At 41.1% G+C, this 288,358-nt stretch overlaps 4 protein-coding genes and 1 non-coding gene across 7 annotated transcripts; 2 read left to right on the forward strand and 3 right to left on the reverse strand.

Annotated features, from left to right (window-relative positions):
* Positions 1-26,596: 26,596 nt before the first annotated feature.
* On the forward strand, positions 26,597-190,683 carry FREM2 (FRAS1 related extracellular matrix 2). Its single transcript, XM_047077382.1, has 24 exons — positions 26,597-31,778; positions 37,032-37,121; positions 99,810-99,956; positions 107,774-108,004; positions 121,936-122,061; positions 123,177-123,428; positions 154,220-154,369; positions 156,397-156,606; positions 158,042-158,239; positions 159,031-159,195; positions 159,992-160,174; positions 163,696-163,826; positions 165,361-165,519; positions 166,802-167,105; positions 170,025-170,156; positions 172,631-172,962; positions 181,608-181,800; positions 183,995-184,099; positions 185,513-185,640; positions 185,990-186,124; positions 187,155-187,281; positions 188,140-188,327; positions 188,536-188,682; positions 190,171-190,683. Exons 1-24 carry the CDS (start codon positions 26,597-26,599, stop codon positions 190,681-190,683), a joined length of 9,528 nt encoding a protein of 3,175 aa, XP_046933338.1.
* Positions 190,684-203,152: 12,469 nt separating this feature from the next.
* STOML3 (stomatin like 3) lies at positions 203,153-224,751 on the reverse strand. The gene is made up of 7 exons (XM_047077477.1): positions 224,640-224,751; positions 211,650-211,753; positions 211,498-211,570; positions 209,276-209,358; positions 207,643-207,846; positions 205,629-205,763; positions 203,153-203,751 (listed from the first exon to the last, which is right to left on the reverse strand). The coding sequence occupies exons 1-7, from the start codon at positions 224,689-224,691 to the stop codon at positions 203,527-203,529; spliced, it is 876 nt and encodes a 291-aa protein (XP_046933433.1). The 5' UTR covers positions 224,692-224,751; the 3' UTR covers positions 203,153-203,526.
* A 7,274-nt stretch (positions 224,752-232,025) lies between these two features.
* Positions 232,026-232,157, reverse strand: LOC124523620 (small nucleolar RNA SNORA1). The gene has a single exon (XR_006965051.1). It is a non-coding gene; the product is annotated as a small nucleolar RNA SNORA1 (small nucleolar RNA).
* A 1,464-nt stretch (positions 232,158-233,621) lies between these two features.
* Positions 233,622-262,434, reverse strand: PROSER1 (proline and serine rich 1). Its single transcript, XM_047079042.1, has 13 exons — positions 261,581-262,434; positions 259,014-259,079; positions 256,480-256,548; positions 253,505-253,599; positions 252,377-252,470; positions 250,165-250,275; positions 247,787-247,870; positions 246,359-246,437; positions 245,682-245,777; positions 241,860-241,904; positions 236,199-237,981; positions 235,597-235,747; positions 233,622-234,988 (listed from the first exon to the last, which is right to left on the reverse strand). Exons 1-13 carry the CDS (start codon positions 261,623-261,625, stop codon positions 234,866-234,868), a joined length of 2,841 nt encoding a protein of 946 aa, XP_046934998.1. The 5' UTR covers positions 261,626-262,434; the 3' UTR covers positions 233,622-234,865.
* Positions 262,435-262,720: 286 nt separating this feature from the next.
* Positions 262,721-274,695, forward strand: NHLRC3 (NHL repeat containing 3). Of its 3 annotated transcripts, none has more exons than XM_047079047.1 (8): positions 262,721-263,062; positions 263,278-263,306; positions 263,730-263,882; positions 264,182-264,329; positions 266,494-266,694; positions 268,718-268,809; positions 271,439-271,551; positions 272,394-274,695. In XM_047079047.1, exons 1-8 carry the CDS (start codon positions 262,990-262,992, stop codon positions 272,647-272,649), a joined length of 1,065 nt encoding a protein of 354 aa, XP_046935003.1. In that variant the 5' UTR covers positions 262,721-262,989; the 3' UTR covers positions 272,650-274,695. The 3 variants fall into 3 exon arrangements, with proteins under 3 accessions (XP_046935003.1, XP_046935015.1, XP_046935009.1); XM_047079059.1 differs by having other exon boundaries at positions 266,548-266,694; XM_047079053.1 differs by lacking the exon at positions 263,278-263,306 and having other exon boundaries at positions 262,722-263,062.
* The last annotated feature ends 13,663 nt before the right edge of the window (positions 274,696-288,358 follow it).

The raw sequence follows: 288,358 nt of genomic DNA on the forward strand, positions 1-288,358 counted from the left end.
TCCACAAAAACACAATCGACACCAGTATGGTAAACACAGCTCTCGTTCTTAACTGTAAACTGAATCTTCTTTAAGATAGTTTCATCTATTTGTGTTCTGAGGTGCTCTAAGGGAAATGATTTTGCATGCCATAGAGAAGCCCAAACATGCACAAAACTATAAGAGATCACTGCTTATCCTTCTTTATGGGCTGAAGTCATAGAGCATGGGTGAATTTTGCTTCTACTAACAAGGCAAACTTACAGGCTGGTACTATCTTCTTTTTCATAGAAGGTGACAGCCACTGTTATCCATGGCCTCATTTTTCCTGACCAGTCTGGCTTCATCCCCATTGCACTACTGAGTTGGCCTCCTCCAAAGTTATGAACCACCTGCTAAGCTCAAAACCAATGACTGGTACTCACTTCATACTATGGGGCATCCCATTAAACCATTCCATTTCCCCTTCTGCTTCTGACCTCTCCTTCTCCATTTGCCCCTCGCTTACAAAAATGGGTCTTCGATCTTCCTCTTTCCTCGCCCAACCTTCCCTCTTCAGAGATCCCATTTGTTCCCCTGGTCTCCTACCTGTAAGGTGAATTTTCAAATCTACATTGTCATCCTTGACTTTGCCCTGAGTTCCAGTTCTTCGCCTTCAACTACCAATAGACGTTTCCCCCTTGTCACTTTAAATACAATATATTAAAATTGGGCTTTTCAACTTGGCCTCACCAACATTCCATTTGAAAAGGAAAAAAAAAAAAATATATATATATATATATATATATATATATACACACTATTTGGTTTTCCTTCCCTAAGTTTCTTATTTCTGTTTGTGGTAATATCTTTCACCAAGTCACCTACACAAATTTCATTTAAATGTTGAATTTCATTGATTCTTTATTGAACCATATGAAATTTCTATTTCTGTAGGTCAAAAATGATCAAATATCAATAATTTCATATGATTCATTTTATGATTACCAGGTTCACAGCCTTCTAATCTCAAATTACTCTAGTAGCCTCTTGCTCTTTGCGCATCCATTTCTCTCTTTACGGCTTATTCTGAACATCGCCAACTTATCAATCCTTCTGAAACACTCATCTTTGAGAACTTCCTATTATCTAAAGAAAGAAGACTAAATTCCTTCACTTTTCACTTATGATCTTCAACAATCTGCCCCCAAACCTACTTTTTCAGGCTCCTGGCTCTACTCAACTTCAGACTGCTGCTGTTCCAATGGAACTGGAGTAATGCCATCTTCTCCCCTCTTTATTCAGGGAACTCTCTTCTCTTACTTCAGAGATCCCTGTGCCTTAAGACTTACTCGAACATTAATTTTACATAGCTCAGAGAAATTTCCAGTATCATTCACCTCACTTTTAATTGTTTGTACTCATGAATCGTCCTTCTACAGTCTGTTAAAATGCCTTGAACATAAAATGGTGTCTTGTCTGTTTATTTCTTTGTTAAGTGGAGCCTAGAACTTTATATAAAGTAAGTGATCAAAAAACAGTTGCTGCTGCTTTTAGTGAGTTTTTAAATGGTCTGAGTCCTGGCCCAGATACCATCATTGAACCTACTGTTCTGAAAATATCTCTCTCACCCAGAGATGGAGGTCTTTTTAAAGCAGCTTTTGGGCCCAACTCTATTTCCTATCAGTGCCACTGCAATTTATGATATCATGCACTGTGGACTGATCTATCTTTTAGGCAGACTCCCAGATTTCATCAGAATGAAAACTGATGAAAGATAGAGATTTTCTAGAGATTTTTAAATTCTTGGACAAGACTAGAATTTCTTTATCTTTCTAGCAATGCAGTCTTAGCGAGATCTCAGAATCTACTAAATCCAAATAGCTCGATGCCTACAGTTAAATTGAGAAGCTTTGATACATGAATCCTGTTTTCATGGGAACTCATAATCTGTTATGTGAATATCCTGGCAATCGCCTCTTTTGTCATCAAGTTATAATTGTCTGGTTCTTCCACTGCCTGCTTGATTTATCTTCAAATACCCTTGATCCTTGTCCTCTCAGGGATATAAATAAAATAATTCTTATAAGCCCTACTGGCCCCCTAATGTCCTCTATCCATATTTCATCTATGCTGCCAGACAATTGCTGAGATTTAATCCAAGATGATTTAAAAATAAGCTAGTTTATGTTTTTAAATAACTCCCTAAAAAGGCAACTCTGAATCCTAAATTTCTATCTCTTGAGAGATTTCTATTGCACTGTGTATTTTGTTGCATGGCACAAAGGAAAAAAGGCAAAGAAAGGGCTCTTCTGACTTTATAATAATTCTGCTAATCATCAATAAAAATAAAGGTAAGAAATAATTCCTATAAAAGAGCATGCCCCCTTCTGGTCCTTTAGGCCATTTTCAAAGATGATTTATCAAAAGAAGAGTCAACAGAATTAAAGGTTTCTACCATTAAGCTTCAATGAGGAAAAGATTCAGTTCAGAGAACCAAAACATATCACTTGGGAATAAAATAAAAGAAATCTGTAACTTAATCTTCAAATAGAATATGCCTAGTTAAATTTTCTAAGTATGATAGCATCCAAAGTCATTTGGTTTCAATTTATGATTAAAGGCATAAAGATAACATATTCATTTAAATATACTGTATTCATGAATTATTGACCCATATAACTGAGTTGCTACTGTAACTTTAGTTAAAGATTAATTCTGGTTGTTCTTACACTTTCCTTAAATCCTTTCACTTTGTAATTAAGAGGAAATATTATACTTAAAATTAATTTCTATGTCATATTAGAAAAGAAAGAAAATTGATTGCATGAAACAGAAGACTTTCCCTTGACTCAGACATATTGATCTAAAATGGGTGCCAAATAAAAGATCCTGGGTTTTTTTTTGTTTGTTTGTTTGATCTTTGGTCATCCTTCATTTGTCTTAGATCAGATTACAAAGCTTTCTTACTAAAAACTTCTTTTCTTAATTGATATTCAATGTAACAATATTAAAAAGTATTTACTTCATCGACACAAATTCGTGTTTCTGTTAGTTCTTTCTTAAATACTGTTATCTATGAACTAAGTGTAATTGATATCCTTTTAAATTAACCATAATCCATGTTTCCAAAAGAAGAGAATTACATTTTTACTTGCTACATTTCAATCCACATCCAAAAACACTTGTCGATTGCCTACTATGTAAAAGCACTTTAATAATTCCAATAATATTTTGTAAGAAATACGAGTATGATATATGAATATTTTGATTTCATTCATGTTAGGTGCAGTGGGCAGCCTCTGAGATGGCACCCTGTGATCCCCGACTTTTGGTGTTTGTGCCATTGTCTGACCCCTTCCCAAATTATATCAGGAATGGTCTGTATGGAAACAGAATATGGCAGAAGCATGCTATTGTATAATAAAGAATTTTCCTGGCCTCATCCCTGGTTCCTGAAAAAAGTTAGAGCTCGTGTCTGTCATTCATAGTGCACCCCTCAGGCCAGACCTGAGTTTATGCTAATGAGCTGACTTGAAACATCACTTAGAGAGCTTCACAACGGGGGGCCAGCCACACCAGAAAAACCAGCCACGTGACTAGATCAGTGGGACTTTAGAGCCACATGATATCAGTCAGATCTCATGGGAAGAAATGGAAAGCTGACATTGAATTTAATCCTGTGGTCAACGATTCAATCAATCAAGCTTACAGAACAAAACCTTAATGAAAACCCTCGACATCCAAGACGCTGGGTGAGCTCCCTAGGTGGTGATACAGAGCAACGCTGCCAGCACGATGTACCCTGAAGACATGGAACTTTGGGCTTGAGACCCTTCTAGACTTTGCCTTTTCAACTCTTTGTTTGGCTGGTTCTGATTTATATCTTTAGAACAATGGTAAATATAGTACCTTCCTGAGTTCTGAGTCATCCTGGTTACTGAGCCTGAGGGGACAGTACAAACCCACAAATCGGTAGTCAGTTGATCAGAAGTGCAGGTGGTGTGGAAACCCAGCGCTTGAAGCCGGTGTCTGAGGTTGAGGGCAGCCTTACAGGAGACCGTGCCCTTGACCTAGGAAATATAACCAAATTCAGGAAAGGTAGAGTCAGAAGTGTATTATGTGTGGTAAATCACTTCCAAGAGTTGAATATAAAAGCCACCGTGGCTTCTGCCTTTCTCTCTGGGATCTCTCACTCTGGAGGACATTTGCTGCCATGTTATGAGCAGTTCCAGCAAGAGTCCCATGAGCGAGAAACAGACCTCCAGCCAACAGCCATGCGAGTGAATCTTTTTGCAACTGGACCCTCCAGCCTCAGTTGAAGCCTTTAGACAGCCAGAGCCCTGCCTGACGTTTGATTGTAATCTCATTTGAGATCCTGAGCTACGATTACCCCGCTGAGCCACTCCCAGATTCCTGAACCCCAGAAACTGGAAATAGCAAATGCTTAGTGTTTTCAGCCACTAAGTTTGGGGTAACTTGCAATACAGCACTAAATTATTCACTCAGCAACATGCGGGTATTTGAGTTTGGTTTTAAGATTCAGATCTCGTTTTCCAGTTTATCCAAAGGAATGATGTGTGACTTCCCCTTCCTTGAGTGATTTTTCTTTAGGATACATCTCAGTAAATTTCAAAGACCCCATAACAAGCAAGGATAAGCTAAATTCTGCAATAGGCTAAACCAGCCCCATAATCTCAGCGACTTTTCATAGCAGTCTATATAATTTATTGTCAAGTTGGCTATCATACAGTGTATACAGTGTGCTCTTGGCTTTGGAAACAGATTCCTGTGATTCATCACTTACATACAACACCCAGTGCTCTATTTCTTTCCTTTTTTTTAATGCCTCTTTATTTTTGAGCAGGGGGGTGGAGGGCAGAGAGAGAGAGAGAGAGATGGGGTACACAGAATCCGAAGCAGGCTCCAGGCTCCCAACTGTCAACACAGAGCCCGATGTGGGGCTTGAACCCACGAGCTGTGAGATAATGACCTGAGCTAAAGTCAGACGCTTAACAAAAAGACTCACACAGGCGCCCCTAGCAAAGCAGTTAGATGCAACCTGAACAGTTGTATTCCAGGCAGTGGATCAGCAGTGTAGGCAGGCTTCTTTCGTTTTTTCATCTCCCCACACGGGAGAAAGTCAGGAGGGTCTCACATGGGGTCCTATCAGTGGAGATGGAAATTACAGTACCTCACTTCTGACCACTTCCCAGGGCCACCACACTCTGTCACACGGCACCAACTTAACCTCAAGGGAAGCTGCACAATTCACTTTTTATACCCAGCCAAAAAGAAAAAATGGGATTGGTGACAATCAGAAGTCTCTACCATAAAGGAGAGACCTGCTTTCTTAGCAGTGTACTGGACGTGGTGAGTGGCATCAGAAGGTACAAATATCGACCTCCCCCGTCCAAAATAAAAAGAAGAGTCTTCATGATTCATGGGACATAGGCTGATGTAGCAATTCATAAACATCTCTACGAGATGGCGCTCATGCCGTTATCATGATTTTTACTTTCCATTTCGATGAAACTGTTACGCTGTTTACGCTGCACCAAAAACACATAGAACCAAACGTAGCTCTCTCTGTTTCAAGGACTATCAAGTTTTTTATTCCATCACACTCGAAACAGTAACAATGTCTACAGATTTATGCATGACTTGATCGTGTGGAGTGGGTTGAAGGTTATTAAGACCAAAGGTGAGAGGAAGGAGAAGATTTTTCTATGTGTCTAGAGACCCATGCACCCAGGTCACATGGTCTAACCTGGATGGCTTCCAAGATGGACTAGTTAGCGCCTCACTTCTCCAGCTCCTCTCCTCTCCTCTCCTCTGCAGGCATTCACTTTACTGAATTTCAGTCTTTGCTCAGCTCCGATACTGAGCCAGGCCTCACCGTGGCAGTCTACATTCCAATGGGCTTACGCACACTAACATGCAGGAGCAGAGTATAATTAATCTTGCTGCCCTAAGCGTGTGCTAATCCTTTACCTGCCACCCTCTTCTCCAGTCCACACCCCTGCTCCGCTCCCTCCAACACCCTCACCTTACACACGTACCTTCCGTGCGTGGCCGGTCCACATGCTTCGGCTTATGTTTAATTGTGCGTCCACTTCCCGCTCTGGAATCGAAGACATCGGAGCCATGGGCTGAAGGCCCTAATATCCAACTTCGGTCGCGTTAAATTTGAATCTGAAATCTCCCTACCCCTTCAGGATCTTTAATTTCGACCAAAGTACTAGAAGGAGACCTACAATCTACATATTTCGACGGCCCCGGGACCTGCCCATTACTGAATTCTTCTGTGCTGACAGCTACACTGAACTTGAAGCTTACATCAGGGTCCAGCCTGCATGGATATGACACCACACTGTGACTGGTTTGATGCAAAGGCTTTTGTGGGGGTTTTTTTGTTATCTATCTATCTATCTATTTATTTATTTATTATTTTTTAATTTACATCCAACTTAGCATATAGTGCAATAATGATTTCAGGAGTAGAGTCCAGTGATTCATCCCCTACGTACAACACCCAGTGCTCATCCCAACAAGTGTCTTCCTGAATGCCCCTTGCCCATTTAGCCATCCCCCTACCCACAACCCCTCCAGCAACCCTTGGTTTGTTCTCTGCATTGAGTCCCTTATGATCCAAAGGCTTTTGAAAGGCTAGGTAAGCTAGAGATAAAAAAAGAAGCTTAAAAGGACAGAATATTTATGTTTTAAAATTGAGTATTTTACATAATTTTGGGTATTTATAAGACATTAAGAAATCACCATAACATTGCACCTTCCCATACATGGATGATAATGCTATAATAAAGGGAAGAATACAGAAATAGATATGAATATGTAAAAGCAAATTACGTTGGAAACGAAAAAGACAATATATAAGAATATAAAACACCTCAAACCATTGTCTTTATACACTCATTCTTTGGTTCCCAGGAACTCAGAAGAAAAAGAGAGAGAGAGAGAGAGAGAATTTTTTTCCCAAGGTATTTGGTATATACACAGACCTAGAATTTAAATTGAAAGTTGAGGGGCCCCTGGGTGGCTCAGTCAGTTAAGCATCCTACTTCAGCTCAGCTTATGATCTCATGGTTCATGAGTTCGAGCCCCACGTTGGGCTCTGTGCTGACAGCTCAGAGCCTGGAGCCTGCTTTGGATTCTGTGTCTCCCTCTCTCTCTCTGCCCCTCCCCTGCTTGTGCTGTGTGTGTCTCTCTCTGTCTCTCAAAAATAAACATTTTTAAAAAATCAAAGAAATAAATTGAAGCTTGAGATTAAAAGCTGATTTTTTTGGCTATGTGGCACATAACCCAAAGAAGAAAGTGATGATCCAAAGATCCAGACGCTCGTGTTCCCAAATTTCTGTCTGCAGTTACTTTGAACTTTATTGATGATAATGAGATTGAAGTTCAATCATGTTTTGTTACCTTTGTGAGAAACAGGTGAGGATGGGGGGTAGAGAATGGGAAAACTGCACTAACAAGTGTATTAATTATCCTCTTTTGTTTAAATCTTGATTCATCTGGATTTTGCAAATTTGGAAACTCTTGCTATCGTATCCTGTGCTCTGCTCTTCATTAGCGGATAGATTAGAGAACAAAAATAAAAATGAAAAAAATAAAATAGCCTCGTGTGTTTTGACCTTCTCTGTAAGCACTCTGAAAATATGCTTTAAATAAACAGGCATGCAGTATTTTTCATTCTATTCTCTACAGAAGAAGAGAACGGGGCCAGAAGTTTCCACCGTCCTTTTTTCTAAATACTCTATTTTATCTGCTAACCACGCTTTGCAAAAGAGAGGGGGCTGAATACAAAACCAGCTCCCAATCCTTTTCTTGCTATGAGTTTGTATGAGTCATTGAACTGAAGTCCCGGGCAAGACCCCAGCTGGTCACAGGCAGGTAACTCTTACAGTTGTGACTCAAAAGAAAGCTAACACAGAAAAAACTTAGACGGGAGCAAAATTTAACCTTTTCCTCTCCAGAAGTAATAACTGAGCCAATTTTGTCTTCACATTAAAACTGGGTGGGAAGTTTTTCTCCCAAAGAGAACATACAGAAAATGCATTTTTTTTCCATTGTAAACATTAGTTCTAGGTTTAAATCCTAACATTCATACGTAACTTGCCTCTTTGGAAGGCTTTCGGCACACGATAGTGCTTTTTGTCATCTGCTTCTAGGAGAAACATGAAAGCTGATGTACCCCCGCGTCTGTCCTCACTCAGAGGGGTAGGGACCACAGGGCAAATGTATTCGCTCACAGAAGTTCTGAGTGCTGTGCTTCTGACACTATCTGAGGCTTAGGACCAGAAAGATGAACAAGAAGGACAAGAGAAACTCGTCTTCTGTCTTTATGATCTGCAGGACTTTTGTGTCATTCTCATCAATTCCAAAGCTTGGTTCCCGCGATACCCGCCCCAAGAGGTACTTTGTCTACCCTGAACGGTTCTTCCTTCCTTCTTCCCAAGAAGTTCAGATTATAGGTTTTCTCAGAGGGCACAAAGGCAGTGTTAAATCCCCCGGGATGTTCCCACCTTTGGTGTGTGTAGACAGTAGAGGTAGGGATCAGGAGGAGGTGGGTGGGCTTCTGTTCAGCTTTAGAAAACATGTAAGACACTTCCAATCTCCCAAATAGGATACATTTCTGAGAAACTGTTGCCCTGCTTCCCAGGTGTGTGCTTGGTCCAAAGACAGGATGGAGGAATAAGGTCTCACTGATGGCTTCATCTCGCGCTACCCCATACCCTCAGGCAGTGGCACTTCTTCCTATGCATCAAATCCTCCCTTCTGGACCAAGCATGCATATATTTATTTCTGCTCATCTTCTATTCCCTCTCTGAGAGATGCTGAAATTCCTACAAACTGTGTAACACTTGGAAGACATAAATAGGAAGAGACTCTATTTTTCAGAATGAGTCTATTAGGCATGCTGTTTTAGCTTCACCCAAATATTAAGATCCAGCTCCTCCGGGTGTAATGGGATTATATTGGTCTTTCTCACTGACAATTCCGGTGAGGTTTGGTTTTGCTTGTTTTGTGTGTGTGTGTGTGTGTGTGTGTGTGTGTGTGTGTGTTTTGTATTAATTCAGGACATTATGAAGTCAATTAAAGGATTTGTTAATAAAATGGCATAATTGTTTAATCAACAAGCATTTATTGAGCATCTATTATGTGTCAGGCACTTTCTTGGCACAAACAGACAAAAGATCCTCTCTTAGGGAGTTTAAAGCTATGAAATGCGTGCACACGCACACACACACACACACACCCACATATGCCAGAATGGGCATCATAAGTTAACTACATAATACACGGCTGAAGTCTTCGGCAAGAGAGAAGGGTGTGACAGTCTTTCCCTTAATTCTCACAATCATCTGAGAGATCAATATTATGAGGAATTCAGGAATTTAAGAGATTTATGAGTTATGTGGTGGAACATCAAAGGTGTTTTCTACCCACAACCCCCTAATGCCTTCTATGAAAGAACAGGGTTTGAAACGAGCAAAAGAGCCTTCGACGTGTGAAGCTTAGAATCACGGAAACGAACAGAGCGGTGCTCAATGAAGAGGGGCGCCTTTCCTTTCTTGCCACGCGTCGTTTTCAGCCTCCCGTCTTCCTGCAGACGAGAGTACCCTGTTTCCAGAAACCAAAAGTGGGAAGCAGAGTCACTGCTAACTTTCCTGTTCTTTTAATTGCACAATAATTAGCTGCCCCATTTTTCTCACATCCCTTCACAAAAACGCCATTTCCTAATCTTCCTATTGTCTGCACCCTTCCCTCATTGACTCACTTGCAATGTCTCCCCTGAAATATGAAAATCTTCTCACTGCATCCCTCCGTCTTGCTCTCATGCTCCCCCCTCTCACCGCCAGTCAGTCCCTGTATACAAAACCTCCACCCCTCCTGCAAAGCCAGGTCCCAAAGCAGCAACTAACCATTCCCATCCTTAGTCATCACATAAAGAAACCAAAACGCAAAAACAAGTGTTTTTTCTTGGTATGCTTGGGTTAGGGGAGGTCATTAAATCTCTAAATGCCATTGCATTTTCAGACCACAAATGAGAGAACTTTTAGTAAAGTCATGAACATTATACTACTGGAGGCATCTTGCATTTCGTTTGTAATGCTCGTAAAAATTTGCAGTGCTCTTTTTTTTAAACATTTATTTATTTTTGAGAGAGAAAGCACGTGTGCACACGCAGGGGAGGAACAGAGAGAGGGGGACAGCCTATCTGCACTGGGAGTGCAGAGCCTCATGCAAGCTCGAACTCAGGAACCCTGAGATGATGACCTGAGCCAAAATCGAGTCAGCCGCTAAACTGACTGAGCCACCCAGGCGCCCCAGCTTTCTTCTTTATCACTTGTCTTGGGCAAAGTTGTAAGGTCTCTCCTGTGGCAGAGACCATTTGCTTTGCTTTGTTTCATTTGGCTGGGTTTTATTTTAATTCAGCAACATAAGCTTAGAGCCCGAGCAAATGAATGACACAAACTCCAGATGCGAGCCTGGAACCAAGGACTGGTCTTGTGACCTAGCCAACTGGCTGCAAACTCACAGTTAATCAATAAGCATTTACTGCACGCCACACAATGTGGGAAGCCTCTGCGTTTTGTCTGCCTCTAGAAACAGGTATCTGCTTTTCAAACTGTCACCATTGCTTTTCTTTAGCCTAACTAAGGTACTCTACAAGTTCAGACTTGATGGAGTGTAATTTCGGTGTTTGAATAATAAAATCTGCCTCAGAGTGAATTATGTCAAATATGTACAAGTGGTATTTTGCCCGCAGTCATGCCCGAAATCTTAGAGCCTTCAAATCCTCGAGAATCAAAGACAGGCACACGGTGCCAGCCACCGGTCTTCCCATTTTGTGGGAAAGACAACAGATCTGAAGTTAAGTCATTTGCCTATGGTCGTAAAGGAAATCAATGAAAACACCAAGGTTAACACAAGCTGAGCCAAAAAACCCCGACATACTCCCTGTGGGAGAAGCTCATGCTATTTCCACACCATATTTTCTATTTCTCGTTTCCATTTGAGCATCTGTATCCGAAGCTGAAGCCACACGGAAGCTGAGTGACAGGACAAACAGACTCCATCCTGAGTGCCCTACAGAAGAATCAAAGGTCATTTAGTCAGGAGGTTCTGACTCTGGCCCACCGTAGCTTACTAGTTTTAAAATTCAAGGGGCGCCTGGGTGGCGCAGTCGGTTAAGCGTCCGACTTCAGCCAGGTCACGATCTCGCGGTCCGTGAGTTCGAGCCCCGCGTCAGGCTCTGGGCTGATGGCTCGGAGCCTGGAGCCTGTTTCCGATTCTGTGTCTCCCTCTCTCTCTGCCCCTCCCCCGTTCATGCTCTGTCTCTCTCTGTCCCAAAAATAAATAAAAACGTTGAAAAAAAATTTTTTTTTTAATTCAAAACATTCAGGGGCGCCTGGGTGGCTTGGTCGGTTAAGCGTCGGACTTCAGCTCAGGTAATGATCTCACACTCCGTGAGTTCAAGCCCCGCGTCGGGCTCTGTGCTGACAGCTCAGAGCCTGGAGCCTGTTTCAGATTCTGTGTCTCCCTCTCTCTCTGCCCCTCCCCTGTTCATGCTCTGTCTCTCTCTGTCTCAAAAATAAATAAACGTTAAAAAAAATTAAAAAAAAATTAAAAACGTTCAGAATCAGAAAAAATCAAGACAGTATGGGATGAATTTTATGATTCTGCAGAGGGGTTAAATCTGAGAGTTCTCTCACTGCCTCTCACTGTCACTTCTATCCATTTCCAGGCTCCATTCCGTTTTAATCCCTGTGTTGAAATGTCAGTCTTTAGCCTTCTGTGCACCTTCATTTTAGTTTCTATAAAGCAGGTATTCTAAATCTAAGGTCCATGAACTCTTGGACTCCATGGATGAGCTTGAGGGGGAGGGGGGAGCTCATATCCATGAGCTCCCTGAAACTGCAAGGAAAGTTCTGTGTGAATGTGCAGATGTGCATTTTACAGGGAGGGACTCAATAACCTTGACAAAATTGCCGTAGGGGTAAATACCGCACAACAATGAGTCCATTACTGCCATAAAAAAGAATTAACAAGGCCCACACAACAAGTGCCATTAGGAAACCAAAAATCGTTTTGTTTACAAATACAAGGAAAGGGTCCGCGAAAAGCATAGAACTGTTAAGTTGTGCTACTTGCTAGCCTCCGGGGTAAAGTACAATTATAGTAACAGTAACTTCTTCTCCTCTGTAAGAGTGACTGCCCCTAACCTGAAGGAATACTGCCCTCCAGCCCTTCTGTCTCCCTCACTGATGGCTGTACTGATGCCCACTGGCTACTGACCTCCCTCCTTTCCTTAATATCTCCAGCTCTTTGGTTTTAATGAAATCAAAGTGTTACTTCCAATATTCACTGGAGTTCTCCTCCATCTCTCTCTCTCTGTCTCTGTCTCTCTCTCTCTCCCTCCCAGCCTCCATCTGTCAAACATATATAGACGTAAATATATAAATATAAATATTTCCCTGGGGACAGAAATCACCCTTGGTTGAGAATGCCCAATCAAGCCCAAGAAACCAGGGTGAGGGTCAATTAAATAACTTCATCTTCTTGCACAGAACGATATGTGACAAAGAGGCACTCATCAGGTGTTTTCTTTAACGTTTTCATTTATTTATTTTGAGAGAGGAAGCAAGCAGGGTAGGGGCAGAGCGGGGGGGGGGGGGGGGGGGAGAGAGAGAATCCCAAGCAGGCTCCAAAATGTCAGCACAGAGCCTGATGTGGGGCTGGAACTCACGAACCGTGAGATCATGACCTGGGCTGAAATCAAGAGTCGAATGCTTAACCAAATGAGCCGCCCAGGTGCCCCACTCATCAGATGTTTTTAAGTGATATTCCAAATAGCAAGGTAAAGAAAAGGGGCTCTAAAAGAAAGAATTCACAGTTGACTCTCCAGTAATAATTATCTCAACAATTTGCTCTTTCCATGTACAGAAATATGTACCCATAAATTGTTTTGAATGCATAGATAAATGCTTCCAAGTCAATGTAACACACTTTCCCCTAAACATTCTTGTGTTTTTTCAAGTCAGGAGGCACCTGCCACTATTTTCTAGCAGGGACAATTACCGTGTTCTCTTTTTCTTGAAACTGGGTAAGTAAAAATGATATCCATTGTCAAAAATAGGACTCAAAGCAGGCAATCAGGCGACAGGACAGGAGAAGGGTTGAGCAGGAAATTAGAGTTTGGCAAACAAAGCTTAAAGCAAAACATCAGGGCAGGCGAAAGAGGAACAGAGGGCACCAGTTGTATCCAAGTGCAAACTGAGAACATGATAGAAGGTATTTCTACAATTCATGGCTCAGCAGGGCAAGTGTCAAGTTGAACTTCAGCCACAAGTAACTGAACCAGTCAATGGGGCATCAAGTTCAGTGATGAGATGCCGTTCTCCCAATTCATCTACTTGATGGACGTATGCGAATCTCTTCTTCAGGACTCCACTGAGTTTCCATCTTCGCTTTGAAAACATCCCCCCTGCTCTTCCACAGGCAGGGATGAAGTTTCCCTCTGTCCATCTATTGCGTCCAGGACATAGCTCTGTTAGGATATTTACTCATTGTTTTGTCACCATCAGATTATTTGTCCTTTTCCCCTATTAAATGCTGAGCTTCCTAGGTTTTGTTTTATTTTCATGACTGAGGCATCTAGAACGTTTATGCAATATTCATTCAACAAACCTTCACTGAGTAGGAACCAGATGCTTTCTGATTCAACCCTCATGTTCTGTCCTACCATAGCATCCTTTTTTAAATGTTTTTTTTTTATTTTTTTAATGTTTATTTATTTTTGAGACAGAGGGAGACAGAGCATGAGTGGGGGAGGGGCAGAGAGAGAGGGAGACACAGAATCTGAAACAGGCTTCGGGCTCTGAGCTGTCAGCACAGAGCCCGATGCGGGGCTCGAACCCACAAACCGTAAGATCATGACCTGAGCCGAAGTCGGACGCTTAACCGACTGAGCCACCCAGGAGCCCCTTAAATGTTTTTTTTAATGTTTATTTATTTTTGAGAGAGAGCATGCGCACAAGCAGCAAAGGGGCAGAGAGAGAGAGAGAGGGAGAGAGGGAGACACGGAATCCGTAACAGACTCCAGGCTCTGAGCTGTCAGCAGGAGTTCAATGAGGGGCTCAAACTCACGAACCGTGAGATCATGGCCTGAGCAGACGTCGGACACTCAGTCAACTGAGCCACCCAGGCGCCCCCGTCCTACCATCCTTCAATAAGGGGAGAACATGCTTCCCCACCTAAACCCCCAAAAGGGAGTATCACTTCTTGTTGTTTGGAGAATGACAAGGCACCCTGTTACCCTAAGAGTCTCTATACTTCTGTGATGGGCTGGGGTTGCCATCCTCTGTCCCAGGAAAAGCTGCGCCGTGGGGGGTTCAGGGTCTCATGAAGTCATTATGCCCTGGGCGTTCCCTGTAATTAAAGCTGCCTTGTGGAAAGACAAGCACAGAGCTCAGGATCCTTGTCCCAGCTTTAGCATTACACGTGTAGTGAATGCATGACTCTATTGATGATGAGTCCCATCAGCAAAGTGGGGTACTGTATTTTACCCACCTCCCTCGGGCTGCCTGATTTTTATTGCCAGTTCTTCAGAACCTCTATAAATCAGAGCCACCGTGTCTCATGAAATTGTTGAGATTTTTCTAATATTATTAAAGTCGAATATGTCATTGCAATGATAATAGAAATGGAATTGGAATATTCCAAGAAAGGAACCGTATTTAGAATCGACCTTCATTTGGAGGCATCAATTAGTTCTTTTAATAGCCTGGTTTTCCCCTATCTAATATTATCCGGAACACTTGTGAAATATGTTGGTATTTATAGTTGTAATACACCAGCACTTTCAGTCACATCCACTCCCAGATGACATCATAGTAATACTCTCTCAAAATGAGGAATGTTTTGTAAACTTTCAAAATTTCTATTACATATGGTATGTATGTTTATATATATATATTATATACATATAATATATATATATATATATATATATATATATATATATAATTCTATTATTCTTTTAATATCTCTCCTACAGTTAGGGGCCAGCCCAGCAGAATCAGCATCAAGATATTATTTTTAAGCAGCCTCAGTAGCCTGTCTGGAAACACAATAATATTGTGAGCACTGTGAGCCACATGCTTTAGGGAACAGAGACAGTAAGCAGCTAAACTCAGATATTCCATCATGGCCTAAGGGAGAAAAAAAGATAATCTTCTGCAATATCGTATGTCTACATCAGCATACCTATAAAAGCAATATGTTTCTAGATAAAACCCCAAACCCAAAGATATATATTTATTTTTCTGCATTAAGACTCATCTAGCTCAACTGCATATTTTTATAAAAACCATCCGCCTACACTGGAAAGCTGTAGTCAAATACAGAGCCAGACAGATATCAACATGCAGGAATCTTGAGGCGTTAGGAGGAATAAGTATGAATGTGCCACAAAATATTAATTTGGCACAAAAAAAGAAGGTTCATGCACAGTGTAGTTTCGATGAAATGAGTTGAGTATAAAAAATATTTATACTGCATAATGAAAAGAAGGTCACATTCTAGAATTTAAGTTGCAAGGTGCACATTTAAAACATTGTAATTCTATTATTTCAAAGTCCAAATAAAAGTGAAAAGAGTGAGTAGAAAAGTACTCACTGGAGTGTGAGACATTACAACTGCTCACCATAAGCAGAGCCCATTATGAATATCTTTGAACATAATAGTCTTATACCAGGAATAGATCAAAGAAACTTACCATCCTTGTGTATATAATTATAGCCTCCCTTCCTTTGATGGCAGATGTGGGTGTGTGCACACGTATGTTAACGCATGCTCTTTTGGAAAAAACTTGCGGCAAAATCTCTTACTTAGATTGCGTTGAGTTTCAGTCCTTTGGGCCCATTAAAGTCTTCTAGATAGAGTCCTAACAGCTCCTCTTCCGTTCCTTGTGAAATCCATTTTCCACTCTTCCAGTTAGAAACCATAGAGCCGTCTTTAATTCTTCTCTCTTCTTTATTCTCTATGCTCCTGTCTGTTCTTAGCATAGTTCCTTGCATACAATAAACATTCAGTGATTATTTCCTCAAATTACCTGCTATGGTTATATTTTTACTTCCAACCATGCTAGAGTTTTCTTTTTCTCCTTATTTCTGCAGTGACACCCGTCATTCCATTGCAATGATGTCCTAGGTGCTATATTCTTTTTCACCCTGCAGAGAGGAGAGCTAGCTGTTAGATTAATCTCCCTAAAATACTACTTTAATTGTCCATGGCATTCAAAATCTCCAAGAGCTACTTCTTCTTTTGTTTTTAAATCGTAATACTTTGTTGTTGGTGTTTGGGTGAATCTCTAACCTGGGCAACCACAGCCTATTCGTCAATACTTTTCCTTATACCAATAAAGAGCCTCGTTTCACCATGACTATCTACTGCTAAGATGCAGGTTTAACCAAACCTCTAAACTTTGTCTCATGTATTCCCTTGGCCAATAAGCACTCCTCTCTCTTCATTTATCCAAACTCATCCTTTGATTTCCAACTCAAGCTCACATCCTTCATTAAACCCTCCTATTTCTTACTTCAAGTACCTGACATACCTTTTTTCCCCCCTGAACACAGTTATTAATCCACCTTGCAACATTCATTATTCAGTTATATATTATTCTTAATTCTCTTCCAATGTCCCTTAGTTCCTTCTAATCATTCCAATCTGGTCTATCCAATTTGATGATCAAAACACTAAAGGTCAGGACGAGGTTTGAATCATCAACTCTAAGTTCAAAATCATGAGCACTGGGCATATGGAAAATGGCTACTGGCGTTATTAATGCTGCATACTGATTTTGATGCACTAAGTCAGAAAACCCAAGGAATCTAATTGAAAGCAAAGTAGAAAACTATTTTTTCCTTCCAAGAAATCAATGCCAAAGATAAGAATGGTGCATAAGCTGTGGAAAACAGTAGGTGCATTAAGTTTGAAGCAACATGAGTTTGAAAACTCTAAGGAAATCCAGAAATTGCTTCAGTAGAGTTCACTTCTCTTGTTTTTGAGTCACCTATTATTCTAGTAAGCTTTCTTAAAAAGCAAGGAAGGTGAGAAACCTGAATATTCTTACAAGTAGTAGAAAAGAATATGATTACATTTTACAAAAACAAAACAGAACAACACCAACAATTAGAAAAATTCGTTTCAAGGTGTTGGTTTTTTAAATGTATTGGATTCATTATTAAGTTAAAATACATTCATTCTTTTAAAGTAAGATGGACGCATTTCGTTGTGTATAACGGATATTTTCATTAATGAGGAATGATCTCCTTCCTGTATCAATTCATATCTCAGCTGCTTAGCCTTGCACATAATAAGCACTCAAAAATTATTTCCTTGAATTACTTGTTATGAACACATTCTTACTTCCAAATGTTCAAGTCTTTCTTTTTTTCTCCTTATTCCTGCAGCCCCCCTAATCATCAGATCCGGCCCTAGCAACCCAAAATATTACGAATAATGATGATAGCACTTGTTAAACATATTCATCTAAATTGATTTCCTGGTGTTGTTTTGTTTGCTCAGGACGTGGAGTTAGTAAGGTCAAGGTGATAGGTATGGACAGAGTCATAGCTGATGACTCAATAGCATTACCTCGTGTATAAAAAGACAGCATTTACCTACCATATCGTGTAAAGTGATTTCTTGTTAATTCTAAGTCCTACATTCTGCCTTGTATCCATTTGGCAACTTCTCATACCTACAAGATGTCGGTGAGAATGTTTCTTGGCAAGACTAAATTGAATAAGACTTCAAAATTTTCAATAACAGATGTAATTATACAATTTTAATTATTTATAAAGATTAAATAGCATACATTACGTTTACACATTTAAGTAAGTTAAGTCATTGAATAATTCAGCCTGAATATAGATTCTGTAGGGCAAGACTGAGATTTTTACCCCAAATCTTAGATATTGGTATAATACTTAAAAACCTATTTTTAATGTAACATAAGTATATTGATCCTTACCATAAGGCAATAATGATATGTCGTGTTCAATGAAAAATAATCTTAAAAAATAATCAAAGGACTCAGAGAACAGAAACTAAGCAACATTTGTAAGGTCACACACACAATAAGTAGGTGTAAAGCTAGGAAGAGATATTTTTGTATTGAACTTTAGAAATCACTGAATAACTGAATCAGCAGCTTACAAATCATTTCCGGTATTACTCTATGTACAAGTTGGTAAGCCGCATAAAAGATATTCCCAGATTTTTCAGCTCAATAAATAATATAACTCTGAATACACTTTGTATTGAAAATTGTTATTCATATATACATAATTTATTGGATAAAGATATATGATCATTAACATTGGTTATGAAGCACTACCTGCCCACATTTCATTTTGTGTGTGTCCTTAATTACAAGTTACTCACTGTCTTAAAATGCAAAGGCTTATAAATGTGGCAGACGTAGCCCACCTGATATAATAGTAAGAAAATGTCTACGTTTCTGACAACAATGTTTACCATCTAGCACATTGATGAAGCATCATGTATATGCTATTTTTATTATAATAATTGCTATTAGGGTGCAAGCCAACTTATTAAGAGAGAGGAAGAATTACAATTTATAGCACGACCAATACTTATCTTAAACACTCACGCCTAAGTATGTTGAATTATTGTACGAATTCAGTTCAAGAGTGGGACTTCAGCTCACCTTTCAAAAGAATTTGGTGTAGTTTTTAAGACAAACCTGAATAAACTAATTTTTAAATTTCCTTTGTTATAAATTCAACAAATATGGTAACTAAAAAAAAATGCCATCCAAGAACCCACCAATATAGCACAATGATGATTTTCTGTTTTGTATATTACTTTAGTTTTTGTCCATGTATTACTTTTGTACATTGGGATCATAGTAAACATATTTAATATTATGCATTTTCCATGTTGTTACCTCACATAATTAACATTTTTAAATTATGCATACCAGTATAAGGAATCAATATACTAGATTTGCCTCAATCTTTCCATTTTCTTTTAGACATTTAGTTTTGCTTGGTGACTTTTCAAAATCAATAATATTACCATAAACACCTTTATTTATATAGAGTTTATTTCAACTTTGGATTAGTTCCTAGGATAAATTTTTGAAATTGCAATGACTACTTCAAAGGAATAAAAATATCATCCATTCACTGGGAACTAATATACTAATAATAATCTAATTCCTTTCCAATAAATGTGATAACAGTGTATACACCCTTCATAATTTAGCATTCCTATTCTTTCCTTTTCCTTTTTAATTTTTGTCACTGTTGTTTTGTTTGTTTGTTTGAGAGTTTGAAAGGTATAAATGGGGCTGGGGATCTTTCCAGTTAGCTCCCTTCTACCGTTTCAAAATCTATTTAGGAAGATTATGCAGCTTATTTTACTTAAAAATATCCCTAAACCACAAATAATTGAGGCACAGTGTTGACAGACAGAATTGTGCAGTACAGAAGAACCCAATCACTGGATCTACACTACCTGAGTTCAAATCCCAGCCCAGTCACTTATGAATTGTGCAATCCCAAGAAAGCTATTGTGGTCTTGGTGCCACCTTTTAAAAGACTGAAAAACAGCAAACAAAATGGCAAGGGCTCTGGGAACATGTCACAAAGAACAGTTGAGTGAAGCAGCACTATTTAGTCTGGAGAAAGGATAACATGGTGGGGATATGATTGTTGACCTCAAATACCTGAAGAGCTGTCATGTGGAAGAAGGAGTAGATAGAATCCACTTCGTGCCAGAGAAGAGAACAGATGGAAATCACAAGAAGGCAGTTTCAATGCTACAGAAGGATGGGCTTTCTAATAATTACAGCTTTTCAGGGATAAACCTGACTTCCACCCAGAACAGCGAGTTTTCTGTCATTGGAGGATTTCCATGGCAACCAAATGACCATCTAATCTAGACGGTGAAAGTTAAACGCTAGACAGGAAGGTAGGGGATAAAAGATAATAGGACTCGCCCTCGAGGGAGCGATTCGGGAGCACTGCTTGAGATCCTCAGCATGGCACTGGCCAGAGCAAGGCTGGAGTCTTTCCAGTAGAGGCTAGAAGCTTGCTGAAAATTGGCATCTGGAGATTGATTCATAAATAAAAATTGCAAGAGATGATTTTTGGAAATTTTTAAGCAGCTTATCCATGAAGTCATTCTCAAAACTTGATTCATCCTAAAGAATAATTCCCAAAAACCAATCTGTGATTGTGTCTGTAAGTTACGACTTTGTAAATCTGTTTTAAAGCTGTTACCAAAGTAAAGATTTTTCCCCTCTACAACTGTGTGCACTGTGCACCTCACATTAGACTTATACAGATCTTTTTTTTTTTTAATTTAAATTTATCCCTTAGATTACTCTGTCGTACAGAATTTAATTCATGTGAGATGTACACAGGAGAAGGTACTCCGTTTCAGAGGGCCTTTTGTTAAATTTCCCATTGTGTATGCCAAGGACACGGGGACTATTTCCATGGAGGCCTATTATTAAGAGTCAAAAAAATACGATTGCTGTAAGAAACATACAGAAGTCCTCCCATAAAGTTAGTTTTTAATTTAAATCCCAATAAGAGAAGAACTTTCTCCCCCTTATTTGTTCTTTGTTTAGTTCTTGTTGGTTCAGCTGAGTAGTGGTCTCTTGTTTAAACAATGTTTAAATTCCATTTCATTCTGAGTTATGTTTGAAAACTTACAAGTGGAAAATCCACGGATATTAATCCCCCAGGATCATTGGCGTAAAAGATGTTAACAAGGGACAAGCCAACTCTTTGAGAAAACTGTTTCAAAGGGTGCCCTGACAAAGTCAGGGCTTTGTGCTGACCCTCGGGCCACACTGAGTTCCTACTGCTGGCCCAGCCCAGGCCTCTGTGGCCACAATAAGCTGACCTCCCTCTTCTTCTCCTCCATGTAATGACTTTCTTTAACAAGAAAGATTTTGACAACTGTGTGGCTTGAGTAGGTTCCCAAGTGTGTACATCCAGGAATCCCCATTACCAAAGGCTGTCAGAAGATAAGGCTATTATGAACCACGTCCCCCACTCTGTAGTACTCAATAACGCTTTTCTCTGAGTAAGAAAAAAAGTAGGAAGTTTTGCTAAATATCCTTAAAAGTAGAAAATGGCGGGGCATCTGGGTGGCTCAGTAGGTTAAGCATCTGATTCTTGATTTCGACTCGGGTTATGATCCCATGGTTCATAAGTTCGAGCCCCATGTCGGGCGATGTGCTGACCGTGTCACAGAGCCTGCTTGGTATTCTATCTCTCCCTCTCTGTCTCTGACCCTCCCCTGCTCACATGCGCTCTCTCTCTCTTTCAAAATAAATTAAACATTAAAAAAAATTTTTAAGTAAAAATGGTATATTTCAGAATGTAAAAGAAAAAGCAGACTAGAAGAGACTACTTATTCTTTTAATTTATTTCATCTGATTTATTTAATTCTGGTTTTGTCAATAACTGTACGAACCGGAAAAAAAAAATCGCTGAACCCTGCTATGTCTCTGTGTTCTCAAACATAAAATGGTAATATTGCTACTTAACCTGTTGTGATGAGCAGGCTGTATTTGCCTCCTTCAAATGTGGTCTTCTTTCTTCTAGGTGAGAAATACCCACAGTATGAATGTTGGTAGTAAGGGGGGCCACTCAAACCCAGGAGGCCAAAAAGGCCCCACATACACTCCCCATGCCTCTGGCAGCCAGGGGGTGGGCCTATGACTTAAGCTTGGATAATCCAATCCTGCCTGGACCTTTGATTTTACAGTGACAGAGAAAAATCATCGGTCATTGGCTGCAGTGACATCTGAGTCCAAGAACAGCGGAGGATGTCAGGGCTGTTGACTCAAACATAGTGTTGGCCACAGTGTGAGTGTCACCTGCAGGCTCCAGTGTTCAGCAGTGACTTAGTGCTGTCCCCACCAGACCATTACCAAGCAGAAGCTTTGGGTTTTGGTTCATGTTCACTTCTCTGAGCCTTATGTTGCTGCCTTTCCAGAAATTATGGGAGCAATTCATTACCTTTTCGTTTCATTTTTGCTTAATTCAGCCAGTCAGTTTCTGTTGCTTGCTCCCAAGAAAACTGAATAATATACCTGGCTACCTTGTAAAGCTGTTGCAAAATCTGGCTGAGTTTTTTCAAGTGACTTGGCTTGAGAAATGATAAATTGTGACCTAATTTCATATAACGAGTATTTATTAAAATCTTTCTGGAGGTAAAGGATGAGCAAATGCAGGCTGTGAGCTCAAGATGCTTTCCAAATAGTGAAGGGCACAACAAGAACACAGATGACTATAACACAACATACAGTAAGAGTGATCTCATAATAGAAATACAAGCAAAGGCATATGGCGCAGAGGGAAGGAGGTGGTATAGAGAGTCAAAAGAGGCATGGCTTGTACTAAATTGCATAGATGAACAAAGTTTCCATGGGGGAGTAAATACTTGACATCATCCTTAAAGGCTGAATTGGAGCTTAAGGTAGGATATGGACACTGACTTGGCAGTCAGTTGGTAATCTCTCTTCCTTTCCAGCTCCACTCCTGGGTCTTCACCCCCTGGATTCTGTTTCCTCCCCTCATGAAATGAGGAAGTCACAGCAAGTGGTCTGCAAGGTTATTACAGATCTTCAATTCCCGGCTGATTCCCACAGTCAGTTACGGAGAGTATTGCAGGGAGAAGGAGTGTGGTCAACTAAAAAGTGACACGAGGAAGCAAAATGGCAGGTCACCCACGAATATGGTCTTATGGCACCAAACACCAAAACTAAAAGGGAGCCAAAAGGGAATTTGTCCAAAAAAAAAAAAAAAAATGAGCCCTTTGGTTTACAGTTATGGAGACCGTAGTTGCAAAAGAAAGAGAATTGTTGCGAGTCACATGGTGGATGTCAGAGCCAAGCCTGGAACCCAGGTCTCCGTCAATCAGCCCAGAGCTGTTTACCCCTTCAGCGGAGCTCTGCAAGCAGTCAAGTTTGGTGTTTGCAGGCAAGCAATGGCTTTGAAGCTATCAAAGAATAAAATTCTATTGAGAACTATTAAACATGCTTAGCATAAAGCCCCAAACATTCATCTGTAAGTACTCTACAGGTGTCCTTGAAGCAATCTTCTTCTTTTGGAGTCTTAAAGGCCAGTAGAGGAACATTTAAGAAAAAAAAAAAAAAGTGAAATAAACTCTGGAATGGCAATGTAACATTCAAAATTTGACCAGATGTAAATTTAACCAGAGCCCCAGACTCGCCTTCAGTTCACACGTGACTATCTTTTTTGCATCTTGAATTCATCACACAACCTTCTTCATTTTAGGAAATAAGTTCTCTGGTGCTTAACCCTAGGTCAGAGATCATTTGAGTTTTAACAATGAATAATTTTAGCTTTAAGTTGATTCGAGGAGGCATTTTAGTGTATTTTTCATATGCTAAGCAAATTTAAGAATTTATTTTAAGGGATATTTTGCCCAGAGAATGCACAGTGAGAGTTACAAGGTTTACGAAAGTGAGAACTGAATAATTAAACTCAGATTTAAAGAATTACAAGTTTGCCAACTTATTTCACCCCTTATGATATTAAGACTGTTGGTCATAGAATAATATTTCCTTGCTAATTTAAGTGTAGCAATCCTTTAAAAACTGAGATATTTATCCTAAAGAGGGATTATCATCAACAATACTTGCTTTCAGATGAGAATTTAATATTTCATTATTTTTCAATAATCATCACTGAAAAATACACTTAAGCAACTAACAGTACCTTCTATGTGATTTTTAAAAATCAACAACAAATAAGGCATTTACCCCTCCTCCAAAAAAAGTAATTCCTAAGAATCATTCCATCACTTCAATCAAGGCAGGCTAAATTAAAAAGTCAAAAAAAGATTATAGCTTATTGATTTCCTTAGGCTACTTAAAAATAAATGTGGACCTCTATTCTTTTTACCATGAAACAACATATTGAACTCTGCCCTTCAGGCATACTACCATACTTCAAATGCTGATCTTATCATTGCTTGCAAGTCAAACAGAGTTGGACTTTAAAAGGAAGAAAGGAAAACCCTGGAGCCACTGGGAAGCATCAAGGGTCAGGGTGTTGATGCGATTCTGGTGAGAACACACCCAGAGTCACAATGCCTGAATAATCTCTTCCTCCAGTTGAAATTTTTCAAAGTATGGAACCAAACTTTGGAATATAATCTATAAAGAACCATATTCTGACACTGATGTTCTATTTCATTTGGCATCTTTCCCTGTGTTTTATTTGTGAACAGGACATAATAAAACGTCCCTCTGTCACTGCAGTTTGAACTCTGTTTGCAATGACGAATAATTTTATAAGAAGTTATGAAATAATAATGCCAAAGCGAATTGGAAACTGATGGATTTGGATGGGGGTTTTCTCATAGGTTTAAAATTTCAGCCCTATCCCTTCTATGTTTGTGGATGCTCATTTTATACTAAATTGTGAAAAGTATTCATCAGTTATAAGTGGGAGCTAAAAGCTGCCCCAAAGTGCAAAGCATTAAGAAAAAGGAATAAGTTCAATTAATGTTTAATTAACTAAATGTTGTTTGTTTGCTTGTATGAGTGGCTCCTTTAAATTAATCTCTCTCTCTCTCTCTCTCTCTCTCTCTCTCTCTCTCTCTCCCTTGCTTCTTTTTGAAAAATTTCAGAACTTTCCATCTCTGACTCCCAGGGACAGACACTGCCCAGTGGCCTTTCTGGAACAGAATCTGACACTTCCCAGCTATACTCTGTAGAGAGGCTCAGTGCTGTGGCCTGGAAAATAGCTATGAGTGTGCCAGGCAGAGATCAAAATTCGGGACCGGAGAAACTCAGGCTAAAGACCCAGAAGAGTTAATAAGACAAATACTTCCTACTGAAATGTACCCACATATGCATTTTATATCTTCAATCTAGGCTGAAATTTAAAATGTCATGACAGTTTCTTGCACTCTTTTCTTCCCCAAATCTAAACTACCTTTAAACTGGAAAGGGCAGGATGACCATAGTTCCAATTCTATATTCCAACTAAGAATCCGACTTGTGTTACTGAGCAGGAAAGAATATTATCTAAAATAAAACATATTGATCAGGATAAGTCAGCAAGACTGCTCAAGAAACGAATCGGGAAATGGTTGGTTTATTAACTACAAGAGTTTTTTCCATCTTCTTCTCCCACCCCCCCCCCAAGACGCTGGAGAGGAGGGGTGCTGTTAGAAACTCTTTAGAAGGGGAATCCACACGCTCCTGAAACCGGACAAACACAAGGGGGCAGGAAGAGCTCAAGATCTGACTTAACAACCAGCCGACTGAAATGGGAGCTAACCTATTTTCGTTACGCCCTCCGGATATTTATCAATTCTCTTGGCATGCAAAGAAATGTGACGCTGACAAGTAGGTTTAGTTTGCACTTGGTCTAATTACTGCGAAGAGAACAGGAACGTTTCTAACGACAACTACCTGAACAGCGGCGGCTTTGGGAGAGCCTGGGGGCTACATTCCCTAGAATCTATTTTTTGGTGCTAGTCTCGCGATTCCGATCGGACTGCATTTCTCACGCATTCCAAACGTCCCCCCTCCCCACCCTTTACTCCCCTTTTACTCAGAACTTTGGTTGCAAAGGAGGGACTTGTTTAAAACTCGCCAATCCAAGGACTGTGCCCCCTTGTAATTTACGAGGAGACAGCAGCAGGCGGGGGTGGGGCGCGCGCGCGCGCGCGCGTGTGTGTGTGTGTGTGTGTGTGTGTGTTGGGGGCGGGGGCGGTGAGCAACCTGCTCTAGCCTTGGCTTTTAATTCCAGCTATCCTTCTCTTGCAAAAATGCCCCAGAGTTTCCATCCAACTGCTCTTGGGTTTCGATTCAAACACACGCAACGTTGCGAATAACTTTCCTCTCGGGTTTGCAAACGTCTGTGAGCAATAACCGCACACTCCTCCGCGCGAGGCTGCATCGAATTGGAGGGGGTGCGGGCGACAGTGGGTAATCCTGGGTCCCAGGCAGCTGAAGGACTGATTCGAGCCCAGACGCGTGCCTCGGCTCCTCTGCCGGAACCCCTAGCCCGAGCGGAGCGCGAGCAAAGCTGCGCAACGTCAGGCCGCTAGCCCCTCGCTTCCAAGACAACTTTGTAGCACCCGGCACCCCCTCCCCACCGCGCGGTTTCCCCGCCTCCGCCCCTAGGAGCTGATTGGCAGATACCACTACCCAACCCTCAACTCGGGGCCTCCTCCCGGGACCGACGATTGGCCTCCTGGGAGGACTGGAGTCAGGGGGTGCTGGGGGAGGGATTTCCCTCAAAGCTCTGGGTCCCGGGACCTGGGAAGCAGGAGTTGGGGGGCGGGGGGACTCGGTTCTCCCAGCGAGTGAGCCGCGGGCGGCGGAGCCGGACGTTCGGGAAGGTTCAGCCGCCTCTGCTGCGCCAGCCCGGCCCGCGCCGCGCAACTTTCCATCCCGGCCCAGACGCGGCTACCAAGTGCGGAGTTCCTGGCACTTTGCGGAGAGGTCTCTTGCTCCCTGCCCGGGGACTGACTGTGCTCTCTCAGGCTGACCTGTCCGAGCCCTAATATCTGCACCATGCACGCGGCCAGGACCCCCGGGATCGCCTCCCACGCCGGCGGGGTGGCCAGCCCCACCAGTTTTCAGCAGATCCCAACGCTGCCGCCCCGCCTGGTGTTGCTGCTGCTGCCGCTTCTCCTGTCACTGGTAAGCTGCGTCCTGGCACAGCCCGCTGCCCCTGGCCCGGCGTTGCTGTCCCCGGATCTCGCGGGGGCTGCAGGGGTCCCCGCCGAGGAGGCCATCGTGCTGGCAAACCGTGGGCTCCGGGTGCCCTTCGGCCGTGAGGTCTGGCTGGATCCGCTGCAGGACCTGGTGCTGCAGGTGCAGCCGGGGGACCGCTGCGCGGTGACCGTGCTAGACAACGACGCGCTGGCCCAGCGGCCCGGACGCTTGAGTCCCAAGCGCTTCCCGTGCGACTTCGGCCCGGGAGAGGTGCGCTACTCGCACCTGGGCGCGCGCAGCCCGTCGCGGGATCGCATTCGGCTGCAGTTGCGCTACGACGCGCCGGGAGGGGCCGCAGTGCTACCCTTGGTGCTGGAGGTGGAGGTGGTCTTCACCCAGCTGGAGGTGGTGACTCGGAACCTGCCCCTAGTCGTGGAGGAGCTGCTGGGGACCAGCAACGCCCTGGACGCGCGGAGCCTGGAGTTCGCCTACCAGCCGGAGACCGAGGAGTGTCGCGTGGGCATCCTGTCCGGCTTGAGCGCGCTGCCTCGCTATGGGGAGTTCCTCCACTACCCACAGGCCCCGGGTCCGGCCAGCGAGGGGGGCGCCCCGGAGCCTCTCCTGATGGACTGCAAAGCTTTCCAGGAGCTGGGGGTGCGCTACCGTCACACAGCCCCCAGTCGGTCACCGAACAGGGACTGGGTGCCCATGGTGGTGGAGCTGCGCTCTCGGGGTTCGCCTGTGGGCAGACCCCCTTTGAAACGTGAGCACTTCCAGGTGCTGGTGAGAATCCGAGGAGGGGCGGAGAACACCGCACCCAGGCCCAGTTTCGTGGCCATGATGATGATGGAGGTGAACCAGTTCGTACTGACGGCTCTGACCCCAGACATGCTGGCAGCAGAGGATGCCGAGTCGCCCCCTGACCTGTTGATCTTCAACCTCACCTCTCCCTTCCAGCCTGGCCAGGGCTACCTAGTGAGTACTGATGACCGCAGCCTGCCCCTCTCCTCCTTTACTCAGAGGGATCTGCGGCTCCTGAAGATTGCCTACCAGCCCCCCTCTGAGGACTCTGACCAGGAGCGTCTCTTTGAACTGGAGTTGGAAGCAGTGGACCCGGAAGGAGCAGCCTCAGACCCTTTTGCCTTCATGGTAGTGGTGAAGCCCATGAACACACTGGCTCCCGTGGTCACCCGGAACACCGGTCTCATTCTCTATGAGGGCCAGTCTCGGCCCCTGACGGGCCCTGCAGGCAGTGGACCGCAGAACTTGGTCGTCAGCGATGAGGATGACCTAGAGGCAGTGCAGCTAGAGGTGGTGGCTGGGCTCCGCCACGGTCACCTTGTCCTTCTGGGCGCCACCGATGCCAACTCTGCCCCTAAGACCTTCACGGTGGCCGAGCTGGCCGCCGGCCAGGTGGTCTACCATCACGATGACAGAGATGGCTCACTGAGTGACAACCTTGTACTTCGAATGGTGGACGGAGGACGCAGGCACCAGGTGCAGTTCTTGTTCCCCATCACCTTGGTGCCTGTGGATGACCAGCCGCCAGTCCTCAATGCTAACACGGGGCTGACGCTGGCGGAGGGTGAAACGGCGCCCATCCTTCCCCTGGCCCTGAGTGCAACGGACATCGACTCAGATGACCCTCTGCTGCTTTTTGTGCTGGAGTCGCCTTCCTCGACCATAGGGCATCTGCTTCTCCGCCAAACCCATCCTCCCCGCGAGGAAGAGGAGCTGAGCAGGGGCCCTTGGAGGAAACAGGGAGCCTTCTATGAGCAAACGGTGACGGAGTGGAGGCAGCGGGACATAACAGAGGGGAGGCTGTTCTACAGGCACTCCGGGCCCCATAGTCCCGGGCCAGTGATGGACCAGTTCACATTCCGGGTCCAGGATAACCATGACCCCCCTAATCAGTCTGGACCACACAGGTTTGTGATTCGCATCCATCCTGTGGATCGCCTCCCTCCGGAGCTGGGCAGCGGCTGTCCCCTTCGGATGGTGGTGCAAGAATCCCAGCTCACGCCGCTGAGGAAAAAGTGGCTGCGCTACACTGACCTGGACACAGATGACCGAGAGCTGCGCTACACCGTGACCCAGCCCCCCACGGACACAGATGAAAACCACTCACCAGCCCCCCTGGGCACCTTGGTCCTGACCGACAACCCCTCAGTCGTGGTGGCCCATTTTACCCAAGCCCAGATCAACCACCATAAAATTGCCTACAGACCTCCGGATCGAGAACTGGGAGTGGCTGCCCGAGTGGCCCAGTTTCAATTCCAGGTGGAGGACCAAGCCGGGAATGTGGCTCCAGGCACCTTCACCCTTTACTTGCAGCCCGTGGACAACCAGCCGCCTGAGATCCTCAACACGGGTTTCACCGTTCAGGTGAAGGGCCACCACATCCTGAGTGAGACTGAGTTACGTGTGAATGATGTAGACACCGACGTAGCCCACATCTCTTTCACTCTCACACGGGCACCCGAACATGGCCACATGAGAGTGTCTGGACAGATACTGCATGTGGGGGAGGTCTTCCGCTTGGAAGATATAAAACAGGGTCGGATTTCCTATGTCCATAATGGGGACGGGTCCCTGACTGACAGCTGCTCCTTGGAGGTCAGCGACAGACACCACGTGGTGCCCATCACTCTCAGAGTGAATGTCCGGCCCGCGGGTGACGAGGTGCCCATGCTGAGCCTTCCCGCTGGTACTCTGGGGTCATATCTAGACGTTTTAGAAAATGGAGCTGCTGAACTCACTGCCAGTGTTATCAAGGGGACTGATGGGGACACTGATGATTTGATGTTGACTTTCCTCTTGGAAGACCCACCCTCGTATGGAGAAATCCTGGTCAACGGAGTTCCGGCGGAGCAGTTTACCCAAAGGGACATCTTAGAGGGCTCTGTCGTCTATGCCCACACAAGCGGTGAGATAGGCCTGTTGCCCAAAGGGGACTCTTTTAACCTGAGTCTGTCAGATATGTCTCAAGAATGGGTAATAGGTGGCAGTACTATCCAAGGGGTTACTGTGTGGGTGACCATCCTCCCCGTCGATAGCCAAGCTCCAGAAATTTCTGTAGGTGAACGGTTTATAGTCATGGAAGGTGACAAAAGTGTTATAACCTCAACACATATAAGTGCTGAAGATATTGATTCCCTCAATGATGACATCTTGTGCACTATAGTTATTCAGCCTACCTCCGGTTATGTTGAAAACATTTCTCCAGCACCAGGCTCTGAGAAATCAAGAGCAGGAATTGCCATAAGTGCCTTTACCCTGAAAGACCTCAGGCAGAGTCATATTAACTATGTCCAGAGTGTCCACAAAGGGGTAGAACCTGTGGAAGACCGGTTTATATTTCGTTGCTCTGATGGCATTAACTTTTCAGAGAGACATTTTTTTCCCATTATAATCATTCCCACCAATGACGAACAGCCAGAAATATTTATGAGAGAATTTATGGTGATGGAAGGCATGAGTCTGGTGATCGATACACCCATCCTCAATGCTGCTGATGCTGACATTCCCCCGGATGATCTAACTTTCACCATTACCCAGTTTCCCACTCGTGGTCACATCATGAATCAGCTGATAAATGGCACAGTGTTGGTTGAAAGCTTCACCTTGGACCAGATCATAGAGAGTTCAAGCATTATTTACGAGCATGATGATTCTGAGACCCAGGAGGACAGTTTTGTGATTAAACTAACAGACGGTAAGCACTCGGTGGAAAGGATGGTCCTCATTATGGTTATCCCAGTTGATGATGAGACCCCCAGAATGACCATCAATAATGGTCTAGAAATAGAAATTGGGGAAACCAAGATTATCAACAACAAAATATTGATGGCAACTGATTTAGATTCTGAAGACAAATCTTTGGTTTATATTATTCGTTATGGGCCGGGACATGGCTTATTACAGAGACAAAAACCTGCAGGTGCCTTTGAAAATATCACAGTGGGCATGAATTTTACCCAGGATGAAGTGGACAGAAACTTAATTCAGTATGTCCATTTTGGACAAGAGGGCATTCGGGACCTAATTAAGTTTGATGTGACCGATGGAATAAATGCGCTTATAGATCGCTACTTTTATGTTTCTGTTGGGAGCGTTGACATTGTCTTCCCGGACGTGATAAGCAAGGGAGTATCCTTGAAAGAAGGTGGTAAAGTCACCCTCACAACAGACTTATTAAGTACTAGTGACTTGAACAGTCCTGATGAAAACTTAGTTTTTACCATCACCAGGGCTCCCATGAGAGGTCACTTAGCGTGCACAGATCAACCTGGAGCATCCATCACATCGTTCTCTCAGCTCCAACTGGCTGGCAACAAAATCTACTACATCCACACAGCTGACGATGAGGTCAAGATGGACAGTTTTGAGTTTCAGGTCACTGATGGACATAACCCTGTCTTCCGGACATTCCGTATCTCCATTAGCGATGTGGACAACAAAAAGCCAGTGGTCACCATCCATAAGCTGGTTGTCAGCGAGGGTGAAAACAAGCTGATCACTCCCTTTGAACTCACTGTCGAAGACCAAGATACTCCAGACAAACTCCTGAAGTTCACTGTCACGCAGGTGCCTGTTCATGGTCAACTCCTATTCAACAATACCAGACCTGCCATGGTTTTTACCAAGCAAGACCTGAGCGAAAACTTAATCAGCTACAGACATGATGGCACTGAGTCAAATGAAGACAGCTTCTCCTTCACAGTGACTGATGGTTCCCATACAGAGTTCTATGTTTTCCCCGATACAATATTTGAAACGAGGAGACCCCAAGTGATGAAAATCCAAGTCTTACCTGTTGACGATAGCGTCCCCCAAATTGCAGTGAACAAAGGGGCCTCTACACTTCGCACTCTGGCTACTGGCCACTTGGGATTCATGATCACAAGCAAAATATTGAAAGTGGAGGACAGAGACAGCTTACGTTTTTCTCTCAGGTTTATTGTGACGGAGGCCCCTCAACATGGGTATCTCCTCAACCTGGACAGAGGCAACCACAGTGTCTCTCAGTTTACACAAGGTACGGTACACTTTTCTTTCCTTATACCCAACGGAAAGCGCGGGTCTTATTTTCTGAGGATATGGCGGTCACCAAAAACGTTATAAGTAGGGGATCGAATTTGAGTCCAAGGGAAGAAAAGGAAAGGGAAATAAATAGATGGGGAGAGTACAGGGACTCACTTTCCTGGGGAAAGAATATCCCTTCTTGCCATATGTCCCCCTGCAGCGACTTGCATTAGTGAATATCAATGTATTTCGACATTGCATTGAGTGAATATCAATGTATTTCGACAGCAGCAAGGTATGCTGCCAAACCAGGGGCCAGACCTCGGTGAGTTTAAGCTGAAGAAGGCTCTTGCGTTCCGTTTTGTTTGCCACACCTGCCCTCTGAGCAGATTGTGGTTTATACTGTGGTACAAATAGGTAGTTCGTGCAGCATTTTGGCACCTTCGAGAGAGATGTGCTTTCTCAAGTCTTTATATTCGGACTACTGTTTTCACCTACCATTCACATAGAGCCTTCAAATTTATATTACTTTGATTAATTTTCTTGAGAGCATTGTTCTAATCCTGTCATAGTTTTTGGGAACTTTGGAACTGGAATAAAGAGATGTATTTATATTTACTTTGTAGGTTTCTAATTCTTCTATTTTATGCCTTAGGCAAACACCAGAGACCTAAGAGGTAAGCGAGCACCTGTGTAGAGTTCTAACAGTTCTATGTACAAAGTGTGTCACGTGATACAGGCCCAAAAAGAAAGCACGCTTCATGATGTGTAAGACAACATGTCCATCACTGGAATATACGTTCACTTTGTTACAAACCTGAAGATATGTTAACAAGATTAATAGGAGAATAGAAGGAGGAAGTTATTTCCTTATTTCAGATCTTCTCTGGGTCCCCTTTCAACCACAGTAACGAACACCCGTTGCCTCAAGCATCTACATTCTTGAGGCTAAAGCGTTTTTCTAACCTAAATCCTCTTTGTGTATGGACACAATGTACGACAGGAAGGGCAGGTGCCCCGTGCAGTTACTCAGTGACTGACGGGAGAAGCCCGTTCAGTCTGCTGGCTTGGGACTTAGGGCTCTGTTCTCTAGAACGTGCGACCTTCACTACAAAGGGCTTTGGGTTGCTTTCTTGGAAATCTCACCGTGTCAGGATGGAAACGAGATCTACCCTCTGTGGGCTCTGTGAGCAGAGATGAGGTTTATCCTCAGGGCATCCCAGGGGGGGTGTTCTTTTCCCGCAATAGTGTTGTGCTCTGAGACAACAGATGCTTTAATAAACGGATGTCGCGAAGTGTAGTTAGTGTTAAAGTGAACCGCTCCTCTGTTTTAGATTCTGGCAAATGGCCCTGCACTCCAACCTCCTGATTCTTGGCTGCAAGCCTGAATATATTCCAGGGCCTGCAGGGACAGGAAAACCTCAGAGTGCCCAGTGTCATGCCAGACCGGCAGGAAACTTTTGTGTGAAGGCTTTCTGAGGACAGAGATGCCATGCAATCTTAGACTGGTTTCTTTTCATGGAAAGTGGAAAGTGAAGAGGGTAAAAGGAATATATTACAGGATAGAAAATGTTACTTCCAATCACTCCTCTGACCTGAAACACTAATCTGATTTTAAAGATTTTTTAAAAAGGAATTTTTGTGTGACGACAGGCAGACGATGTGGTTTAAATTCTATGGACCAAGTCCAACAGCTCAAAAAATATTGGAATATTATTTCTTAAATATCGAACCCTAAATTATGTGATTTCTTTACAGGCTCTTGCCCTATCTCTCACTGATGTGGACTCACCATGATTATTCCTTAGAGATGAACTCACCATGATTACTCTTTATGGTCATTTGTAAATATAATCAGTTTATTATAAAAAGTGAAGGTACTCTTTTAAGATTACCTTTCTAAGAGAAACGATCACATTCCAATAAGAACCCAAATACTGACTAGGGAAACTATTGGTAGTTAATCACAGAGCACTCATTTGAACAACTTGAGACTGCGGTTTGGTTCATGGCAGTTATTTCTAGAGACTAGATGGGTGAATAAAAATGGAAAGGCTCCCATCATAGAGTTAAGGTGGCTGCTCTCTTAGTAGACAAATAAAAGCAGTATCTGGAGTGAGGACAACACAAACTTTGTATTTGTTTTTGTTTTCTGTAGTCATGAAAGGATAAGCTAAACTATGTATTTTTTAATGTTTATTTATTTTGAGAGAGAAGGAGAGAAAAAGCACAAGCAGGGGAGGGGCAGAGAGAGAGAGAGAGAGAGACAGAGAGTGTCAGTGCAGAGCCCGACATGGGGCTCGAACCCACGAACCACGAGATCATGACCTGAGCTGAAATCAAGAGTGGGATGCTTAACTATATTTTGATGGATTTTCAATGCACTGGGTTGAGTCAAGTGAGCAAAGGTGGGTAAAGAAGGTTATTCCCAAACCGATTCACGTAATGGTCCTTAGGAGATGAAAATCCATTTGTTTCTAAAGTTTATTCACTTTTATTCTTAGGAAGAGTTAACAAGGCAGAATTAGACCAATTAGAGAAATTAATTATTTCAATTTGCCAGGGTGTGCCTGCTCACTCTATCCCAGGTTTAAATCACTTGTGTCAGGGACCTGGACTTTTTTCTCTATGAGTAGTACCCAGTGATCTCTTGTGGGAGATAAGTTGTAGATCACTTTCAGAAATTTCCCCCAAAGAGTTCGAGCCAGGGTATGGTTGCCAGGCAAGTCAATGAACTTAGAATCAAAACAAAAACACAAAATGTGGAATGCTTGTGTAGATAAACTGAAATACATCTGATGCATGAGTAGTGGTTAGAAGAAAATCCAGTTCATTGTTAGATGTTTACTGAAAGAAGGTAACATTTTGGCAACTAGGTTTTGATCTAGCTAATACCACTGTGCCTTAAGAAGCGACTGTTTATATATTTATGATGTTTGTGATAGTTTTAGAGGTTCCTATAGAATAACAGCACTATGATCAAAGTCTTTACTTATTTGAGATTTTTTTTAAAGTCCCTTTTTTGAGCTATGAATTATTAACTGAGTTATAACGAAAATGAAAAGAATTTTGGTTTGTTCCAACTAATCAATATTGCATGCCCTAACTTGGAGGGAAAATTTGACACCTTTGTGTCATGTAATTGCATTCATGTTCACTTTACTTAAGGAAAAAAAAGGTTTTAAAAAATCAGTTTTGAAGTGGTGATTTATTTCAGTGCAACTGTTTCGTAAATACTGTATTTTTGCAAGAAAACATCAATACAAAGCGTGGATATACTAATGAGTTTTTCCTTTTCTCATAGTAGAGCCTTTAGATTTTCTTATAAAATTAAAGAAGGAATGGGGAAGTTTGGAAAAAGGTCTTCCCCACATGACCAGAGGACTTTGTTCTAATGCTAAGGATGTGTGGTCAGAGTAGAGTTCACCTTATTTCTTCCTGATGAGTTAAAGGTTGAAAGGGTTCAGAGTTGTGGGAGTAGACAAGGAAAGAGCCTGTGGGGGCTTCACTCCTTACCTTTGTAGAAACATCATACATGCGTAGGTAGAGGTCCAAGCGTGGTCCACCAGAACTCTGGGCTCTTTCGTTTGATTATTTATGTTTATTTACTGATTATTTTGAGAGAGAAAGAGAGATCATGAGCAAGGGAGGGGTAGAGAGAGAGAGGGAGAGAGAGAAAATCCCAAGCAGGCTCAGCACTGTCAGCACAGAGCCTGACGTGGGGCTCGAGCCCACAAACCATGAGATCATGACCTGAGCTGAAACCAAGAGTGGGATGCTTGACTTACTGAGGCACCCAGGTGCCCTTGGGCTCTCAGATTTTAAATTAAGAAACATTTGAGCCATTGCTGAATATTAGACTCCGAGCAAAGGACTGTGGGAAGTTAAGATGAAAACAACAACAACAACAACAATCCCACAAGTTTTCAGTCTTCTAGGAAAGATAGCCACGCAGGAAGATACAAATGACACTAGGCAGAAATTGGGAAAGTTACAGCAGAGTTCAAAATGAAATGCTAAGGGAGAATAAAACAACTTGAATTTGCTTCACCTTCTAGTACCTCTTTTATAAGAAGTTACCATTAACTATTAAATCAGATTTTCCCCTCCTCAGATGCCTGATTGTAAGTGAGTCACATTTCAAATCTGTGTGAGCCAAGGGGGAGTGTCCTTTTCACGTCTGTCAAGTGGAGTCCTAAAAATTCATGGAGTAATTTGTTGATCCCAACACCTGGCATCACTCGAGTTTATTCTTTCATAAAGTAATTTTCTCATATACAATGCTTGTGGACTTCATAGCACGAACTCAGTAGACCTCTCCGAAGATGGAAAACCTGCAGAGCGCACACGAGACAAATAAATATTACATACCATTCATTGTTGAAGCCACTTTTAGCTGCGATCTTGATTTTCTGTAGCTTTGGCAATAACTACTTACTGCCCGACCCAGATCAAATAACAATAGTGTTGCAAGCATCACAGAACACGATGATATTTGGTTCATTATGTTGTCCGTGTGGCATCATGAAGGAGAGTAACTCGTAAAATGGGGAAATCAATTTTTGAAATTGTACCTTAGTCAATACGGAAAACAAAGTATGCCAGTGAATTTGAAAGCTGGGACAGGAAGCAGCATTCCTGAGGCAGAGTAACTTTTCACTCTGAATAAAAGTTTCAGCTCTCCTTAGATGCTTTCTGTTCTCATTTCTCTCTGGGGTCATGACACTTATTTCAGTCTTGGAGATTTAAAACGGCCTTGATTCTTTTTCTTTCAAGCTCTGGGGAACTTAAAAACAGCGTGTTGTATACCGCCAGAGGTAAGAAAAGTTAGCCAGAGGGGGGCAGGGAAGTTCTTTCCTCTTAGGGCCAGCGCTACAGGGAGGGAAAGAGTGTGATTTCAGGAGTGCCAGGAAATCTGCCATGCCTCAAAATATCTTCCTTTCCACCTGTCATGAAGTCTGACATTCCGTATTTAGAGAGTCACTTCTTTGGTGCATGAACATGCAAATACCATTGGGTGGGGCAACACCTTGCTATTATTATAACCTAACTCTTGAACTCTATCTGGATAAAGGATCAGATTTCCATGGGACAGCTGAAATCAAGGGGCTTAGAGATAGGAGAAATAAGATAGCACTGCCTCCCTTAGGAGAAGGAAATCTAAATATGGTTACAGAAAAGTAACAGCCAGTAGGATTTACCATGAGTAATGAGTCACCAATCTTGCCCTAGTAATGAATCATCTTGTTCTTTGGTTATTTTCTAGCTGACATCGAAGACATGAAAATATGCTACGTTTTAAAAGATGGGGCCAATGCCACAAGTGATATGTTCCATTTTACAGTTGAAGATGGTGGTAAGTGTTCACTCTCCTGTTAGTATAAACAAGGAGAGTGACTTTTATTGGTTGTTCTTTGATGACTTCATTACAAGGAATCTGCCTGGAGTATCATTTTATGCTCACCTGAATTTATACCGGGTGCATTTGTTATTTGCCGATAGAAAATCTTACATTCTCAATCTGCCACAGTACTACTGTGCAATGAGTAGAGATGAATGTTCCAGTTATATTATTCTTGTCTTGGGATTAGCAAAACACTAAAAAAGAAAGATCTATGTACATAGTATCCCCATGTCCAGTTGTTCAGAATATGCCGTGCATGAAGCTGCCGACTTGAGGTGACAAGAGGATGCTGGAATCCAGCCCAGCAACACTTCCAAGCCATGTGCCTACCCGGGGGGGTGTCTGCCCAAAGCGGGTGCCCTTTGCTAGTTTGCACATGGGTGCTGTGTGGACTTATGATGATGGATAATTGCATTCACCAGGAACACAGTGCTACGTAAAGGTGTGTTTTACCTTACCAATCTCAGTATGTCTAGTGATGTCCTCAGTTCGGGGGATTTTGTGACTTAGTCGAGCTAAAATTTTTTTCTCGGTGAAGTCTGAAGAATACTCCAGAGGATAGGCTATGACTTGTGGTCCGAGTCTCCTCCACAAGGTCACCGTCACTACTCCCCCCAAAGCCCCCGCCGCTGCTCACTCTCTTTTCTGTTCTCTTCCTGATCCCACAGGCTGGGAGAAAAACTGGCCACTTCTAGATTAATCATAAAGATGTTCTGTTCTCTCATGCTCTCAGGAGAAGCGAAAGAACCTCAGGAAGTACACGTGTTGTGTGAACAGGACACAGGAAGTGGGGGTGGGAGTATGTGTGTAAGAGAAGAAGGAGGGAAAAAGAAAGGATTTGGATCCAGTCATCTATTTTCTAATGATGCTTTAAAAAAAAAAACCTTTTTTTAAAAATGTTTATTCATTTTTGAGAGACAGAGCGTGACTGGGGGAGGGGCAGAGAGAGAGGGAGACACAGAATCCGAAGCAGGCTCCAGGCTCTGAGCTGTCAGCACAGAGCCCGACGCGGGGCTCGAACCCACAAGCTGTGACATCATGACCTGAGCCAGAGTCGGACGCTTAGCCAACTGAGCCACCCAGGCGCCCCTAGTGATGGTTTTTTTTAAAGTACATAATTATGTCATCTATCTCAAAAAGATGACATGTTTACCCTCCATATTTTTTGAAGCGTTAAATGGCCATTTGTTTAAAATATCATTGGGCGTAACGTGATCACAGCCTTGAAAAATGACATCTGTCGGATACATGCCAGAGAGGCAAAAAAGTGTGTTAATTTGGGTTCAACTATGTGATTTTCCCTACAGTCCAGATGTTTAATAAATGTGATGCCTTTGTTTTTATAGTAACCAAATCATAGTTTAATATTCTTTGTATTGATAAAAGAAATCTTAGTATGAAACCAATTCTAAGAAGGACGCCAATTTATAAAAAATAATGTGTTTCTTGAATCTTGAAGCTCAAATGGGAAATCCTACTGTCAGTAAACTTTGAGTGGAACTCAGAAGTAAATCTGTGTAGTAGATCAAAATTTAAAGACTAAATTATTGGTTCAAGGCCCTGTGTTTGTCACGTGGAATGACTGAAAATACCTCAACAGCAAAAGTATGATTTTCTTTAAAATTGCCAAAAAAGGCTCGAAAGCAAATGGTTACAATTCTCAGATATTATAGTTTTTACTTTAAAATAAAAATCATTTATTTGTTTTTGAGAAAGAGCACGTGCATGCTGGGGAGGGGCAGAGAGAGGGGGAGGGGCAGAGAGAGGGCGACGGAGAATCCCAAGCAGGTTCCGCACAGCTAGCACAGAGCCCAATGCCGGGCCCGAACTCATGAACTGTGAGATCGTGACCTGAGCCAAAATCAGGAGTTGGACGCTTAACTGACTGAGCCACCCATGCGCCCCTAGCTTTTGCTTTTTTAATATTTTGCTTTTTTCCCTCAGTTATTATAGTCTCGGTCTGATACTGCTGCTCTATTATTTGGCACATTTCTCTCCCTAGTTAATGGAATGGTAACATTTACTTTAAAATTTTGATTTGTATTTAAACTTTAGAAAACATTATGCTGTATCATATTTCAAGATAGTAAGCGAGGAATGGCTAGCTGAAGAAACTGAGTTTATTTTTGGATTTGCTGAAAATGTGGCTGTGCGTCTAAGGGTTGTGTTTATGGAAATAGAAAATAAATCATTTGGGGGCTTTTTTAGAGCCAGAGTTTCATGTGAGAGAGAAAATTCCAGAGATATTGTTCTTGACCCTTCTTCTCACCGTTGACATGGCGTTACTTATGGGGCTTAGGCAGATTCTGGCAAACTATCTACGGAACAGAACTTATCTTAATTCACCTGATACGAGAAAACTTCCCTCTAGCAGAATAAGCACAGAAATCCTCAGGATTAAAGAAAAAATAAAAATTCATATATGTATTTCAAAATTATTTTAATATGATACTTATTTTTGTAGGGGTTTTGCACGGTCTTGTAAAATACTCTAACATTTGAATGAGAAGTGCAATACTATTTAACTTAAAGAGTATCTTGAATGAAATTACTTCTCTGGGAAGTGTGAGGTATTTTGCCAGAGAGAAATAAAAAAAATATTTGCAGTATTTGTGGAAAGAGAGAAAATAAAGATATCTCTCCTTTCTGTAAAAATAATATTAAACTAAGAATTTTGAAATTTTGACTCAGTTACATGTAATATATCCATTATACAGTATATGTTATATGCTATATTATTGACTGTCTTACCAAGCTAATATCTTGGTAAGACAGTCAATAATTTTAATTAAAATATACTCCAGAAAAAAATCTATGTTTATAGACTGTAATATGAACCTTTATTTTCAAAATCTTCAAGTTTAACATATACGTTTCATGTAATACAATACATGTGTATGAAGACACATATATAATATGTTTTGACACTTTTCAAAGCTATGTATTCCTCGGGAATTATGGAAAGTACTTGAATCTTATGAACAAGCACTATTCTTGTTGTTTAGTTGGAGTGATCTGGGTCTCGGAAAAGATAGGTAACTTCTCCAAATGCATCCATCTGTCCAGGAAGTAACAGACCTCTCTCAAGAGTAACTTATTCTTCCCATCTAGGTGATGACATACTTTTTGGACTAGTGGGTTTGGCTATCAACTTCAGCTGTAGTGATGTATTATCACCTCTTTTATACAACGATGGGAAGCATAACGATAAAGCTTCTCCACGAAATACACAAAATGCTTCCAGTATTTCACATCTGGGAGGCCAGTTAGGGCACCAGGCCATAAAATTAAGAAATGTCTACTCCAATTCTCTTTTCAGTCCACTAAATTCACCTCCTCCAAGTCCTCAAGATTGCTTTTTAGGACAGTGACTAAGGAAATTACTGGAGCAAACATAGTCCTTGAATAACCAAAAAATAAATAAAATATAACTTTTGCTTTCAGGAGTCAAGAAGAGATTTAGGAAAGCAGAAAGCTAAAAGCCCTTGTTTCAGATTTAATTATATTATCATAAGACACTGACTAGCCACAGAAATCTTGTTATGATGTAGGAATGGATTAGGACCACCCATCACTAATGGGATGGTGCTTAGGACACAATTACTAATTTTTAGTTTGGGGCTGTTACCAAATGACAGGGCTGAGAGGACTTTATTTGAAGAATAGATAATTTCAGGATTTTACCTCAGGGAGTTCTACTGTGTTTGGATTTAATAAATGAATGTTGGTTGTGCATGTAATACACACACACACACACACACACACACACACACACAGATTCTTATATTTTAGGATTCTTTCAATCAGATCTTAAACCTTATATATGACTTATTATGGTTTATGCAATTTTGTCTTCATAGCATTCCTGTCAGCTTAGTAAAAACAAACAAAAACATTACTATTCTTTTTTGGCGGACGAGGAAACTGAGTCACAGAAATAGGCACTTTCCTCAAGTGTCATAACCAGGCAACTAGAGGCCAATTTGAATCCCAGGATCCTTTCTGCAAGCAGTAACTTCTATACTTACTCAGGATAAGCGAGGAGGGGTGTTAACTCAATGTTTTCCGGGTTTTCCTGACCAGGGTTTTAGGAATGCTTAGTAGATGAGAATGAAATCAGAGTAGGATGTGTCCACAGACAAAAAGTTTTGTCTCTTACGAAATGTGAATTTTTATTTTAGAATTCTTAATGGCTCTGTGTACTCAAACTTACAGTATTCTTTTTTGATATCATACTGTAATTCTTTTTAAAAATACATGTAAAAATATATAGCCTTTCTAGAGTTCAAATAAGCACAAATCAAATCAACCTTACAGTTGATTTTTTACTTATTTTATCTAATTTTACTTATTTATCTACTATTTTTTTACTTATTTTATCAATTAAATTGTGAAGAAATTTTAAAAATACCAAATATGTGAGTTATGATGAAACAGGTATATTTCTGTAATGTTTGTGAAGCTACAAAGTGAGAAAATGCTTTGGAAAAACCTGCGAATATGTAGTTAGAGCCATACAGGGTACAGTATTCCATTGAAGACACAGCTCGACCGAAGCAAAAACCTTACAGGCATACTAATGTCACCGTGTACTCAAATAGCAGAAATTATTCTCCATGACCAATAAACATAAAGAGCTTTTCAGTAATGGCAGTCCTTAAAATTTAATGCAGTCCTTAAAATTTTAAGTGATAGAGTCAATCATAGTGTAATTCTTACAATGATCATTTAGTAATTAAATATGCTTTTTGGAATATTAGTAAAGAATATGAGAATAGTACATCAAAAGGCCATCCATCCAGGTACTCTGGGGCCAGGGATATCCTATGTAGTTGCAGATTGTCACTTACAGTTTATAAGGTCAAACTCGGAAGTTATGAAATGTGCTCTCCTTACGGGCTGCAGCTAAGGTGCCATGTAGCAATCACATGTGGGTTTAGGTAACCCGTCTTTCATTCCTTTCTGCTTCATCCTCTCTGTCACCCTGAGGGGAGCTCAATACAATAATACTACAGACCTGGAAAAGACATCCTCCTTTGATAATCGCCTCTTTGAAGTCTAATTGGAGAGCTAGTGCTCCAGCATTTTAGCAGAAGACGAAAGCAAGTATTCTTTTATCTTGTTCCTACTGGAACATCTTCTTATCTGATTTCATCCCAGTCTGCAAGTATTCTAACATGCAAATGCATCTGTCCCTTTTTAGTCTTTTCTCCAAAGAACTTTTCTAGCTCTTTGTTGTGATGCGAAAGCTGGTCTCACTTGCTCCTCAGGCACGTCCTGCCCTCAACCCTAATGACCTTCCCACTCTTCAACACCTGGCTAAGTGGCATTTCATCTCCAGAACTGCTCCCAGGGTCATGATGACTAAGTTAGCCGTGCCCTTCTTTGTGCTTCTACTGTTACCCTTAGGTACAACAACAATGGTGAATTCTGATGATTTGCTAATGTAAAGACCTCCATTGTAGAGAAGGAACTCCTTCAGATCAAAAAAGGTGTCATTAATGTTTGTAGCACAGTGCCTCCCCAGGGTTGAAAACAAGGGTTAGAATTTAACAGATATGAAAATGAATGAATAGATAAATGGGAAAAAGAAGCTCCCTTTTTATATAAAGATCAATTACATCATATTCTAAGAAAACTTCCTCTAAACAATTACCAGTGGACCTTGGCATTCCTTTAGAGCATCCCCCATCCTAGCATTAACTTAAATCCCTGTGGCACCAAGAAAGATTTTTAGTACAGCTTTCACAATTTTAAACACATGAAACCAACTGCTGTGAAAATTCCTTTGGAACCTTCAGTGAAATATACTTAAGACAGAGGAGATTCCCAGATTCCCAGGAACCACCAGATTGGAGCTCGTGTTCTTCTTTTTTTTTTTTTTTTTATGTTTATTTATTTTTGAGAGACAGAGACAGAGACAGAGTGCGAGTGGGGGACGGGCAGAGAGAGAGAGAGAGGGAGACACAGAATCCGAAGCAGGCTCCAGGCCCTGAGCTGTCAGCACAGAGCCCGAGATGGGGCTCGAACTCACAGACTGCGAGATCGTGACCTGAGCCAAAGACTGATGCTCAACCTACTGAGCCACCCAGACACCCCTGGAGCTCATGCTATTCTTAAAGAATTCTTTTCAGAAAAAAAAAAGTTGTCAGTATATTATATAAACTATGGAATGCCTTTAAAATTTAAAGGGTAGTAGACATTTTCTATAAATCAGTGTAATTTTAAAGTCAGCACCACTAACTCAGGTATTTTTAGTTACCCCCAATTTTTTGCCTCATGTGATAGACATTAGGCCAGGCAGAGAAGTAGAAAGCTCTAAGAGCATAAAGTATCCTCAGTCCTCACTGAAATGTCATTACATAACTTTTTATTAGTTTCTTGTTTATATGTTTGTTTTAAGTCTCAAGCCTGCAGCATCAGATCCAAGACGTTTCTCGATGGGCATAAGAAAGCAGTCGGATATGTGATCATCTGTCTGGCTTGACATACCCCGTAGGAGGAGCCCTAGTTTTTTCTCCATTGTGAAAATTGGTTTGCTGCTTCCTCACTTGAACTCGCACGTGACTTGGGAGCACAGTCTGAGAGAGTTCCGTCTCCTGGTTTGGCAGTAAAACTGGGGCGTCGGATATGATACCCGTGTTGGCCGTTGTAACGTATCTGGTCCAGAGCCAGACATTTGTTGCCTCCGTCTTTGAGTATGTCTTTTGGTGCCCAATTTTTCGTTCGCCAAGATCTTTAATTCATACGCTATTGAAAGATATAAATAGCATCTTGACATAATAGAGCTGCAAAGTCATTTCTTTATATGAAATGTCAGTTAAGGACACGGCTTTCAGATTTTTATTCCATATTTGATGACTGAATACTCAGACACAAGGAGACTGGAGCTCGTCCGTCATTCTAGTTAGAAGGAGCACACGATTTTGCTTGAAAGTGACCAGTAACTCAGGGTGTGAGGCAAAGTCATTACGGACACGTAGCTGGAATTTAAAGCAAAGGCTGGAAGAATACAACTAAGTGCAGTAAGTCGGAAAAGGAGGTTTGAGTACAAGCGTTAAAAGATTATACAGACACATTCAGCTTAGAGAGAAAAGCAAGCATTCTTTGGCAATAAAATTAATCGCTAGTGACATGAGAACCAGAGGAAAGACACTGGTGCCTTAGGGAGTTATAATAAGAAGATGAAGTAACGTCAGGCACCGAGACAAATATTTCTAATCTGCGAGAGGGCATAAGATCTACTAGGATACAGGGCCTGGCAAGGGCTGTTGGCTACTATGGCTCCAAGTTTGGAAGCCTTTCTCTTTTCGACGAGCAGTTTAGAATTGTTCAGATCATCAAGGTCTTTCTATACCAGAGGCCTGCCTTTAGAAGCATGGTTGTTAGGTACCTGTGCCGTGTCCATGAAAGAAGTCATACCTTTTCGATAGAAAAATATAAACTAAATGTTATCAGTTACTATTGGTTAGGTTCATTTCAAAATTATACATCACGTGGGTATACTGTTTTACTGGCTTTAATTTAAGGGCAACTTTTCTTAAATTGTTCAATCTTTTGGTGACTATGAATCCTTATTAGTCACGTTTCTAGACGCTTAGCGTGATTCTGTATTTACTCTCAAAAGCGATGATAGTCACCTTTTAAAACTAAGAAAATCTTTCACAGGTTATTAAAAGGTCATAATCTCACATCAAATATTTATTTGTGGTATATATTACAGAGCTCAACTCTATCTTATTCTTTCTCATTAAGTTTGCTCTGGGTGGCTGGGAAAAATAGAAGGTAGTATTCGACGGTGTAGTACATCGTTGTCATTGGTATGGTCCTATATTCGCTTGAGCCTACGACAATACAAAGAGAATCACAATGCAGTGTTAAAAAAAAGGGTCAGAGCTTCTGTGGCAAAACCTACTTGCGAAAAAGAGGTCCCCTGTTCGTTTATTTATTGAATTAGGCAACAAGCATTTTTGGAGCACCCATGTTTCAGATATCTGCGGGATCCAGGGAAAACAGGGATGAGCATCACTGTTGTGATCTTTGACCTGAGGTTCCAATAGGCTCAGATGATAAAATAATAGACCAATAAAACTTTATACAGTGTTTACCACATTAAGGAGGTTATCATTTAATCCAAGTTAGAGATGCAGCTGTCAGGAATGGCTTTTGAGAGGTGATATTCAGGCTTACATTTAGGATGGAATGAAGCTGCCACCGGAAAAAGGGAGGAAGAAATGTTCCAAGCACGGTGGGGGGGGGGGGGGGACGGAGCATGTGCGAAGGCACTGAGCTCTGTGTGCTCAAGTGACCGGAAGGACATCAACTTGCCTGGAGCTTAGTTAACAAACAGAGTGTCACGCAAGACGATGCTGGAGAGCTAGACTGGAGCCTGATGGTGCAGAGCCTTATAACCCAGGACAGTGATTTAGATTTTGTTCTAAGGCCAAGGGAATCCCTACTCCCCCATCGTTTTAAAGCAAGGGAGTAACTTGTTGCAATTTACGTTTTGAGAAGATGACGCTTGCAGCCCTGGAGGATCCAGGGGAAACAGCAAGGGGACAACAGCGAGACCAATATGAGGCTGACGCAGTAAGACAGATGTGAGACAGAAAAAAGAGGACGGGCTTGATATAATTGTGGATCTCAGTCTATAGGACTTGTTGACAGATTGGATTATGGGAGAAAAGGGAGAACTTAAGCACAATTCTGGGCTTCTCTGCCAGAGGACAGCAGTGGCACTACTCGTTGAGATGGAAAAGACAAGGGGGCATAGAGCAGATTTCAGGGAGGAAATTAGGAGGTCATTTTGGACATCATAATTATGAGATGCCTTACTTTGAAATGTGCATACAGGAAGGCCAGCCTATTGACCCTGCTTATCTTCCCTTCCATCGCAGTTAGGCGCTGAGCCTCCGGAGTTAGAACTGGAACAAATACTGGTTCTGCCCTTTGCAGTAACTGGTGATGTGACCCCTGAGCCAAGTAACTGAATCTTTTGTGGCCTCGGTTTCAGTCGTAACGTGGAACAATAGCAGTAGCTGGCTAATAAGGTTCTTTTGAAGATTAAGTAAGATAATTCATGGAAATAGGACCATTCATGCGGCACACTTCCCGTTGCGTAGTAATGACCGTGCAGGTAGCCAGTGAGGCTTTTGAGGTTACATCTCTGACGGATTCCAGCGTATTTCTTCCGATTTTTCTTTCTTTCCTTTTCTTTTATCTCTTGCTTCTTTCCTCTATTTCTTCTCCTTCTTTCCTTTTCTTTCTTTCCTCTCCCTCTCCGTTTAACATAAGACTTACTTTTTACAAAGGATGTCGGTATTATTGGTACTAAGAAATTAGAAGAAAAGGATGAATAGAAAATCATTATATAGCTATGTTTGGTCTTCAATTTAGAAGACTTTTTTTTTAACATTTATTTATTTTTGAGAGACAGAGAGAGACAGAGCACGAGCAGGGGAGGGGCAGAGATAGGGAGACACAGAATCCTAAGCGGGCTCCAGGCTCCGAGCTGTCAGCACAGAGCCCAATGCGGGGCTCGAACTCACAGACTGTGAGATCATGACCTGAGCCGAAGTCAGACGTTTGACCGATGGAGCCACCCAGACGCGCCAATTTAGAACACTTTTTATATTCTTCATGTTAATTTTGAACTAAGCTTGAAATTTGCACCTTCGGTGGTATCTTTTGTTTTTCTCATAGCAGCTGTTTGTAAAGTTTGACTATTTGTTTTGGGTGGAGAGACGAGATAATACAGGGATGCAAGTGGAAAAGTGGTGAACACCTCCATACTGCTGAGGTTAAAGGCTAAGAAGTCTTCCAAGGTTATTTCGTTGTTAGTAAATGGTGAAACAAAAGTTTTTGTTAAACTAGTAATACAAAGTGTTCCCTATGGTGAAACAATGGAAATACAAAATACCATGTCCCTTCAGCTCAGTTTACATGTTTTTTTTTTCCTTTTAATAACTGGAAGTTTAATTTTTATAGACTTGAAGGTTAAATATAGTAACCAACTTTAAAAAAATAGCACTCGAAAACATCTGGATTTAGCAAATATGAAGCTTAAGTGATAGTTCTGACTGCAAGTCTAACCAGCTGACGACAGTGATAAAATAAGTATTAAAGCCATGTGTCTTTCTGTAATAATCCAGTGAGGCCAAAGGGACAAATGTGATACCTAACCCTGATTGCAAATAAGGAAAAATAAAATTTAGTGAGGCCTGGTGAAAAAGGGTGAGTGAGCCACACACAAATAAAAACAGGTATCTTTTTTCTTGCTTCACAAATGTAGACTGATATAATGATGTACATTTCCTAAGAGCAAAAATGTTTGTGTAAATTAAAATAAATAATTTTCTTTAGTATTATTCTGTTTTAGGACAGTTCGCTTAAACTTACTGAAGTCACTGATTTACTAATCTGGTTCTGCCCCTAAGAATCAAAAAGTCAATGCCTAGTAGCTGTATATAAGTAATTTCTTACTGAAGGAATAAGTACCTTAAAGAAACAAGGTACCTTTGGATGTTTACATTTAGAATTCTTACAGAGCTGTTATGGTAGAAGTTCCCCAAATGAATTATTCAGTTATGGCTAGCCACTATTTAACAATAAGACTTACTTTTTGCAAAAGATGTCAGTATTACTGGTATAAGAAATTAGAAGAAAACGATGAAAGGAAAATAAAGCTATATGTGTTTTTCAATTTAGAACACTTTTTGTATTCTTTATGTTAATTTTGAACTAAGCTTGAAAATAGCACCCTTGGTAGTATCTTTTGGTGAAGGAAGCCAGGACACAATTCTCTTCCTTTTTGTTTCAAGAAAGCTCTGACTACATTCTTCCAGGCGGAGACAGCAGAGTACGTGCTCTCCATTTTTTTGGCTGGCTAACTTGGTGCAGAAAGGTTTAATTATTTCATCTTGGTAAAGCCCCCACCTGCTACCTTTAACTCCACTTATATAACTGTTAGAGGCCTGAGTTGAGAACACAGAAAACAGTGTTCTCAAGCTTAGCTCAAGAGAGCCACTTCAGAAATTGAAAATAAAGTGGTCAAACTGGTCAGTAGACCTCAGAAATCCAGGAGACAGAAAAGAACCATTCTGTGTTCCCATAATTCTTCTCTTACTTTATTGTGTGTAGAAATAGCCCAAAATTAAGTGCACTGCATCATGGCTATAAAATTAAGAAAGGGGTACATGTAACCATTTCAGAAATTGTTATTAACCGCTAAGAAAAAAATGACCCTCGCTACCTAAAGCTCAAGAGTCATGTTGTTTCACCATGCGTGTCCATCAGGTTACTAAATCCAGTTAATTTTACCTGCTTTCAGAATTTCTGTTGAAACAGATTCCTGCATTAACTCCATTCCCGGCGATCCCATTAGAATCATGTTGAGGTTTATCTTCAATGACTTAATAGATGTAAACTGCTTAAAATAATGACTGGCACAGAGAAGTGCCATGTAAATGTTAGCCACTCCCCCACTAGCATAGAATCGGATATCTGTGAGAGCCAAGATTCCTAGCATTGCTTTTCACTGACGCATCCTCATTGCTGGCACATGTAGATGTTCAATAACTGCTTAATGAGTGAATGAATACATTTTTCTAAATTTTTTAATTTTTTTTAACGTTTATTTATTTTTGAGACAGAGAGAGACAGAGCATGAACAGGGGAGGGTCAGAGAGAGAGAGGGAGACACAGAATCTGAAACAGGCTCCAGGCTCTGAGCTGTCAGCACAGAGCCCGACGCGGGGCTCGAACTCACGGACTGCGAGATCATGACCTGAGCCGAAGTCCGACGCTCAACCGACTGAGCCACCCAGGCGCCCCTAAATGTGTATTTATTTTTGAGAGAAAGAGACAGCGCGAGTGGGGGAGGGGCAGAGAGAGAGGGAGACACAGAATCCGAAGCAGGCTCCAGGCTCTGAGCTGTCAGCACAGAGCCCGATGCAGGGCTAGAATTCATGAACCACAAGATCATGATCTGAGCCGAAGTCGGATGCTCAACGGACTGAGCCACCCAGGCGCTGCATGAATACATTCTTTCTAATGTGATTTTCCTAATGGATTTCTTTGTCTCTTGCAGCTTTCCCCTCTGATCCAGATATACCATTTCCATAGTTACCTAAAATTACAAATGTGATTTTTGAATTGTCTTTAAAAAAATAAAAACAGGGGCGCCTGGGTGGCGCAGTCGGTTAAGCGTCCGACTTCAGCCAGGTCACGATCTCGCGGTCCGGGAGTTCGAGCCCCGCGTCGGGCTCTGGGCTGATGGCTCAGAGCCTGGAGCCTGTTTCCGATTCTGTGTCTCCCTCTCTCTCTGCCCCTCCTCCATTCATGCTCTGTCTCTCTCTGTCCCAAAAATAAATAAACGTTGAAAAAAAAAATTAAAAAAAAAAAAATAAAAACACACACAAAAAACTTGTCTTCCCCTCTGCTGTCACGGCTGATTTTCTGACATGCGGATCTGATGTCATCTTTATTTTCCAGCTGTCACACGGTGTCTTGTTAAACACAGGATAAAATTCAGACCCTTTGTGATGTCCGTACTGACCAAGTGTGATCTGTCCAGCCACCCAGCCTACTCAGGAGTCCCACACATGCCATGCTACGTCCTGTGCTCTGCCTTTTCTTTCGCTTTCTTCCTGAATATCCTTCCTCCTGCCTCTTCAAGAGACTCAGGCCAGATATTTCTCCCTGACTTCTTCTACCCTTGTGCTTAGGGTCAGACATCACCACCTCTGTGTTTCCATAACTACTCATATTTGTATTCAGGGATGATATGATATATAATTATATATATATATCATATTATATCATATATATATGATGATATATGATGATATATATCATATCATATCATATATATCATATATATATATGATATGATATATATATCATATATATATGATATGATATGATATATATGATATAATGATATGATATATGATATGATATATAATGATACATTATATATAATGTACATATACATATACACACTCACATGTAATGTATGTGTGTATTTTATATATAGCAATTGGTATGATTTAAATTATTTTATATATCAATATATGGATCTATAAATAAACACTTTGCATATCATCCCTGAATACAAATATGAGTAGTTATGGAAACACAGTGGTGGTGATGTCTGACCCTAAGCACAAGGGTAGAAGGAGTCAGGGAGAAATATCTGGCCTGAGTCTCTTGAAGAGGCATACATATATACATACATATATATATGTACATTATATATAAGTGATATATATATATATCACTTACCAAGCGAAAGATGTGGCAGCACAAATAATATATAGTATAATGTATAAGGTTGTTAATATACTATGCAATGTAAAATATTAAAGGTTCTCACAAGTGTATTGGTATAGTACAAATTACTCATCAGCTCACTAATAATTTAAATATCTTTTGTTTTTACCCCATCTTTTATTTAAAGCAGCTTTCATAAGCTAAAAGACACCCTTCCTGGGCCATGAGTTGGCATAGGATCAAACTTTTCCAATGACTTAGCCCTTAAACTGGTTGTTACCAAGTGACTTGTAGCTCCAGTTGGTAGTAAACTTCTCTTTTTATAAAAAGTTTATTTATTTATTTTGAGAGACACAAAGAGAGAGAGAGAGAGAGCACGAGCTGTGCAGAGCCTGACATGGGGATCCAACTCACTGAGAGCATGACCTGAGTCGAGATCAAGAGTCAGATGCTTACTTAACCAACTGAGCCACCTGGGTGCTCCTAGAAAATTGCTCTTAACATCAATGATATTGTCCACGGTATTAAATCTACTCCGAGATTTTCTTAAACTGATCAATGACACCCAAATTATTTCTAAGACTTACAAATTATATGAGACTCTAATATATTCAATATCTCCATTTATAGACAAAGTTACAAAAAAATCACTCGCCAGAAAGCAAGGTTTAATTAGGTGGAACTTAATACCTTAGGACTCGTGAGAGGCAGTGTAATATCTTGGTTAACCATATGAGTTCTTCGAAGCATTTTGGGCTTGAATCTTGATTCTGCAAACTTTTAAATGATCTTTCTGTCTATCTATTAATCAGCACGGAAGGCATTCTCCATCTCAGCTATCAGTATACCCACTCAGAACAGGCCACTCTGCACTGCAGTCTTTTATATATTTTTGTGTTGATAAAGCTTCTCCACTGCAGGAGCTGCTTCGTTTATATCCATGTCTCCTTGTCCAGTGCTTAGTTTCTACATGGCACTTAGTAGGAGTCCAATAAATATTTGTAGAGTGAAGCCATGAATAAACACTGAACATAAATAACTGATTACCACTTTCTCTTAAAGCTGTGGGTGGAGTCATTTCAGAAGTAAAGAGAGGGATCCAAAGGAAAATAGAATAGTCTTGCCAGTTTAAAAAATGTAAAATAAATGGATGCTTGTGTTTGCTTTTAAATCTTTCAAGCACACATAAGTGTATAGAAACATATACATTTCCAAGATTCTTTGCATAGACTTTTATGGTGACGTCAGACTCTGTCTTGCTTATTATAAAATGGAGTTTCTCTTGCTATGCGTATGGATATGTTTCTACTTTACAGATCTAGCCTTTAGACATTTCAGCTGAAGTTTCTTTAGCTTACTTACTATAATAAGCATGCTGAATCTGATTGATTTATGTTAAGACACCATTGAGAATGGAATGAGTTTCTACCCTTATCTTAATAGACTCACTTCATTCCCCTTTTGCTACATGACTTTGACAGGAACACAGACAACCAGTGAGCCCTTCCCCCCAACACCCCTCCCCATGTCCACCTCAAGTGTGTATGTGGTAAAAGGCAACATTCATAAAAAAAGCACCAAGTCAATTAAATGTCAATTTCACTTAATTTGGGAGAAAAGTAACACTGTAAGAGATAAAATGGATTATCAAAGTACTTTATATTGGCGATTTTTCTAAATAAACGATGTTGCTAAATGGCGTGACAAAGTCGAAATACTGGAAATGAGTCCCTTTTTCAAGATGTCCATCTTTGAGTCTCTATTTTCACCTGCTTGATTAAATATTCACTGTGCAAATATACGTAGTGAATGTGAAGACCGTCTGTTATAGAGTCTTCAGAATGATAGACATTTGATTTTGAGAGTTCAGAGAAAGGATTGTCTTTCAAGTAGAATATTCCCAAAGTTTTCAGTGTGTTGATCCAATCACCAGTCTATTTTATTCATGTGCAGGTAGTTTAAAAAAACAGGTTGTTTTTAATTTTTGAATTTTTAAAGTTTTTTAAAATGCTTTTTAAAAATTAAAAATCATCTTAGAAGTTTTTTTAAAAAATTTTTTGAATGTTTATTTCAATAAACATTTTTTGAATGTTTATTTTTGAGAGAGAGAGAGAGAGATACAGAGCATGAGTGACAGAGGCAGAGAGAAAAGAGGGAGGCGGCACAGAATCCGAAGCAGGCGCCAGGTTCTGAGCTAGCAACACAGAGCCTGACACAGGTCTCAAACCCACGAACTGTGAGATCATGACCTGAGCTGAAGTCGGATGCTTAACCAACTGAGCCACCCAGGTGCCCCTCATCTTAGAGTTTTTAAAGTGTTTTTTTTTTATATAAAAAAAAAAGAAGTGAATTGAATCCATGTAATTACAAAACATGAAGTAGAAAGAGCATTTGACCCTTTATTATTACTATTCACAAATACTGACAGTAACCACAAACAGTTTTAAATACAGCAGCTACCTTGTGAATTTCTGAAACTGAATGAAAGAATTAGAAGCAGCAGGGAACACAGGGAACATACGGTGTATACATTGGCTGTGGTTAAGGGCTCTTCTGTGTTGTTCTAGAAAAACATGATTCTGACTTGTTTGGTAGTTGCTTAATCCACGGTGATTGTGTTACTTGGCCCAAGTTTTTTTTTTAATTTGTTTGTTTGTTTTTAAGTAATAGATACAACTGAATTCGTGATTAAGACTTCTTTGAATCTACAAGGTAGTATAATACAGGATCTGCCATATTCTTATTTCTTCCCCAAGGATAATGTATCCATATATACCCCCTTTTAGTATTTTAATGGTCTTTATTTGTTAGAATTCAGAAAGCATTTTGTATACATTTCTATTTTTATCCCATCAGTTATTTAAGGCAGACAGGTACACACACACACACACACACACATCTTGCTTGAGTAGGATCCTAGTATATTCCTATTTGGGACCAGTTTTATACCTTAATTAGTTAGTAACATTTTCCTGTGACTAGCTCCAAAATTGGCCTCTTAAGCAATAATATAAAAAAGGCTGGAAATATTTTCTTATATTCTGAATTACCCTTAGACGATAATTAATCGGGCATTTAATTCTGACTGTAGTTTTAAGGTGCTTTATCTGATGCTGCTCTTCTGTCATTCCCACTTTTTTTCATGGTATGTCTGTCTTTGGAATCATCTAAACATCTTTTAACTTTCCTCCCCCATCCTCTAGCTAACCAGTCCCTACAACCTGCTACTTTCCTTTTGCACACTTTCACTGGATCCCTTCCATGCCTTCAGTGAAAGTCACCCGAGTACCTGGAGTTGCTGAACTATTCTAGTAGTTTCTAATCTGTCTCTCCTCTCTAGTCTCCCCAACTTCAAGTTCCTCCTGAATAAAATACTTCACAGAGGAAGCTAGGCACTTGTGATTCAATGGGATTTGGGATTCACCCTGGATTTGGACTCAGAAAACTTAAGCCCAGCTCTCCCCTTTGCCACCTGTTAATGGAGTGAATGACAGCAGGAAAGTCCATTAACCTGTGTTACGCTTCAAGTCCCTTACGCTTCTGTTTTCCCGTCTATAAAAATGGGAACATAATTTTGATGTAGCAGTCTGTCAGTGAGATTACAAAGATTACCTGACACAAGGAAAGCAAATATATAATGGAATGAGCCTGCGATGTGTACTATTATTACTAACGTATCTTTCCTTGTTATAATACTTTTGTCACTCACCTGCTCAAAACCTTCAATTTTTTTCCTTTATCTACCGACTAGACCATGCTATAGGTTATGCAATTACAGTCTGTCACTCTGGGACCCCAACCGATGCTCGCTATTTTATTTCCCCCGGTCTACTTATATTCTCCCTCAAATGGATTTCTCACCATTACACCTACTTGTAATTTCACCAATAAACACATTTATTCCTGCCTTCCCTTTTTTAAAGTATGATTTCATGCTTCTCTGCTTATCATGGGAATAAAAAGCACAGCAGAGAGAATGCAGTCAATGGTATTGTAATCATGTTGTGTGGTGACAGACGGTAGCTACACTTGGGGTGAGCATAGCTTGACATATAGACTTACCGAATCACTATGTTGTATACCTGAAACTAACGTAACATTGTGTATCAATGGTACTCATATTTTTTAATTACTTAGAAATATATATACATAAGCAAAATTCTTATCAGCTTGCACCCAGCTATTCCCATACCCCCAAACCATTAGGAAACACCTTTGGGGTTCCCTAACATCAACATAGCATATTTTCATATAGGCCTTCTTTTCTATCTTCCTTCTTTCCTTCCCCTTTCCTCACACCTATTCCCACGTCCTTGGCTCAGGAATCATATCTGCTCTTTCTTGTTCTCCCAACACACACATGCATGCATGCGCACGTACACACACACACACACACACACACACACACACACACACACGTTTTAATGAGATTCTCTTTATATTTGTTCCCAATGGTGTGCATCCAAGTAAAGAGAGCTTTGGTTGTAAATGACTTTAAGTACCTTAAGTTTGGAACCACAGCCAAATTTTGGAAGTAGGAGAAAGATATGATTTGACTGGTGGTGATGTGCAGTCTGCAATTGAAGTGAGCTGTCATGTCATGATATCTTCCTGTCACTACAAGTATTCAAGTTGACTGAATGGCCGTAGTCAAGAGTTAAAACTGATTATTAGATAGGGTGAGACTCGATAGATATTGATTCTAAATTTCTGGGGTTCAAGCTTCACTTGAGGAAATGATCTTTTAAAGATGGCTAAATCTGTATCTTGATAAAAATATAGAAAATTAAGAGCTTTTTCTTACAAACATTTCCATTTTACAACCTGAAAGACTCTTATAGTGAGTTTTCATCAATAGCATGTACTTAAGGTTTTACACAAGTATACATATTCATTATAGGAGAATTCAGGAATGTAGAACTAAAAATAACATGAGTCATAATCTCACTCACCAGAGAAAATCACGATTAGCATTAGCTGTGTCTCTTTCCATATCACATGTTTTACCAAAAAAAAAAAAAAAGAAGAAGAAGAAGGCATCATTCAATGTACACCAGTCTGAATCCTGGCTTCCAAATTCAGAGCATGTTTTGCACATCTTTCTAGAACAATAAATATAGATCTACAATGGTTTTTAATGATGGCTTTATATACCACTGTATAATTATATTCTATCATTTATCTAAATACTTGCAGACATTTTTTAAAGTCCGTATTTTTAGGAGATGAATTGTTAAATAACTTTAATGCAATTAACATGACTAATTATGGCACCCCCGCTCCAGGGTGAAAAGATATTTTTGGGTCCATCTACATTTTCACTTCCACTGCTAACAGGTGGAATCAAGCTGCATTCTTGTTTCTTCGAAGAGCTGATGACACCAATACCCCCTTTAGCATTTCTTTTCCCTCTTAGTGTTAATGGAAAGAAAGTATGGTTTGTAATGATCTTTTGAACTCTGAATTCCTGGCGTGCTTATTCAGAGCATCTACTAGCTCAGAAGTCATTTTACATCCTCCAATGATAAGCTGTGCATAAACAGAGCTTCCTAGTATTTGCTAATGGCTCTTGTAATACCAGTTTCTCTCCCTTTCCTTCAGTATAAAAAATTACACTAATACATTTAAGAGATTATTTTATAAAACCTGTTAGACAATTATCTGTTAATTACATGCCCTCAGTATAGCGATCATTGCAAGATTTATGGTGGCAGTCAGTCAGTCGTGGGCTAGCAGATAGAAGAGGTAAGGAACAGTATGTATTGAATGCTTTCTATGTGACAAGAAATTTCCCAAGTCAACTCACTGAGTTACTATAAAAGCAATCAGTGATTTCTATTATCCCCATTATACTTCGGAAGAAAGTGAAACTCAAAGAATTGAAAGAAATTTCTCAAAGTTACTGTATTAATATTTTATCTGTGCTGTAACAAATGGCCACCAACTTAGTGACTTAAAACAATACAAATTTATTGTCTTATACTTTGGAAGTCAGAATTCTAAAATGGACCTGATTGGGCAGAAACGAAAGCATGGGCAAGGTTGTGTTCCTCTGGAAGGTCTAGAGAAGAATCTGTTTTCTTGCCATTTCCAGTTCTTAGAGGCTACCTACATTCCTTGGCCCATGGTCTGTCCTTTCTTCCATCTGCAAAGCTAGAAGTGTAGCATCTTCAAAAATCTCTCTAATGCTGACCTTCTGCTCACTCTTCCACTTCAAAGGATCTTTGTGGTGATGTTGGACTCATCCAGATATTCCAGGACAATCTCCCCATTTCACAGTTGGCTCATTAGCACCCTTAACTTAATTTGCAGTCATAATTTCCCTTAGCCACATAAACTAACATATTTACAGGTCCCAGGAATTAGGTTGTGGAATTCTTTGGAGAGCCATTATTTTGCCTGCCAAAGCCATCCTATTTGTAGGAAATAAGCGAAGTGATGAGTCAAGTACAACTTTGTCTATATGTTGGTGGAATCCAAGGGGCATAAGATAGGTCCTCCTGTGCAAAAATATCTAACCCACTGCCTTCCCTAATACTTGAATTTCTATCATTAGAATTAGTTTCTTTGAGGTTCATATGCAAAAGTCATCAAGGATTTCTAGGAGGTCCTCAAAAAAAGATTTATCAGCAGCTTGCTGAGTACACAGGGAACATTTTAGGGGCAGGAAGTAGGGGAAAGGGATAATAAAAAAGGTCATTAAAAGGGGAAGTGTAATGATGCTAATTTTCTCTCTAGCCTATTACATCATTTGGCCCAGAGCTAGTTTTAGTGGTAGGATTTCCCCGTTACTTAGGGATAGGAGACATGCACAAACAGCATTGTAACTTTTCTTTGATGTGTTTTCTCCATTATTAATCTTTATTTACTACTATCTTGTTGATACTTGACAGTTTAACTGTAGAGAAAATCAACTGGCCCGCTATCAACCAGAACTGAGATGGAAGTTTGTCTACAGATATTGACACTAAATGTAGCCAATTCAATTGGACGATTTTTTTTCAATTATTTGCATGTGCAAGACAGATTGCTTACAGTTCTAGGGCTTACACATGCTCCAACAGATTCTACTTGTATCTAATTTGGGGTAAATATTGACATATAAAAGCTTAGGTTTAAAAATTCAGACCAGGGGCGCCTGGGTGGCGCAGTCGGTTAAGCGTCCGACTTCAGCCAGGTCACGATCTCGCGGTCCGTGAGTTCGAGCCCCGCGTCAGGCTCTGGGCTGATGGCTCAGAGCCTGGAGCCTGTTTCCGATTCTGTGTCTCCCTCTCTCTCTGCCCCTCCCCCGTTCATGCTCTGTCTCTCTCTGTCCCAAAAATAAATAAACGTTGAAAAAAAATTAAAAAAAAAAAAATTCAGACCAGAGTGATCTGTACAAATTAAGGAAAAAAGTTGCCTGAATCATACCCCTGTAAAATTAGGTATCTACCCCCAGGAAGGATCTCTGATCCTGAGATAGAATAGGGTAAGGGTAGTGTTCCAGCCCAGAGCCTACAAGGTAGAAAGCTAAAATCCCCAGTTGAACTGAATTGCCAATTGAAGATGCTGAAAAGTGTTTTGCAAATGCTTTATGAACCAAAACGAAATATCCCGAAGGAACAAGGACAGAGAAACCATTCCAAAGGGAGGGAGAAAGGCTGAATCTGGACAACATGGGGTCTCTTGACCTCCTTGGGGAGAGGTACCCAGGGGTTTGGGGTCCCAAAGAAGGAGTCCTGTTTCTAAGATGCATTATTCCTCTCCTCAATATGGATCCTGTATCATTCAGGGTATCCTTAAAAATGGAAGTAGATGGAGATATTTCTGATGACAACTTGCGATGAACACACGTGCTGTGACTAGTAAAGTAATCGTGTGTTTAGTAGGTCCGGAAGAAAAAACAATCTTGCTGGCTGACAGTATATTGAAATCAAATCCAGATGTCCCCAGACCTTGAGGAAAGTAAAATAAACTGGCAAGACGTCAGAAGAAAGTCACGGAGAGCACAGGCAGGGGACAGAAAGGGTGAGAGAGAGCAACCCCACAAAGTCCCAGCCTTGGGTGAAGACAGCGCACTAGAAGGAGAGCAGGGATGGCCTCGGGTAGCCACCCGGGGTAGAGAGAAACGACACCAGCCAAATAGCTTCCTAGCAGGTGCTTTGCTGTGGGACAATGGCAAGCTGGTCCTTACTGCAGAACAGACCCATAACCTGTACCAAGCCAAATGAGTATATCGAAGATGACCTCTGCTGAGACTCATCCAAAAGGCAGTTTAATAACATATTTTATGAAAAAGAGTGGTTGGCCAGGCTCTGCATATTCAGGCACAAATTATCCACAAATTGTGAACCTGCGGGGGGAAAAATATCAACTGTTTCATTGTCTTATTTTTGAGGCAAGTCTAGTTCTTTATAATCTTTAGCGCTGATGAATCCAGTCATTTTGGTGAAATTTGCCAAATCTTATTCTAAGGAATGTAAATTAAGTAATATTTACACTTGTGTTGTAGTGGAATGAATACAGGTTCATTATCTCCTTGTGATACCAAAAGCTACTAGTGCCAGAAAGTTAAATCCTGAAAATACAGTTTGAAGATGATGATAGTTTCCATCCTTCCTGTATATTACCTATGGCTTAGAGAGAATAAATTACCAAGTCTAGTCAGATATCACAATGGCCTGGAGAGATTTACAAAATCCAGTCCCAGGAATCTGAATCCCTGGAGCTGGGATACAAGCATTGATGTGTCCCTCCAGCAGCCAAGATTGCAAACCACTGATTTTGAAAAAGTAGGTTTACAATCCCGCCTGAAATTGTGACTTCTTTTTTTTAATGCCTATTTAACCGACTAGGCTGAGTCTGTATTGCTTGAGCCGTGCTTCTCACATCGTATCATGCAGCAAAATAGCCTGGAGAGTTTGTTAAAAGGCAGACGAATGGACCCAACCCCCAGAGCGTACGATTCAGCAGGTCTAGTGTGGGGCTCAGGCAGGTATCAATGATACTGACATTGGAAGGACATTTTGAGAAACTCTTTTTTTTATTTTATTTATTTATTTATTTATTTATTTTTAATTTATTTTTGGGACAGAGAGAGACAGAGCATGAACGGGGGAGGGGCAGAGAGAGAGGGAGACACAGAATCGGAAACAGGCTCCAGGCTCCGAGCCATCAGCCCAGAGCCTGACGCGGGGCTCGAACTCACGGACCGCGAGATCGTGACCTGGCTGAAGTCGGACGCTTAACCGACTGCGCCACCCAGGCGCCCCAGAGAAACTCTTTTTTTTAAAACGATGATGTAAAGATAATTAAGCTGAGTTTATAACTGGTAATACGTTTTCCATTCTACTGCCTGTTCAAATGACCTCAGGGATTCAATCTATGATCCAGAGTTAACATCAAACACGAGATTTCAAGTGCTTTATATTCGTCATTTCTGACAATCTGTTGAAGAGGTTTGCAAAATTTTTAGCTGAATGTTGAAAATTTGCGCTTTGAAGTATTTCGAACCTAGCTGGAGATACCTGGGGAGGCGTGCCACAGTCAACTTGTTTATTCATCTTAAATGAATTATTATCTGTGCCTGGCACACAGTAAGCACTCTGTAGAGCTTGCTAACACAGGCATACCTTTTTTATTTTGTCAAATATTAGAAGAAGAAATATTTGGAAATACTGAATTAAATTAGGACTGTTTGAAATCCTTCCCCTGCTCCTACTTACATAAAGAAAATGTCCATTGCTAGCTTCTGGTGAATTGGGATAAGGAATGGGGAAGAAAAACTTTTGGTTAAGAAATGTGTGGAAGGAATTTTTAGGATCCTTGCCGGGTGTGAGTTGTGATGTAATTGTACCTTCACTATCTCCTAAATAGAATTTCAGTAATGACCACCATTTATGGGGCTCTTTCTATATCCATCCCTTCTCACCTGGGATTCCAGGAAAGGATTAATCCCTAATGCCTGAAAGTATCCATTGTATGAAGTGAATTGACTTTGTTAGCAAGCATCTACAATGGTACTAGCTATGTACCACTCTGGGTGAATTGAGAAACGTAATCATTCACATCATTTCCTGTAGAGCTGGAATCCAGACATCGCTCCAAGCACTTTGTAGTTAATAGCTTACTTAATCCTAAGAGTAGAGTCTGCTATTTATCCCCATTTTTTACAGGTGAGGAGACTAAGGTACAACCAAGTGACTTGCCCAAGGTCAAGAGTAAGTAATAGAGGCTGTATGCACAATAAGAACGGTGGAATCGGTGTTTTTATTTGCTCTGCTAACACTGTGTTTATTATAGTGCTGATGTTTCTGGAGTTAGGCTTGTGTTTCTTTTATATTTACTTACTTGCTGAGTCAGATGACCCAGCGCATCCAGGCTGAAAGATTGTGCCTTAGATTGTTATCCCTTATGTCCTGTGTGTTACATAGTATCGACAACTAGTTGGGGATGGTAGTGGGAGGTACAGTAAGAAGGAATGGCCCATCAGATGGAAAGTCAGCCCTGCTTACAGGAAGGAACCAAACTTGGCTTAATGTTTGCTATACGCCTTATACATTATCTCATTTCATTTTCATTAGAACATTCTTTTTGGTTTGTTTGTTTTTTTTTCAATGGTTGGTTATTTTTGAGAGACGGAGACAGAGCATGAGTTGGTCAGGGGCAGACAGAGAGGGAGACACAGAATCCAAAGCAGGCTCTAGGCTCTGAGCTGTCAGCACAGAGCCGGATGTGGGGCTCAAACTCACAAACCTTGAGATCATGACCTGAGCTGAAATCAGACGCTTAACCACCCAGGCACCTCTCATTAGAACATTCTAAGATAAAATATTTTACAGTTTAAAGACACAGAGATTCAGAAAGATAAAGTAATTTAACCAAGACCCCACAGCCAGCATGTGACAGAATTCACACTAGAGGTGGAGTACTGGATTCCAGCGCCCAACTTTAGGGGTGTTTATTACTATCATTTGTGAGATTAAGCAACCAGTGGCTATAAAGCAATTTAGTTTAGTTTTTGTTAGTTAATTAATTTCTGTAATGTTTTATTTATCTTTGAGAGAGAGAGCATGAGTGGGAGTGGGGGAGGGACAGAGAGAGAAGGGAACAGAAGATCCAAAGCAGGCTCTGCACTGAAAGCAGTGAGCCCGACGCGGGACTCGAACTCACGAACCATGATATCACGACCTGGGCTGAAGTTGGACACTCAACCGACTGAGGCACACAAGCGCCGCAGTTTTTTTTTTTTTTTTTAATTTAAACAACAGAAAATGATTTTCTCACAATTTTGGTGGGAAGCCCAAGAGCAGGGTGCCAAGCAGTTCAGTTCCTGGTGAGAGCTCTCTTCTTGGATTGTACATGGCCAAATTCTCACTATGTCCTCACATGGCCTTTCCTCAGTGCATGTGTATCGAGACCAAAAGAGATCTGTCTTTCTGCTCTGACAAAGCCACTGATTCCAACAGGAGGGCCCAGTCTCATGACCTCATCCAACCCCAACCTCCTCTCAAAGGCCCCATCTCCAAATGTCATCACACTAGGGCTAGGAGCTTCAACATAGGAATGGGGAGGGGGCACAAATCTTCATTCCGTAATAGAGAGTTCCTACTAAACAGCTCTCCCAGAAATCTGTAACATGGCGGGTTGCTTATGGAGAATTCTGGGACTTTGGTTCCAGTCATCATTATTTCCTTCTTCAAGACCCGCAAATACTGTGCATCCTTTTGGATACTCCTGTATACATGGCAGAGACCCAGGAAGAAGTAACTTCCAATTTCTTTTTTTTTTATGTAAAATACACATTATCCTTATGAGAGCAGCATCATCACTCATGTCTACCAGGACCCTTTCTGTTGAAAGTGATAAAAAAAAAATTGAAATTTCCTTAAGCCAAAAATAAATGTATTTGTAATAAATGTATTGCACACAAATGTATGTACATTTGAATAAATGTATTCATGTAATTAAGAAACCAGGAGGGGGCACCTGGGTGGCTCAGTCAGTTAAGCATCCGACTTCGGCTCAGTCTCACAGTTTGTGGGTTCAAGTCCCACATCAGGCTCTGTGCTGACAGCTCAGAGCCTGGAGCCTGCTTCAGATTCTGTGTCTCCCTCTCTCTCTGCCCCTCCCCAGCTTGCACTCTGTCTCTCTCTGGGTCTGAAAAATAAATAAACATTAATTTTTTTAAAAAAAAAACCAGGAGAGGCTGACTGCAGGGGTGATTAGATGTGACGTTATGAGAACCTGGAATCGTTCTGTTTCTCAGTTTGGCTCAGCTCACCTAGTTGGTTGGTTGGTTGGTTGGTTGGTTGGTTGGGAGGGGCAGTCTCTTCCCCCATCAGCAGCAAGGCCGCAGATGCCAGAATATCAAAAATAGAGACAGTACAGGTTTGGACGTATGAATCTGTAAGGGGTATCTGTCACGTATATAGTGGCGGGAGGGACGGGAAGGGAGCCATTAAATAAAGGTTGAGAACTATTCGCTATCTCATATCCCCTTGGTAAATGCTTGAAAATGCATCCAAAAGAAAGGTTAGAAATATTTTTTTTCCTTTTATTGTTTTTTTTCCCTCCACTAGTGAAGATCACGGCCACGGGGGGCTCAAAGAAATCACAGCTGCTTCTTCCTACCCCACCCTTTGCCCAAACTGTTCTTATGTGATGTTTTAGCATAGACATAGGATTGTGGGTGGAGGAAATAAAAACATTTACCCATTATGCTTATGATGGACATACAGCTGTTACTGCACCTTAATTTTGAATCTGATAGATGTTTCTAAAAGAGTTAAGTGGTGGTTGAGTTAATCGGTAAAACGTCTGCCAAGTTGCTAGGTATTTTAATTAAAACAGTTGAAATGAAAGGTGGTAATTGTCAGGCCTGACAAAGTAAGATTCTTTACTGACTTTAATTAAGGTGCAAAGAAGGTATTGTTTTATTTCCCCAAAGCTTATTAGAGGTAGTTTTTATGCCTTAGATATAATTTCAACTGTACTCGACCAGAAACTTCATCTACTGCACCAAAGCACCTCTAAATCATAGGTGTTTAGGTTTTAGATTTGAGTCTAAGATAGAAATCTTTACTATATCATCAATATAAGTAAATTTAAAAGGATCTCCCTCAGTAGCGTATTGTTCTATTCATTTATTTTAAATGCTTTAAAAAAATACAGATCAACACTCTGCTCTTCAAATGCATTTGAAAACTTTTATAGATAAAATACTGCGGGCCATCTGAGAGCAGGGACCATGGCTGTTCACCATTGTGTCTAGCACCTTGCATAGCTCTTGACACACAGTAAGCTATTAATAAAACGTAGTGGATACTTGTATGAATGGACACCAAGTAAATTACAATGGCGGCGTGTATTATGTCTGTAATAATTATTGCCACGTCCTCATGCTTTTTGCACCACAAAGCATCTCAATATCTTCCTTTCTTCAGACCTGTTTTTGCTTCTGCTTCTGCCAATAGTATTTCATAATTTTATTAGGTAATTTTGTGATGGAAAAAAAAACAGAACAATTCACAACTATAAAATTAATGATATTCTTCTTCAATTTAATTACAAGTTAATTCAAGCTCATTATATGAGCATGGCTTAGGAATAGACAATTATACAACAATAACGTTGCCAAAACTTCCAAGTAAGCCATATTTAACCTTACAAACATATTTTGGACATATTGTTGGCCCATTTCTTGGATGAAGAAAGTGAGTTTCAGGTTATACTTAGATTCACATAAATAGTATGTTCAGGGCTAGGATCCTCTAAGAAGCTTCGCCCTGGAGAGCACATGAGACCGTAAATAATGCAGAATACTATGTATTATTTTTTTTCTACCTAGTGATTTTCTGAATCTCTGACAAGGACCAGATAAGGGCACCTTTTGTCTTTGCCAAGACTTCCACTGTTACCGTTTTCACCAAACAGGATTAGTACTACAGGTGTTATACAATGAGCCTGAGTTATCATGTTCTCCATTTGGGCTCTTCAGAACGTCACATAACAGGGAACAGAAGCTTTGTGACTTAGAAGGACCATCCACAGAGACTCCCCGCCCTATCCTTTCTATGAATATGTTCTCCAAAATGCCCAGCTCGTGAGATACTCCCTATAGAGTTTCATAGTCAAATATAGTTTGAAATGCTGCTTACTTTATCCCCATCCCAAAGAGTCACAGAGTTTGAAAGTCCTGAAGAAAATAAAACCTTAACTCAGAATTCCCCATACTCATTTGATCACAGACATTTTCCTTTAAAGGTGATACCAAAGGACAAAGCTCATGATGCACACTATGGGATCGCATGATGGATTCTTTGTGCATGTGTCACTGTCCTTCTGCTAATTTATTTATGAAATGATAACGTCATAAAAATTTATATGTCATCCTTGAAACGTATTCCCACATTGCTGTCCAAAAAGAATATGAATTTGTCATAGCCTCAAGAATATAATAGCATATAATTTCTATCACTCCAGCATCACCAGGATTGTGATTTTTATTATTTTTCTTTTTTTACATTAACCCTCTTTTATGTTTTTTTGTATTTTTTAACTTTTAATTTTAATTCCAGTTAGTTAACAGGCAGTGTTATATTAGTTTATATATAATATACTATATATAAATATATTATATTATAAATATATTATTATATATATTATATATGTATATATATATATGTATATATATATATATAGTGTCTGATATAGGTAATTCAGCACTTCTGTATAACACCTGGTGTTATCAGAAGTGCATATCTTAATCCCCATCACCTATTTAACCTATCCCCCCACGCCCCTCCCCTATGTAGCCATCAATTTGTTCTCTATAGTTAAGAGTCTATTTCTTACTTTCACTCTGTCTCTCTTTTTTTCCTTTCCTTGTTTGTTTTGTTTCTTAAATTCCACATAAGTAAAATCATACGGTATTTGCCATTCTCTCACTTACCTCGCTTAGCATTATACTCCCTAGCTCCCTCCATGTTATTGCAAACGGTAAGATTTCATTCTTTTTTGTGGCTGAATAATATTCCATTATATATATCACATCTTCTTTATCCATTCATCAGTCCATCAACTGATGGACACTTGGGCTCTTTGCATGAGATTGTGAGTTTTAAAATTTTATTTCAATAATCACTAAATTCTCGATCAAACTAGGAATTTGGACTACTTTTATTTCTAGCATCTTGAGTCTAATGAAAGGACTTGGATTAATTCTCAGTCAACTCTCTCTACCAAAGAGTACTTCTTTACAGACCCTATCCTCACTTGTGAGTGACGTGTTATTACAAATACAGTATGTGTGATACATGGGCTGAGGCTTTCTTTAGACCTCTGCATAAGTGCTACATGTGGTCTCTATCATCCGTAGAAGCTTAGCATTCGTGGTCAAACATGGTTACATTTTTTTCAAAGGTGCATAATTATAGAGTATTTTAAATTGTGCTTTATATAATGAATTAGCAATATCAGGAAGAATGAGAGTCCTATTTTCAATCTGGCAGTAAACATAGTGTCTTACATTGGCGAACTATGATTTTCTCCAGAGTTTTTAAATGATAAAACAGAGACAACCGTCACAATAAGGTTACAAGTCTGTGAAGTAGATAAATGAAGAGAGTTAAAACATGAAGAGCAATCCCACTCCCCGCCCCCCGCCCTAATTATTAGGATAGTTGTTTAGGAATGATAAAGGGAAGTGGAGTCATGATGGCCAAGAATTTAGAAAGAGTGTTAGGACCCTGCCTTTGCCTAGTGTTGAATAAACCAAGATCCCATTGCTATGCACATCTCATGGCAGCTCTGGGCTCAGTTGCAATGTAAACAAGGTTTTTGCTATAACTGGAATTTTAAAATTTTCTGTGTTACTGTCCCAGTGTGTTTATGGTTCATTTGTCTTAAAAAAAGAGGTGGATTTGTATACACTTAACTTCTTTATAAAGGATATTTCTTTTTGCTTATAAAGTGATTCTCTCTGCTAACCATTATTCAGTGGTAAAAATGCAAATGGAACTGAAGAACTTAATATTTAGAATATGTACAGGGCAGGTGATTAATAAAGGCACTTATGTGCTTGATGGAGGGCTTTCTGTGAGCTTTGCCTTTCTATCAGTGCGAATCAGTATCTTATTCTGGGAGAAAGGAATGCTGGATTGCTGGAGATTCTCATTAAGACTTGGCACTTTCTTGGAAAGAGTTGCAAGAAGAAACTAAAAGAATTATACTTGACCTATTCCTCAGGCAGCTCACCCTCACTCCCCACCCTCCCCCTAACCCATTATTTGCACCTATGTGTTTTGAGATGTGTTCATAGTTTCCCTTACAAGATGAAAAAGCTTTTATGGAACTGTGATTTATCATCTAGATAAGGCTTCTCACCCTCATTTTACAGGTGCAGGTAAGGTGAGAGAAATAGCCAGAAATATTATTGTTTGTATGTTTTAAAAGTCTCAAAACAATTTTTCTTCAAGTTTTAAAGTGTAAAGCCTAGCTCAAATAACACTAAAATGGCTATGAAAATTTTCTTATGCAACTCAATTTTTCATAAGTTTTTCTTCTCCACAGTTCTTACCTATGTCTTTGCTGAGAAATACTAATGCTCCTATGACTATTGTCTAAACCCAAGAATCCATACTTTGCTTTCTGAATTTAAGTTCAAACACAAAACTCAAACTTAGTGTTCAATTTCAATTTTTTAACAGTGTACCATTCAAAATCTTATTAAAGTACTCTTCATAAGGGTGACAAGGGAAAAAAAACCTCAAGAAGACTTTGAGAAGTCTATATTAACTTCTAGAAAATGTAGCCACTGAGAAAATAAAAAAATTCTGCTCAACTGACTTTATTATACTCAATAACTATTTTAGGTATTAAGTCAAGAAAATTATGGCTAAAACATACAAAGTAAATGATTAAAGGTTATTCGTAGATAAATTGGCTTTAGGAACAACATATGGGGCACCTGGGTGGCTCAGTCGGTTAAGTGTTCAATTTCAGCCCAGGTCATGATCTCAAAGTTCGTGGGTTCGAGCCCTGCATCGGGCTCTGTGCTGACAGTTCGGAGCCTGGAGCCTGCTTCAGGTTCTGTGTCTCCCTCTCTGTTCTTCCCCTGCTTGTTCTCTATCTCTCTCTGTCTCTCAAAAATAAATAAGCGTTAAAAGAAACAGTATATAGGTGTTCCTGGAGGGGGTGGGGTGTATACCAGAAATTACAAGATGCCAATGTAAAGTAGCCAAGCAGCAGGTCCTTTGTTAGAGGCCTTCGCTCGACACACAGTCCTTCTATGTCATTACCGAAGGACTGTATAATTTGTTACCTAGCCAGGATACTTCTGAAGAGAAAGAGGACACTAACCACACTGGGCACCAAGATGACTGATACAAACCAAAATAGTCCTGGACAGGTAGAAAAGAATGGCCAGCTTACAGATCATGAATCTCACAAGAAGAAAAGAAAATTCTTCAATAAGCACATGTCATCATTATTTTGTTGTTGTTCAAGGCTCTGGGAAGCAATTCTGAAATGAGCAGACAGGCTTGCTCTCCTGGAGCTCACCCATATTACCAGCTGCAAAACAACATAGTTGCCGAGGAGCGCCTGGGTGGTTCAGTCGGTGAAGCGTCCGACCTCGGCTCAGGTCATGATCTCACAGCTCGCGGGTTCAAGCCCCGCGTCGGGCTCTGTGATGACAGCTCAGAGCCTGGAGCCTATTTCAGATTTGTGTCTCCCTCTCTCTCTTCCCCTTCCCTGCTTGGGCTTTCTCTCTGTCTCTCTGTCTCTCTCAAAAGTAAATAAACATTTTAAAACATGAAAATATTTGCCCAGAACAGAGTGACTTAAAGATAGATGACCTCAGTCCCCAGCTATTGTTCATGTCCGTGAGAATCATATATCTATCTATACACAAATATACATAATATGTATATGTTATTGTTATATATTACATATCATATATATTTAATATAAAGATATATACACATACACATATATAACTTTAAGTGTGCAGGAGAAACTAAGAAAAGAATTATATTGGATGTGAAAAGAGATCCATGAATCAACAGCATTTGATACACCTGGTGTAAAGCAAATGATTCTGAATTTTCATCTTTAGATGTGTCATGTAGAGCTTTGAAATGTTAAAATAGTTCATGCCACCAGTTACTTCATATTCAGTTAAAATGGTGACTGCGAAAGAAATGTGGGATGTGTACATACGCATCATCCTTTTCATTGTGAAGTATGTTAACAGTAAAGGTGCTTAAAGTCTAAGCTTCCTTAAAATCCTCTTAAAAGAATGTAACTAAGTTGGACAAAATGTCGTGTCTTAGCAGCCCTTTAAAGCAGAAAAATTTTCATATTTGCTCTTAGATTTTTGATATGAAGACTCCAGACAGATCAGGACTCAGCGAGTCATGTTCCCTGTCAGATTTTGCCAATTTCCTTACTACGCTTTGCCAATCCAGGGATGCTACTAATCGAACAGAAATTGCTGTAAATAATAAGACATCAGTACCGTGTTCATTACAACATGTGATTTATTTTCACTTAATAAACCAATGTAGTTATCAAAGTCATTATTTTCAAAGTGTACTATCTGTCCATTGAACAAGTGTCTATTGAATTCTCGATGTGCGTGAGGCTTTGTACTAGGCTCTAGGCGGTGATTCAGAGATCGCCACGACCTGGCCCCTGCTGGGATGGGTGTAGGTGTGGGGAAAGGACTGACGCTGGAGTCAGACAGACCCGGTTCAAATTCTGCAATGCCTCTAGCGCTGCAGACCTTCTGAAATATCACTGAAGCTCGCCAAAAAAAACTGATGAAGGTGGAAGTTCATCGAAGCAAGACTAATAATGCAGGTTAATAGGGAATTAATAATGAAAGACTTGCCAAAGTTCAGCAGAAATTCAGTACTGACTGTGTGTGTAGAGAACACTACCAAACGTGGTTTGGGGAACTTCAGTTGAGCTTAGGAGCTGGAAAGTGGGGGAAGGGTGTGCGCGCTGTATTATTGGGATGCGGCTTCAGTAACTGAGAGTGGTTAAAGGGTTGTTGGGGTACCAGTGACACAGAATGTCTTTGATAAGGGCACTATGAGGGAGGCTTCATCGTGGAACATTTCAGTTACTTAGACAGAGGCTGGCAGCAGGTGACAGGAAAACCGTATGCCAGCTGAGACCATCATCCAGCAAAGAGCAAGGGGTCTCAAGGTTCAGACTAACATGTGGGAGCCAGAGAGGGAAGGGGTTTTCAAGGGATGGCAATAGAACCACCACCAGCTTCTGTGGGGCACCGAGGAGTTCGGAATGGACCGGCACCTCCTTCTCGTACCGTGGGGAATAGATTCTGGGGACGCAGCAACCTCTGTTGCAGGGGACTGTGAGGGCAGTGGTTTTTTTCTGAGGATGGGCAGATTCAATAAAAGCAAGACAGTGGAGGACCACAGAAAAGCTCCAGGGCACAGAAATGTGTGCCTGTACTAGAACAAGTAAAAAGAGCACAGCCCATTTTATGAAATCACACTTCTCCTTCGCATCTACAATAAACAGACATTTTTGACTCTATTTCTTTTGTTAAAACGTTGGTTGCAATCCACCCACTGAAATGATTTCATTAAACACTAATGGAATGTGTTAGGAAAACATTACAGTAGAGGATTTTTCTTCTAATAAAACAAAAGAGTTTTTAAGAATCTTTATCTACACCAAGCAATTGAAGCAGAGCCGTGCAATCATTCTGCAGTTCAAATTCCTTTCTTTTGTCTTACTGTTTTAAAAATTATTGAATAAAATACCACTGATATTTATATTCTGGAAGCCTAAGCTACCTGCATTTGACCAAATGTCTGATATAGAACCACCTTTAATCTTCAATTAATAATAAAAAGCGAATCTTTTGGTCTCAATGCAGGAAAAGTAACATACCTAAATAAACATTTAGGTAGCCTAATAAACAGGTTGTGTTAGTTAATGCAGGAAGGAAATCATTTGAATAATAAATGAGGTCACCTTATGATTAGCCGTTTGTGGTTTTCTGAAAAAGCCATCTTCAAGTGAACAAACCAAAGCAAAATTAATCGGCCCTACAGTGGTTTTGATTTGTAAAAATAGAGTGTGTTACCCTATTGTTTTCCAATAATCACGTGTTTACATATCCAGCATTCATTTTGTAATCTGGCAAGAAGAAAAGGTAGTATGAGAAAGGAGAGGCTAGATAAATTAGTAGGAAGAAATGAATTTCGTTTGCAACTATGAAGTCTTTTACATACATAACCTGTTAAAAGATTTTTCCTTAACCCTGGAGCTTTTTTGTGATTAAATTGTTGTTTATACACATTGTATAACAGCAGTTCTCAGATTTTTTGGATCTAGAACCTCTTTCACTCTGAAAAACTTCTCAAAGACCTCAAAGAGCTTTTGCTAGGGATATATCTATTGATACGTACCATAGTCTGGGCTGAGAACACCTGTAAATATCTATGTATTAAGTCATTTAAATATAACAATAATGTACCCATAACATATTAAATTTTTATCAAAAATAGCTATGTGTTCCTAAATAAAAATCTTAGTGAGAAGAGTGGCATTGCCATGCATTTTGGGGACTCTCTTTAATGTTTGGCTGGATTCTCATATCTGATTCTGCATTCAGTCTGTAGTGACATTGTCATTTTGGCTAAAGTACATTAAGAAAACCTAGCCTCCCTACTTGCCCTTTTATGAAGAGTTTTAATATCTTCCCACTATATATAGTTATTAGGAACTGACACACACTCTTATGTATAAACTCCTAATCCTTATAATCCAAATTATAAATGTGCCCCTGAGTTGAGAAATTATGTGGGCCAATTTAGAATAAGCAGAGACCTACAACAGCAACATACACCCCTCCATAATGGCCACGTTTGAAAGTGAAGTTCATTAAAGGAAGGAATTACCTGCTGTCTTTGATGGTTTTCTCTGATTATATCTGTGAAAAAGGTAACCATTCCTTTGTCCGTTCAGTTTTTATTCTTAGTACAAAAAAACAAAACACAAAACACCTCATTTATCAAAATAGTAATTACTTGTCATCACAACAAGAAATTGTAGTAAGAGGTTTTAAAAAACGCTTACTGAGGAACTACTCAGGACACTTCAGTCGTTGTTGCCAAACAGCTTAACCCACAATTGCGAAGAGTCCAGAACGTTTCCGTTAGAGTTGAGTTTGTATCATCAGAAACACTGCTCGGGGCAGAGGAGCATGGGTGGAGGCGTGGGGAGGTGAGCACCTTAAGTGACACCAACTGTTTCTTCCTGCCTCCCCGTCTGGGCGGCCATCGCCACCCATATTGCCAGCGGATGAGGAGAGGAAACGTGGGGTTTAGTTCACTTGGCTCCCTCGTAGGCACAGAGATGCCATGACTTTGTGCGAAAACGGGAGTCCTTTCTCCGGGGAACAGAGAGGAGCCGTCAGTGGCAAAACACAGGGCGTAGAACGTGGCTCCCTGTAGCTGCCTGAAACCTTGTCAGTACTCTAACGGCCCCCTGCCCCTGCCCCTGCCCCTGCCCCTGCAGTGTTTATCCAGTCCAGCTTCCCTGTGCCTCAGAGCTTCACTTAATGATACAAGAGATCTCAAACCTTGAAAGATAATTTTTAACTAGAAGGTAACCTATTTGTAAGAATGATTTTGAGCAAGTGGTTCTAACTGGCTTAGGTTTTCTGGCCTTAGGGTGCTACAACATCGTTTCGAAAGGAAACAAATGGGCCTCACAGTAGAGAGTGGAAACGAGTTGAGGGACCCGTTTGAAGTCTCCTTGAGGGACTCCTATGAAGGGAACCTTTTTAAAAGTATGATTTTATTCACTGGTACGTTCTGCCATAACTGCTCTCTGTAACCAGGGAGCGGGCATGGTTTATGAAAAGCTTAAAAAAAAAGGTACTTATAATTTATTATAATATGTTGTGTTATTTCAACACATGAAACCTCTTTGATGTTTTACAATGAAATATTTCCATTTTTTACACCCTTTGCCCAAAGGTTTAAGACAGTATGTTCTCTCTATCCACTGTTAGGTATACAACATGATATTATATAGGAAGCCTGTTTTGAATATGTGACTTATGAGACAAACATCCACAGATTCTTGGTTAAACCTCAACCATTAGGAAGACAAAGCTTAGAATAACTAGATACTCCTAGTTTAAGTAAATAATGAAAAACCATCAGGGACAGAAATTTATATTGATTTTAAAAACCAACCTATTTCCCTTTGATGAAAATCCCAAATGGGGTGCCTGGGTGGCCCAGCTGGTTAAGCGTCTGACTCTTTGCCATCAGCTCAAGGCGTGATCTCATGGTTTGTGGGTTCTAACCCCACATTGGGCTCCTCGCTGACAATGCAGAGCCTGCTTGGGATTCTCTCTGCCCTCCTCTCTCCCTCATTCTCTCTCTCAAAATAAATAAAGTTAAAGAAAGAAAGAAAGAAAGAAAGAAATCCCATTAACCAGCACATAGTGTTAACTTTTCACAGAAGACATACAGATAGGGAACTTACACTTACTTGTGCCTGCTTCCTTATTTCTTTTTTATTTGTTTTCTCTCTGACTTTTAGTGGCCTCGGTATTTGGGAGTCTCTTCCAACTCAAATGTCCTTACTCTCTTTTTTTATTTAAACTAAGTCCTCTTTGTCTTTGAAGATCTGGCTTCAGCATAGTCTACTTTGGAAAACCATTAGTGACTTATGTGAAACAACTTCTTTGTGCTCCCTGTGACATAAGAGTCCTGAGAGAGAGAGAGAGAGAGAGAGAGAGACAGTGTGTGTGTGTGTGTGTGTGTGTGTGTGTGTGTGTGTGCCACATGTGGGCATTTTAGTAGCTGGTGCTCCTGTCCATTTCCCCCTGGGAACTATGTTTCCTTCATCTGTTCATACTCTACCCCTAACATAGTCCTTGCACATCATGCATTTGTTGAAGACGTGAATAAAATAGGGAACAGATTTAGCTTTTAAAGAATTAAGAACCCAAGAAGGTCTCTAAAGAGTTGTAATTTTAATACTGAATGGATGGAATGTGTATATTTTATTACTCAGATTTTTAAAAATTCAAAACAGGATCTAACACAAATCTAAAGGAAACAATAAACCAATACCATATTTTTCTCGAATGTCTATGGCAAAGTGCAGGTTGCCAGAGATTATGTAGCATGCATAAAACTACAGGGAAACTTTGCTTTGACTTGTGGAGTGCATACCAGTTCTGAACTATAATTTAAAAATTGGACCTAATAGTAAATTACAACAAAGTGACGGCCAAGAAATTTTTAAGAGAGCAGAATAGAGCAGTGAAGGCAACAGCTTACGTCAGTGTTCAGCATGTAATTGGCATTCACTAAATATTCATTAGTGTGGAACGCGTGATGTTTCTGGACTGCCGGTTTGGTGTGATTTAGTGAACAGTTGGTATTGAGGCACCAGGGAAATGAGTCTGGACTATAAGGAGGTGACAGATGATGAAAGTTCCTGCATGCCCTGCATTCTAAGGTTTTGGACTTTGTCCTCAAGGCAATAGGGAGCTAGTGAGGGATTTTCATATGGAAATGCTATGATATAGACTAGCAATTCAGGAAGATTATTGGGGAACTAAGTGGAGCTTGGACGACAGATAGAAGAGTGTGAAATGATGGACAGATACAACAGGTCAAAAGCTATTGCAGGAAGATTATGTAGGAAATTGCCGTGGCCAAAAAAAAAAAAAAAAAAAGAGGATAGATTCCAGAGATGTTTAGGACTTGATGGCTGATTAATATGGAAGTGAGTGAATGAGCCGCTGGTATGACTCCTCACATTCTGCTTTGGTAGTTGAAAGGAAGAAAGCCCTGTTTCCTACAATACAGAATACATCAGGAGAAACAGCTTTGCAGAAAAAAAATAGAGTTCAGCTTTGGACACACATGTGAGTTCCAAGTGCTTATGGGACACGAAGGCAGACGTGCAATGGAAAACGCATGACCTTGCTCGGGAGCTGATGAACGTAGATTGGATGAGTCTGCAGATTTTAAGGGCATTGGAGTCCAGTGGGAGCTAGAGCCATGACAATGGATCAGATCAGCCGAACACAGAACGTTGAGACCAGCAGATTGCTGAGCATAGAACCCTGGAGAGCAACAGCTAAGGAGTCTCTTGAGAAAGACAAGCTCATGAAAAGCTTGAAACAAACGAGACATCCAGAGAGCTCAGAATAAAACCTGGAGGGTGACATCAGTTTTGAACTTCAGAAATATTAGCTTTATCATACTAGGCAGGGTCACTAACTTCTCTAAGTCCTAGCTTCTCGATTTGAAAGCAGGTATGGCTAAAGTATCGATCTCCTAGAATTTACGTGAGGATGAGGTGATATCGTATATGTGGAGAACTTGTCAATATCTAGCCCATAGTAAGTGCACAATAATTGCTGTTGGTGGAGAGTTGGTGGAGACAGTCTTAGTAGGAATAGAAATTATAAAGTAGTGGTAGTTGTAATAATGATGATCATCATCACTCTTTTATTGAGAGTTTCAAAAATAATTTAATACGAGTTTTTAAATTGGCAAATATTGGGAACAAAGGAAGACAAATGATAAGACCTGCCCAATGGATTTGACAACTTAGGCTGGATTGGTGACCTTGCACAACCCAATTTTGGTGGGTACCAGGAGACCTCCTGCAATGTGGATAAGGTGTTAATGGAAGGTCAGGAAACTGGGATTCATTATGTAAAGGCTTCTTTTTTGATTTTTATGGGAAGGAAAAAAAAAATAGGGCAACAGTTAGGTGTAGCCCGTTCTGCCTAGCATTCCTGGCCTGTTTCAACCTGATGCTTCTTGAAACAAAATTGTTCCACCTATAGATGCCTTCTTCTGCTCACACTGGAAGAGTTCTTTCCAGAAGCCTGAGCCCACCCAGCCCGCTCTGATCATGCCTGTCTCCAAGACTCCACCCAAGTCCCAACTGCTCCATGAAGTCTCCTGTTACCTCCCTTCCTTCACTCCTTCACAGGCTCCCTGTGTTCACTCCTTTAGTGGATAATCCCTGCACCCCAGCCCCAAAGCAATATGGATGGCCTTCATACTTTTCGTCTAATTCCCAAACAGATCCTACCCAGTCCCTCTAAGGGCAGGGATTCCAGGTCGCACTAGGTGATGCAGTATATTGCTAGACCTTGTCTTATTGATAATGATAAAGTAGTTGGAATATATTATGATATAATTTAAACCTGCTTTTTTCATTAGCTTAGAAAATGTGATATCGGTGGGGGTGCCTGGGCAGCTCAGTTGGTTGAGCGTCAGACTCTTGATTTCGACTGAGGTCATGATCTCACCGTCATGAGACTGGCCCCATGTCTGACTCCATGCTGAGTTTATAGCCTGCTTAATATTCTCTCTCTCCCTCTGCCCCTCTCCCCTCCAAAAAAAAAAAAAATTAAAAAAAAGAAAATGTGATATTGGTGTCAGAAACCCAAATTTACGTATTTCTTTAATTTTTTAATGTTTACTTTTTAGATATATATATAGAGAGAGAGAGAGAAAGAGAGGGAGAGAGGGAGAGAGAGAGCACAAGTGGGGAAGAGGCAGAGAGAAAGAAGGAGACACAGAATCCAAAGCAGGCTCCAGGCTCCGAGCTGTCAGCACAGAGCTTGACACGGGGCTTGAACTCACATACCGTGAGATCAAGACCTGAGCTGAAGTTGGACACTTAACCGACTGAGCCACACAGATGCCCCTCATACATTTTTAATGTCTGAGAGCATTCAGAGGACCTTGCCTGCGGATGCCTACACAATTTTATCTTTCAGTTTAGAATGGCTTACATTTATAGCTGTTTAAATAACAAGATGAATCATAGTTCTTCAACTGTTCCTTCCACTCTTATAGTTTAACTATTTGAGTCAGCTTCATGTTATAGAAATACATAATTGTGATTTATAAACATTGAAGAATGGCAACAAAGCAAACTAAGTGAGATTTTAAACATGCGCCGTTTGAGATGGGGCTTTACCAATGCGTGCACTGTTAGGAGCTATAGCCTCTCAAATGAACTTGAAAATCTATGAATTGATATGATTATTTGGAGCCAATTGGTACATTTAATGATCATGTTACTCTCTGTACTATAGTGTTTGCTGCAAGAACAAAAGAGACCAGGAAAATTACAGGATCCTATTTGCAAGCTTTATTCCTCATTAGGGAACAAATGGATCATTCCATATTCGGTTGTAGTTTTGTTACAGCACTCGTCATGATGAAAAATTTAATATAGTGTTATTGGCTCCGTAGGCACCAGTACATATGATAATTAAAATTTTAATCGCGGATAGAGACCCAGTTGTATGTCCCCACTTAAGAAAATCAAGTTCTTGTATATTAAGGTTTTAGGAAACTTTTATGCATGACATTAATTTGGAAGCTTGCCCCAATATTAGTGGTTAGTTTAAAGAGGATAGGAATAAGGATTAGACTTGCAACTCTTGACTCTTTGCCTGCCTTAATAGTGATGAGGAAGACAGTTCCTCCGGAAAGTAAAGAATAAGTTTCATTGGTAAGCAGTGCAGCCCTCTTGTGTACATACAACTCACTCACACACACACACACACACACACACACACACCTTCTATAATAATATTTAAGAATATATATTTTTGCTTTATACACATTGACTCCACATCCTCACCCTCTAAGATATGTCACAAGGTAGGAAACTGAGGCACAGAGAATTTAATAAGATATCTCAAGCCATATGTAGTCATTGGCAGAGCCAAAGCTCCCCAGAGCTACCTCAGAAGCGCGTGTTTCTTCCACAAAACCATGCTGCCCGAAGCGAGGGCAGAATGGCCACAAAAGAGACATGTGAGGCTCATGCCTGATTCAGCCCTGAGAGGGGAAACAGTGCTAGATGTTCAGAAATAAAAAAATGAGAGAATGTCAGGAGTATGCTGTGCTCTTTTAACACATTTTAAAACATTGAAGAAATATTATTGATTCCAAGTTACAAATAAGCGGAATTACTCTCGAATGAAGATCTTGTGTGCCCAAAAGCGAGTCGTGGAATGACCACAAACTTGGAGCTTAATAAATTTTCCTGAAAAATCAATATACGGGGACAGTCGAAGTCAGCGTGGGTCTGTAAAATGTAGTACGTGGCAAACAACTAGAAGCGTGGACCTCTCTTGTTCCAGGGAAGTCACTGTCAGAAGTGCATTAAGGCACTGGACATACTTGCTCTTAGTTTTTCCTACGGAACACCACAAATCTGAGAAAGCTGTTACCTTAATAGCACTTCACCTAATGGGCTCCCTGACCCTTAACCTTTTGAAAGGATTGTTTTCATTTTCTCTGAAAATGAATGGAAGCAGCTGTGTTCATCAGTCATGGGAAGTAATTATCCACCTGGAAGGTTACGTAGTCACTGGTCTAGGCATGCATTTTTGTGAGGAAGTGAAAGTAGGAATCATTTCATCAAAACACCGGTGACAAATCTCCCAAAGCCAAAGTGTGTACGTCTAGGGCCAAAGTCTGATATGCTGTCTGAAGGTAAAGGAGGCTCTGAGGTTTTTCTGAATATTTTTTTCTTACTGTTCATCTAAAAAACATTGGCAATAAAAAATACATGTTGATCAGAGGCTGGAAACGTGCTGTGAGTAAACCACTAAAAATATATCTTTGAATCGTTCAACTAAAATAAGGCAAAGTAGCACTCTAATTACAGTAACAGCTAGACCATAATTTTCCAGTCTTGAAAATTAATTCCTTATAGGATACCCAACTGTTCAGGTTTTAAGTATCTCTACCTGGGCTTGAGCCCATGTTTACAGCCCCCACTCAGCCTAAGTGGTTTACAGACCCATTTAGGGCAGGTGAATAGAGGTGGATACAACTTTAAGAGTTCTGCAAAAATATGCATTTGTAAATCTGATAACGACTATTTCTGCTGTGCTCTGTGAAGCAGGATTCCCTAATCTATATGATATAGAATCATGAAAGTGAGAAATAGGGTCAGATGCCTCATATAGAGCAATTATGTGGACTCCTAAGGGTACCGGAATGTGAATTCGGCCTGGGGGACAAAACGGGCTAGCTGTGAGAAGCTCCACGGTACCATCACCTTATAAAGCCTTTTTAGAGTCCATAGGCACAAATAAGGTCTTTGGGCTTTTCCCAAGGCCGATTTCATTTTTTACGTTCTCCACTCTTCCAAAGCTGTTACACTTGTACATCTGCTTTCCAGATTTCAAATGAGATTGCTTTTGCATTCTTTCTTATTCGCTGGCTTTGGAGGGATCATGCCATTTTATTGTTTATAGGGTTATGATTTTGAGGGGCTTCCAAAGAGAGTAGAAGTATCTACGTGTAATCTGTGCATAAGCTTCTAACCATGAGCCTCAACCCTTTTTCGCTACTACACTACAATAGTTCTTCCAATGAGTTTTGAGTTTAGGATTTAAATTAGGATTTAACTTGGTGCCCTATCTCTACATTGGCAAGAACCAACATTTGTACACTATGGCAACTGTTCAATAATCATCAGGACAAAAGCAATCATGTTGTTGGTCAAAATGGCCCAATAGCAAGATCTGAACTAGGTTTTCTTGCAAAACTTAGACATTGAACTAGGACTGAAAATACTGTGATATTTTATGTGCATAAAACTTAACATACTTTACAAACTTATGTGTATAGAACATTGAAGTAAAAGAGCAAGTAAGTAAAACAAGTCTCTGTTGAACAAAACTGATGCCACTAAGTCCATGCACGATACTTACAGATATGTCCCTATGTGGGGGTCTCCTCTTGTCCAAATCTATTCTTAACTTACAATCCAGAGATGCTCCAGCCAACCTGATATTTGGCATTCTTGAGTAAATTTTCCGCCCAAGTTTTTATCACTCTAGACGGTATGTTCTTTACCACTATGCTTTCTCCCCCAAAACTGTATGTGGCAAGGTGTCTCCCATTTGATTCACTGAGAGCCTGCATTCATTTGTCTCATTATTTCAGTCTCCCAGAAGATTTCAGGGATAACAAGGATGGGGGTAGAGAGTCTAGCAAAGGAAGTGAGCATCGATAACATAAGTGCCAGCAAACTACTTACAATAATGGAAGGAAGAGAAATCTGTTTTCGAAAAAGCCCAGAAACTCAAATGGCACAATGGGGCCATTTAGTGTAAGCACAGAAAGTCTTATAGTCTCAGTAAGCCACGAGGCATCACTTTATTCAGAGCAACACAATAACAGCTGTTCATCATTATGTTCCTGTGTATTCAAGCCTGTGTGTGTCCCTCCTCTAAACCACTGTAGCACCCTTCGCTCCCCAATATTTCTGTCCCTTCCAAACACAACAGTAAAGATGTCTTTCTTTGTCTTTTCCCTTACCACATCATGAGCTTGCCTTTTATGTCCGTGTCCCCAGCACCTAGCACAGTGACTTATTCATGGTAACTACTCATAACTACTTATATAATAAATGGACTAATAAAATGGGTAGTAATTGGGCGCCTGGGTGGCTCAGTCAGTTGGGTTCTGACTTCGGCTCAGGTCATGATCTCAAGGTTCATGGTTTGAGCCCTGCATCGGGCTGTGTGCTGACAGCTCAGAGCCTGGAGCCTGCTTTGGATTCTATGTCTGTCTCTTTCTCTCTCTCCCCCCCTCCCCTGCTCACTCTCTGTCTTTCAAAAATAAATAAATGTTAAAAAAATTAAAATTGGTAGTAATGAATATATATACATATGTATATGTGTATATATATGTATGTATATGTATGTGTATATATACGTATATATATACATGTGCATATATACATATATATTTTTTGACAGAAACAGTTACAGGTAAATATTGCTGAAGATCAGTGAAATACTTTGGAAACAAACCATGAAAAGTCACATTCCCCTAATTCTTACAAGAATAGAAGGGGAGAGATGGAAAAAAGATAAGGTGAACAGAGTCAACACAAAGATGTTTTTGAATTTAAAGAGTGTCAGCTAAGAATATAAATGATTAACACCCATGAAGTCAGAACAGAAGCATCTGAAATATGCTGTTACTGTAGTTCTAGCTAACAGATTAGTGGCAAACCTTAGCTCTTCTTTGAATGACCCCAACTTGTTACCAAATTTAAAATAATCCCAAATAATTCTATAGATGTCAACTCTTTAATTAAAAAGGAATGCCACCATCCTCCTCCAGGCGTTAGGAAGATTTGCAACAGTACTTGTCCTCACAGATGCACCGATGCAGTAACAAATCATCACAACCATTATTTATTTAGTTTTACATAAGCCAACGTGACATTGAAGTTCCCTGAATTACCTATTTCTCACTAGAAGCCGAACTGTATACATTCAGATTACAGCTTGTGTTTTTCTAAAGCAAATTCATTCATGGCCAATAAAATATCAATTAGGGAGAATGGCCCAACAATCCTCATATATTAAGGTGATACCCACAAAGAAAATAGAACTATAAGGAACACAAATAGTATAAGGAATCTGCAAGATTGGGGGGGGGAGGGTAAATATTCACAAATTCACCAGGTTTTAATCTAATTCAATTATTTTAAATTCTTTTTAAAGTGTATTTTTTATTTTAAGAAGAAAAGTGTTGTTGGGATGAGCACTGGAACCAATATTACACTGTATGTCAACTAACTAGAACTTAAATAAAAAACTTGAAAGAAAGAAAGAAAGAAAGAAAGAAAGAAAGAAAGAAAGAAAGAAAAGCGTTGTTGAACATGCTATTCATATTTTGTGATACATCTTCATAGGAAGTTCCAATCTGGGCTGCAAAGTCAATCTTGAAACATACCTCATTTAAATAAAGTTATTTGGACTTCATGCCATAGTTAAAATCTTTGGGTATATTCCCTAACATTTCATAATTTTTTTTTTCATTCTGGCACGACTACTTATAAAGTTCTGGCTTGGTGCTTAATCAGCTCCCTGGAAACACCAGGCTCACTTCCATCGTTCCTCTGTGGTTTGCCCATATTTTGTCTTTTAAGAAGGGATAAACTTGAAAATTTAAAAGTATTTGTCATAATTTGCCCCCTTCTCCTCTAGTGACCGAAGAAGTCTAGGTTGGTGCACCAATCCAGTCACTGTTATCTCAGATCCCTTATATAAATCCTGTCCATAGAAAAGCTCGGTTTTTCTTTTTTTTAATCCAATATATCAGAGGCACAGATTGAAACCAGGAAAACAGACAGTCAGTGCCGGGGTATTATCCATATTTTTAGAACAGAGCTGGGGGCAAAAGTGGGAATTTTCTTCCTGAGTGTGCTTGCTTGCCTACCTCGTTTCTCCTTCTCTTCCTGGCTCTTTACGGCTAGCCTCTGTTTGGGGCCCTGTGCCAAGTTCACATTCTGGTAATGTACACGTTCGAGTCTGCACGATCCACCTGTATGAGGAATCCAGTCCCGTTTCTCACTCTCGTGATCCCTGTACCATATACATGAGGGAATCTTGTCTCACTGAAGACAGCACAGATACTCATTCCCAGGTGTTCAGGGGTATCTTGTTTTGTAGAACTCTTAGAGTTTCCTTCGTCTCTGGTCATCCGTCCTAACTTGGCCTTTACATAATTGATGCTAACTAGGAACCCTAAAAATAAGTTCAAAATCTCTGGACTTTTTTCTTCATAACAACATCCCAGGACTGTTGGATTTTTTTGATGAGGCCTGTAAACAAGTTCCTAAGTAGGAAAAGAAACCTGGGCACTATCGAAGCTATCATATGTCTTCAGGCTTTTCCCAAAGAAAGAGCTGCAATACCGTGTAGGCATGTTGACCACAACAAGAAATAAGGCTGTGGTCCAGATTTTGCCAAAACATATCAGAGTGTCCGCATTTATATTCACGACACTCAAAATCATTTTTCTAGCCACAATTCTCTCTAGAAATGACAGAGGCGAAGGGTGGGGACAGGCCGGTGGGTGGTGGTGGAAAGATGAAGTAAACCAATCATGGGATTCTTCTTCCAAGGAGTAAATGCTCTAGACTCCCTGGCCGACTAACCAAGAATAATAGTCTAGAGTAGACAACAACTAGTGGAATGTCCATCCTTAAAAATGTCTCCTCTAGCAGAAGAAGAATGTCAAAAAGCCCCTTATTTAGAAGAAACGTCGCAAAGATAAAATCATGCATATTTTAGGCCAAATAACTGAGTTAAGACAAGTTGTCCTATAGCTGACAATGTTTACGTACAGGGGTTTATAACTGAGGCTAGGAGGAAAGAAGGAAAATGCAGAGCTGAAGGGCCAACACGCAAGGAGTGAGGGCTTTAAATGGCCAGAAAGGGATCTGAGTACTCCAGAGAACGAGCGAAGGTGGGGAAGAGGAATTTACCAACACAGGAGGTGCACAAACTCTGCCTATTTGCAGTTGTGCCTGGGTCCTTGGTGGAAACCAGGGCAGAATTCCAAATAGTGGCCAGGTGTAGCTTTCCATACGAGCTCAGATGTCTTAATTCAGACCTTGAGAGTACAAGCTAGGGCAGTTCCGTCCATGTCCCTTGTTCAGATTCACTGAGTCCAGCTTCTGTGATGTCTATCAGGTATTTCCTGTTAGAGTCTCACCACCCACCGATCCTGACCCTCCCATACTGACACAGGACAGTAAAAAAGGGAAGAAATATGGTGTTCCCCACATTTCATTCACTTTGTTATCGTTAGGTGCTAACACGCATTACGAGATTTTCCTCTCTTAAGAAACCATTTTGAGAATCTTCTATATTCCTCAAAGATCATTTTCTTCTTATTCTTTAAAGGGTTCTCATGATCTGGTTTTCTGTTTGTGTAAATTTTATCTTGTAAGGATTTTCAGTGTCAGTTTCTTGACGGCCCAAAGTGGATATATATGAATATGCGTATGTGTGCGTGTATAAAACATACACATACGCCTATACTTATATTCATTTGTTGCCCTAAATCTCCAGAGCACCTGGTATACATACAGTTCCATACATATATGACCCAGTAGTGGCGTTAATTAACATTTTCCATCTTCTTTCGGTTCTTCAGTGAATGAAAGATATTTTCCAACAGAACTGGACAGCAACCAGTTGAGACGTGAGTCGTTGACTCAAAGATGTCTTTCTGCTCCCTTCTAAAATTGATGAGTGCCGAGCTACAGCATTTATCCCACTCTCATGGGAAGTAGTTACCGATCAGGGTGAGGAAGAAGTGCAGACTAGGGAACAATGTGCTTTCAGATTTTTTATCTGTTTATCAGCCTTAACGTTTTTGTTGCAGCATTATCCTCTTTCTAAAACCCGGCTTAGTCAGTTCTTCCCGTGCCGGTTGTTTTAATAGCTTCAGAAGCATTCTTTTTAGTAAGCCTTTAAATCCCTTATCAGAGCTGGGCAGATCATAGGGTTCAAATATCCACAGGGAGTAAGATCCAACTCAAAAAAATGGGAGGCTGACATGGCTCGTTGTACGTTGTTGGTGATTTCAGCTGCGTTTTTTGGAACTGGCCAAAATCCTAATCTTTGTCTCCTGTGACATCTGATCCCGCATTTGACTAATTAAAAAACATGGCTGGGACACTATCTTGTTCAACCACAAAAAAAGCAAAGCGTCTCCACCAATCCCTGTGGTCTCTCCGGAACAAGTATACCAGTAGTCCGTTGGGTTTATGTGAACTTAACTTTGGTTTTGTTGGTATTCTACGAGCTCATGTATTTACTTTGCCATTTAGATTAGGGAATGGACGTGTCTTGAACCAGAATTTGTACAGCTGACAGAAAAAGGGGGAAATGACTTCATTTTATTGGTTTTGTTCCTCAAGACTATAAAATGCAATCCCAACTTTTGGTGTCAGATGTCTACAATTGAAAATTATATTACTTGGATGCGATTGATGCTGTATAAGACTCTCTGCTCATATGTAGATTTTAAATGGTTTGTACCCAGAACCATCTTGTCCCAACAGACATTCTATAGGACAGAGTCTCACCCAGTACCTTGAAAACTGGGTTCCCTGGTGAGATGAGATTGGGTAGTGCCACATGCTCTATCCCTCCCATACATGCTTAGAGCACATTCCCATATCGAAGTCCCTAAGACATGTGAGAGTAAAGAATTCTGTATACATAGCTTAATCCCAGGACATTTCTCTTCTAGTTGACTCAGTGATTTTTTTTTTAATATCTAGGAACAGACAGGAAAAACAAGATTTGAAAAAACACATTTTGGGAAATGTTTTCCTAAATTGTTCAGTGGAAAACTACATAAATGGCTGTACGTTCTATATTTTTGGAGAACGTTTCAGACAATATTTTCATTCTTTGTAAAAGCAAAAGTAAGGATCTGTGCGTGTGCACGTGCACACGTGTACGTGTGTGCACACTAGCACACACATGAATTGGGATATGCAGTGATTCTCCTTTCAGTTCTGGAAAGGCATGGAAAGCTGGATGGCCTGTATTCAGTGTCCAGGTTTGCCTTCCTACAATCACCACGGGAAGCCCTCCCATATCCCACTCTTCACTCAGAGGTGTTCTAGGGAAGCCTAATCTGCTGAAAAGCTCTGGAATGGAAATCATTACCCACATATTTGATTTCATACTAAAATCTAAATCATGCATGCACTGTCACTTTGACACAGTTTGGTGTGTCACAGTTTGGTGACAGTTTTTATCACAGGTTGGTGATTTCTCAAGATCCTCACTTCTGACTTCCCAGAGGATTAGCCACAAATTTAGACTGCACAGGAAAACGACTGGTTCAGCTACTTCCTGCAACAAGAACATAAAATCTTTGTCCTAGAAACTTCTCCACATCCATGATGGCTTTGAAACGTTCTGCATATTTATGTAAGAAGAGTCATGTTCGTCCTGGGACTACATGTATTATCAATTCATAAGAAAGCATGGAATTTACAAAGTCAGATAATATGTTTATGTTAAGTTGTATGAGTGTGTGTGTATACATATTATATATACATATATTATAATAATATAATATAACATAACATAATATGCATATTATATATATATGATAAGTCTAGACCAGAGTTTTTCCATAGCATGATTGACGTTTTGGGCCAGATCATTCTAATTCTTTTTGGTGGAGGAGAGATCTGACTGTCCAGTGCATTTTTCAGTCCCTGCCTCCCTGTCTTCCACGCACAAGGCACCACTAGCCTCCTCTCCCTCCCCCTTATTATGACAACCAAAAATATCTCCCAACATTGTCCAATGTACCCACAAGGGCAAAATCATGTATTCCCCCAGCCCACCCCCAAACCGAGAACTACTTGTTTATATTATGACTTGTATGGTTTATCTTGGCCTAAAAGAATTTGTCAAATGGATCCTCACTTTCTTTTTAGGTTGAGATAGAGAGAGAGAGAGAGAGATGGAAAGAAAGAGAGAGACAAAGAGAGAGAAAGAAACTTTAGCCTGTGGATTTATACCAAATAGACACTTAGGTCCAAAATGCCCCCAAGAAATCTAGTCATTGTTTCTTTTTATTGCTCAAAATAAATGAGCTCTTAAAGTACTTTACACCATTTTCTTAAGGACTAAAAAAAGAAAAAAAAAATTGTTAGAACTATCAGATTTTCTGCATATTTAAATAGGGCCTGAGTTTCCAACCCCTAAGTTCATGCCTAAATTGTAAGACCTTAAATAAAGGTTTTAGTTTCTCATCCTGATTTGTTATTATGAAAATTACTCATCAAGCTTGCTGGCAATGTATATTTAAAAGTTTTTAATGCAGAGGCACCTGGGTGACTCAGTCAGTTCAGCATCCGACCCTTGATTTCAGCTCAGGTCATGATCTTATGGTCCCTGAGTTCAAGTCCCACATCATCTCCGCACTGATAGTGTGGAGCCTGCTTGGGATTCTCACTCTCTGACCCTCCCCCGTTCAAGCTCGCATTCTCTCAAAATAAATAAATTTAAAAAGTAAAAATTTTTAAAAAAAGTTTTTAACTGAGATGGCCATTGAAGGATCATTGAAATAACTTATCATTGCTACTAATAATGGCTTCTGATTTACAATAATACATTTTTCTCTCAGTAAAAAGAGTAATTCTCTTTAAACAGACAGAAGTAGCAAATTAAATACCCAACTTTTTCTCACCAGAAAGTTACGTTTAGTTTGAAAGCAAGAGTATCCCAGTTGTAAATTATTTTGAAACACAATACAAAGTTTTCAGTTTTAAAAAGACATCAGGGTCTTTCTAAACCATACTTATTAAAACTTTTCATTAAAATTCAGTGAAAGATAGGGTCCTTCTTCTTTCTTGACTTCCATCCATACAGAGTTAGTTGTCAAAAGAATTTTAATAAGAAGGAGTTATTTGATACGGCAGTTTGGCAAAAGCTATGTCCAATCTTCTAGTTCAAGTATTCATGATATTGGCTGTTTACGGTGGGCATCTTTGGTTAGGCATTTGATTTGTTCAAAGGTAAATTTTAATATTCTAAGGATTGCCATTTTATTGAGGAGAAGATTTTTATTTTTCTTATGGCAATATTTATAGACTCATTTGTATCATAATGCGAATTTTCTCTTCCCCTGGCAAAGCATCCATTTTGGGGAGCATTTGGGGGCTATTTGTGAATGGTATCTTTGATTCCTAGTCTCTGTTTATCCTAATGAATCCTTAAATAATTCTACCAAGTTAATATTTCTTTCTTTTTTTATTTTTAAACATTTTTATTCATTTTTTGAGAGACAGAGAGAAACAGAGCATGTGCTCTGAGAAAGCAGAGGGAGAGGGCAGAGAGAGGGAGACACAGAATCAGAAGCAGGCTCCAAGCTCTAAGCTGTCAGCATAGAGCCCGACGCGGGGCTCGAACTTACAAACTGCGAGATCATGACCTGAGCCGAAGTCGGCCACTTAACTGACTGAGCCACCCAGGTGCCCCCCAAGTTAATATTTCTTAAGCAGAATTCAGATTATGTCTTTTTCTACCCCATCATCAATCCCTCACTTTCCAGGTTATTTCCTCCTTCCCCACTTTGCTTCTGCAGACCCCACAGAGCTGAACTTTTACACACCTTGCTGTTCTCCTACACCTGTTTTCTTGTGATTCCTTTCCCTTAAAGGGGCACCATCCTTTGAGGTCCCTCTTCCGTATCCCTCGTGGTTTACCTTACATTTTGTTTAATAACTAATGTAGGGTATTTGGTTTGCCTTCCGTACTAGAGTCTAAATCTTACAGAAGGGACTGTGTGTGAACCATCATTCTACTTAATAACTGTGCTGTGAGTCTGTTAAAAAACAAAACAAAACAAAACAAAAAACAAACAAACAAACAAAAACCACTGTTGTATTGCTGTATGTTGGCTGAATCTTTTTCCTACAAGGTTTCGTGCTCTAAGACCATACAAGCTTGTCTTTATGTTTATTGTGGTTTTTTTTTCTTTAGCAGCTAAATATTTAAAAGAATGGCTTTTATGTTAATCAGAGACAGTAAAATCACCAAAGAGGGCTCTATTTGTAGCACTGGAATAATTTTAAAGGGATCAGAGCAGCCACCAAAGGGTTTTGACTAATTAAATAATACACAAGTTAAGTACAAAAGCTAGCTTTGTAAAATTAATCTGAAATAAATGAAAAGAAAATGTGAAAAACAAGCATACTGCGTTGAAGGCTGTCTACTTCATTCCCCACCGCCCCCCTCTCTCTCCCCTTCCTGCTTCCCTCCTTCCCTCTCTCCTTCCTTCCTTGACAGACCTCAAAGACAAGATTTTTTTTAGTTTGTCACAGGAGCAATAGCCAGGAAACTAGACGTGATTCCATGTATTTCTTTTAAATTTTAAGTCTAGAAATCTAAAACATCCAAACCTTGATTTTGTTTCTGAGAACAAATAGACCTAGGAACACGTGTCCCAACTCAAGACTTAAAAACAACAATAACAACAGACTAATTCTAAAGTATCTTTGGGGTGATCTCTGGTAGCTCCAATATTCTAGGATTCGGAGTTAAAATTTGCTCATGATACTGTAATTCATAGAATGGCTATTATGCTGTCATTCCTTCTTGATCCCTCCTTCCCAGCCATTAAATTTAAATGTTTGTAGTAATAGAAACAACTCAGGTGAAGGAAGGTTTCTTCTTCTTTTGTTTTGTTTTGTTTTGTTTTTAACAGATCCAGGTACTTCTGGGATTTTATTCTCTTTTATATTTTTGTCTCAATGTGGATACAGCATTTTCCAACGATAATCCAAACTACAGCTCCAGCTGTAATCCCTGTTAATTGCAATGGCTGTGTGTGTGCATGGTGCTGTTATACAAACAGGAATTAGAAAAACAACCACACTTCACAGGGAATTAACTAAATGGTGCTGAACCGGTTACTCAGAGAGGTGCTGGGAGCACCCCTTTCATTTCCCCGTAGAGTTTCCATGGGGTGGGGGGAGATGTCTGGCGCCACAAAAGGAATTAGACTCTGGTTTGAACAGAGACCTTAAGGCTATTAAATTTATTTTAAGAATGTGTTGCCAGAGATCTAATAAATTTATATAATTTGTTGCTTCAGGCGGTGCACGCAAGAAGTCTTGCTGCACCAGGTGTTTTGTTTTGTATTTTTTCCTTTCCCCAGAGGCAGGAGAGGGTGTGGATCTTCTTGACAAAACTGAACTCAGCTTTTGATAGAGCAGTTATTGTTTCTGTGAAAGTACAGGGTTTGGGTTTTTTTTTTTTAATTCTATGTGTTAATGGGAAAAATAGGATGGAAAGTTATTTCTGGGCTGCTTTAATGAGAAATAATTAAGTCCCCTTTAAAATTTAAATTTAAATTGTGTGTGTGTATATATATATATATAATTTAAAATTTAAAATTTTATATATATTTCATACTATTTCATACTGTTTTAAGCACACAAGTTCTACGATCTTATGTTGAAGAATATATTTGAAATCATATCATAGTTTATTAAATAAAAAGTCCACCAGACTAGACCTGAAAACCCCTGGGAACTTACTCCTCTTCTGCACATGGCTGCTTGGTAATCTTGATGAAATCACAGCTTTCTGGATCTTGGTAAATTTCGGCAGTGAGAAAATATGCAAATTTGCAGCCCAGGCCTCATTCTTGTTCCAAAATGCTTGCGGTTTATGGTTGTGTTATTCATCTGCATAATGGCTTCTTGAATTAGTGTGTGTTCTTGTTTAAAATATGATATCACACTTTCATTTTTCAGAACAAAGTTTCCTTGGCCACTCAAAGTACAGCATTAAGATGACTAAGTTAGCTTTTAATTTCGATCGCACGTGATCATCTGGTAACGTGCACGCTGTACATGAGAGCTTACCTTGCAATTATATGTTTGCTTTGTCCTTTGTCTTCTGTAGATGTACACCTGAATTCCTCATCCTGGCCGTGCATACCAACAGTGAAAGCATTCATTCCACTGGGTTTAAACTTCTAATTAAGAAAGCCAAGTATTGCACAGTTAAATCAAGTTTAGATTAAGGAAATATTTTTTTTTAAGCCTGAGGTTAGGAGGTTCCCTCTTTTTCTTTTTCTTTTTGTTACAGAGCCTGAAAGTAAGTTCTTTCCTTTGAGGCAGGGGTGGGGGAGGGGGAGGATGGAGTTGGGGGGAGGGGAACACGCCGAATGAAACCTGGAGGATTCCCACGGGCTCAGACTTGCCACTCTGGCCCAGATGTGGCCTGATGGAGCACATCATTCAGCCTGGAAGTGTTTTCCTACCAGCTTCCCCAACTTTTGGCTGTGTCCCCATATTCATTCATTAGCTTGTGTTAATTTTTCTAGGATTCAGTCTCAAATTTTTGGACACTGTCCTTCATACCCTTTGTCCTCCCACTTAATTCTTACCATTTGTCTGCCTCACTGCTCATTAGCGTGAGAAGGTTTGCTGCCGGTGGTGGGAAACGCTCAGAACATCACGTTTGCTTCTGTTCTATAGCACTCATTTATTAATTAAATTACAGCAAATGAAAATTAAGCTCGAGTCATCTGTAAATAGAATGCAGACCCAAATGAAGTAATCTGATTCCTCAGAGGAAGTACAAAATACCAGCAGGCTGGTTGTGGATCCTGGATCTATGACACACCCGGCAAGTTAAAGCATATAATTTAGCCTGACGGTATTTTCTTCCTCCATAGAACGTAGAAATGCCTAATTGGCAGGGTTATTGTGACACGCATTGAGATAATGTGTGTATTACCAAAATTACCTTGACTTCTTGGCCCCATTGTGTCCAGCCCGATTCTCCATATAATTTCAGGGTCTCCAGTGCAGAGCTGACATTCAGCCCACTTATACCTGTGCTGGCGTGAGTTCCAGTTGTTTTTGGCCAGGATCTCCTATGACTGGTCAGTGTTGTGCCAATGCTGGTCGCTCAAGCCCATGCTTCTGCTCAAGGGTGGGTGTTCACGAGAAGCTCAGTCCCACAATGTTGCCATAGCTCTGCCTGGAATCCCAGTCCCTAGGTCCAGCCGCCCCAAGCTGGGACCTGCCTATGGCCCCAGGAGCCACCAGGAGTGGGCGCCAGAGCTCCGTGGTGAACTTTTCCCCGTGTTGTGTATCCAATGACCCGGATATCCAAAAGAGTGCTGCTTGGAACCTGGTGCGAATGAGGGTGATCAGGTAACTCTTTCAATTTCCACTTACGGTTTTCTCTTTTCACGGGAACCAAACATTCATTTGGGAGCCCGGGCATGAATTAGAGATGAGTAACAAACACCCTTACACTGTGCTCTGAATCTCTCCTTTGCTCTGATATTTAAGACTTTGTACAGAGTCTACATCGTTGTGCCTGACACATCCATCTATATTACAGTGAGTTCTCTCTCCAGTGGCTCCTTATAGCCCAAAAAATCAGCCTGAATGAGGTCTGTTACTCCTGTTCCCCAAACAAGCATAAATAGGCATGAATCCCAGATGGGGGCTGTGCTTGAACCGATATCCCCAGGACAAATGAGTCTAAGATAATTAGAATCTAGCAGGATTAGGAGTTATTGTGCATCAGAACTCATCCCATGTGTATTATTTTCCTCTCAGTTAAAAATTATCAGGGCCCCTGGCTGGCTCAGTCGGTAGAGCATGAGACTCTTGATCTCCGGGCTGTGAGTTAGAGCCCCACGTTGAGCATGAGCCTACTTAAAAAAATTAGCCTATGAATTCTTGCTGTCCATTCTGATTGTGGCAGGAGAGCCACGCAGGAGCCGGTATCCCCTTTACCCTTTACTGCTATTAGTGCTACTGGGTCCAGATGGCCAGGCTGCCCACCCGACAATGCACTGACGGCTCTTTTCCATTCACGCTCCTGATCACGTGCCAGGGAAAGGGTTGGCTAAAGGGAGGTGAGATGTGTGTGGAGGCGGAACACTTTTCCAATCCTTATGCTCCGTTTTATCTTGTCCCAGAAGGATGACTTATTGTAGCTTGTTTTGAGGCAATACAACTGATTTCTGTTATTTGCGGTAGTCATACTCTGTAAAATCACTGCCAATGCTGAGTGATAGCTCCTAGGAGAAACACAGAGTAAGGTTCCCCGTGAGCCTCTGGTCGCGATGTTTTATTATCCAATCAATACGTGACCTTGTTAGGTGTGTGTTTCTGTTTAAAGATACCTTATTTGGTACATGCTGTAGATTGATTAACAGTAAGCTCACAGCTAATAGCTCTATAACTTATATGTGAACAAGCTTACCTAACATGTGTATTTTTTCCGTAGAGCATCACAGCTTTCTTTGCTCAGGAACACTGAGCTGCACTGTGGCGCTATGATTGTGTGATATTTTAATCAGTGAAATTACCAACACAAAGCACAAAAATGCGGAAGGGGCGGCACTAAGTAGGCTGTGAGAAGGACACTAGCTTACAGTGTGAAACAAGAAGGCAGAGAATCTGGTGATGCAGATTCTTCCAAGCCACTCGGCAAGTGTCCACGAACGAGCGAAAAGCCTGGCAAGTGCTGATTTTGGGGTCACGAATTAATTTTAGTGAGTAGACCAATTTGCGAATACAGAATCCAGGAATAATGAATGGGCATCAACTGTATATCAACCTCTGGTAGAGTACATGGGTAGGAATTCAGCTCTTTGGAATCTCATGTACACATATACCCATCATGGGTATATGTACGCTTCGTATACCCATCATGGGTATGTACTCAATGAAATCACGTTTCTAAGGAACAAAACTACATGTGGTAAAGTGAATTGTGATCTGGCTTCTAACGTGAATGTTGGTCTATTTGTCAGCTCCGTCTCTGCCTTCACCTTATCTGGCAACTTCTTTTTTTTGTTGTTGTTTAATTTTGTTTTACATTTTATTTATTTTTGAGAGAGAGAGAGACAGAGCACAAGTGGGGGAGGGGCAGAGAGAGAGGGAGACACAGAATCCAGAGCAGGCTCCAGGCTCTGAGCTGTCAGCACAGAGCCTGACGCAGGGCTCTGTGAATCTCGAGATCATGACCTGAGCCGAAGTTAAACGCTTAACCCACTGAGCCACCCAGGCGCCCCTGTCTGGCAATTTCTTATCTTTACATCCTACAGAAAAACGTGAACTAATCCATGCTTGAGCTCCATTCCCTGTAGTTCATGTGACAGTTACCAAGATATCTGGGCTGCATTTAGGTTTTGGTTATGAAAGATGAACTTATAGGTGCCTTGCCTGAGAATAGCCTAAGAGACCACCATATATGACTGTGCATATCCAATAGAGGTCAATACGTGCTGTGTCTGTTTCTCTCCACCTTTGGGTCTTGGGCACACTACCTCTCTTTCTGTACGTTTCTCTATATAGTCTCTGTATTTGTGAACCTGATACTTTGTCCTGTGCTGCCTCTTTTTCAGAATGTCTAAGGCAGTGGGAATGCGGTGGCATGTGTGTGTTTGTGGGGGGGGGGGTGGCTGTACAGATGGAAGGAAGAAAATGATATATCAATGATCAAAAGTCACTATCGGACAAAAACCACCATTGGAATTATTAAATAGTCGACAAAAGTATAAAATCTATTGACCATTTTTCTGGGTCTGTCTCTCAGTTTTTCAGGAGCTCCGTGAGTCATACTAAGGCACAGCTGCCTTTGAGGTCCAGATTCTTCATCCCTGGGGTGGCCGGGTCGGGTCAGGCAGGATTGCCTCGAGGCAGGATTACACCCTTGGGGCAGATTTTAAAGCATCGAGATCACTTCCTCTTTTTCTTTACTATCCAATCACTTATACAAGAAGGCAAGGAAGTATTTAGTAAATGTCCCTAACTCCTACCAAACTGAATTCCCTGAAGTTTCCTTCTCACTGGATTTCTTATCTCCGTTCTTAGACTTAATCTTCCAGGAACACCTTCCCCCAATCTCTGTGAATGTCCAAATACCACCCTGTACTTAAGGCCCCATTTAAACACTATTTCTTTTATGAACTTGTCTTTGATGCCCTCAGGTGAAAGCAGTCCTTCTCTCTGTGATCTCCCACAGCTCATTATCAGTGCCTCTCCCACAACATTTATCAATCTTCAGCATATACACTTATCTATGTATTTATGCCATCTCCCATACTTGAATATCAGCTCCTGGGGGACTGGGGAGGGTATGTTTCAAAGCCAAGTTGACTGCAGCTTTACCTCCAGGGTTTGCAGTAAACCGTGAAATCCACCTGACTAAAGGCTGGAGGACAGGGCTCCGGAAGCTCTCAAAGTTTCTCGTATGGAAGATTCTAAGGCAAAGTAAAGTTTGAAAGATCATCCTAGCACAGAAGTGAAGCACAATAAATGCCTTATTTCAGTTTTAGTTTTTGATTTTCACTACAATTAATAACATAGATGTTGATGGTAGCTGCATTGGTTGTTAACCACTGTTCTTGCCTTCTAAGAGAACAAGACTGCTTAAAAACCAAATTATCTAATTTTCGTAGTAAATTAGGTAATATTGTTGCCTTACTCTTTTCTAATATAAATGTCTATTTCTATTGCTGCTTTAAAGGACAATATCCAACTTTTAAAAATGGATTTGATTTTCAGTTCAGCTTTCAGTCTGAACCTTATTGAGGGCAAATGAAATTTTAGCAAGCTAGAAAAATCTAACCAATAGAATTAGGTTCTATCAGTAACTAACTTTTGTCCAAGGAAAATATTTGTTAAAATATGTTGAAAAAAAAAAATCAAAGCTAAATGGGCACTTAGAAATTACCCTGATCAAGACAAGTCAGAGGTGTGAATAGTTTTATATTGAAGATGTATACTTTGTCTTTAGAAAAACCAGGCAGCTCTATGTTCTTAGGGAGGGCTAATTGAAGGTTGCAATTCTTTGTTATTCTAAAAAAAAAAAACAAAAAAACCCTCTTGTGTTCCCATTGAAAAAGAAAATGAAGAACCCTAAAGACCAGCTGGAAAAGTTCAAAAGAGGTCTTTTCATCAAACCCTTAATGGCTTTAGTGTCAGGGTTTGGGGACAAAGCCTATGGGAGTGTGGTTATCAGCTGGCAGGCACCTGTTGTATGGATTTATGACACAGTTAGGGACTTTAGCTTGTCTCCAGTGACACGCTGAGACTCATTCTTTGTGCATCACAGATGACAGAGTCTGTTTTAGGAGCTGAAATAAGTAGCAAAATAATAAATTAAAATCAGAAATAAAAGTAAAATTAAATAGTAAAATAAGTAATAAGTGAAATTGAAGTGAAAAATTGTCAGTTTAAGTTAATTTCACATTCAGTAAGCTGCAGCTATTGGTATTAAAAGTATTAACATTTATTTCCCATATAGTAAGGTGCTAGAGGAGTTTATGTGGCATGTGATGAATGAATATATGTTGGGTCTTTTCATTCTTTGGATAAAATACAGAGTTCAATTGTGCAAGGTTAGTTTTAATAAAAAGAATTACAGTAAACGGCAGCTTAGTTCCTCAGATCCCTGTACCTCTCCTGCATGAGTAGTGCCTAAGATTTTACAAATTCCAAAATGCAGTAGGATTCATATGTACAAAAATCAGAGGTTATGTAGCATTTAATTTATTCAGCATTAAGCTTTATACACTTAACTTCCTATTCTCTAGCAAGATATCTACTTAGAAAGCCCAGATTTAGAGTGAAAGCTAAGCATCTAAAACAATTACCTTAGAGCATGTCACTGTCTCACAAAGCCAAGTTTCTCGGTACTGTTTCTGAATTTTATTTCAAACAAAATCTCAAAGCCGCAGACATATGAAATCCTGGCAAACTTGTTCAGCTGTGTGTCACCTGAAACCCTTGATTAACCAGTAACCTGGCACCTTCATCTTTCCGGAACATAAGCACCAACCCAATAATAAGTTTTATAAATTTGTAAGGAGAGATGAAGTTACCTATTCCTAAGACCGTCCAAGCTATTTCATAATGCAATGGAAGTGTTAAACGGGCCTGGAGTCATCAGTAACCCCTGGAGGTGTCATTGAGATAAATACAAATCCCAGCGATTCACATTCATGGGTAATCGTTTAAAGCCTTTACACAGTGTTTAAGAATAGAAGTATGCAGAACATTTCAGAAAGGGCGTTATTAAAAACAATTCCTTTTTTTGTAATATAAGAAAAAGACTCAGTACTGAAAGCGTTATGTTACATTTATGCAGGACATTGATATTGCCTGAGAAGTGAAGCACTACTGAATTTCTTTCAACGGAGACGTTAGAGTGTCTTAATTCATTTAGTAGGTGTTTCTGTAACAGTTAAGCAACATGGGCTGGGTCATGTGTTGCAATCGGGACAGACCAAGTGAACAGACACAAAAGTAGACATATATAGGATTTGAGGTTATGGAAAGCACTGTGGAGAAAAATTAATCAGAATAAAGGGCCTAGAGCATGCCGCGGTTTGCACTAGGGCTCACTGTTTTATACAGAGTGTGAAGGGAAGGCCTCCTTGACTCAGTATTCTTAAAACATGTAATATTTAGAAGTGTGATGTTTTCTGGAATATTTAAGGAGAAGATTAGAATCAGATCTCACAATTAGCTAAAAAGTGCCAAAAAATTTAGAGAAATAGAGAAACTGTGTTTAGTGATGTCTTCTTGGATATAGGGGAAAGAGATAGGAATAAAATATTCAGAACTGTCGACTAAAATTCATTTGTTGAGCACAAGAGTTACTAAAGAGGTCAGGTGTTATTAGTCACAAGTCAAAACTGAAGTATGTGCTTTGTGTAAGCTGAAAACTGTTATAAATAAAAAAGGAATAAAACAAGGAGTCACAAATTAGCCACTCTAGTCCTAAAAATCATACTTATGACACAGATTTCTTCAATCCTCATTGTGTTGCAGACACTACTTGGAACTTGGAGACTAGGATGAATTTGACCAGCACCTGTCCCGAGGAGGTCAGACAGTTAGAAGAAGCACACACAGGCATGCAGATAAATAATTACAATTACTGTGGGGCACCCAAGTGGCTCAGTTGGTTAAGTGTCGGACTCTTGGTTTCCACTCAGGTCACGATCTCAAGGTTTTGTGGGTTTGGGGCTCCTGGGTGGCTCAGTCGGTTAAGCGTCCGACTTCGGCTCAGATCATGATCTCACGGTTTGTGAGTTTGAGCCCTGCATCGGGCTCTGTGTTGACAGCTCAGAGCCTGGAGCCTGCTTCAGATTCTGTGTCTCCCTCTCTGCATCCCCCCCCGCCCCCGGCTTTGTTCAGAAAACGCTGAGAAGTTGGGTGTGCCTGGATGTTTCTGTATAGAAGGCTGGAGATGTTAGGATGAAGAAGGAATGGCTTGGTAGAGCCTGACAAGAAGTACAAGAAGTTTGGAATAAAATCTGGCCCGTGATGGAGCCACAATGTAAATGAGAAGGAAGAGAGAAGTGTGGCACAAAGATGTTTTCCTGTAATAATTAGTTGAAAGATCAGAAATGTTTTATGTGTTAGTGCAAGTGATCAAATGTTATTCTAGTTTTATCTGTTACATTCTATGAGAAATGTTCCAAGTAACAGAACACAAACACAAGAGCTTAAAAAATCTTTAAATATCTTTAAAGGCAATAAAACCAAGGGTTGGCAATAGTAAAAGAATGAATGGCCACTCTGACTCCCCGACAAAAATCAGTATAATGTAGTACAATTATTAAATCTGTACAATTAAGCAAGATGAGGGGATGTCTGCTAACGTGCAAAACCGCAGAGGAATCTGTGAGTGAATCACACCCAGATGAGAGGCTGGAGTCGGCGCCGGAGAGGCTTCATGAAGGAGGTGGTTAAGGGAGACTTCGAGGAGTGGAAAATGTGAGCAGAAGAATGATGGGCCATCATTTTAGGCCAGAGGACAGAGGGGACAGGAGGAGTGGCTGAGGCTGGCAAATCCATGGGGCAGCGGGCTCTTGGCTGGATCTGGGAGTGAGCGAGTGCATCAGGGATAAGACAGGGTAGGTCAAGGCCAAACTGGAAATCCGCAAGGAAGGCCTGCCTTGACGCCTGCGGCAGCTGGCGGGAACCCGGCAGAGGGGAGCCAGGCGCAAGGGGACTTCGGACGGATTACCTGGAGTGCGGCAGGGGGCGCGTGGGCTGGATGTGAGCATGCGCGGTGTGGCGGGGGGACCAGCGAGCTAACTTTTGTGAAATGATGCAATCGATGCGCCACAGCGTGCCGCGCGCCTGCGTGGGTCATCTCCCTTCGTTCTCACGCCGGACGCAGGCGTTAATTAATATTACCTTCCCCTGACTCTCCACATGAGGAAGCAGAGGTCTAGGGAAGAAATTTGCTGAAAGTCAGACAGCAGATGAAAAACGAAGTAGGCCTTACACTTCAGGCCCCAGCCGTGGGCTCTCCTCGCGAAGACGGCACCGTGTGCAGGAGATGGTAGGCATGATACGTTCCCAAGGACAAAATGGATGAACTTCCTGCCCTCTGATCTATTTATATTTGTAAAAATTAACCAAAACATGGAAAGGTCCATAGTCCTGTCCATGTAACACACGAAGGAGGTCCACATCTGTGATGCCTCATTTTACGTAGCTACGACATTCACAGCTTCAACGCCTTGTGTTTCTGTCTTTAGGTGTTTTAAGTTTTCCACTAAGAATGTCACATTTATTGTTCAATGGCCCAATAGTATCTCATTGATTTGATGCACCCCAAAAACTCAAAAGCTGTTTGGGTTTGGGTGCCTATTATAGAAAATATTGAAATGAAGGATTCCTTACAAATATCTTTTTGCTTCTCTTGAAGCAAAAATTCACAGAAGGACTTATAAGATCAAATGGTACTAACCGAACAGCTTTTTGTCTCTTGCCTGCATTTTGCCATGTAGCTGCCTGAAAGGCTCGTGCTAATTTACAATTCAAACAGCAATAAACAGCAAAACCAATTTCCCTATATAATCTCCGCTACACTGGGTATTTTCTCTTTCATCTTCAGTACATGTTGGTTGATAACTCAAAGTCACTGCAACTTTTCTTCTTAAAAGTTTCTGGCAGAGATGGACATTTTTTCATGTGCTTGTTCAGTCACTGTGTTTCTCCTTGTGCAGATTTTTTGCCCCCCGTCTATTGAAATCATGATGTTTTCCTGTTTCGTTTCTCCTTCTCTAGAGTAGCTCTCTCTACGTGAACTCAGAAAAGAAGAAATTAGAATTAAAATGGTGCCTCCAGCTGTGTTTGTTCCTTGGGCTTTTTTCCACCCTCTTCCAGAAAGACTTAAAAGAAATTACCAATGCCTTTGTTTATAAACTTCACTTTACTCTGAAATAATTGGTGTAGATCAAAGGAAATGGAAGGATACTGCACAGTGATCAGCTGATAACCATTTCTCCTTTCATTTTCCTTGCCTAGCAGCTTTCACATTAGAGAGATCACACACAGTTTGTTTTCTCCTGATAGGCAGCCAGCTCCATTTTGGTGGGGAGGTGGGAGGAGAGAGCCTTATCTTGAGAACAGAATGGAATCAATGAAAAGAGCTGTCTGTTTGCTCTAAAGAATGGAGTGGAGTATAGTGGGGAAGGGAGGCGGAGAAGGGATATTTGTTTTTTCTTAAGTGGTTATAATTAAAGCCTTCCATCCAATTGCTCGGTGAACCAGAAAAAGGTATTTGTGAAGTTGTATGTGTGTTTTTAACATCCAAATGAGCCTTGAAGCCTTCTTTATAGAAGAAAACTTGCTCTCCAGTGGCACCTTGTGGAACGTGGGTCGTCCTGCAACTTGGATAGTTGAACGTTTAAAGAAAATTGCTGCTAGTAGTTGTGTGGTTCTTCCCCATTACCCACTTTGCCTTCTAAAGATCAAGGGATTTTATGAAGGATGTCAGCTATTGAATTTCTGTACAACAATCGCTGAACAGTAAGCTGTTCTCCAGGTATGTATTATGGAGTTGCATGTCAAACCAAGTGGCTATAATGATTCTTAATGTTGTATCATCCAAATACTCTGTGGAAATTTTAGGGCCATTCATTCAAGAAAGCACTAATTTGGGGGCTTTAAATTTTTGTTTTCTAGGCGGAAACAAATTAACCAAACAGCATTTTCGTCTGAATTGGGCATGGATCTCGTTTGAAAAGGAATATTACCTGATCAATGAGGATTCCAAATTTCTAGATGTCGTTCTTAAACGCAGAGGTTACTTGGGAGAGACTTCATTTATAAGTAAGTTTAATCGACATTTCTGTTCCAAAATCCCCCTTTGTTCCTAGCAAATGTCCATAATTTTACAATGATTAAAATATGTTTAGTTTACTGCTCTAGTTTTAAAGTTTAAGGAGATGTTGACATTTAAAGGTTCTTTGACTGCTTCAGAAACATGCCAAGAGTTTTGTGTCAAAGCTAAATCATAGAGACAAAAGGCTATAAAAATAGGAAATGTGTAACCAAATATATATATATACCTCTTCAAACCTTCTACCTACATATGATCTTTCTCTGATATAAATAACTTCATAAAAATGGCGGTAATCGCTCATAGGTTAAAATTTTTTAAATGTCAATAGACCTTAGAAGAGGTTTAGGGGAATGTGTAATCTAACCATAATATAAAACTCTGCAGAAATGCCAGTGTAAAACATATATGAGGGCAACTTTAATAATAAGGGGTGAAAAACTATTCAGTAATCTATTAGACATTGACGTGTAATTTACTATTTGTTGCATTTGAATGCTCTGGTAGGTCACAAAAAGTCCAAGAACCCCAACTCTACATAAAAGCTCTACTTAAAAGATGCACATTGTGACTTTTCTTCAGAACCAATGCTCAGGCGTTAAATACTAATCATTTTCTGCTGCTTTACTCTTTTAAATAAAACTGAAAGTCAAAAGCAAAGACTAAAGCCTTTTTACAAGTCCAGTTCAAGCTAACATATAACATCTAGGCTGATAGAATTTTCATGAGGTAAAAGAGCTTTCACTGAGTGAGAATATCAGCTAAGATAGGAATCTAGGAAAATGTTGGCAATAAAAAATAAAAGGTTGCTAATCCTGTGTTTGTCTGCAAAACAATTACTTGAAATTTTACTGGCCCATGAAATTCAAAATGCATTAAAGAGTAGATCCCTATACACACACACACACACACACACACACACACACACACAGGTACACACACATACCACACACAATACCTTTGCCACAGCCACAATCTGCCCCCACCAGGCTCCCCTTTGATATTTGGATGCTGGGTATTAATTACTCCTTATTTTTTTTTTTTAAATTTTTTTTTCAACGTTTATTTATTTTTGGGACAGAGAGAGACACAGCATGAACGGGGGAGGGGCAGAGAGAGAGGGAGACACAGAATCGGAAACAGGTTCCAGGCTCTAAGCCATCAGCCCAGAGCCTGAAGCCGGGCTCGAACTCACGGACCGCGAGATCGTGACCTGGTCGAAGTCGGACGCTTAACCGACTGCGCCACCCAGGCGCCCCACTCCTTATTTTTAAAGTGCTTTTTGTTTTGGGGGCACCTGGGTTTCTCTGTCGGTTGAGTGTCTGGCTTCAGGTCATGATCTCATGGGTCGTGAGTTTGAACCCCGTATTCAACTCTCTGCTATCACCGCAGAGCCCGCTTTGGATCCTCTGTCTCCCTCTCTCTGCTCCTCCCCTGCTCATACTCTCTCTCTCTCTCTATCTCTCTCTCTCTCTCTGTCTCTCAAAAATAAATAAACATTAAAAAAAAATTTTAAGTGCTTTTTGTTTTCTAAGCATGTAAGAGGGATTTTCACACCACTCTCTGCTGACCCCGTCAGGTTATTGGCTCCAGGGTAGCTGGTCCACCTGCGGACCTTGCGCTGCTCTGCTTCCGTCTTTTTTTTTTTAATTTTTTTTAATGTTTATTTATTTTTGACAGAGAGAGAGAGAGAGCGAGCATGAGCGGGGAAGGGGCAGAGAGAGAGGGAGGCACAGAATCCGAAACAGGCTCCAGGCTCAGCTGTCAGCACAGAGCCCGACACGGGGCTCGAACTCACAGACCGTGAGATCATGACCTGAGCCGAAGTCAGATGCTCAAACGACTGAGCCACCCACGCGCCACCCCACCCCCCCCTTTTTTTTTTCATGTTTTGCTCTGCTTCCGTCTTGATTTGCACATGCCTCCTCTTGGCTGCCATTTACACTCTCTTTGTCTAACCTTCTAAAGCATAGTGAATGCTCTTGGTCCTCTCTCTCTTTGGAAGCATGTTTTCTTTGCACACACACGCGTGCTCTGCAGATCAGGAATCTGATCCTGTCTTACTTATTGCCCGTGAGAGATTAGCCTTAACTGGACTTTGTGCTTGAAAGTATGCGGGAAATAATAACTGAGACACAGAGAACCTCAGCAATTCTTAAGGATGCCTTCATCTATTTGCATTTTGCCAGAATTCCTGGTGGGTATGTTTAATTACTCACTTCCACTGAAAGTAATGGGAAAGTTAATGGTTGAAAGATATTTTTAAAGCTATCTTTTCGCATTTTTCTCTTCATTTTCTTTTTTAAAGCCGAATCCTAAAATGTCAAACAAGGGCTCTTTTTTTCTCCTAGCATTATTTTTTCAGTGAACTATGATTTCCTGCATGTGGAGATGAGCACCAGCCATTCTACAAAGGTTCTTTAGCTCTACTTGGTTAACCTCACACGTTACTTAGTAACCTGGGGAGATAGGAAGTTGGAAAGACTTCTGTGTGTGGCCCACACCCATCAATCATTGAAGAGATAATAGACTTCAAGCTGGGAGGGAGAATGGAAGTCAGATTAAAGAGGAGGGAAGCCTGGAAGAAGTTCTACAATGAATGTGTTTCATGTTACTGTTTCCTGAAACCTCCACTGTCACTTACAAGCTTCTAGAATTAGATCGTTTGCATGATATCTAGAGGCAGACTATCACTTAAATTCAGGAGCATAGTTAGGAGGCCATGGATCACATGAAATTCATGTAAGTGTTTTCTCAGAGATGATTATTAATTTTATAACCAGTATAATCCATTAACAAATTAAATATGTGTTTGCATTTCATAAGAGTATTGGAATTTCAGAGATCTTACTGCTACCAGCTATTGTGAATTTACTAAATAAAAGATACTTCGTTAGGCACACTAAGTACGTTACCTTAGTCTTTTTCTCCTTACGACTTACTTCACTCGCTAATTCAACCTCACATTTTCTTGAGTGGCTTACTCAGTGCCGGCCACTGTGTTACATACTGGACTATGAAGTGACAATAATGATGGCTAAAATGTATTGAGTTCTTCTTTTTTTTTTTTTTTTTTAATTTTTTTTTTCAACATTTATTTATTTTTGGGACAGAGAGAGACAGAGCATGAACGGGGGAGGGGCAGAGAGAGAGGGAGACACAGAATCGGAAACAGGCTCCAGGCTCTGAGCCATCAGCCCAGAGCCCGACGCGGGGCTTGAACTCACGGACCGCGAGATCGTGACCTGGCTGAAGTCGGACGCTCAACCGACTGCGCCACCCAGGCGCCCCAAGTTCTTCTTTTTTTAAAATTTTTTTTTTCAACGTTTATTTATTTTTGGGACAGAGAGAGACAGAGCATGAACGGGGGAGGGGCAGAGAGAGATGGAGACACAGAATCGGAAACAGGCTCCAGGCTCCGAGCCATCAGCCCAGAGCCTGACGCGGGGCTCGAACTCACGGACCGTGAGATCGTGACCTGGCTGAAGTCGGACGCTTAACCGACTGCGCCACCCAGGCGCCCCGTGTATTGAGTTCTTCTTATGTGCCAGCCCCAGTTCCCAATACCTTACATCGTCAACCCTGTGAAAGGAGTGTCATTATATCCCCCATGATGCAGGTAAAGAAACAGAGAGGTTGTCATCCTCCCAAAGCTACTAAGGAGCAGAGCTGAGATTTGGCCCCAGGGGTAACTTTCTTAACTACCACACTATGGTGCTTCTGAAATCCCCCATAACAGAGGAAGTTCACAACCTGCCTGTGGTCCCATGGCCACTACGTGGCCAAGGTAGGATATGATCTGTTCTCTCATTCCAAAAGTGCCTTGCTTACCCTCCATGCCATTTTTCCACACCAGAGGAAGAGCTGCAATTGTGGTTTTGCTTAGTAAATCAAAGGAATATGGTTTGTCTAATAATTAGTTCTCTTTGAAAAAATAAAAGCATAAACTTAAGCCCAATTTATAAGCTTTTTGATTTCTAGAATTCTTTTTGCCCCATCTAATAATGTTATTTATAATAGGTATGATTTACCAGCTGAATATTTGTATCTCCAATTAAGAGCATGTTTTGAACGTTGTGTGTACTTTGCTGTCTCATCTACCATGTTAGATTAAAGCGTGGACTAATCTGTGTCCTCCACAGTCTACACACCATTTCTTCATCCTTTGTTAAAATGGGCACCTAGGGGGCTCCTGGGTGGCTCTGTCGGTTAAGCGTCCAACTTCAGCTCAGGTCATGATCTGGCGGTCCGTGAGTTCGAGCCCCGCGCCGGGCTCTGCGCTGACAGCTCAGAGCCTGGATCCTGCTTCAATTCTGTGTCTCCCTCTCTCTCTCTGCCCCTCCCCACTCACACTCTGTCTCTCTCCCTCTCTCAAAAATAAATAACCATTAAAAAAAAATTTTGTTTAGGGGTTCCTGGGTGGCTCAGTCGGTTAAGCGTCCAACTTTGGCTCCGGTCACGATCTCACGGTCCATGAGTTCAAGCCCCGCATCAGCTGACAGCTCAGAGCCTGGAGCCTGCTTCGGATTCTGTGTCTCCCTCTCTCTCTGCCCCTCCCCTGCTCATGCTCTGTCTCTCTCTGTCTCAAAAATAAAAACATTAAAAAGTTTTTTTCTTTAATTTTTAAAAAAATGGGCACCTATGTAAAGGGCCCTATGGAGGTATGAAATATTCAGTATGTCTCCACCTACCCTCAGGTTTAATGCATCTAAGATTTACCTGGATCCTGCTAAAATGTTGATTCTGATTCAGTGGGTCTGGGGTAAGGCCTGGAATTCTGCATTTCTAACAAGCTTTCAGATGCTTATGCTGCTGGTCCGTGGATAGTAAGTAACCGTATCCTGTAGCAGGATAGACTAACACTACACTCAGAGTAGGTACTGTGTGTTAATTATAAAAAGGAAATCTTTATTTCTGACCCAAAGCGAGTTTAGTATTCCATCTAAGTCTTATTTTACCCTCTAAAAATATGACACGTCCGTCTTAATTTTACCTCATGTTTGAGAGGTGTAAGTCTTTTTTCACAAAATAGACGTCCATTCCTCTTTGCTTGGCAAATCAACGATCTTGCCTATTTATAATTTATATCCAATCAGGAATATTTTATAAAGTCCATCTAAAAAAATTATATGTGTTTTTAGCAGCAACCATGAAATTTGGTATGACAGTCTACATTTTATCAGGTTGGATAACTTGATTATCACTTAGTAAGGATGACTAGTTGGAACTAGTAGACATTCTTTGTATTATACTCATTCCTTTTTTTAAATATTCTTTTATTTACTTTTGAGAGAGACAGTGCACATGGGAAAGGGACAGAGAGAGAAGGAGAGAGAGAATCCTAAGCAGGCTCCACACCATCAGTGCGGAGGTCGATGCGGGGCTTGAACCCACAAACAGTGAGATCATGAGCTGAGCTGAAATCAAGAGTCCGAAGAGCCGGACGCTTAACCGACTGAGTGGCCCTATACTCATTCCTCTGTGTTTTTAAACTGCCTTTTGAATCTCTAAGAAAACAATGCATTGCTGGTGAAACAAAACAAAAGTGGTTATCAGAGAGCAAATAGCAAATTCTTCTGCTGGCCCGTGCCACTGTGGATAGATGGGTCAATGAGCAGCATGTGTGCTGGAACCTCATAGAGAATGGCTGCTCTCATCATCCATTACCTTGGCAGTGAATCATGGCGGACCCAAGAGGTGTTGACAACCTGTCTGTGTGCATTAGGAACCAAAGAGCTAACGGGAAGTCTGCAACATTCAACAGGATACATAGTGCTGGAATGCCTGGTTCTGTGCCCTTTTTCCTCCTGATATTAAAAAAATCATGTTTTACCTACTATTGAAAAAAATGAGATATTTTTATCTCAGTTGCTTCTGAGAGCTATAAGACAAAAATATTTTATTAAAAAAATTTTTTTAACATTTATTTATCTTTGAGAGACAGAGAGAAACAAAGCAGGGGAGGGGCAGAGAGAGGGAGACACAGAATCTGAAGCAGGCTCCAGGCTCTGAACTGTCAGCACAGAGCCCGATGCAGGGCTCAAACCCAGGAACCGTGAGATCATGACCTGAACTAAAGTCAGACGCTTAACCGACTGAGCCACCCAGGGACCCCAAGACAAAAATATTTTAATGAAATATTTATTTTCGTTGTCATTTTAAGATGAAACTAACAGTCAGATGAAAATATTCAGATTCATCTGATGTAAGCACCATTATTTAAAAATAAGGTAATTTTTTCAATTAAATAAGAAATGCTACAAACACTTTATTTTCAGGCTTAATTCTAATAGTCACAAGATTTTATTTCCCCCCTTTTAAAGCTGTCTTTCCTACAGATTTTTCTCAAAATGCCAATATTTAAAGAAATTTACTTGAAAATTATTCTTTTTAATGTTTTTTTTGAGAAAGAGAGAGAGAGCATGAACAGGGGGCAGGGGGGAAACAGAGAGAGAAGGAGACACAGAATCTGAAGGAGACTCCAGACTCCAAGCTATCGGTGCAGAGACCGACACGAGGCTCAAACTCACAACCATGAGATCATGACCTGAGCCAAAGTCAGACGCTTAACTGACTGAGCCACCCAGATGCCCCTATCTGAAAATTATTCTATTAACATGGCTCACTAAGAGGTTTGGATTCAGCACTTAAGGATATACTAGTACAAGTACAAAGTAGAACAAGTACTAACTGCAATTTACAATTTTTCGATGACATTGGATTTGTTAACTGTTGACTGTTTATAGATAACCTGTGACTTGAGAACATGGTGTAGTGATGGTGAAGATCCTCTTGTAATGTAGTGAGAGACTCAGAGATCCTTCAGCCTTCCCAGCTAACTGCAATTGACCTTGAGTTGCACCATCAGAGTGAGCCCGACATACTGCTCATAGCAATCACATATATTTAGCTCTCCAATTCTGTTCACATGGTTTCATGGAATTCTGAAGTGTTACACACACACACACACACACACACACACACACACACACACAAACCTGGATGTGGTCATATTGACAATCACTGAATTATATTCTTTTAAGGATCTTAGTCCCAGTAAATGTGGAGAGAATATTGTAATTTTTTTTTTATTATTGGCCATTTACAACTTTGATTATCAAAGAATTCTTGACTCACAGAGTTCCTTATTTTCTAGTTAGAGAATTTTTCTTATGTTTTTCTCATATGGCACATTCAGTATAACACATGTAAAAGTAAAAGTGAAGAGTTTTTGGCGGCACCTGGGTGCCTCAGTAAGTTAAACATCTGACTTTGGTTCAGGCCATGATCTTGCAGTTCATGAGTTCGAGCCCCGCATCGGGCTCTGTGCGGACAGCTCAGAGTCTAGAGCCTGCTTCGGATTCTGTGTCTCCCTCTCTCTTTCTGCCTCTCCCCCACTCATGCTCTGTCTGTCTGTCTCTCTCTCTCTCAAAAATAAACAAACATTAAAAAAAATTTAAAAAGTGAAGAGCTTTTAAGACTGAATGAACTGTAGGAATAAGAATATTTGCAACATGAATATTAATTGAGTGAGTCTTGCTTTACAAGAGGTTCTAACACAAACACAGTTCAAAGAATATATAGCAAAACCATCATGAGGTAAGAATAGAACAGAATCATGAACCCCCAATACCTACAGTAGAACCCTTTTACTGTGGCACCTGTACCCCAATCGTCCAGCTCGTGGAATCAAAGCTGGACGTAGTGGCAGGCAGAATAAATAACACACAAAAGGTTAACGACAAGGCAAACTTTAATAATCCAATTAAAAATGAAGCTAAGAAAATGATACCATGTGTTTGTGCAGGTATCGGCACAAGAGATGGGACTGCAGAAAAAGACAAAGACTTCAAGGGCAAAGCACAGAGACAAGTGCAGTTCAACCCAGGCCAGACCAGGGCCACCTGGAGAGTGCGCATCATGAGCGATGGAGAACACGAGCAGTCGGAGACCTTCCAGGTGGTTCTCTCAGAGCCTGTGCTGGCTGCTCTGGAATTCCCTGCAGTGACCACGGTGGAGATTGTTGACCCTGGAGATGGTGAGAGCTGCCGACTTGTTTGTCTCGTCGCTGTTGGGTTTTTAATGACGAAATACCTTATAAAGGAAGTTTTAAATTCAGTGTGTGGACTTTCTATGGGGAGAATGTTCTAGACTAATAGTTTCATATTCTCACGTATGCTGATGGGAGAGGGAAGCCAAAAACTAATAAGGGAAGCTATATCATTTCAAGTAAATGAACTACGTAAGCTCATATGAATTATCAGCATGTTCTTTCTCTTACTGTACTTCTGTTCTTTCGAATCAGTATTGCTCGTCTCATTTTTCTTGAATTAATTCATTACTTTTTAAAGTCTTTTAAATGTCTTTTAAAGTGTCCTTTAAACAAAGAGTTTAAGAAACAGACCATTTGGGATTAATTTGTTCCCCACGTTCCACTTGATTGTTCAAGTGTTAGAATTTTTATCAGCCAACAGTTTTCACTTGGCTGTGCGCCTCCACATTTGTTACATAAAACCCACCAGACCTATCGCCGCTCTTTGGCGAATCATGTCTTAAATCACTCCTCTTAATTTCTGTTAGATTATGCTTTTTTTGTGAGTGCACACCTTTGGCTGATGTTGGTAAAAGTGAACCTCACTGCTTTCATGTGTAATTTGACCTATTCCCTCCCCGTTGCCATCCTTCTAAGTGCTAGCTTGTCTCCGTGCAGTCAGGAAAGGAAAAAAAAAGAAAAAGACAGAAAAAGAAAAAGAAAGAAAGAAAGAAAAAGGTTGAATGGCTTTCTGAGGGCTGGCATTTATTCAAAGGTTGGAGAGAGTCTTCTCAAGCTGAAATCCTGTCAGAAGCCAGACGTGACTTTCTTTTTAACTGCCAGCCTACTTTATTTTGTCAGAAAACTCTTAAATTTTCTCTGAAGATACAATCTACTGAGTACCTGAAATGGAGACCTGTGTGGAAATCTCTGGGTTAAAAGACTGAACCTAATTAGAGAGAGAGCAGAAGAGAACTGGGCTTGGGGTCTGTTTGTTTAACATCTCTCTTTTAGTTAAATATGAAGTTCAATTATGCTTCTAATTCCTTTAAAGAACAGTTGGCATTTAATTACATTTAGTTTTATCTGCATTATCTAGGAATGAATAATTAAAGTTTCTTCGAGTCTTAAGTCTTGAATAAGTGGTAGCATAATAAAGCTTCTCTCTTTTGAACCAGCCCATGGCAGCTTTAATACACATGAACTGGCCCATCAGTTAGAGTTTGTTTGAAGCCATTTCTTTCTTTCTTCATTTTTTTTAAGTAAGCTCTAGGTGCAATGTGGGGCTTGAACTCACAACCCTGAAACCAAGAGTCACATGTTCTACCCTCTAAGCCAGCCAGGCACCCCTGAAGCCATTTTTTGATACTTTATTTGCCAGTTGGTATAATTGTCATTGTTTACCTTAAGGAATAAGTCACTTAAACTCATCCGTCCCTTTCTATTTCTCAGAATAGGGTAACACTCTATACTCTGTACCCATAGTAGATCTGAGAAGTGGAATATTAAAATACGTACATACAACACACACACACACACACACACACACACAACTTTGCCATAATGTCATTTAATGTAATGGTCATCAAAGTTGTTATAGAATTTTCTAGATGACATTCAGCCCTAGTCATTCCAGGCCATGATCATTCCTATGATAACTGACAAGTGTCTCATAACGCCTGGTATATTCCATGTCTTGTTGAAGACCATTGGTCTTAAAGTTATAAGATCTGAGTTTGATTCCCAGTTCTACCATTTCTAGTTTTATGACCTTAATCAAATCAAACACCTTTTCTTAAGATTTAGTTTCCTAATGCACAAAATAAGAAAAATTAATGCGTCTCATGTTGCATCATTCTTGTGAAAGAATTCTATAAAACATAAACACAATACTACTGTTGTTATTTCTAGTATCACAAATAACATTGTTAGATTTCATCTTAAGAGATTAAAGAGCCCTTGTTCCCCACCATTAAAGGGTCACTCTCCCTACCATTTCAAAATTTTGACTGTTTCTTCCTACACTCTCTTGTAACTCTTCACATAGAAATTTGCTAGCCCTAGGAACTATTATGCCTCTAACCTTCCCCTCTATGTATTAGTTCTAGGTCGTGTTATGAGATTCTATTTTGCATGCATTCAAAATGTGTTCAGCTCGTATGTGTGCTGGCTACAGCGCTATGTGTTAGGGATGCAAAGATAATAGGATAGAAATCTTTCTGTCGAAGAGCCTATGGTCTAATGGGAAAGAGAGCCCTACCAATAAATGATTGCAATAGAATGTGATGTGATGCAATAAAGTATAAACGAAGTGTTATGGCAGCAAGAAAAGGAAATAACCACCACTGCTTCATTTTAGTCTGGAAATTGTTTGTTTACTAGCCAGTTAATAAAAGAGCTTTTCCCAGTTCCTCACTTACCCATAACAGCTACAGATAATGATAATAATTGAAATTCATCACATACTCACTACCGACAAACAGCACAATTAACACATTTTATATACATTCTTTCACTCCCTATCACCTCCATACTTGTAGACCTATGCACCATTTTAGGCATTTTACTTGGTTTTTATAGAATGCTCTCAATTTTACATGTGACAAATTTTAGAATACTTGCTCCCATGTTTTGTGACAAAACAAACAAAACAAACAACTTACTAACATAAACTCTCTCTTTCTACACACACACACACACACACACACAAGCATATACGTACATACATCCTGAATTCTCACATGTTCATAATTATACTCTTATAATACTCTATCCATTTATATTTTTTAACTTACATAGTTGTGATTTAGGTAAAGATTTTAAATGACTCTGCATTAAAAAAAAATATTTTAATGTTTTATTCTTGAGAGAGACAGACAGAGCATGAGCGAGGGAGGGGCAGAGTGAGAGAGGGACACAGAATCCAAAGCAGACTCCAGGCTCTGAGTTGTCAGCACAGAGCCTGACGTGGGGCTCAAACTCAACGAGCCGTGAGATCATGACCTGGGCCGAAGTCGGACGCTCAACAGACTGAGCCACCCAGGCACCCCTGACTATGCGTTTTATTCAATACATGAGTATCTACATCTACTGTGAGATATGACATACACTTAAGTAGTTACTTATCTAGCCTCAAGTACTATTCAGTACCCATATGGATGTTCTGTAATATGTCTCATGTCTCCAGATGTTTTGAATGTCTGGCTGGGAACACATGGTTCCAAGAACACAGCCTGGTTTCTGGCTGGAAAACCAAGCTCTATGATCAATAGAAATGACCATTCTCTAAGGAGTGGGTCCAGTCACTATGTCTTCCTGCATCCTGTGTGCAAGAAGGCAGCCTGCCTCAAAGGGCAGTCACCACTGGGAGCAAGTGCACCCCATTCCTCATCCCTGGACACCCTGGGTGGCCATGAATAGAAGGGAGCTAACCTCCTACAGTTCACATGCAAATCTCATTGCCATGTTGGTACTTGCCCTGCCAGTGAGAGAGGGGCCATGCAGGAACAGCTCAACTGTCAGATGGGACTTCAGAAGCCCACATTTTTGTCTAGAACATATTTTTTGAGATCTTTTTTCAGTTTTTTTAAAAGTTTATTTATTTTGAGAGAAAGAAAGAGAACCAGCGACAGTGGGGAAGGGCAGAATGAGAGAGGGAGAGAGAGAATCCCAAGCAGGCTGCATGCTGTTAGCCACGAGCCTGATGTGGGGCTCAATCCCACAAACCATAAGATCATGACCCGAACTGAAACCAAGAGTTGGATGCTTAACCGACTGAGCTACTCAGGCACCCCTAGAACAGACATATTTTGTCGCATGAAAAAAGAGGACTGAAAATGGAGAACTTTTCCTTCTACTTAACAAAGTGCTATGGGCGCACAAAAGAGGGACACACCATTCTGCCATGATTGTAGGGATCAATAGCTTTCTAGACAAATGGGGTCATTTAGTCATTTATTGAGTAAATCAGTCAATTCAATGTCCTCAAAAATTGAAGTCTGCGATACAAAGAGGAACACTAGAATAAGAAGAAAACAGACTGCTAAACAGAGATGTTAATCTCTCTTTGGCATACTTCCCTTGTCCCAGGTTCTTGTGGCCTTGGAGGCACTCCCATGGAAAATCTGCTCTTATTGTCAAGATTTTTACCTTACTTTTCAGTTGTCTATCACTGTTATCTTTCCTTGTTTCAGTATGATTCCACAGTCTTCATCCTTTACAGATGCAGTTCCAGTTGGGATGGGTTTAAAAAAATTTTTTTAATATCTATTAATTTTTGAGAGAGAGAGAGAGAGAGAGAGCAAGCAGGGGAGGGGTAGAGAGAGGAGACACAGAATCCAAAGGAGGCTCCAGGCTCTGAGCTGTTAGCACAGAGTCTGACGCAGGGCTTGAACTCACAGACTGCGAGATCATGACTTGAGCCAAAGTCAGACGCTTACTCGATTGAGGCACCCAGGAGCCCCGGGAGGGGTTTTAAACTGCATAAACCATTTAACTTGTTGTCTGGATGAGGAACCTGAGAAATAGTGCCATCCTTAAATCTCTGCCTCAATCGACCACTTGGTCCATTGGTTGTCTTTAGCGTTGTCAGAGATGGGTGAGATTACCCTTTATCTGAGGGCGGTAACAATTAGCTGTGGTGGAAAGCCTCTGCCACGAGGCTGGACTGAATCAACAGCAGACAGCAGATGGCCATAAGACAAGAAGGGCTTTGAAGAAATTTCGGGTCACTGTTACTCCTTCTGCCCTTTTTTTCTAACCTAACCCAGAGAATTCCAAAAGGATTATTCCATAGGCCAAGGGTAAGATAGTAATCACAATGCCAATCTCTACCATATTTGAATATCCACGGTTGAGCCAGACCCTGCATTAGGAGCTGGGCAATCATATCTCATGTAAACCTGTGATTGATATGTCAATTTCCAAATCGGATCTCTGAGGCTCAAAGAATGTATTTCCGCAAAGTCCTCTGCTAATAAGTGCCAGAGCCAGTGCTTGAATATATATAGGTTTTTTTCTACGAAGCCCTTCTCTCTATTCTCTGAGTTTTACAGTCTTCTGTCATTTCTTGTGACTGAAAAGAAATAATATCCTAATTAAACCACGTGCTTTGCCAACAGCAGCATTGTCTCACCCATTCTTGTATATAAAACCAACAAACAGACCCAAGAACAAAGTGATTCCTTCTCTTCTTATTCTATTAATTTTCCCTTTATATATCAAGCCAAAAATATATTAGTATAGGTGAACAAAACCAAGTATTCTAGGAAGATAATCAAGACTGCTTCAGCATTATGTATCTGTACGTTCAACAGCTGTTTATTGAGTTTTTGCTACATGCCAGGAATTCTGCTAAGAGGTAGGGATGCGGGTGCTACAGTGAAGAAGGCATACTAATTTTGAAAGGGTATCATTAGGTGATTACACTCCACAAAATTGTTATAACTAACAATGTACAATGTTATGTGCTGTGATAAAGGAACAATCAGCACCCACAGGAGAAGCCTGAAAGAAGATTCTCGATTTCCTGTTTATTCGGTTCCCTAACTGTCAGACATAACACCATTTCTTCTCACTCTGAGAAGCATGTAGATATTAATTAACATTAAGCATTTTCATTTCTGTTAAGAGGAAAATAGGTAAGAGCTAAAACTTATTTTATATTAAGATCCCATTCCTTTTTTACCTTGTATAATTTCTAACCAGAGTAAATTAGTTTTTTGTACTTTACTAGGAGACTACAACCTCAGATATAGGTATTCGAGTACAGATACTGAACATAGATGTCTAAAGTCCCTAAGTATTTCGTGCAATTATTTACTATGTACATACTTGAAGTATCTGCAAACTTCTGATTGAAAGGGGCTCATTCTGATACCTTTATGATACCAAAAATCAACCATGAACCTAGGGAATTAAACATTTGATCTGTGTAATCATTTTCTGTATGACGAGATTAGGTTAATTCTGTATAATATACAGTAGAGAATAAACATACCATTCCAAAGAAAAGTAGAACTTTTATGTCAAGAATGCTAATCTTATTGGCTACAAAGAAAAGGCAAACTTTTGTGTGCTGAGTGAGCCAACCCGTTTCATGCAGTAGAATTCAGATGACATAGGCTGTAACATGAAACACAAACATTAATTATTCTTTCTAAAAGTTTGTACTGTTGTCACAGTTGACATAGGGAGATCATTGGCTAGCCAAATTTGAAGGTCCAGAATTAATGAAATGGTAATCCACGGCAGCTATGACACCAAAATAAGAAAGAAGCATGAAAAAATTCAATTTCAGTGAGAGTGGAAGTTTTTTTTTTTTTCCTTTTTGAATCCTATTGCCGTGAAGCACGGGTCATTGTCTTAAGAGAAGCAAACAATTTGAAATACCGGCTAAAATTACAGCACACATCTGTACATTTCTGGCACCAAAAGGTAGATATGAAAAAAGGTGGTGTAAAATAAAGCCATTGTAGGGTTGTAAAACTTCCTGAAAGTTTCTACATTCACAAAATAAAAACTTTTAACGATATGCACAAAGATTACCCTAAGATTCACTCTTACCTACTTTTGCCTAGTGCTAAAGGATAATTTTTGGATCTCACAGCATCCTGATATGAGCTTGTAATACTTACTATCATGTGGGGTGCCTGGGTGGCTCAGTCAGTTGAGCGCCTGACCAGCTCATGTCACGATCTCACGGTTCCTGAGTTCGAGCCCCACGTGGGCTCACTGCTGTCACCGCAGACCCCACTTCTGATCTTCTGTCCCCCCTCTCCCTCCTCACTCGTGCTCTGTCTCTCAAAAATAAATAATAAAGAACATTAAAAAAAAAACCCTTCCATTAAAAAAACACTTGTAAGCATGTTATTTAGATGTTTTCATTACTCTCATTTGTGTCTTTTTCAAGTCCCTGTTGAATTAACCTGTACTAATTACTATGTCTGTTTGAGAGTGAAAAACAGACCGTAGAAATCTAAGAGAGCTGTCCAAGATCAAACGTATCAGGGACAGACTTCCTACTCAGTGCCACTTGTCGAGCAGGCTGAGGACAGCATGGTAGCCTGAGGAGGTACCGGAATATCTTCTGTGTTACTTTTGAATGTTCCAGACTTTCTAAAGACAACACTCAGTGCCTTTGTCCATGCACTGCCTTTGCTTTCTCTGTTCTATTGTAACAGAGATTTTTAGAAGATAATTTGTTCCATCTTGGTTTTAGTAGAATCTGTTTTTGTTTTTTTTTTAATCTGTTCAGTATAATTGAGAAAAGACTGGCATGAACAGTAGCTTTCAAATGTAACTACAACTATTTTATTTCTGAGAACAAAAGTCATTTTTGGCCAAAGTTACAGCACAGTCAAACCTAAAAGTAAAAACTGTAATTGCAGATCAAAGCACTCGTTACAATCGAGTTGCAGTGACTAATGACGAATGCATTCACTTTACTCAGCTTCATCTTTGCACTTACAGAATAATGAAACCAATCTGAAACTATAAAAGTAACACATGTTCATTGTCAAGAATTCTGAAAGATTTAAAGAAGTGAAAGCCAGGGGTGCCTGGGTGGCACAGTCGGTTAAGCATCTGACTCTTGATCTCAGTTCAGGTCGTGATCTCACGGTTCATGTGTTCGAGTCCCACAGGGGGCTGATGGTGTGGAGCCTGCTTGGGATTCTCTCTGTTCCTCTCTCTGCCCCTCCCCTGCTCACGTGTAGCCTCTCTCTCTCTCTCCCCCCCCAAAATAAATAAGTAAACATTAAAAAAATTTTTAAGAAAAGGAAATAAAAGTCACTCATAGATCTACTACATGGGAAAGCCAGTGTTAAGGGTTAGAGAGGATGACCCTGTAGTCATTTTTGTCTACGTATCTCTATTTACTTAGCAGAGTTTACTATTTCTATAATACCGCTCTTGCTTTGTCTTTCAAAGAACACCCTCCGAGAGACTGCTATGGTTTCCATCTAATGGGCTAGTTGGGATCTGACATATGATATGCTGCTATATTACATAATACAGGTGTTATATTCCTAAGCATATTATTGTACATTTATACGTGTAACTTGTATAATACTTCTGTAACTTTGTCAGTATGACCATCATGCAGATTTTGTTGCTTACATAACACTTTTATAAGTTTATATATAGAATTCTATGAATACATTAGATGTCTAAACAAATTTTCAAATACTTGTTTTTAGCTTCCTTTGTTCTGCTTCTGCTGTCCCCACCAGCTTTTTAGCAGTAATTTATGTCTCTTATAAGCTCAGTTGGGCCTTCTGGCATAAGTCCAGCTGCCGGCCGTTCCGAGCGCTCTTCTTTTACAAGTGGATCATAGCAGTTACTATCTTGGGCTTTGCGATGGACTTCTTGGGTTCAAATATGGGTATCACTACCTACCAGCCTAAGCTTCGGCCGGTTTTGAACCTCTGTGTGCCTCATGTCCTCAGAGATAAAATGGCAATCATAATAGTTCTTATGTGAAAGATTGTTGCCAGGATAAAACTAGCCGATATGTGTGAAGTGTTTGATGTTTGTTTATTTCTAAGAGAAAAAGAGAGACAGTGTGCAAGCGGGGGAGGGGCACAGAGAGAGAGGGAGACACAGAATCTGAAGCAGGCTCCAGGCTCTGAGCTGTCAGCACAGAACCCGACGCGGGGCTCGAACTCACGAACTGTGAGATCATGACCTGAGCTTAAGTCGGCACGCTTCACCGACTGAGCCACCCAGGCATCCCTCATGTAAAGTGTTTAGAATAGGGCTTTGCAAATAGTTAAGAATCCCATACATATGAGCTAATAATTTTTAAGGCTGATAAAAAACAAATGCCACTTTCAGGGGTTTTAAAAAGTTATGCTTACTTGAGGCAGTCTGTGTATAAGCTCTCCTGTATATATAAAATGAAGTTGAAAAATGATATGAACTGGAAAAACCTAGCAGGAAAGCCTTTCCTCATCTCGCCTTTTCCAGTTTCTCCCATAGATGCACATTTCTGCCCACATTAGGTCAACGAAAGACCTAAATGTGGTGCTGGACCCGTTTACCCTCTTTCAGACCAAGTGTAGGAGTGAGTTTCAGAGCTAAAAGCAAGCTCTGGACACCTGGAGGGAGAGAGAGAGAGAGAGATAGAGAAAGAGAGAAAGAGAGATCTTCCTATTCTTATAAAGAAACTAATCCCAAAATGAGGGCCCCTCCCTCATGACCTCATCTAAACCTAATTACTTCCCAACTGTCCCCACCTCCATATATCATCACTTTGAGGGTTAGGACTTCGATGCATAAATTTTGAGGGACACATTCAGTCCACAGCAAACTTTAATAAAGAAACAAAACTGGGGCCCCTGGGTGGCTCAGCCGGTTAAGCGTCCAACTCTTGATTTTGGCTTAGGTCGTGATCTCATGGTTGTGAGATGAGCCCTGAGTTGAGCTCCACACTGGTGGAGTCGGCTTGTGGTTTTCTCTCTCCCTCTCCCTCTGCCCTCCCCCACTCACTTTCTCCCCCGACCCCCAACAAAGAAACCAAACTTTCTGTAATATTTCTACGAATGCCATTGGAGTAAATGACCTGAGGACTGCCAAAACCTAGGTGGTACCAGACTTAATTTCCATGAAAAGAAACTCATTGGAACTCATTGAAGACCCGACTTGAATATTTCATGGCACCTTGTGTATTTTTTCTAATGAAGCGCTATGATAATTTCTATATTGAAATTTTATGTTTGGTAAAATCCCACTTCATACTAGTAGGAATAATTTTGCCCTTAAAAAAACTCCTCTTATAAATAAACAAGATATTTCTCTAGATGTCACTCTGTTCCCATTTACAGCAAACATTTTTAAGTGTCTGTGCCTGCTGTCTTCTCAGTTTCTCTCCTCCAATTCCTTCAGGCTTTTGTCCCCTCCACTCCACTGAAACAGTTCTTATAAAGGTAACCAGTAATTTCCCTTTGCTAAATCCAATGATCGATTCTCAGCTTTCTTGACTTGTCAGCAACACTTGAGACATTTGATTGTTCTCTGGTTTTTTTTTTTATGTTTTTTATTTATTTTTGACAGAGAGAGAGAGAGAGAGAGAGACAGAACACGAGTGGGGGAGGGGCAGAGAGAGAGGGAGACTGAATCTGAAGCAGGCTCCAGGCTCTGAGCTGTCAGCACAGAGCCCGATGCGGGGCTAGAACTCATGAACCACAATATCATGACCTGAGCTGAAGTCTGAAGCTTTACCGACAGAGCCACCCAGAGGCCCTTTCATTCCCTGTTTCTGAAAACACTTTTTGCACTTGACCTCCAGTATCCACACACTCCCTCGCTTGTTCTCATCCCTGGGACCCCTCCTCAGCCTCCTTTGCTCAGCCTTCCTTATCTCCCTGACCTCCAACTGCCCCGAGGTTAGTGCTTGGATCCATTGTCTTCTTTATCTACAATCCCTCCCTAACTGATTTTATTCTGACTCAGACTTGACCTACAGCAAAATGCTGGTGCCTCGCACTTTTCTATTTTTCTATTTCCGATCTGGACCTGTCCACTGAAATCCAGGATTGTATGCTCAGCTGGCTCGTTTGACATCTCAGCTAAAATTCAGACCTCAATTTTAATATGCCCAAAATGAAACTCCTGATCTGCGCCCCACATCTGATTCTCCTGCAGTCTCTATAAACAGCAATGTCATCTTTCTGGCCGGTCAAGATAGCAAAGCTTGGAATCACCCTTGACTCCTCTGCTCTCTCACGTACCACATCTGATCCGTCAGAAAATTCTTTTGGCTCTTCCTTTGTATGTCCTGCACGCAGCCGTGTTATCCCAGCTCCACTGCCGCCGCCTGGTCGTCTGCTGTGATCTCTCTCCTAGACGGCTGCAAAGCCTAACCGAGCTCCTGGCCAGCTTCCTGGGCCCTCAGTGTCTCTTTATCTCACAGCAGCCAAAAATAACGTCCTTAAGATATGTCAGCTTACAGCATCCCCATGTTTAAAGCCTTCTCATGCTTTTATATTGAGAGCTGGATGGGTGTACCCAGAGACAACGGACAGACCACGTATTAAAATACAACTCTGACCCACAGCCTACAGCAACTGGGAAGCCAAACCACAGCCTCTGTCCGTAGCAGTCAGCCCCAGATGGTCAAAATTTGATCAACAACTGACAGCTTCCTTCATTTCGCCCTCATTTTCAACTTAAGACCGACCAGAGAAACCGGATGTGCAGCCCTAACTAGTCACATAGGATGCCCCGCTTCTAGTTAGCCTGCCCACCGCTCCCCTGTACCCACAGCCTCCAGCCAGGGCGCCCCTGCAGCCTTCCCTTGTTCCCGCTATGCAGTTTTCTCACCCCTCGGCCTGCCTTTGAGTCTCTGCTAAAGACAAGTGATAGTGGCCGACTCCTTTGCTATGGCGCAGCGAATAAATGGCCTGTGCTTGTTTTCATCCCGTTGGTTGGTCTTTGATTATTTACACAATATTTCACTCCCAGTAAGACCCGACATCCTCCCAACGATCCTGAAGTGCCAAGTGATCTTCCCGGCACCCACCCCGTCACTGCTGCTGTGGTCCCATGTCCTGCCTTCTCTTTTTTACCCCGCTTACTCAAACCACATTGGCCTCCTGGCCATTCCTCGTGCACACCTGGCACACCCAGGCCTGAAGCCCTTTTCACTTGTTCACTCCTTTGCCGAGAATTCTCTTCTCTAAACTATGTATGTAAGGCATCTCATTACCACCTTGAAGTCTCATCTCAAATGTGACTCTGTCACAGATGCTTTCCCATATAACACAGGCCGACCGTGGCACATTCCCCTGCCTTAGCCCCTGTCCCCTTCAGCACACTCTATTTTCTTCACACAACTCATTACCTCCTGGCATACTACATATTCTTGTATATTTGTTTATTTTTTCCTCTTTCCCAACCCCAAATAAAATGAAAACTCCGTAAGATCAGGAATCTTGTCTTCTTCCATATCCCCTCTGCCTAGTAGGAATGTCTGGCAAGTAAAAGTCACCCAACCAATGTTTGATAAAAGAACAATTAGTTATAAGACCTTATATATCCACCCATCATTTTTTTAGTGGTACCATTTTTTAAATTGGTGTATCAGTGAGAATCTCAGAAGAAATAAACCACATGCTCATTTTTTTTAATGTTTATTTTTGAGAAAGAGAGAGAGAGAGGGAGAGAGAGACAGAGTAAGTGGGGGAGGAGCAGAGAGAAAGAAGGAGACACAGAATCTGAAGCAGTCTCCAGGCTCTGAGCTGTCAGCACAGAGCCTGACGCGGGGCTTGAACTCACAGACCACAAGATCGTGACCTGAGCCGAAGTCAGATGCTCAACTGACTGAGCCACCCAGGCACCCCCACATACTCATTTTTTTTTTATGTAATAGCTTAAATTAAATTAAGTAATTTTAAAAGAATGTAATAATATGACTATTTACAACATTGAGGTCAAAGATTAGGAAACCACCAGGCATGGTAAAGTGCCCCAAGGAATAAGAGTGGGCACCATTACCACCTCTAGGCCTGAGGGAAAGGGAAGAAGACGTTAGCTGAGCCCAGAGAGTGAGCTAGAGAGTTCAGCGGGCACCATGACCTTTACTTGGGGGAAGGGGTGCGGTCAGCCCTGAACCCTGAGGGAGCCAGGGGAATGAATGCCACAGACCCCATTCTGCTCTTGACCTCCAAGTCCTGCCTGTGCTTCCCTTTGGCTGACCCAACTGGAAGCCAGAGCACAAGGGAAACCTTTGATGTGGTTCACAGTAGTCAGCTCCTGGGGGACGGGGCAGGGTGGAGAGGACGGAACACGGACCTCGAGCGGCCTGTGTCTCCTGTTCCAGTGGTCTTTTATAATCATGAAAAGCAAAGTGGCTTACTGTTTTAAAAATAACCATGAAGCGTTTTTTTTATGTGTTTGTGAGACTTTCAGTGAAACAGACTCCCAGTCAAATACCAAAGTATCTGTTAGGAGTTATCATGTCAAATTATTGAACTAAATGTCATCCTGAACTAAACATAGCTTCACATTGAACTGTATTTTCAACAATTTAATTATGTCATTCTGTTATTTAGTGTGCCTTTCAACTACCTTAAAAATGAATCATTTAGACTTATTATAAAAATATAATATTGTATACTCTGCATTGTTATTTGTCTAGGAGAGGAAGAAAACCACACGTATGGTCCTTATAGCTGATAAATAGACTTGAGACAAAAAGAGTACTAGAGTTGGGGGGCCTGAGTGGCTCAGTCGATTAAGCATCCAACTTCCACTCAGCTCATGATCCTGCAGCTCACGGGTTCGAGCCTAGCATCGGGCTCTGTGCTGACAGCTCAAAGTCTGGAGCCTGCTTCAGATTCTTTGTTCTTTCTCTGCCCCTCCCCAGCTCATGCTCTGCCTCTCTCTCTCTCTCTCTCTCAAAAATAAACATTTTTTAAAAAACGTAAAAAAAAAAAGGTACTAGAGTTAGACATTACAAGGTTTGAGTTTTAATTTTGACTTAGGCAGAAAGAGGCCTTTGCAAATAAGTTCAACTCTCTGGTTTCTTCATCTGTAAAGTACGAGGTAGGACAAGGTGACTTCCAAGGTCTCGTCTGCCTCTAAAATTTGTCTACACCATTGGAAGGTGTTGATCTGTCAAGTGAACAAAGCTGTATTTAAAGGAAGTATGTCAGCAGCATTTATTAATTGAGGAAAAAAGCAATTACCAGAGATTTTTATCTATTTATCTATTTTTGCAATGTTGAGTCTTATTTCGAGGCTAGGAGTTCACTGGCCCAGAGCCTGCATGCTTTATACCTGCTTTTGCCCCCTTTTCTCTTTCCTTCCCTTCACACGGTGGCATTCTCAAAGAATACGCAAGTGGGAAAGTTGACGATTAGAGCAATGTTAATTTGCATAGGATTGCTGAAGTTCAGATAAAAGTAATAGTGACTGTGATTGTGTGTTCTCTCTAGAGTCGACTGTATTTATTCCCCAGTCGGAATACTCCGTTGAAGAAGATGTGGGTGAGCTGTTCATTCCCATCCGAAGAAGTGGAGACGTGAGCCAGGAATTGATGGTGGTCTGTTATACGCAACAAGGTAGCTTGACTTGCCAATGAACTGAACTGTCCCTGCAAAGACATAGAAATAAGCCTCTTTGACATGTTGGAGCCAGAACATTATGCCTTGAGGGGTATGTTTTATTATTCCAGTTTTCATAAAGAAAAAAGCTGCACTTCCCCAGAAGTCTTCCTTCACTGTTACACTTCTGGGGACCTCTTCCAAGAGGGCCTGGAAGGACTGCTGTTACCTATCAAAATACATCTGATTCTTGTGGTTGCTTATCCTAACACTCAAAGCCATTTGGAGTGTAAGAAATTGAAGTCCCCTTTCCCCACCCAGACCTGATCAAGTGGAAGAGGGTTATTTAAAAAAGAGAGAGACAGAGACAAAGAAATGCATACTCAAAAGAAAATCATTGTAAACTAGTTTGAAACTCATTTCAACTGAATTTCAAAATGTTTCTTTTGCTCATTAGTAAGCCTCCTCTGAAAGATGATTTTATGTAATACCAAATTAAAATTAATATATAATATTCATTAATATACTAAATACTTTCCTAGGAAACAGGTAGATTTTTTAAAAATGTAAAAGAAAAGGTCAAAAGGTCATATGCGCAGTTGATATCTGACCATTCATGAAAATTCCCATTAATGTGTGTGTGTGTGTGTGTGTGTGTGTGTGTGTGTATGTGTATGAATTGGAAGATAATAAAGAATAGTGGTCAGAAACACAGACTTCAAGGTCAGCCTTGGGCTCTGGGTCCCAGAGCAAGTGATTTAACCTCTGTAAACCCCAATAGCGTGGTTGAGAGGATTAATCAGGCAATGCATGTAAAGCACTTGGCACTTTGCCTGCACACAGTAAGCATTTGAATAGTAGAAGCTATTATTTTGTAATATTGTGTTGTTCTGACAGACCAGTGGCAGGAAGTAGAGGAGAAAACACTGGAAATGTAATACTCTTTGTATGTTTGAGACCACTGTGAAGGTGACGCGTAATGCTAGAATACCATGTAGGTGCTATGGTAATTTCCAGGGAGGTTCACGTATACAAATTGACCGTGAAGGTGTTGCATGTGAAAATAATCATTTCTGGAAACACGCTTGTGTAATATGTTCTACATAAACACCTTTTGGATTCTCTGTCCCCAGGTACGGCAGACGGAACTGTGCCGACGTCGGTGCTGTCCTACTCAGATTACATATCCAGACCCGAAGACCACACCAGTGTCATCCACTTTGACAGACATGAGCGTGAAAAAACATGTCGCATCGTTGTTATTGACGACTCCCTGTATGAAGAGGAGGAAACATTCCATGTCCTTCTGAGCGTACCCATGGGCGGGAGGATTGGATCAGAATACCCGAGGGCTCAGGTTACAATCGTCCCTGACAAAGATGATGGTAAGTGCTAATTTACTTGAAAGTTATTCCTCCTACCAGGCAGAACAACATCAGGCACAACCTTCTAGACAGAAAAGTAAGAGCGTGAGAGAATTATGCACATTCGTATTATGCTTGGTTTCATAGTGGGACTAAGTTTCAAAGTTGGCCGCATCAATCCATTTGGCTTTCTTGATTTAATGTTTTTAAAAGGCAAAAGTCACACCTATGTACGCTTTCTCCCTCTGTACAGTTTTCTTTTATAATGCTGCTTACTGTTAGGTGATGAAATTTTTCCAGTCTCATGAGGAAGAATGGAAGCGATAATCAATTTAATTTATTTCCTTTTTGTTTGTTTTGTCTTGCTTTTATTTATTTATTTTTTTTAATGTTTATTTTTGAGAGACAGAGAGAGTGCAAGTGGGGAAAGGGGGCAGAGAGAGAAGGAGACACAGAATCTGAAGCAGGCTCCAGGCTCTGAGCTGTCAGCACAGAGCCCGACCCGGGGCTTGAACTCATGAACCATGAGATCATGACCTGAGCTGAAGTCAAAGGCTTAACCGAGTGAGCCACCCAGGTGCCCCTGTTTTGTCTTGCTTTTAAAAGTTTATAGTTTGCAGTATTAATCTCAGTATTTGAACTTGTTTAACAAAGAAACCCGTCAGACAAGGCTGTTAGTAAACAAATAACTTGGGGCACATGGGTGGCTCAGTCAGATAAATGTTTGACTTCGGCTCAGGTCATGATCTCACAGCTTGTGGGTTCTAGCCCCACGTTGGGCTCTGTGCTGACAGCTCAGAGCTTGGAGCCTGCTTCGGATTCAGTGTCTCCGTCTCTCTCTCTGCCCCTCCCCTGCTCACACCCTGTCTGTCTCTCTCTCAAAAAATAAACATTAAATAAATGAATAAAATAAAATAAATGAATAGCTAGAAAGATAATAAACATATAGAAAATAAAATCCCACAGGTAGCTCCCTGCACCAAAAAGGGAGGGTGGGGGGGTTATCTTAGAGGGAAACTCAATTATCATCAAATAATCCTGCTTTTGGAATAGAAAACAGAGAAGATCTTATCGTCCCAGCTCAAGAAATAGTTCGTGCCTTGAGAAAAGAGAACCAGGGGGACGATTGTGAGTAACCTCTTGAGGAACAGAGAGAGCAGCAAACCGAGAGGACCCCCCCCCCCCGCCACCGCCACCCAGTACTTGGAATATTTTTCTCTCCCTCATAGTCGATTAAAGAGGAAGAAGCTGGGTGGATGAATCTTTTGGCTCGGAGAGGAGCTGGAAGAGAGTCAAAATGTTTTCATTCCAAACAACATGAAAACTCAGGAAAAAGATTATAACCTACCAGGGAGGGTCTTTGACAGTTAAGAGACAGTTAAGTTAAAAGGATAGTAACGTGGCTTGTGAGCTTATACTCTGTGCCAAACACAGCCCTGGGTCCTCTGTACATCATCCTCCTGACAATCCCATGAAATAGATCATGTCTTTTTTTTTTTTTTTTAATGAAAACGTTTAAAACCACTAGTGACAAAAATTAGGAATGATTTTATCAAGAGGCATTTGAAGAAAGTGTTGATTCTGCTATCACTTAAATGATGTCCAGTTGCTTTAGCTTATTTGTCTATAAACTAATAAGCAATTCTATTCTGTATTTAAATAAAGTACAGAAATTTTATTTTAAATGATCTTAGAGAAGAAGCCAGGCAGCCAAAACAGAGTTACTAGTCCACACTAAACACCTATCTGCTATCTAGATATTTATCTATTTCTGTTAACGTAGGTAGAAAGATTGTGAGATTTAATTTAGAAATAGTAAATATAATTAACGATTACTTCAGCTCAGTTTGTTTTGTTGGCAAAAAATCTTTCCCATATGGATTTTTGTGGGATGTACATGGGGAAACAATAAAGGTACACAAAGAAACCATTATTTATTAAGTGCCAGGCATTTTCATAGGTACAGAGCTAAATCGTTTCAAGGGTGAAGGGTGATGTCATGATCCCTGTTTACTATGGCAAGACTGAGTCTTAGAGAGGCCAACTGACTCAGGCTAACTTGAATTTACAAAGTTAGTACACTACAAAGTTACTATTGGGGCCCCAAATACAATACATGACTTTTCTACCCTGTCACTGGTATCTAGGGGTGACAAGTTTGTGGAAACCATTGGTACGATGTCTACTATTACATAATATTTGTAAAATACTTTATTATTACGAATGCTTCACTGAGCTTTCCATTCCCTGGTATAGGCAGCAGAAGTGGTATTCTGGGTAGGGTAACTAAAGCTCTGAGAGCTGTTTGCCCCAGAATAGGGCTGGGGGGTTTGGGGCCACAGGCTTTGATTTCAAGGCTTCAGAACGCCACGCAAGCATTGGACCAGCAGACTGTCAGGAATGCTATCAGGAACCATCTTCATTTCTTCATTCCCCCAACCCCTTTTATGTCTCCTTCTGTTTTCTCTCTTCTGTCTCTTCCCTTCTACTTCTAACACCACTTCTCTAGTCCAGAGAGACCCTTTCCATCTCACATGTAGATTATCGTGAATTCACAGGTTTCACATCCTGGTATGTCTTCCCATGCAAACCCTTGTTCCCACTGCCACCAATTTAATCTTTCTTAAACTCGAGTCCATGCCTCCCCTCAACACAAAACCATTGACGGCAAAATGTTACCACCATCAGGAGGATGGGAACATTCCCCTTTCCTCACCCAAGAGCCAATAATGCACAAGAGGGAAAAAATAAAGCATTGCTTCAACTGTGCTGGTGGTATAACAGTGGAGAAACCTCTAAAGATTGAAGTTATTTCTAAATTAAAAGCAAGATTTATAAATGTTATTCAACAAATATTGCAGTTATTTTCTTAAAAATATAACGTTCTGTCTGGTCAGGATAAGGAAGGAAAAAAAAAAAGAAAGGAAAAGGAAAGAAAAGAAAGGAGAAGAGGGGCACCTGGGTGACACAGTCGGTTGATCTTGCGACTTCAGCTCAGGTCATGATCTCACAGTTTGTGAGTTCGAGCCCCACACTGGCCCTGCGCTGACAGCTCAGAGCCTGGAGCCTGCTTCGGATTCTGTGTCTCCCTCTCTCTGCCTCTCCCCAACTCATGCTCTCGCTCTCTCTGTCTCTCAAAAATAAATAAACGTTAAAAATAAGTAAATGGAAAGAAAGAAAGAAAGAAAGAAAGAAAGAAAGAAAGAAAGAAAGAAAGAAAGAACAGCGAGGTAGACACAGAGAGAGCGGGTCTCAAGAGAACAAACAAAGTCAGACTGAGAAGGAAGAATAGGACAGTCCAGGAAATTAGCGGAAGAAATGAAAGAGCTTCATATCTAAGGAGGAAAGGAAAGGACAATCCAGATGAAAAAAGACTAGAGACAAGTCTCCAGAATAAACCACTTCTGCACATCCTGTACCCATTTGGGCGGTGAGTCTCTCCCTCCACAGTTCTTCAAAATGCCACTAGCAAAATGAACGCTGCCTACAGCTCTTCAACCGCTTTCTTTTTAAGTCTTCAGAAGCTCAGCTCTGAGACTACTATGACCTATTAGAAAGAATTATTCCCTGGACCACGTAGCACGCACAGCAGATGGCACAAACTCTTCCTGAGGCTTAATCTCCACCCTGACGTGGAAGTTGTGGGGATCGAGCTTGTATTCAGTGCAATAAGAAACCGTTTGAGGATGGCTTCCACGCTTCGCTTATCCACTGCTGCCTCCCCACAAAGTTCTTTTGGGTGAAGTATTTCAGAGACCATCCCACTGGCTAAGTGATCATTTATAGTACTCGTTCAGTGAGATTTTCTGATGTGTGTAAAATCAGTGCTGATTACTACATCAGATATCGACCCTTGGCGAGATTAACAATATCGACCTACAGTGCTTAGGACCTGCACTCGGACCTCAACCTTTCCTTCTCATTGACTCATCACAATTTGTTTCCTCCTTAACTATTAGCAGCATCGTTTTCTTTCTTTCTCATTTCTTCCTGTGCTAGGTAGGACTTTTACCATAATGTTGCATAGAAGCAGTGGAATAGGCGTCCATGGGGTTTTCTTTTTGTTGTTTTCTGACATTCTGGGTCTTTTTTCTGACTTGAAAGGAAGTATTTACAGTGTCCCACCATTTGGAATCATGTAGGCTATAGGATTCTAGTAACATTTTGTTGGGTTAAGAAAACACCCAATCTGACAAAAGCTTTTAGCAGAAGTAAGTCAAATCTTATCCCATCAAATTTTCTGCATCTATTGAAATTATCATGTAGTCTTTTTTTTCCTTCAGCCTATTCACGCTATGACTTGCACTTTTAGATGCACTAGCCTTAAGCCACATGTACATGCTTGAATAAACTTCCTCTTTCATGACCTATTTTTTTATAAACTGCTAGGTTAAATTTGAGAATATTTTATTTAGTACTTTTGCACCTATGTTTATGAATGAGATTAAAGTTTGTTGATTCGTCTGGCTTTAGATTGGAAAGGAGTCAAGTGAGAGAATCAAGTGCCTCACTTTCTACATGTGAATTTTCTGGTTCGAACCTGTCTCGTTTGTTACACTGACTATTCCCCCCATTCCTCACGTTGGCCACCATCCGGAAAACTGCACGTGCGTGAAGAATAAATGCAAAAGTACAAAAGACACAGACAACAGAAAACACCCTATTTGTTTCATCTGGCGAATTCCTATCCTTACCATTTGCTTGACTTTCAAAGCCAGAAAGTATCTTCCAGTAAGAGACTTAGTGTCTTTCAGCCAAGTTGTATCTCCCATGTCCGTTTTGTACTCCCCAACATACTGTAGCTGACCTTAATTTTCATCACTGAACAAGAGGTCTTTCTGTTTCTCTGTTGAAAGAACTTTTTTTTTTTTTTTTAGTTTATTTGTTAATTTTGAAGGGTGGGGGAGGAGCAGAGAGAAAGGGAAAGAGAGAATCCCAAGCAGGCTCTGCACTGTCAGCATGGAGCCTGATGTGGGGCTCGAACCCATGAACCATGAGATCTTGACCAGAGCTGAAACCAAGAGTCGGACACTTAACCAATTGAGCCACCCGGGTGCCCCTGAAAGTCATCTTAATGCTACCATATACTTCTCCACACAAATACCACAAAGAGAAATATGGAAATGAAAATGTCTTTTCCTTTCTTCCATGAATCAAAATGTCTTGAGGATATCTATTTGCTACTGTAAGCCATTAATCTTCCTGTGTTAGGACAAAACCCTTTGGTTTGGCATCTTTATTTTTTTATTTAACCCCTTAACTTTCATTGATGTCCTGTATTGTGGGAAAAGCACCACAAGGTCTCTGAAGATGACATAGAACAAAAAAATAAATACTCCTTTGCCCTCAGAAAGCTTTCACTGTAATGAAGAAACAAGGAAAGCGCATATTGAACACATCCACCAACAGAATTATTCCCCAGAAAATGCGTAATTAACTATACACAAATAAGACGGTGTCATCTATTTTAAAGAAGTTCAAAGTTTGTTAAGTTAAAATTTTTTTTAACTTAAGGATGTAACATTTTTTAACCTAATAACGTACAGCACAAGTTTCGCTTTAGTAAAAGAAGAGAATTTCCACTTTAAAGTTTTCTTAGCATAACTCGAGAGATGGAATCTCTGGATCGTGTCGTATTGTTTACTGTGTATTCATTCAAAGACATGTAAACTGAGCACCTCTGTTCTAGCGACTGCTGGATGCAAAAGCAAACAAAAGAACCACAACTTCCAAACCCCTGGGCTTTTCACACTTTGGGGGATACACAGATAAGTGAACACGCAAGCATAAAATAAACGTGATAAGTGTTCTGCCAGGAAGGGACATCTTTCCCAGCCCAGGTTCAGAAAGGGATTGTTTTTGTTTTTTGTTTTTAACATTTATTTATTTTTTTGAGAGACAGAAAGAGACAGAGCGTGAGCAGGGAAGGGGCAGAGAGTGAGGGAGTCACAGAATCTGAAGCAGGCTCCAGGCTCTGAGCTGTCAGCACAGAGCCCAACACAGGGCTTGAACTCACCAACTGAGAGATCATGACCCGAGCCAAAGTCAGACACTTAACCGACTGAGCCACCGCAAAGCCCCAGGAAAGGATTCTTAAAAAACATGATGTCCTAGCTGGAATTTGAGGGCAGTACCAGAGTACCCCAGGGAAGAGAGAAGGGAAGTATGTTTCCGGGGAAGCAACTCTCAAGTGCACAGGCTGAGTGCAAGTGATGAGTCCAGGGGGCAGTGTGGACGTAACAAAACTCTACAGCCCAAAGGTGTGAATAACAAAGACGATTGGAGAAATGGAGAAAGGGCCAATCTCAGAGGACCAGGCTGCCATGTAGAGAAGTTGTGTCTTACTGTTGAAATAGAAATAGGGAATGACTAACAGGCTTTAAGTAGAATGACAAAATCAGATTCATATCTTAGAAATACCACTCTGCCTGAAATGTAGAGGATAGATTGAGCTGCTCAGGAAGCTGTTGGAGAAATGCAGGTGATAGGTGCAGTGGCCTGAACAGGTTGGTTGGATGAGGATGAAGGGACCAGGAGGCATCCAAGAGATATGCTGGGAAAGAATGGGCATGACATGGTGATTGACTGGACAGGAAAGTCCGAAGAATGACGCTTTAACTTCTAGCTAGGGCAGTTGTGCTAAGACTGGTCCAGTTCACCAAGATAGAGTGAGCATAGGAAGAACATGAACAATGAGTTCATTTAGAACATGTTAGTTTAGGGGCGCCTGGGTGGCGCAGTCGGTTAAGCGTCCGACTTCAGCCAGGTCATGATCTCGCGGTCCGAGAGTTCGAGCCCCGCGTCGGGCTCTGGGCTGATGGCTCAGAGCCTGGAGCCTGTTTCTGATTCTGTGTCTCCCTCTCTCTCTGCCCCTCCCCCGTCATGCTCTGTCTCTCTCTGTCCCAAAAATAAATAAACGTTGAAAAAAAAAATTTTTTTTAAAAATAAAAAAAAAATAAAAAAAAATAAAGAACATGTTAGTTTGAAAAGCCTGTGTGATTTCAAAGTACTACCCATGGAGTAGGAGAATGGAGATATGGGTCTGGACATTAGGACGGAACTATGCTCTAGAGACATTGTTACATGTTATGTCTGTTGATAATAACAAAGTCATGGGAGAAGATAAGATTGTTTAATGGCTCCCATATGATTTATAACATGGGCATATTTTACTCAATTCTCTTATCTTAAAAAACAGAGTGCATTTCATGAATGCTAAGGAGAGAACGGGAAAGAGAAAGGTAGTCCCTAGAAGGGTACGACAATCCCAGTAAAGAAAGTGTTATAAAGTTTTATTCATGTCTCTAATACTCAGTTTCCATGAGTAAAATGGGGATATTAATTTTACGTATATTTTTTTTCATTTTAAAAGTTGACGTCCTATGAGTATGTTTTGCCTGTCATGTACATATTTATAAATGAAAACAATACTGCGAGCCCTAAAGTACTTTCATCTTGGAGAGAGGAAATAATGCTGGCTTAATGGGGAGAAAGGCAAGTTATATGCATGCACGATAATACCGATACATACTAACAGTTGTCACTTCTGAACACTCACTATGTGCCAAAAATTTTACATGAATTACCTAGTTAAATCTAAAAACAACTCTGTGGAATAGGTAGGTGTCTCTTCTACTTGGCAGATGGAGAAACTAGACTCAAGCTAAAAAAAATTGCTTAAGAACACGCAGATGTAAAGTGTTGGATATATGTCCTAAACTTATGTCTATTTAACTCAGAATCGATGTGCTTCGTCGTTAGGCTATAATGAATCCTGAAACTCATCAAGGGGGTTAAAATGTAAGTAATACCTAGTGACATAACTGAAGGGAGGCCATTGACATGGAATCTAGAAAAGAATAAACACAGGTCCGTACTGGTAGGGAGGGAAGGTGTGTTGTTTCTGAGGGTGGCCAATCTCTCATTAAAAATTATGTAACTGGAGTAGGGAGAATGTTCAAGCCTGTTACGTAGTCTGGATGAAATATTCATCCCGACTTTCCAACACCCTCTGCTCTGACCGCTGTGTCTGGTACAGCACAGGTACAGCAGATGGCAAATCATCTAACCATTCCCTGACTAATAAGAAATAAATTTTTTGTAACTTTGTAACTCAGAGCAATCAGAATTTTAGACAGTGAATTGGTTCTCCAAAGCTAGATGGTTCCTCAAGTAAGTAATGAGATGGGGTTTCGGTGCCTGCACAGTAGAGAATCAAGAACGACACCGGAAGCAACTTTTTTAGGTACCAGTATCTGAGGATCTCACCCAGAACCACGGGTCACTCTCTGTGGTCTGAGAGTAGAGCAGGGGTTCAAAGTGCAGCAATACGTCTGATAAAATCTGTGTTGAATCTTTAAGAAGCTAACGCCTTCCTTGTGTTTGAGAAAGCCTTCCACATGAGCTAAACACTGACACAAGAATAATGCCGTCCTTTTGTGCAGCTCTTCTAAACATCCTCCATCAATGTCCTTAACGCGCACAACTTCAGGAATGGTTACAGCATTTGTTCACTGGGAAGAGTATTAAGTCAGGGCTAGCAGTATTTCACTAATCTTTGCTGTCAGTCTTTGGAAGTTAATTAAGGAATATTCAAGCTTCCATTTTCTGCTTTTGTGTGACAGCCCGCAGGGGTTTTCGCTAAAGTGACTGGCTTCCTCGACCACCCTAGACAAATTACCATTCTAGATATGAACAAGGAACATGTTAAGAGGCAGCGTGGTGAGCCCTATGGTAAATGTAACTCAATTCAATGCTGTTCAAAAGCTTACTGACATGAGAAAAGCTTTCTCAACAGTAAGCCTACTTTATCGGGGGAAAAAAAAACATTTCTAATACTAGAAAAATACATCGTGGTATGGAATGTGGGTGAAATATGTTTTATTCATTTGTGCTGAGCTGAAAGACCTGGTCTCCATCGTTTTTCTTCTCTAATACCATTATTTGATTAGGGTAAGCTCCAATTAAGTAATGCCAGGCCAGTCATTGTCAGGAATGGCCAAGTTCAATTAAAGTAACAGCTTGACAAAACAAAGTCACATTCTGGTTTAGTAATGCTTGAGTTAGAACAATATTAAAAGTCAAGACATGGGAGGGGCGCCTGGGTGGCGCAGTCGGTTAGGCGTCCGACTTCAGCCAGGTCGCGATCTCACGGTCCGTGAGTTCGAGCCCCGCGTCGGGCTCTGGGCTGATGGCTCAGAGCCTGGAGCCTGTTTCCGATTCTGTGTCTCCCTCTCTCTCTGCCCCTCCCCCGTTCATGCTCTGTCTCTCTCTGTCCCAAAAATAAATAAACGTTGAAAAAAAAAATTAAAAAAAAAAAAAAGTCAAGACATGGGAAATGAGTTTCTAACTGCTTAGAATATTAATGCATTGCAGCCATTAGCAGACTATTTAAAATAGTTGATGATTATATCAAAAATTAAAAAAAAATAAAATAGTTGATGATGCTAACTAAGGATTTAGTGAATGCCAATGGGTGTTCAGTGAGTGAAAGGTATTGCCAGAATGATAAAGATTATACCAGGTTTTTCACATGGCAAGGATTCTGGATATAATGATGTAAATATTACACACTTTGGAAATAGCAATAGAATAAAATAGCAAAAATGAAATATCCTGCTGTACGAAAAAAAATTGAATCTCACATATACACACACAGAGTAAATGTTTGTTATGCATTTACAGAGTGTGACAAGTGGGGACTACGGGGACATTTATGACATAGACCAGAATCTCACAATGCTTATGGTCTATTTGGTAGGAAAAAAAAAACCTAAGTGCATAAAATGTTAAAGGAGAATGATTCATTTCAATAATAATTTGGAACAGAAAAAAAGACTCAGAAAGCAGAGTGGGATTAAAGGCAATTGCATGATCACTCTGTGAGTCAGGAGAGGAAGAGAGAAAGGCTTTAACAGGCAGAAAAGATTCAGGTGAATGGAGAACAGAGCCAAGTATTCCAAGATTACACGAGTGAAAGCTTGAGGGAGGGAAAGGCTTTGAGAGCAGGGGACAATCCATTTTGGCCAGGTTTGGCCTTTTCCGAGAAAGGTTGAGTGCTCATCTCCTTTGATTGACCCTTAGACCAGGACTGTAGATACACTTTACTGTTGTCCAGTCAAGGAATCCTGAACACTCCATTTTTCTTCTTGGGTCTGTTTTCCTCATTTGAAACATGAGCGTGTTATCACCTGGATTTCTTACCTTGCAGAATTGTTGTGAAGACCGAACATGATCTGTATGAAAGCACTTTAAAACGTAGCTAAAGAAAAGAAAGGTGGGCATCATGAGTCTGAAAAAGAGGTTCGAAGCATACCGGGGGTGACATTGAATGAGATAAGGAGTTCTGAATTTATTGGGTAGGGAGCACCGGAAGTGTTTGAACAAGAGCGTGCAATAATCAGAGCTGTATTGGGAGGTTATTAACTAGAAAGCAATGTATGTGAACAGAATTGGAATCTGAAGCGTAGAGTGAGATGGTGAGGCTAGAAAGGAAACAACCTACTGTTATAGATACCGGCTATGACTTGGACCTCATGCATGTCGGAGGGAGGAGGGGAATTTTTAAAAAACTTTGTGCTTGACAGGCTCAAAGTAGGGAGGTGTACCATTCATTATAGGAGGTTAGATGAGGGAACCAGCTGGAAGAAAGGAGGTTGGAAGAAGATGAGAAATTCTGTTTCAACACACCAAGTTCAGGTTAGCTATGTGACACCATTGAAACTGGGCAATAGACCTCCATAAATATGGAACTGACTAAGCCGAAATTAAGGATTTGGGTTGCATGCGGCGGTGTGCACCAGATGGTCATAACTGAAGTCAGAAGGATGCAGGAGGTCCACGAGGAAGAGAGGGGAGGGTGAAAGGATAGATGACCATGTAGTACAATTTCACATGTATTTCCAATAAGTCAAGTGTGTAAAGTAGAATAATGAAAGGTTATTAGAATGTATGTCTATTAAATAATATACAGATTTGGGGGGGGGAGCTGTTACATGCAAATTAATAATTAAGTATCCCTTGTTATATAACAAGAAAATTGCAGGAATGTGCAAAATGACGCACGTTATTGGAATTACCAAACAATAAGTACACTTTTAGGCCCTTTAAACTGGTTTTAAATGTTGCCCCTTTTTAAAATAACTAACATTAAAGTAGTGTGGTTTAGTTCCCTCATTTTATACTTTTCAGTTAAATTGAAGCCATCTATGATAAAAAGTTTACTTCATATCATTTTTTTTTAATTATAATGGTTTCTGGAGGGTGTTGCAAAAATTATAGGCTTCATTCATTTCTAGCAAACTCCAGAGTGGGAGAGGGTAAGGAAAAGAGCGTTTGTGGATGTGAATGCGCGGGTCATTCACTAAATCTGAGTAGGAGCGTCCAGAGAAGTGAGGCTTGGTCTTTGGTTGGACCCTCAGCGTCCCTGTTTGCGGTCCCGTCGACCTGATTCTGAACCTGGCTGGCCCCAGAGCCCAGCAGGCCCCAGAGCCCAGCAGGCCAGCCGTAGACAGGGAACAGCCCCACAGCGGGCTGAGGCTCAGGGGCATGTATTAAAATACGGCAAATGAACCAGGGTCCCAAGGGACTTCATTAGCAACCGAAGTACATTTGACTCACCCTGTTATGGTCAGCGGCTCTGAAGGACTTGGGTAGTGTACTGTTGCCAACTCCCCTGGTCTTTCCTGAACTGTTGATACAATGCACCGCTCGCAGCAGGGAAGGCATGAAGGGCTTCCGTCCACCACACACACGCACACTTGGCAAGCAGCCACTTGCATCTCTCCCGCGAGGCACATGAAAGCATTCACCCCCCTTTACCAGAAAAGACAGAGGCTCCAGAGCTCTCTACGAGAACAGCTAACCATTTTGTATAATTTACACTGAAGAATGACCTTATGGCCCGCAAGAGAGTGAGCACAGGGAGCGGGGCCGGGGCACAGAGCCAGTCCGCCCAGAAATAAGCTCTCGAGTTCACGGAGTGTAAATTTGCAGGCATGCGTATGGCCGGGGTGGCTCTCAGAGGGTAAGGCTGTGATACTGCATAGGACCACACTGGCCACACAATATTCAACTAACCCCTGTCTTTTTTTCTTAGGGCCTCATAGATATCATATACGTCATAAAATAATAATAACTAACATGAGCCCCTTGTTAGGTGTGCTGAGGCTTTTGTTTGAATTATTTTGTTTCACACACAGACACACAAACTAGGAGCAAGGTTTAATTGTGCCTCAGTGTCATCATCTGTGAGTGGCTAGGTAGCTTGCTCAAGGTCACACGGCTGGTAAAGACTCAGCTAGGCTGACTGCAGGGTCCGTGGCACTAACCACTAGGCTTCCCACCTCATGGACTATACACCGCTGCCTTCTGATTCTACACTGGACTGCTCGAAGAGAGTGTGAGGTATCCTAATAGAGAACCCGACAAGGCAAAGCAAACCAGATGCTTTTATACGCAAACAGCATCCTGGGAATCCTGGAATAATTAAAATGTTTACAGTTCCAGACATTAGGCATAAGCTACGTACGTAAGCTATCTTGGTGCCCCCTTTACCAATTTTAATTCCTCAAGGATCGTTAGGAAAGCATAGTAGTGCATTCCGGTACTTCAGCCCGACAAGGAACAGCATTGCTTTTTCCACATCATTTAGCAACCGGCCCAGGGGAAGGGGTTGCACTTGGAAGGATCGGCGCCCGGCTCTCTTGTCAAGTCCTTATGGACAAATGCCGTCTTGTGTTTGTTTGGTCTTTTTCCTGGTTAACACTGAATGCCTGACTCCCATCTCTTCCACCCGGGAGAGTGGATGCTGGCTATGGAATACCGTCTTGTAGACATCAGAGGGTAAATATTGCTGATTTATGATCACCGAAACCCTGGAAGCAGATCTCTATAAACATCTGTAGGAACCTCAAGATCTCAGTCACAGACAAATTCCATTTTAGTGCTAAAAATCGCATGCATCTGAGAAATGACTTCTCAGATACTAGACTTCAGATTTTTTTACGGTTAAAATTATTAAAAGAGGTATTACAATAAGGCAGCAAAAGAAAATAGAAGAGATCTCTTAATAAATGTTAAGTTAGCATAAGAAATTGCTAATTATTCGCCAGCAGCAGAGGTCTAGTGTATCCTCTTGTTGAAATCATAAATCACAAAGAAAATGCTGATACACCAACAGCTGCAACTTGGCTGAAGGCAGGGCTTCAGAGCCTTGACCTGCATGTCCCATGATGGAGGGAGAGGCCAGAGTCTGTGAAATCCTACAATGAACTTACAGACATGTGATCATTTATTTACTGAGTCCAGACAAGGCTCTGTGTACCTGTGGTCTGTTGCGGAAACCACGTACTTCATAAATTCCATTTTTGTTAATTTTTTTTAATGTTTATTTATTTTTGAGAGAGAGAGACAGAATGCGAGCAGGGGAGGGGCAGAGAGAAAGGGAGACACAGAATCCGAAGCAGGCTGCAGGCACAGAGCTCAATGTGAGGCTTGAACCCACACACCGTGAGATCATGACCTGAGCCAAAGTCAGACGCTCAACCGACTGAGCCACCCAGGCGCCCCATAAATTCCATTATTAAAAGACAGCAGCGTCTCCCTTTATGGTATTGGAATGAAAGATTCAGGAAAAAATTGGAACATAATGTACTATTTTCTGACACTGTGGACCTGCCAGTTCATTGGTCACTGTACAGATGTGAAACTTCTTAGAGAGTTTGCCTCCTTATAAAACCTGCCACCAACCAAAAGCAGTTCTCTTGGGAATGAGGACTCTTTACAGGGTCACCAGGTTCTCCGTGTACCTTCCTTTCCCTTTACAGAGATACATTACCTTTCACAGGATGCAGACAGGTTTTATGAATTCCCTAAGAAGCAGGTCTTCATTCTGTCTTGCTGAAGCAGACTTCTGGATCTTTTTTTCTCCCTTTATTCCTAGTTTATAAATCTTACACCTCCCTTTCTTGTAGCCTTAAATCTTCCTTTAAATGAGGTAGAGAACCTTTTTACTGACCCTAGAGAGATACAATATTGCCCAGTAAAGAATATGGGTAATATCATTGGCTAAAACCAGTGAACTGTATCATTTTTATACCAAATAATTGCGATAATAATCTATGTTGGGAATATAAAATATAGTAAAACTAAAAATTCCTCTTTAGGCCACTTTAAGCACTTAAAATTATGGCTGAAAAATTTCCTTCACACTTCTAGAGAAATCAACACCTTCTTCATCCTTTTTCTAATAAACAGGTCCTCGTTCTGTCACACTAGAACAAACATTTGAATCATATATGTTCATACGTTTATTTATTTGAAATATTTGCCGAGCGTCTCCAAGGTGCCAGATGCTGTGATAGGGTAAAAGCAACGCGAGATTTGTCCTGCCCTCACCTCACATATTTATTGCACCCTACTAAGTGCCGGCCACTGTCCAAAGCTCTGAGGACACGGTGGTGAACAAGGTGGGCCCGGTCTGTAGAGGCCAACAGATACAACATGGCAAATGATGAGACCAGGTCGACGTGTAACGGGAGTTTTCAAAGAAGCATCCAGTGTGGCCTCGGTCGGGAAAGGCCAGGTCTCCTCCACACAGAGAACTGGGAAGACTGAGTCATGCGAGTTGGCAGCTCACAAACTGATGTGCATTGTCACATGTCCCCTCAGGCTGTGACAGTCTCAGTTGTAGAGACAACCGCGCTGTCTGGAATGAGCCAAGTCACTCTACAGATCAGCAGCCTCTGAATTTAAACACAGTCCCAGGAAAAAAAAAATTAAATGGTTGGTAGAGCTCTATTAGCTAGCACTTTTTTTTAAAAAGTCCGAACAGTCAGAATATAGGCATTGTGAGAGAGAAAGAGGGCTCTCTTTACACCTCCTAGGGCTGAAATATATCTCAGCTTCAGTTTCCCTGAGGGTGTTTCACAAACAGTCTGTTTCATGGTCCTAGGAAGTATGCCACTGTGGTCAAAATGCCAACAAGAAGCTCATTCTTTCCCTCTTTCTTTGTCCCTTTCTTTCTTTCTTTCTTTCTTTCTTTCTTTCTTTCTTTCTCTTTCTTTCTTTCTTTCTTCCTTCCTTCCATCTTTCCTTCCTTCCTTCCTTTCTTCCTTTCTTTTTCTTTTTCTTTCAAAAATCATACTTACTCAGAGGGATAATTTTCAAGACCATACTTATTGCCAGGGACAGCTTGAAAAAGCCAAAGGCATAGGACACTTCACATTCTCACTGCCGCAAGGGGACCTTATAAATACAAGATCCGATTGTAAATAGTGTAGGTGTTGGTCTAGGACGCATGGTCCACAGCTCAGTGAACTGAGGGAGTACTCCCCACACAATGCGTCAGGGTGGAAAGAGACACCGAATTTTATGCCCCACTTTCCGGAGGATCACAATCTGCCTAACAAATCTAACTAGCACGTTTTAACTGATGTTTGTCCAGAAGACATATTCTGAAGTTCTTTAAAATGTCGGTGCATGTAAATACCAGTGTGACTGGATCTAGCTCAGTGTACTGAGGGGAAAAATAAACTATGAGCAGGAGAAGATGTTTGATTAATTCTCTGAGGAAAGCTTCATTACCTTGTTCAAAACATCGCATCCCTTGACACTTCTGTGAAGAGGGAAACTCCATCAAGCCCTTGTGTCACAATTACAGAAAACTCAGTAATTCACTTATGCTTGGGATCTTCTCCTTTTTCTTTTTAGACAGTAAAGGGGAAGTATTAGAGGCACACAAGTTACCATAGGTCTAGTGCCTTCGCTTCTGAAAGAAAGCAAATCAAGAAAACACAAATGAAATAGAGCAGGGCAGGTAGTTCTTGCTCTAACCTGGCTTTTCTCCTGTATTTCTAATCATGGTAAGCAATTTGATCAGCGCTAGACTCCTTTCTCTCACTCCCCACCCCACGATCCTGATCTGCCTCCTTTCTGTCCTTCAATACTGTACTTTTACTCTCTTTTCCATGAGAACCGCCACCAGCTGTGCAGCCAGCTTCGTACTTTGCCCAGATTCCTGCAGTGGCTGTCCACCAGTCTCTCTGCTTCCGGTTTGCCCACCCCCAACCTATCCATCCTCCAGACCCCCTGACCGTGCATTTTATCACTGCCTTCCCCTTCTTGAAACTGAGCGCCTGTCAAGTGGCAGCTTCTGGGATAAGGTTCCAACCCCTCAGCTTGGCACGCAAGGTCCTGTGTGGCCTGGCCGTTGCTTTCTGTTTTTCTCCTTCCCCCGCCACCTCACCCTGTGCGATGTACCATACGTGCCCACTTGTCTGCAGTCCCTAAATGTGTGAAGCTCTGTGCTGCTTCCTCCGCTCGGAATGCTCTCCCACTCTACCTGCTCACACATTACCTGGCTAACTCACAACGATGCCTCAAAATCCAACTGCTAATAAGAATAATGACTTAGTAGCACGGCTGGCACTTAACTGTGTGAGGGTAATTTGCTGAGCGCTTAATGGCCATTTTCTTATTTTTGTCCTTTAAAAGGAAACACCCACAATTAAGGACGAGGGGAAAGATGGGAGAATAGCCAGAAGAGAGTGGTATTACAGAAGAAAAAGGATAAAGAGATTCAGGAAGACAAGTATGATCCCCCAGCATTAAAGTTTGCAGAGATAAAAAAAAAAAAAAAAAAAAAAGAACACAGATTGGCCATATGCAGTTGAATTTAGCAAAGAGAAGGGCACCAGTCAACTTGGAGAGAGGATTTCTGGATGCTTTGGAGGATTAAACCATGCACCAATAAGTTTCAATGTGAATGGGAGCTGAAAAAGTTAAAGATAACGGATAGTCTTTCAAGTTACTATTCAAGGGAAGGGAAGAAAGGAAAAACTTGCATGTCAAATAGTGGTGCTTGTGGCTGTGAACTAAGGTGTGATAACATTGAGGGAAAGATTATTTATGATCATTTGAGTTGGGAAGAAAGAGCGAGGAGATAGATATCATCTGTACCATAAATCATTAGCAAAATCTGGTAGCACAGTTCAAGCAATTAGAACTGCTTTATTCATGGAGGCAGGATATGCTTGGAAGCCATACTGCCTGGTGTCTAATCCTGGCTCTTATATCTTATAAGATATATCACCTTTCAGTACCAATTTCTTCACATTAACACCTGTTTTCTAGGCCTGTTATGAAGAATAAATAAGTTAGTATATGTAAAGTACTTAGAACACCAGTGTGTTCAGCTGCCATTATTGTTATTGTCATGACAGCTTTTACTGTCTGTTTCAACTACTGGACCAGAAACTGCTTGAAGACAAGGGCTGTGTCTCCATCAGTATGTCCAGCATGGAGCAAAGTGCTCAGCCATAAGAGGTGTTCAATAAATACGTAATAAATGAAAGGATAAATGCCTAGAGACAGCAGGCTGACCAGGGCTACCTTTCTTAATAGTCTTACCATCACTTACTATTTTTTATAAGGTGGAAAAAAGACAAAAAAAGAATAGCGCTCTATTTATTTAAAAAAATACATTTCATGTGTTTATAAAATGCTACAGCAAGAACAAAATCTGCACATTTTAAAGACAAAATATGAACCTGGTAGTTCACTTGAATTTTCTGAGGTCCTTCTCTGATAACCAAAGTTAGTCTCCCACCTAAAGGTCACAAGGAGGCATAGCTATTGCTCTGGACAACTGTGTGCTCCAGTTTATAGTCAGCTGTTAAGAGTATAGACGTTCGACAGCTTCTTAGTGACACTGTATTTATCTGAACACTAATAGCCTTGAATTGGCTTTTAAGTTTCCCCATATAAGCCATTTACTTAGCTGCCCAGTTCCATTACCGACCCCCTCCCTCAGCAACCCTTTAAGCACGTAAATCACACCTTTCGGCCATGACTGTTCCTCAGTCCTAACTCAGGATATATGGAGAGACAGCCTAGGATGTGAGGTGGCTTTATTTTTTTTTTTAATTTTTTTTTTAACGTTTATTTATTTTGAGACAGAGAGAGACAGAGCATGAACAGGGGAGGGGCAGAGAGAGAGGGAGACACAGAATCGGAAGCAGGCTCCAGGCTCTGAGCCGTCAGCCCAGAGCCCGATGCGGGGCTCGAACTCACGGACCGCGAGATCGTGACCTGAGCCGAAGTCGGACGCTTAACTGACTGAGGAGGTGGCTTTATTTTTTAACTATACTTAAAAAAAAAAGAAGTATAGTTCTTCCTTCTCTATAAATTAAAACAAAACACAAGTTTGAAGGTTTAAACACGGTGCTACCTTAGGAGTCATGTATGTTACTGAAGACGTTTTATCTGAATATAAGAAGTCACATGAAAAATCATCATGTCTACATTTTTATCATCTTGGTTTATGGTTTGTCCTTAGCTTGCAGACGATTTGCAAGACAAAAATGGTCTAACTATTTTTCCGTGAGAGGGAGCAACTATTTTCTTCTCAAAAGAGAATTCAGGAAGTAAGCCTGAACAGGTTGTGTGAACGCTAAATGAGAAGAATAGCCACCAGCTAGCGTCATATTGACAAGAAACACAGCAGTCCCCAAGAGGGACCAAAACAATGCGCATAGGCCCGCGAGCTCAGTAATGTGACTGCTCACAGGCCCAATTGGGCTGCAGACCAGAAATCCAGGCACCAGCGAGGCTGACTTCCCCGGTGTCCGGCCTTCGGAAGTGCCTAAACGGAGACCAGCACCATGGCTTGTGGAAGGGGTCGGTGTGTGTCTTTCTCACCAAGACACAGAGGGATGGAAAACTCTCAGGACGTCTTTTCCTGCACTACGCTAGGAGCAATGGGGCAAAGGCGGAGTTGCTTCTGGGTAACACTCACAAGGAGAGACAAGGAAGAAGGCTTCTTAGAATAAAGGAGCACATTCCCCTCGGCTTCAAATGGAGTAGTTGTAGCTATTTATTCTGGAGGCCCTTCCTTTGCCGCCTGCAGGCATGTTCCAAGTGTCCGTTGTGGAGCCTGTCTGTGGTCGAGATTATTTATTTTTCAAGTGTCAACCACATGCTTTTATTCCTGAGACCTCACACAGACTGTGTTCGACACTCTGTTGGTCATAATCTTTCTTCCTTCAGCTGTTGGGATTCCCACATAAATCACCCTGCATGTCAGAGTCTCCACCGATTCTGAAATCTCACTTATAAAGTTCACGTCAATCAGTAGGCACGAAAATGTACATGGATGCCTATCGGTGGTTTTTGGAGCAGTAACAATTTTTAAGTTGTGGACAGTTTAAGCATAAAATGATATTTCATTTTGTTTCCCTCTTCCTATGATGATTTTTTTATGAAGAAAGTTATCTTTACAAGTAAGGAATACTAATCTATAATAGCCTAGCTTTCTCTTACACGGAATATTGTGTTCCTTTCTTGTCACTCAAGAAGATTCTCATTACACGTCTTTAAAGAAAATATTCTAACAATGTTCACCTTTCTTAACTATTTTCAGAGAAAGAAGAAAAATGATTCCAGACATTCTAATCTGACTTGCAGGGGCAGACACTCAATAAATATGGCAATTATAATATTACTGTGACATTAACTATAATATTAATTGGTGTATCCTCACTTGCAAGATGAGCTTTGGAGCCAAAATGATTACTTTTGATTAGGAACCCTAGAAGCAGTGATGAGTCTTAGCTTAGGTCTCCACACATTTTTCGATGACCCCTCATATGCCAGGCTCCATGCTTCCCGTTGGAGTTTACAGATGAACAATACATGATTTCTGCCTTTGGAAAGATCCAGTGGGGGAGATGGATTGACTGGATGAGTCATTTGAACACAACATGAAATGTGCAGTATGAGAAAAGTCAGAGGCAGCTTGACAGCTGTCAACCGGACGTAGGTTACACAGAAGAAAGGAAAGATAACTTTGCAGGGCCTTGGGACTCCTAGATAATGGTTTCTTTGAAGGTGAAATAACTGACCAGTTCCCTAGAGAGCGTACTCATCCACAACACTGAAATACCACAGCAAGTTGGTGAAGAGGCCAGAACCTCTTAAGAGTAAAAAATGTTTTAAGGATTTTAACGAGGAGAGGACAGACTTTTTGTTCTCCGATCAATATTTTTTCTTTAATAATATTGTGCGGTTGTGTTTAAAGGAGGTACATTATGCAGATTAAGCCTTGTTCAGTATTCGTATTTTTATTAGAAAATTATTACATGAGTACTAAAAAGAAGGACATCAACTAAATGGTGAGAGTCGGGTCATCTCCTTCACCAAACCCACACCTCTTTCTTGAGGTCACTTAAGTGTGATGTGTGGATTTTTTATATGCACACTTATATGCACGCATTTTATCTTCACTTTGATTAGAAGTAATTATTGCTATACCGAGTGGCAGGTAGCACAGATTCTAGAGGCAGATGGTGTGATTTCCTTTCCACTTATTGACTGCTGATCTTAAAAGTCTGGACTTCAGCTTCCTCAGTGGAAATGATAATAGTACTTACCTCAGAGGGGTAGTTAAGAGGATTAAATGAAATATGTATATGCATATATATATATATATATATATGCACTTAGAATAGTTCGGACACATTGAAAATAATATATATTTGTTAATACTACATGATCATATTATACATATTATCTCATGATATACTTATTTTACCTAGCAATATATCACAAAAACCTTCTTCTGCCAGCCCATATACACCTGCTCATTCTTTTTAGTGGCTACGTAGTATTCCACAGTGTGGCTATAACATACTTAACAACCCCTGATTGATGAACATGTAGGTCGTTGGCAGATCTTTTTCTATCACACATATGCTGTGATTAAATATCCTTTTTCACATACGTAATCTATCATTTCGTTGTCTAGTATTTACGATTACATCGGTTTTAGATGTCACAATATACATATGATTAGAAAGTATCTGTATTATGTAATGGAAAAAATGATTAGTGTTTGTCAAGAGCCTCTGACAAACCTAGCACTCATAACTTTAGGTTTAATTAAACATATTATCTCTGTGAAAATCTAGAGGATGCTCTCATCTGGCTTCTTCACCACAAATAACCGGGAATTTTCATCTGCCCTAAAGGAAGGATCAGACGTGAATAGGAGCACGCTGATATATAGTTTTTGAAGAAATGTAGCATCCAAGAGTGTCGAGAAGGATAGCGAATGAAAGTAGGGAGAATAACAGAACAATCTGTTGGCAAAGGCACTGTGAATGACGTGAATACCCTTCACAATTAAAAGCTGGCCTGTTGACCAAGCCAGATAGCCCTACTCATCCACTTCCTACTGCCTGCCACGTTTGACTGATCACAGAGCATGGCCACTCTGTTTTTGAAGCCCTTCTTGAATCTGAATTCTCCATTTCCCCACTTTCAGACCTCACTAACTCTTCCCTCCATTGTAGTTTCTTAACTGTTCTCCAGCCTCTATCATCTCCCTGCTGCCCTCAATCCACTGGGGTCCCTTTTGCAAATCATGTTCTGACTGTGTTGCTTCCGCTTGCAAATGATCAGGGGCTGCCCGTTTTCCATAGTTCTTGGCCTGTCATGCAAGAATGCGGCACAGCCACCACCGGCTCTGACCTCAGCCTTGGCCCTCATCATTTGCCCTCTCGGGAACTCCATATACTTGAGCCACACCTCTGTTTAACCCACCACGCATGCTCAGGTCTTTCCTCCTCCTCATCCTTCTGAGACATCCTTCCTTTTCGCTGCTGTCAACACCTGCTCAGCCCGCACGCTCACCTTTGTCTTCTCGGGGGTGCTGTCCTGCTGCCTCCAGCACACCTTCGAGAACCTCTGAACCACAGCTCCTGTCTCCTGGTACAGTTGCTGCACCCCTCACCACCCCCGCAATGCCACCCACCATCCTCCTGACTGAGTTTCTCAGAACTGGAATATGCATGCAGTTCACCTAGGACAGTTTAAACTTTTTGAGATTTTGATTTTGTCAATTTAAGGTGAGACCCCCAGAATTTACATTTAAACTGCACCCCCCCTCGCCTCCACCTAGGGCCTTGCAATACAGATTTGTGACCACCTTTAGGAAACATTGCCACGCATAAAGAGGAGTGTTTAGGACATTGTAAATTGCAACCCCTTGAGTTGAGAAATCAATTAGTGGGTCATGACCAGTTTTCCTTCCCCTTTCTGTTTATGCAATATATCATTTAGAATAGAAACAAAAATAAAAAGTTACCCAAAAAAACCACTCTCCTAGAAGGCAGGATGCTCAACAATATTTGTTAAGTAAAGGACATTCAGGAAGACTTTTTCAAATGCTACTAGATGGTGGAAAACTCAGATGACCATAACACTTAAATTTTATTTTAAACTTATGTAGACCCTGGACAAGACAAAATCAGAGCTTTGGAGTGAAACTAGATTGTCAGTAAAATCTCTGATAACATTATCATTTTAGAAAAAGGCTCACCATGTATTCTCAGCTGAAATCTTGGGAAGATTCAGTCCTTAAATTATCAACATTCTAGACATGTACTGACTTTTCTTTATTCTCTCTGAGAAAATTATAGTTGGCAAGAAAAAGAAATGTCAAAACATGCCTTTAAACTGATACATACTCCTAAGCTTTCCCCTTAAATACACATTTGAACTTTATTTTTCAACAAGAATTTTGAAAATGCTTTTTAAAGACTAGATATGAGGTCATTCTTAAGAATGTATGTTTATATATTGAAAGTATTTCTTGAAAGAAAAGTACAGAAAGTACTTTTTGTACAGAAAAGTACAAAATTATTTAAAACTAATTTTTTGAAAATGTTATTTATAGGAGAAAGTTCATCAGGTTTTTTCTCCTCCTTGTTTTTCTTATTTACAAAATAATGGATGCAACTTGAAAAAAATAAAAGGTGTACTATAAATTAATGTATGTAAGAAATGTATAGCAGGGGCGCCTGGGTGGCTCAATCCGTTAAGCATCTGACTTCTGCTCAGGTCATGATCTCGTGGTCCGTGGATTTGAGCCCCACATCGGGCTCTATGCTGACAGCTCAGAGACTGGAGCCTGCTTCGGATTCTGTGTCTCCCATCTTTCTCTGCTCCTCATCCATTCATACTCTATTTCTCTCTGTCTCTCAAAAATAAATAAACGTTAAAAAAAAGAACAAAGAAACGTATAGCAAAGGACGTCAGATTTCCTCATAATCCCATCCTTAGGAAATAACCAGTTAGCAGCTTGATGTATATTCTTTCTTGTTTTTCTGTGCATTAACAATACACACATACATTTTAATAAGATGAATCGTGTTACGCGTACCATTCTGTATCTACCATGTAAGACTTTTTATTACAGAAATGTAAAAAATAATACAGCATAACATGCACTCTGTCTGAAACTAATGGCTACCGTTTTTCATAGTTGCTTCAGATCTTTTAAAGGAATCAAACACTTTTCATAAAATGGAAGACCCCTCTGGTCTTCAACTACCATTGCCTCCCAAAGCAGCAACGATCATGAATTGGGTTTGCATATCTTACAACTTTGTTGTTGTTGTTTTTGTTGTTGTTGTTTTAATTCGCACAGTCTTTTCAAGATCTGCTATTTTGATGCATTTAGATGAGGTTTGGGCTTCTTGGTTTTTGTTTTGTTTTTTGTTTTGTTTTGTTTTGTTTTGTTTTAGTATGGTTGATATACAATGTTACCTTAGTTTCAGGTATACAACTTAGTCATTCCATTTACATGAGTTTTAATTATCCATTCCTTTACTCAGGGACATTTGGGTTTTCCCCTTGTTTTTTAAGTATGAATAATGTTGCATTAAACATACTTGCAAATGTTTCTATGTATCCATATGCAGAATTTTTGTAGGATATTTACCAAAAGGTAGAATTGATGGCTCATGCTGGATGTACAATTTCCATTTTACGAGATGTTGCCAAATCTCTCTAAAGTGATTGAATCTATTTGTACTCCCACCAGCAGTATCTGACAATGTGTTTTCTGATCCTGTTGAACTGTTTAGGTTTTGCTAACCTTACGAGTATTAAATAATGTCCCATTTTAAGGTTACTTGCATTATGACAACGGAAGTTTCCTCTTCTGAGACTTAAATGTTTATATAACTTTATAATATATGTGTGTGTGTGTGTATATATATAAAAAGTCTAATACACACACACACATATATGTATATATGTTTATATATAATCCAGTATTTCCATTTGCTATTAGAATTTTTGTTATAGATTTATGGGAGTTTTAATTTATTTTGGATACCGATCTTTTATTTTGGGGAGCAGGGATACATACATACATTAGGCAAAGATTACATTGTGATTTTTTTTCGATATTTCTACAAATTTTTCTGACTCATCTATCATTTTCTGAGTTGTGCAATTAAAGAACCCTCTATAATTGTAGATTAGTCAATGTTTTCCTGTAATCCCGTCAATTTTTGCTTTATGTACTTCAATACAAATTTGAAATTATTATATAATCTTGAACTGTCTTTTCGTATACAGAGTTCCTCTTTTATTAATGATTTTGCTTTAAATCATATTTGGACTTTAGTTAATATTGCTATAGAAGAATGTGAGGTATGATTATTATTCATGCCTGTAATTAATAGCAGGATTTACCAGCATATTTTGTTGGTTCTTGCTTGTAAGGTTCTTCCCTTTGAATTTATTTATTTTCTTGTGTGCTTTTAGCAATGTCTCAGCATGCATCTATAAAGGAGTAAAACCTCTTCATCCTGGTTGCCTAAGAAATACCTATATTTTGCCCTCACTTTTGAATTATGTTTTCGCTCGGTTTCTATGACTCAAATGTTGATTTACAGCCTGTCTCCAGACTTCAGAGACGAGCAGAACCGTTCACTTTGGCCCCACTCACCACTGTGATGTTCTGTTACCTTTTTAGTTCACAGAGATGTTTATCTTGTTTGAGCACAGCTCTCCTTTTCCTTATCAAGTATGCTAACAATAAAGGGGGAAATCTTCAAAGCTACCAAAAAGAAATGGCATATTAGCTTTCATTTTTAATCTATCATTACTGCTAGATTAGAGAATATAAGATATAAAATCACAAAGCTGCCTTTAAGCAGATGTAAATGTCTCCACTAGCTTTTTTACCTAAAAGAAAAAATTTTTTAAGAAAGAACATAAAATCACCTTAATAGCCTGGTATTCATTTTACAAATGAACTATCATTTATTTAATCAGTCCACTTCTGAGAGATTTGAGAATTGTTTCCAATTACACCCTGATACAAATGGAATACGATAAACATTCTTGCATAGGAATCTCTACACACTTACGTTAGTATTTCTATATGATAAACTCCATATAGTGAATTGCTTGGTAAAAATCTTATCCCTCAAAATCTTATGAAAACCTTTTTTTTTATTCCAGTATACTTAATATAGGGTATTATATTAGTTTCAGGGGTACAATATAGTGATCCAACACCTCCATACATCATTCAGTGCTTGAAAACCTCTTGTATTATGACTCCTGTCTTCCTTAGTTAAGTTAGTTCAGAGCTTAGGCTTTGTCTAGGCATCCACCATTTCCCTCTTGTGTGACTTTGGACAAGTCTCTTAATCTCCTTTAATCCTTAGTTTCCTTACCTGTGAAAACAAGACAAGTACGGCACATACCACATAGGGTGATTGTGAGGATGAAGATATTGAATTCAAACCAATTAGTGGGATATTCAACAAATAGTCATTATTTGTTAAAGACACTGAAAAGAGCTAAAACAAGATGCAGATGGCTGGCAACTGTAAGGGTTTTTAAAAACACTGGTGCAATATGGGAAGGGGTCAGTCAGGGAGTAAATGGGAATTCTCTTTACCTTCTCTGTATGTTCATTGTGACTCAGTTTCCTTTCCCCTTGGACTTCCTCCAGATCTAAAAGGTGGCCCTAACCAAGTCATTTTACTGCAAAGACCACCACTTGCTCCTTCTTCAGAGGCTTTTTAAACCTCCCACTCACCTGGTGCTAGAAATGTAGTCTTCTCACTGACCCACCACAAAGATGTATTGATTCATTTGGTCTGAAAACCAATAATCCAATTTTACTGATGTTCATTCACTCTACACAAATGTTGGTTGAGCACCTACTGCCAAGCATTGATAACATTAAGTGTTGGAGAAATGCCAGTGAATAAAGGAGGCTTAATTCTTCCCTTTGGAGAACTCAGAGACAGACGTCAACTGTGGAGAGAGTGGGGGATTTGATGGCGAAGACAGGATGCTTCCCAGCACAAGTAACTTCTAAGCAGAAGCCTGAAAGGAGCAGAGGCTATCCCCATGAGGAGGGAGAAAAGAAATGTGCAAAACTATGAGGGTAGTGTAGCAAAGAGTAGTGACTAGTGACAGATTTTCTGTAGCTGGCTTACCATGGTGAAGTCTGCTCTGAGGGATGACCTTTTTGGTTAAGAGCCTGGTTAAGTGGCTGTCGGAGAAATTAAAATGGCAGCTGGGCTGGCGGGATCTGGGGAAGTGGCACCTGAGACCAAGAGAAACCACGAGCAGGCGGTGGAGGTGACTCTGCTGACTGTTCAGAAGCTTGCCTTGAGGTGCACGGGGTTGAGTGCAGGTTGAGGCAGCCAGTTGTCAGGGTCCAGAACTCAGAAGAGAGAGACCCGAGTTGGAAACAATTTGGGGAGGTTTCTTTGTATTGTTTTCAGCACTCAACCAAAAGACAGCATGAAAGCGTTTGTTTTGCTCAGTTCTGAGCAAACACGTTGGTTAGAACTACAAAGCTCACTTGACATGGGTCCATGTACACGTGAGTAAATAAGGTTTGGCCCCAGATAGCAATTACTACTGGCACCTATTTCTTTCATCTCGTGAGACACAATGTAATTGTAAACATCAATCTAGATACCACAGACTTAAAAAAAAAAAAAGTTTACTTTTTCCCTGTGGGGAAGAACCTGAGTTATTTTCCCTTTGTCTCTGTTGGCTGGCTTGCCAGGCCTCCTCATCAACTACTTTTGTAAGAAACAGACGTGATCCTATCTGTGCTGTTCGTGACAAAAGTATCCCCAACCCTGAAAAGCGTGTTATTTTTTTTAAGATAAATTTTTTACAAGCATGTTATTGTTCGGTGAGCTAAAATAGACTCTCCTGTGATCTTCAATACCTTCATCTGTGCTCTTTTACTTAAAAACGGAACACCACAAAGGATACGGAGAATGGTTTCACTTCCTTTATAAATTTCACACTATTTCACTAGACCAATTTAAAACCTCCCTTGCACTGCTCACACACTATTTGGATAATAACTTACCTTCCACTGGAGAGGGAATAAATATGTATTCTGGAGGGTCACCTGTGGGTGCTGGACTGATGGGGAATAATTGTTTTATATTTTGGGGTCTGGGCTGTGGGATATGTGGCTTTATTTGATTATTCTCTCATTCCAGGTAATAATATCAGCCACTCACTGTTTTTTCCATTAAGACTATGACCTTACTCAGCACAGTGTCTATTTAAGATCTGATTACAGAATAAATAGGCTTTTCTACAGTACGTGAAGACATAACGTGGGCCTTTACTAAACTAATAGACAAAGATCTGCAGTTAACCTTTTTTTTTTAAGTTTATTTATTTATTTTTAAGAGAAACAGAGACAGTGTGAACAGGGGAGGGGCAGAGAGAAAGAGAGAGAGAGAGAGAAAGAGAGAGAGAATCTCAAGCAGGCTCCGCACTGTCAGCACTGAGCCCAATGTGGGGCTTGAACTCATGAAACCATGAGATCATGACCTGAGCCGAAACCAAGAGTTGGATGCTTAATCAACTGAGCCACCCAAGTGCCCCCTTGCAGTTAACTTTTAAGGGAAACCAAGCTCCTAGAAATAAAACATGCAAACAAAACATGCCAAAGATAGGGGAGTTAAAATCTTACTTATAAATGATAGTAATTTTCCAGGACAAGCACTTCTTCTGGATTTTGCGTAGGTATCCTTCAGCTGTTGACAATCTTCATTTGTTGATTCTTTGCATCCTTTTTCTTGCTTATTATCTATGCATTAAAATGTTCCAGGAACATCTTGCCATTTATCTTGAGTGATTATAACTCAACTCACTGCTTGAAGGATTTTTTAACTCCTTTATTAGTATATGAGATTCGGTCCAAATGGTAACAGTTATAAACAATATTTAAATTGTAGAAGTTTTTTACAAGGTATTGAGAACTTGAAATAGCAATAACAATTATTCTTTTCAGTTCTCATCCAACTACACTGAAAAGATAGAGAGGTACTAATGTCTAGCCACTCATTTTTATTCATATCCTAAGAAACTAGGCAGTTCACAAGAATTTTTTTCTTATAAAAACTATTGAATGTGTTTTAAGCTTATTGTATTAATCACTTTATACTTTAACTGCAATGATTACAATTGATTAATAGATCCGTTTTCCAATTATCATCAGTGAAGCACAGAGAGGGAAAGAAATCACATAAATAAATCTACTGATTTTCACAAAACTAATTTTAAGGAAATAAATACCTTTTCTAATGCCTTCTGTTGACTACTGTAGTAAAATTGTGAGATTTAAGGTTAAAACCTTTTTCCATTTGCCCTATTTCTTCCTGCTGGAGGGAACACCGTACTGTACGATAAGCAACTGTGATAATATGGTTTGTACCGTTCACATAAATCATATTATTTATTGCATTGTTACATGGACCAGGACCTCCCATCCCTCGCTCTTCATCTCTGCTACACACACCACACACACATGCCTATAAAACATATGCGTGAGACATGTGATTCGTTTTCTAATAGGGTAACTGTTATCATTAATCTTCACTCTGATCGACAAGTTGGATAATTTTCAGAGTGCTACATAGGACTCATTCAGTTTTTCCTTATATGAACTCTGCATTAAACCGTCACATAACAACATATTGTAGACGAAATGAGTCTGAACACACACATGCAGAACAGCAGTTTGCCTCTGATATGTAGCCCATTTTGTGTTTAACAGTCAGACTCCCTCACATGATTTAATCTGTTCCACTTCTAGTCAATATCCACGAGGGAGAGGGGGATGGAAGATGAGAGATGCTGTTATTTAATAGGAACACCCCCCCCCACTGCATTTCACAGCTCTCTCCCTTAACTTGGAAACCTAGTTTGTATGATGGTATGGTTTGCCAGCCATGTGAGACAGAGAGATCACATTGGATACGGATGATCAGACCTCCATAAAACATACATACAAACACAGATGTGCCTGGTTTGGCCATTCGGTCAGAATAAGCATTTTCAGACTGTCTTCACCTTTGGCCCCTACTGAGGTGTGAGAAATGTAAGGAATTTATTGGCTTGTATTTGAGGTCTGCCTTGACTGAGGTTAATAAGATAACACCTGCATGTACACACACACTCACTTGTCCTAACACCATCCAAGTTGTGGAAGGATGAGAAGGAGATAAAGTATGCCCTGGGCAGATGTATCACCCCCTGAACCAAAATATGCAAACAAAATGTCCAAGGCTGGTTTTGTATTATCCAAAAGTTCAGGGGAACTTGCATAAGTATGCCCCTCCCCCCACATGAAGAAACGAAGAAAAACATTATTTTCTGGTTTTAACAAAGGTAATTTATTTGGGTCAGAGAAATAAAGAATCTATGCTTAAGTTAAACACAAAATGGATTTCCTTTGGCTGTAAGCCATGATTGTAGGGTTTTGCTTGATTATTGGGTGTTTAGTAATTCAGTTAGATGCTCGGAAACATGGCGGTCAGCTCTTTAATGGTCTTGTGTTTTAAGGAACACTGATGAGCCCTATGACCTTCTAGACTCAGTCCTTTTGAGACTTATAAAACCAGACACAAATGACTAAAATGTCTCAAATCTTAATTATTCTGTGTCTACACTCAATTCATTTATCTTTGTCAAAGTTTGATTCTAAAATAAGCTCACAGTGAGTAAGTATATACCCTATAATTTCTGTACCTTCCTATGACCTATAAATATTTCAAAGTAAGTTTTTTTACAAGTGAGAACACAAATGATCTCTCAGTGTTCTTCATTATTCAGCTATCTCTCGCTGTTCCTCAGACTTGTGTCAGCTGTCTCACAAGGTAAACTGTTGGTCACAAGCAGAATCACACAGAGAATGATGATTAGATCAATTCATCACCAAAACCAGAGAAAAATACAGAGTCTTCAGAGCATGCGTCTTACCTTAATGACCTAAGTCACATCATTTTCATACATATTTAAGACTAATACCTTGGTATGAGATTATTTTTCTAGTGGAACTTCAGTTGGCTTAGGGCACCCCACTCTACCTACAGAGTTATAGGTAACCTATAGTGGTCTTCCTGAAGTCTTCAGGGTGGGTAATCATATGTATTTAGTCCAATTATGCCAGCACGTGCTAACTCTGCAGTGGTCATGATAGACCCAGTTACACCAGATTATGACCAAATGTAATGGACCAGAAAATGTCATAATGCAACTAGTCTCCGGGCTGAAGGCTTGGGAAAAGATGATACACTGAGCCGTCTAACCAAACTTACAACAATTCAGCCCATGTGTTTTGTTTCATTTGGGGGTTATTTTACTAGCTAACCTTCCAGGAAATACATTTAGAAGCCATTTATAATCCCACATATGGGGGACAAAGTAATTCGAGCCTCAAGATGAGAACGTTCCATTAAGCACTTAACCATAATTTTTTTTTTCTTTTTCAACAAAGGCTTTTCGCCCTGAAAACGATATAAATCAACAGATTAAAGAGATGTTCTCTTACCGAAAGGAGAAAATCTGATCTAAGGGAGTCAGTTCAATAAAGCTTTCTCTTGTCTGGAATTCTGTCGGTAAGGATTGATATGGAAAAAATACAAATAATCCAAAGGGCACTGCCTCATTCTTAACAGAACCCGTCTTCTATTTCGGCGATGTCGAGTACTCCGTGGACGAGAGCGCCGGCTACGTGGAAGTGCGGGTGTGGAGGACGGGCACAGACCTGTCCAAGCCTTCCAGTGTCACCGTGAGGTCTCGGAAAACAGATCCCCCCTCTGCTGATGGTGAGCAGTTTCCTATGGCAGCTCTTTCGATTGCTCTACAGTATTCAACTCACCATGAAGCAAAAGACTTTAAAGCTAAAATACTGCATTCCTACTAAAGCAGTCTGGATGAATGGAACTTTTTCTGAAATTATTATTATATAGGAGATAAGTCTAGGCTCTCTTTATTATTGTGAGAAAATACATTTAAAAGCCACAAATCAGGGGTGCCTGGGTGGCTCAGTCTGTTAAGCATCCGACTTCAGCTCAGGTCATGACCTCACGGTTCGTGGGTTCGAGCCCGGCGTCAGGCTCTGTGCTGACAGCTCAGAACCTGGATCCTGCTTCAGATTCTGTGTCTCTGTCTCTCTCTGCCTCTCCCTTGCTCACACTCTGTCTCTCTCTCTCTCTCTCTCTCTCTCAAAAAATAAATAAACATTTCAAAAAATATTTTAAAGCCACAAATCAGAGGCTTCGTTACAAACACAGAACTCAAAGACTCTAAATTCTAATGCCTTCTTTGCATGAATTGGTTCTCTAATTCATTAGATTCTAATTCATTAGATTTACACTTTGCAAATCTAACATCATTGCATATTATGGCACCAGTGTGCACAGGAATGATCTTGCCAGCCACTCTCACAGAAATCTAATGAAGGGTAAGTATCTTGAAGATGTGCATCTCCGACCTGGTTCCCTCCTCATTTTAACCAGATGTCCCCATAAATACTTCAGATCCGAAAGGCTTTTCCATGCTTCAGTATATAAGCTACCCTACCTGGTCCGTGCTTGCTTTTATTCTGGAATGTACATCTCCAAAGAGTTGATCATAAAGTTTAGGGTAAGCATAGGATTAGGAATGTCCTTTGTTTCTTCTTCTAAGTCGCCAACAATACACACTCTGTCTTTCTCGTGTGCACACACACACGTACATCACGCACGCATCACACACTCATCCCACAAAGCAAGCAGGGACCATATCATTTTAAAAGTCACACTGAAGTTTTAACCTTTTTAATGTAGTGGAAACAGCATAATACTTGGCATGTAATCAGTGTCCAGTAAGTATTTGATTCCCTGAATTCATCATTTTTTAAGAAAAAATTCAAATCGGAGAAAGATGAGAATCAAAGATGAAAAGAAAGAGGAAAAGAAAAATACTGGATGATGAAAAGAAAAGAGGAAAAGAGGAAAAGAAAAATACTGGAAGAACCACAAGGACATTTGGATGGAGATTTCAAAAAAATGAATTAAGGGCATATACACTCACAGTTGCATATTCAGAGGTAGAGAGAATATAAAATGAGGGTTAGGAGAACAGAAGGTATGAAAACAAAGAAGCAATAATATGGAAACCTTGTCACCCACTCTCAGCCTTTATGAATTCCCTAAAGATTGACAGACAGTTTTGTTTGTAACTATTTTAGACATAAATTGAGGTGTTGACACTAGGTTTGCACCCCATGGTCTGAAAAATAATAAGCCAAAGACCAGATATGTCTTTGAGAATAAAAACTGGCTGCTCTCTTTTCCTGGGGCGAGTGTGGGTAGAGCGAGAGGGACAAAAGCTTGTATCTGAAATGTTGCTTTAACCAACAGACAAACACACACCTAAGTAGGATATTTTCTTGTAGCTTTGGAAAATAAATATAGATATTTAACTGATGTTAACAAACTTTAAATGTATGTATTTCATAGGTAATTTTACGATAATCATATGTATGATTGATGTGCTGATTAACTCAGACCTGAATTTTATTAGCACTATTCGAGAATTCTAAAATAAAAACAGAAGAATTATGTAACCGAAGCTAAAATAGCTCATTAGACATAAAGAAAATAAAGTTCAGAAACTGGTCTTTGTTCTACTATCTCAAAAACCTATATGATACTAATCTTTTGCATCTCATTAAATGTACGTTTTGCAATGTAATACTGGTCTATATGTTTTTTTAAAGAATCACAAATAGGTCTACATAATTTGCATCTCATAATCTTGTTTAATTTAGTTAGTCCCTGACTGAATCATTCTTTTGTTACTCATATAGCTGGAACCGACTATGTGGGAATCAGCCGTAATTTAGATTTTGCACCTGGAGTCAACATGCAGACTGTTCGTGTTACCGTCCTGGACGATCTCGGGCAACCAGTGCTGGAGGGAATTGAGAAATTTGAACTGGTGCTTCGTATGCCGATGAACGCTGCCCTTGGCGAGCCCAGCAAAGCCACAGTGTCCATAAATGATTCTGTCTCAGATTGTGAGTGTCTATTAATTGACAATGATGAGTAAAATGATAGGCTAGAGTTTATATATATGTTAAGTAAAATGATGAACTGGGGTTCGCATACCTGTAGAAGTCTGCTAGGGCGGCCATAAGAAAGTACTATAGACTCCACAATTTCTTGTCTCACAGTTCTGGAGGCTAGAAATCCAAAATCAAGACGTCGGCAAGGTTGGTTTGTTCCGAGGGCTGTGTGGGAAGGATCTGTTCCATGCCTCTTCTTTGGCTTATAGATACCCATCTTGTCCTTATGTGCCTTTACATTATCTTCTATGTATGTCACTGTGTCTAAATTTCCCCTGCTTATAAAGACACCAATTCTAGTCAGTTAGAATCCATTCTCATGACCTAATTTTTACTTGATTACCTCTGTAAAGACCATATCCTCAAAGAAAGTCACATTTTCAGATTGTGTGGGTTATAGGACTTCAACCTACGAATTTGGAGGGGATGCAGTTCGACCCATAACAGTACCCTATCTGACCATGTCTTCCTTTCTCCTTCTGACCATTTTGTTAAAATTAGGTAGTCTCAGAAGAAAACTTTTAGTCTTCTTTCCAAATGTAAAAAAACGAAGTGAGATTGTCATCAGTATCTCGATGGAACCACATGGGGTTGCACAGACCCTTGAATGTAATGGTCTTTTCCCACTTCTCAACACAAGACTTCTATCATCTCTAGACACTTGAAACTTCCCTAATAAGGTGCCAAAACTATAGTTCTAAGTCATGCAGCTGCTGGACACATGATAGGGCTCTCTGACACGTCCTCATGAGGGAGTTTTGAATAAGTTTCAACCATGGTGATGTGGCGTTGCTTGGAAGAATGTAGCCTATTGTTAATGAGGCCTATGTTTAATTCACCCATCATAGGTATCACTTAAAATATATACATAATATTCAGGATCAAAAACAGTATATATATATATATATATATATATATATATACATACATACACATATATAATACTATATTCATTATCAACTTTTCTCACATAGTCTGGGTAAACTCAGCTTGTAATTATATACACAATATTGAGTGTTATTCACAGATAATTCAGAAATTACCCAGAAATTTCAGTAATTCTGAAAAGCTCATGATTAAGCAACATATATAAATACAGATATCTCAAAGTCTCTGGTTTTATCTATTTTTTTTTACCATTCCACTGCATCTCCCTACTCCATGGAATGGGCAGAGCAGAATTTCACAGATAAGAGATATCAAAACACTTCATTTATTTAAGTGATTTGCTTAACGCCAAAACATTGTCGAGTGACTGCGTGGAAACTGGAATTCAGTTCTCACTTCCGTTCCATTATTCTTGCCACTAAGCCAGGTTCTCTGAAATGCCGTTTTCCTCAAGGAGATCTCTGTCCACTTTGATCCTGATGCCCATTTGTTTTTGCAGTGCCTAAGATGCAATTCAAAGAACGGGTGTATATTGGCAATGAAAATGATGGGCAGATAGTCGCAATGATCCACAGGAATGGAGACATTCACTACAGGTCTTCAGTGAGATGCTACACACGCCAGGGGTCTGCACAGGTGATGGCGGACTTTGAGGAACGTCCAAACACTGATGGCTCCATCATCACGTTCCTCCCTGGTAAGGTTGGGCCTGACATCTTTCTGTGGAATTTGAGGAAGCCGAGTTTTTGATGAGAAATACGTACCAGGAAAATACACGTCCCTGACTTCCACAAGCTTATGGCGTGGTTTTACGTGCACCGTGTGAATAGGGCAGAGTAGGCTGTCACAGATTGAACGAATGTCTTTTTCATGTCGTATTAATTTATTAATTAGTTTCCAGTGATGTGCTATATTGTTTACCCAGTGGCGTATCAGCTGTATAGATATGCTGTATAGATATCTCCCACTGCTGGGAGATAGGGTTCAAACGATAGAAAGGAGAGGAAACAGATGTCACACGTTTAATGTGAATTCAGAGCCTCAAAATGTTTGATCACTTTGATCCCGTAATTGTACTAGAAACTAGCACTGTGGTCACATTAACTCTGACCGTCCGGTACAAGGCTGCTAAATTTGCTTCCTGATCATGATGCAAGAAACTCATACATAAAATTGGTATTTGCTCATTATCCTTGTTTTCTAAGATGAGCGACAGAACTTAAAAACAGACATTAAAGAAATTTCCCATACAAGTAGGAGCTCTCGTTGCATATGTTCAAACATTTAATCATTCATTCAGCAAATATTTATTGGAGGCTTATGACATGCCAGATACTGTTCTTCGCCCTGTCAGTATAGCAGGGAAAAAAGCAACATCCTTGCCCTTACGGTGCTTGTATTCTAGTAGCCCATGTGTCCTTCAGGGCCTGGGATGGGATTGGGATGGGATGGGATGTAACTGACGTGCTGTCGTTATCACTGTGCCAGGTGAGACTGAAAAGCCTTGTGTCCTTGAGCTGATGGACGACAAACTCTATGAGGAGGTAGAGGAGCTCCGCCTGGTTCTTGGCACCCCACACAGCAACTCCCCCTTCGGGGCTGCGGTTGGGGAACAAAATGAAACTCTGATAAGGATCCAAGATGATGCTGATAGTAAGATGTTATTTCTTGTGTTCAGCTGTAATTTGGAAATTGAAATCCCTCTACATTGATAATTTTGGTGGCTCAGTAAATAACCCCCTCTTGCTTTTTGTTAATGTTTATTTACTTATTTTGAGGGAGAGGAAGAAAGTGAGCATGAGCGGGATAGGGGGAGAGAGAGAGGGAGAGAGGGAATCCCAAGCAAGCAGGGTCTACTCTGTCAGCACAGAGCCTGATGCGGGGCTTGATCCCAAGAACCATGAGATCATGACTTGAGCTGAAATCAAGAGTCAGATGGTTAACCGACTGAGCCACACAGGTACCACCCGCCTCTTTCTGACTAAGGTTTTAAAGCAATTGAGAAATAGGGAAAAAGAGTAAGACAAATGGGGAGCCAAATCAACCATTAAAATTGAAAGTTGATGTTGGAGAATATGGTTTATATATAATGCCGAATTTTGAATGTTCATACCTCCCACCTGGTAGAGATAGCCCTGGACCAGCAGTTTCTCCCTCAGCGAGAAAATTTATTATCAGTTTTCTCAGAGACCCACTCCTGTAAGACTTATGGCACATAGAGGCCACCCAGAGTACATGCTCTCTGGGGCTGGTTAATTCCCAAGGAAGGAGCTGGACTTCACACACTCAGTTTCTCTTAACCCACTCACCAATAATTATGGGTGAGGGGACGGAGAGATGCCAGGAGTGTAATACTAATTAAGTTCTTCCCCTATGGAAAGAAACATTAGAAATGAAGAAAAAGTATTCCCCTTACATTTTAATTTATCCACATTTCTCACAATTTTAGAGGCCATCATTAAATTTGGAGAAACCAAATTTAGTGTCAGTGAACCCAAAGAACCAGGACAGTCGGTGGTTATAAAAATTCCAGTGATTCGCCAAGGAGACACTTCGAAAGTTTCCATCGTGAGAGTCCACACCAAGGATGGATCAGCCACCTCTGGAGAAGACTATCACCCTGTGTCAGAAGGTACGGGCGTTCCCAGGGCCTGCCTCCAGGTGGGTGGTGCTTACACCATTTATTGGCACTGGTGCCCTTGAGAAAACGAAGAGAAATACCCAACTGAAACAAAAATAGACATACCCCTTTACATTAATCTCTTCCAGAAGAACAAAGGCAGTGGAATTTAGTTCCAGCATTTTCCTTTTTGACTTACAGGGTTTATGTGTGAGGACTTAGGGAAGAAGTTGTGAATAGACCAAATGACTTTATGTTCTAAGTCTACTTTTACTTTTAATAAGTGTTACCTTTATTATGATAATCAGATACTAAATAAGTTCGATTCTAGAATATTCTAGTACGATGAAAATACGCATGGCAGCTGAGATAGTTTTTTAGTTTATAGAACACCAACAATCTAAAACTTCAAGCTACAAAATTTTGTGTTAATGAAGGGCAGAAAAAGTCCGGTGAAATACCAACCAAAGAGACCATGAATTTTCCAGGCCTTAGGATTTCGTAATGGATGCTTTTCATCCACCCCTCTCTTTCTTCAAATTTTTGGACCATTTCACCATTTATTTTTATGAGTAATTAAAACAAATCAGTTCTTCTCTCTCTTTTTATAAGCTATTTGCTGACAGAATAGCTATAAATTGATTTCTTTGTCAAAGCTAAGTTTGTGAATCATGTGGAGTTCTACTTATCCACATTGTTTCTAGTATCCTACCTCTTGCTACCAACAATCTTTAGTTCTTTTTTTTTAATGTTTTTATTTATTCTTGATGTGGGGGGGAAGGGGCAGAGAAAGAGACAGAGGATCCAAGGGAGCACTGCAGTGACGTCAGAGAGCCAGATTCGAGGATCCAACCCATGAGCCATGAGATCATGACCTGAGCCGAAGTCGGACGCTTAACCGACTGAGCCACCCAGGCGTCCCCAATCTTTAGTTCTTGATCATACAGCGTCAGGCATTCACCTTGATCTCCTAACTTGTGAAAAAAAAGAAAAAAAAGGTTGGAAAATGATGGACAGTGATTCCTGAGTCAGTAATAAAGTTGATGAAGACAATAGGAAAAAAAAAAGCATCCTCTACCAAAAAGCTTGTGTTCCTTGCATATATGGTAAGTGTTTGACTACTGTAAGGCTTCAAAGTTATCCTCAGAATTTTCTCTTTGGAAAGAAAGATATATTTATGTTTTAAATATATATTATATTATATTATATTATATTATATTATATTATATTATATTTGAAATAAATCACATACAACCCAAAAGGAGAAGAAAAAAACTGGTTAGCTACAAAATTATAAAAATCTAAAATAAGTCTTTTTTCTGTAAATAAGCAGATTTTACATAAAGGAAACACCTTCTAAAGATGGAGAATGTGACCTTTAACAGAAAATGTTTTTCAAGGAAACAAAACAAATTTTTTTGCTGAAGCAGAAATAAAACTATACCTCTGTAGTAAACTGACCTATGAAGTCAGAAAAAGGTTAAATATCAGTGAATCAGCTTGTGCCTCTTTTTTTTATTTTAATTTTTTTTTTAACGTTTATTTACTTTTGAGACAGAGAGAGACAGAGCATGAACAGGGGAGGGGCAGAGAGAGGGAGACACAGAATCTGAAACAGGCTCCAGGCTCTGAGCCGTCAGCACAGAGCCCGACGCGGGGCTCGAACTCACGGACCGCGAGATCATGACCTGAGCCGAAGTCGGACGCTTAACCGACTGCGCCACCCAGGCGCCCCAGCTTGTGCCTCTTTTATCCCATTGTAAACCTGCTGTTTCTAAAGCTTCCGATTAAAATGTCATCTCTTCTAACCCATATTCTAATTTCTCCCCCTGTGGTCAAAATTGAGACCAGTCCCTAATGAACAAACAAATAACAAATATAGAAGAAAAGTTGAAACTTTTTTTGTGCTAAAAATGTCAAAAGTGACAGATAAAGACTAAAGTAATTGAGTCATCGAGGAAACTTACCTATCATCTAGCAAGTGTACGGTGAGAAAACAGTCATTTAAATATTTAAAAGAAGTACTTAAGTTTTTAACTTTTTAGAAATTGGGTTTCTGTAGCTCTGGATGTTATAAAACTCGACTGCTTATATAAGGGCTAAAACAAGTGATGAAAAGAGTGAAGCAAGTGACGTAGGAGGGAAAATGACACGTTGGAGGCGTTACTGAACCATAAAGTCCATTCCCTGCTGGGAAAAGCCGGCACCATCATAGCCAGCTGACTTTTGCCAAGCAGGAAAGTGCAAAAGAACTTAAAAAAAAAATCTGTATTTTTCTATGCAATCCCCAGATATTTTTGGTTTCAAAAACTAATTTTATAATGAAATGTCACAGGAGTCAGACCAAACAAATTGATGGGCCAGAGATGATCAGCTCTTTTCATTCTCCGGAACAAGAACCCTAAATTCTCTCAGGGTCTGAGAAACCCAAGACTAATAGACTCAAAGAACACGCTAAGGCTAATGTGGAAGATGGCTATATATAGAAACAGAACTCATTTTAGAGGGATCTGGCTTACTAACTCAATTTTAAAGAAAAAAAATCTTTTTCATAATTTATAAAAAAATAGAAGTAGCAGAAGAAACACACATTGGAGACACATTTTCCTCTGCCACACTTTAAAGGATTTGTAATTTAGAGTTCTAATGGTTGAACTTCAGTTACATTGGAAACAGCATCTGCTATCTTCTCTAATTGGAATGATATGCATTAAACTTTTTTATTTCTCTTCTGAGCCAGTTTCTCAAAAGGTACAGGAAAACCAACAAAGTCGTTTATCGAAGTCACATGATATGGGTAGCTGCTGACTCTTGAGTTCAGTAAAATCAATTAATTTTTAACGTTTTAAGAATTTTGAAATGAATAATTTTTTAAAAGGATTCTCATAACTGGGTTTCATTTTCATGACAATGAAACAAATTTGTTTTTAGCGAGGGCAGGATTGAGGGGAAGAATACCATTCGCATCTCTCAAAAAGAATTTTCTAAGTTTCCAAGATTAACACCAACAACAGAAAAAAGTCTTCTTAAAATATAATTTGATATAATATTAAAAAGCTCAACAATTCTATATCCACCTTACATTATCCATACATACTTAATGCAAGTGCTGTTCACAGTTCATAATATTTGTAAAATTAGTCACTTAACTTGGATCCTATTGGCTCAGAAATTCTGGAACCAAGAAGTCTGTTTTTCTGGTTACACCTCAGTATTAGAACTGATCTTCTGTTCCATTACTCTGTGTGTTTTCAGACTGTGGGCCAACAAACAAATATAGTAGCTTCTGATTAGAATTTTATTTGGATGAAATTGAATAGAATGGAAAACATTGAAGTGCAAGACCTGAAGTAAAAATAAATGATGTTTTCAAACTTGTGATTCCATTTTATTCATACACACACACACACACACACACACTGGGCCACAGTGTGAAGTGTTTTTCCTCATTGTGAGTCACTGTCAAAAAAGCTTGACAAAAATTTCACATATTCGTGTGTAAAGGACTTCAATCTGTGATTCTGCATTTGTAGAAATTGAGTTTAAGGAGGGAGAAACACAGCATCTTGTTAACATTGAAGTAATCTTCGATGGGATCAGAGAAATGAGAGAGGCCTTCACTGTTCACCTAAAACCCGATGAGAACATGATTGCAGAGACTCAGGTAAGAGAATGTGGATACAAATTCAGGGCTTGCACTTTAATCGGGGAAAATGCATATAAGCCTCACATGGTATACAGTAGACTAATGGAATTTTGTGCAAGCCTCATGTAAGGAGATGTGCATAATCCCCTTTTCACCTCAGAAATAAATGTTGCTCCTATTACTCTTCCTTTGAAAAGTCGTGTGTAGAGAAACTCAGAGACTACAGTCACTGAGCCCCACGTCTGCCCATTTAGCCTTTCCATTTCAGTCGGCAGCCATTGAATTTGAGATTCATTTCCAGAAAGAGAGCATCATCTCCGCATAAAGAGAAGACTGTAAATTCAGTGCTGCAGCTCATTAAAATGTACATTTTAATCCACGTCACAGTTTGCTGTCCCTCAAAATTCCCACCGCTCATCCTAGCTTTATCAAATTGATGTCCGGAGCCTCAGCGACCAAAATGTTATGGTCCTAATACTGGTTTTCTGTGCTCATTTCACTTAAATTGTGTCACCGACCAATTTTCTTCAAGATACACATAATTTCTACAGAATGTTGACATTTGAACCTTAATCTCTACAACTGAATAATTTTAGGCACAGACCAATGTTTCTAATATCTATGCTTAAATTTACTGTTTCTTTGATTATTTAATTTACTATTAGTACAAAATCAAATTGGGCAGATTTCTTCCCTTCAGTATTTGTTATCATTTTATAAGCTTTCCTGCTTGATGGTATTTCTGCTACAGTGCCTGGCTTTTTTTTAAGTCATATTGAAAATTCAAGAAGTATGGGCCGAAAACCTTTCCCACGTATATATTTTTTATAACCCTTGATCACATTAAAAATGATTATTGTTATTTTTATGGAGCATTGCATTAAACTCTTCGGGGTGAAAGGAACAGAGATTCATTCAGGTCACTTCAAGGGACAGCAGCTTCTTTTACAAATCCACAGGTGAATATAGATTTGGAAACTGTGATATATAAGATATCGGAAGGTTCTTCAGGAGCTAAGGCAAATTTATCGGCAGGGTGTCCTGGCATCACGCTCTGCCTGGGCTTCAGGCTGTGCTTCTGGTCTCTGCTCATTTAAAGCCTCGCTTTTCACTGGCATCCGCGTCAGCATGGCCATGCTATCACATGACCCCTAGGATCTGCCTTATTTCAGCCTGTCGCTCAGCTTTTTTCCCACTAGCAACTAATTGACCCTTTCATGGGTCTTCCATGTCTCAACCCAAGACAGATTCAGCCGCGATCATCACGATTTGGAGAGGAAAAATAGAACCCAAATACCTCGTGAACCACCGGCCACCCCCGGCTGCCCTGGGCTCATACACTCTCCCCTGGTGCCAGAAGATATGGCCAAGGTGCCAGAATCACCCAGAACAAACCACATAGGGCCTGTCACTCTGCAGGGGCCCTGCGTGTGACAGTTCTCATCATTGTGACGCCAGGGACGTGCCAAGCATCATGGGTATCATACCGTACAATAGAAGCTCCTAGAGCCAAATATTTTAATAACCAAAGGTAATTATCTTTTCCCTGTAGGTCACCAAAGCCATTGTGTATATAGAAGAAATGAACAGCATGGCAGACGTCACTTTTCCTTCTGTCCCTCAAATTGTGTCGTTACTGATGTATGATGACACTTCCAGAGCTAAAGATAGTGCTGGACCTGTGTCTGGCTATCCCGTCGTCTGTATCACAGTGAGTAGGCAATTGACAAAATTGAGAAAGATTGCAAAATTACTATTTAAAATAATTATAGATGTTAGCCAGTGTAGGATAGGCTTTGCCATGAAGAAATGCCAAGTGGAAAATACCACAAGGCATAAGCTTTGAACTTTGGGGACAGGAAAACATAACGTTAGTCAAATAAAGCTCCCATTTTTCTTCCTTATCCAACAAAGGTTTATTAACTCATGTGTACACAGTGTGTTGTCTCCTGTTATCTCAGGGTCTGCCATTGATAGAAAAATAAATAAGGGTTGAACTGTGCACTCAAGAAACTTAAAAATTGGATTTTTAAGGAAGAGAAAAATGGATAGCAATCGTCGCTCTACCAGAGGGTAAGATGTGATGATGACCATGAAAGCCAGCTAAAGCCCCAGCTCCATGTGTGAGAAGAGGCTTGGGGCACTTGTGTGGAATTTCAGCAGTTTAAGATAAGAGTCAGACAGGGGAAGGCCATTCCAGGAGGAAGTGATTGCAACACGAGCTACATCTACAGGAATAGCGCTAAAAAAATGGCATATTATGATTACTTTTTACTTGCCTCTCCTTGACTTTAAGTTACAAGTTCCTTGCGAGCAAAACTGGAATGCACTTATTTTTATATGTTATTTTTATATGACCACAGCCCAGGTGTAATGATCTACATATAATAGGCACACAATAAATGTTTATCGAATTAACTAGGCAGGTAAGAATTTGGTCCCAAGTTATAGAGTTCTTTCCACGTTATACGAAGGACCGTGGACTTCATCGGTTGGGTAGCAGGGGGTTCTCGCGCAGAGGAACGGCAGGAGAAGAGGGCTGTGTTGGAGTGTCCCCACACAGCAGTGTGTCACTTGCCCGGAAAGACCCCCAGCCTGCTGCGAGGTGGTGCTGGGAATGGGAAGGAAGGTACCGGCTTAAACATTGCAAAAGAAGAATCAACCAAGTTCACTGACCCACCGGAAGTGGGGGACAAGATGAGAGAGAGGAGGGAAGGAGGGAGGGAGAACAAGAATGATTCGGGTCATGAGGTGATGCAAAGCATAGCAAGTTTACGGGCATCAAGTTAGAGTAGAAACGCCCAGTAAGCTATTTGAAATGGAAGCTCAGAGTCCACATGCCTGTTAGGGCTAGAATAGAAATGTGCCGGCTGCATGAATAGCAGGTAGAAATGGCAGAAAGCAGCAGGGAAAACACTAGTATAGAGAGCTTGAGAGGCAGAACTTCCACACTGTTCTGTGCCGTGGCCCTAACAGTCACTTGTCTCCCACAGGCTTGCAACCCTAAATACTCAGACTATGACAAAACAGGCTCCATTTGTGCAAGTGAGAACATCAACGACACCTTGACCCGGTACCGATGGCTGACTAGCGCTCCCGCTGGCCCTGATGGCGTGACCAGCCCCATGAGAGAAGTGGACTTTGACACCTTCTTTACGTCATCCAAGATGATCACCTTAGACTCCGTATACTTTCAGCCTGGCTCTCGGGTGCAGTGTGCGGCTCGTGCTGTGAATGCCGATGGCAATGAGGGCCTGGAGCTGATGAGCCCTGTCGTAACCATCAGCAGAGAAGAAGGTACTGCACTGCCATTGTCACATGACGACCAGTGAAATACACAAATGTCTGATTCCTGGCTATTAGTTCTCCCAAATGCCCCCATGCATTCCTTAATATTCTTTAAGTGCTTAATTTTTTTTAAGTTTATGTATCTGTTTTGAGAGAGAGAGTGAGAGCGGACGAGGGGCAGAAAGAGAGGGAGAAAGAAAATCCCAAGCAGCCTCCGTGTTCTCAGTGCCAAGCCCGACGCAGGGCTGGAACTCACGAACCGCGAGATCGCGCGTGAGCTGAGCCGAAATTGAGAGTAGGACGCTTAACCAACTGAGCCACCGGGTGCCTAAATATTCTTCAAGTACTTAAAAAATGACATCATTTTTATAAAAATATTCATTAGAAAATAAGTATTTATTTGTTCCACGTGTTGTGATCACCTGTTATATGCCAGACTTTAGGCTGCCATACGCATACTTTCTGCTGGTGATGAGAACAATAGATCAAGATGCTTATTCTCGAGGAATTCACTCAAGCTGGGGACAAAGATTAACTTTAGTCTGGACAAGGCACAGTAAAAGTGATTCGTTCTACCCTGGGTGGGTCAGGAAAGGTTTCCTCAAAGAAAAACTGCTTACGCTGAATCTTGGAAACAGCAGAGAAAGAAAAGCATGAGCAATTACTGATAGAAGGCTGAAAAATCCTGGGATAATCCGGAAACTACAGAGACACGGGGAAGCATGTGAGAGGGACACTAGGGAGAATCTGGACACGGTGGCTCCTATACGATGACCTGGTTGCTGCACAAGTAGGAGTTTGCTGGGGACCGGGCCCGAGGAGGGATGGTGCAGGTGGAGAGAGATGTACAGGTGTCCACACTCTGTGATTATGGGGGTGGGGCATGGGGGGGTGGTCCAGGGCCGAAGCCCAGACACTGGAGGTGAAGAACAGGATGTAGCTGGAGACAACACTGAAAAGACAGGAACTCTACTTTATAAACTAATCTTGCACTCTGGAGAAGAACTTTTAAGTTAGATTTTTTTTTTTTTTTTAAGTTAGATTTTTAAAATAACAGTCTGGTGGGGCGCCTGGGTGGCTCAGTCAGTTGGACAACTGACTTCGGCTCAGGTCATGATCTCACAGCTTGTGGGTTCTGGCCCCGCGTTGGGCTCTGTGCTGACAGCTCAGAGCCTGGAGCCTGTTTCGGATTCTGTGTCTCCCTCTCTCTCTGCCCCTCCCCAACTCGCACTCTGTTACTCTCAAAAATAAATAAACGTTAAAAAAATTGAAAGTAACAGTTTGTTTATAAGGTTTTATTCCTAAAACTTCCTTTGCATATAATGGTTCAGAAGTGTATTTGTTGCATAAAGAAATGTTATAGGTACCACCTCCCACAGTTAATACTCAGGATCGATATTTATTGATATCATATATAGTAAACATGCTCTTCTGTTAGAATTAAAATATACGGTTTTTAAATTTTTTTTAATGTTTTTATTTATTTTTGAGACAGAGAGAGAGACAGAGCATGAGCAAGTGAGGGGCAGAGAGAGAAGGAGACACAGAATCTAAAGCAGGCTCCAGGCTCTAAGCTGTCAGCACAGAGCCCGATACAGGGCTCAAATTCACCACGAGATCATGACTTGAGCTGAAGTCGGACGCTTAACCGACTGAGCCACCCAGGCACCCCTAAAATATATGGTTTTTAAATTCCTCTAAAAACCAAACTGTTATGTTAGTACCAGAAAGGAAAAAAAAAAATTAAACACTGCCTTAAAATGAGTCCCCCTCGGGGTGCCTGGGTGGCACAGTCGGTTAAGCGTCCGACTTCAGCTCAGGTCACGATCTCGCGGTCTGTGGGTTCGAGTCCCCCGTCGGGCTCTGGGCTGACGGCTCGGGGCCTGGAGACTGCTTCCGATTCTGTGTCTCCCTCTCTCTCTGCCCCTCCCCCGTTCATGCTCTGTCTCTCTCTGTCCCAAAAATAAATAAACGTTGAAAAAAAAAAAAATGAGTCCCCCTCTTTATAAAATAGTCCAGATGCTGGCAACTGCCTTGATTTTATTGCTACCTTAATAAATATTTGTCTGTTTCCTTTGTTTTGTACAAATAGAAAAGAGATTATATATTGCCTAATTGTCTTGAAATTACAACCCCGCATCTTTGTTCCATGTTACGAAAATGAAAACATTACAATTCTTTTAAAGTAAACATTGGAGGAAGATTTTCATGTCAGCATTCTTGAGGATCACTGAGAGCTAGATAGATGTTAGAAAACAATCTTATATCGTCATGTGTTTCAGTACGTGTCTGCATATGTCAGTATCAGTATATTTTGTATCAGTATGTATATTATAAATTATAATTCATAATACACATACCATAAGAAGTTACATATATAGAGAAAACTCTACTGTATACATTTTGTTCCCTAATTTTAAGGAGACTTTAGGTTTTTTTGTTTTAAAGATGAGTGCATTTTTAGTTGCTTTGATTATCAATACCGATACTTTATGACTAGTCAGTAAGTAAGTATATTATTCTATGGTAAACATCCAATTCATGTAATTAAACTGTAGTTATTTTTTCCTGTCGGCTTTCACATGTTATATTAAAATGACTTTGTAAATATGATTATAACCTAGAATGAATGCCCAGTGTATTAAACAATTGAACCGTAAACAGAATAATTAAACATTGAACAGTAACGATTTTTTCTCAAACTTTATAAAACACCCAACATGTAAAGAAGTAGCCAGTAAACTGTCTGCTGTGATTGCTTCTCACACCAGGGTTTTCGGCTTTTTTATAGCTCTTCTTAGCAATGCTTTGGTCCACAGAGAATTTTTAATTTTATTACTTAAAAAGTAAGGGTGCCTAGTTTAAAAACATTCTCTAGGTGTTGTCTGTTTTCTTCTTTTAGCATAAACATGTTCGTTTTTCCCTGAGGTCTCTGTCAGCCCCGAGTACCAGGGACGGTGGGAGCAGAACCATTCTCCGCTAAACTGCGCTACACGGGCCCCGAGGACCCAGAGTACACAAACCTTATCAAGCTCACTGTCACGATGCCACACGTAGACGGTAGGTGGCTTGGGTGAACAAAGCCACGGGAGTGGTTTGGGCTCCTCCGTACCTGGTTCATGTCACTGAGTGGTCGAAATCACCAAGCAGACAATACATGTTCGTTGTGCAACTTGACCGTCGAGTCCTTCTGCTTCTTTCAAGTGTTTCTGCTTTCTCTCGATCCTGTTTTTTTTAAGTGTGACGATTTACGCATTCTTTAAAATGAAATAAATTTAATACATTGTCCAAACACGATGGAGCGAAACTTTGGTTAATGTGCTAGTTTTTATGAAATGGCACAAATATGTCCATCCTTAAAAACTCTTAATCTTAAACTTGGAATTCCGGTAAAGTATCTCAACACCTCATTGAGCCTTCAGTGTGTATTTGCTGTTTCATAGCCGGAATTTTATAAATCCAATTTATAAATGGTGTTCATTTTCTCCAGATAAGAAAGTGTGGCCAGAATTTATGAGTCATTAACTTTATCCACACTGGGAACATTTTCCCGAGTACAGAAAATGTTTTCTTTCTTTTTTTTTTAACGTTTATTTATTTTTGAGAAACAGAGACAGAGCGTGAGTGGGGGAGGGGCAGAGAGAAAGGGAGACACAGAGTCCGAAGCAGGCTCCAGGCTCTGAGCTGTCAGCATAGAGCCCGACGCGGGGCTCGAACCCACAAACCGTGAGATCATGACCTGAGCTGAAGTTGGACGCTTACCCGACTGAGCCACCCAGGCGCCCCCAGAAAACATTTGCAAGTTCTATTCCCCTCAATGACTTTATACCTGAAATAAATTGTTAATATTAATTTCATCACTTGGTGTGTTAGTTATAGTTTAAGTAGCTAGGTGAGAGGAAACAACTGGTCAGTATTGGGAACGATAAGGTAGAATTTTTCTTTCTCAGAAAAAAAAAAGACGTAATTGTGTTTTTCCTGCTTATTACAAACCCAAATTTGTGTTGGTGGGAGATAGGTGGGCAAGAATGTGCACCTCTTTACTTTACAGCATAGTGAGGGACCCACGTACGCCCAGCCCATCTCTAGGCTCATGTTGGAGATGTGACTCAAAGGTGCAAAGGGCAAGGAGGGACCCAGCAGGGAAAAACAAGCTATAACAGTCCTAATAGAAAGGCTGGTCCCTCATGCTGCTCCCAGAACTGACTGTGCATTGTGTGCATTGGTCAATAGCCACAGCTCTTCCAGGAGCATGGTAGAAGCTGACCAGTTCTTTTGTGAGGCCAAGGGTCACTCTAGAAGAATCTGAGAACGAGAGGTGGGTAAGGTTCCAGGAGAACACCTCTCTCATGGTCCTTTGCTGCGTTGTTTACACCAGGCTTCAACAAACTGTGGCCTCTGTGCTAAATCCAGCTTGCTGCCTCTTTTCAAACAACCTTGCAACCTAAGAATGGTTTTACATGTTTAAATGTTTGGAAAAAACCAAAAGAACAATATTTCATGGAGCGTGAAAATTACATGAAATTATAATCCATTGTTCATGATAAAGTCTTCTGTTAATACTTTTACATGTCTCCCGTGGCAGCCTCCCATCTACCATGGCAGCATCGAGCCGTTGTGACACAGACCTGATGGCCCACAAATCTTAAAATATTTACTATTTGACCCTTTATGGAAGAAGTTTGCCAGTCCTCGGCCTGTATTTTATAGGGGTAGTTTTAAACTTCTTGGTCTCAGAACATCCTTAAAAACTATTTAGGATCTCAAAGACTTCCTGTTTTTATGAGTTATGTCTGTAAATATGGCCTAGATTTAAAATTAAAATTAAGGAGTTATTTTCATTCAGTGAAAAATAACAAATCCATTACATATTAGCATGAAAAACATACTTTTAACAAAAATAACTATAATTGGGGCACTTGCGTGGCTCGGTCGGTTGAGTGTCCGACTTCAGCTCAGGTCATGATCTCGTGGTGCATGAGTTTGGGCCCCGCGTCAGGCTCTGTGCTGACAACTCGGAGCCTGGAGCCCGCTTCAGATCCTGTGTCTCCCTCTCTCTCTCTGTTCCTCCCCTACTCGTGCTCTGTCTCTCTGTCTCTCTCTCAAAAATAAAGATTAAAAGAAATAAAAACAAAAAAAAAACTATCACTTATAAATCAAAAAATTTATTGGTTTTCTTATACTTTTAAAATATATTTAATGTCTGGCTTAATGAAAGACAGCTGAATTCTTTTATCTACTTCTGCATTCAATCTGTGGCAATGTGTGATGACCTGTACCCTCTGAAGAAGTCCACGGTACACTAGTGAGAGAATAATGGTGGGAAAGTCAAATAATGCCTTAGAATCATTATGAGAATAGTTTTAGTATCACAGATCTCCTGAAAAATTCCAGGGGACATCTGGGACACCACATTGAGAGTAATCACTGCCATACAGTATTTTATAAGACTTGTCTTCTGGAGGATGAAGAAATGACAAGTGTTCTAAGCCCTTTGCTGGTGACAATGGCATCATGATTACATTTCCTCGCAGGCATGCTCCCTGTGATCTCCACTAAAGAGCTTTCCAACTTCGAGCTGACCCTCAGTCCTGACGGCTCAAGAGTTGGAAACCACCAGTGCTCCAATCTTCTGGACTATACTGAAGTGAAGACCCACCATGGTTTCTTGACTGATGCTACAAAAAATCCAGAAATAATTGGAGAGACGCATCCTTACCAGTACAGCTCGTCTATCAGAGGTTCCAGTACCTTACGCTTCTATCGAAACCTGAACCTGGAGGCCTGCTTATGGGAGTTTGTTAGCTACTATGACATGTCAGAACTTCTGACTGACTGTGGAGGCACCATCGGGACGGATGGACAGGTATGGATTTTGAACATCTGAGCTTCGGTCACTGGAAAAGCCAGTTGGTTCTGTCCAAGTATACAGATTTGGACTAAAGCCCACCTCCAGGCTTCCATCTTGGTGGTAGTTCATTAGGCACAAGAGACACTGTCATGACTGGTGTGAAAATTCATGTCTGCTTCTGGAATCAATATCATTGTCTTTGTATCAAAGGGTCACTGTATAATTATTGCCATAAAGTCCAAATCTCTTCTGATATTATAAAATTCCAAGTACTAATTTCTTTTCAAAGCATACATCATCATTTATTGTGTATACATACAGATGTCTGTAATGTATCATAAATCATCTAAGATGAGGATTTTCAATCCTCTGGTGAGTTCAGTTTTTCTTCTTCCTTATTTTCTTCCTGCACCTTCTATCTTTCTGTCCTTTATCCCGTCTTCTCCTGCCTAGTTTTCAAATCCCCTTTGCCTACCAGTCTGCTTCATTTCTCCATCACTAACATAGTCAAAAGCATTTGTACTACAGTCTTATTGTTATTCCTCCTCCGTGTTTATTGACTCCTCTTCATACTACGCAGACATTTACACATAAAATACACAACACACACACACACACACACACACACACACAAAATCCCTACCCTCATCATCATGAACAAAGTTGTTGTCAAAATGATAAAGAGGCAAGATCTCCGTTGGCAGTTATGATAGAGAATCTAAAATATGTTGAGTGTAGTTTAGAAGCGTAATGAGTGTTTGAACTAAAAGCCATGCCCTGTCCTGCCTGGACTAAACAAAGAGTTTATATAAGCAGGCTTACACATTAAAGTGTTGAATGGTACCCCGTATGTATCATGTCTTTCAAGACTTCGCCAGGGTGAGGCCGGATTTTGACCGATCTATACCCCTGTGGTGTTAAAGTATAAAACATGTAGTAGCATTAGAAATGTGAATGACAACAGAGTATCAGTTTAACCTGAGGCGAAGCTGTGAAACCTGACACATTCAGCTAGTGTTGATGTGGAATGGGCAGCCATTGATTACATCTGGGGACTACTGGACTCCCAGGTAATGAGGTGTTATCTCCATCTCCTCTAAAAGCAGCAAAATATTCAGAAACTTGCAAGGATTAGTAAAAATTCATGAAACACCAACAGGAAGACAGTGAGGAATGCTGGAAAGAGCATGGATATTAGAAACTAGCACATGTAGACCTAAATTTGGCTCTGAGGTTTTCTAGCTTTGTTGTCCCTGGGTGAGTTACTTAAGCCCTCGGAAGTGTTACCTCTTCAGGTCCCTCTTCCCCAGTGTATCTTTGCCACCAGAAAGAAACATGAAAGAAAAAAGTCTTCCCCCAGAATAAAAATCAAGGCTCATATTAACAAATCTACATCAGCCTTTTCCTTTATAGGTCAAATATCCCTGGTTCCTTCAGCTGGGACTCACAGAACTTGTTTCCAATCCGTTATTCAATCATTCCCGTTTTCTTTCTCATTGCTCTTCTCTCAGGATCTGGCATAAGTCACAGGATCTATCAGCATAGACAAAATAAGATATATAATAGGATTACATTTTAGTTCCAGTTCTTTGTTATCATTCACTCAGTACCATGGAGCTTTTCTATGGGTCTCACCTAGGCTATAGTTTATTTTCACCCTCAAGAATGTTTTCCATCTTTTCTGCAAAGTGGCAGCATTTTTTGATCCTTTATATCTGCAACCCAGACAGCCTTCTCTAGTGAAAACCTTGCACTTGCCCGCTGAAGTCCTATCCTATTACATCTGCCCACTTCTTCAGTGTCTCAAGGGCATTATTTTTTTTTTAATATTTATTTATTTTAGAGAGAGAGCACAAGCAGGGGAGGGGCAGAGAGAGGGAGACACAGAATCCAAAGTAGGCTCCAGACTCTGGCTGTCAGCACAAAACCCAACGCAGAACTGTGAGATCATGACCTGAAGTCATATGCTTTGCCCCAAGGCCATTTTGAATGCAAATTCTGTCCCTCTAATGTGTTCATGTCTCTAGCCAAATCTTACCATAAAATGCTCAGCTAAATTGACTATACTTTGCTGTGTGTGTGTGTGTGTGTGTGTGTGTGTTTAAATCACAGTTCCTCTATTTAATTTTTTAACTTCAGTGCTTTTTCCTTCCTATCACCACTGCCAGGCAGAAAAGTCACTGCCCTGCTTCTGTAGTTCAGCTGTCAGCGGGTCTGCTCCGTTAGGTGAAAGCTAGCAACCAGAGGCTGATGTTAAGATTTACCTGCCTGCAAGGCTTCCGGTACCTAACACTAGGAATAGAAGAATTATCTCATCCAATTCTTAACTGGTTTGCATTACCTTCCTAAGATGCCCAGATGCGTATAGGAGTTTCTTCTTAGAAGCTTTGTTTTTGTTTTTGTTTTTTTGCTTTAGAATTGTTGAAAATAAATCTAATAGTATCACCATCACAATCAACATAAATAGAGATGACCAGATTCAGTATAAATCATTGAAATTTCAGGATCTTGTTATAAAATTTTAAAAGCCTCAGTATAAACTAAACATTAATACAATCTAATAAGACATGTTGATCACTCTCTTAGAGTGGAGCTCAGAGATGTTCATCTCCATTTCCCCTACTTTCTTCCTTAGGCTTAAACTTTTACTTCTCCCCACCTCCCCCCAACACACACATTACTTAAATATAGGTGAGGAAGAGGAAAATATAAAGTAGAAGAAATATAGTAGCTCTTTGAGATATTTCCCTAATTTTCCCCATTACTTTTGAGTTCTGGAGAAAAAGAGAAAATACCTAATGATTGTACTAACGATAGCAATAATGATAATAATAGCAATAGCGAACAATTATTTAATGTCTACTCTGTGCCCGCCATTCTTCTAAATACATATTTCCACAAATTCTGTCCTCACATTATGAAACAAATATGAATTTTTCCCCCTTATTAGAGATAAGAAGGCTGAAGCAAAGAGATTTCAAATAATGGCCCAAATTCAATTCACTTGTAGACCTGTGCTGTTAACCACATCATGATTCTTATCTGGACATTTAATTGAGTGAATTAAATGCCATTTGATTGGGTGAATGACAGGAATGGATGTGGTCCCAGATATAATTGCAAGAAAGGCAAATGTACTTCTCTGTGCTTGGGACCAAAATGCTGCCCAACCGTGGTCATGAGAATGCATGCCAGTTATGTCTGTGCCCCCTGCTGATAAAGTTATACAAATCCAAAACTTAGCTCACAACTGTGAGATCATGCCCTGAGCCAAAATCAAGAGTTGGATACTTAACTGCCTAAGCCACCTAGGCACCCCTCTAAAATTATATTTAATGAGATATTTTACTTTATTTTTGCTACTGTCTTTGAAGTCTGGTGTGTATTTTACATGCACAACACATCTCAATTCTGACTAGACTCATTTTGAATGGTCAGTAGCCACACATGGCTAGTGGTTACCATATTGGGAAGCACTGATTAGACTATTTACCCAAGGTCTTTTTTTTCATTTTTAAAGTTTATTCATTTATTTTTGAGAGAGATAGAGACAGTGTGAGTGGAGGAGGGGCAGAGAGAGAGAACGAGAGAGAGAGAGAGAGAGAGAGAGAATCCCAAGCAGGCTCCACACCATCAGCACAGAGCCCAATGCGGGGCTAAACTCACAAAACCATGAGAACATGACCTGAGCCAAAACCAAGAGTCTGACACTTGACTGACTGAGCCACCCGGGCTCCCCTACCCAAGGTCTTTTAATTAAACCACACAGGTTGAAAACAATGATCATTTAAAAATATTTTACAATCTTGTATCTACCCACCTTTATGTGGGATATGTGGTTTGTGCTTATTTCAAAGATTAAAAATTGAAGTAGAATTGTTAGAATGTTATCTGACTACCACTAGTATGGATTTCCCACGGATTGAAATTTCTTTCTATTGCTCCTTTTGTTACCAGAAATATGTCTACATCATCAAGATGGTGGTGTTTGTGAATGTGTAAAGAAGGCTCATCGATCTCAATAGCTTAAAGTCTCAATAAAGCATGTACTTAGCTACCCAGGGGAGATCATTGTTTTAACAAGTTAGAATCTTTAGCCAAGGGATTAGTAGTATTAGCAGTCTACACATCCAGGAACACTTAGAAGAAAGAGGCCTAGGCTTGTGTCCACATAGAAGACTTTCTGAAGTCTTATGAGATCAGAGATGCATAAGGGAGACCCTGGAATGAGGTAGGGTCAATACTGGTCCACAGATTCCTTAGTATTTAGGATAACTTTATGGGATATTTACAATGATAGAATTAGAAATTAACTAAATGACCAATAATAGAATAGTTATGATTACCCACAAGGTAAAAATATTATATAGCCATCAAAAGTCATGTATCTGAAGAATTTTCCTTGTCATGAGAAAATGCTAACAACATTAAGTTAAAAAGCAATATACAAGATAGTATAAATGATATTACGTTGCTACTATTAAAAATGTGTGTGTATATTGGAGAGAACTAGAAAATTTGGCTATGCACAATGATAACAGACTAATGAACAAGATTTTTCTTTTTAGATGCTTTTAGTTTCCCAGCTTTCCACAGAACTAACATTACTCTCACTTAAAAGAAAACAAAGAAACCATGAGGTGCCTGGGTGGCTCACATGGTTAAGCATCCAACTCTTGGTTTTGATTCAGGTCATGATCTCATGGTCATTGAGATCGAGCCCCGTGTTGGGCTCTGTACTGACAGCGTGAGCCTGCTTGGAATTCTCTCTCTCCCTCTGCCTCTCCCCACTGCCCCCCTGCCATGTACACACACATACTCTCTATCTTAAATAAATAAATAAATAAATAAATAAATAAATAAATAAATTTTTATTGACTACATATTAAAATGTAATATATTTGATATACTGGACTAAGTAAACTATTCTTAAAGTTAGTTTAGCATGTTTCTCTTTACTTTTTTTCTTAATGTTTATTTTTGAGAGAGAGAGAGACAGAGTGTGAGCAGGGGAGGGGCAGAGAGAGTGGGAGACATGGAATCCGAAGCAGGCTCCAGGCTCTGAGCTGTCAGTTCAGAGCCCTATGTGGGGCTTGAATTCACGAACCGCGAGATCATGACCTGGGCCAAAGTCAGATGCTTAACCCACTGGGCCACCCAGGTGCCCCTCCCTTTACTTTTTGAAGTATGGCTACTAGAAAATTTTAAATTACATGTGTGGCTCACGTTATATTTTTATTGGAATAGTGCTGGTCTGGATACTTGAATGTTCGTGCTGATCGTGCTGAATAATCTTGGGCAAGCCAATTGACTTCTTCATGGCTTAATTTCAACACATGTAGAATATAGTCTTGCTTGAGTAAAAGGTGCAAAAGAACAAAGTAAATCTAGATAGGTTTTGTTAATACAATATATACTGCCAACTTCTTTTTTTTTTTTACGTTTATTTATTTTTGAGACAGAGAGAGACAGAGCATGAACGGGGGAGGGGCAGAGAGAGAGGGAGACACAGAATCGGAAGCAGGCTCCAGGCTCTGAGCTGTCAGCACAGAGCCCGACACGGGGCTCGAACTCACGGACTGCGAGATCATGACCTGAGCCGAAGTCGGTCGCCCAACCGACTGAGCCACCCAGGCGCCCCTATACTGCCAACTTCTATAAGAAGCAGTGCGTATATATACTGCCTACTTCAATAAGGCAATATGTAAGTTGGATGGCTTAAGCTGTATGCCCCAATAAGTGAAGATTTTTTTTTTATTTAAGTTTGTTTATTTAATTTTTTGTTTGAGAGAGAGAGTGTGTGCACGCAGGGGAGAGGCAGAGAGAAAAAGAGAGAGAATCCCAAGCATGCTCTGTGCCATCAGTGCAGAGCCCAATATGGGTCTCGAACCCACCACAAACCATGAGATCATGACTTGAGCTGAAATCAAGAGTCAGGTGTTTAACCGACTGAGTCACCCAGGCACCCCCCAGATAAGTGAACAATTAAATCTACTGTGATTTACCTCAACTCTAGTTCCCACCTTAGACAACATTCTGAGTATAATTTTTCTTTTAGAGTATTCATCTTCTTTCCTGTTATTTCCCTCTCCTACCCATCTGACATGGCCCAGCAGAAATTCCTTTGTCCCTTCACCTGACAATACCTCCCCAAATATATACTTGCTGCCCATTATTAGCCACTTAGTAGTGGTAGTGGAAATTGATATCAGTGTTACCTTTTCCAGAGAATTTGCATTTTATATTTTCCCTTCAAATATGGAAGTTAAAGTATCATTTCATTTTGTTGAAAAAACTCAAAACATCCGGAAGGACCCATAAACTCCTATGTCATGTCACAGTTGCTTGAAGAGCATGTACCAGATGTATTTCTTCTAATATAAATAAACACCTTAAAAAGCCCTGTCATACAGGCAGAAAGAAAATTAAGTACTCATTAAGATGACATCCAAAAGTTAAATTGACCCCATTGCATTCTTCAGTTTTTCTGGAATGAACAGGAGGTGACGTGGGTGATTGACATTGTTCCATTGGCTACGCTTACTCCAGACAGCGGTTCTAAGCAGACACAGAAGACCTGGCCGTGATGAGCAAGAAAAGGCAGTCAGATGCTGATTCCATGTCCAGAAATGGCCAAACTCTTAAGTTACCACAAGAACCAATCAAAGAAAATAGAATTAGAGAGCTTTGTGCCAAGTAACTTATTCGTAGGAAGTGAATGCTAGTAGTTCTCTCCAAGATAGTAACATTTGATACATAACATTGGCAAAAATGATTAGCACCTAGAAAGTGTAATTAGAAACTCATGCCTAAAACCTAATTTTTAAAAGTTTATTAAAATCACAGGTTGAAATATTAATCTTAATTTTCAGTGGAATATACATTGACTTAATCACTCTCCTTTACACTGAGTATTAAAATTGCACTACAAGATCCAGTTCTCATTAACTGCAATGATATCGACACTTCACAAAAATAATCTCAAAGGACTTTGGTTGCAAGGCCCCCCTTCTGCAGGCCGGGCTAGCAGATGATGGGGAATGCTAGTCACTACACAGCTAGGAATCAAATCATTTGCTTGGATGATGGTTTCCTTTTTACATATTTTTGCTGGCAATTCACATCATCATTTTTTGTGATTTAAGGAGTTTATTTTTTAGTCTATGATAAAGTGATAAATTATTGCTCTCATGATTCATATTATTCACCAACACATGTCTATGATCCCTGTTGCCATTCATTGTGGAAGGAGAATTAGAGTGGTATCAGAAAGCCCAGCTGGAACTTCTCAAGAGTATGATCTGACTTAAGTCTGTTTCCTCTTGTGTAGAAGAGGATATTTGCCCAGCTATTCTGCAAAGCTGTTTTGAGACTGAAGTATGATAACGTTGGTTAGGTGATCTTAGGACCGCCCTCAGCTTTGTTTGGAATGTGATGAGGTGTGATAGAGTAGAAAAGCACAGGTCAAAGGCTGGGCTCCAGTAATGGCAGGGGCCACTGAGGAGGCTTAAAGAATTCTGTGAGAAATGTATTTCTTTGAGCCTTAACTTTCCTCTCTCTCTTTTTCTATGCATCATCTATCGATCCATCCATCCAATGACCCATCCATCCATCCATCCAAGCATCTATCCATCCAACCATCCACACATACATATAAATATAATTATGAGGGAGATTAAAAGTATTAAATGGCTTTTATTGTGAACCTAGGGGCTCAAGAAATAAATATTAGTTTATCCTATATTAGTCCTAGCCCACCTGCAAAATACCTGAAGAAGGAAAGTGTAAAATTCCAAGCAGTTCACTTCATTTCAACCAATTATTTTTGAGACATATTAAGTGTTACACGTCATTACTAAACATATTTGCTTCTAGGTCTTTCCTGCTTTATTTTATCTTCCTTTAGTAATTTAATAGTATCTTACAGCAGTATTATTCATAATAACTCAAAACAGGAAGTAACCTAGATGACCGTCAAGTGATGAACAGCTAAATATGTGTGGCTTATGCGTAAAATGGTAGGCTATTCAGAAATAAAAGTATCGACATGTGCAGCAACATGGATGCACCTTGGAAACATAAGTGAAAGAAACCTGTCAAAAAAGACCGCTATTGTTATGATTCCATTTATATGAAAAGTCCAGGATTGACAAATACATAAAGACAGAAAATAGGGCTAGTGGCTGCCAAAGATTTGGAGGGGGAGGGAATAAAAGAATGACTTCTAATGAGTTTGGGATTCCCTTTGGAGGTGATGAAAATGTCCTAAAATTGACTGTGTTGAAAATTCCACCTCTCCCTGAATATATTAAATACTGTGGATTTGTCCACTTTAATAGGTGAATTACATGGTGTGTGTACTGTATCTTAATAAAGCTGTTACAAAACAGAAAAGACTGTGTAGGCATAATATGCTCAAAACAATGGAATTCACCTTCAAGATTTCTGCCGCATATCCTTTGTTGCAAAGGAAGGTACTGTAGTAACAACTATTTAATTGCTCCTTAATTAAGTGAGGGGACAGTAGTGTAAATGTTGTCACTTCCTTTCCTCAGTGGCTACTAAAAATCTTTAGCTGAGTGGAGACAACAGCTTGTACAAAATTAGACTCCTCTAATTAACCCTGAACCATGTTGATAGGTACAATTTTATTGTTTCAGGTCCTAAATCTAGTACAGTCGTATGTGACCCTTCGAGTGCCTCTGTATGTTTCCTACGTGTTCCATTCTCCTGTTGGGGTAGGAGGCTGGCAACATTTTGACTTGAAGTCAGAGCTCCGTCTGACTTTTGTGTATGACACTGCCATCTTGTGGAATGATGGAATCGGCAGCCCACCAGAAGCGGAACTCCAAGGTGGGTTAATAATTTGGAAAACTTGTTTTCTTACCCATTTGAATTACTTAAGAGGAATTTTTACTCTAGCTTAAACTAATGGAAGTGACCTTCAATATACTTTATATTAAATATTTTAAGATTATTTCGTCATGGAAAAACTAAATCGTATCAATCCTCCAAATTTTGCATAATATGTGCCTGCTAAATATAACATATATATTTCATGGATATTTAATCCTTACAGTTCATTTTACAGTCAACATGTTTCCTAGATTCTAGAAAATGCATAGAGGAAGTTCCAGTTGAACATAAGAAATGGCACCTCTTGGCTCAGGGAGTGCCTGGGTGGCTCAGTTGTTTACGTGTCTGAGTCTTGATCTCAACTCAGGTCTTGATCTCAGGGTTGTAAGTTCAAGCCCTTGTTGGGCTCCATGTGGGGCATGGAAAAGAGAAAGAAAGAAAGAGAAAGAAGAAAGAAAGAAAGAAAGAAAGAAAGAAAGAAAGAAAGAAAGATGGAGGGAGGAAGAGAGGGGAAGGAAGGTAGGAAGGGAGGGAGGGAGGGAGGGAGGGAGGGAGGAAGGGAGGAAGGGGAGGAAGGGAGGAAGGAGAGATATCTTGGATCCTCGTTCTGGCTCCACAACTAACTAGCTGTGTGATCTTGAACATACTCCTTAACCTTTGTGGCCCTCAGTTTCTTCTGAAAGATAAGCTAGACCTCCAGTAGTCTTTTTATTTTAAAATTCTATTATTCTATGATATTTTAGCTGAATGTTTTGGAACAGTGTAGTAAGTACAACTACCTCCTGAGCCCATAAGCATCTGCAAATCTTTCTTTCAGTCTCCACGTCAGAAGTATAATTCAAGGTCCACAAGCATAAAGCTAATTACTATTAGTAGGATGAGTACCGTTTCTTTTCAGGCCCATGCTGCTCTTCTGGTTCCGTGCCTATCTGGGCATCATGCCTGCATTACTTACTGTGAGCCAGGAGGAAAATACTATTGACAGTGCATCAAAATTTGCCATCTTGAGCACAGTAAAATCGCCTTAAAGCTATGTGATAGGTAATATGTGCACCCTGAGTGGTCATTCCAGGTTATTTTACATTTTCATGTTTTAATTCTGTATTTTGCCTTAGAAAATGTATATTTAAGTACATTTTAATGTGGATCCATGCAAGGGTTCTCAAGGATTACATGAGGATCTCATGTTTCCTTCTTTCCTTTTAGAAAAAAATTTTTTGATGTTTTTATTTTATCTTTGAGAGAGAGAGAGACAGTGTGAGCCAGGGAGGGGCAGAGAGAGGAGACACAGAATCTGAAGTAGGCTCCAGGTTTCTGAGCTGTCGGCACAGAGCCTGATGCGGGCCTCGAACTCAAGGACCATGAGATCATGACCTAAGCCGAAGTCTCAGTATCTGGAACAAACGACCTCAACCGACTGAGCCACCCAGGAGTTTCCTTCTTCTTCTTTTTTTTTTTTTTTTTTTTTTTTTTTTTTTTTAAATTTTTTTTTTCAACGTTTATTCATTTTTGGGACAGAGAGAGACAGAGCATGAACGGGGGAGGGGCAGAGAGAGAGGGAGACACAGAATGGGAAACAGGCTCCAGGCTCTGAGCCATCAGCCCAGAGCCCGACGCGGGGCTCGAACTCACAGACCGCGAGATCGTGACCTGGCTGAAGTCGGTTGCTTAACCGACTGCGCCACCCAGGCGCCCCCAGGAGTTTCCTTCTTCTATCTGGAACCAACTTTGGTCACACTGCTAACAGTCTTGGAAAAGCTCCGGAGTTTTTATTAAGCCCGTAAAATTCGGAATCATTCTGGAGAACACAAACCCACTTCTGTGTCCAAATCTTCAACATTTCACAATTTTACTGTGTCCCTCAATTTACAGCTTCATTTATGTAGACTAATGCTTTTAGGGGGGGAAAAATCTTGGTCTATCATAATCAATCTGTATATTTCATAGTGACCTCTCTCACATTCCCTGATTCTATTTTGCCTCCCTTCTAGACATCTTTTCTTGTCAGAAAACAAAACAAAACAAAACAAAATACTTTTGCGTCTCTTATCCCTCAGAATTCTTCCGATAGCACCCCTTGGCTAGAATGTTTAAAGATGAGACCGTTCTGACTTCAAATTTGGAAGAAATCCTGCCCATCAGAAGTCCCAGGTCATCCATATTTCCATTCTTGCGCACTCTCCCCATGTAGGTTCTCTCTATCCCACCAGCATGCGCATCGGCGAAGAGGGGCGCTTGGTCGTGAACTTCAAGACGGAGGCTCAGTTCCACGGCTTGTTTGTACTCTCCCACCCGGGTAAGCCCTGTAATCCACTAACAGCCATGCCCTAGACAGCAGGATACAGATTTCCCACACCCACAAGTGCCGTGTTTCAGCATGCTTCCCCGGGAGGTCTGAAACCCTCCTTTCAAATGAATTATCACTGTGACTTACCTGCAGGGTGCCTGAGAATTGCTCAGCTCCCTCTCATCAGCTACATCAGTCATCATTATGTACGTAGATTTTTGGAGAAAACGCAAAAGGGTTAAAGTAAATTTAAAAGAAAATTCTGAGTTCATTTTTGGTGGAGTCTGCCTTGGATAAAGAGCCTAGCAACAACAACCCATTCTCTGCTTCAATTCTGTTGTATGAGAAGTGGAATTTTAGGTCGTTTGTTCGGCGAGCCCTTCTCCGTTCACAATTATTTTCTAGACACTGTAAGAAACCTTTGTAACAGAGGCAGAAGTGGCACTTCAGTGTGATACTTACATTTCAGACATGGTAACTAATTATCTTTAATAAGGATTGGCTATGTCATTTTACTAACTGTGACAGCAGATTGTGGTTTGAATATCAACGAGGAGGCAGTCACTGAAGTCTTATGTCCAGGCCTTTTTTTTTTTTTTTTTTATAAAGGACATTTCATTAGACATCTTTTTTTATTTGATTCTCCATATCACTAAATTGGTTTTGCGTATTGTCCCTTTGACAACTGTTGTCAGATTGGGAGGGGAAAATAGTTCACTTACTATCTTCTCCTTCTTTCCTTTTTCTGGGTTTGAGCTCTAAACAAAGGAGAGAATAGGGCTGAAATTCAGAAGAGAAAGAGGGTTCATTGTAGTTTTATGAGACTGAGCCGCAAGAAAAACAGACCCAAAAAGGCTCATTTTGCTTTATTATAATTGACAGTTCTGGAAAATAAAATTTCTTGGTCTTTACAGGTCCCTTCCACATGTCTACCTTTCTAATAAACTGAATCTTTGTTTAGACACAATTACAGACAATCTAAGTAAAATTAGATTCCACTTATAAATTGGGTTTTCCCGGCTGTGTGGATGCTAATAGACGAAAACTCAGCTCATAGCCCCGGTGCACAATAAATGCATTCACATCAGCTTTTATTGCCCTGCTGCCTCTCCCCGGAAAGTAGCCCTGAACTGTTGGAGCACAATTATCTGCACAAGTATCTCTTGATAGAATTATAAAGTGGAAAAAGGCACTGAATTAGGAATCAGAGGGCACACATCCCAGCTGTGTGATCTTGGGAGAGTCGCCATAATCAGTCTCAGCCCGGTTTCTCGGGGACAAAATGAGGACAATTATACCAACACCGTGACTTTGAAAGCTTGGTGTTAAAAGCAAGCAATGTACGATAAGTTACTTTGAAAGCTCTAATGTGTTATGTACTCTTTTAACTACTATACCGTTATTATAATGGCACTTTTCTAGCATCCTTCACGAGCTCAATGATCATGTCGGCTGACCATCCAGGCCTGACCTTTTCCCTGCGCCTCATAAGGAGTGAACCCACCTATAACCAGCCAGTACAGCAATGGAGCTTTGTCTCTGACTTTGCCGTAAGTGACTCCGGCTCTTACTTAAGTTTGCTTTTCTGCTGCCTTTGATTACACCTCAGATTCTTTTTTTTTTTTTTTAATGTAGTTTATTGTCAAGTTGGCTAACATACAGTGTGTACAGCGTGCTCTTGGTTTGGGGGGTAGATTCCCATGGTCCGTCTCTTCCATACAATACCCGGTGCTCATCCCAACGAGTGCCTTCCTCAATGCCCGTCACCCATTTTCCCCTCTCCCCCGCACCACCCCCCCATCAACCCTGTTTGTTCTCTGTATTTAAGAATCTCTTACGGTTGGCCTCCACCTCAGATTCTTACATGAAGAACATAAACGTTCTCTTTTCTCCTCAAAGGTGCGTGACTATTCGGGGACCTACACCGTAAAGCTGCTGCCATGCACCATTCCGTCGAATCAAGAGTACCGCCTGCCAGTCACCTGCAACCCCAGAGAGCCTGTCGCCTTTGACCTTGACATACGGTTCCAACAGGTGCGCCTTTTGGAGTTATTTTCCCCTGACTTACAGAATCCCATTTTATTAAGGTCACGGTCTTCTCAGTAAAAATAAATAAATAAATTCTCCCAATGACTTTAATTCTCACATGCCGAGAAAAAAGGAAGTCAGACAAGAAGGAAGCAAGAAAGGAAGGAAAGAGGAAAGAACTGCCCTTTATCTGGCATTGGTTCAGGATATGCAACTCAGAGTTGAAGAGTATGCAAGGGTTGGGGCACCTGGGTGGCTCAGTCGGTTGAGCGTCCGACTTCAACTCAGGTCACGATTTCACCGTTTGTGAGTTCAAGACCCACTTCAGGCTCTGGACTGACAGATTGGGGTCTGCTTCTAATTCTCTGTCTCCCTCTCTCTCTGCCCCTCCCGCTCGCACAAGCTTTCCCTCTCTCTCTCTCTCTCTCTCTTTCTCTCTCTCTTTCAAAAATAAATAAACATTAAAATTTTTAAAAAAGTATAGAAGGGGTTTTTTTGTTTGTTTTTTGTTTTTGTTTTTCTTATGTGATCTTGTCTCCTCCTGGAGTTTGCTGCCTTGAGGTCTGAGAATTTTCCCAAGAGTTCTTCTGCACTTCTTTATCTTATTCTTGATCTTCAAGGAAAGTAAATATCCTATAGTTCATGCCACCTCAAAGGGCCTAACTGCCATTATATATTAAAAGACAGGTGATGGCACTTTTTGTTCGAGAACTTCTATTAAGAGCTGGCCTTCCACTGACCTTGATATACCCTGTTACACCAATGGAAAAGAACTCAAGCAGTGCTATTTAGTCCCAGCCAAAAAATTTCACTTCACCAGGTCTGCCTTCTCAAGAAAGACAGAGCCAGTGTTATAATTACCTTCATTAGTTTGGTTGGGTGTGAAAATCGCAGTGCAGGCTTTAGGACTCGGCAGGTCCATGTACACAGCTGTGTGCGTGCGTGTGTGTGTGTGTGTGTGTGTGTGTGAATAATGTATTTATGCATCACCAGAACAATCAACAACACGTAAAAGGGCTTTTACGCTTGGTTTCAGGTCAGCGACCCGGTAGCAGCTGAGTTTAGCTTGAACACCCAAATGTACCTACTCTCCAAGAAGAGTCTCTGGTTGTCTGATGGATCCATGGGATTTGGGCAAGAGAGTGATGTCGCCTTTGCAGAAGGTATCATTTCACAAGGGGGACACCTGCTCTGTTTGCCATTGCATCTGTTGGGCTTTGCTCTCTGGGGGTCATGTTTGAGAGGGGAAATTGTAACCCCTGCTATGGTTATGAGAATATCACTGGGTCCTTGCCACTCTGACAGGGATGGGGTAGGGCCACTGAAATTGTATGTATGTTATTGGACGGTTTTTCTTCTGGGGAAATAAAGAATTTATTTCTATGTCCCTTACCTAAGTGGCTTTTGGAACAAATCTAGGTTTGTTTTCTTCAGTCTTTTCTCAAGGTGCATAGATTCAAATCCTACAGCTACTTGAGATTATAAATGCCTCATGGGCAAGGGTTATGGCTGTCTCGTTCAGTGATGTCTTTCTAACACCTAGCAAAATGCCTAACATGCATGGCAAGAGTTTAGTACTAGCTGTGAAAAAGATGATCGAATACCAGGGAATTTCCCTAAACTCTCTTTCAAAATCAAATAAAGCTAACCCAGCTTTTTATCGATATTCCTTTTTTATAGACTTTATTAGTCTGCGTCTTGGCAAGTAATTTGTTTATCTAAAGCAGGCTTTAGCCACAGTGGAATATTATGAATATTAAACCATAGGCCAAGCCTGGAGGTTCTTCCTGCTACCGGCCGAGCACGGGAGGGTCAATAAATCTTCAGTCACATGTAGTCAGTTCTCAAAGTGGTGTTAGCCTGGGAGCATGTGAGATCCTGAAGGTCTTCCAATATTCGATGCCAGATTAGGAAAAGAAGGAAATACCCTCTGGTGGCATTCCTGTCACAAATTATTTGCAGTGTCACATAGACACATTTTGCCATGTAACAGAAATAACATTGCCACGTCTCTGTTTCAGGTGATATAATTTATGGTCGAGTCATGGTAGATCCTGTCCAGAATCTAGGTGATTCCTTTTACTGCAGCATTGAGAAGGTGTTCCTGTGCACTGGAGCTGATGGCTATGTTCCCAAATATAGTCCCACGAATGCAGAATATGGCTGCTTAGCTGATTCTCCTTCGCTCCTGTATAGATTTAAAATTGTGGTAAGTGCTTTGACCCAAACAATGAGCTAGGTAGACACTCAAAGTCAAGTGTTTTTGCCTGATGTTTAAAAACAATAGCATCTTTTCAAATGAAACCAAATGGTGACATTTTATACTTATACTGGCACAAAACTAAACGAAAGAAACACTCTGTACTTGCAAAAGTTGTCATTAGCTACAGCACTGCTCATTCTCTTGTTGCTTAAAGGACAAAGCTCAGCCAGAGACACAAGCCACCAGTTTTGGAAATGTCCTGTTTAATGCCAGACTAGCAGTGGATGACCCTGAAGCTGTTCTCTTAGTGAATCAGCCTGGATCCGATGGGTTTAAAGTCGACTCAACAGCACTCTTTCAGGTGGGCCAATAACAAGCCACTTACAACAGCTCCACGAGGACATTCAGGTTACTTAATATCAGAATGCCCCAGATGTCTTCTATTAAATGGCAGTGACAGTAATATTGCAGAAGTCATAGTAACATTAAATAAGGTAAGGTAGGTAAGCCCCACAGGACCATATTGAGCACATGGTGAGCATTCTGTAAACTCTCATTGTTATTTTTATTAATGCCTCAACATTACTTTAGGTCCATGTGTAAAGAAGACCCTCATTCAGCCCAGAATATAAATCTAAGTCTGATGGTTGGGAACTCTGCTTTTCTTCTTCAAAACTTCCTTCCTGTCGACTTTCCATGACCATCTTTATTAGAGTGATCTTGTAAGAAACGCTGGATTCCAAAAAACAAGTGGGCGCTGCTCATAAATCTCCACGCCCAAAGACTTTATAAACTAGGACAGGATGTCCTAACCTAGAGGTAGATGGTAAAGAGACCCACATGACCGTAACACTGAGCAGACAATAGAGAAAAATTCAGAGATGTGTTCCCACTGTGAATCCTTGGGGGAGCAAGTACACCTTTTAAGAAATTTACTGAAAATTGTCCAGACAGGATGGGCTGCAGAAACACATTATCTTTATTCAACCTAAAGGAAGAATCTTAAGGAAGTATATTTGTTGTTCTGAGTACTTTTTTAAAATTATTTTTACTGTTAACACTCAAAGCATTTGACCCCTTCTAAATCCTGAAAGTTTCAAAAAACCATCAGAAAATCCCTTCTTTTCACAGGCCCTGGAAAAGCAGAAAAACTGACCTCTTCTACGGTCTTGTGTGTAAATATGCAGCAAGACAAATCGGACACGAGTCCTGAGGGTCAGAAGGTCTGAGTTCTAGTCCTGCCTCTGCCACTAACTAGTTGAGGGACACGAGCAAGTTACTGCTGTGCATTCTTGTTTACTCGTTGTTGAGATGAATAAGTTAAGCTGTGTGATATTTAAAGCTCTTTACAGCTCTGACGTTCAATGGCTACAAGTCACAGATGACCAAATACTTACCGGCACATCCTCCCTCAAGAGTTGCACAAAATATTTGAGAGTGCTCTACACAAAGCCTTGTACGTACTATACGTGCAAAAATAGTCAGTAGATTCCAGGGCGCCTGGGTGGCTCAGTCAGATAAGCATCTGACTTCAGCTCAGGTCATGATCTCATGGTTCGTGGGTTCAAGCCCCACATCGGTCTCTGTGCTGACAGCTCAGAGCCTGGAGACTGCTTGGGATTCTATGCCTCCCTCCCTCTCTCTCTGTCCCTCCCCTGCTCGCATTCATCAGATCTCTCTCTCTCAAGAATAAATAAACATTAAAAAAATTTTTTTGAAATAGTAGATTCCTTTTGCAGACTAAAGTCTATTATCAGTTATTGTCTCTGCCATTAACTTCTCTTGCAATAGTCATGCAGGAGGTTGGTATGGTATTTAATTTTCTAACAAACAGAGCTGTGTTTTCTAGGTGGCTCTGGGCCGAGAGTGGTACATACACACCATCTACACAGTGAGATCGAGAGACAACGCCAATCGAGGTATTGGCAAAAGAAGCGTGGAGTACCAGCACCACTCTTTGGTGAGTTCAGGGAAGCCCGGGGCAGGTACCAAAGGCCGGAAGAAGAGGGAGATGAGGAGCCCACCCCCGCTGGCCTGGGAAATAGGTGCTGAAAACAAGCGGGGAACGAACATCCAGCACGTCGCCCTGGACCGCACCAGCAAGAGGCAGATCCCCCGCGGGAGAGTTCCTCCTGATGGCGTCCTCCCCCGGGAGCTCAACCCTCCCAGCTCTGAGGTCAGCCTGGTCACGGTGGTGGGAGGCGTCGCCGTGGGGTTACTCACCCTCTGCCTTGCCGCCATCACAGTGACGATGTGCAAGAGCAAGAAGGGCGCCCGGAGAAAGGACGCCCTGAAGGGCTCGGGCAGCAGCAAGCCCATGATGCCCCCCCAGAGCCACCGCAACGACAGCTCGGAGGTTTGATGACCACGGGTGGATTCAGCCTTTTCCTCAAGTGCCTCGGAAAGACGATAGAAACCCAAATGCTTCTGTAAACAGCAGAGCTTTGGGGACTTCTGCTACGAAGCTGCTCAGAGGACCTGACCGGACTACTGAACTTGGATTTGAATTCTGTCTACTCTTTCATGCGTCACAGAACAAATTCAGACCGCAGACCGCATCTTTCTTCTTGCCCAAAAGGCAACCTACGCAGAGCCAGCGATGGACCGCCAGGGATGTACTTCACATTTAGGCATTTTCTCCACACAATGGAGACAAATCTATTCAGAGGTGCTACAGACTCCGTCAGAAGTTTAAGAGGAGTCTATTGTTGCTATGTTAGTCTGAACCTTGAAGGTGCAATTATCACATCATTTATTCACTGCCTAACAGTTTATTACTAGGACGGTTTAATTGCTAGTCTGAAAGGATGATAAACACACTGTTTATTATGACAAGTTTTCTAACAGGCGAAGACGGCACAGAAGTATGACCAGGGATAGCTCAACCCATAATTCACCTCTTCTACTACATGGGAGGGAATGGAAGGAAAGAGAGAGGGAAGTAACTGGCTAGTTTGGATTTGAATTATGGTGCCCTTGTTTTATTTGCTTATTTAATTTTAAATTAAACCAAAGAATATGTTCCATCTGGAAGAGATTGTTGAAGAAAGACTTTGCTGTTATATAGTGAGAAGTAGTCGAGTTCTTGCATGGTAGTATACCTAATTGGTGCTCAGCATTTGTGGGAAATGAGAGGGTTGGTGGCGTTTGGATGATGAAGAAATGCTATAGCGTTAGATTTGCATTTATAAGACAATGTTCTCTAAGAACTGAGCCTAGATATTTGCAGTATTGAACCCACAGATGATAATGAAAAATATCATTACAGGTGGTGGAGGGAGAAAGTGATATTTATTAGCATAACGTGTTTAACCAAAGTGCCTCTATACACATTTTATAGAACATTTTGCCAGATGACATCTGAGGTTAACCCTCAGAGTAGCACAATCACATAACAATGTCCAGAACTCGAACTGGCCATAGGACATTTCATTAACTTGCTAATCAGCATCTGGTCTCAGCCAGGGGACTCTCTGCCACTGTCATTCCAGAGGTGGTCTTGGAGGTGCCTTCTTCTTCTTTGATCCAGGAGGAGAGTAGCATTCTGTGACATCTGCAATTCAGAGAGCTGGTGCAGTGCGATCCCTGAGTATCTGAAAATGTAATGCTTAACACCGCTTACAGTGTTAAAAACCAAGAAACATAGGGAGCTTGCTTGGCAAGGCTCCTGTCACCTTTCTGGAAAAAAAAAATATGCTTTTACCAAATGGCAGAGATTTCGGTTGGAAAGGGAAGGAAAATGTCAGTGGTCTAATGACCAATCTTCCAAAAGCTAGTAAATGTATTTCAAGCAAAAAGAAGGTCGGGACAAAAAGAACCGTGCCTAAAGACTAACCAACCCTCAAATGTCGCCTGGAATCCCCTTTCACTTGCATCCATAGCCTGGCCACACTGGACATCTAGTGGAATGGATCTTACCTGGTGTCTCTGAGCACCAACCATCTCTTTATTGGAAAGAAAAAAAAAAGAATCTACACTGGTGCTGAGAGAGAGAGGTGAGAAGTGTCTGATACTCGCCTCTCTTCTTTTGGGCAGCTCTGCACTTGACATTCAAAGTCTTTCAAAGAACATGGTGGACCGTAGTCCCCTTCCATTGGGGAATTTACAAATGTCACCTATTACTCAAAGGTGTCCCCCCACCCTGGGACTTACATAAAGTACTGGATGGCCCAGGAGTTCAGTTGTCAAATAAACATCAGTGCTTTCTTTTTTTTTTTTTTTTTTTTTTTTTTTTTAAATTTTTTTTTTTTTTCTTTCAACGTTTTTATTTATTTTTGGGACAGAGAGAGACAGAGCATGAATTGGGGAGGGGCAGAGAGAGAGGGAGACACAGAATCGGAAACAGGCTCCAGGCTCTGAGCCATCTGCCCAGAGCCTGACGCGGGGCTCGAACTCATGGACCGCGAGATCGTGACCTGGCTGAAGTCGGACGCTTAACCGACTGCGCCACCCAGGCGCCCCCATCAGTGCTTTCTTAATTGTCCCCTTTCCTTTTGCTTCGCATTCTGGCAGATGCTTGGCTACTTCTTCAGTTATCTCGTAACTAGTATAGGCATAAGCATGAATGACGCAGCTTCAAATGTGTGGACTTCTCGTGACTTAGCATGGGGTTCAATTCACTTAGATAGTGAGAGCAAGCACCCTCAATTGACCTTATGCTACTTTGGTAGCTTGGGTGCTTCAGAGCCTACCGTGCGGTCTTGGGCGTCTCTGTCGCTGAGTGTAGTAATTAGCGAAGCATCGTTACAACATGTCTGTTTTGAGCCCTTGGGCCACACTGGCTTTGTACCAAACTTCACTCCACAATTAGTTTTTCTAGTGAGATTGCCATATATAAATTGGAGAGTTTATAAAATACAGAACATGTCCATCCTTTCCTAATAAAGAAGTTTCTTCCTCTCCACCCATTTCCTTTCTCTTTCTCTCCCTTTCTGTCTTCTTCTTTTCCTTCCTCCCCTTGAAAACAGAGAGTCTGTGGGAAGTAGGCAGATACAGCTTTCTTAAGTATAAAGTGTTTGGATTTCGGCATTATTTCTTTTGTATCTATTCACTTAGTATGTGATTTAATATACATTAATCATAAAAACTCTTTTTAGTGGAAGAAAGAATCAGGCAAAATGCTTTATTGTTCAATAAAGCAGACCCTTTTTTTCAATATTTTGTTTTTAGAGAATTATGCTGGTATTATCAGATCCAATTGCATAAAATAACTTCCCATAGACAACAGGATGTAGCTATAATAGCTCCTTAGGTGCTCAGTAGCTTCTGACCCTAATTAAAACAAGATTTTCTCGATGTTGCATAGTAAACCCAAAACACAAGTATATATATATATATATAGAGAGAGAGAGAGAGAGCGCCTTAGTAGCTCCCCTAGCATATGAACTATGAAGCATTAAAATACGTAATTATGTTTTAATCATGGTTTTACTTATTCCAGTTCATTCCCTCTGTTAACATTTACTAAATGCTTTCCTAGAATTAGCCACTTTGAGAGATTACACAGAAACCAAGATATCCTCCCTGCTCTCAGGAAGGTTATGCTCAAATGTGGCATTTCTCTTAGTCTAAAGGAATCAAGATTTACATTAGGTCCTCCCCTGGACCAGGAACACACCAGGCGTATCTGTGAACCACAATTTAAAAATCTCTCCAGAGCGCTGACAGTGGCTCTAATCTTTTTCATCTGAAAGAACCCCACATGTTATAGATCATTCTGATTGTGGATCTCATGCAAAATGTTTCAGATCAATAATTTAATGGAATTGCCCTTCAGAAATCTACACAGAGAAGGTACGTTGCAGGGATGTGGATAGCCCTGTATATCCTTTTCCTCTGAATGGAAGACATGCCTACTTTATTCCAAGAATGGGATATAACACATAAACTCTTGTTCCAGTCCGTGAATATCCCCAAAACCTCCTGAAGTGCACCCTCCCACAAGCCTCCACAATGTTTGAATAGTATGAGTAAAGGCCAACTGAAATTCTGCCATGCTACTGCATAGCATTTGTGATAAGAAGGACGGATTCTAGGCTCAGTACGAAGGGATTTAGTTCTATAAGCAGCAAACAACTTCTTTATCAAGTTCTCTTACCTCTAAGTCTTTCCCAGGGAACCGACTCCAAGGTCCATTTTAAAAATGGAAATGGAGGGGCGCCTGGGTGGCTCAGTGGGTTAAGCATCTGACTTCAACTCAGGTCATGATCTCATGGCTTGTGGGTTCGTGCCCCACGGCGGGCTCTGTGTTGACAGCTCAGAGCCTTGAGCCTGCTTCAGATTCTGTGTCTCCCTCCCTCTCTGCCCCTCCCCTGCTCATGCTCTCTCTTTCAAAAATAATTAAACATTAAAAGAAATAATAAAAAGAAATAAAAATGAAAATGGACCTCTATGAGAATCATGGAGTCTTTCCTCGTACAAATTGGTGCTAAGGGTTAAAATAGTCCTAGATTGAGAAATAATAAAGTAGCAATAACAGCAGAATGTAATGACATTTAGATTTTTGAAGTTGGAAATTTGATTTCTGCTACTCTTTTGAAAATATCTATTTAGTTTTGGCTGAGAAACCAATTTAGTCCTTTAAAAAGAAAAAGAAGAAAATATCTCTAAAGATGCAAATGTTTTACAAATTTGAAATTTACATAATTGTATTCATTTGAAAACAAGTGAGCTATGATTCTTTGAACAGCTTTCATCTCTTGTAGCCATGATAGCAATAACAAAAGGAAGAAAACAGGTGTCTTTACTAACCCTAGGGCAAATGATGAATAGGGCTTAAATGTTCAATCAGTCCCACTGCAATGCCTCAGAAATGTGCGAGTTGGCAGGAAACTATAAATACTACTATTATCTTGCACACACACAGCCACATGTGCATCTAAAAACAACCAAAGATCTCATTTCTAGAAAAAAAGATGGCCCTAACTACAGTTGAACTGAAATGGTTCACATGGAGATTTTCGAGAAGGTCAACAGAATGGTTATTTGTATAAACATACTATTGTGGGAAGTTTCTTGGACATTAGTTCAAAGGTTGATATGTTTCGTTAAGATTTTTTCCTGGTATTGATTCTAGTGTTGCCTGGTAAAGATGTAAACACTTTCAGAAAATATTATCTATAGGTTCAGAGTTTCTCTCACTGTCCAGTTCTCCTTGTTGCCATGTCCTTTGATGTTAAGAACAAAAGACAGATTTTGGTAGTTATTTTGATTTTAATAAGGCATTTAAACATAGAAGTTCATGGTATTTTCTATAGTTTTTTTTACCAGAAAGATTATACAGAAAGTTTTTAAGTAAAGAATGCTGATTCCCTCTTGAACTAAAGTTGATAAAACAAACTCTACTAACGTCATCCTCATTCTGATTTAATTTTATTGGGGAAAAAAATCAGAATATTGAATTTGCAAACTTTTAAATAGTGTTGCTTTCTTATCTTTCAAGTACATTTTATTACTTTTTCCCTGATATTTGTTTGTGTGTGGTTTTTTTTAGTATTGTGTTTTAGTAAAAATCAACATTAAAAAAAAAAAACTTGCTCTAGCAATGACATCTACTCCTTCCTTCCTTGGTTCCTTCCTTCCTTCCTTCCTTCCCTCCTTCCTTGGTTCCTTTCTTCATGGACTAGGTTTTTTTTCTTCCTCTGAGATTTGTTTATCATTCTTCCTGTAATGCTTCCCTTTTAGTTTTGAAACCATTGCCATTTTCACTACGTAATTAACATATTCTTATCCATCCAAAAGCTAGTAGGTGAGCATAAGACATGTGCACTGTCCTTTGTTTATAAAATGTTAAGGCTTTTGGATGAAGGAAAGAACTCCCTTCAAAAGATCAAAAGCATCATATTGAATAATGTGATGACAATCTGTGCTTTGATTCTCTCAGTAAAGGTTCAACACTGACATTTAAGATATTTTAAAAGATCCCTTTAAGGATCTGATTGAGTAAAAATAAAAGGCCAGAGATCACATATATGAGGCTGTTTTGGATGATTGAATACTTTGCAACGAAATAAATGGCAAAACAAAAATACTGTTAAAATGTTAACAGCATTGAAGTGTTTTAAATTGTAATTATTAAATGCACAGTGTTCTTTTTACAAGGAGCCAGATGTTGCCTACACCAATTACACGATCCTTTGAATACTCTAAGTGAACTTCTACTCCTGGTATTTATTTTTCCAATGTTTGGATCGTCCTTTCATAAGAATTGTCAGTATTGCGCCTTAGAAAAGAAGAAAGTAAAGAGAGAGATGTAAATTTTTAAGAACTAACCTTAATAATAAAAAGCATGATAATACAAATCACTTAAAATATAGAAAAGCAATTACTGGTAAGAATAAAAGATCATTTCTGTAAGGGCCAAAATAAGCATATTACAAAAAGAAGTACAAAGCAGAGTCTGCTTCTGTCGTTTCAGGAATTCAAGTTTTTGGCAAGGTATTTTTAAGCCCATTTGCCTATAAAAGGAAACTTCAGCCTGGACAAGGAGTTGTGTGTTTTATAATTGTATTAAGTGCCTGCTTCCTTCCCCAAAGCCCTCCAGAGCACTCGGTAAATTTATATTTATCCAGCCACTGAGCAGCATGTCTGTGTGTGATGGAATTATTTGCAGAACTTAATAGCCTTTGTGATTTTCCCATGGGAACTCTTCAAAAGCTAACGGGGGTCTAGTTTTTTTGTTTATTTACTGGGATACTTCATATTTGCTGGATATCGAAACTTATCCTGGGAAACCAATTATGCAAATAATCTGGAGCCATTCAGCCTTCAAGCCATGTCTAAAATAATTCTTGCTGCCACTTGTGTTTCATAACTACCACTGTTTTCCATCAAAACACATCACATGTTTCATATAAATAAAGCCCATATAAAAATAAATGTGTTAAAATGGTCAAATGATTGTGGTTCATTCTCTGGTTTCAACTTCACTAAAAATCAACGAACTCGTGCAGTCTGCAATGAGTGTCAGTTATTTCCTTCCTGGGTCTGAAGCCTGAGCTCCTGCAGGCTTCCAGACTGGGACATGTGTTCCCACGAATTCTCTGATGCTGATGGAAAAATACAGCCGCTCCTCAGCGGGACCTACCTGCAGGATCTTAGTGCTTATTCCCCAGTTGTAGCCGGTGCCGACACAGCCAGAGGCCGCCAGGGGCCATGTATACTTACAGGAAACGATATATTTAGGGAACTGACTCTGTCCCAAGGAGCAGGGTGTCTAGATCCTACTACAGTTATGAAGCTGTGCCCAGCTACACTGATAAGGATGAATCAACTGATCGGGTCCATTGCTGAGAGGCTGACAAGGTAGTCTGGTTGCCTTTATGCGAACTTCACTCAAGTCAATGATGATCTGATTTTTGTATGGTCACATTTTTAATATGTGGCCACCAGAATGCAGTACGAAAAGGAAATGCAAAGGCAGCCTCTTAGAGCCATAAGAAGGATTGTGTTGAAGGATTATACTGAAGGATAATCCCAAGAAAAGGGCAAAATACACAGAAGATGGAGTGGAGGGCTGGGGGAAGAAATGACCATATTGTAGCAGAAAATCTGTGATTGGCCTCAGAAATGATGGATTCAATTCTTCTCCACTATAAATCCTTATTTTATTTTATTTTATTTTATTTTATTTTATTTTAGAGAGAGAGTGCACGAATGGGGAGGAGGCTGAGGAGGGGACAGAGAGAGAGAATCTTAAGCAGGCTCCATGCTCAGCACAGAGCTTTGACTTGGGGCTAGATCCATGACCCTGGGATCATGACCTGAGCCAAAATCGAGAGTCAGACACTCATCCGACTGAGACACCCACACCCCCCTCCATCTTCACTATAGAAGAAAGCCTGTATGCTAGGAAGTTTCCAAGCTGCTAGGGACAAATCCTGGCCTTCAAGAAATTGGAAAAGAGGACCAAGGAAGGGAAGGCTCGTGATCCAGCCACGCCAGATATTGACAGTGGGAGACAAGATCATGCCATAAAGTCGTAATCACCCCAGAGGGACGCAGACTAAGGGAAAACCCCTCCCTAACCAGTATGAGTGAATGTGGACCTGACTAGGGGGGAGAAGTCATCAGGAGCAGAGTTAGGCCAGTCTGAGCCCTCCCTACCCAACAGCCATGCCAGTAAACTGTGGCAGTGGAAGGTCAATAGCAATTTTTGAAAATCCTACAATAGACTGAAAAGCCTTTCAAGAAGTCATGATCTCATCCTAGAAATTTAAATGTGACTAATTGCGAAATGGTTAAAGGTGGTAGAGAAGACAGAGTAAGATTATATCCAAAGGAAGTAGACACGGGTCAGGGACGATGCAGGGTACCAATCAGGGAGAGAACGTTTGGGGAAAAGTGTCTGCAAAAAGAGGGAAAAGTATCTCCCCAGGATTTCCTCAGAGTCCGAAACCTACGCTACATTACAACATACAGTAGCTGGGGCCCGACGTGGTTCTGCCACTTTTGATGAGGACAGGAGCCCCTCCCCCCTCCACACCCTCACCACCACTTGGCTTGAATTCTAAAGAGATCACTACATCGAGAGGCATTGTTATTACCCAAGGGTCGTAAGAGAAGGCCTCAGAGGCAGTGGCATGAATGAAAGAAGTGTTGTTTATAATTTATAGACATGATTTTCTGGGGGTGTGACCTACACAGAGTATGATTTTCAGGGACATTTTATGCACATTAAAACAAGTGTCTGCTCTGTGTAGATAAATTGGAGAAAATACTTTCTCTATGGAGATATTAACCCCAGGCTCATAATTTGGTGTTTTCAAATGGAAGTTTTGTTACTATTCAGATATGACAAGGCCAACGGATCAAGAAACAATTGCCGTTGAAAAGAAAGCACATGATGCTCATAGGCTCCCAAGGGAGACAGCCCATCACACCACAGGAGCCCCACACACGGAAGCACCAGGGTCAGTCGTGAGGCGGAGGGAACAAGAGAAAGTATGGGCAAGAGCCTTACTTGTAGTTTTTATGGACAGAAACAGCCAAGGCAGGATAAGCAGGATGAGGTTTAGCTGATTTGAATAATGTTAATGGAGGCTAGAGCATAGTGCTGTCTCTAAAATAATTATTTTGTGTTTATTTTATGTTTGAGATACGAGAGAGAGAGAGAGAGCGCGCGAGCATGAGCAGGGGAGGGGCAGAGAGAGAGGGAGACAGAATCTGGAGCAGACTCCAGGTTCCGAGTTGTCAGCACAGAGCCCGATGCAAGGCTTGAACCCACAAACCGTGAGATCATGACCCCAGCTGAAGTCAGATGTTTAACAGACTGAGCCACCCAGGTGCCCCGTACTGTCTCTAAATATCCAGTACCTGGCCCTTGGAGGATTGGACGGATGGATAGTAACCCAGAGTATGAGAGGCAGTTAAAGAAGGGGGTTGGGGTAGGGGCTCTGGATTGCTTGGTTTGCCTATGAAAGGCATTAATCTCTAGGAACTGACCAACCCTCTTTGAATCTGTCTTAGGGGCAGAATTAAAGTAGATTCTAGGGGCATCTGGGTGGCTCAGTAGGTTAAGCATCCAACTCTTGATTCTGGATCCGGTCATGATCTCACGGTTCATGAGTTCAAGCCCCCGCCTCCGACTCTGCACTGACAGCACGGGGCCTGCTTGGGATTCTCTCTTTTTCTCCCTCTCTCTACCCCTCCCCTGCTCATTCTCTCTCTTTCTCTTTGCCTCGCAAAATAAATGAATAAAATTTAAAAGATGGAAAGCGAAAAAGTAGACTCTAGAAGACGGGCCGGGATTTTTTATCTGGACTCCGTGGTATTTAATTATACCCAAAACCAGAGCACTAAGAACAAAGACTTTCAAAACCAAAGTCAAGTTTTGTGTGAGAGTTTTGTGGGAGGCAAGTCCTGACAAGAAAAAAGAGAGAAGGGTAAAAGCCGACCTATTCTAGTATCAAGGGATTGTGTGAAGGATTAAGAGAGAGAGAGAGAGAGAGAGATGGAGAGAGGCTAGGAGCCTGGGAAGCTGATTAGGTGGGGGGATTACCGCAAGGGCAAAAGAGGCATCTTGCCCCTCCCCTACCGTTGCCCATTTAAGACCCAGGAAAGAGATCACCCCTGCAGAAATGCCTGTTCCAAGGTCAGGCACAGCCAAATACACTAAGGGATCCATGTGTGTGATGCCAACGACCCCCAGAAATTGTATTGGCCCAGCATCTGAAGGGCAATCAATGGTCAGAACAGCTGGGGACTCCAGACCCTGCCTGAGCACTGTGTTCAAGGCCACACCACACCATACCTGCTGCCCAAACAGGAAAAGCACGGACAGCGGTCACCTGTGCTGGCTTTGATCTTCTTGGGGATTACTGTGGTCTGGGCCTACAGGTAAAGAGATCGGATGCTTCCCTCTCTCCAAGAGGTTGTCTGTATTTCCTCCTTCCAGCCTTGTCCTCCCTTCCAGCTCCGCTCCCCCAGAAGAAAACCAAACGTCACCCTGACTGGGGGCAGGGGTTACTGTATTTTGAATATCGTCTTTGGCGTTAGCATTCCGGGAGAGCTCTGACTTTCCCTCATTCTCCTGTACCATTGGCCCCCAAATATACTTCCCTTCAAAGGAGACTTCTTTAGTCATCTCTTAGTAACTGATATAATAAATGACCTACCGCAGTGCCAAAGAATTAATGAGGCTTAGTGCGGGAGCAGAGGAGTAATTTGAGTCTCCCGGAGAGTTTCCGATCACGTCTGCACAGCCCCAGAGATTCTGACACAGCTCCCACACCTCCATTCCCACGCCACGGGGCTGTGCGGTTTGCAAAAGATCTAGGAAGTGAGAGAACCATGACCTTCAGGGAGAACCACTGGTTTAGAGTTTGCCGTACGTTGACAGGAAAGATTGGCATTTTTAGTGCAATCCTGGAAACCAAAGGCAGGGATAATTGCGAGTTTCTGGAACAGGCTAGGAAGAGGTTTTTGCAGTGAGCCCACACAATGTCCTTGTACAGGGGGAGCCTCCCTCCTCAGGTGTCCCAAGCCTGTGGGTCAGTCTCTGCCCCACTGTTCTTAAGATGTAGGGTCACCAAATGTCTACCCGGTAGGACTTCACCAACTCAGATTCTGGCCGGTGTGGATGAGCTATGATAGGTTTCTGCTCCCAATTCTTGTCAAAATGCAAGCATTTATCTTCGTAGGAAAAATAGGAGCCCTGGTTGAGTTAAAAATGAGTGCTAGAGTTATAGAGTCAGTGGAATCTACTAAAAAAATTTATTAACTGTGAATCGTTCAGAATTCATATCAAGTATGATATGGCTTCATGAAAAAAAGCAGGCTACGAAACCAAAGGTAGAATGGGATCCCTATTTTGCACTTATATGCAGATAATACCTACGTGTGACAGGGGCGCATACGGAGGGGATGTGAGCAGAGATGGGGGTGCAGGGTGGGGGATGTGAGGGTAGGGGCTTATATAAGAAGTATGTTTGCAGTGAGAAAAGGAGTGTGTGCACATGTGTGTGTAAGTCCTCACAGTCTTGGACACAGGAAAAACCTGTTGTGGAGGGGCGCCTGGGTGGCTCAGTCGGTTGAGCGTCCGACTTCAGCTCAGGTCATGATCTCACGGCTCGTGGGTTCGAGCCCCACGTCAGGCTCTATGCTGACAGCTGGGAGCCTGGAGCCTGCTTCGGATTCTGTGTCTCCCTCTCTCTCTGCCCCTAACCCACTCGCATTCTGTCTCTGTCTCTCTCAAAGATAAATAAACATTAAAAAAAAACTGTCGTGAACACCCACACTTCCAGAGACAAAAAGGGAATGAGAAGGCTCTAGTCGCCCCCCCTCCCCCTCCCCCTTCCCCCTTGTACCTCCCCCAAATAAAACTCCGTGATGTTTAAGAGCAAGGACTTTGGAGTCAGACCTAGTTTTAAATCCTAACCCCAAACTAGCTGCAGGATCTGGGGCAAGTTATTTAACCTCTTGACATCCCTTTCTCATCTGCAAAATAAAGATACTTCTTGGCATCCATAAAGGGCTTAGCACACTGTTAACACATAGCAGACATTCACTAAATGGTAACTAAAAATTCTAGCCCATTGCTCAGAATAGAACTCAAAAGAAAATTGCACCATGGCAACAAAAAGTTTCTGACAAAGCAATTTTTAAAATACATCACATCTATATTCTATTCTGTGGCTTCTTTATTTTTAGCAGGTGTTTTGTGTGTGTTTGTTTTGTTGTTGCTGTTGGGTTTTTTGGTTTTTTGCTTTGTTTTTTGTTTTCTTGTGTGTTTTTTTGAGGGGGCCAATAGAGTTTACAAACAATTCTTAATGACTGGTGGCTCTTGGGACTAATAATGGAGTGAAAACATGAAGTCCACAGGAAGATGTTCCCAGTGATTTCAACCAGTGGGTTAGATAGGAGCATTCTCATATCTAAACACCATGCCCTGTCCCACCTGCGACAAAGGTGCCAGGCCACTGCTCATTGACTACCACTCCAGGCAGGGGCACGGGCACCAAGAGAGGGGAGTACAGGCTGCTCTGGGGGTTGGCGATGAGTTTGCAGCTGGGAGCCTCCGTGCCTCTTCCGTCCTTAACATCCAAATCCATCAGAATTGGGGCACCTGGGTGGCTTAGTCAGTTAAGCGTCTGACTTCAGCTCAGGTCACGATCTCATGGTTTGTGGGTTTGAGCCCCGCATCGGGCTCCCTGCTGTCAGCATCAAGCCTGCTTTGAATCCTCTGCCCCCTTCTCTCTTTGCCCCTCCCCCGCTTGCACACGCTCTCCCTCTCAAAAATAAATGAACATTTTTTTAAAAATCCATCAGAATTTCAAACATCGTGGGAGTTTGTGGCGATTATTGGAAATTTTACTCGGGAATTATAAAGCAAACATCTCATGTAAACAGGAGGCCTATGCGACTTTATAAATTATCTAGAGAACGTCCTCAAACCAATCAAAAGTAATGCCGAAATCTTAGTCACAGTCACCCACGGATTTCTTCCCCTCACTGTAAAAAAGCTCCCTCCTTAAGTCAGGAAGGCCGGCTAACTGACTACAATAAGCATCGTGCTGTTCATGCTCTTGAATAATAAAAGTACACAGCCCTCCTTTTTTTAGCCTCTATGGCATTTCCTCGCTAATGCTATTCCAGCTAGGGAGTCCTCTGCTTCAATAACGTTGGGATTCTCCGCACTTCTACCGCTGAGTTCTTCTGACAGACAGAAACAACTCCCAAAGCAAAGGCTGGCTACAGCCGGGGGACCTCAGGCTCTGTCAGGAACCTTCTTGTGGTCGTTGTAGCTGACACCACCAATGCCCTCCAGGATATTCATGGGCAGAGGAAACACAATGGTGGAATTCTTCTCTGTGGCTACGGTGGTTAAGGTTTGCAGGTAACGCAGCTGCAGGGCTATGGGGGACTCGGCCAGCACCAGGGAGGCTGACTTCAGAGATTTGGAAGCATTCATTTCTCCTTCTGCTGCAAGGACCTAAAGGGACGGAAATAAAAAAAGTTCAGACATCAAAATTTACAGGTGTAACTAACTAGTGCTTTCTGCTTCCGGAGGCTGCGGCGGCTGCATACCGACGCCTCTCTGCCAGCCCCCACTTTCCCACAAGGGTCTCTTCTACTTGCTTCGTTGGTGGGGGTGAGAGTTTCACGTCTTAATGTGATCAGGGGAATATGAAGAGGTTGCGGGAAGCCGGGAGAGACTGTACAAATTAGGAGTCCCCAGATTTCATGCGCAAACAAAATAAAAGCCCTGACTTTAACTCAAACTAAGAGAAGTCTGAAATTCAAAGCCTCCAACTGGCTTCTTTCTGGGGTTTTCACTTATCCTAGGAGATGTTTTTCTTTTATTCTGTTGTCAGCTTCGCCTCATTCTTACAACGTGAGAACCAACGTTTGAAGCTCTCTCTGCTCTTGACTACAAGTGCCACTCTGATAATACTAGAAGGCTCCCTTTAGAGCTCTCTCCCCTCCTAGTTCTCTCCTGCCCGAGACCGGCTTGCCCCTAGGTTGCCCCAGCCCAGCCATGAGCACTCTTTGCCTCTGTGCCAAAGCGTCCTCTAAGCCCACTGCTGAGAAGCCGCTGGAGCTTTGCAGATTAATGAGAGCTGGGGAAGGGATGGGAGCAGAGGAAAACTTGCATTGGTTCACAAGGAAGATTCTGAAGAGGGTACGCGAAAGGTTTCTCTTAGTGGGCTCTTTTTTTAACGTTTATTCATTTATTTTGAGAGAGAGAGAGAGAGAGAGAGAGAGAGAGAATCTCAAGCAGGCTCCCCACTCAGCGTGGAGCCTGAGGCAGGGCTCGATCCCACGACCGTGAGATCACGACCTGTGCTGAAATCAAGAGTCAGACGCTTCACCAACTGAGGCACCCAGACGCCCCCCATCTTAGTTGGTTGCTGACACTCTAGGAAACCCATCCATGCAGACGTGAAGACCGTAGGTCCAACAGATTCAAGAGCATTCGAGGCCAGGCTATGCTCGCATTTTGTAATTCTGACCTGGGTTGCATTTAATTACCACCACCACTCCCTCTTAATCCAGTAGGCACTTTAACAATAATGTTCAAAAGACAGGCACTGGATGGCTACCTCAGAATTACCAGTTTTCAGATGGTGAGTATACCTAGTGCGATGAGCATGGATTAATGTACAGGATTGTTGAATCAGTGTGTTGACAACATGAAACTAATCTAGCTTTGCCAGTTATACTTCAATTAAAAAAAAACAAACCACACACAGTCGTTAGCTTTAAAAAGTGTAGACTCCTGGGGGCGCCTGGGTGGCTCAGTCGGTTGAGCGTCCGACTTGGGCTCAGGTCATGATCTCACGGTCCGTGAGTTCGAGCCCCGCGTCGGGCTCTGTGCTGACAGCTCAGAGCCTGGAGCCTGTTTCAGATTCTGTGTCTCCCTCTCTCTCTGCCCCTCTCCTGTTCATGCTCTGTCTCTCACCGTCTCAAAAATAAATAAACTTTAAAAAATAAATTAAAAAAAATAAAAAAATGTAGATTCCTGAGCCACAAGAAACTCTGCTTTGCTGAGTCCGAGGTGAGGCCTGGGAATTAGTGTTTGCTGCCTTAAGTTCTCTCTCGGAGACTCTGAAATGCAGCCCGACTTAGGACCCGCCTCGTGGAGTCACCCCTGACCCGAGACCTCCTCAAGGTCTCCCTGCCAGACTTCCTCAAGGTACGTGAAGCTGCCCATTACCTTTTAATTCAGGAAGAAATTCGCAGTAAAGACCGTGAAAAAGAAACCCTTTTCTTAACAAAATAATGGAGAACGCCTGATCTTCCATTCAAGGTCTGTTCCTGTCTGCTCCAAGGGGAGGCATCTTGCAGTGTAGACAGAGTAGCCCTTACCCTGGCCCTGGCTTCCCGGGTCGCCTCTGCCTCGGCTGCCATGGATCTCTGTAACTGCATGGGAATCCGGACGTCTTTGATTTCCACTCGGGCCACCCGGATCCCCCACAGCTCGGTGGCATCATCAAGTAAGGTCTGTTTCCAAAGCAAAAGAAAGGCCACGGTTCAGAAGACAGGTGATATTACGGATACGCTTTCTATTTGCAAGAGAAATCCCTCTTCTTTTTCTCCTTTTGTATTCACGGCATTTGGAGTGGGACCGTTTGGGAAAGGAATAGAGTCCTTACGGATCACGTCCAGGAATTGAAGTGAATCCCAGGAAGGATTCAGAAGCATAGCCGGATAGATCTTTCAAAAGCTATCAGGACTGACCCCCGAACTATTCCTAATGTCATCCACCTAGAGCTGAGCAAATAGCCCACATTTTCTTGCCACAGACACCAAGCAGGCAGCAGCACACTGGCTCCTCAGACATCCCTGGATTTTGTCCCGGCTCTGCCATTGCAGCTGTGCATCATTGGGCCAATTGCTTAACCTCTCTGATTCTTAGTTTTCTCATCCTTAAAAGGTTTCCTTTCAGGATTCTCGTGAGACTTGGAGACTATATATGTAAGAAATCTACCAGTGCCTCACGATAACTCAATAAATACCGTAGGGTACTTTTTGAGATATTACGTGCCTTGCTCCATTTAACCTCTGCCCTGTGTCCAGTTTTAAACAGGTAGCCAGGCACATTTTTTTTTTTTTTTTTTTTTTTTGTAGAGCACAAGCAGCCTATAATCAAAGATATTTTTGTCCTCTGTAAAAACTTAAGACCACCCTAGGATAGCACGTCGGTTATCCTGGATGGGGAGGGATGAAAAAAAAACTGCCTTGCGAAACAGTAAGATCAGACAAGCAGTAGAGATCTCTGTGCTACCAAATGGCAAGTGATCTGTCGCCTTTCCATGATGTCTGCAGAACCCGGGGAGATGGGGAGACCTCCCAAGGAGCCAGTGACCAGACGGTGGCCGGGGAAACATCCAACTTGTCAAACTCATGATTGTCCAAACAAATGATTTGGAGGGTTATGCAGAACTGATATTATCTCATGAAACCTTGGGGACTCTGTGCCACGGTAGGGACTGAGGAGATGCCAAGACCAAAGTTGAATTTCCCCCCTAAGGTACGGAAGGGAGGCTCAGAATCAAAACATAATTGATTTAAAAAACATACAGAAATCTGTCTATAAACTGGGGTGTGCAAGAGGTGAGGTGGCTGCCTGCAACGTCCTCATCAATATTATAATTATGGTTACTACCAATGTTATTCCCGATATTGGTAGTGTGATGTCAGATTTTCCAGGGATGGCAGGCCGGGGCTGTCTCCATCGAATCCTGTTTTAATATTCCACTTACATGCAGAAACACATGGCCTGACTGAGAAATGGCGGCCCCTCTTCTGGAGTAACCTAAGCTAAAAAGGACTCTAAGCTCTTCAGAAAAGCTAACGTGAACAATGCTAAGTCATAATTTCGAATTCCAAACAAAATGGGTGAAGTGTACAATTCCTATGGCTCCCCTTCTCCTGCTCCAAAATTTAAATCCACCTTGTAGATTGGGTGGCTCAGTCGGTTAAGCGTCCGACTTCAGCTCAGGCCGTGATCTCACCAGTCGTGAGTTCGAGCCCCGCGTCGGCCTTTGCACTGACAGCTCGGAGCCCGGAGCCTGCTTCAGATTCTGGGTCTCCCTCTCCCTCTCTCAAATATAAAATAAAACATTAAAAATTTTTTAAATAAATAAATACATAAACAAAATCTATACCTTGTGATTAGAAAGGAATAAAACCGAACACTGAGGCCCAATGTTTACAGCGGCCCTGTGTGTGTGTGTGTGTGTGTGCACGCGTATGGTTTTTGTGTGAGTGCGTGTGCATGCACGTGAGAGGGGTTCTTAGAACTGCTGATGTTTGGTGATTACTGATCATTAAAATGAACCGACTAAAGATACGGGCTTTTCATTCCCAGCATCTTTACCTGGATACTGTGGGCAATCTCCTCTCGGCCAGCTAAGATTTGGGACAAGGTCTGCGTCCCTAAGACATTTCTCAGAGTCGTCTGAGCCAACAGAAACGTGGCTTGGTGGACATCGTTGACGTTAGCCACTGCAGAGACAGCACTATGGATTCTGTAATAGACGACTCCATCCACTTGGGTAGTCACAGAGTCTCTGGTGAGGATCTGGAGGGCAAGAACAGGGAAAAGCACGCGTTTACTACGACTTGCACAGCGACTGACAAAGTGCCAGCCAGCCTAAGAGCCCTCTCCACGGGAGGAGAGCGTTAATGATTACGGCTCGTGCCAGCATCACCCAAAATCCGCCCTGGCTTGACTACAACATCATTGTAGTTGGCGACAGAAATTCCTGTACGTTGGTAGTCCGTCCCCAGCCCCGTAACTTCATCTCGGGGAAGTCTTACACCCCGAGGCCCTTGATTTGCGCTGGTGAGAATCAGCACTTGTATTTTACAATGTAGCAAGAGCTCCTCTCTGGAATTCTACCCCCTAAACACAGGTAGAACGCTTGTCTCCCTGACGCCTGAAAACTTTTTGGTTTTCAGTTTTTATCACATTTGACGAACAGCAGTGCTTCTTAGAAAACATAGATGTCACCGGAGACCGCGTTCTGCATTCAGACAGAGAGGATGTTCTATAGTCTATATTTTACAGAGGCTCTGCCTTAATCGTTCTGAGTGAGGTGACAAGGGTCTCTGCAGCCACTGAGAGATCTCTGGCATAGGAGCAGAACTTAGGCCTCCCCTCTCCCATCTAGAACTGTTGATGAAAAGGCCCACGATAAGTCGCAAGGCATCCCAAACGCTCTCATGACACAGGCCGAATCCCGAAGTAAGGACTCTTCAGTTCCCACCAGTGGCATGGTGAGAGGATTGCCGGGTCTTGACCGAGTTTCCTGGGCCAGAGAGAAGAAAACTAACGTTGACTCATAACCTTCTCATCACCTCTGCCCTCCCACATTGTAGGTCCCACTCCCATTTTCTTTCCTCTTCGTGAATCCTTCTGGTTATTAGTAACTCTGTTTCTCCTCCCTTTTTGCCCAGTTACTGGTCTTGGATATTTATTTACAGTGCTTTAAGAACTGAAAATAGTTATTTGAAATCCAAATGCCAGTGGGCTCTGTGCAATGTCTGTTCTTTCCCCAGGCCCAGCCACTGTGCTGTATCCACTCACTATATATATATATATATATATATATATATATATATATATCTCACCTTCTGGAAAGATGACAGCAAGGATAATATCATAACCAAACCCTGCCCTCCACCAACTTAAATTTAGCTCCTTTATACAACTTACCTGACTTTTCCGAGCATCTTGTCTATTGTTCCCCACCCCAGATTCTCTGCCGACTGTACCTTTTCTCTCTATCCTCTGGCACTTTCCCCTGCCAGCCATTCCAAGGCTTAGAGCAATCCAACCCTTGCCCTTGGCTTTATTCTCAAAGCAAAGCCCAGTGGTCTTAGGACCCACCCACGGCTTCTCAAGCAGGCCTCCTATAGTTTGAAAACGAACTGTAAAATGTCAACTGGCCATGTAATGGGGAAGATACAGGTTTTATTTCTAGTGATTTAGCTTTAACCAGCATTACCTCTTGTGGAGGAATGTTGCAGGTAACAGTTCGGAGATCAACTTTGACAAACACGTCGATGCAGGGCAGGACCAGGATCAAGCCTAAGAAAATGAAAATACAGCTTAAAATCTTACCTTATGGTAAATAACTGCAACAAATCATATCCTAGTTATGTGATACATTATTTTTAAGGATTTCTGTTTTAGTTTATTTATGTATTTTGAGAGGGAGACAGAGACAGAGAGGGAAAGAGAGCATGCTTGTGATCAGGAGAGGGTAAGTGAGAGAGAGAGAGATTCCCAAGAGGCTCTGCATTGTCAGCACTGAGCCTGACCTGGGGCTCCAGCTCATGAACTGCGAGATCATGACCATGAGATCATGACCTGAGCCGAAATCAAGAGTTGGACGTTTAACCGATTAAGCCACCGGGTGCCCTACGAGTGTCTTGACCAAAATACACCTCTAGGACAATGCTAGGCGGTGTGTTGGTTGGTTAGAGGGCCTCCTGATACGGCTAATAGCCTTTACATGTAACTTAATCCGCACAACTAGTTATTATTGTTAGGTTAGAGAGGGAGGGAGCCAAACCATAAGAGACTCTTAAAAACTGAGAATAAACTGAGGGTTGATGGGGGATGGGAAGGAGGGGAAAGTGGATGATGGGCATTGAGGAGGGCACCTATTGGGATGAGCACTGGGTGTTGTATGGAAACCAATGTGACAATAAATTTCATATAAAAAAAAAGAATTGGCAAAACTTATTAATACTTGCATTATTAAAGCATAATGGACAATTTACAAAAGTGAAGAGGTTTTCCAGTAGCAATTTGGCTTGTTTCCCTCAAGTTCTTATGGCTTTCCGAGGTAACTCATTAGCCCCAGAGACACGTATGACGAGAGTAGTTATCCTGGGACATCTAGTGGTGAAATCTTCTGGGAAAACTCATTTAAGAGAGATACAGTTTTCTCTAGAGTCCTCCGAGTTATCCAACTTTACCCTGCTTATACATTTGGCCGCACCAAATGCAACATAACCAACAAGGGGTCAACCTTGGTCTGATACACCTGAGTTGGATGAGTCTAACACTTCTATTTGGACAAACTCATGAGACCATCCATCATAAATAATTCTTGCATTCTTTCTCTTAGGTCCTTTACAGAGTTACACAAGTAGGATTATACTACTTGAAATGACCAACTGTCTTTAGCAAGCTTCTGCTTTTGATATTTCTTATATTTTTTTATGCAACAGGTATCTGAGTGCCTACCATGGTGCATGGTCAAGTGCACAGCACTTGCAGTATCACGGTGGATAGGAGAGTTCCTGCCCCCCAGAGGGGTTATAGTCCAGCTGGACAGAGAACGTGTTTACTCACATACATCATAACCAGGAGAAGGAAACAAGTGTTATTAGAGAGGTATTGCAGATAACCCGTCTTTTTCATGTATCCTCTAGGATGCTATTTTTGGTGACCTCTCCTTTCAAAATATTAGAATTTATCCTATGAAATTGTCATGTTTGAGAGTCAAAAACAAATATTAGCCACTTCATATAGTTCAACTACATGTAGACTAAGAGAAGTTACGAGAATTAAATCAATATCTAACTTCTAGAGTTTTAGTACCTCAGACCTTCTCATGCCCCCTCTCCCAAACCCCATCCTTTTACAACATGAATTTAGAACACTCTTCATTCTAAGAGAAAAGATGAAAAGAAATACTACCTTTGGCCAAAGGAGTTCTACAATGGCTTCCAGCTCTATATTTCTATTAATCTACTTGCCAGAAGAGGAAATTGCCTTTTACTTTTCCATTAGCTCTTTTCGAAGACTGAGAATCAAAAACCAGCTCCTGGAATATTCTTCCTGAGTAATTTAATCATCTACCTTGGCCATTTACTCCCTCCCCTCATTCTTCTGTCACTCCTTTAGTGGTCTCGGTAATCAGTGACATCCAGCCAATGTAACAGAGCCACTGTTTGCTCAGGTTCATTGAATCTCTCGGAGGGAAATGTTAAGAGACAGAACCAGATTCCCAAACCCTCAAACTAATGGTTTAGTGGTCATTCATATTAATTTGCATAACAGAACCACATCCTTCAATTATACAGAGAGGCAAGGGTTCCAGCTTCCTGTGATTTTTTTTTCTTCTCAGTAGAAGGTGCCGGGAAAAGTTTTGGTGGCAATAGTCATAGTATTAGGTGCCCGTGATCCTTGTCAGGGGCACCCACAGTGTCCTACCTGGCCCTCTGGCTTTGTCAGCTTGGATGCGTCCCAGTCGGAATACAACAGCACGTTCATACTCCTTAATGATCTAAGAGATTAAGGGAGAGCATTTAGTCTTAATGGTTCATCAGCTCATACAGAGTCCAATTTATTTCCCAGGGTATTACCTTCAAGCACATCCATATGGAGATGGGGAAGGTAATGATCATCAACAGGACAGAAAGGGAAAACAGGATCCAGCCACAGACACCAAGCCGTTTACTGCTGATGCCTAGAAAATGAGGAGGAAGCAAGCCTGTAATTTATGTGGTTCTTAGAAAAAGCCATTCAGCTGCATGAGTAAGGATACTACCCAGATGGCTGGCCATGCCTGATGGTACTGAGGCGGAGATCTAAATCCATGCACACCTATAAATGCAGTAAACACACACACACACACACACACACACACACACACACACACACTATTCACTCAGGGCTTTAGACTGAAATTGACCTGTCCCTTCCAAGCAAACTCTCATAGCAATCAGTAATAATAACTACCATTCTATTTAGTAGGATTGACATGGTTTATAATCCTCAAAACATATAAAACACTGTTGCCCAGAGTATGGGCTACCTACATCAGAATCACTAGGGTACCATTTAAAAAAATTTTTTTTTCAACGTTTTTTATTTATTTTTGGGATAGAGAGAGACAGAGCATGAACGGGGGAGGGGCAGAGAGAGAGGGAGACACAGAATCGGAAACAGGCTCCAGGCTCTGAGCCATCAGCCCAGAGCCCGACGCGGGGCTCGAACTCACGGACCGCGAGATCGTGACCTGGCTGATGTCGGACGCTTAACCGACTGCGCCACCCAGGCGCCCCAAGGGTACCATTTTAAAAGACAACTTCCTTTGCCCCCAGGATTCTCCAGGCTGAAATTCAAGACAATCTTTTAGGGAGACAGGTAGGTATCATTACCCCCAAAGGGAGACAGTATGGCAGGAAAACCATTTTGAAGAGCCCAAGGTGTGAGTTTCTACGAGAGATCTCTCACCTGCCGGTGCTGCGGTCTTAGGCAAGGCACTCAATCTGTCTAAGCCTCCACTTCCTCATCTATAGGCTGGGGATGGCAGTCAACTAGCTTGAAGGATTTGATGAGGACTAAATGAGATAATTTTTATATGGCACTTGGCCCATACATTAACATCTACATTAGTAAATATATATTATTATTCTCATTTTACTCATCTTATTCTCATTTTACAGATATTACAGGGACTTGTCAGCCACCGGTATTTGACATTTCTGACTTTTCACAGAATCTTGTTCCACTGACTCATTACATTGGATGTCTTTTTGCTTATCCCACGTTATGATAACAGGGCCATTTTGGCTTAAAGACTATTGCCCTACAATGCTAACTTCAAATCAGACTCCAATCACTTAAAACTTTGTAGCTTTCACCACTTCAATTACCTAATTTCTCAGGTTTTCGAGCTCATGTTTGTAAAACCCACAGGTCCGGCTGACCCTGTATGCTTATTTTATTGTTTATATTCACTATTCCACCCTCTTTTTCGTTCTCATTCCTTCTCCCTCTCCTCTTCTTGACGACCGCCCCACCTCACCCCACACTTCCTCCGAGTCCTATTCTCCACACAAGCACCCGAATTAACTGCACATACGAGATGCCTTCCCACAGATAATTCCACAAACAACATGCACTATCTCTAGCTCCATTAATTCCTAAACCATGCACCTTATTGTCCACGTTAGAGACACAGGGTTATCGCTGTCCCTTCCCTGTTCAGCCGCGGAAGTCACTAGGTCTAACTGATGCCACCTCAAAAGCATCCTCACTTATCCACTTTACTGTCACTGCCTCGTCAGTGCCCACGCCAGAAGCGTATGAACATTCAGGAGAGTTCTAGGATTTCGCGCTTACAAACAATCTTGTGATGAGTGCTTTCTAATATGTGTTTTTACACACTTTATGTAGGGTAAATGCCTGGCAGTGAAAGCGTTAGGTCAAAGAGATGAGTATTTACAATTTTGTTAAGCGGTAAGTGCCCTTCAAAGACTTCAGACCACCCCACACTGTCATCAATGGCACACTGTGACACCGTGGCTATTTCCACATGCTTCTCCTCACTAGATATTTTGAGTCTTCTCAATTATGACATTCCGACAGATGAGAAGCATCTAAGTTTTAGACACATATTTAGTATTAAAAACTTGGGGCAAATGCCCTTTAATAGGCTCTAGACACACATAAAGATATACTCAATAGCAAGAAGGGCTGGCCTGCATACCCAAAGTTTACCCAGGCTCTGAGCTGTCAGCACAGAGCCCCACGCGGGGCTCGAACTCACGGACTGTGAGATCATGACCTGAGCTGAAGTCAGACGCTTAACCGACTGAGCCACCCAGACGCCCCCAAAGCTTATATTTTTAAAATATCACCTTCCAAAGGCTCAGACCACACTGAAGTGGATTCGACTATCATTATGCAGGCTAAAAAGACATTTTGTACATTCTAATAGAATCTTTGCTGCATTTTGCTTATTAGTGTTTTAAACTACTATTAATGACACAGTCTGTTTATAAACATTCTCATTGTAAAAAAAAAAAAAAAATCCAAAGCAACATGGATAAAACCAAAGTCCCCCTGACCGTCCTCCCCTTAGTCCACTTTTATCTAGAATGGTCCCATAGTTGTTGATTTGGCGCATTTCATTATAGACAGATTCAATGTATTTATATACATGTAACTATCATTAGAAAACATTTGGCTTCGGGGCCACTGGGTGGCTCAGTCAGTTAAGCAACCAACTTCAGATCAGGTCATGATCTCACAGTTCATGAGTTCAAGTCTGGCATTGGGCTCTGTGCTGACAGCTCAGAGCCTGGAGCCTGCTGCAGATTTTGTGTGTCTCTCTCGCTGCCCCTCCCCTGCTTGTGCTCTCTCTGTCTCTCTCTTTATCTCTCAAAAATAAGTAAACAAGCATTAAAAATGCTTACATTTGTAGATTTGGTGAGCCGTGGCACCACACTAAACTCCGTTTTTAAAAACCGAACATATCTTACAGATGCTTCATGTCAGCACGTGCAGATCGACCTCATTCTTCGTAATTACCGCACACTGCTCCCCCCCCCCCCCAACCCGTGCTCGTACACGTTCTCTCGGGGACAAGTTGCACTTCCCTGGAATCTCGGTGACGTCGTTGCTATTCAGGCCCCTTGGGGTGTCCCGGGGCTGTGACTCCAGCAGGGCAAGGCACACAGGCAGCTGGGCTCCAACAAGGACACGAGCTACACTCTGTGCCCTGAGGGAGCGCTAGACGTTTCCAGACCAGCTACGCTCTGAACACCGAGCTGCATGAGCAAGTGTCTGTGGCGGAGAACCAGGCCCGTCCCCCGCAACCGTCGGCATGCCTCCGGAGCCCCATCAAGCCCTTGCGTCACCAGCTGCCAGTGAGGCCCTGTAAACGTGCTGAGAGACACAACAGATGAGAGCGTGATTAATCTGCCCAGATTTACCCTTGAGCATTAGCATCCCCCAGGCCACCACCGCTGGGAGAATTGCGGAGCCCGGGGGTGTCATTAGCCGTCGTCAAAGTGGGGCTGGGAGCACAGTTACCCAGCTTCCCTGCAGGCCCAGCAGCCAGCCTGGCCAGCCAGCTCTACAGGCTTTGAGCAGAGGCGATCTTCCAGCCTCCCCTTCACAGAGAACCCACGAAGCAAGTGTTGGGAAGCGGGACCCAGGCTCCCCATTCTGACTGAGAAGATGGGCAGGGATGGCGTTACCAAGGATCTTCAGGAACCTCCCATCGCGCCTCCACTGCAGCCTCCACAAGGTTGCTGCAGGAGCCTTCCTGACGGAAGGAAAGGGCCCCAAACAACCTCTGCATTAACCCGCTAAGCTCGAGGCACACCTAATTCTCTCCCGCTTCCTCCAAATCCACGGAGGCGTCTTTTCTGTAATTGTCACAGTATCACATGGCCATCCTCGTACGCTCACTGCCCAGCAGAGAACTGGGTTTTGTCACCCCCAACAAATTCCTCTCGATTTCTCATCCCTCCGTTGAGCAGTATTTTCCCAGTTCTAGACCAGGCATCATGCTGGGGCGAGGACACAAAGGAGGAGAAGATGGGGAACTTGCCAGCAAGGGTTCATGTCTGCAGGAGAGAGACAGGAGGGACAAGTCACAGGGTCGGGTCTTTGCTGTGCTGCCTTCTAGGAAATGTCCCCCTGGCAATGTAAGCGGCGATTCCCTCCTGTATGTGGCTGTGACAAAGAACAGCAGTATGTTCAGTCACTACACTTCCTTCGAGCTGGAAAGAGAAAGGCAGAGCTGTGACGCACAGAACCCGAGACCCTGCACTGCTGACCCTGGGGGGAAGGACCCCGGGACTTTCAGTTGGAAGGACTTCAGGGATAAGGGAGGCCAAGCCTTCATTTTGCAGCCCGAAAACTTCCTGGTTAGTGGTGTCATCATCATCTTAATCTCTTTTTAGGTAAACTGGGACCCACACGTCTCCCAAACTGACAGTAATTCCTGTGTGCCTTTAACGATTTAGGCAATGAGGCAAAACGGAGCCTCGCTTACAGAGGAATGCCTCCGGGGCTTTGTTTCTGCATTTAGCCCGGCCTGTAGCACCAGAGGAAACTTACCTAACCTTTAGGACTAGGGGTAAACGCTTAAAGCAAGATTGATAACTTACTTGGGTGAGGCCAGGAAGTAAGGGGGATTATTCCAAATCCCCACTTATATGGCGCTCGAAGTAGAAACGAATTTTAGTAAAGCAGGCGAGGTGACTCGGTTGCTTATTTCTTACTTTGGCTCGGTCAATAGTATTTAAATATCAGGTCAATACTACATACGACCCTTGCCCGCAGATCCGTGTTACTACAAAACAGTTATTTCTTCTCTAAGCAGAAATAGCTGTTTGGGTTTTTGTGACATTGTTTCAAAACGCCAGAACAGAAGGGCTTACACTACACATCAGGAAAATGAAAAGCAAAACCACAATGAGATAATACAGGGCTTCCAGAGAGGCAAGTGTTAAGGACAGACAATACCACATTGTGGCAAGGTTGTGCCGCAGGGAACCCTCAGGTATGCAAATTGACACGATCAGCTTGAAAAACTATTTGAAAATATCTACTAAAGTTAAACACACTGGCTCTATGACTCAGTCTTCAACTTCTAAGTAATACTTAAGAGAAATGAGAGGTAATAACAGTGAAAACACGTTCAAGAATGGTCATTGCAATTTTATTCATAAAATTCAAGAAATGTAGAGCCACCCTAACCCATCAATAGTAAAATGAATAAATAAAATTGTGGCATACTCATATAAAGGAGTACTACCCAGAAAGAAAAAAAGACAAAGCTACCACCATATGCAAAATACAGATGAATCTCAAAACAAAATATTGAGCAAAATAAGCCGGACCCAAGAGGGCATGTGTTTTGATCCCATGTGTAATATACTTATTATATTATACTTATATATATTCTTACCCTATGTATAAGAATATATACTGTAAGATCTCACTTATTTTGCATATCTCATTCAAAAACAAGCAAAACTAATGTATTAGGTTTGAATTCAGAGTAGTAGCTGTCTCTAATTAATGGGGTTGGGTATTTTCTGGGAAGGGATGAGGAAACTTTCTAGGTGCTGTTATTTTCCATATCTCGATCAGGGTGGTGATCGCATAGACTTACACATATCAAGGCTGTGGAAATACACAAAGACCAATCAAATGAGAACAGCAAAGTTTCTTTATCCAGAGCCTTGCTATCTGGCACAAGAGTCAGCCTCTGTCACTTGAGTTTTGTCAGAGACTGAAAGGCGGACAGAGGAGTCGGGGGGCTTCATGGTGGAAAAGGGGGAAGGCTTCACGCGACTGGAGGCTGTTGGCATGGGGAAGCTACAGCTGGGCTCCCTGGAGCCGGGCATCCCCTGTGATTGGGTAAAGGAGCAGACTTGGCTTTCGTTAGTTGGTCCTAAGTTGGAAGCAGGGACAAAAAGTAGAGAAGCTGTCAGTTATTTATCAAGTCCCGGCCCTTTGGGACTGATAGTTACAGAAGTTATTGTTTAGCTTCCTGAGTTGTCACTAGAGATAACAATCTAGTTTCTTGCAAGACTGACTTCCTGACAGGCTGGCTTCCTGGGCTCGTTATGACAGACAAAGGGGGTTGTTTTGGGGGACAGGCAGCTACAGGCCGTTGTCTGTCTATTCAGTCTCTCCAGATGAACACTTAAGACTTGTGCACTTATGTGTATGTATCTCACACTTCAATAAATAGTTCAAACAGGGGTGCCTGGGTGGCTCAGTCGGTTAAGCGTCCGACTTCGGCTCAGGTCATGATCTCACAGTCCGTGAGTTCGAGCCCCGTGTCGGGCTCTGTGCTGACAGCTCGAAGCCTGGAGCCTGCTTCGGATTCTGCGTCTCCCTCTCTCTCTGCCCCTCCCCCGCTCACACTCTATTTCTCAAAAGTAAATAAACATTAAAAATCAATCAATCAAATAAAAACCAGAGGATATAAGGTCAGGCTAGTATTGAGGATGGAAAACTCACTGCTTACTCTGCATTCTCAGAGAGAGGACAGACAGAATGGGAAACCTTCAGCAAAGCCAGCCTGTGGACAGATGGACACAGTGCCCGGCCCCGATGAGCAGTGGAGGCCCTGAGTCATTCACCGCACATTCTAATTGAGACGCCTTCACGTGAAAGTTGGATGACATCCTACTCACCACGCAAGCCACTTAAGTCTTAGTTTCCTCCTCTGTTAATACAATAATAACTAGTTGCGTGGATTAAGTTACATGTAAAGGATATTAGCCGTATCAGGAGGCCCTCTAACCAACCAACACACCGCCTAGCATTGTCCTAGAGGTGTATTTTGGTCAAGACACTTGTAGGGCACCCGGTGGCTTAATCGGTTAAACGTCCAACTCTTGATTTCGGCTCAGGTCATGATCTCATGGTCATGATCTCGCAGTTCATGAGCTGGAGCCCCAGGTCAGGCTCAGTGCTGACAATGCAGAGCCTCTTGGGAATCTCTCTCCCTCTCGCTTACCCTCCCCTGATCACAAGCATGCTCTTTCCCTCTCTCTCTCTGTCTCCCTCTCAAAATACATAAACTTAAAAAAAAAAAAAAAAGACACTCTTAACATTTCCATCAGATTGACTAAACATTAAACAGATTTTTATAGATTCTTGGCCCCTGATCTCTGTTTTCTTAGAGCATTTTCTTTAGAAACACTTATGGTAAGTTCTTTCTCTTCCCCTTCAAGACATAAATCTTCTTCTTCTTTTTTTTTTTATGTTTGTATGTTTGTTTGTTTGTTTGCTTGTTTTGAGAGAGAGAGATCAGTGGAGGGACAGAGAGACAGGGAGACAGAGAATCTGGAGCAAGCTCTGTGCTGACAGCACAGAGCTTGACACGGGGCTTGAACCCACAACCTGTGAGGTCATGACCTAAGCCCAGATCATGACCTGAGCCAAAATCAAGAGTCTGACACTTAACCAACTGAGCCAACCAGGCACCCCAAGACATAAATCTTTTTAAAAAAGGTTTTTAAAAGCCTCTTGCTAGGATTATTTTCTCAAGGACCTGAGAGCCCTTCTTTTGAAATGTAATCCTCTAAGAAGGTAGCACTCCCAATTTTTTGTGGGGTGCGGGAGCCTGACTGCAGTGGGCACCTCGCTGCAAGGTGTAAATATGCCACCTGTCAGAAAGATGAGAGAAGTGTATTAACAAACACCGATGGCCTCTGACCATCTCCTAAGCTCCCCCACTCGTTTTCCAGTAGCTCGCTCCAGGCTTTAGAAACCCTATTTGCCTTTGTTTCAACACAGTTGGTTCACACTGACTTGTGGCCTCTCTCCTCTATTGCAATAGTCTTCACTAAGTCTTTTAACTTTGGTGCATTTTTTATGCCGAGCACTTACATAATATTTTATTTATTTATTTATTTGGTAATTTGCTTTCTTTTACCAGATAAGATTCTACATATACATTGTGGATATTCTGGTCCGTCCAGATGATGGCCCCTCTATGTGGGCAAGAACGACATTTTCAAGAATGTACAATAAATCCCTACCCCTGAATGTATCTGCCTCCTAAAGTAATGGAGCCCCTGACTGTAAGTTCTTACTTAAAGAAAGAGAGAGAGAGAGAGACCAGATCTTCAGTGCAAAACTACTAAATCAGAGCTAGGTGGTAATCTTATGGTCGCTACACCTATGACTACCACATTTCATAACCATGAGGGTTCTCTAAAATGTGATAATTACGTCTCACCCACAGACGATGATCGGTGCTGAATAGTTATGTGAACTGGACGACACACGTATACTGATTTCCTTTGTGCCGTGGGGTCTCTTATAGAAATATGGAAGACATATTTTGAAATAGAATGTTTAAATGTTCAAGAAGGTGTAAAAATAACTGCTTCTAACGCCTTGTGCCCTCCCACCTTCAGCTTAAGAATTCAAGCACAGCCAACCCAAGGGAAGCCCCTCGTGCGGCCCGTGTCATGACCTCCCCCCAGAGGAACCTTGCCTGCAGCCTCCTCACGATGAGTTCCAATGAGCCCTCATCCCATCAGTCAAATGCAGCAACACCCAAGCGCACACTAGGAGACCAGGCTTGACACACGGGCTCTGAGGAAATCTTCAATTCAGTTTTTCAGGTGGCAGGGCTTTGGTCTGTCACCTCTGGGTCTAGCTGACTAAGCCACATGCTAACACCTGTATTAGAGTTAAGCACGAGTGTCCTCACACATCTTTGTGCCTCTGCGTGGGCCTTTGTGGCCCCCAGCCCCCCTTCACGTCCCCCATTCTCCTCTCCCTCACCTGGCCACACCGCTCCCCTCACTCGTCACCTCTTCTAGGAAGTCTTCTCTCTCACCCCCACCTTTGGGTGCTCCTCTTCTGACTTTCTCGTACACCCTCCATCGTGGCTTTTCATAGGACGCTGTAATTTTCAGCTAACTCGTGTGTCTTGCCTGGAGATTTGTGGGGCTTTGAGGGCAGGCATTTAATTTTTGGGTCTCCATCTCTTGACACACGGTAGATTTTAAATTCATTCATCAAACAAATGAGGTGAATGGCAACCAAATGCACCGAATGATCAAAAATGATGCTCAAAAACAAACAGAAAAAAAGGATGATGTTCAGCAGCACAATAGACTTAGTGATCAGTTTGACGCCTCTTGTCTGGAAATAATGATCCGTCGGAAGAGATTCTGCCTGCTCTCCAGAGAGGCAATTAAACTGAGAACCATCTGGCCTCACATTTTGTCCTTCACGCTACTGCTGTACCAAACCCCCATACCATTATGAGAAGAAAACGAAGAACATGTTTTCCTTATGAAGGCGTCCAGAATGAGCCTCCCCAGAACGGGCTGCTTTGGCACACGGATTATTCTGAACTGCAGGTATGCAAGGCCCAAAAGACTCAAGAAGAGCTTTTGGTCCAGGAAGAGATCATCGGAGATCATAACAAAGGGTGTGGTTAGCCAAGGGGAGATAGGCAGGACCTGTTCGTTTAAATTCCTCTCCGCATCCCACGGTTTCTGCCGGGTATGACAAACATTTATTTACCAAACGTTTGCTCTTCTCCCCTTCCTGTGTGTTGGAAGCCCCAGCCCACCGCCCCCTTCTTCTTAGCTCAGGCTGGCACATAACCCTCAATTGCCTGACTGTCGTAGAGCCTCTCGCGTTCACGCGAGGTGTTTTTCTCCCGCGAGTCGTCTTACGTTCATTTAATTAGTAGACCCGCCAAAGAACCTAAAAGGGTAGAGAAAAGGTTTGTCTTCTCCCCTGCTTGCGTCATTCTTCTGTCTCCTCAACCTCCCTTTTCTGTATGAAATAACAGCATGGCCAACAGCAACAACAAATACTTTGTCCTTAAGATTTAGGTGCAGTCTCGTGATAGTGTTATTTATGACACGGGTAAGTAAAAAACTCTCTGAGAGTCCAGTGGAGAGATAATGAAGCAAACCACCACATACCCACACAATATCACATCACGGATATTTTTGTAAACAATTTATGAAAACATGAAAATGCCTATGGTATGATGTTAAAAGCAAAAAGCAGGAGAAGGAAAAATTCTATGGACGATATGATCCCAATCAGCACAAAATACACGCATGGAAAAATATTGGAAGAAACTGACCCAAATATTAACAGTGGTTAATTCTGAACAGTGCGAGTATGATCGGTTTATACTGAAGGGGGTCAGAACAAATCTCCCTAAGGTGGGCTACTTTGGCATGTGAGTATTTGGAGGAGAAATCAAGACCCAGTGAGCTCAAGAGAGATCTTTGCTCCTCCCTTAACTACCTAGAACTTAAATCGGGGGGTTTTCCCAGAATGAGAGTTCTTACCAGAGATGAATTTTCTCTAAGTGACCCATCTCTGTGGCCGAGCAAACATGTAATTACCAAGCACCTGCTCTTATTGCCCTGAGAATTGCCCTCCTCCCCTTTGGGGCCCCAGGGCGCTGGCCCATTCCGTAGGTCAGGATGACACATGTACCTCATTTTATCTTTCTGTCTTTGAACCTCTTATGCATGTGGGGTTCCTGTTTGTACACAATTAGATTTGATTATCTCCCGTTAGTCAGTCTCAGGTCCATTTAATTCCGAGGCCAGCCAGAAGAGTCTTTGAAGGGTAAGGGGAAATTTTTCCTCCTCCGCAAGACTGTCCTAAGTTTTCTTAATTTTTGATACCTTTATAATATTGAAAGTGGATCTTTAAATAAGAAACTTAATCACATCAAGTAAAAAAAGAAAAAAGTCCTTTCTGTTTCCACAGCAGGAAAACCTGGATGCCTCCCAGGGGAAAAATAAAAAGTGTGTTGATCAAGATCACCTTCCCTGGGCCTGGGGATGTAGCGTTACAAGTTCTTCCTCTTTCTATTCACTTCCAATCCTGTGGAGATACAGTCAGTGAAGTACAGTCTCAGCACCTTCCTGGTTCTTTCTTCAGAGAATCAAGGATTTTAGGTGCCCGACATAAAATCTGAAGTGAACCCCTCCTGGTAAATACTATCTTTTCATCACCTGTAAGTCATTTTCCCTCCTGCCTGTTTCTCTGAAATGTGCACCCAGCTTGCATCAAGGGATATTCTTCAGGGAAAACACAGAATTGCTAGAAAGAAATCCTGTGCTACTCGAAGTGTGGTCTCAGCCTGGCAACCTCACCAGCTTGCAACTTCCTTGGATGCAAAATCGTGAGCCCATCCCAGAACTAGAGTACCAGGCCTTCCAGGGATGAGGACCAAAGCCCCCTGTGTTGTAAAAAACTCCCTGGGAAAAATTTTTTTTCATATTAACATGGAGAAGAAAGTCCAAGATTTGGATGATTAAGATTCCAATTGGCTTCAATTTAATTCTTAAAGAGAAAAGGAACAAAATAAGGAGTGTGAGAGAAGCCAACGGCTAATGAGTAGTGTTGTCCTGAGTTACATGAGTATGTTACATGAGTACATGTAAACACGTTACATGAGTACGTGTTTAACAACCAGGTGGAGGGGGGGAGGGAGCCCTAATTTATAGCACTCTGTAGATTTGATCTCCCCTGTGATGTCACTGAGCTTGGAGTTGGGAAGAGATGCACACTGGTGGCTTCCGGACGTTTGTGCCACAAGCTAGTGGCACAGTACCGCAGAAGTCTCCTGCTGGAGGTGACAACAAGGGCTCAATCACTCATTTAATTCCCTCAACATTTGTAAGTGGAAATTTCTGCACAGTTTGAAACACTAACTAAGGTCAGCTCCTTGACGTATCCAAGATGGAGGAGGGCAAGGGCGAACTCACCCCCCCAATCTCCAGAGAATGACCGATGCCACATCTCTCATAAACTGCCGAAAGCATATGAAATCAGAAGTTGTGACATATAAGCTCCATCTCGGTTTGTACTGTGATAGTGCAGGGTTTTCACTATATTTAAAAAAACCAAAACCGAGTAACCCTGTGGACAGTTTTAAATATCTCACTGGTCTGGAGCTCCAGCCATACCATTTTCCCAGCTGCTGCTTTCTCTTGTTGATTGGAAGCTAAAATGTCTTAGGAAACTTCTTGTTTAAAAAGATAATGGAAGGTATTCTCGAGAGACCTCCCTCTTAGCTTCCAAGGGATATTTACTGCCTCCAACATATCGATGTAGATAAATCTCTCTACACGTATACTTTTCCTTTTACAAATCGATCATGCCAAATGTGTTCTCTATTTCTAGCTTTCATTGGGACTTCTTCAGCAGCATAAAGTATAGAGAGGGTGGGTAAGGACCCCCTCTCCCTCCTCACACATATGCACATACCTACACATGTGTATCATCACTTTCTGGAAGTTCAACAAGTTTTTAAGCTTCCCCAAACTCAGTTTTCTCCCTCATAAAATGAGATTATACAAGAAGCTACCTCAGAATTATTTCAGGATTTAAAAATCTGGGGCGCCTGGGTGGCTCAGTCGGTTGAGCGTCCGACTTGGGCTCAGGTCATGATCTCACGGTCCGTGAGTTCGAGCCCCGCGTCGGGCTCTGTGCTGACAGCTCAGAGCCTGGAGCCTGCTTCGGATTCTGTGTCTCCCTCTCACTCTGCCCCTGCCCTGCTCGCACTCTGTCTCTGTCTCTCAAAAAGTGAATAAACGTTAAAAAAAATATTTAAAAATATAATGCAAGCAAAATGCTTCATAATACCGACATGCCGTTCAAGGTAGTAGTTAGCGCTTATGGCCTAAGTTTTATTTTCCTCAACTTTTCTCCATGTACCAAACACGATGCAGCTCACATCAACTTTTCTTTTTAATCACAGCATCACCAGCTGATATTTGAAAACAGATACATTTCAGCCTGAGGTCTTTGATACGTAATGCAAAAAAAGAAAAACAAAGAGTATAAAGACAAACACAAATTCTAGCTAACATTGAAGAAAAGAGCAGATGATAGACTGCTGTTTGAGAAGAAAAAACAAAGCCACAAAAAGCAAGGAATCCAAAATCCTGGGCTCCAACTGGAATTGACGCCAGTCCCGATATGTATCAATCCCCTTCATGGGTAACCCTGTAACTCTCACAAATGCCACAACTCTCACTCTGCTTAACGTACAAAACACAAGCTTAGGGCAGAAAAGAGGGACTTACCCACTAAGTTCTCTTTATCCAGCTTCTCGGGGGAAGATGCCCCAGGATCCATCTCATTCTTGAGAAGCTTTTATGCTTGGCCAAGTTTCATGGGTTTGGAGCCAGGCCTGGGCTCCAGGCAGCACCCCGATGTGCTTGGGAGAAGGAAAGGAGAGAGAGACGGAATGAGCGAGAGACAGAAGTCCCTCGTCTTTCTGGAGCACCCCAAGGAGCAGTTTCCCTGGTGAAGGAAGCCCGTTAACATAAACAAAACGATTTCTTTCATGAATTCAGACTGCCTTTGTTCATAGAGAACATTCAAAAGAACATGACCTTTGCTTCCTGTAAAACAGCTCTAGGTAATTCTCTACATCATTTATATTTCATAACACACTTTTATGCACCTTGTGTGATTTGTTCACCACAATGAACTGTTGATATAGTTTACCTACTCTTATGTTTCAGATGATGAGATTTCATTCAATTCAATCTATACACTGTAGTGAGTGATCTTTTAAAACCTGAATCTGATCATGTTGCCATCCTGCTTAAAGTAATCCAATGACTGCCAACTATTAGTATGGCAAAGACTAAAATTTTAAGTGCCCCCAAAGTTCCTGCTAGTCTGCCCCTGTCTCCCTTTCCTGTCTCACTCACATGGTAATCCCCTCACTCACTTGGCAAATAGCCACAATGACCTTCTATGAACCCCACTAAAGCTATCTGTGTCCTCTGTGCCACAGGGCCTTTGCATATGTTGCCACATGCACACTTACCTGGTTAATAGTTGCTTCTTCCTCTAGACTAGGCGTTGGCTAACCACAGCCTGCTAGCCAAATTTGGTCTGCCACCTATTTTTGTAAATAAAGTGTTACTGGAACACAGCCACATCCATTTGTTTCTGTGTTGGCTGTGGCCACTTTTGTACCACACCTGCATAGTTGAGTATTTGCTATAGACACCATGCAGCCTGCAAAGCCTGAAATATTTTCTATCTATCCCTTTACACAAAATGTTTGATGACCCCTGAACTATACGATAACTTGCTTAAGGGGTGTGACTATTTCTTTATTTTTGTGCCATGGCACCTGCAGCATTAGAACAACCCAGGCACATAGCTGATGCCCAACAGATACATGTAGAATGAATGAATAAGTAATTTGTCAACAATAACAGCTCACAAATGGCAACCCTGTTTCTCGAATTCAGGTCCCCAGGCTCCTGTCTCAGGAGTGCTTCTTTCATCATACCACTTACGGTCAAGGACAATGTAGGTCTTCCTCTACTACAGAAAGAGCCAATCTTTTACTTTAATTGATGTTCATCTTTTTTTTTTTTAATGTTTTATTTATTTTTGACAGAGAGAGAGAGACAGAGCATGAGCGGGGGAGGGTCAGAGAGAGAGGGAGACACAGAATCCGAAGCAGGCTCCAGGCTCTGAGCCATCAGCACAGAGCCCGATGCGGGGCTCGAACTCACGAACCGCGAGATCATGACCTGAGCCGAAATCGGACGCTCAACCGACTGAGCCACCCGGGCACCCCGATGTTCATCCTTTTTATGTCAATATTCCAAACAATATTTTGTTTCCCAGGTGTGAAAACAAAGCAATAAAGAACAAACTCAGATCTTTCCCAGGTCATCCTGTCTTTTCCGGTCTTTCTTCCCCAACTATCTAGCTATTGTCTTCTCCCAGATTGTGGGGTACTTTTGCCAACTACTCGAGACTCTTAATTGCCTCCTCTACAAACTCAAATTACAGTAATAGCCAAAAACTGTCATGCACAGTTTGTAATTATAAGAATTAATATGGAATATTAGAACTTTGGGAAAGGAGGCCAGGACCAGAAACTCAGATTAAAACAGATGCGTGTGCACAGAGTTCGTGTGTCTGCTGTAGAATACTTTTCTCTGCATTGTGCCCATACATCCTTGGTTATGGCTTGATGTGGAAATCATGCCAGAGGCACAGTGGGTAAGAAAGCAGGCCCTGGGCTCGCACCGCCTGGGTATAAAGAAGTCTTGGCTCGCCTACAAACTGATCATGTGACACTGGGTAACTCATTTACCACCCCGCCCCCCGCCTTCATGTTGTGTTTTGTTTTAATCTGTAAAACGGGTTTGATAATGGTCTCTATCAGAGTTGTCTGCATGAGAAGTATATGAAATGTTCCGTGTAAAATACTCATTATGTTATCAAATAATTACCATTGGATTAATACCATTAATAAATGGTGACTATTATTACCGTCGATGACAGCTGAGCTGCATTTCTCAGAAGTCAGTTCTCTTTCTGAAATGAGGATGTTGGGCTAACCTTCACAGTACTCTTTCATCCTTGCCTCCAGCAAATGTATGCTTGAGTAGGGATTGATTAGGTGAATCAAAGCACTCCCCACCTCTCGCTTGCCTAAGGCTTCTCCAACTTGCTGCAAATTTGAAAACTGGGGGTCCGCCCCCGGGTTCCCGGCTCGGCTCTGTGAATCCGTGCATTCCACTCTGTTTCTTCCTGGCCTCTGCTTACTGCGTCATCGTCACTTTGGGACTAACCTCTCATGGAAAAGAGCAACAGGAAAACTTCCTATTTCCATCATTTCTTGCGACTCGGTCACGGACTCTCCTTGCCTGGCACAGGAAGCCCCTTGCCCTTCGAATGGGACGACCCTCCACAGTCCTGCTGCAAAATGGGAAGTACGAGTTCAGGTCATTTCTAAATATCGCCCTTACTATTCGCCAAATAGCACTTAACGCCAGCGCTGCCCATCACGCAAGCGCAACGCTCAAAACAACAGGAGCAGTAATTGTTCCCTGGTGGCGGCTGGCGGGAGCCCGCAGCGCGCTTGCGACACATACATCCCTGTGGAAGATGACTAAGCAACTGTTTTTCTTCTTCCTGCAAAACGTTGTAAGTATCTCAGCCTAGAAAGCAAGACTGATTTCACCAAGCAAGGAACAGCCAGGCCTCCGGGGATGAATGAAACACGGGATCCTTTTCTAGGTTTCCTCCTGTCTCAAGCATAAACCGTCGTGGGCCCCGTTACTGGAATTTTCTCCCCCCCCCATCGTGGGGGAGTGGTGAAGGTGGGGGAAGGAAGCGGGTCAGGAATTGCTGGAATGTACTCCCAATGGGCATTTTCCTGTGTGTTTCTACATTTTCATTCTGTCAAGTACTGAACTAGGGCAAAGTCCTGAATGAGGACAGTTGTTTGGTTTTTGTTTGTTTACTTGTTTGTTTGTTTTCGGACAGCTATGTGTTTAGAAGCCCCAATTCCATTCCAGCTCCTGATATGCAAGATGTTGTCCCTAAATATGTATATTTGATTTTCCCTGAATGTTCATCGTAGAGCACAAACGCTATCTGGAAACAACTCCTTCTAGCCGTAGACCTGTCTTCTTCCCCAAGCTTCAGGTTTCAGGAATGCTCTCCCACCACTGGTCACCCACCATCGTTTCTTGCTAAGATGCACAAATACATTCCAGGACATTTCCTACTCCCTTAGGAAAATGTTCCCTTTTCTTTAAACGATGAAGTGCTCTGATTTCATTAACTTTTCACCAGTATATATCATCCATTCTATTTTATTCATTCTCGTGTATACAATTCTTGAATTTCCACATCTTTAAATAACGAATGAAGTCTGCAGATCCGTATGGATATTTATGTAGCGATAACTCCCCAAATTGCCAATCTGGCCTAGACTTCTCTCCAGAATAATAAGTATTTTCAACTATCAGCTGATGAAATATCTCTACCCAAATACACTCCCCCCACCAATGAAATATTCTACCCATTAGAAAGCATTCTATTAAATAGATTTTTGTTATAGGAATTTTGATGATGCATGTGGAATAATATATACAATGTGTGTATGTATATAATGTGTGCGTGTATTTATTGAATAAAAGGGGCAATAAATATACTACCCAACCTCAGAACTAGAACATAACCAACACCACTAAAGCTATTTGAGTATTCTACCTAAGCTTCATCCCCTTTCTATATACATAGATAGATATCAATATATATCAACATATATATTGATTCTTGATAGTTACATGAGTGGTAAATATAATTCTCCCCATTGTGGCTTATCTTTTCACCTTTTTAATGATGCCTATGATATCAAATATAGGAAGCTTCAATATATTTAGTGCTTGGTACACCTTATTTAAAAATCCTTCCCTTTCTATGGTCTTAAGGATATGCTCTTATGTTTTATTTATTTTTTACATTTTTAATGTTTATTTATTTGAGAGAGAGACAGAGCGTGAGCAGGGGAGAACAGAGAGAGAGACACACACACACAGAATCCAAAGCAGGCTCCAGGCTCTGAGCTGTCAGCACATAGCCCAACGTGGGGCTCGAACCCACGGACCGTGAGATCACGACCTGAGCCAAAGTCGGACGCTCAACCGACTGAGCCACCCAGGTGCTCCTCCTATATTTTCTTTGAAAGCTTTAAGAGTTATTTGTTCTTTTTGACTTTAAGTCTTTAATCTACCTAGAGTTGCTTTTTGGGCATGGCACAGTGTAGGGATCCATTTTAATTTTCTTTCACAGAAATAACCAGTTATCACAGCACCTGATAAACAAATAGTCAAATATCTAACTGATCTTCCGTGCCAGTTGTTATAAATTAGTTCCCTATGAGTGGGTTTTCATGGTTTCCTTATTATATTCCACTATCATTTTGATTATCTCCAATGAATTCTTCATTGTCTTAGTTTCTAAGGCCCAATAAGTCTTGGTGTTTGGTAGAGCAGGTTCTTCATGGTCTTGAGAAGAGTATGTATTATTTGTAACCATGATGATTGTGGATCCTCCATTTAAATAGTTTCTCTTTAATGATTGTCATATAGTTAAAAAAAAATTCTCCGTACTCATTAGAGTTTGCATCAGGATTCACTCTTGATGTACATTCTACGAGTTTACAAAAATGTATACTATCAGGAGGATGTCATCCATCGCTATAGTATCATACAGACTACTTTCACTGCCCTGAAAAATCCTCTTCCCTCCACCTCTGTATCCTTCCCTGCCCCCCCCCCCCCCCGCAAACTCTAGCAACCACGGGCCTTTCCACTCTGTCCATGGTTTTCTTTTCCTTTTCCAGAATGTCACTTAGGTAGAATCATAGGGAAGCTTTTTCAGATTGGCTTTTCACTTAGTATTATACATTAAAAGTTCCACTGTGTCTTTTAATAGCCTGATACCTCCTCTTTTTTTCAGTGCTGAGTACTATTCCATTGCCTGGCGTTTCCCTTTGTTTGGCATTTTTTGCTGTCCCTCATATTTGAAAATGCAACTGACTTTTGAATATATATTTTTAAATCTCACTAAGCTTTATATCTTCTTTTCCAATTATGTTTTATTTCTTTTTTGTACCTTAGCACATTAGAGTGTGTAGTACAATGCTGAATTGCGTTTTACTTGACCAGTCTCTGATTTTAAAGGGATTTTTATAAAATTCCAGTTATGAATAATGTGTGCTCTATTTTTATAGATTTCCTTACCTGATAAAGCTTCCTTCTTTTCCTGGTTTGCTAAGTGTATGTTTTTTAACCATTATTGTGATTGAGTTTCATTAACCATTTTTTATAGACTGAGAAAATGGTTTCTCTCCATTTGTTAGTGATGACTGAACATTTAATTTTATCTTTGCTTTACTGCTAATAAATCTATCCCTTACCCCTGGCGCAAATCCAACTTGATTATGGTGTATCATTTCTTAGGAATAAATTTGTGCTAATATTTTATATTTCACTATTTTCTTGAGTAAAGTTGACTTGCATTTTTTTCTTAAAAAAATTTTTTTTAATGTTTACTTATGACAGAGAGAGAGAGACAGAGCATGAGCAGGGGAGGGGCAGAGAGAGAGGGAGACAGAGAATCCGAAGCAGGCTTCAAGCTCCGAGCTGTCAGCAGAGAGCCCGACGCAGGGCTCGAACTCGCAGACCGCCAGACCATGACCTGAGCCGAAGTCGGACGCTCAACTGACTGAGCCACCCAGGCGCCCCTGACTTGCATTTTTTCTTTCTCATACTACGCTTGTCTGAGTTTTAGTATTAAATTGGTGTGTAAGAGTGAGTTGAGGCACGTTTCCTCATATTCTCTTGGAAGAGTCTATGCAGTAGAATGAGGCTAAAAAGCGTTCTGAGCCTCCCGCCTCCTTTCCATTTCCAAGTGTTGTGAAACCAACATACAGTATGACATCTCACCATGTGCTGGTTTCTTCCACTTTTCTGTGCCTTGTTCTTGGTGTTTTATCTTCCTCCACTTTCCCTCTGTACCAATTAGGAGTTAAAAACACCAATGGCGGGGCGCTTGGGTGGCTCAGTCGGTTAAGCGTCCGACTTTGACTCAGGTCACGATCTCGCGGTCCGTGAGTTCGAGCCCCGCATAGGGCTCTGGGCTGACGGCTCAGAGACTGGAGCCTGCTGCGGATTCTGTGTCTCCCTCTCTCTGCCCCTCCCCCGTTCATGCTCTGTCTCTCTCTGTCTCAAAAATAAATGTTAAAAAAATAAAAATAAAAACACCAATGGCTTTTAACTCGTACTATAAAACTTTTACCAGATATAAATTAAATTAGAAATTTAAATATTTACTTAGTGTCAAAATGCCCCTCCTGAATACAAGGACGTGGGGATACTTTAATTTTGATCTCCTTTCGCAACTGACTTGCCAGTGTTGCCCAATATTTTATCTCTTAACTGACCCAAATGGGACATTTGTTTACTAGTCTTGTGTCATCTTTAGGAACAACAAAGGCTCATTAAATTTGATTTGAAGTCTTTTTAAGTCAATAAATTTTACTTTAAGGAATTTCACATGTGATTCCTCCTACTACCAATCGCCTTAGTTCCTCCGAGGTCTGTCATAATCTTCAAGGTAGCCCTTTTTATTATTTTATTTATTATTTTTTTAGAGAGAGGGACAGGGAGTGAGTATGAGCAGAGGGGATGCCGAGAAAGAGGAAGAGGACCCCAGGCAGGCTCCACACTCACCGCAGACCCTGACCCAGGGCTCAATCTCATGATCCTGAGATAAGACCTGAGCGAAAACCAAGAGTCAGATGCTTAACCAACTGTGCCACCCAGGCGCCCCAAGGTAGCCCTTTTTAAAAACAACTTTGGCTCAACCCACAGTTGTCATGGTCAGTCAGTCCATAATTCTTTCAGTTGGACTTCTTTGATCTCCACTTGAATATGGACATATGTCACAAAGTCCCCACCAGTAATCTTTGGAATCCAATTTCTTCAAGCAATTGGCTGTAGGGCCCTAGAAGTTAAATTCTAGAAAGTTCATTGATTTTTATTTTTTCAAGTGATGTAAAAGATATTATTCCTTAATTGTTTCTAATATTGAAAAGTCTTGTTCCATCCACTTTGAACTCATGAGCCTACAAGAAATGGTACAGGTCTCACCGTCACCCCTGCAATACACTTGTGATGAGAGTGTAACCTGTGCTTCAATGTAGCCACACTAACAATCTGTGGACACCACAAACAACAGTGCCCGTTCTCATCTAGGATGAGGCTTGGAGGGAAGAAAGTCTTGACTAGATTCACCAAGTCAAGTGGTAAGGCTTAAAATTAAGGTTAACCGATTATATGAATTAACAGTGTTTGCAAATCCCACAGAGACTGTAGGGCTTTATGGAAAGAGAATGAAGAGGTACATTTCCCTACGTTCAAGGGCACATTAATCCCTTTCCATAATGCAGATCTTCATCATCTTCCTTTTTAGATTTCTGTAAAAACCATCCAGTATTCTACCTCTAATCCAACCTCCGTGCTGCAGCCTAAGTGATTTTTTGCTAAGTGCTTTCTATTTCAAACTGCTGACCCCTAACAAAGGCCCAAACCCTTAGCATGGTTTACAATCAGGCCCCTTGCTTTTTCGAGTCTCCCAAACTACAAACTTCATTCAAACTCCGTCCAGTTACAGGATGATATTGTTGTCCTAATCTGTCACACTGGGCCTCCATGAGGGATGTTATTTCTTACTCATCCTAAGACTTTTTAGGTCACTAAGAAGGCTTTCTGGACTCCCTCAGGCAGAAAGGTACTCACCTTCTCTCCTAAATAGTTTTTTGAAATTTTATTTATTTTGAGAGAGAGAGAGAGAGAGAGAGAGAGAGAGACAGAGAAGGAGCACGAGTGGGGGAAGGGCAGAGAAGAGAGAGAAAATCTCAAGCAGGCGCAGAGCCTGACACGGGGCTCAAACTCACGAACTGTGAGATCTTGGTCTGAGCCGAAATCAAGAGTCAATGCCTAACCCACTGAGCCACCCCGGCGCCCCTCTCCTATGTATTTTCAAAGCACTTGGTAGTACAAGTACCCTCATATTGGTATTAAATGCGTGGTTCAAATTTACCATTTACTCGCTGTTGGACTTACATCTTGTCTTATTTATCTGGTTAATTAAGTTGCTAGTACTTCCTTCAGAGGGTTATGAGATACATAAAACCAGACCCCAGTCATTATTACAAGTGCTCCAAAAATGTTCTCTCCATTTTTATATAAACCTTGAAGTGCCTGATATGCACAAGAGGCCAGGAATGCATCTGAAAGATGAACAGGACATAGCTCCTTTGCTGTGAGAATAGGGGCTCATTGGATGGTAAACTAACCTGGCAGCAGGAAGCACTATAGAGCGATTACTCATTCAGTAAATTTTTTTGGGTGGTCAACATATAAAAAAAATATAATCTTTAAAAATTTTTATAAGTGTAAACTTAGAACAAATGACAACTTCCAGCAACTGGCATCGGAGTAACTATGCAGTTACATTCTTTGTTTGCAGATAATTTAAGGCATCAATAGCTTGTTTCTAGTGTTGGTTATAATAGAACTTTCACGTAAGATACCATTTAAAGGACTGAGCAATCAGTAGTCTATGCGGAGTTTCAACTGAATTTGGATAAAATTATGCTCTATGTATTAGCGTATATGAACAATTAAAAAGCCTGTCAAAGCACTTAATAAAACACTTATAAAATATTTGTCATATCCATAAAGTTTATTTTAAAAAATTGTTAAAAACTAACCATACAGGAATATTTATTAATATACTTAAAAAGTTTGTTCCCCGTGTTGAAGGAAAATACATTAGCAACATCTTCCAGACACCATCTTTATAAAAGTAAAACTTCTAGATGCTGAAATGTACTACAGTAGATTCTATAGTTTACACTTTTAAGATTGAAAATCATTCTCCCTACTACTCCCCACCCCCGCCCCCCCGAATGTGGCAGTTCTTCCCGTTAATGAATGACATTCACTCACATTCGATGCTACCACAGACCCTTAGAGCACACACTTCATGTTTACTAACAGAGCAAGTCTTCTCTATTGGTTGTCACATCAGACTTTTGGAGAAGCGTTGGACTTGAAGTACAAATAGAAATACTATGTCCCGTGATTGTAAACATTCACCAAGAGCTTCCGGAGTACAATGAGTAATAGAGGCGGCCCTACGGTCAGTCAAATGTCCCTCACTCGCTCGGATACTGCTGAGATTAAGAAATAAGTGTCGAAGGCCAATCATCACAAGCCTTACTTGCGTTTCTGTAAGAAAGTAGTTCTGGATACATTTTTAGTCGAAAACACCTGAAAGTCATTCTAAAGACTATATTAAGCACCATTTTCACTTACCTGAAATATATTAAGTTAAATTCAGCAGTAAATGTTTGCGCATAAATGTCAGAAGTTAGAAATAACAGTGGGTTTCAAGTTCCCTTCTGTGGCTACATACGGAGTACTGCGTTCCAACGATGCTAACGGGAACCACTCATGCATTCCAAGGGCAGTAATGCCCCCAGGGCCAAATGCAACCCATGAGTCTGAGGCACAACTATTACTTCTGTCAGTGGATGCTATACAAGCAGATTTAAGGCTGTATTCGGCTATAAAGAGTTCAACCTCCTCTTTAGTATTCTTCCCACACAGATCACATACATGACTCAAAATTTCATAGGGTGGGAGATGAAAAGTCCCCGAACACCTTTTTAATACTATTCTCCGTACAGTTCGTCATCAGCATATTTACATAGGGGAGTGTTCATACTTAAAACCATTAAAAAATGTAATCGTCATTGTTTTAAACTCTTATCCCAATTTCCCCAAGATTATCCTCATTCTCATTGTCTGAGAATGTCAGCCAACCTCGCATTAGTCAGATTGTTCACTGCAGTCCTTAGGCATATCCGATGTCGCTCCGGAGGAGAATACAAATGAAAATATATTCACTGCCACCCACTTTGGGACAAGCCTGGTTGTAAAGAGAATGGTGTTCCTGGTGTCGAAGGGTAACTAGGAAATCCGTCTGGCTGAGCTGAATAGCTTTCCAGAGCCGAAGCTGAATGGACCTGATAGAAAGAAGGTGCAGGTTAGCAAGTGCCAAATTCATTCAAGTCTGTACTTGCTTTTGCTTACACCCCACCACAGAGATTTAGAATGGGAAAGAACAAAAAAACAACAAAACAAAACAAAACAAAACAAACACTGGGGCAAGATTAAGTCTGCTTATTCTCCCGAAATTTTTAATAAACGTTCAAAATACTTCAGATGCTGGAGGCAATGAGAGATACCACAGAAAGACTTCATATTCTTTCCAAAAAGTAAGTTTTCTAGAGAAAATATGCTTTAATGGTCCCTATTTCAGCTTAAATTATAAAAGACCAGCTCAAATTTAACGGACACATATGAAGATTCCATTTGTAAACTAAGATCTGAAAGTCTCAAAGCGGGAAAAGAATTCATACAGACGAATAGACCCCAGCACCTTTGTTACTCTCCTGAAGGAGGACGAGGATAATCTGCACATTGGGGGAGATTAATCATAAGTCTGCAAAGATTCTGCTACGAGCCATTTTGTGGCCAACGTTGGGCTACCATTATTGCACAGCCAGGTCACCACTACAGAAGCCACCTCCGGGTCTTGCCATTGAACTCCCGGTGGACCCTGCCTGCTTACCTGCTGTAACAAGGCAGACTGTGCAGCTGCATTATGCTGTAATTCCTGCAAGGATGACTGGGAAGGATTCTGGGAGAACCCGGGGATACCTGGGAGGGACAGCAGGCCTGGGAAAACAGAACTGCCTGCAGCTTGAAGGCCAGATGACAGGCTAAAACAATAGACAGAAGAATAGGTCAAAATGCGGCGAAGACAAAAGCTATTGCTTCTATATCTGTCAAATGCCACCTTAAGACGTAAAACAAACTTTACATTTCTCTGTTGGAAGGAACCCTAAAAGTCAGCCACTCACTGATAGCAAATGTACTTTCTCGTACACAGTATGTTATTCTGAATTCAGGAAGTCTGTGTTTTGCATAGAATACTTCCCGCTGGTTTATAATGACGACACACGACAAACACTACAACTGCCTGCGCGGGCGTTAATATTGCACACGCTGCTCTCAACGTGGCTGCAGAGCTCCCCGCGTCCTGGGTACTGAAGCTCCGGCCCCGAAAAACCAGACTGCGGCACCAGCGAACAATGAGATTTTGCTCGGAAGACTCTAAACCACAAGGTGGGCCAAGAACGACCGCAGCCTCCCCACGCACGAGCCACATACCCGGCCTGGGCAACGAGAGCAGAGTTGAAATTGGAGCTAAACGCTGAGGCGAATCCCGGGAGGACGGGAGCCGGGGACGGGGTCGTGGCAGCGACGGGCAGCGGGGCGACGGCGGCCACCGTGGACGGCGCCTGCAGCCCCGGGAACGAGGGGAGCGCGGGGGCGACGCTGGGGGTGTTGGAGACGGAGAAGCCGGGGTACGAGGGGTTTGAGGCCGGCAGAGGTCCCTGCGTGACCGAGAAGAGGGAGGGGACGGCGGTGGACAGGTTAAGGGGGAAAGGGGCCGCCGAGGCCGGCGCCGAGGCCGCAAGCCCCGGGAGCACGGCTGCGGTGGAGCTGGCGGCGGGCACGGGCGTGGACGTGACCGCCGCAGACGAGGTGGCTAGTAACGACCCTGGAAGAGACACGGAGGGGTTGAGAGACGGGTTGCCAGTTAGAGGGAAATTACTGGTCAGAGACGTGAACGGAGGAAGAGCCGTGAACACCGGAGTGATGGGCGCGGAGGAGGCGTGCGGCGGGAGGGCGATGGACGAGAGCGGGTTGGACACGTTCAGGGGGGCGGGCAAGCTGGGGAGGCCCGACAGGGCGGGGTTAAGGCAAGTAGACAGAGTGATGGGCACCGACGCGGACGTGTACGCGCGGCCCAGCGTCCCCAAACCTAAAGTGCCGTGGGGGGGATTCGCCGAGTGAGACGGGCCTTTGAAGGCCGAGGGAGTGGGGCTCGTGGGCTCGGTTTTGATCATGACAGGGATGGTGGTGACGGCGGGGGCGGACGCGCCGTGCAGCTCCGAGTTACCCGGGTGGGGGCCCTGCAAGAGCGGAGCCGACGAGCCCCCGCTGACCGGCACGGAGGCGGGACACGACGCCGGCGTCACCAGGGGAGAATGTGCGGGCAAAGTAGATGGCGTGGAGGCCGAGTTGGCCACGGTAGCCGGCGGGCCCGGGAACATGGCCAACCCGGGGGTGGACGACCTCTGCGCGGCGGGCACGGCCGAGGGGGCGTAGCACTTGCTGGGGCCTGGAGCGGGGGAGTCAGGGTTCGGGTGAGTCAGAGAAGACAGTGAAGCCAGCCCACTTGTAACAGCAGAGGACAGAGCGGATGAGTTGATTAAACTGGTGTCATTTGAGGTCAGAAAGCCTTTTAAAGCAGACAGAAGAGGACTGTTTGCACCGAGGGGACAAGCCACGCTGGGGGCAGAGCCGCCGGCAAGTACAGGAGGGGCGGGTTTGGACACGCCTTGGGATGTGGGTGTTAAGGGCAAGGGGAGGCCCGCAAACACTGAGGACAGAGAGGCGGAATTCGGGTTGTTGGTAGAAGCAGCGGTAGAGGTGGCAGCGAAGGGGAGGCCGGGGAAAGGGGCAGACGTAGAAGCGAAGGTTTCGCTGGAAGCGGGAGCGGCCCGAGGTGCGGACGTGGCCTGAGGGGTTGGGACGGAAGGTGCAGGGGGACCCGGCAGGGGAACCAGGCCAGAGAAAACGGACGGGACGGGAGCCGCAGTTGTGCTGTGGACGGAAGTAACGGGCGCCGCAGGCAAGGAAGGGGTTCGGATGACTGTCGGATTTGGCGTTGCTGGCTGAGGCGTATGGACGGCCGCGGAGACCTGCCCCGGGAACACAGGGAGGACAGTATTCGGCATGTTCATCCCAGAAACGGTAGCAGCTGCCAGTGCTGACGGATGATTCACTGCTTTGACTGGGGATGCGGTGGGAACTGGAGTTGCAGCCGGTGTTGAAGGGTTGGAACCATGAGGAGAGAAGAGTTGACTTCCTGGGGTAGAGAATGCTATGGAGGGAAGAAAGAGGCAAGAATCTGTCACCATGCTGAAGTGTCAAACTGTAACCCAAGAGAAGTAGCAAAATGTCTGTAACATTTAACAAACACAAAGAAAACCAGTGACAGGTGTAAGGGGCTATTCTGGCACCCACGTTGCTTGACTCGACGACCCTGATCTGCACTGTGGAGCCTGCGTTAGAGCTAGCTGTCTTCTACCTAGACTCTGCTCAGAAGAGCCCCCCGATGCACACGGAGAAAGCCCTGAGAAATTAGCAAATTCTCTTTTCATATTTTCCCAATTTTTAAAAATTAAAAATTTATTTTGTGGTTAGTGTTGGTGTACTGACTTTACCTTTCATTCTTTCAAACCACTTACCTAGAGTAATAACAAGTCATTGCCCCTCTTAGGAGCTTTTGGGACATCACTTTCCTTGTAGGCCTTCCAGGATTCATGCCTATTTCTCCAGCATCATGGCCACTCGGTGAGTTGAACTTGATATTCCGGTTTATAACCTATACAGCTTTTTCTCCCAAGCATTTTCTCATATTGCCTCCTCTCCTCTATGCAGTCTCAACCTCTAATATTTGCTTTGTCCTAGGAGCTCCCTTAGGGGCAAAAGCCGTATCTAATTCATCTTTAGAGCCTTAGCACCTGGCGCTGTGCATGGCATCTAATAAATGTTTGCCACACTAGATATATCACCATTACCTCAACTATAGTTACCAGACCCATCCAAGGACTTACTCTGAAGAACTGTACTATAGTTGGCTCTCACATTTTTATTCTGATAAACTCTATGAATAATTACTGTAAGTATTTTGGGGGATGATCTGTGCTTTCTCCCTGAATCAATTTAGTGACAATGTTAGCCTTTGACGATCTTGTTAGTGTCAAAAGGAAAGCATGACTTAGGTTGCTGAAGTCCTAATGACAACTATCGTCTGCTGCCACGCTCATATCAAAGTCTGTTTCAGTTATAGGCAGAGAATGTTCCTTTTGCAGTGATAATCAACTGAAAGATATTTTCATGGGCTAAGATTCAAGTTTCTAAGTTTATGCATAATAAAGACTCTTACATAAAAAAGTTGACATGGTCAATGAAGTAATATACTATACGAATAATGGTGGGGAAGGGACCATAGGAAAAGAATGGAAGAAAATAGCATACACATAATCCATTCGTACTAAGAGACGGCCAAAAGATGCTATATTGGGCTGAACAAATTTACAGTAGTTTCAAAAAGACGGGCGCCTGTGTGGCTCAGTTACTTAAGTGTCCGACTCTTGATTTCAGCTCAGGTCATGACCTCATGGTTTGGTGAGTTCGAGACCCACATGGGGCTCCATGCTGACAGCACAGAGCCTGCTTTGGATTCTCTCTCTCTCTCTCCCTCTCTCTCCGCCCCTACACCATTCACGCTCTCTCTCTCTCTCTCTCTCTCTCAAACTTTTTTTAAAAAAAAATTTTTTTTTTAACATTTATTTATTTTTGAGACAGAGAGAGACAGAGCATGAACGGGGAGGGTCAGAGAGAGAGGGAGACACAGAATGGGAAGCAGGCTCCAGGCTCTGAGCCATCAGCCCAGAGCCTGACGCGGGGCTCGAACTCACGGACCGCGAGATCGTGACCTGAGCCGAAGTCGGACGCTCAACCGACGGAGCCACCCAGGCGCCCCGAAAACTTTTTTTTTAAAAAAAGGAAGAATGGCAGAATTGACAAACAGTAATATATATAAACACATACACTTCAAACCAAGAGGCCTGTACCATATTCATGTCGTTACCAGTAATTTCATTTCAAGAAAAGAAAGCCTAGCTATTTTAAATTTAGAGAACATATGAAAAATGGATTTGTACTTTTGTTGGCATTTGTTTTATAAGCAGAAGCTCAAGGAATATATACCTAGTTTTGTACTAAATAATGTACTAAAAATTTATTTAGGTCAACATTGGTTGGGAAATATTTGAGAATTCACTGTTTTATACAACGACATGCTGAGGACCATGCAGTTAATGACTGATCATAAGATAAGACCAAACTGTCCCACAGCATTCTTTATAGCAGCCTCCAAAAGACTGGAGATCTTTTTATACAACAGAGCAAAAGTCATGCACTGTTGATCATAGTGCCTACAGTTAAAATGTGACAAAACAACAACAAATCGAAAAAACTCCAAAAATATACCATGATAAATACTACTTTCCTGTCACGTAATTTGGGTGTCAACCATAAAACAGTAGATACTGTGCCAAGTACTTTATGTCTGTCATTTCATTTGTCCTCACATAACCCTCTGAGATAGGTACTAAAAACCCCATCTTACAGACGGGCAATCTGCAGCTTGGTGTGGTTAAAGCAATTTGTTAGAAGATCATATAGCTATTAAGTAGTTTTCAAAGGGAATTAAGGTTCAGGGCACCTGGGTGGCTCAGTCGGTTGGGTGTCCGCCTCTTATCTTGGCTCAGGTCATGATCTCATGGTTCATGAGTTCAAGCCCCGTGCCCAGGATCTGCACAACAGCATGGAGCCTGTCTGGGATTCTCTCTCCCTCTCTCTCTGCCCCTCACCCGCTCCCATGGACACATGCGTGCCCTCTCCCTCTCAAAATAAGTTAGTAAACTTAAAAAGATAGGGAATAAAGTTTCAGTTATGCAAGCTAATAAATAAATTCCAGAAATCTGTTGTATGACACTATGCCTACAGTTAACAATGCTGTATTGTGTACTAAAAAATTTAAGAGGGTAGATCTCTTTGAGATCTTATCATAATAATAATTTTAAAAGGGTCATGCAGCTATTAAGTGATAGAACCAAAATTTGAACCCCAGACCCACATCCTTAACCACTATCCTAGTTTATCTTTTCGTTTCTTGATATTATTCAAAAGGCAAATAAAATCTTAATATCAGGCTAACATTCACAACATAGGAAATCAAGGTATGCTATTCCTAAAGTTGGTTCTTATGCCTCTTAACTCCCTTCAAAAATAGATTAGTGAAGCTGAACATTAAGGCTCAAGTTTCCGTAACCTCCATTTCATAGAAGGTAAATGACATGGTCACAAAGCTAGGCAGCACCAGAGCCAGGATAAGAAAACGATGTCCTGACATCTCAGTGTTTTCCAGCCCATTATGCTACCTCCTTTAGAAGCCACAGCTACAAAGCCCTGTTTAGGCACCCTGCTCAGGGGCGAGAACTCTCCCACAGAGGCTCCTAACTATGCCCTCTGATGATTAGATTCATGTGCTGCTTTGCTACACAAGAACCGAGCCCAAGTTTTGTCTCCTACCAGAGGGCTCGCACCTCCTTCCTGACCACAAAGATCCTCATCCAGAGGAAGAAGAAAATGTTGTGGCTCTGCTGCCCCCTGCAGGCATCGTGCTGGCGACATTTTCCATCTTCCTTTTTCAATTCCACTTCTGCTTTGGCAACCCTTACTCTTTGTTCTACACTAAACTACGCTACCCCTAATACTTATGAAAATAATGAAATCTGAAACGAGTACTTAAAATAGCTTTTGGGAAACAGGGTTTTTATCAAAAACCTTATGTGTTTCTATCAAAACAAAAATGAGGTTTCTAATATTACATAATGTAAAGTGAATGTGGAACGTAATGCCACATAGCACTCCCATTATATTGCAAGTTTTTCACATAAGACACAGGGCATATGGTTAATTTTAAACCCAGTTAATATGTACGTTTCCTTGTGTATATAATGTACCACTATCAAGCAACTTTTAGCGAGTATTGATTAAATTCGTTAAGTAGGAACTTTCCCCAAAGCATAGATTCCAGATACATTCAATTCAAACTGTTGTCAGTGGGTAACGGAGCAGAAAACCGGGACAGACTTCAGCTATGTCTGGAGCAAATTTGGTACTTACTTTGATTCTGTGTAGGTTTTGACTGACTGGAAAGGTCTTCATTTTCTATATGAAAATAAATAAATAAAAAGGTTGATTTCAAGTTTTATTCAAGTTAATCACCACCATAATAACCAGAGATTGGCATCAAAAAAAGAAAAGCTCAGGATGTGGATGCATTCTATGTTAGGAAAAACAACGTATGCTTACAGAGAGAGAAAGGAAATGGGAGACAATGGTAGTAACTATAGTGAAGATTGACAGCATTATGAGCAACTGACCCCTAACCTCCGTCCCCCACACTTCTCCTTAACTTATCGGGCTTTAAATCACCATTGATATTTTGCAGACATATTTAAAAACACTTTCCGGAAAGGTGATGGCCTGAGACTGCCACCCAGGAGCGAGTGCAGGAGGACTTAGAGGTGGGAAACGGATGCCGAGCACAGAATCCACTGCCACCTGAGGGAGCGATCTCACAGGCCGTGTGACGATCCAAGCAAACAGAAAGAAAGGGGCCCTGCTTTCCTGTTGCACGCACACTTCTGCAAAAGGCCCTATGCTAGGAGCTGCCGAGAACCACCCTAATGGAGGTAGACTTGAAGCCTGTGACACGGACCCAAGAGCACACTCCCCCCCCACACCCCCGGGAAAGGACCTAACTAGACCACCAGTCAAAGGTTCAACGGGAAGAAAATTACCTCATAGCTTGACAGTAAATGCCCAAGAAACAAACAGTGGGACAGATACAAGGCACAGAAGGAACCTGCAAGCTCTGACGTGGTGAGCAAAAAAAGATCATAGCTTGTCTAAGGAACCTGGTACAAATAAACAACCACAACATATGGTGTCTATCAATAAAGATTCAATGAAAGGAAAAAAATCTTTAAAAACTTGTAATGCAAACTGAGAACACATACACCCACACATGATATGGAAGAAAATATAAGCAGGGAAGGTGAACGTTTAGATATAGAAATCTGATTACAAATGAATAGATGTAAAGAATGGTGAAGATTAGAAATAACATTATAAAAGCTAACTTGCTTAGCTGGGAATAAGAAACAACAACAAAATCACACTTAAAATGGTAAAAATACAACAAAAAAAGAGGATATATAAATAAATAGGTAAGAGACTTAGAAAACAAATACAGTGCAAAATAAAAGTACCAGAAGGAGAAAGAACAGATGAAAAAGCAGTAACTAATGGAATAATGAAAACAAAATTTTCCTAAGCTTTAAAGACTTGAATTTTCATATCTAAAGGGCTTACAGAGTTCTGTGAAAGATTAATGCTAAGATCCACACCTAGACATCCTGATGAAATAGCTGAACTCCAAGATCAAAGACACTTCTGAATTCGAAAGATAAGGAATATTTTCTTTGTAAGCTTACAGAAGGAGACTGAGGTTCTAATAAAGAAGAGAAAGTTAACTGGAATTGGGTTTTTCATCTACAACTCTGTCTATGTGCCCTTTTTAAAAAGTACTTAGAGAAATTTTCTGCTCACAGAAAAGCACAATGAGCACATCAGGACCGAGGATCAGAGAACAGAGGAAGTAGTAAGAGGCCGTTAAGTTCAGAGGCCCAGAAGGAAACACGTATGGTATTCCAACAAAACACACATATTGATGAAAAAGGAGAGTGAGAGTGAAGTCAGTGGAGCAGGGAGCAGCTTTCTTAAGTTTTTGTATACTGACAACCATTAACAATACAAAGTAATCACTAGTGATCAAAAGTTCTAAGTTTGGGTGGGGTAAGGCGAGAGGAGCTATTAAAAATAAAACAGCAGTGTGACCAATACAAGTAAACAAAAGTAAGGGAAATGAAAAACTGGGACAAAAGATTAATAATGAATACAAAAATAAAACGGAAGGACTAAGAACAAATATGCAATTTTTATGATGACTGAAAATGCCTATTAAGCCTCATTCCCACTGGTTTAAAAATCAGAATCCAGCTATATGTAATCTACAAACCAACTAACCTAACAACAAAATAAAACCCTAAAATAAAAATTAAAAGTAAACATAAACATAAAATCAAATAACGTTATTTCTACAATATGAAAACAAAAAGGACAATACCCAATAACACCACGCAAGAAAGAACTATCTTAAAGTATAACTCAGCTGACATTTTTTATACCTAGAAAACTCGAGACTTTCAAGAAAAAAAAGTAGAATAAGTAATTAGTAATAAGCACGTACAAATGAAATATTCCATTTATAATTTTAATAAAAAATACCTTTAAAACCCCTAGAGACAAACCTAAGGCAAAGAACCTATATAAAGAAAACTATAAAATCTTCAAAGAGATAAAATATGCCCTGGGGGAAAATCACTACCACCTGACATAAAGACAGACACAGGATTGAATAGTAAGACTTAATATCATAAAAATGTCAGATCTTTCTAAATTTATATAACTGTATATATTATATAATTACATATTAATTATATGTATAATTAATGATATAAAATTATACAACATTAATATCTGTAACTATAAATATATATATATACATGTACACATACATTCAACTGTTTTTAACTGCATAAAATGATCTTCATGTTCAGATAGAAAAAAAAATTTCCAAATATAGTAAGAAAAATAGAAAATATAGTAAGAGAAAGCTAGCCTTACCAGGTATCAGAACACACTATAAATCTGCTAATCAAATCAACATATCATCATAACATAAAATAACTAGACTGGAACAAAATAAAGAATCCAGAATTAGAACCACATGTGTATATGAAAACTTATGACAACTGCATCTTTCAAATCAATGGGGAACACAGATTAGTTAATAAATGGTGCTGGCATGACGGGCTACTCTCTGGAAAAAAATTAAGAAGACCCTCTATTTCACCCCTACATGAAAATAAATTCCAGATGCCGTAAGAGTCTTATAAGACCCGGATAACCTGGACTGCCTAGGGTTAAGAAGATCTGAAACAAGATAAAACAGTTCCAGCTTTTCTTTCCTAGCTTCTCTTTGTCTATGCAAAAATACAAAACTCTAAAGGCTAAAGGTACCATAAACAAGGGTGAGAAATAAAATGATAATTTTGGAAAAAACTGTTGAGCAACTCTCATCGGAGTACCTGCCTGCAAACAACAGAATCACTCTAGTGATTAAAAAAGAATTTGTTAATAAATGGTATTAAGTAACTCTGGGTCTCTGAGAAGGACAGAAAAAAAAATTAAGTTCTATCCCTACCCTACACATATCTAGAAATAAATCGTGAGTAGATTAAAAGCTATATTTTAAGAAAGAATCCCTATAAAAGTAATTAGCGAATACAGATGACATTTTCATACTGCTGGGATGGGGAAGGGTTTCCTTAGCAAGACAAAACTCAGAGGAGTCAAATAAACAATACCTAAGTGAAATATTACATTTTTGTGAAAGAACACAAATGAAAATATAGGCTAAATCCCATGTTCCCTACAGACTCAAAGGAAAATGGTGAACTGAAAACCCAGGGGAGGTTTAAGCCCCTCCGAGCACCTTCTTACCAGCTTTTCCTCCCCACATAGGAGTGATGTGCCCAAATGGTAATACTCATTAAGTCAACTGTACTTTTCTACAGCCTCTCAAAGTTTCTTGCTCACGCGCAACTGTTCCTCGTTCCTCTGTCTCTAGCTTGCTCATGTTCGCACAGGTGGGCCAAGGCCGCTCTGGTAGAACCTGCACATCACACTCAGATCCGTCATCAGGGTGAGCTCGTTCTCCCGTTAGGACACACCACGGCAAACAACTGTTCCCTCCAAGTGTACATTTGTGTCTAAGTAAGCTCTTACTTTTAACATCCCGTAACAACACGATTTTACCTGTTCCTACTGGATTAGGAGTATATGGAGGTGGAGGGGGGACACCCGGAGCTATGACGTTGGCTAATGGTACCAGACCTGCATTGTTATAAGCACCTAAAATAAAATTAGAGGAAAAAACCATAATTTAGTATCATTCTGTGGCCACGAGTTCAAACCGTATTAACACAGCTATCTAATCTTTAAAACTGTTACGTAATAGAGTTGCCTTTTACGTGGCAGTTTGGGTCTACTGTTAGGAGAAAGCTGAGATCACATGAGACAACTGGAGACTGTGATTTCCCACTGCAGGCTCATTCCGGACATGAGCTCACTGAACGGCATGGCGGGCAGATCCCGCCGTACTTAAATGATCTGCCTCTTCTGTCAAGCACACACAGTTGAGGATACCTTTGAAAACCAACTACTGAAATGGGATTCAAGATGATTCACCAAAGCAAAAACTCATAACAATGATTAAAAAGAATCTATAATTAATTTACCAAAAAGTAAATGCCCTAAACTAAACTGGCTGCTGCGTGGCTGTAGACCAAGGCACTGTGGGCAGAATGAGACTCATCAGAGCGTATTTCAGAAGTGCTCCAATTTTCCCAAGTACATACACCAACATTTACTTTCAACTTAAGAATAAAGGGCAAAAAGAAGAAAAAGTAAAAAACGTATGAACTGCTGCTTACTTGGTGCGATAGTTGCGTGTGGCCGGCACGGAGGTATCGGATAAGGGACCGGCTTATGTGGATTGTATGTTGGAGGAGGCTAGACGAAGGGGAAGTACAGCAGTTAGAAGAAAACTAAGTCGGGAGCCTCCCTGCAAAACAAAATACAACTCGTCTTTTGACATATTTAGTACTAAGAGGCTAAAAATGCTCCAGCATATCAAAGGCTACTGGAGCGATACGCGGCACAAAATCAGGGAAATGTCTTTGCTCTAATAAATGTGGTTCCTATAATTTCCAAAGGCAGATGCTGCCAAAGACTGCTGTAGAGGTGTTTTTTATTTCCGTGTTAAATCCTCTCTCATGAAGGGTCAGATCTTTTCCAAAATAGCAAACTCCTCTCTGACCCAGTAGAGGTTAATGTGAGAATTCCTAGCTCCTCTTCTGTCACAGAAGAATTCCGCTAGGTTTTGGAGCCTTGGCTACCCAAGAACTTCCAACATCCTCCTAAACTCATCAGAGATTCATGTTATCATTCTTACCCTCTTGTCACCTTGGGAAAAAAAAGCACCATATCCGTTAGCATTCAGCACTCTGACAACTCCAGGAGAACGTGGATTGGGGGGGGGGGGGGACTATGAATTCGGTGTTTTGGTCTTCTTGCCTTTTGAAATCCTCAACTTTTTTATTTTATAGTTCAGCTGGTCTCTAGAAAGCCAGAGGTATCTGAAGCTACGCCAAACGTTGTATTTTTCACTACAGCGAGCGAGAGAGGGACCCCACTTCGGGGAATCTCGCACTCATGCTCTTGAAGCAGAGGGCATCCACTGGTAGTAAAAGACCTAGATTTTTTCTAGCTCTCATACACGGCAGCCCAGTAAGATGCACTAGTCTTGTGCAAGGACTATGATCTGTGACTGTTTTGCTATAAACAACTGCCACTGGAATTCCTGTCATGTAAACAAGCAGGGACCGCAAGACAGCTGTGTGAAGGCCTCAGCCACTTCAACTCGAACAATCCTTCAACCTGCAGGGTCATCTGTGGGTTTAGTTTATATCCTAACCAATTATTAAAATCACTCCCTTAAAAATACCCTCAGCCTCCTGGCTCCGCTTTTACTTCACCAGCAACACTCATTTGGCCACAACCTTAAAGGTCTCCGACTCCACTCCTGCAAGGGAACAGCTGAATAGGGACGGCGAAACAAAACAAAACAAGACAAATTTGACTGGTCTCGCTTTGAAATAAAACACGGAACCTCAGAATGGCCCTTAACACTGTTAACTAATTATGCTTTTTTATTTCCCTAGACCCTTCACTTTCCTGGAGTTTCTGGTACACTCTAAACTTTACAACACAAAAACAGAATTTATGCCGTCTGCTGTGGACAGACAGAAAACTACATGTAAGAGTTAAGACCTGTTTCATCATTTCTTCTCTACACATACCGGTTTGGATGGTCCAAGAATCCGTGCGGCTATTCCTTTGCCTTCATTAGTACATTCTTCACCATCTTTTTTCAAGGGAGTTCCCTATTTAAATAAATACGTAAATATGTAAATAGATATGTATGTATGTATGTAAGTAAGCAAATAAATAAATAGAAAAGAATTGAGACTTAAAAAGAAAAAATCACCTCAAAGCAAAACCAAAACAAATCCCTCACAGTATTACACTGAAGAAAAGGATTGAACACGGTAGGGGGTTAAGGACCTGGAGTCCAGATCCAATCCTGACTTGGCTTTAAGACCCTGTTAAGGTCCTCAGCCTTCCTCTGCCATAGAACCCTCACAACAGGGGCGCCTGGGTGGCGCAGTCGGTTAAGCGTCCGACTTCAGCCAGGTCACGATCTCGCGGTCCGGGAGTCCGAGCCCCGCGTCAGGCTCTGGGCTGATGGCTCGGAGCCTGGAGCCTGTTTCTGATTCTGTGTCTCCCTCTCTCTCTGCCCCTCCCCCGTTCATGCTCTGTCTCTCTCTGTCCCGAAAATAAATAAACGTTGAAAAAAAAATTAAAAAAAAAAAAAAAAAAAAAGAACCCTCACAACATGTACAGGCACCCAGAAGCACGCAATACACATGCGGATGACAGGAGAGCAGAATGAAGTAGGTTTTAATTTCTCCCCTCCACAACTGGAGCAACCAGAAACAAGACTTCCATGCCTAGGTATGTGTAACGGTCAAAGGATCAAAAAGAGAACCTATATTACAATCAAAAATAGATGATAAAAAATGACGTTCTCAGTAAGCATTAAGTGTGATAGTTTATATTACGCAAGAATAAGTGAGACCTCATTCAAGACTGCTATTATTGGGGCGCCTGGGTGGCGCAGTCGGTTAAGCGTCCGACTTCAGCCAGGTCACGATCTCGCGGTCCGTGAGTTCGAGCCCCGCGTCAGGCTCTGGGCTGATGGCTCAGAGCCTGGAGCCTGTTTCCGATTCTGTGTCTCCCTCTCTCTCTCTGCCCCTCCCCCGTTCATGCTCTGTCTCTCTCTGTCCCAAAAATAAATAAACGTTGAAAAAAAAAAAAAAAAAGACTGCTATTATCAACAGATCAGAATGAGCGGACAGACTATTACGATGCATCCTCCTAAGGGTGTGTCCCTAAATGGTACATACTAGTAAGGAAGCCAACTTCCAAGATGGCTCCCAGAGGTCCCCACATCCTGTATGCCCTTGTGAAGTTCCCTTCCAGAATGAACAGAGCTGACCTGTGTAACAAATAGGGTATTCCAGCAATGATGGCAATTTGACTTCCAAGACTATGTCTTAAGAGATAACACAGCTTCCACTTGCTTTCTCCTGGATTATTTGCTCTGATGGAAGTCAGCTACCAGGTCATGAGGTATTCAAGCAGCACTACAGGAAAGTCCTTATGGTATGGTAAGAAACAAAGACCCCCACCACCGACCAACACTAACTTGCCAGGCATGTACACGAATCCCCTTGGGAGCAGAGTTTCAAGCTCTAATGGAGTCTTCTGATGACTATATCCTCATGAGAAACTCTGAGCCAGAACCAATCTAAGCCTCTCCCCACTGAGAGAGGCTGTTTTAATCCACTGTTTAATCCACTGTTTTATTTTTTTTTTTTAATTTTTTTTTTTTTCAACGTTTATTTATTTTTGGGACAGAGAGAGACAGAGCATGAACGGGGGAGGGGCAGAGAGAGAGGGAGACACAGAATCGGAAACAGGCTCCAGGCTCCGAGCCATCGGCCCAGAGCCTGACGCGGGGCTCGAACTCACGGACCGCGAGATCGTGACCTGGCTGAAGTCGGCCGCCTAACCGACTGCGCCACCCAGGCGCCCCATAATCCACTGTTTTAATCCACTGGGTTTTAGGGTTATTTGTTACAGCACAATAAAAATATACCATTCTTTGAAAAGATTATCTTATAAAGACATTTGAGGAACACCGGTTGGTATCAAAACAAATTTTTTCCCTACAGGACTTCTCAGAGCCTTTAGCATGCAGTGTGACTCTCCAGGAAGGAAACACTGCACATAATTTTCCAAACACACTTAATTGTGAAACCGAGGAACACTGAGAATATGAGAAATGGTCCTTTATTAAGTGCAAATAAGTGCTTCTAACAAAACAAACTCATCCTCTTTTCTGTTTGGCTTGTTTTCTATACATTTGACACGCGTACTTTAAAGTAGTCTGAACTTTCAATCAGTAAGCAATCCATGAATTAAGCTGCCAACGTAATAAATTTCCTTTCCTTGGTAGAAGCATCATCAACTGGTATTTTCTTTAAATATCTTAACCGTGCTAAATTTCATACTTAGCCACAAGAAGTTTCCATAGTCACAAACATATACTTACTGGGAAAATTCCATTTATGCGACTAGGTTTTCCTTTGGGATATGGATTTCCTGGGATTGTTCCACAAGAAGATATCATGGCATGAGGAGCTTTGCAGCCCCCCTTGAAAGCCTGTAACAAAAAAAGAGGGTAGTTAAAAAACAAAAAACAAAAAACAAACTCATAGGCTAAATATTCTGGGTATTAGGAAGACCCGTTAAAAAACATGAACTGAGGAACAGCATCACATTAATCTGTTCATACATTCATCAGCACTTACAGTAGTGAACATGACCAAAATTCTTCAGTAAAATCATTTTATTTCAATGGAATTACTCAAGCGGGAACATGTGTTTAATTAGCTTTCTATTGGTCACAACGAACAGACTCCTACACAAAGATATCTCCACAGGAGTTTTGCAAATTGTGCGCAAAAAAGTTCATTTACTATTTAACGTGTCCCATTTCTCCAATGACCAAGAAAGAACATCGTCCAACTCTACAAATGCCAAGCTTATGTTACAGGTGAGGCAAAGAGAGCAACAGATGACACGGACATGGGTCTGCTCTGAAGACACGTGTAACTTGGTGGAGAAAACACAAGCAAGTAACATGGGAGGGACACTGGGTATCCAAAGAGAAGTACTGTTGAAAAAGCAAGAGATATCTGGGCAAACTGCATTCATCATAGTGTTCCATAGTCATGAGACACAATGAGGGATGTTTATTACTGCATTCTCAGCTTCTACAATGGTACACTAACCAGTCTTGAATTCATACTCAATAAATATTAAATGAATGAAAAACACTACATTAGGCGACATATATCCCAATAGACCCATATTACGTTACAGGGGTATGAAGTTATATATGGCTGTATTTTACAGCTACGCACGATGTCACATATTCTGTTGCAGAAGTATATTGGTTTTATAAATTCACTCACAACACATATAATTGGCTATATAATCCCACCCTAAAAATTATCTCAATTTTTGCTTTTTATAAATAGTACCAGGGTAAATACCCTTATATACAAATTGGTATATATTTATTTCCTTGGAATAAATTCCTAGTAATAGAGTTTTGGGGTCAAAAGGCATGAACACTTTAAGGCTCTCCTAGTTTACCTTCCAGAGAAGTTGTACTAACTTACATTGACTATACAGCCTATTCCACAGAATACTCAGGCCCATGTTACTTCTGAGAAGGAAAAGTGACCTGATCAGAATGCTTTATATGGAAGAAAACAACAGCAGTAAATGCAGCGTGCCTTAAAGAATTTCGTCAAGAGAACCAATGAACAAGTTATTAACGTTAGAACTGTGGGCTCAGATCTTGCTTCTGCTCCAATAGCTCATGGGTAAGGCGAAGTTTTCTGCTGGCTCTGAGCTTAGCAGAGGCTGCAAGATTTAATGTGCCTCGGCAGTCAGGCCCCAGGAGAGGAGTCTGCATCTTCCTCAAGCGGGTTTTTAGTCATTAATTCAGTTTCCAGCCATCACAATCTTAAGAAACAAATACCTTAAGTAACAAATCAAGTAGGTTTCAGTAAGTACTACTTCTTCCATTCTTGAGATTTTAAAGTAGTAAACTGGAATTCTGCTTCATTATCTATCTCTTAGATCTGATTAACGTAAGACAGATGACAATGAGGGGCGCCTGGGTGGCTCAGTCGGTTAATCTTCTGACATTGGCTCAGGTCAAGACCCCGTGGTTTGTGGGTTCAAGGCCTGCATCGGGCTCTGTGCTGACGGCTCCGAGTCTGGAGCCTGTTCAGATTCTGTGTCTCCCTCTCTCTCTCTGCCCTCCCACCCCTCCCCAACTCGTGCTCTGTCCCTCTCTTTCTCAAAAATAAACATTAAAAAAATTTTTTCTTTAAAGTTAAAAAAAAATTCTGATAACAATACAAATTTAAAACATCACATTCACAATTACAGAAGATTAAAGGCAAAAGCTTGGAGGCATGGCAAAGCTACTAGGGGATGGAGAATAAATACCGACTGAGGCTTAAGCTAAGGAGCTGAATAGGCCACTCTCAAGCCATTTCCTCATCCGCCAGTACCCCCTTCACCCAGCTCTCATCCTCCACGGACTGTAGGGCTGTCATTCTTGACCCATCGCACGAGAGCAGTCAGGTCATTTGTCACAGAAACATGGGAATAAGACTGTACTTTTTCATCAACGTTCAGAAGAACCCAGTGTTCTATTTATAGAGCAATCTTGAGAAAATTACCTGTTCAAGTACTCTTTTGCACCGTTTCTTCTCAGACATATTTATCCTGAATAAATCTTCAATGGGACGAGAATTCTGTGCATCAACAATGTTTCTACCAAGGAAATGCAATTTAGCTTTTAAGAACCTGGACATACAATACAAAGGCCACAATCTTTACCATACAACTCTACCTGGGTAAGCGTCTCCCCAATGACACAGGGAGAAAAGTGATTATTTCATTTTAATCGGTGAATATAAACAACATGCTTACATAAAATTGATAAATATAACTGAGCTGAGGCTCATCTGGTTACCTAAAAGTAACAAAGTAATTCAATAAAGAGCACCATTCTGAGATTCTTTGAAAACGTCCCCTCACGAGGAGTAGTAGGAGATCTATGGCAATAGAAAAAAAAAAACCTATGTGGCCAAATGCATAAGAGTCATGGTTGATCTAAAACTGAAGCTTACCTTGTGCTTTAATTTTGTATTTTTGTGCACATCTACAAAACACTTGTAGGTTGTAAGTCCCATATGTTATATGGTATATGTTATAAGTCCCTTATAGCACTTCAAAATGCACGTGGCTCGAAATAAACAGCAACCTACAGACTGTTCCATCCTGCAGAACAGCAGGCTCTTTTCTCCTTGAGCTGACATTCATCACAGTCACTTACTCCATGCAGCGCTGAGTGCTTTCACATATCTTACAGTATCAAAAGTTCACATATCCTACCGAGTAGGTGAGATCCTTATCTTTACACCCGAGGAAAATAAGGTCCATAAAGAATAAGTACGTATCAAGCCAAAAAAAACATGTTGATCAGAATGTGGCAGAACCTAACCACAAACCCGTAGCTTTCTCAATAAGCCTTTCAAACTATTCAGAGTAGGAAGGCAATGGAAGTCACTGAAATGCGGACAAACCAAACAAATAATCTCAGTATGGCCTGTTATTCTCTAAGGTATAACCACATGTAATAAGTACACTAGATATTTAGATATAAAAATTCAGTCTACACTTTCACAGATTTTATTGGAGTTCCATTTGCTAATAAAATTCTAACACACACTAATGAGTTAAAAAAGATTTAAAAAGTTTCCCAAATTTTCTCCAATGAAGTAACAAGAAAATGAAATACTTACGAAGCTAACAGCTCAAGAGCAACTAGCTTGTCTTTACTGAAGGTGAAACAATTGAGAATATGGACCACTTCTGCTGGGTGAACAGCCACCATCTTCTATTAATATAAAAAATAATGTTGTTTTCAACATGACAAGTTTTCATGCCAGAAATTGCCTTTTTTAGGGAAACATGGTTAAATGTTCTTAATGTAAATATTTGAGGTAAAACTGCTTACTCAAAAGTAAGCCCCAATAACCATGTGACTTCAGCTCAGGCTTTTTCTATATAACCATTTCAGTTGAAGACCTAAGTTCCCCATGCACTCTTTCTTATCATTTCTCAGTGGATTCATTTATAGAAAAAAATACTTACATATACTACTTTTCTCAGAAAGGTCACAAAAAAGGGGGTATTTATAAATATGGGAAATACTTGGCTTGAGAAGTTAGAAAAAAAACTACATTCCTCAGCTAGAACACCAAGTAGTCTATAATCAGGGATTCCTAAAGTGATGTCCACGTGCTGAATACTGTTACTAAGATAGGGTGACAGCAGAGTCACCTCAGTAGGGAAAGGACAGGTTAAACAGTACGAGTGTGCACATGTCTGAGCAGGGGGAGGGGCAGACAGAGAGGGAGAGAGAGAATCCCAAACAGGGACTGTCAGCGCAGAGCCCTGCTCGGGACTTGACCCCATGAACCGTGGTATCATGATGTGAGCCTAAATCAAGAGTCAGATGCCACCCAGGCACCCCTAAACAGAACTTGACTGCAGAACTTTCTTAGGAGTCTTATAATAACGTGCACTGTGACACTCCAAGATTGTGTGCAATGTTACATAATTTGACTAGGGTACTTTTGTTTTTGAAGATAAGATTCAGCCAATTTACAGATTTATGTTAACAGTGGACGGAATTCAAAGGAAAGTCAATGCTAGATCATTTAGAATCACTGCCCAATAGATTCCTACAATTTAAATTTGTTTTTTTTTTTACATTTATTTATTTTTGAGAGACAGAGAGAGAGCGTGAGTGAGGGAGGGGCAGATAGAGAGGGAGACACAGAATCCGAAGCAGGCTCCAGGCTCTGAGTTGTCAGCACAGAGCCCGACGCGGGGCTCGAACCCACAAACCGCAAGATCATGACTTGAACCGAAGTCGGACGCTCAACCAACTGAGCCAGCCAGGCACCCCTAGATTCCTACAAGTTAGAGCAGTGGTTTTCAGACAATTTTATCCAGGTTAGCACCAAGAGAATTGGTTTAACTATATATACCCTTTTGCAAGTCTTTAAATGGACATCTAAAAACTATGCTACAAGTTTAAATATTTACAAAAAATTTATTTATCTTCGTTATATATTTGCAAAAAACTTTGGAACTACTGATTTAGTTCACTTCATTTATGAAAATGTCTATTGTATAACCTAATTGTCAAGATTAGTCCTCTGTGAAAACAACCAAATCAGACTGACTTTGTCAGAAAAGGCTGGACTCATTAAGTTGTGCCCATGCTAGCCTTTTGCCTCTAAATACCTTAGAATTTTAATTTTAAGGTAGGTCCAAGTAAGCAGGCCTCAGAGCTTCGTCATGAATTTTTTGTCTTAATAAAATAAGGTGAGGTCCCCATCAGTATTTCTTACAAAACCTCTCTGCTTTGCTCTCCCTCTTAGGAAATTACTGGTCTCTTTGGTCCTTGGGGAAAAGATTTTCACCCTGGGGTGACGGGTGGATGGGTGAGATAACCTTTTTTTTTATAAAGTTAAAAAAAAAAATTGTTAAAGAGGAGAAACACTAACACATCCAGACACTTTCTTTGCCAAATTAGTTTAGGAAGCTAAGGATCTGTAGATTTCCTTAAAGCTATCCGTGCCTGATCCTCCGAGGAGAATCTTCCTACATACCCAGATACTGTGTGACTTAAATGTCTCCTTTAATTTAGGCTCCAGCACTGTGCTGGCCATACAGTAGCCACTAGGCACATGTGCCTATTTAAATTAAAATGAAAGAAATAATACAGTTCCACAGGCAGACCAGACACATTAGGTGCTCAAAAGCCACATGTGGTCAGTGGTTACCAGACTGGACAGCAGAGATACAGAACTCTTCCATCATCGCTGGAAGTTCCATTTGGACAGTGTTGGTCTAAAGAATTATAAATATAAACCCAACTGACTACTGTTCTAAAACTAAATACAAAAGGATAAAGATATCAAAAATTTGAAGGACGTACACAAAAACACTTAAGAATTCAAATTCTAGGGGTGCCTGGGAGGCTCAGTCGGTTAAGCGGCCAGGTCATGATCTTGTGGTTCATGAGTTTGAGCCCCAAGCCAGGTTCTGTACTGACAGCTCAGAGCCTGGAGCCTGCTTTAGATTCTGTGTCTCCCTTTCTCTCTGCCTCTCCCCCACTCACACTCTGTCGCTCTCTCTCAAAAAAATAAATAAGCTTTAAAAAAAATAAGAATTCAAATTCTATGGGGGGCATCTGGGTGGCTCAGTTGGTTAAGCGTCCAACTCTTGGTTTTGGCTCAGGTCCTGATTTCAGTTTATTGAGTTTAAGTCCTGCACTGCGCTCCAGGCTGACAGCGGGGGTGGGGGTGGGGGGCCTGCTCGAGATTCTCTCTCTCTCTCTCTCTCTCTCTCTCTCCCTCTTTCTCTCTGCCCCTCCCTGCTTGCACTCTCTCTCTCTCTCTCAAAAGAAATAAACTATAAAAGAAAATTCAAATTCTATGTTTTGTTTGCCTATAAATATTTTCTCTTCCAATCTGCCAATTAGGATCCTATGGTTCACAACTTAATAAGGTACATACAATTTAAATTCACAGTTTGGGGAGTCTTAATTTTTTTAACAATTATTTGATTAATCAAAGTATAATAAAACTTAGAATTAGTTTTTCTAATGCAAACAAATTACAACCTGAGATCAATTATAGAAAACAAGGGGAGAATTCAAGATACTTAAATTCTTCATTCTAAAGAAAAGTAAGTTACTTACATGTTGTAATGCTTTCATTGCCTTTAACTGAGGTTCAGCCCAGGAGAAGTATCTCAGTAAATCGACCACCTGAAAAAGCAAAGAACTCCTTTAGCTCTAATGATATGTATTCGCCAACATTTCTACAAGATTTGTTTCAGTACTTTGAATTACTATTCGGTCCCTTACTGGCACAAATCACAATTTAAGTGCTCAATGGCCATCTGAAGTAGGTAGTTACCACGAGGAATAGTGCAAAAAGAGAACATTTTGATCATCACAGAGACTGGGACAGCGCTGCTACAGAAATAAACAAAAAGTATAAAATACAGGAAAAATAAAGTACCTAAAGAAAAGAGAATGAAAAAGTACTAGATGGAGATAAATGTCAGCTGTATTACGAATGGAAAACTCTAAAAATTTAGTGGAGAGTGACAGTTTTAATCAATCACAAAAGGGTGTTCAGTGGTGTAGTTTAGAATAGGTCTGCTATCTCCTGCTCTTTTCCTTGAATCTCAAGGGCACGGATCTCGTATTTACACCACAGATCTATTCCCTAAAAGTGTTAAGAATCATCATGAGTTACTCCAGCAATTTGTAAACAGTAGGGCATTTGGGGAACACAGTTAGCCAGGCTCTCCCACCACTACTGCCACCGGCGAATTTCAAATCAATGAGGGAGATACTACGAGATCTCTTATAAAAGATGAGGAGGGCATCAAGGTCACAACACTGAAGTTCCTGCATAGTCACCACCACCCTTTTCACTGCCTCCAAGGGAAATCCAAAAGAAAAGAAAAAAAAAAAAAAAAAAAGACTCAAAGAGGGAGTAATAAAATCTGGGTTAGTGAATTAATGTGTTAAGGTTTCAATTATTCTACAAAGCAAAATTAATGCTAGAGACTGGAGTGGTATATGAAGAGCAGAAAATACTTTCACTCCTTATAAAGTGATGTGTATGCTGCAAATGAGTATTATGTATATGTTCTTTACTATTATGGGAATAATGGTTTTACTATATATACACGTAGAAAATGCTACCTGCCCCTTTACCAACCAAAAAAACATTGCTATCACGTCTGAGATAGAGGCTTAGAAGGTCATACTTAAAAAATAGCTTTTAGTTTTTTAAAGTTTTTGATGACTTTAGCAAAGTGGAATAACCACCAAGGGAAGTTTTCTACAAAATTTCACACACACACATATACTCGAAAGAAGAAAAGTTATTATCTATGAGATATTATAAATCCTTGTAAAACATTTAAATTAAGGTGATTTTGAAAAGTAATGGGACAGCTGAAAAACACTCACTAAATAGACAGCAATACAATGCATGCAATTTGTAAAGTAGCTTTTAGGCATTTCAGAGTCAAAACCTCTGTAGGCTTAAAGTGATCCAAACCTCAAGTTTTAAAAATCTTGAGATAACAGATGAGAAGTTGGAGCATTTACTAACTCCACCTACAGATTCATCCACTGTCTACCCTCTCCACATTCTTACCCTTTCCCAGAACTCTTCTCCAGATGTACATTTCTCTTTCTGTCCTATTTCTCTATCAAGTGTTTTTTAAGTATTCCTCAGAAATCAGGCCTCTCTATGTATGTTGTGTGTATGCATATGCATTTTAAATTAGCAAACTCCCCCTAAAGCTGCATGAGTTTTCATTAAACTACCATGCTTAAAACATTATTTGTCTGGCAGTGACAGAAACTACTTTTAAACACCACATTTTGTTTTAACATGTAGTCAATTTCGTAATTACTGACTTATAAATACTGTACAAATTTGGGTATGTTTACCATTAGAAATTTATAAATTCATGATGCTGTGCTCAGAATAAATATTTGAAAACTGGTCTTGGACACTGAATTTTAAAATGTTACCAGGGGCACCTGGGTGGCTTAGATGCTTAAGTCTGACTCTTGGTTTCGGCTCAGATCACGATCTCACGGTTCGTGAGTTCGAGCTCCATGTCAGGCTCTATGCTGACAGCTGTGGAGCCTGCTTGAGATTCTCGGTCTCCCTGTCTCTCTGCTCCTCCCCCACTTGCTCTCTGTCTCTCTAAATAAACATAAACATAAACATAAATATAAAATAAAATAAAATAAAATAAAATAAAATAAAATAAAATAAAATGATGTTAACATAGGCGCCTAGGTGGCTGAGTCAGTTGAATGTCTGACTCTTGATTTCAGCTCAGGTCATGATCCCAGGGTCCTGGGATTGAGCCCCTCATTGGGCTCCACACTGAGTCTGGAGCCTGTTTAAGATTCATTCATTCTCTCTGTCTCTCTCTGCCCTTCTCCCCGGCTCGTGCTCTCTCTCTAAAACAAAAAATAAGATAAAGTTAATATATGATATTGCAGTGAAAGTAGGTATGTTTATAAAACACGCTAACTATACACTAGATAAAATTTTCTCCCCAAATGGAAAGCTTCTAAAGTTTCTGAATAAATACAGCAACAAACGAAAAGCAATTCTGAACTTGACCAGCAAGTAAACAGACATTAACCAGAATATCAGAGTGAAAAAAGATCTTTGTATACACAAATACCTGTTCACTAGAGAAATATCCATGCACATATTCAATTGCTTTTAATTTGTACTCTGTCAGAACAGCCTAAGAAAGGAAAAAGAAAAACAGCATTAGCATGTGTAAGCTAAATAGTAACATGCAGACGTCAAAACTGCCCAAGCAACATGGCAGCCCTTCTTCAGCCCCAGCACAGGCAGCGAAAGTCACTGGGATGACATGACATTCTACCTTTCCAGGTTCCATGCAGTAAGGGATACGTTGAGACAGCAGGAAAACCTCCTGAGTCTCCCTACTCACTCCTACCAGGAAAAGGAACAAAGCTGTAATAGGCAAGCGTTGACATTAATGGAAATTCCATACAGAATTCCTGTAAACGTTATTAGAGTTTCAGAACATCCCAAATTCAACCAAACTGTCATTTTTAAGAAGCCTAATTATATCAAACATTATTCACGCATTCATGCATCAATTATTGAGCAGCTATTATGTGCTAAGTGATAGAGAAACATGAATGACAAGGTCTGGTCAGGTTCTCAGTACTTCCACTGGAATGTTAAGACACCAGGGAGCCAAAAAGGGCCCTCAATTCAATCTGTGTGCCTGCTACTAACTGGCCTTGTGGCCTCTGAAAGGCATTTTAATTAGCTTGAGAACCTTTTTAACCATAAAAAGGGAACAACATTCACTACCCACCTCAGAGTTACTGTGAAAATTAAAATAGTCAATAGTAGATCTGACACATAATAGTACTAAGTTATGGCTCCTTTCCTCACAGGGCCTCTATCAATGGGAAGTTCAGGGAGAAAGTATGGTGGTCTTGACCCAGAACTATCCAGAACCAGCTGAAATCACATATGTTGTCCTTGCAACTGTTTGCCAAGCTTAGAGATGGAAACAACCATCATTTGGTAGCTACTAATCATTAAAAATCAACTAAACCCTTTGTACTATAAAACAATATTTGTACTTGGTATATATATCATTTTGCTAGGAGAAAATATGACCAGTTTACTGAAAGAAACATCCAGGTTGCCCAGTAGTTTTCCCTGAAAAGGGAAGTGAGGAAGAGAGAATGGGACTCTGGATAAGGTACTCTTACTGTTGAGATGTAATCTCGGGAAGCGATTACCTGGTTTAAAGCAATTTATATCTACAAAGTCTGAAAGCAATTTTTTTAAAAAGCAATAGTAATTCTCATTTAGATATGCCTACGTTTTTATCCCATTTTAACAGACTTAAGACAATGCTGATATATCTAATTTGCTTGCAGACCAAAAATAAGGATTTAAATAAGAAAGTAAATTGCTATCTCATGTATGACTTTGATCTCTGGAAAATATCCTATTCCCCTCATTAGTATTTGTGTGTGTGTGTGTGTGTGTGTGTGTGTGTGTGTGTGTGTGTGATCTTTTCACAACATAGAAGGGAGAGATTTTGCAAATTGCACCCTATAACTTCCAAAAGTAGAAATCTACTTGGTCTACTTGAACCCACAAAATACTTCCTCATAAACAGTAAATATCAGCTCATAAACAAATTGTTACAAATTCTATACATATAGTTGACAGCCTGACATTTTATTGCAAATTTTAATTGGACAAGCTGGATTTGCAAAAGCTGAAATTTTGACCAAAAACAACATTCAATATCACCCAACATGTAAATTTAACCTAATACGCGAATTTGAAAAAAAGTTTTAGGACAGATGAAGAAAACTAACACTTTGCTTTATAGAAAATGCAGAAAAACAGCATGTCTACAGGCAATTTCATTCATCTCATAAGCTGAAATAAATCAATGACCAGAGCATAAAGTAACAAATCCTACCCTGTCAGTCAAGGGTCTTAAAGGTTTGGAACTGGCCAGAAGTTCTAAGCAAAACACTCAGTATTAGCATACTAATGGTACAGATGGTCCTTCCAGATCTAATTATGTAAACACTTTTGTGCTTTAAGTATTTACTGGGCTCAAGGCTACATTCCAAATATTTTTGCTGTTTGGTTCATTCTGGGAGGTCGGTTACATACAACAGCCTGGAAAAGAAGCAAAAACTTAGAAAACAGGAAGAAAAAAAGTGTTGAAATTCAAGTTATTGAAGCCCATTCCTAAGAATATGACTTTAAACCTAATACATTTGGACATTGTGTCCGTCCAGGCAACACATAGCCTATACTCAGATTTGAAAAACCTGCCATGAGAACTCCCATTAAAGAAATTTTATACGTATTATCTCTTAATTGTCAGTCTTAGGTTACTGAAAGATGAGATAAAAACTTAAATATTAAATCACTTTTCCGCCAAGTACAGAGCTATTAGATTTGTAGAGCCGGCTTCCGAACGAGTATTCTTTGAATATATTTTCCACAATACCGCACTGATCGTCAAATTTAGCATTAACAACTTAATTTCTATTTGTATCGTGAAATATATCGCGATACAAGCTCCCGTAGTGTACATTAAAAATTCCCACCAATTTTGCAATCCTAAAACTCGTATTTTGCACCATCGGCACGCAGTCCTTCAAAGAGAATTAACTACGAGAATTCGTAGCTCATAGATTGACTTAAGGCATTAAGTGAAATTACCTTTCTAATTTCATCCAACACCGTTTCAAAGGACTTTTTGTCCATCTTGGTTAGTTTCGACGTGGTTTTACACAGTTGCACTTTCAATCACAAAATGTTCATCCCTGGTCTGCTCTTAATAGTAAAAATGTTTATAGCTGAGGAGGAAAGACTCCAGGAGCAAGAAAAAGGATGCAAAGAGGTAGAGAGTACTTCAAACTCTGCAAAAATTTCTAAAAATGGACACTTATAAAAACTTTTTATTAAAAGCAAAAACCGCCAGACTTTCTCAGCTTCAGGACACCTCGGGGAAGAGTCCGGTGCTCTCGGAGTCCTGCAAAGAAGCCCAGGGCTTGGCAGCCGGAGCTGAGCTTCGGTCCCCTGCAACTGAAGGCCAGGCGCCGCCGGGGAAAGGTCGTGAAACCGCTCTCCCGAGTGGAGCGGCCGGGAGAGCAGATGCACCTGCGCCCCGGATCCTGCGGGCGGCGAAGAAGGAGGTACCGGCCTCTCAACCCGCACCAGCGCCTAGGCCGCCGGCCGCCGCCCCTCACCGCGGCGCATGGCCCGACTTGCGTTCAACCCCAGCAGCTGCGCTGGCTCCTGGGTCCCGTAGCCCGGGGAGCGGAGGCCGGGCAGGCTCTTTGTTACCAGCTGCCACGGCTTCCGGGAGCTGGCCGGCAGCCGGAGAGCACCGGGAGCCGGGCGAGGGGGCCCACACTCTCCGGTAGGGGGACTCCCGAATACCGCGGCGCCCACGGCGTCTAGAGCCCTTCCTGGTTACCCCTACAGCTCCCACCGGCTCCTGGGGGCCTTTAAAGAAGCTCGTCGCGCCCCTGTAAACCCAACTCTGCGCCGAGAGCTTAGGCCTCTCTTTCCCGAAAGCCGAAGGAGGGGTCCTGGTGTGGGAACGTAGGTGTCTACAGCAAACGCCTGGATTCCTCAGAATCGGAGGTAGCAGAAATCTTTCTCAGAGCTTGAAAATCATTTTTTGAGAGCCACATTTCTATTTTGCGGGTTTGCGTGTGTTGGGTTGTGATTTTTCAATCTTAGTTTAAAAAAAAATGAACGTCGAGAGGTTAAGGCATATCTATGGATACCCTTATTTTTGGCTGACGGGCGAAGTCCGCAGTGTGGACCGCCCCAAGGGGCGGAAAAGGGTGGTCAGTGGGTCAGCCCGAGCCGCGTGACCTGGGGGCGTGGACCCCGAACGCACCAGGAAACCGCTACCCGAGATCTGATTTTCTGTCACCCCGATCTGTGCTCTCCTCTATGTTTTCAAAACCCGTACATCCAGGGAGAGGGAATTGGAGATAGGAGCTTCGACCCCGAGGTTGGGCCGACGCCCTATGCGGCGACGAACGGCGTGGACCTGAGAGCGTTCGGTGGCCCCCAGCCGCCTGCGGACCCTTCCGTCTCGTCATGGCGAGATTATGGGTCGGCCTGGCAGGCGCTGGCTTCTTTCTTGCATTACTGGTTTTGCATTCGCGTTTTTGTGGCTCACCGGTGAGTTGAGCAGTGAAGACGTGTCGGGTGTGTGGACGGCACCGTTGAGAGGCGACGCCGCTGTTGTGGGGTGGAGGTGGCGGGCCCTGGCTCCCGCACTGGCTTGTCTCAAAACCCCCACCCGGGCCGAACTGCCGACGTCCTGCTTTGTCTCTTCGGGTTTGAAAGTTTGTATATGATACATCGCCGTTTCTCTGTGTTCTTTCTTTCCCCAGACCCCACTACGCCTCCAAATAATTTGCAGGTTTGTATTGTGGCCCCCTTGGTCTTTCGACGTATAAACCCATTCCCCAATTATTTCTGTCCAGCAGCCTCAACACCTCTGTATCAGGTGTCAAGGCATGCTTAAAAGTAAACAATTATTGGGGCGCCTGGGTGGCTTAGTCGGTTGAGCGTCCGACTTCGGCTCAGGTCATGATCTCATGGTCCCGCGTTGGGCTCTGTGCTGATGGCTCAGAGCCTGGAGCCTGTTTCGGATTCTGTGTCTCCCCCTCTCTCTGACCCTCCCCCGTTCATGCTCTGTCTCTCTCTGTCTCAAAAATAAATAAACGTTAAAAAAAAATTTTTTTTTTAAATAAGCATTTATTTATTTTTTTAACCTAGAGAGTGAACTGAATCTTAATCTTCTGGGTTTGTTTGTTTTTTTTTTTTTTTTTTTTTTTTTAAGGTTTTAAGGAAATTTGCTTTTCAAGTTTCCTGGACAACCAAGGAAATTCTTTACCGGCTGGATGTGGAATGGCCTAATCGTCCAGAATACTTTACTGGAACAACATTTTGTGTTGCAATTGACTCCCTCAGCGGATTGGTTTACGTAGCCCAGGTTAGTAAAATTGGGATTAAAAAAAAAAAAATTATGAATACAAAGGAAACAGCTTGATTTGCTGCACTAATTAACCATGTATGTTTACATTATGGTAGTCGTGAAATTTGGTTTTTTTTGGATTGGTTTTGAGTAAATATTTTGGTTTTGAATGTAATAGTTAATACTGTTAGGTTTTGAAGATGGTTTTTTAAACATTATTAATTTCTCGATTAACCTTTGTTGTTTCTCTCTACCAAAATAAAGATTACTTTCTAAAAAATAATCTTATCTAAGCAGTTATTTTTATATACCTTCAGAGAGGGGATAACATCCCAAAGGTATTAGTGTTCACAGAGGATGGATATTTCCTACGATCCTGGAATTACACAGTTGACACACCTCATGGTATATTTGCAGCCAGTACACTACATGAACAGTCTGTCTGGATCACGGATGTAGGAAGTGGTATGTGTAGTAATATCTATTAAATTGTTTTGCTAGAAATCATATTTTTGCCCATGTTCTTGCTTGTGTGCTTTAAAATCAAGAGTTGCTAAATCTAATTACAATTTCTTTAATGACTTATGAAATCACTTCTTTCTAAAAATCTTTAAATTGTACTTCCGTAGAGTCGAGACATTTAACAAGAAGGCTACCGTTGTGATTCTTCCATTAACTTGTCAAGGGACTTTTCCTCTTTGTAGCGCCAGTTATGAGACTATACTTTCAGGGATCCTTTTTTATAGTTTTTAAAACAGCTGCTCCTCCCAGGTTAAATGTAAACCTCTTGTGTGAAGCCACAGAACTAACAATCTCTGAGAGTTAGTAAAATCCCTGTCTCATTTTCCTTTACCAGTTCTCTTTCAAAAGAGATTGTGCTAAGAAACCAGAACTGCTTTGTTGCCCAAAATGCAAGATTTGCAGAAACTGCTGGTGTTAATGTTTCTGAAATCCTACCTACTGCAGCATTTCTGAAATTTTCCTTCCAAAAAACATTTTTAGTAGAGTATGTTGTAAATCAAGCACAGTTGAATTTCTAGCTGTGAATGGTTTCATAGATAACTGTTTGCGTATTGTTGTGGCTTAAGACAAGATAGTACCAGAGATGACTTGTGATTATAATTTCAGGATCTCAAGAATGAATGGGATCATAAAGACAGTATTTCTAGATAACCTGGCATTATGTCAGGATCTCAGGAATGAATGGGATCATAAAGACAGTGTTTCTAGTATTCTTTGGCCCAGTTACATTCATGGCTTGAAGGACATCCTGTTTCTTCACTTCTGGCTAGTTCAGATGCCATTTTGGAATTAATGAACTCTCAGTTTTTGTTAGAAGTGCTGTTACCATTTGTTCTCAGAACCCAAGAGATTTCTGAGCTTCAGCTGATAATCCATTCATTTCAAAATGTAGTTTGGATTGTAAGATTTTGGTTAAAAAAAAATCTAGACTGCATCTGATTTCATTGTAATACTGTAATGAAATATGGCTCTTTTCTCTCTTTTTTTCAGAATTTACTGTTAAAAGCCTTTAGTTTTTCATTTATTCCATTCATGTGATCCTTTTTTATAAAATACTTCATTGATTCCCACAAATAAAAAGAACACACATGACCTCTTCATTCTTTCCATTATAGCTGGGTTTTTTTCATGCACAAACCTGGAGACACTTTATATTCCTTCCCATTTTTTGAAGAAATACATTCCTTTAATAAAAATATGGCTGTAAATGAGCCTATATAAAAAAAAAACCCACAAGAATGTTTTCCACTGGTATTCTGTGTCCTTTGCCAATTTTTTAGGAACTTTGAAGGTTGCATTCTGTAATAATATTATGTTCTCTTATTATCGCTACAAACTAACTCAAGCTTTCAAATGAGGCATAATAATAAATAACACTTTTTAAGTTAGAATTGTAATGCAAGTTTGATTCACTTTATTTCCAGTAAGCTCAGTGTATCCGATTTATCTTTTGAATGCCTAACAGTTAGTTTGGTCTTGGTATGCCTTCAAATTGATTTCTCTTAACTACTTTATGGTTTTTTCCTATTTGTTAATACTTTATATTTTTGCTTGTAAGGAATTTCCACTTAAAGAAGTCTTGATGTAAGTGAAAGGATATGATACTAACAGTTTGGGAAGATTTATTCCCTTCTTAGGAAAAAAATGTTAATGGGTTGAATTTGAACTTGTTTCCACTAGGAGAAAGGGTAGTTTTAAAATCTGTATTATAGTGCACTTTTTGTTGACCTACTAAAATTTGAGCGCATGTGATTGAAATAATGATTTTCAAATATAAGTTCCTTTTCCACTTCCTTTTTGGTTTCTTTTTGCAAGGAATGCTCCTTCAAGGTTGTATTTATGATAAAAAAGAAAATGATCTACCTATAATTTAGCATCACAAGCTTCCTGTATAAGGAGCCAATTGTTCTGGTTTGATTTACTTGAATTTAGAATCTACTTATTTAGGAGTACCTGAGATTTTAATTCATAATAAGTTTGGTTGTAACTAATGAAGAAGCTCAATTAACTGTTTAATTCTAGTACATTTTTGCTCTCTGCTTACTTGAAAAACGTGAGTGTTTGGACAGTGGTTGTATTTGTGAAGTGTGTGTGTTTATCTTTATAGGATCCTATGGTCATACTATTAAAAAATACAATTCCTTTGGTGATCTTGTTCAAGTGTTGGGTACCCCAGGCAAGAAAGGCACTGGTTTGACTCCCCTACAGTTTGATAACCCCGCAGAATTGTATGTAGACGACACAGGAGATATTTACATCGTGGATGGAGACGGAGGATTGAATAACAGATTGATCAAATTGTCCCAAGGTACCTGGCTTAGCTTTGCATGGCATTATAAGAATGTTATTCAATAAGTTGCATTGCTTTAGTTTGCTTGATATTTGGTAAATATCATAACTGTTGCATGTTGTATACGAAGCTGTGTGTAAAGGGCTCAAGTGAGATGTGTGGGATGGCCAATAATAAATGGTGCTGATGATAGGCTTGCTTAATTCTCAAAAGGTAGGCGTTTGCTTTGAATGAAACTGGAAGCACTTTGGGGATTTATAGTGGGCTCAAGAAGTAAGTGGTTATCCTGTCCAGTTCAGAATAAGGAGATTGGGAACCTGACATCCCAGAGCTGAGGTATCCTTCAGTTTGATCAGCTAAAGTTTGTGTTTGTATTTTACTGTTGTTGTGTCCTCAGTAGTATTCTAGGTGCAGGTCTATTTCAGATGAAACCGTTAAATGGTACTCTGCGGTATTGATAAAGTAAAATGGGACTAGGAGGAGAAACTTCTGTTGACTGGAGAAGTAGTCAAGGGTTCCTAAAAGAAGTAGTTCTTGAACTACACTGATTTTGGTGGGAGGAGAAGAGAGATGGGAGGAACGTTCAACAAGCTCCATCACACAAGGTCTACAGGTGGTAATTAGCAAGTTTTCCAGGAAAGGAGCTTAGGATGTAATTTTTGAATAGTAGAAAGTACGATTTGGGATGTTGAAGGCTTATCAAAGAATTTTGAAGCCATAATTTTGCCTTTAAAATGTCTGAGGTTTTTTTAGTGGGAAGGTGATGTTACAGAAGCAGTGTTTACAATAGACACTGTACCGAGATATATTTGCAGTAAGCACTGTCATTTAGACACGATATAAACCCCTACATGGAAGCTGTGTAGTCAGCTTATCACCCAGTAACTGAGTTTGGTTGGTGATAGTTAAAGGGAGGTGACGTAGGGATAAAGCAAGACTCAAAAAATTCTATGAAAGAAACAACCAAACTCAGGAGACAGATTGAATGGCTGTGATAAAAAAATTGCCACAGGGGCACCTGGGTCGCTCGGTCGGTTAAGCATCTGACTTCGGCTCAGGTCACGATCTCGAGGTTTATGAGTTTGAGCCCTGTGTGGGGCTGCTGCTGTCAGCACAGAGCCCACTTTGGATCCTCTGTCCACCTCTTCTCCGCCCCTCCCCCACTTGCGCTCGTGCACTCTCTCCTTCTCTCTCTCTCAAAACTAAATATCTTTTTTAAAAAATCGCCACAAACTAAATGGCTTAAATGGAAATGTTTTCTCTCGTAGTTTTGGAATCCAGAAGTCTGAATCTAATGGGCGGGCCATGCTCCCTCTAATGGCACGAGAGGAGAATCCCTCTTTGCCTCTCCGGCTTCCCGTGGCTCCAGACATTCCTTGGCTTGGGGCAGCATATCTCCAGTCTCTGCCTCTGTCTTCAGATGGCTTTCTTTTCTGTGTGTGTCTGTGTCTCAAATCTCCCTCTCCTTTCTCTTACAAGGACACTAGTCATTGGATTTAGGGTCCACCCTAAATCTAGGATCATCTCTTCACAAGATCCCTAACTTCATTACATCTCCAAGACTCTGTGTCCAATAAAGTCACATTTACAGATACAGGAGTACCTGTGACTCAGGCTTGGGCATATCTTTAGGGGTAGAGGTAATAGGGGTAGAGGTAGTAAAGGAGACAGAATATAAAAACAATGTGAATTTTTAAGCTCAGAGGAATTGTAATACCAAATAACCGATTAGTTAGGAAGGGGTATCAGTTTGAGGGAGATGTTGACATGAGTCACAGCAGTGGTTTTGAGTGATAAAAGATTTAAGTGGAGATAGTCATTAAAGAAGTCGATTAATTGCTTGAAACAGAAGGAATTTTTTTTTCTGGTAAAGCGTAAGAATTAAACAAAGTGGTATACAAACAGAAAGCCAGTAAAGCATAATCAATTGGAGGTATAATTGAATAGTTTGTTTGCAACTTAAGACATAACAAGACATAACAAGCAAATGTGTCAGGTATTCTATATGTTGCTCTGACCAACTATGTTTACCACTGTCCAGATTTTATGATACTTTGGCTGCATGGAGAACGGGGGACAGGGCCTGCCAAGTTCAACATACCTCACAGCGTTACAGTTGATTCGGCTGGTCGGGTAAAAAATACACTCTCGTTGTATCTGGAACTGTGTATCTGTGTGTGTGTGTGTGTGTGTGTGTGTGTGTGTGTGTGTGTGTGTTGGTGTATGGGCATATATATATATATATATATATATATATATATATATATATGGATCTTGGTACACATGTGTGTTTCTGGACGTATAAATTACGTATGAATGTTTGTGGTTGTGTGTATCTGGGTATGTCTGGGCAGTTCCTTTGGGGCTGGGTATACCCACGTACTCTTACAAATGTTTGGGTCCCATACTGGAGAGAGTTCCCCAAATATTTAAAAATGAACAAAATAGATTTTCTATGTCACTTAAAGGTAGAAGGAACAAATAAAGGAATAGAACATAAGTAACCTGAAGAAGAAATGAGTCACCCTCCCACTAAGAAAACTACGATGTGTTTGAATATATTTTTAACTTTAGAATTAAATTCATTCTAGAATATGTTGACCAAAAGGGAGAAGGGAGAGGTTAACCTTGGAAGCTTGAAAACAAGAGCCGCCTTGGCAAGCTCTGTTCTCACTAGCTCCAGTGTGGGGAACAGAACACTTTAACTGACGCATTTCAACCCATTTCTTTTTTCCCACCCGTCTCTTTTGCACACCTTTAAGCATACATACCACTTCTTTGGGGTTACTTTCCCAAAACCAAACCCCACCCAAAATGTTACCTTAGTTTTTCCCGTTTTCCTATAGTGGCCTGTACTTCCCCCATTATAGTAACTGTCACACTATCGTATCAATTAACTGTCTCCCTTGACAGAGTGTAGGCTGTATGAGGGCACGTACTGAGTCTCTTTTGCTTTATATCTGGGCGTCTGGCACATACTGGTCATCTTATATGTAACTGAAGTGACTAAAGGACTTACTACACACACAATAGATGCATCAGACAATCTTGGCTTCATACCGTTAGAAATTTAATCCGTTTCCACTTCTGGCTCTGTTTAGCAAGCAACCTTCTGATTGTGATTTGGCTTCCTGTGTAGACAAAATGAGAATGTTTTAATCATAAAATCTTCAGGTAGTTCTCAGTGTAGATAGGAAGATAACTGAACATGTGAATTTTGTCTGTAAATGGGGAGCTAGAAAGTTGGAATTCTGGTTTTAAACACATTACCCTGCTGAGCCTGGTTAACTTCTCCCTTTGTGGGATAAGAACAAGATCAAGTTTCTGAGCAGGCAAGACTTAGACCCTGGTAAATTCTCCACAGTGATAAGTGCCCTTTTGAGAGGCCTTGGAGAACATTTGATGGACATCCTCTGGCATTACTGAATGATGAGAAATGAGAATGTTCATGTCCGCACACTTGTGTTTTAACCACAGTCATGTTGTTCTGAACGTTTTACGTGATTGACTCAGTCATCATCCAAGCCTATGTGAAAAGTTCATTAGGTCCAGAGGTAAACTTGCCAGTGTTTCTTAAACAAGATTTCTCAGATTTTGTTCAGTAGGAAAGATAACGCTAACAACCTAAAGTATTATTCCATCTTACGACCTAAACTATATTTCTTCCTTGGTCACTCATCTAAGACAGTAATCCCAAAATCTTTAAGGAAATCCATCCTTACTAAAGAGTCACGAATCAGGAAAAGGTCTTGAGAAATTGCCTTACATAGAGATCAGCAACCTCTCTAAAGTGAAACAGTTTATTTGTGTCTTATTGTATATGAATTTAGTGGCTACTGAAACTCAAACATACTGACAAATACATAGTTAGGGTTACCTTGAAGAAACAGTCCCTGAGTCCACAAACCCAAGATCCTGAAAGAAGAAGGTAGAGGTCAGTGGGGCAGGCCCATACTTCCAGTCCATTCTTACATACCCCTCTATAATCCTAGCTGCATGTCATAAAATGATTTCACTGTATGTATGCTGTAGGTTGCACGTATCAGATATAGTACAGGAGATGCCATTTAACGTGAATCTACTCTCCTGTTTTATGACAGTAGTTTCCTTAGTAACTCATACCAGCCTATAGCAAAACGGAATTAAACCTGTCGTTAGCCTACTGTCATTCTTAAAAGTTACTGAAGTCTTCTAAGCTTCCTCTTCCAGTGGCTTGGCACTTTGGACATGCCTTGCTAAATAGCAGGTGGATGTTTAGTGATACTGCGATAGGAGTGAATACCCTAGCCTGGGCTCCTGAGGAACAAGGCTGTGTTTCTTTCTTTTTGTCTTCTAACCTAGCCCTGGAACTGGCAGGGGGCAGTACTCAGCCGGAAGGTGAATGCCTGTGAGAGGAATGGATGAATTCTGTCCCTCCTCAGTGTTGCTCATGTTCCGCATCATGATGGAGGACTCCGGTTTTCTTGTTACTCGGGTGCTTGGTAGAGCGGGCAGAGTACTGTGTGTGGGCTTTGAGTTGAGACAGGTGGCCTAAAGTGGCTCTCCCACGTATTGGAAGCTCACTTCAAACAAGGGATTTAAACTTCCTGAACTTTAATTTCCTGTCTGAACATAGGGCTTACCTTCTTTGAGGCCCTCTGAGTACCGCATGAGATGATGTATGGGAAACTAGTAGAAATAAACATCCATCCCGCCCCTCTCCCTTTTTGTTTTCTCATTATATGTGGATCTTTTCCAAAAAACATTTTTTTTGCTTTCTCAGGTATGGGTTGCTGACCGAGGAAATAAAAGAATTCAAGTATTTGATAAAGACACTGGGGAGTGGTTAGGAGCATGGAATAATTGTTTCACAGAAGAGGGACCTTCTTCAGTCAGGTAACGTTTTCCTTTTTTTTTTGTTTTTTTAATGCTTTTTTATTTTTTTATTTTTTTTATTTTATTTTATTTTTTTTTTTAACGTTTATTTTTGAGACAGACGCAGAGCATGAACGGGGGAGGAGCAGAGAGAGAGGGAGACACAGAATCGGAAGCAGGCTCCAGGCTCTGAGCTGTCAGCCCAGAGCCGGACGCGGGGCTCGAACTCACGGACCGTGAGATCGTGACCTGAGCCGAAGTCGGACGCTCAACCAACTGAGCCACCCAGGCGCCCCTTTAATGCTTTTTTAAATCTGATTTATGTTTGCTTCTCTGAAGAGCTAGCTGAAACGTTAAAATATTGTTTTCAGAAGGTGGAAAAGGAACAGAAACAAGTTTGCAGAGAATACATAACCATATTTCAGATGCCAAGCAGAGGAAGAAAAGCAGTTAAAGTCCCAGTGCACTGTGGGATCGGGGTGTCAGATAACATATGCTGGACCTCCTACAGCTTTCACCCTCAGGGTACATGTGGTGAATTTTTAAACGTAGAACGAAAATAGAAATCTGGAGTCTGTAGTGTCAGCCTAGCACCGACTCTCCTGTCCATTAGTTTCATTTTGTGTGGTTCTTGCGTATTACTTTTTGTTGTTGTTCAAGCTATTCTTTGGCTACATCTACCTTCACAAATCTTTATTCCCTCATAAACAGAATTAGACAAACTTAAATTCTCCTCGAAAGCAACCTTCAGCAAGTATAGGTGCCTATTGTTGTTAAGCGTTGTAGGGGAGAAAAATGTTGAAGAAGTCAACATTTATATTGATCTTGCATACATTTATTCTGTAAAATGTCTCTGTCCTTAGATTTACTCCTGACGGGAAGTACGTGATCGTAGCCCAGCTGAATCTCAGCAGGGTCTTACTGGTGGCCGCACCCCCAGTGGGAAGCATTGGCAACTGTTCCGTGATCAACACAATCCAACTAGCAGACCAGGTTTTACCTCATCTCTTAGATGTCAGCGGGAAGACTGGAGCAATCTATGTAGCCGAAATCGGAGCAAAGCAAGTGCAAAAATATGTCCCAGTGGAGGGCTATTTTCCTTCGTTCACACATTCATAATGTTTCTTTTCCCGGAGATGTTTCAAGTGGAAGTTCAGATTCTCAAATTCATTGTCATGTCCTTACAAATAACGTTCAGGCACCAGTATTTGTTTCTTTATTTTCCCATGATCTAGTGATGAAAAGAATTTGTTCTTATATCCTTCAGAACCATATGTTTTGTTGCTGTTCTCATGACTTAGTTTTACTTGTAAGTGCATAAGGCTATTTTAACAAAGGAAATGTAATTCTAAAAAATGGGATCTGAAAGAGGGACTAAGACCATAAGGTAGGTATTTGCCCAGGTAGACTAATCCTCCCTGGGAGGAAGAGGGAAAGGAATAAAAACGGGTTTTGCAGGATATATTGAACTTCATGTGAAGGACTACAAACCTCCAGTTTGTTCACCTTATATAAAATGTACCTTTTGAGCGATTAAGTCAGATGGGCTCTTGATCAATGAGTACCCACAGGATGCTAGCTCCTAAAGATTCAGAGAGGAAGAATCAGGACTTACCTGTGTGAGCCTGTTCAGTAGCATCTAGTCCAGTGGGAGACAAGTGTGCAAACTGATACAAGCGTGTCAGCAGGCCTCAAGCGTGTCTTGTAGGAACATTACATCTGACTGAGAGAATCCTGGAGATTTTGCAGGGAAAGTCCGTTCGAGCGCCCGACTTGAGAAACCAAAGAGGGGAAAACAAGGTGGTCCAAATGGACAAGCTGTAAAAAGTTACAGACTTGCTGAGAACCCTGATAAGCTTTCTTTTAAAAGCCCAGCTTGGCCTGGGTCCTTTAGCTGTAAGATACTTCGTCTCAACCTCTAAATGTAAGAATAAAACAGGCATTTAAGCACTTTACTGAAAGGGATCTTTACAAGTACTAACTGGGATGTTTTTTAATTAAAGGTACGACTGAAAATAGGGCCCTTCATTCCTTTTTTCCTCCTTCCCTCCCTCCCGACCTTCCTCCCTTCCTTATCTTCTTTTTTTAAAACATGAACCCAGTTCATTCCTAACATCTATCTACCTCAAAGAAGTTTTAGAATTGTATATATGGGGATCTGTTAAGGTGAATAATTTCTTAGCTTTCTATTTCTACGTCTCTCTACCCTTTGGTCTGAATACCAGATGAAAGACCATCTTTTCGGTTCTAGTTCATTCTAGGTTCTGTTCAGACCTCGCCGTATGATGATGTCAACTCATTCGTCCCCTTCTTCTTGTATTCACCTCCCTCCTTATCCCGGACTTGCACTGTAAATCGTGTAGCATGTGAGAAATCTTGAGCTGACTTTCCTCATCACCCATTGTAGCTGCCATCTGTTTTCCAGACCTCAAGGAATTCACACTATTTTGATGCTCGGATCATATCTTGACACAGTTAGAAAGTTAAATCTACCAACAGGAAACTGTCCTGTGTTCCAAGGCCTTTGATAAGTGTGTTTGTGCCACTGACCAAGCTGTATGATCTTCAGTGAGTCTTCTTAGTTTTTCTCCTTAGTAAAATGGGAGCATCATTTCCTTCCTCCTTCAGAAATGCTGCAAGGATCATATGTACGACAGATACAAATGTGCCCTTTGAAATCTAAGCTCCCAGGGCATTCGAGGCAGAAATTCTTAAACAGAGATCCTTCCAGCTGCTTAATTTACCTGATAGCAACTATCCAGTTTGCCTTAATTTTGCGTTGAGTGCTTTTTTCAAAACCTATCGTCGTGAACTTTATGCAGCTTAGCAAATATAGTAAATTTATTTGGATAGAAGGAAGTGATTTGAGAGTTTTGTTTTGTTTTGTTTTTAAGCCAGGACAAGAAGTGCAAATACCTCTTAGAAGGAATACAGGTTAGGTAAACTGATCTTGTCATTTTAAAAATGTTATAGTTAACTTTGTTTTATGCCAGTTTCTTATAAAACTTGTTGAAAGTATTGTTGCCATATATCTTGCTAAAAGTGTTTATTAGCATACTTGTAATCATAGTATTTCACTTTTTTCCTTTGGGTTAATTGGTTAAATGATTGAGAAAATGTGTTGTATTTTGACCAAAAAATACGAATTAAACTTTTGGAAAGAAAAGGCAGTATTATCTGGCTCTCTAAGTAATGTTTGATTTTATTGTTATAAAAGCAGTTTTAGAACTTCTTATTCTGTTAAAGAATTTCAGCCATCCTGATAGCACAAGTTGGCACTGAGAGAATATCCTTCATTCACGTGTAAAGTATAGGCTAGATCTCCCGGAGGGGAGATTACTTTTCTAAATTAGGAAACCAAAGACTGTATCTTCCCTAACCCCTATTAGAACATCGGGTCTCTATGATGGAATTATTTGTCTGCAGAGGCAGCCTGTGTGAAATCAAGAGGGTAAACTAAGAAGACCCATATAATTTGTGCTTCGGTCACTTACCAGGTCAAAAGACCGCTTCAAGCATTGCGGTCGTCAGGCTAAATAAAGGCAGTCAAGTCCCAACTTTTATTCTGCATTTGTTGATTTTGAACACTGGATTTTAAAACAGGGGACATTGGATAGCCCGCACCGCAACTGGAAACTGCCAGGTTTTTGCTCCTTTGACTCACCAAAATAAGTCTGTTGGAATCAAGAAGAAAAAAAAAAGTATCCTAAATGTATGATTTTCTTTTACTCTTTAAAATTTCAGCGATAATCAAACAAAAAAAAAACCTTTAAAAAAAGAGATTCATTTATTCAACAAAAATGTCAAAGCGCAGATGTGCGAAGGCTCTCAGGCAGGTGTCCTCTGCCCTCGCCCTCGTAGTTGGCCATCTACTGGAGAGAAGTTTCCTTTCAGTTCACCCTGGGAGGTGCCTTCCTAGCACTGGTGGTGTCTTACGTTCTTGGTACAAGAGAGGGCGGTAGAGTCCTGCTTACAAGCATTTCTTGAAACCGGAAGTGGATTTTCATCTTTATACTTTGACTTTTTTAACAATTGAGGTAAACCATACTTTTTTTTCTTTAGCTTGTGTATCTTGAGGAAATTAGCTTGTAGGTGACATCCTTTCCAAGGATTATTGGGATATTTACTGTTGAGACATTTCCATGTTTTAAAAAAACCAGAACACTTTTTTTTTAAATTTTTAATGTTTATATTTGAAAGAGAGAGAGTGGGGGAGGGGCAGAGAGAGAGGGAAACACAGATTCCGAAGCTGACTCCAGGCTCTGAGCTGTCAGCACGGAGCCCGATGCAGGGCTCAAACTCACGAACCGCGAGGTCATGACCTAAGCTGAAGTCGGACGCTCAACCGACCGAGCCACCCAGGTGCCCCAAAACACTTTCAGTAAAAGCCAAACTAACAGCCAGAAGGGAATAACTTACTTTAAACTGTAACCCGAAGAGGAGTTTAGTGTAATAGAAAATACATTCATATTAGCAGAAAATTATTCCTTTTCTCCTTACTAGATTTTTTTGTTTTAAACAATTTTGCTTCATCGTTGCTGACTCTTTTACAAATATTATTTACAAAGAGGCCCAGTAATTTCTCCACCAGACACTTACCCATAGAATCCATGAGTTTATAGAGTAAGTTAGTCCTGTGAACATGTAGTGACATATAGATACTCCCTTTGTATGTAAGAACTGAGTGGAATTTAAGCAGTGAAAAATAGCGCTTTTTGAAACTTTTGTTTCTTCCGTGGTAAACAATGAAAGGATATTGTTATGATTTAATTCTGCCTTTATGTCAAAGTGGCCCATCTTGGGGGATCCTGTTTTCAGCGCCTATAATAGTCTGACCCTGGTAAACAGATTTGTGGTGTGGAGTTTCCCTTCGGATGCTACATGTAAGAATCCACAAATAGACTCTCATCCAAAAGCAGTTGACCAAAATAATAACATGGTGTCTGGAAATAATTCTGAGACCTTCAAAGGGTGATCATAGAGCATAGGATTACTGAGCTATCCTTCAGAATGAAGATAATAAATGGAAATAAGTGTGGCCCGTTGGTCCAGCTTAGTGAAAGAACATTCTAGCAAAGAGCTGTTCGGCAGTGGAACAGACTGTGTTCATATGGGAAGTGGTAAAGTTCAGTGATTCAGAACCCGGAATCTGGAGTTAGGTTGACCTGGGTTCTGATCCAAGCTCTGCCACTTACTTGCTGCGTTGTTCTGACACTGCCTCATTCTTCTCCTTTGTGAAATGGAAATATTTGTATTTTCCTCATAGGGTCATTGTGAATAGAAATGAGATTGTGCGGGTAGAACATTAAACCTAGTCCCTGACACACAGTAAGCACTCCCCACACCTTAAGAGACTCGTTTGAGGTATGTCAGCCAGAGACTGGCAGTCGTGCCATCTTTGGGCAGAAATTCTTACCCTGGGAAGATGAGAAGACCAGATGACCTTCCCTATGGTGTGATTCTGTGTTTAGTCACACTATTGAAGACTAAAGATACCGTTGTAATACACTAAGTCATCTATCATTTAGGAATGGCCACTTTTTAGTCATCTAGGAATATGGTGGTGAGCAAGGTAGACTCCTTTTCTGGAATACACATTCTACACTGGGAAACAGAACAGTTTGAGTGAAAAAGTGAGATTCTGATGAGACTTTGTGGTAAATACTAACACTTGGTTGGCTAAACACCCATTCTCAATTGTCTTCCTTCTACCACTTTGGAGACTGGAAGAGCTAGGTACTTGCTTTCTCAGCCTAACCAGCATCTAGGGGTAGTCACATGATGTTCTGGCCAGTACAACATAAATGGAAGTCTACTGGGGGATTTCTGGAGAATCATTTGCTTTTGGATTTAAGAGAATAAAAAGGTATGCTTAGCACCACCGCCTTCTCCCTCCTTCCCTGACGAACTTGAATGTAATGCCTTGAGTTGCAGCAGCCATCTTGGAACTATAAAGCAACAAATGACATTCTTAAGGAAGGCGGAAAGAAGGTTGGGTTTTTATGATTGGGGAACCACTGTATTGGCCTGGTAATTCCTTACTCTAGATTTTTATGTGAGATAATTAAATGTTTTAGTCAACTTAAGCCAGTGTTTTGGTTGGGTGTTTTCTTGCAGATAAAAAGCATTCCTAAGAAATTCAGTATTAAATTAACCTACGTTCATTTGGATTGATATTTTTTTTATGGTTTTAAGATTCTATATCCAGGAAAATAGTCTGCTCTTATGTCTTATTTTATGTCCTTTAATAAGATGTTTTTGGTGGTTTTTTTTTTTAATTTAGATTCTGTGCATTTCTTTTGAGACACATTTAGGTTCCTGTGTCAAATTTATCCCGCACATTTATTTATAGCTACTAGAGTAGGATTTTTTCCCCATTGCTGATTAGTTTTGGGTGGTATAGAGAAAGGGTATCAATTCTTTCTTATGTATGTCATATCTGTTCACCTTAATAAACCCTTATTAATTTTAATTAGCTATTATAGATATTCAGACTTTGTAGGTATACCACTCTGAAAATAAAGATAACTATATGCCTTTCAAGATTTTTATTGCTTGTTTGATTTTTTAAAATTTTATTGCATTAGCTACATTGTTCAAAACAATGTTAAATGATAGTAGTGATATGATGTATCTTTGTCTTATTTCTGATTTTAATGGAAATATTGGTACTTTACCAAATATGATATTTGCTATTGAATGTTGGTAATTTTCATACTTAGTTTTTTAATCTCAGAATTTTATTAAGAATCATTGCTTAATTTTGGGGTGCCTGGGTGGCTCTGTTGGTTAAGCGTCCGACTTCGGCTCAGGTCATGATCTCACAGCTCATGGGTTCGAACCCCACATCGGGCTCTGTGCTGACAGCTCAGAGCCTGGAGCCTGCTTCAGATTCTGTGTCTCCCACCCTCTCTGCCCCCCCCCAAATAAACATTAAAAAATTTTTTTTAAATAGTTGTAAAGAATTATTGCTTAATTTTATAATGGCTTTTGGCATTGATGTGTACAATATATTGACTAATGAAAGGTACAGATATTTTCTTAATGGTTATTGTTAGAAAAACTTTAGTTGGTAATTGATTTCTTGCTTGAAACTTCTATTCTTCAAAGAAAGAGGGCAGTAGAGTGCCATCATATAGAATTTATCAATTATGGTCCACCCATCTCCAAAAAGAATTTGAGCCTCTTTGCGATAACATTTTAAAAATATGTTAAAATAGAGTAATGTCAAAAATTGCATAGAAGGGAGGAAAACACATTTATTCAAAACCTGGATTCATAGTTATGGCAATTAAGCATTATTTAATTCTGAGTTTTCTCGTAGCCAAAGAAGGAAATGTGGATATATAATTTTCATCTAATAGAAGGAAATAGATCCATTCTTTAAGGAAGCAAGAACTTTGTTCCCCATTTTTCCATTGCATGGACCTTTAAAGGTGAAATGAAACAATATTTATAAAATATATTTTTTATAATTTATATAAGTTCTATAAACTATTTATAAAAATATTTATAAAACAAAAATTTAATATAACACGAAGAAATTTTTTTTAATGTAATGAAAAATCACGGGAGGTGTGAGAAAGGGATAGGGTCTTTAAGCCAGTAGTTCAATAAATATTAAGTATTCTTATTTGTCATATACACCACGGATTGGACGCACAGTCTTTGTCAGGGCTTGATAGAGTGATGGTGGTAATGTTCTGTATTTCCGCTGTCCAACATGGTAGCCCCTAGCACATGGGCTTTTGAGCACTTGAAATGTAGTTTGTGTGTCTGAGGAACTGAATTTTCTACCTTCTTTTTACTTAATTTAAATCGTTACATATGGCTATTGGCTACTGTATTGGACAAACACAGCAGGTGACTAGGTTTTCATAATAATGGCCAGCAGTTTGTTTCGACTCCGTTTCCTTGTTCGTTTGTATGATTTGCTTCTCTGTAGTGTGGCCTTTTGGCAATGTTTCTAATAATTCCACGAAGATTAAAGATTAAAAATTATCATGCATCTTGAAATACTTCATTGTTGAATCTTTTGTTAAATATTTTCCAAATGAAAGTGAAGTCATTCTGTGCAGAACTGAGGAAAATGGTTCTCAAAAAGCTTTTAAGTGTTTATGTGTGTTTGTACTTACTTATCAGCTCACTTCTGGGAACATATCTGTTTTTCTATTTTTTTTTCCCCCCTGAAAAGAAACTATTTTTCACATGCAACAGCTCAGGTTTCAATGCAAACTTGTCTCACATAGATTTTTTTTTTTTAATGTTTCTTTATTCTTGAGAGACAGAGATAGAGGGCAAGCAGGGGAGCGGCAGAGAGAGAGGGAGACAGAATCTCAAGCAGGCTCCACACTGTCAGCAAGGAGCCCCACATGGGGCTCAAACCCACAAACTGTGAGATCATGACCTGAGCTGAAACCAAGAGTCAGACGCTTAAACAACTGAGCCACCCATATAGGTCCCCCCATATAGATTTTTTAATGCATCCCATAGAGGTATTCACAATAATTGTTGCAAATACCCTAAAAATCAGGTTAGAAGGCACTAAAATGCAATCACAGCTTCATTACTGGTAATATTGAATTACTGCATCTTTACTAATGATTGTATTAGTTTCCATCTTTATTTGTATGCTTTAATTTTTTTTTTAACCTTCCTTTTATTTTTTGAGAGATAGAGAGAGACAGAGCATGAGCAGGGGAGGGGCAGAGAGAGAGGGAGACACCGAATCTGTAGCAGGCTCCAGGCTCTGAGCTATCAGCACAGAGCCTGATGTGGGGCTTGAACTCACAAACTGTGAGATCATGACCTGAGCTGAAGTCGGACGTTTAACCGACTGAACCACCCAGGCACCCCACAAATCAATAACTTTTAATGTGCTCTCTCTCTCTTTTTTTATTTAGAGAGAGAGAGAGCTCACAAGTCAGGGAGAGGGCAGAGAGAGGGAGACACAGAATCCAAAGCAGGCTCCAGGCCCCGAGCCATCAGCACAGAGCCCGACGCGGGGCTCGAACTCACAAGCTGCGAGATCACGACCTGAGCCGAAGTTGGACGTTCAACCAACTGAGCCACCCAGGCACCCCTGGAATATAAATTTTCATATAAGGCTGAGATTAATTTGTTCAGTGCCCAAGTGTCTGGAACGTAGTAGGTGTCATTCATTTAGTCCACACTTGACCAAGTGACCACCTACTTGACCAACTACTAGTTAATGATCTACTCAACTATTATATTAATAGTTATTGGATCATTAACTAGCTTAAGCTTCTCAGGTCAAATAATCTTTTAATCTATCTACTTGGATTTTATTTCAGTCTGCACTTGCCCTACTCTATTTTCTTGAGACCGATTTCCTTTCATATTTCCTTTCTGCTTGCCTTTATTCATTTGTCACTGTTTCACCATTCCTCCCCCTCCCCAATTCTGGATTTGTTTCCTTTTTCAGAATTCAGGGCCTCACTGGAATATCCATACTAATATTGTGACTTTGAGCATTGCTATCTCTATTGCTTATTTTTTTCTGTAGGGAGAGGACTCGTATGCCACCTCCTGCTTCTTCCTCATCAAATTAGGTACAAGAAGCTATTGTCCTTCCCTAGGTATTGAAATACTGTTTTCAAAGAAATTTCGAAAACGTTCTGTATTCCATATTACATTTTTTTTTATTAAAAAATTTTTTTTAACGTTTATTTATTTTTGGGACAGAGAGAGACAGAGCATGAACAGGGGAGGGGCAGAGAGAGAGGGAGACACAGAATCGGAAACAGGCTCCAGGCTCTGAGCTGTCAGCACAGAGCCCGACGCGGGGCTCGAACTCATAGACCATGAGATCATGACCTGAGCCGAAGTCGGACGCTTAACCGACTGCGCCACCCAGGCGCCCCCCATATTACATTTCACACAGACACCTCGAACCTGCTTTCCTATTGTTTCTCCCCGTAAATCCCCTTTTGAACGTTACTCTCTCACAACTGCTGTATTTTTTGTGTCCAGCTGGCATTCAGTGAAGCTGGGACGACAGGAACTATTTCACCTGAAACACTAAGTGGTGGTGTGAATAAAGTGCCCCCTCCCCACTGCTCCTAGTATATCCAGAGCTTGATCTCTAGAACTTGTGAATGTCGCCTTACCTGCCAAAAAAAAGGCTTTGCAGATGTGACTGCATTAGGGATTTCGAGATGCAATTATCCTAGATTATCTGGGTGGGCCCTAATAGAATCACATGTTTCATCGCAAGAGGGAGGCAGAGGGAGATCTGCCATATAGAAGGGGAGTCAGTATGGCCACGAAGGCAGAGATTGGAGTGATGCCACCAAAGCCAAGGAGCGCCAACGGCCACCAGAAGCTGGAAGAGGCAAGGGAGGGATTCCTCCTCAGCACTTCCACAGTGGACGTGGCCCTGCCTGGGCTTTGATTCTGGCCTCGTGATACTGATTTGGGACTTTAGGTCTTCCACATTGTGAAAGAATATAAATTTCTGTGATTTTTAAGCCCCTAAGTTGGTGATACTTTGCTGCAGCAGCTGTAGGAAAGTAATACTGAGCTGATACCTGGAAAATATACCTAAAGATGTAAAAGTATAATATGAAATTGGATAATAGGTAGAAGCTGGAAAAAATTTGTAAGTATGATGCAAACAAGATTAGATTGCTTCAGATGATTGGTAGAAGTAAGATATTAAAGACGTAACTGGTGAGAGTTCAGAAGGAACTGAGCACAGTGTTGAAACCCTGTATTATCTTAGATAATACATGCATTGTAAACAGACTGTTAGTAAACATTTGAATTTAAAGGTGTTGCTAGTAAAGGTTCAGAAGGAAATGAGGAACGTGTTTTTGGAAACTGGAGGAAAGGGGATATTTGTTATATGGTAGGAACACACAAGAATGGCTACAAATTATGAAACTATGGACTACCTTTACCTTGCTGGAAAAAGTAAGGCCAATCTAGAATTCTGTATCCAACAAATGTTTCTTTGAAATTTGAAGAAAAGGAAAGATATCTCAAACATTCAAGCTGGAATGTTCATTGCCATCAAATCTATACTACAAGAAATAGTAAATGGAGATCGTTAGTCTGAATGAAAGTAATACCATTTGAAAACTTGGATCTACACAAAGGAATAAGAAGGGCCTGAATTGGGGTGCCGGGGTGGCTCAGTCGGTTAAGCATCCAACTTCAGCTCAAGTCATGATTTCATGGTTCGTGGGTTCAAGCCCCACATCCGGCTCTGGGCTGACAGCTCAGAGCCTGGAGCCTGCTTCAGATTCTGTGTCTCCCTCTCTGTCTGCCCCTTCCCTGCTCACACTTCGTCTCTCTCTGCCTCTCAAAATTGAGTAAACAACAACAACAACAAAAAGAAGGGCTTGAATTGGAAAATCTATGGCTAAATATAAAGAACTTTTTTTCTTTTAGAAAAATTAAAAAAAAATTTTTTTAACGTTTATTTTTGAGACAGAGAGAGACAGAGCATGAACGGGGGAGGGTCAGAGAGAGAGGGAGACACAGAATCCGAAACAGGCTCCAGGCTCTGAGCACTCAGCACAGAGCCCGACGCGGGGCTCGAACTCACATACTGCGAGATCGTGACCTGAGCCGAAGTCGGTCGCTTAACCGACTGAGCCACCCAGGCGCTCCTAGAAAAATTTTTTTATAGATAAGTGACTATCAGGGTGCCTAGGTGGCTCAGTCAGTTAAGCGTCCGACTCTTGATTTCGGCCTAGGTCATGATCTCATGGTTCAGGAGAACCTGCCCCACGTCGGGCTCTGCACTGACAGCTTGGAGCTTGCTCGTGATTCTCTCCCTCTCTCTCTCTCTCTGCCCCTGCCTTGCTTGCATGCATGGGCTCTCTCTCTCTCTCTCTCTCTCAAAATAAAAATAAATAAATAAACATTAAAAAAAAGGTAAGTGACCATTTGAAGCAGAACTAATAATGACTGATGAATTTATATAACATGTAGAAGTAAAAAAATGACAAAATATCACAAAAGATGAGAAAATGAAAACATGCTGTTGTAAAAATATGAGAAATAATATAATATTTGAAGTAGATTCTGACAATGTAAAGAGGAGTATTGTAAATTCTAGTGCAACCAAAAATAAACACATATGGAATAGCCAATAGAAAAAGGTAAAACTCTATCTTCATTTTGGTGATTAAAATATCTGTATGTCATTTGGTGATTAAAATATCTCTCAAGATTCAGCAAACCATACACTTAAAATGGGTGGGTTTTACTGAAGGTAAATTAAGCGTCGATAGATTTGAGTAAAAAATGAAACTGAAGATTGGAGAATGGGAACAGAAACAAGACAGAAGATGGGAAAACGGAGAATGAAAACAACAGAAAAGAGACTTCGGTGGAGGAATGGTGGCGGAGAGAATAGCTGTTGGATAACCTTGACCCACAAGTACATCTGGTGAGTGAAAGAACGTGATTAGGTGTAAGAGGAAGTAAAAAGAATGTGAACAGCAGTTGTACAGCAGATGCCAGGAAAACAAAATGAATGAATCCATTGTCAACTGAAACCAGAGAGCCAGAATATTGAATGTCAGGTATTCTCATTTCCTTTAGTTTCCTTAGCCATGGTTTGTAGCCTCGAGGAAGCACCGAGGAGGCATTACTAAGGGTTAGGAATTGCAGAGCACATATGGCTCGGAAGTACGTAGTGTTAGGAAAGCAAGGTAGATAAGACTGCTCGGTATTTAAAGGGTAGGAGCAGTAAACCTTGGTTAGGAAAGAACAGGTAGAGCATGTATGAAATATAGGAAAGGTGAAATGTCAGAATGGGACGAAGAAAAATATTTTCTATGATCCGTTGATACATGATGCAACCTGAGCTTTCCAAAGTTGTGTAGTAATGGTAGGTAGCTGAGGCTGAAAAGAGAAAACACTTCTACTGGGTACAGACTTAAAAAAAAGTCCCTCCCTTCTCTGTAGGGAATAATCTCAATGGACATCAAACTTATCAACTTGTACCTTTGACAGAAATGTATTTCTCATTCTCCTTAGTGTATGGATCTCGATGACATATTTTTTAAGAGTTACTTGGTGCCCAGTCTCTCAATTCATTGTGGGCCTTACAGACCACAGTGCAGGGTATGCTTTAAGGTGTAACTCCTAAAAGCATAAGCCAAGTTCACTATAGACGAAAAAACGAAAAAACATTGGACTAAAATGTTTTTAGCCTCTCAGGGCCTTAATAGGGCTGATGATGGATGATTCCTACCTGAGAAAAAGAGGACAAAGAGATTTTGGCTCATCAATAAAGCACCTGACTCCTTGAGAAATGTCTGGAGATTGAATTTAAAGTCAATCTTAAATTAATTTGACAAATGCACATAAAGAGTATTACCTGCGCCAACTGTATGTCAGACCTATAAGTATCTATGTAGAAACAACAGCTTATAATTAATACAGAAAAAAAAGAACACTACTTTTCCTGGTTAGGAGCATAGAAAAGGCAAGTTTGAAACAAAAGTGTCATTCGGACATTTGATAGGACATCAGCTATCAAGATCATGACTTATTTTTTAATAGCTTTGGAAATGTTTCTTGAAGACTCTCCTCTTGCACTGACCTCTCCCCTTTCAATTCATAAAGTACTATTGTCTATTTGTCACTTTTGTACTTAAATGTATTCTCAATTGCTTCTGTATGTCTTTAAAAAAATTTTTTTAATGTTTATTTTTTTTTTGAGACACAGAGAGAGACAGAGCATGAGCAGGGGAGGGGCAGAGAGAGAGGGGGAGACACAGAATCTGAAGCAGCTCCAGGCTCTGAGCTGTCAGCACAGAGCCTGACATGGGGCTTGAACCCATAAACCGTGAGATCACGACCTGAGCCGAAGTTGGATGCTTAACCAACTGAGCCACCCAGGTGCCCCATCAATTGCTTCTGTATGTCTTGACCTCCATCAAGCTTGCAAAATAATAGAGAATGGAATTTTGGTATCTTTCATAATGCTTTGCCTAGTGCTACGCACATAATAAATGCTCAATTAATACAGTCACACCTGGATTCTGAGATCCTTCAATGGTAGAGAATAAGAGAGCTATAAGGCAGAATTTCCAGTCTCAGAGGTGAGTCAAGAGCAGCAAGGATGTATCAAGGAGGAGTCTCTCACAGTGACTGGTGCAAGCACAGAAAGGAGGAAGGGCTCTTCCTCCAGAACGTAAGTACCCACTTGTTAGACCCAAAGGAGCCCTCCCTTAAACAGGTTAACTTTCTTTCCCCTATGTGACTATACAAGGATAATCTCAACCTTTCTCATCAGGAGAGGATTGAAAGGTCTGATAATGGCATGAGCCACTCACCTGTATCCTCTCGTCCTCCATCAGTAGACTTCCAGAACCCGGAATGCCACCATCTAATACAATGACTAGCCATGGGAGGCAGCGGTAAAGTGAAGAATTGGAAATTCTTCCCAGGTGTGGCGTGCTATTGGGTGGGTCATCTACCCCTCTCTAAGTTGCCTCTCCTCTGTACAACTGGATCTCATAATGTCAATGCATGTTGAATAAATTTCCGGTCTACTCGAGGTCTAGAGAGCAGGAAACACACCAAAGGCACTTCTAAACGAGCAGAATCCTTTCCAAAGGGACGCCTCCATATCTGGGGACATTTTCGTTTTAACTATGTACATTCCCAGAATAGTCAGATCACCTCTGCCTAGGAATCAGGGACATGGTCACAGAGAGTCCTTTACCTTAAAAGGAAAGAAATTGGAAAAACAGTGCATGATGGCCCTCATTTCACCTCCACTTGCAGTGGGAGCTCAGACAAGTCATTCAAACTCCCCAGGCCCATTTCCTCTTCTAAAATACGATCGTGACAATGGTTCTTGCCTTGTGAGAATATTGTGAGGATTTATTGAAATACTGCACTTAAAGAGCTTGGAACCATGTGTGGCACATAGACACCATTCAATAAATACTAGCTATTATTGTAGAGAGGAGCACAACAGATACAGCTGTCAGGATACTTGATACTTTGTGGGACTCACAAACTTCATGACTTGAATTCAAGGCTGTTTTAGGACCTTGGAAGAACCATGGGCCTCTTGTTTGGAAGACCCCAACACACAAAATAAACAGATAAAATATATATAGTCAAATTCTCAAGTCAATGGAATTGCTGTCATAACATTTTTGAAAATACATATAATTTTACTATTGACAGCTTTCCTCATTTTGAATATATTTTTTTTAGGTCTGAAAGATTTTTTGAGAGAGAGAGAGCGTGTGCGTACGTTCGCACATACACGCAGAAGCAAGGGTGGGGCAGGGGGAGAAGAAGAGAGAATCTTAAACAGAGTCCAGGCCTGGCAAGGAGCCGATGTGGGGCTTGATCTCATGACTGTAAGATCATGACCTGAGCTGAAATCAAGAGTCTGATGATGCTCAAGTGACTGAGCCACCCAGGTGCCCCAGGTCCGAAACACTTTTCTTTTCTTTTTTTTTTTTTTAAAATTTTTTTTTCAACGTTTATTTATTTTTGGGACAGAGAGAGACAGAGCATGAACGGGGAGGGGCAGAGAGAGAGGGAGACACAGAATCGGAAACAGGCTCCAGGCTCTGAGCCATCAGCCCAGAGCCTGACGCGGGGCTCGAACTCCCGGACCGCGAGATCGTGACCTGGCTGAAGTCGGACGCTTAACCGACTGCGCCACCCAGGCGCCCCCCGAAACACTTTTCAAATAGTAATTGCCACTGTGCGTTGAGTGCTTAATGCTCACCAGATTCTGTCCTACGAGCATTACATACCTTCACTTATTTAATCCTCACAATAACCACGAGATAGGTACCTCTATTGCCTCCATTGTACAGATGAGAAAAACCAAAGCGCAGAGAACCTAAGTGACTTCCCCTGATGGCATAGCTAGTAAGGAGCGGAGCTCACGTAATGTCCCAACATGACACCAGTGGAGCTTGAGTACTTGTCCGAAATGGCACAACTAGGAAGGACAGAGCTCAAGGTACTTGACCAACGTGACAAAACTATGAACGGGTAGAGCTAAAGGAACTTGTCTACTAGGGCAACAACTGGTAACTAGCAGGCTTCAAGCAACTTCCCAAGATGGCACAGCTGGTAAGGGGCCGTGACTAAGTACCCTCCCAGGTCACACAGCCTGTGAGGGGTGGAGACGATAGGTGATCGAGCACCACGCTTTACGCTTTCTTCTGTAGTGCCTGTAGTACTCTTTCTTCTGTAGTTCATTGGTTCCGGGCTCTATGCAGTGACTCTTAACAGACAATATGGCCTTCATTTTACATTTGTCTTCTCCCTCATTTCTTCAAAGTGGGTCTTAAGACAAAAAAAGTCTTTTTTTCTTGCCTTTGGGAGGCAAGGGAAGAGGAGCACTGAAAAGCCTGCCTCCCACTGCAACTACCCATCTAGAACGGAAGAGCCTAACGCTAGAATGTTGGCTTTTTCTGAGGAGCACAAAGTCGGCTGAGGCTTGTGGCTGGAGAGGAGGAAGAAACGGGTTTAGGATTAGGAAATGGTGAGTGAGCCACTTGGCTTGGTATAAAATTTAAGATTCACCAAAATACTCAATAATCAAGAAAAATTTAGTAAAAGATTTTTGAAAATTTAAACAGGAAAAAAAACATAAAGAAGAAAATATCAGACTTTTAAATAAAGGCCAACAGTAGGTGAAGCAATTGAGGCCAAGTCATGCAAGATGAGTGTTCGAAAGACTGCATTAAAATGTTATTTACGTGAGTCACTGCATTTTTAGAAACCCCTTAAATTTTGTGGCCGAGCAGAGTGCCTCACGCACCTCATCCTTATCCTGAATTGGGGAAGAAGAGAAGGCTTGGCA

Source organism: Lynx rufus, unplaced genomic scaffold (assembly GCF_022079265.1).
Source record: "Lynx rufus isolate CCGP_SWC_20201006 ecotype Redwood Valley unplaced genomic scaffold, mLynRuf1.p SCAF_1, whole genome shotgun sequence".
Taxonomy (NCBI): Eukaryota; Metazoa; Chordata; class Mammalia; order Carnivora; family Felidae; genus Lynx; species Lynx rufus.

Bases quoted from the DNA above. Each gene is read 5' to 3' on its own strand.
- PROSER1 (XM_047079042.1), bottom strand. From the start codon at position 261,625: ATGGACAAAAAGTCCTTTGAAACGGTGTTGGATGAAATTAGAAAG. The intron at 245,778-246,358 runs GTAAGCAGCAGT...ATTTTATTTTAG, and splicing joins ACACGCAACTATCGCACCAA to GTGCTTATAACAATGCAGGT. The intron at 241,905-245,681 runs GTAAAATCGTGT...ATTTTCATATAG, and splicing joins TCCTAATCCAGTAGGAACAG to AAAATGAAGACCTTTCCAGT.
- NHLRC3 (XM_047079047.1), top strand. From the start codon at position 262,990: ATGGGTCGGCCTGGCAGGCGCTGGCTTCTTTCTTGCATTACTGGTTTT. The intron at 264,330-266,493 runs GTATGTGTAGTA...TTATCTTTATAG, and splicing joins GATCACGGATGTAGGAAGTG to GATCCTATGGTCATACTATT. The intron at 268,810-271,438 runs GTAAAAAATACA...TTGCTTTCTCAG, and splicing joins CAGTTGATTCGGCTGGTCGG to GTATGGGTTGCTGACCGAGG.
- FREM2 (XM_047077382.1), top strand. From the start codon at position 26,597: ATGCACGCGGCCAGGACCCCCGGGATCGCCTCCCACGCCGGCGGGGTG. The intron at 185,641-185,989 runs GTAAGTGACTCC...TTCTCCTCAAAG, and splicing joins GCTTTGTCTCTGACTTTGCC to GTGCGTGACTATTCGGGGAC. The intron at 187,282-188,139 runs GTATCATTTCAC...TCTCTGTTTCAG, and splicing joins TGATGTCGCCTTTGCAGAAG to GTGATATAATTTATGGTCGA.
- STOML3 (XM_047077477.1), bottom strand. From the start codon at position 224,691: ATGGATCCTGGGGCATCTTCCCCCGAGAAGCTGGATAAAGAGAACTTA. The intron at 209,359-211,497 runs GTAGGACACTGT...TCATTTTCTTAG, and splicing joins TGACAAAGCCAGAGGGCCAG to GCTTGATCCTGGTCCTGCCC. The intron at 207,847-209,275 runs GTAATGCTGGTT...CTTGCCCTCCAG, and splicing joins GCAACATTCCTCCACAAGAG to ATCCTCACCAGAGACTCTGT.